The 250,129-nt window shown below is 38.0% G+C and overlaps 7 protein-coding genes across 35 annotated transcripts; 4 read left to right on the forward strand and 3 right to left on the reverse strand.

Annotated features, from left to right (window-relative positions):
* The first annotated feature begins 12,846 nt into the window (after nt 1–12,846).
* CLEC7A (C-type lectin domain containing 7A) lies at nt 12,847–28,104 on the forward strand. 8 transcript variants are annotated; one of them, XM_031650252.1, is made up of 7 exons: nt 12,847–12,865; nt 13,898–14,069; nt 16,479–16,577; nt 17,621–17,758; nt 18,887–19,038; nt 21,261–21,379; nt 25,957–27,453. In XM_031650252.1, the coding sequence occupies exons 2-7, from the start codon at nt 13,940–13,942 to the stop codon at nt 26,087–26,089; spliced, it is 771 nt and encodes a 256-aa protein (XP_031506112.1). In that variant the 5' UTR covers nt 12,847–12,865; nt 13,898–13,939; the 3' UTR covers nt 26,090–27,453. The 8 variants fall into 8 exon arrangements, with proteins under 8 accessions (XP_031506112.1, XP_003906027.2, XP_031506113.1 ...); XM_003905978.5 differs by having other exon boundaries at nt 12,852–12,870; XM_031650253.1 differs by lacking the exons at nt 12,847–12,865; nt 25,957–27,453 and adding an exon at nt 27,990–28,104 and having other exon boundaries at nt 13,785–14,069.
* A 3,566-nt stretch (nt 28,105–31,670) lies between these two features.
* CLEC1A (C-type lectin domain family 1 member A) lies at nt 31,671–76,917 on the forward strand. 9 transcript variants are annotated; one of them, XM_031650249.1, is made up of 7 exons: nt 31,671–31,763; nt 47,779–47,901; nt 57,458–57,556; nt 65,102–65,278; nt 71,195–71,346; nt 73,425–73,543; nt 75,893–76,917. In XM_031650249.1, exons 2-7 carry the CDS (start codon nt 47,787–47,789, stop codon nt 76,071–76,073), a joined length of 843 nt encoding a protein of 280 aa, XP_031506109.1. In that variant the 5' UTR covers nt 31,671–31,763; nt 47,779–47,786; the 3' UTR covers nt 76,074–76,917. The 9 variants fall into 9 exon arrangements, with proteins under 9 accessions (XP_031506109.1, XP_003906025.1, XP_031506108.1 ...); XM_003905976.5 differs by lacking the exon at nt 31,671–31,763 and adding an exon at nt 31,783–32,482; XM_031650248.1 differs by lacking the exon at nt 31,671–31,763 and having other exon boundaries at nt 46,165–47,901.
* Nucleotides 76,918–87,618: 10,701 nt separating this feature from the next.
* On the reverse strand, nt 87,619–124,167 carry CLEC9A (C-type lectin domain containing 9A). Of its 3 annotated transcripts, XM_017945649.3 has the most exons (10): nt 123,969–124,167; nt 115,655–115,731; nt 112,693–112,845; nt 102,304–102,407; nt 101,618–101,766; nt 100,036–100,116; nt 93,031–93,177; nt 90,778–90,929; nt 89,127–89,248; nt 87,928–88,167 (listed from the first exon to the last, which is right to left on the reverse strand). In XM_017945649.3, exons 5-10 carry the CDS (start codon nt 101,706–101,708, stop codon nt 88,035–88,037), a joined length of 726 nt encoding a protein of 241 aa, XP_017801138.1. In that variant the 5' UTR covers nt 101,709–101,766; nt 102,304–102,407; nt 112,693–112,845; nt 115,655–115,731; nt 123,969–124,167; the 3' UTR covers nt 87,928–88,034. The 3 variants fall into 3 exon arrangements, with proteins under 3 accessions (XP_017801137.1, XP_017801138.1, XP_003906024.1); XM_003905975.5 differs by lacking the exons at nt 112,693–112,845; nt 115,655–115,731; nt 123,969–124,167 and adding an exon at nt 106,645–106,950; XM_017945648.3 differs by lacking the exons at nt 102,304–102,407; nt 112,693–112,845; nt 115,655–115,731; nt 123,969–124,167 and having other exon boundaries at nt 87,619–88,167; nt 101,618–102,289.
* A 7,776-nt stretch (nt 124,168–131,943) lies between these two features.
* CLEC12B (C-type lectin domain family 12 member B) lies at nt 131,944–140,531 on the reverse strand. 2 transcript variants are annotated; one of them, XM_003905974.5, is made up of 6 exons: nt 140,237–140,531; nt 137,884–137,982; nt 136,049–136,267; nt 135,383–135,537; nt 135,066–135,181; nt 131,944–132,393 (listed from the first exon to the last, which is right to left on the reverse strand). In XM_003905974.5, exons 1-6 carry the CDS (start codon nt 140,325–140,327, stop codon nt 132,243–132,245), a joined length of 831 nt encoding a protein of 276 aa, XP_003906023.1. In that variant the 5' UTR covers nt 140,328–140,531; the 3' UTR covers nt 131,944–132,242. The 2 variants fall into 2 exon arrangements, with proteins under 2 accessions (XP_003906023.1, XP_017801143.1); XM_017945654.3 differs by having other exon boundaries at nt 136,049–136,259; nt 140,237–140,525.
* On the forward strand, nt 134,460–177,472 carry CLEC1B (C-type lectin domain family 1 member B). 4 transcript variants are annotated; one of them, XM_031650258.1, is made up of 9 exons: nt 143,296–143,815; nt 149,195–150,545; nt 153,739–154,002; nt 154,649–154,747; nt 155,748–155,867; nt 156,029–156,183; nt 157,782–157,888; nt 176,033–176,180; nt 177,363–177,472. In XM_031650258.1, the coding sequence occupies exons 3-8, from the start codon at nt 153,939–153,941 to the stop codon at nt 176,136–176,138; spliced, it is 651 nt and encodes a 216-aa protein (XP_031506118.1). In that variant the 5' UTR covers nt 143,296–143,815; nt 149,195–150,545; nt 153,739–153,938; the 3' UTR covers nt 176,139–176,180; nt 177,363–177,472. The 4 variants fall into 4 exon arrangements, with proteins under 4 accessions (XP_003906014.2, XP_031506118.1, XP_031506117.1 ...); XM_003905965.5 differs by lacking the exons at nt 143,296–143,815; nt 149,195–150,545; nt 176,033–176,180; nt 177,363–177,472 and adding exons at nt 134,460–135,207; nt 142,905–142,957; nt 159,752–159,978; XM_031650257.1 differs by lacking the exons at nt 176,033–176,180; nt 177,363–177,472 and adding an exon at nt 159,752–159,978 and having other exon boundaries at nt 143,300–143,815; nt 156,032–156,183.
* On the reverse strand, nt 157,885–196,492 carry CLEC12A (C-type lectin domain family 12 member A). 8 transcript variants are annotated; one of them, XM_003905968.4, is made up of 7 exons: nt 196,356–196,492; nt 185,049–185,159; nt 177,376–177,474; nt 176,926–177,114; nt 175,718–175,869; nt 174,319–174,428; nt 171,053–171,779 (listed from the first exon to the last, which is right to left on the reverse strand). In XM_003905968.4, exons 2-7 carry the CDS (start codon nt 185,137–185,139, stop codon nt 171,623–171,625), a joined length of 798 nt encoding a protein of 265 aa, XP_003906017.2. In that variant the 5' UTR covers nt 185,140–185,159; nt 196,356–196,492; the 3' UTR covers nt 171,053–171,622. The 8 variants fall into 8 exon arrangements, 7 of the variants coding, with proteins under 7 accessions (XP_031506114.1, XP_003906017.2, XP_021777720.2 ...); XM_021922028.2 differs by lacking the exon at nt 196,356–196,492 and adding an exon at nt 185,269–185,361; XM_031650254.1 differs by lacking the exons at nt 171,053–171,779; nt 196,356–196,492 and adding an exon at nt 157,885–158,010 and having other exon boundaries at nt 185,049–185,364.
* A 25,718-nt stretch (nt 196,493–222,210) lies between these two features.
* On the forward strand, nt 222,211–245,852 carry CLEC2A (C-type lectin domain family 2 member A). Its single transcript, XM_021923219.2, has 5 exons — nt 222,211–222,265; nt 228,181–228,261; nt 236,050–236,246; nt 242,202–242,305; nt 245,299–245,852. Exons 1-5 carry the CDS (start codon nt 222,211–222,213, stop codon nt 245,411–245,413), a joined length of 552 nt encoding a protein of 183 aa, XP_021778911.2. The 3' UTR covers nt 245,414–245,852.
* Nucleotides 245,853–250,129: the final 4,277 nt, after the last annotated feature.

Raw genomic sequence — 250,129 nt, forward strand, 5'->3', positions numbered from 1 at the left:
CAGCCTCCCGAGTAGCTGGGACTACAGGTGCCTGCCACCACGCCTGGCTAATTTTTTGTGTTTTTAGTAGAGTTGGGGTTTCACCGTTTTAGCCAGGATGGTCTCGATCTCCTGACCTTGTGATCTGCCCGCCTCGGCCTCCCAAAGTGCTGGGATTACAGGCGTGAGCCACTGCGCCCGGCCTCCTGAAGAATTTTTAAAATGTTTTCTGTGCTGAAAGTCTGTTTGTGATTAGTTCTGATTTAAGATGTCTGAAAACATTATTTTTTCATCTGTACTTTCAAATACTGTTTTCACTGGGTATAGAATGCTAGGCTGACAGATTTTTTTGTATACTTCAAAAATGTTGCTCCACAGTCTTCTTACTTACATTATTTTTTATGACAAATATTCTATCATTCTTTCTTTCTCTATACATAATTATCTATGCTTTAGTTAGATGTTTTATTTTCGTTTTGTCACAGAGTTTATGCATTTTTTATTATGAAGTGCCTTGGTGAAGTTTTTTTTGTTTGTTTCTTGTATTCAGAGTTCTTTAGCTTTTGGATCTATTGTTTAATATTTTTCATTAGCTTTGAAAATTTTAAGCATTACTTTTTCAAATATTTTTTCTGCTCCAACCTCTACCTGACTCCCACACGCTATTAAGGGATTTAATACACATGTATTAGGTGCTAGAAATTATCTCCCAGTAACCTAATTCTCTGCTCTGCCCTTTCCCTCTCCTCCCCTCCCCTCTCTTGCTTTCCCCTTCCCTTCCCCGAGCCGCCTTCTTTCCTTTCTGTTCTTTCTCCCACTTCTCTTTCTTTTTTTTTTTTTTTTTTTTGAGATGGAGTCTCACTCTGTCACCCAGGCTGGAGTGCAGTGCTGCGATCTTGGCTCACTGCAAGCTCCACCTCCTGGGACTACAGGTACCCGCCACAATGCCCGGCTAAATTTTTGTATTTTTTAGTAGAGATGGGTTTCACCTTGATAGCCAGGATGGTCTCGATCTCCTGACCTTATGATCTGCCCGCCTTGGCCTCCCAAAGTGCTGGGATTACAGGCGTGAGCCACCGCGCCCGGCCTCTTTTCCTTCTTTCTTGCTTGCCTTCTTCTTTTATTTTACTTTTCTTTCTTCTTCCCTTTCTTTCCTTTCCTTTTAAAATTATATTCTCTCAGGGCTTCATTTTTAATAGTGTCTCTTGTTATATCTCCAGGTTCACTAATCTTTCCTTCTGGGTGTCCAATCTGCCATCCATACTTTACAGTGTATTTTTAATTTTATCTTTTGTAATTTACATTTCTAAAAGTGCACTTTGTTTTTTTTTTTAGTCTTCTACATCTCTATGTAACTTTCAAAATACATAAATGTGTTCTGAACACATTAATTATCTTAATGTCTGCATCTTCTAATTCTAACCTCTGAGCTGGTTTTGATTATTCTTCTCCCCATTGTGGGTCATATTTTTCTAACTCTTTGCATGCCTGCTATCTTTGATTGAAAGCCAGACATTGTTCATTTTACCTTGGTCAATACTAGATAGGTTTGTGCTCCTTTGAGTTTTATTGTGAGATATGTTTAAGTTTCACAGAAACAGTGTGATGTTTCTGTTATTGCTTTTATGATGGGCAATATTAAAGAATTTCTCATTCTGGGGCTTAATTATTTCCCACTATGAAGGCAAGATTTTCTGAGTATCCTACTCAAAGCCTCACTGAACTTTTTCCAGCCTTAATGTTGGGAAAGGGCACTGTTCCTTGCTGTGTGTGTGGGAAGCACCACTGGGAAGTGCTTCCTCTAATCACTTTGGATGTTTCTTTTCTTGGACCCTCTGGTAGCTCCTCATACTTGTGCTTTGATCTGGACTCTACTGAGTCCTCAAGCAAGATCCTCTGTAGATCTCTGAGGTTCTTTCTTGATGCAGCCTACTGTTCTCTTGTGCTATCCTCTGAACTCTGTTTACCTTTTTCTTCTCTGACTTTCAACTTCACATTTCTTTAATCCATGGAATTTACCAGCCTCATCCTCAGTTCCCCTTCCATGTGTGTGGCCTGAAACATTCTAAACATGGTAAGCTGGGGCAACTATAGAGCTCACCTTGCTTGTTTTCCATCTCTTGCGAATCACTGTCCTTGATTACTTGATAGCCAGTGTTTTAAAAACTATTGCTTTATATATGTATATCCTTTTGTTTGTTTTAATTTGGAAGGTGAATTGAGTCCTTGTTACTCTGTTTGGCTATAAGAAAAAGTTCAAGATAAGTGTTTTGTAATTAGGTACCTAAGTTTCTCTTTCGGTTAGAGCTACTGATATCACTGAACAAAGATATGTTGAACTGAGAGTATCCCTGGGGAAAACATTGTAGTTCAAGACTGAAAGATGGATTCTTGACTTTGTGTCTGGTAGTTTCTATTTTAAAGTTGGTGACAGAGCTATCTTCTTTAGCCAAGCTGACAGTGCCTGTGAGTCATTGTCCATTCGCCCTTACTATTTCTGTCTTCAATCTTTATAGACACTGGTGCATCATTTTCTTAAACCTTAGATTCAGAGGCAATTGCCATGATCTGATCTATCCTGGGGATAACTCTTTCTATTAGTTCATATACTGCATTTTGATCCCAACTGTATCATTTAAATCAGGGCTAAAACTTCAGCTCTGGGCCTGAAGCCTGTTACGTGTATGCTGTGATCTAAGACTAATTTTTACATTTTAAAAGGGTTATTACAAATACATGCAGCAAAGACTGAAAGTGGACTGCAAAATCTAAAATAGTTACCCTCGCTCCCTTTTCAGAAGATACTTACTGACTCCTGATGTAAATAAACTGTTGTTCGTGCATGCATTTCTTTAATGAGAAATCAATATGATAGTTTAGCACAAGGGCTCTGAAGTTGAACTGAGTTCAAATCTCAGTTAATTACTGAACATTTCTGTTGTCTAAGGCAAGTTATGTACCCTCTTAATGCCTCAAAGTTCTCAGTTGAAAGAAGAATACCGCTAATAGCTACCTCAGAGATATTTGAGGATTTAATGGAATGATGTTTATAAAGTCCTTCGCAATGTGCCTAGAATTTGGTTAAGAGTCCAAGAAATGTTAGCTATTCATATATTTGTTTAATTTTTTTTTTATCTTGTAAAGGCCCTATATTTCTGGTTTTGATTGTCGATTCTTAAGTTCTTAGAGCATAATCTAAGAAATGATCTAAAGGACCTGTTAATTAGGTTTAATTGCACTGGTAAACATTACTTTGGATTCTTTGTTGCTGCTGTTGTTAAAATAGCATGCCGTGGAACAGATCCTGACTTGGCGCTTCTTTTACTAACCATAAAAAGTAACGTCCAGCATTTCTGCAGGGTTTTTTTTTTGTTTTTTTTGTTTGTTTGTTTGTTTTTTAATTGTGGAGATTTTGCTGAGGTTCACTGGGACTCTGAAAGAAAACTTGAGTTGGTATGGGACTAGAAGGTATATAAGTGAATATAATTTCAAATATCCAATTACCTTAGAGTATTTCATACAGTAAACTTTAGGCTATGCTGGCTTAGCAGAATGCGTAAGCTTTCCTGAATTTATTGTTTAATGTTTTTTTGTTTATTTGGATTTTTTTTTTTTTTTTGAGACAGAGTCTCACTCAGCCATCCAGGCTGGAGTGCAGTGGCATGATCTTGGCTCACTGCAACCACCATCTCCTGGGTTCAAGCAATTCTCCCATCTCAGCCTCCCAAGTAGCTGGGATTACAGGCACCCGCCATCATGCACGGCTAATTTTTGTATTTTAGTAGAGACAGGGTTTCACCATGTTGACCAGGCTGGTCTGGAACTCCTGACCTCAGGTGATCCATCCGCCTCAGCCTCCCAAAGTGCTGGGATTACAGGTGTGAGTCACTGTGCCAGGCCTGTTCAGATTTTTAAAATGTAACAAGTAAAATTAGCAAATTTAAGACATTCCATCTTTATATTAATATCTTCAAATGTACTTCCTTTGCGTCTGTGTTTATCTCCCAGATCCTCTTAATCTCCACTTTTCCATGACCCCCCTCATCCCATGATGGATAACACCTGTAAAAAGGTGCCATAAACCATAAAACTGATGGAGTACTCGTTTCCTGGTAGCAAACTAAAAATATATGGACATATTTTTCATTATTATTCTTTATATATGCATATATTTTAATTGTTATTCATATATATATATAAAAGAAGTGAGGAGTACTAAGCATTGACATAGTTGGGAAGCACAGAGTTAAGTAGGAATATCATCCATCTGACTTGTGTGTGGACCATAAGGAAATCTGAGGGCTTTCATAATTACTAAACTGACCTTCAGTGACAACACAGTTAAACTTAATGGTCCATGTTATACTCCAGCAAACAGTCACATGTCTCAGATCTTCCCTAGTTCTTTTACTCCTTTAACAGCACAGCTGGTAGATAATCTGTATCTCAACTCTCAGATAACATACAATCCAATAGTAATATTATACATAATTCAAATTCAATAAAGCATCCTATAGTACTGATAGCAGAAATCTATCTCAGTATATTCATTAAACATCAAATTGTCTGCCTTTGCTAAGCTTACACAACATTGTCTTATTTATTTACAACAAATGCCAAACCTTTTACAAATCAAAATAATTACTTATGCCTGTCTTATTATTTTGCTATATTTTGAAAATGATATAGGATATCTACTATGTAATTTTTTTTTTTTTTTTTTTTTTTTTTTTTTTTTTTTTTTTGGTGAGACAAGGTCTTGCTCTGTTGCCCAGGCTGGAATGCAGTGGCACCATCTTGGTTCACTGCAACCTCTGCCTCCTGGGTTCCAGCAATTTTTGTGCCTCAGCTTCCCGAGTAGCTGGGTCTACAGGCATGTACCACCATGCCAGCTAATTTCTGTATTTTTAGTAGAGATGGGGTTTCACCATGTTGGCCAGGCTGGTCTCGAACTCCTGACCTCAAGCAGTCAACCCATGGGCCACCCAAAGTGGTGGGATTAGAGGTGTTAGGCACTGCGCCTGGCCAACTACGTAATTTTTAAAAGGCTGAACATATACTTCAGTAAGCTAGATATAAAAATAACAATTTCAGATATTTTGATTTCCCTTTAATTTATTTTGACAAAGATATATGGATTAGAAATATTTTTTCTCATTTTTTGGTTTATTCATTAATTAATTCATTTATTTATCAGTGCTCTAGTGAATACCTTCTTTCTTTAGTGCTAATAGGGTTGACAGTAATGAATATACATAGAACCTGTTCTTGTGGTGCCTACAGTGTGGTATAGAGGAATAAAATAAACAAATTAAAAATAGCTATAGTCGGGCACAGTGGCTCATGCCTATAGTCCCAACACTTTGGGAGGCCGAGGCGGGTGGATGACGAGGTCAGGAGATCGAGACCATCCTGGCTAACGCAGTTAAACCCCGTTTCTACTAAAAATACAAAAAATTAGCTGCGTGTGATGGTGGGCGCCTGTAGTCCCAGCTACTTGGGAAGCTGAGGCAGGAGAATGTCGTGAACCCAGGAAGCGGAGCTTGCAGTGAGTCAGGATCAAGCCTCTGCACTCCAGCCTGGGCGACAGAATGAGACTCAGTCTCAAAAAAAAAAAGAAAGAAAGCTAGGTATATGATCGTATTCATTCATTTAATGTTGTTAATGCATCACTGTAGGTGCTGGGAATTGGTACTGAGCAAGAAATGTTCCCTTCTTTCTGGGAACTGATGGTGGCAGAAATTTAAAATTAAAAATAAATGTACATGGTAATTATTGAACTCTAACAGGTGATCTTAATAGAAGCTAACTCCTGATGATGATAATTCCTTAGGAATGAAGAAATGAAGAACCATAGATGCCTGTTAGCAGAATGAAAGTGCCGTTTTTATTATGAGACAGGTCTAGCCTGCAGAAAAATTTCAGTTTTACTTGCAAATGAATAAAATAGATTAACTTCCTCTAACTTACCTTGAAATTCCTAAAACAAAGCAGCAGATGGCACCATCACCTCATTCACGCCTGCGGATTTTGCTACATCATTTTGGTTAACTCATGCTGGCTTAGCTCAGCTCAAACACCACAGGGAATCTTTTTTTATCAGTTTTTCTGTACTTATCTTATTTGCCACACAAGGATCCCAACAGAGATTTAAGACCCATTATCATTTTACTGGTGAAGAAGCAAGCACAGAAAATTAAACAGTATATCTAAAGTCACACAGTCGATCAGTGACAGAGTCAGAAGCAACAATGCCACATGCAGCATTTATTGGATAGCATGTAGACTCTGAAATTCGAAGCTCTACCAGTGACTTGAAGTTTTTTCTTTCTTATGTAATTTAATTCACCTATATTGAGTTGTTTCTTTTCTTAAAAATTATTTATTTATTTATTTATTTAGCCTTAGTTAGTTTTGAGGTGAGGTCTCGCTCTGCTGCCCAGGCTGGAATACAGTGGTGCAATCTCTGCCTCCCGTGTTCAAGCAATTCTCTCACCTCAGCCTCCCGAGTAGCTGGGATTACGGGGGTGTGCTACCACGCCTGGCTAATTTTTGTATTTTCAGTAGAGATGGGGTCTCACCATGTTGGCCAGGCTGGTCTCAAACTCCTGACCTCAGGTGATCCACCCACCTAGACCTCCCAAAGTGCTCAGATTATAGGCGTGAGCCACTGCGCCCACCTGTGTTTTTTTTTTTTGTTGTTGTTGTTGTTTTAGACAGAGTCTCACTCTGGTGCCAGGCTGGAGTGCAGTGTCAGGATCTCAGCTCACTGCAACCTCCTCCACCTACTGGATTCAAAGGATTCCTGCCTCAACCTCCCGAGCAGCTGGGATTACAGGCCTGTACCACCACGCCCTTCTAATTTTTGTATTTTTAATAGAGATGGGGTTTTGCCATGTTGGCCAGGCTGGTCTCGAACTCTTGGCCTTAGGTGATCTGCCCACTGCCTCGGCCTCCCAAAGTGCTGGGATTACAGGTGTGAGCCACTGTGCCCGGCCTGTTGTCTCTCTTTTTAAAAATGAATGGAATTTGTCAGGTGAATAGCTTCCCAATATTTTCATAGCTCAATTGCTTTTTTTCTAAATGAAATTGTATATAAAATTTCCACCTATCAAAAAAGCAACATCAGAGATACTCTGGTTGAATCAATATTGGGACAGTCCAGAGACCTTCCTGTTTGGCCTGTCTTGTATCACATTCTGCCATGCTTTTCTACTAAAGATAATGCTGAGTTATAGGATACAGGAGAAAAAAAACAATAGAGTTAACATATTTCACTGAAACATGGATGGCCAATAAAGTAACAAAAGTGAATGCAATGGAACACAAAGGCGCTATGGGTAAAATAAAGAAGGGTGACCTGCAGGTAACCTAAAGCAAACAAATAAACATACACAGCTGAATTTTGCTTCCTATGCCATTTTTTTCTTGACTCCCACATTTGGAGATGGGTTTTTTTTTTTTCTTCCAAAGTTTCTCCATTTGTACCCACATAGGAACGGTCTATTTAGAGGGGAGATTTTGCCCCCATGCCATTGCTTAAGAGTCTCCTGAAACTACCTCCTGCATTCAAAATGAAAACGGTCAGTATGGGACTCAGTGTCCTTGGTCAACTGCCCTGTTCCTGCTTCTTCCAGTTTCTCTCACTTGACCCCAGGACTCCTTTTCCAGCTACTCGGGAGGCTGAGGCAGGAGAATCCCTTGAACCCGGGAGGCGGAGGTTGTGGTGAGCCGAGATGGCACCCCTGCACTCCAGCCTGGGCAGAAGAGTGAGACTCCATCCCCCTGAAAAAAAGACAATTCAAAATTCAAGTAAATGATAAGTTTAAAAGTACCCAAACTTGGTTTCAGGACTAATTCTGAAATTCATTTAATTGAATTTTTCTCTAATTGTACTCTTGAAAAAGAAGTAAGTGTAATAGCTACTATTGAAATGGTCAGAAGAAAAGGAGGGAGGAGAAGAAATAACACTTTTTAAAAAAAGAGGTGGACACAGAAAACTTACAAATAGGCTGTTTATTTATTGTATATGAAATTTACTTATAAACTTATAAATAGTCTATTTATAAGTTTTCTATGTCCACCTTTTCAAGGAAAAGGAGTCCTGGGGTTCAGTGAGATAAACGGGAAGAAGCAGGAACAAGGTAGTTGACCAAGGACATTGAGTTCCAAACTGACCATTTTTCATTTTGACTGCCCGAGACAGTTTCAGGGGACCCTTGAGCAATGGCATGGGGGCACAATCTACCCTCAAAATAGACCGTCCCTGTTATGGGTGCAAATGGGATTACAGGCACCTGCCACCACACCCAGCTAATTTTTGTGTGTGTTTTGTTTTTTGTTTTTTTTTTTTTTTGAGACGAAGTCTCGCTCTTACCTCCCAGGCTGGAGTGCAATGGCGTAATCTCGGCTCACTGCCACCTCCGCCTCCCGGTTTGATTTAGCATTCAAATTGGAAGAGAAGTTTGATTTTTTTTTTTTTAATTGGGAAGGTACTTCGAAATGTTGCTATCTTCTGAGGACTTAACATATTTTTCTGCAGTGGTTCTTAAGTTTAATGCTTAACTTGGTTTTAATTATCTTGTTTTCTTTGTTATTTTTATTATTTTTTTGAGACAGAGTCTTGCTCTGTTACCCAGGCTGGAGTGCAGTGGCACCATCTTGGCTCACTGCAACCTCTGCCTCTGGGGCTCAAAGAAATCCTCTCACCTCAGTCTCCCAAATACTTTGAACCACATGCACATATCACCATAGCTGGCTAATTTTTTGTATTTTTTTGTAGAGATGTAGTTTTGCCATGTTGCCAGACTGGTCTCGAACTCCTGGACTCAAGTCATCCACCTGCCTTGGCCTCCCAAAATGCTGAGATTACAGTCATGAGCCATCATGCCCAGCCATAATCTTTTCTGTTTAATTCATGTATCCATTTATTTCTATATATTTACATGGTTACTTATTTCTCTTCATTTATTTGTATGAGTTTTCAAGAAAGGCACATTAGACATGTACAAAATTGATATTTGTTTGAAAAGAATGCTACTTTTTGAGGTTTAATTCTGAGAATAAACACTACTACTTAATGCATACAGCAGTGAATGAGCAGACCGACTCAGCTATTCTTTTATTTTTTATTTCAATAGGTTTTGGGGAGCAGGTGGTGTTTGGTTACATGGATAAGTTTTTCAGTGGTGATTTCTTACATTTTTGTTGCACCCGTCAGCTGAGCAGTGTACACTGTACCCAATGTGTAATCTTTCATCTCTCACCTGCCTCCCGCCTTCCCTCCAAGTCCCCAAAATCCACTGTATCATTCTTATGCCTTTGTGTTTTCATAGCTTAGCTCTCACTTATAAGTGAGAACATACAATGTTTTGTTTTCCATTCCTGAGACTCAGCTATTATGAATTCGGTTCTTTCAGCTATTTTATTGATGTAATATTCAATCTACCTCTGGGTTCCATTAATTGTAATTTTAATATGTTTTTCACTTCTAGTAACTCTTCTCAGATTGCTCATTTTTCTTTTTTCTTTCCTTTTTTTTTTTTTGAGACAGTCTTACTCTGTCCCCCAGGCTGGAGTGCAGTGACGCGATCACTGCAAGCTCCGCCTCCCGGGTTCACGCCATTCTCCTGCCTCAGCCTCCGGGTAGCTGGGACTACAGGCACCCGCCACCACGCCCGGCTAGTTTTTTGTATTTTTAGTAGAGACGGGGTTTCACCGTGTTCGCCAGGATGGTCTCGATCTTCTGACTTCGTGATCCGCCCGCCTCGGCCTCCCAAAGTGCTGGGATTACAGGCGTGAGCCACCGCGCCAGGCCTCTTTCTTTCTTTCTTTTTTTTTTTTTTTTTTTACAGAGTTTTTGTTCTCGTTGCCCAGGCTGAAATGCAGTGGCATGATCTTGGCTCACTGTAACCTCTGCCTCCTGGGTTCAAGCGATTCTTCTGCCTCAGCCTCCTGAGTAGCTCGGATTACAGTCAAGCGCCTCCATTTCCGGCTGATTTTGTATTTTTAGTAGAGACCAGTTTTCTCCATGTTGCTCAGGCTGGTCTCAAACTCTCGACCTCAGGTGATCCACCCACCTCAGCCTCTCAAAGTATTAGGATTACAGGTGTGAGCCACCGCACCCAGCCGGATTGCTCTTTTTTCTTGGAAGACCCACTTGTTTTACGGATGCAAGTTTTCAACAAATCTCACTGAAAATGTAAATTAGATAATTGTTGTTTGTTGTCTTTTTTTGTTGTTGTTATTAGGTTGGTTTGTTTCCACCTGTTTCTTTCTTTTCTTTTCTTTTTTTTTTGAGACGGAGTTTCACTCTTGTTACCCAGGCTGGAGTGCAGTGTCGTGACGTCGGCTCACTGCAACCTCCACCTCCCGGGTTCAAGCAATTCTCCTGTCTCAGCGTCCTGTCTAGCTGGGATTACAGGCACCCACCACCACACCCAGCTAATTTTTTGTGTTTTTAGTAGGGATGGGGTTCCATCATGTTTGCCAGGCTGGTTTCGAACTCCTGACCTCAGGTCATCCACCCACCTCAGCCTCCCAGAGTGCAGGAATTACAGGCCTGAGTCACCATGCTCGGCCTTCCACCTGTTTCTTGCATTAACATTTAATGAGGAGTGTTTTTCTCTGAATACACAGACTATCTCTCCCACTGTCTTGACATATGAAGGGCATTGTTTTTCTAGTTTGTCAATGATTTGTGTAATTAACATTTAATTGCTTTATTTTAGACAAAGAGACAAAAAAGGAGAAAAATGAGAATTAGACTAAAGTTTATGTTTATTGAAAAATTTCTTTGACCACTTAGAGAGTTAACTGTTTTCATAGGATTGTGATTAAATACGGGGAGACAGTTAAAGTCACTACAGGGAAAGACTCCCATTGGAGGCCTGATTTGATAGTAAAGACAGCTTCTTATTACTGACTGCAAGGTACTCCCCTTGCTATTGTTCTCTATTTCTCTATTTCTGTTTAGGAGGCCGACCCTTCTTCCTGGAGCCAATTTATTCACTGTTTGAGAAATTCCATGGTGTCCCTTTGTAGAGGTGAAAGATTCCTTTTCCTCACTTATTGTTAGGTTCATGGCACCTATAATAAAACATAGATTAACAAGAGAATAGCATCCAAATTAATTTAATAGAAGTTACCTGAACAAACAGACCTTGTTACATTCTACTCAGCTTATTACCATTAGATTATACCCTTTTGTTCTCCAATCATACTTCTGCATAACTGTCCATAGAAATATTCAGTTTGCCCTGTGTCTTCATTTCAGAAGGCTCTCTTGTCATAAAACATTTATATGCTTTTGTTTTGTTCATCTGTCTTTTGTTGTAGGGGTCTCAGTCATGAACCTTGTGATGGGCAAGGAAAAGATACTACTTTTTCTCCCCTACATTGGACAAGGGGAGTGTGATCTAATGGTAATAAACTGGAGGGAACTTAGCAAGGCTAATTTGTTCAGATTCTTCTTGGCATCTCTGTGTCTTCAAAGATAAGGATGTTTCTTTCCTCTGGGAAAGGATACTTCTAGAATAAGGGTCTTATGATCTGCTTCAGGGCAGAAAGATGCAGAAAGGTGTGAGAGTGAACTTCCTGATCCTGCTGTTTTCTCAAATGCCAAGAATCCATATTTTGGGGCTGCGTGTCCTGAACCTCATACGTTGCCTTCCAAACATTGCATTATAGAACTGAAAGACTGATGAATGTTGAGATTAAGATCCACATTACCACTTTGCAACATGTCTACAAAAACTTAGTAAGACTTTTGTGGCAGCTGAAGTAAGGCGGGAAGCTCATTTATGTACTCTCCGTGAGCTCTCTTCCATTTTGATAGGTGTTAGACCGTGAGAACTGCAGAACCCTCATCGTATAACATCTCTTCCCAAATCTCTGCACTAGAGACTTGGCAAACTCTAGCATGCCTTCTAGCAGCTTACGGCGAGGTCCATACGATGACTCAGCTCTACTTAAAATGCCAGCTGAAGAAGCCCAGTGCTGCTAGGAGAATTTACTTTTTGTTCCAGTCAAAACTTGGTAACAGATAGGCTCCCGAATTCCTTTTAGAGCAGTTACTTTAGAAATCTTACAGTTAGACCAGGTGCGGTGGCTCATGCCTGTAATCCCAGCACTTTGGAAGGCCAAGGCGGGAGGATCACCTGAGGTCAGGAGTTCAAGAGTAGCCTGACCAACATGGAGAAATACCATCTTTACTAAAAATACAAAATTAGCCAGACGTGGTGGTGCATGCCTGTAATCCCAGCTACTCGGGAGGCTGAGGCAGGAGAATCGCTTGAACCCAGGAGGCGGAGGTTGCGGTGAGCCAAGATCATGCCATTTGCACACCAGTCTGGGCAACAAGAGCAAAACTTCATCTAAAAAAAAAAAAAAAGAAAAAGGAAAAGAAATCTTACCGTTAAATTCTTTCTCTGCCCTTTGAGAAGCAAATCTACCACACAGAACTGTTTCTTCAAGGACTTGGGAGCTGTTTCTTTGAAATGCAAACATTCAGGGAGATAAATCTTGCTCTTTCTTTCATATGGAGCATAAGGACTAACTTAGCTGGGTGCTTCACTTCAACTATATCACCATGTCCTTCTGTCATATAGAGAGGCGAAATTTCTCTTCCCTCTAGATAAGGGCCAATTAACAAATCCAGAGGGTCTAGTCACATTAACCTTCCTTAACACCACTCAGTATCTTTTCCTTAGCACACTCCACTTTAAAATGTCATCGGCTTTACTTTTGGGGAAGTTGAGTTCAGCTGCACTGTTTCCTGTTGCAATAGTATTACCGAATAAAACCTGTCCTCACCACATTAACTAGTATCCAGATTTGTTGATCTTTGACAACACACAGATGTCTCCTGCACTCTACGGGCTTCAAGGTCTGGTAAATGAGTTGAACACCCCTTCAGTTTCCAGCAATGTTGGGTGTTTTCTATATTTCTTTGATTTGATCATTACTATGGAAACTGGAAGAGAGGGAAAAAAATCAAACATCTGGCATAATATTTCAGTCCCAACACCTTCCATAAGCTGTTCCTTGCAGTGTAAATGTATGGAATGATGAAAGAGGCAGTGTAGTGTAACAGAAAAGACCATGAGTTTTGCAGCAAGAGTCAATTTTCATTTGATTGCTTGTTCTAAATTTTTAAAATTAGCTTCTTAAACCTGAGAAAGATATTAAATTTTCTGTCTCATTTTTTTCATTTCAAAATAGAAATAATAATGCCTACTATATAGACTTGGAAAAGTGAGATTGAACAAGAAAACATGTGCAACATGTGGTTCCTAGCTCATAGTAATTGATCAATAAATAATTGTTATTTTGTGTTATTAATATCTGATAATTCTCAAAGAGATTTGTTTTCTCTGTCTCTCTGTCTGTTGTTACAGCAGTGCACCTCCTCATGCCATCCCTCATTTACCTATCTATATATTTCCTCTATTAGGCGATGTGTTTCTTCTTAGGCATCATTTTTCCTTGTATTCTAAGCTCCCGCCAATTGAAAAGGTGGACATTCAGTACCTGTTTATGTAATTTAAAATTTACATGAATACAAACATGAACAAAGTTATGGTAAACTTAGAGCATCCAAACTGTAATAGTTTGCATAGGTTAAATTAATTAATGTCAGCTTTCGTTGTGAGAGTAATGAAGGCAGCATAAGACATTAATTTATGCATTTTTTCTTATATTTGGTCTGAAACAAAGACTTATCTGCTATGCTACCTTTTAGTTTTCCTGAGTCAGCAGTCTCAGAAACAGGATCTAAAGGTACAAATGGAAAATTACCACAGCATAGTTTCATTTCCTGCTCTTGAATATCTGGCTGAACTACTTAAGCTTAATTTGTTAAACCCCAGTAAGTACCTATCCCACATGATTTGACTCAGAGATTCTCTTTCGTCCACAGGCAGTCATCTGAGGAGCAGAAAGAAGAGAGCTCCCAAATGCTATGTCTATTCAGGGCCTCTCAAGAACAATGGAATATCATCCTGATTTAGAAAATTTGGATGAAGATGGATATACTCAATTACACTTCGACTCTCGAAGCAATACCAGGATAGCTGTTGTTTCAGAGAAAGGTATATATATATATTTTTTCTAATGTATGCCTTTAGCTCTCCCATTTGAAAAGATCCAAGGGGAGGCCGGGCACAGTGGCTCACACCTATAATCCCACCACTTTGGGAGGCCGAGGCGGGTGGATTGACTGAGGTCAGGAGTTTGAGGCCAGCTTGGCTAATGTGGTGAAACCCCGTCTCTACTGAAAACACAAAAATTACCCGGGCATGGTGGCACACACCTGCAGTCCCAGCTACTTGGGAGGTTGAGACGGGAGAATCATTTGGACTCGGGAAGTGGAGGTTGCAGTGAGCCGAGGTCACGCCACTGCACTCCAGCCTGGGTGACAGAGCAAGACTCCATCTCTGAAAAAAATAAATAAATAAAAACAAAAAAACAACAAAACAAAAAGATATAAGGGGAGAAAATTTGAGAGGCTTGTGATGTGTACATTTTTATGGATATACTTTTTTTTTTTTTTTTTGAGGCGGAGTCTTCACTCTGTCGCCCAGGCTGGAGTGCAGTGGCCGGGTCTCAGCTCACTGCAAGCTCCGCCTCCCGGGTTCGCGCCATTCTCCTGCCTCAGCCTCCCGAGTAGCTGGGACTACAGGCGCCCGCCACCGCGCCCGGCTAATTTTTTGTATTTTAGTAGAGACGGGGTTTCACCGTGTTAGCCAGGATGGTCTCGATCTCCTGACCTCGTGATCCGCCCGCCTCGGCCTCCCAAAGTGCAGGGATTACAGGCGTGAGCCACCGCGCCCAGCCCGGATATACTTTTAAAGGGCTTCAGATGTCACTGAAGATAATTTGAATGCACCCTAAACTTTTTTTCATGAAAATTATTCAGTGACCAATTATTAGTATTTAAATTAATTATGTTTGATGGTAGAAAATACAATGTCTATTTTATATAGATATAGACATTTCATCAGTGAGGAATCGGTAATAAGTGGGATAATACACAAAGATAAAGGATTTCCGTATGAGTGACTTGTTGCTTGTTTGATAGAAAGGCTAGATTATTGAATGGAGGCCAGGAAACTTAAAGAAGTATATATATGAACAACATGTTTTTTTGTGGTAAGAGATTAAATTGTTTTTAAACAAAAAACAATTATTGGTATACCAGTGAAGGAAAATATATTAATATATGGTGGATAAAAACATCCCATCGGCAGGACATGAGTCTTAAACAAAAAGTAAATGAAATGAAATAGAAAGAAGGGCTTTGGAGGATCTCTGTATTCACAGAGTGGGTGATTTCGCCTACTCTATGTGACACTTCTATGAAATGTCCTGACAGCTTAGTCTCAGTGGAAAGCAGAAATACATTCTGGTTATGGCAATGTTAATACAAAATTAGTTCCCTATTTTCTTTGAGAGAGAGATAGATCATTTGTTGGTTTTGACACCAGAGTTTGCTTTCTTCTGCTTTCTGATTCTTCACATTGTACAAATATTTTCCTCTCAGTACTGATGTAATTCTTTTCTTGGGCAACCTATTGAGGAAGGGTGGAAAAAGTGGGTGAGGCAAGAGGTAGGGAGACATGTGCATGTTTATGCATATGTATAGGCAAACGGTATCCTGTAACAACACACCTATAATGAGCTAGCAGTCTCTAAACAAGGTGCTTTTATACGTGTTAGCTCATTTAATTCCCACAATAATCCTTTGAGATATTATTACCCCAGTTTCACAAAGAGGAATAAAAAACAACAAAGGGAGTAATTTGCCCTGGGTCATGCAACAAACATATGAAAAGGGAAAATTACCCTTAGTAATCATTGCTCTCTTCCCAACATTAAGCTATTTCCTCTAAGAATCAGTGGGATTTCAGGGATCCTACTAATATCATGACCTGTAGATATCAATGTGGAGCTGAAATTAGGAGCATACAGATATCAAGGCAATGTGCTGAAATTATAATTGAAGAAGAGGTATCCTTACCAGTGGAGAAAAACACAGCAAATCCTTGATAACTAGGTAACCTAGGCAGTGATTAATAATTCACTTTAAAATTTGCCAGTATTTTTTGTTATTGTTGTTTTGTGTTTTGTTTTGTTTTTTTTTTAACAGGGTATCGCTCTGTTGCCCATGCTGCTCTGGAATTCCTGGGCTCAAGCGATCCTCCTGCCACAGCCTCCAGAGTAGTTGGGACTACAGGAGCTCACCACCATGCCCAGCTAGTTAAATTTTTTCTTTCTTTCTTTCTTTTTTTTTTTTTTGGTAGGGACAGGATCTCCTTGTGTTGCCCAGGCTGGTCTTGAGCTTCTGGCCTCAAGCAATCCTCCTACCTCTGTCTCCCTTCTGGGATTACAGGTGTGAGCCACTGTGCAAGGCCAGATTTTTGATGAACTGTAGAATTGAAGTGCCCCACCGTCTGTCATTCTCTTTCTTTATTCCATTTCTGCCCCCTCTGGCTCCTCAGGATCTTGTGTTGCATCTCCTCCTTGGCGCCTCATTGCTGTGATTTTGGGAATCCTATGCTTGGTGATACTGGTAATAGCTGTGGTCCTGGGTACCATGGGTGAGTATTTGGTGGAGAAGATCAACAACAACAATAACAACAACAGACAATTTAGTAAGCAATTATTATGTGCCAGGCACTCTTTTAAGGGCTTGACATGCATAATCTACTTTAATTTGTATGTAATCTGGTTTTGTCTGTATTGGGTTGCAGCTGTTAATGCCCATTTCACTTATAAAGGGTGTGAGAGACTGAGAGGTTATTTTACCTTTCCAGGGTTATAAACTAGTTAGTGGTGGGACCATGATTAGAAATTTAGGCGATCTGTCTAAAAAACTCATACTCTTAACTGCATTGCTCTCCTACCTCCCTTGCATAGCTGGTTTCAAAGCTGTAGAATCCAAAGGATAATAAGTTAATGGAAGGAAACACATGGAGCCGAAGAAGAAAGTACAATATAGTGCTGTCTTCCTAATGAAATAAATTCACTAAATGGACATTAAGCTGTTTTTATGAGTCACATTATTTAGGGAACTTATTTCTGATCTTTAATATAAACACCTTTGAATAGACCAGAAATTTCCTGAGGCACTTGGTCTTAAGTCGGTATTTTGTAATGGATGAATTTTTTTTTTAGATTTTATATCACATGTAATCTGTTGTTAAACACCTTCAGAGAGTCTTCATGACATTCCTTAATTAGTCAGATGCACTTAGTCAAGTGCATTCTATGTTATAGGTGCTGGGCAGTTTCTCAAGGATCTCTCATTTTTAAGTAATAGAAGAAAGGTGAAAGATGTTGCTATTTCAAATCTGCCATGGGTCCAGTTGACTCTATGACATTTGCCTCTTGCTGCCTCCCTCGTTCTATCTTCTCTACATTCTTTTTTCTTTTTAACTATACCTCCATTATGAAAGTTATTTATTTCTTTTCATCTATTCTATCAATCATCTTTACTTCTCCACAGCAATATATCATCTATTTATCATTAATCAATAATGTATTCTTTTATTCCAATAACATATGGGTTTCGGGATTTTCATTTTCAAACATAGAAGAATGACTTTTTTTCTGTCGCTATTATTGTTGTTGGTATATGAAGCTATTTGGAGACCCAATTCAGGAAGCAACTCATTGGAGAATGGCTACTTTCCATCAAGAAATAAAGAGAACCACAGTCAACCCACACAATCACCTTTAGAAGAGAGTGTGACTCCTACCAAAGCTGTCAAAACCACAGGCAAGGGCATAGTTAAAGGACGGAATCTTGATTCAAGAGGGTTAATTGTTGGTGCTGAGGCCTGGGGCAGGGGTGTAAGGAAAATATGCTTAGATTCAATGATTGTACATTTAAGGCAAGCACACATATTAGTATTAACTTAGTGTAATATATCCCTGTCATATATACAATAAGGTGAAATTATAAGTACTTTATGCACGTGGCTGAACAGTTCTAAATTGGACTTTATTAATTTTTAAAATCAGTAACCGATTTATCACTGGCTATGTGCTTAGATCTACAGGAGATCATATAATTTGATACAAATAAAAGAAAAGTGTTCTCTCCCCTTACAGAATTGATATTTTTAATGCGATACAGTTAGAATAGGAAATATGACATTAGAAAGGAAGAATGACAGGGAGAAAGGAAAGAAGGGAAAATGTTGCCAAGAATAAAGAAGCTATATTAAAAATATACAGAAGAGGTAGACCTAATACACATGTTCCTGAAAACTCATCAAATTTGTTTAATCATATAATTTCATTTACTTAATTACAATTCTATATATACTTGACCTTTACTTCTAATTGCATCATAATTGACTATGACTTAATGTTTTCACTTCAGTTTTTCATCTCTGGACCCATACCTCCTCACTATTTTTATTAAGTAGCTAATAACATATAAGAGAGATAGTGTGTAATATGAATAACTGACCTATACTTTTTTCATTTGGAAAGTCACATTCTAAAGTAGATCTTACATCATAAAATAAGTTAAGTAGCAATATGAAATTGCTGTGTACCTCAATGATTGATTGTGAGTAGAATTATTTTAAGGAGTTATTAAGGAGAAAGGTAGTTTTGAGCTAAATTAGAAGGAATAGAAGACAAATCAAGAAAAAAAGGATAGCTGGCTGCCTAAAATACTATTTATAGCTAATTCATTTTTAAATTCTAAATGAATAGGAAGATTTGAATGTATTCTCATCTGTAAAATCATATCACTGTAGTTTGAATTGAAAATGAAATATAATAATGGCAACTCATTGGTTTTTTCATAAGTGTCCTTAAGATGAATGGTGTTCATACTAAAAGAGTGAATTGGTGTGCTATGAACCTCATGGTACTAATCTTTTATTTCCAGGGGTTCTTTCCAGCCCTTGTCCTCCTAATTGGATTATATATGAGAAGAGCTGTTACCTATTCAGCCCGTCACTAAATTCCTGGGATGGAAGTAAAAGACAATGCTCGCAACTGGGCTCTAATCTCATAAAGATAGACAGCTCAAAGGAATTGGTAAGTGTAAACTTCTGTTGTAATTATCTGTGGTCTGTATCCAGAAGGAAAATAGAGGGAGATTCCAGGTAATGACAATTTTCCCTAAAATGAAGTCTTTTTTTTTTTTTTGAGGCAGAGTCTCACTCTGTTGCCCAAGCTGGAGTGCCATGAAGCCTCGACATCCCAGGCTCAAGGGATCCTCCCACCTTAGCCTCCTGAGTAGTTAGGACTAGAGGGGACACCACCATGCTCATCTAATTTTTTTTTTGTATTTTTCGTAGAGATGGAGTTTCTCCATATTGTCTAGGCTTGTGTCAAACTCCTGGGCACAAGCGGTCTGCCCATCTTGATCTCCCAAAGTGTTGGGATTACAGGTGGAGGACACCACACTCGGCCAAAAGTCATTTTTAATATCTCTATAATTATAATCATAGCATGCCTTAAGCACATAAAGTGCATAGTATATACTTTTATTTTTATTTTAACTAATTTTATTTATTTATTTATTTATTTATTTATTTATTTATTTTTTTTTTTTTTTTGAGGCTGAGTCTGGCTCTGTCGCCCAGGCTGGAGTGCAGTGGCAGGATCTCAGCTCACTGCCTCCCGGGTTCCATCTCCTGCCTCAGCCTCCCGAGTAGCTGGGACTACAGAAGCCCGCCATCTACAGCCGGCTAGTTTTTATATTTTTTAGTAGAGACGGGGTTTCACCGTGTTCGCCAGGATGGTCTTGATCTCCTGACCTCGTGATCCACCCGTCTCGGCCTCCCAAAGTGCTGGGATTACAGGCTTGAGCCACCGCGCCCGGCTATTTATTTATTTTTAACTAATTAAAAAAAAACTGTGTTTCACCTTAAAACAAATCCTTTCAAACACACTCCATGTATGCATGACTGCAATAATCAGGCCATTACCCATTTTTGTGCATTTGTATTTCAATTGTTAAATTTGGTGAAGCAGAAAATTCTCCTCCTTGTCATCATAATTATCAAGAAAATGGCAACAATGATAATATATGTTTAGAAATTATTTAGTCTTTGCAAGATACTGGGAAAGGCAAAGAGGGTTAAAAAATAACCCTGCTGGCTGGGTGCGGTGGCTCACGCCTGTAATCCCAGCACTTTGGGAGGCTGAGGCGGGCGGATCACAAGGTCAGGAGTTCAAGACCAGCCTGGCCAATATGGTGAAACCCCATCTCTACTAAAAATACAAAAATTAGCCAGGGGTGGTGGTGGATGCCTGTAGTCCCAGCTACTCAGGAGGCTGAGGCAGGAGAATCGCTTGAACCCGGGAGGCGGAGGTTGTAGTGAGCCGAGATCGGGCCACTGCACTCCAGCCTGGGAGACAGAGTGAGACTCCGTCTCAAAAAAAAAAAAATAACCCTGCTATCACAGGACACATACAATCTTTTAAGTAAAAAAAAAGCAACTCAGAAGCTATTAAAAGTTAAATATCTGGCATTGGCAATAAATGCTATAGGAGTTTAAAGAGATCCCCGTGTTCCTAAGAAGTTTTCAGAAAAAGTGGCACTTGAATGAAGGGTAGAGCTTAGATGAGGTACGAGAAGGTGTTTACAGGAAACATTCTACATTATAAATCTAAACCAGTCTATAACTTCTACATCTACTCTCACTATTCTCATTTTGTTTTTGTTTCTGTAATGCCTTACTCAGTAGTAATAATTTATATTAAAGTTAATGGAACTACATGTATGACAAAGAAAGAGTATTGGGTTACAAGTCTATCTGACTTTTAGGCCAGCCTATAATTGAAAATAAATTGTTATAGATTTGTAAACAATTCAGATATCTTCGCTGAATCTCAGATTACTTATTCATAAAATATGCAGTTGGACTAAATCATTTTTAAGTTTTTATCTAACTCTGAGAAATATTTCTTAACAAAAGTAGCATCAATTTATTTCTTCAATTGGAGAAGACAATGGCTAATCATCCATGAAAACTGCCTAGGGGGCCTGTCATCTGGGATTTTGTCAGATAGGTTGAATGGAGGCAGTACAATCTTCACATTATAAATCTATTCTTTTGGAAAATTAAATGATAATTACTTTAAATAAATAAGATAGGCCTTTTGAAACATTCAATGACAGGTTGATGTCAGGTTAGGCATGCATTCTTTACCAAAGTGATTCGATCAGCTGTCTTTTTCTCAGTGTCCATGATAATGGTCTCTCTCTCTCTCTCTCTCTCTGTTATATATTTGTATATGTTTTGTTTCAGGGATTTATAGTAAAACAAGTGTCTTCCCAACCTGATAATTCATTTTGGATAGGCCTTTCTCGGCCCCAGACTGAGGTACCATGGCTCTGGGAGGATGGATCAACATTCTCTTCTAACCTGTAAGTGTTTGGAGAGACAATGCTTCATCCTCTTTCTCAGAGAGGTTTCCACCTCATCTATGAAAACCTCTGTCAAGCAGTTAAGAACCTGATTTGCTGACCATATATGAGAAAGAGAGAGAGAAAGATATAGAAGAAGAGAAATAGTGAGCTACGACAAAAGGAGAAAGATGAGGAGAACCTTAGAGTGAAAAGGAGTGAGGCCATCTAGCAGCATCAACACAGCTGTTTTTCTAGTTTTCTTACCAGGGAGGCATCCAACATGTTTGAAGTTGTCCAGGCAAGGAGCAGTCACTGTCAGTCAGTGTAACCCCCTGGTTAAGAACATGGGCTTTGAAGCCAGACCTCAGTTTGGGTTAATGATTACCCCACTCACTGATCGTGTGACATTGGGGATAAGTCACTTTTCCTCTATGAGTTTCATTTTCCATAAACAAGAATAGAAAGTTACTCTTGGCCGGGTGTGGTGGCTCACACCTGTAATCCCAGCACTTTGGGAGGCCCAGGTGGGTGGATCACTTGAGGTCAGGAGTTTGAGACCAGCCTGACCAACATGGTGAAACCTCATCTTCACTAAAAAATGAGCCAGGTGTGGTGGCATTTGCCAGAAATCCCAGCTACTCGGGAGGCCGAGGCAGGAGAAATGCTTTGACCCGGGAGATGGAGGTTGCAGTGAGCTGAGATTGCACCATTGCACTCCAGTCTGGATGACAGAGTGAGACTCCAGTGAGACTCCAACTCCAAAAAAAAAAAAAGAAAGAAAGAGTACTTTCCTCTTAGAATTGTGAGATTGATATAAAAGTAAAATAATTTAGCACAGTGTCTTGTACATAGTTAATGAGTGATATTATTAAGTTAAAAAGCAACCACATTTTCACATTTTGCATTTTAAAAAGATATTTTAAACGTATTTCACATTCGCACGATTATACATTATTCCTTATTATGTGTTGGTCTTTGTCACTGCAGTTGTCATTCATTTGCTTTTTAATATCTGCAGAATATGAAATATGTCCCTTTTAAGTTCTTATTATTAGTGTGTGTGTGTGCACACCTGTGTGTGTTTTTTCATCTCAGTAGGAGTATGGTTTGATTTAGTTTTTCAAAGAAAATAACTTTTGACTTTGTTGACTCTGCCTCTTTTTATTATTTCTTTCATTAACTTTGATTCTAGTCTGTATTACTTCCTTCCATCTAATTTATTTTTATTTTATTTTATTTTTTTGAGACAGAGTCTTGCTCTATTGCCCAGGCTGGAGTGCAGTGGCGATCTCAGCTAACTGCCAGCTCTGCCTCCTGGATTCATGCCATTCTTCTGCCTCAGCCTCCCAAGTAGCTGGGACTACAGGCTCCCACCACCACGCCTGGCTAATTTTTTGTATTTTTAGTAGAGACGGGGTTTCACCGTGTTAGCCAGGATGGTGTCAATCTCCTGACCTAATTTATTTGTTTTAAATTTGCTATTCCATCTCAAACTTCTTGTATTGGGTGCTTGACTCATGAATTTAAGCCTTCCTTTATCTCAAGTATGTAGATTTAAAGGCTGTAATTTTAATGTGTTTTCATTGTCATTCAGTTCAAAATACTTTCTGATTTCCACTGTGAGTTGCTGTTTGACCCAGGAGTTATTTAGAAATGTATTTCTTAATTAACAAACATACGTGTTTCCAGTTATCTCTTTGTTTTAGGTTTCAGGCTTAGTTCCACTGTGATCAGAGAACATGCTCCACGTGCTTGCAGTTCTCTGATTTTTATGTGCTTCTTCCTCTTTCCATATGAAAAGAATTGTGTTGAAATCTTCCGCTGCGATTCTACTTATAGTTCTGTAAACATTTGATTCGATGTGTTGAAGCTGTGTTATCAGGCACATAAAGTTGTAGAATTGTTACTTTTTTCCCTTTCTTTCCTCCTTTTTGGACTGATTTAACACTTTTTCTTATTTTTTTTTTTCTTTTCATTTGTAATGTGCTCTTTCGTGTCTTTTACATCTCTTTTACTAATCTTTTAGCAGTTTTCCTAGGAATTACACATGTATACTTCACTCATCAAAGACTAATATTAACTGACATTTTTATGTACTTCCTGACCAATATAAAAATCATAGAGCATTTCTTTACTCTGTTGACTCCCTCCTCCATTTATATGCTATTATATTAATGTATTTATTTTTATTTATTTATTTTTATTTTATCTCCCAGGCTGGAGTGCAGTGGCGCAATCTTGGCTCTCTGCAACCTCTGCCTCCTGGGTTCAAGTAATTATCCCACCTCAGCCTCCAGAGTAGCTGGGACTACAGCTACGCCTCCAGCTAGGTGTGGTGGCCTGCGCGTGTAATCCCAGCTACTCAGAGGTTGAGGCACCAGAATTGCTTCAACCCAGGAGGTTGCAGTGAACCAAGATCGTGCCACTGCACTCCAGCCTGGGTGACTGAACCAGACTCAGTCTAAAACAAACAAAAATAGCCCTTGGGCCGGGCACAGTGATTCACGCCTGTAATCCCAGCACTCTGGGAGGCTGAGGTGGGTGGATCACTTGAGGTCAGGAGTTCGATACCAGCTTGACCAAAATGGTGAAACCGCATCTCTACAAGAAAAAAAAAACAAAACACACACACACACACAAATTAGAAATGGTGGTGCACAGCAGATTTATGCACTAGTATTCATTTCAATTTGCCCACATATTTATGATTTTATTTATTTCTTTCTTCCTTTCCAACTGCACATTTCAGGTATTTTTTCTTAAGGCTGATATTTCCAATAAGTATAGGATTAGAGGTTGGTTGTTTCTTCTCTCAGCCACTCAAATGTATTATTCCACTGTTTTCTATTTTTTATTGTTGTTTTTGAGAGGTCATCTGTTTGAAGGTAATACATGTTACTGAAAAATTCTCAACCATACTTGCTTCATATTTTGCTTTGACCCATCTTTTTTCCCTTCTCCTGGAATCTCAGTTACATTCATTACAGACCCGTTGACACCATCCTATATGTTTCTTTTGCTTTCTCCTGTGTTTTCATTCTGTTTTAGCTTTTTGCTCCAATCTATGTAATTACCTTTCACATATCTTCCAGTTCATCTATTTTTTCTCATCTGTGGCTAATCTACTGTTAAATGCCTCTATTAAGTTTTTTATTTTGTTTGGTGACATTTTCAGTTTTATAATTTTAGTTCGGTTCTTTCTCAAATCTATTATTTCAACACTTATACTTCTATTTTTTCTTCCAACATTCTTAGTATTATCTTTTAACTTTCAGAATACGCTAACCATAGTTGTTTTAGCTTGTGTCTAATAATTCCAATTTCCTATATGTATCTGTTTCTGTTTTTTTCCTATTTTTGTTTTGTGTTGATTAGTTTTCTTTTATGTCAGATTGCTTTTTATAGGGTTGTTAACATTGTATCTTAAAATCTTTGCAGAATTAATTTGAAGTGTTTTTTCATTTGCCTCTGTTCTCACCACCAGGTCTGTTCACCCAATAGTGTGAACAGTACAAACAGCTGAGTATAATCACTTAACTGTTTTACTTCTAGTAGGCTATGTACAGTGAATTTATTAACAATCAGCCAAATGTATTTTCTACTTTATAGCACTTGTTTGTCTTGAATTTTCTTTTGCTATTTTAAATGTATGGCTAGAGGACTCTTTCTGTAATCACAAGCAGGCCCAAGTTAACATTTTGATATGTTTATGTTACTAGTCTTTGATTTTCTGGGTGGCATTTATTTAATCTAGCTGTGTCTATGCCCCCAAAACACTTAGAGATCAAGGAAAATTTTTAGGAATAATGCTGGTCAGAGTTCTCCCTGAGGTCTGAATCTAAGTAGTTAATCTTAGCCTTAGTCATCTCTAAAGCAAAGTTTTCTCAATCTTCCAATCTCAGGGTCAAGAAGGAGAGATAGATACCCAGGACGAAGAGTGCCAAGTCATAGCTTTTGCACTGAGGCTCAGTGATGCCCTTTGAGCTTGACTAATTAACACTGCTGCTTCAGGAGACTGAAGACTAAATTGAACAGGACCAATCTTCTATTTACCAGTGTTGATTTCCATAACTATCAAGCATTGTATTGTAATGTAATTCTCCTTCCAGGATACATTAAAATATGCAGAGTTGTTTGCGCTGCCTTTAAATGGCCTGGGCATCTTTGATTCTTTTTCAGTTCTAGATCCCTTTCAGCATTAATGCTTCTGCTTGGTCTATTCATTAAGTATATCCAGTAATAATTTCATTAAACTGTTGTTTGATAAAGAAACATTTAAGTAATAGGCTGAAAGATATATAAAGAACTTTTTATAGAATATTAAATAATTTTCCTTCTTTGTCAGGAACTTTTTTTAAGTTTATGCAGCTAGTAGTATTTCTTGAAAAAATTAAGTTATTTTTCTGCCTTAATGATGGAGACTATTCATTTAACCACTTGAGATTCACAACAATTTAGATATAAGCTTCCTTTTCCAATAATAGAAACACTTCAAAAATCTTTTCATCGATATCCTTACTAATTTATTTGAGCATCCTGTAGACGGTATTCTTTAACATTTGTTCTAATTACCTCACTGTATTCTATTTTAACAGATTTCAGATCAGAACCACAGCTACCCAAGAAAACCCATCTCCAAATTGTGTATGGATTCATATGTCAGTCATTTATGACCAACTGTGTAGTGTGCCTTCATATAGTATTTGTGAGAAGAAGTTTTCAATGTAAGGGGAAGGGTGGAGGAGGAAAGAGAAATATGTGAGCTAGTAAGGTGGACAGAAAAAGGAACAGAGAAGAGTAACAGCTGAGGTCAAAATAAATGCAGAAAATGTTTAGTGAGCTTGGCAAACTGTAATCTTAACCAAGAAATTGAAGGGAGAGGCTGTGATTTCTGTATTTGTCGACCTACAGGTAGGCCAGTGTTATTGTTCTACGTGCTAAATCCCTAGACATGGAATCAGGACAGCTAAGCTTGAATTTTTTTTTTTTTTTTTTTTTTTTGAGATAGGGTCTCACTTTGTCACCCAGGCTGGAGTGCGGTGGCACAATCTCGGCTCACTGCAGCCATCTCTTGCCTCAGCCCCCCCAAGTAGCTGGGACTACAGGTGCATGTCACCATACCAGGCTAATTTTTGGTGTGTTTTTGTAGAGACTGGATTTTGCCATGTTGACCAAGCTGGTCTTGAACTCCTGGGCTCAAGTGATCTGCCCACCTTGGCCTTCCAAAGTGCTGGGATTACAGACGTGAGCCACCACACCTGGCACCAAGCTTGAATTTTCATTCTGCCATTGACTTGGCATTTACCTGGGGTAAACCATAAGCAAGTCTTAATTTCTGGCTCCATCAGAGTTGTTTTTGTGCTCAACAATGCCATTGACGCGCATGGTGTGTTGCCATGATTTGACCCTCAACTTCTAGCAGTATATCAGATATGAACTGAGGGTGAAATATATTTCTGAATAGCTAAATGAAGAAATGGGAAAAAATCTTCACCACAATCAGAGCAATTTTATTATTTTCATCGATCTGATCATAATTATGATTATCATCTTTAAAAAGCAGGAACTCCTACTTTTTCTTTATCAGTTAAATAACCCAGAGAGTACGTCTGCCGTATCTCTAATAGAATCTTGTATAATATGTAATTGTAGGGAAACTGCTCTCATAGGAAAGTTTTCTGCTTTTTAAATACAAAAATACATAGAAATACATAAAATCTGATGATGAATATAAAAAAGTAACCAGTCTCATTGGAACAAGTGTTAACATTTTGGAATATGAAACATGTTTTAGTAGTTTTGTGATGTACTGTTTTATAATTTTGACTTTTTTCATTAATTACTGTAAAATGGTATTATTGGAATGAAACTATATTTCCTGATGTGCTGATTTGTCTTATTTTTTTTCATACTTTCCCACTGGTGCTATTTTTATTTCCAATGGATATTTCTATATTACTGGTGAGGCATTTATAGTCCTCTAATGTTGATTAATATGTGAAAAGAAATTGTACCAATGTCACTAAATTATTCACTTTAAAATGGCTGTTTTTATGTTATGTGCATTTCATTTCAATAAAAAAAACTCTTATTAAAAAACCCCTGGCCCCTAAATTATGTGCCTGTGTGTCACAATCCCTATCACAATTTGCCCTCTCCCCAAAAATGATGATGAATTTGGTATGGGTGGAGTGGATATTTACAGTAGATATTTTGATATTAAAGCATTAATTTGAGATCTAAAAAATTTAAAACACCTAAGAGAAGGTAAAGATTTTTGTGAGGTTTACTATTGTTGTTTAATATGCAAATTTGTGTTTTCATTATTTAAAAAAATGTAGAAAGGGAAGAGATAGACAGATGCAGCAAACCACCATGGCACATGTATACCTATGTAACAAACCTGCACATTCTGCACATGTATCCCAGAACTTAAAGTATAATTAAAAATAAATACATAAATAAATAAATGATGTAATGTATAATAAACATAAAAGAAAAGGAAGAGATAGATCAGGCTGAGAACATGAGTATGGTTAACTGTTTTAAGTAGTTAAGGCTTAGGATGGAGTTTGGAAGAGATACCTAGTATTTTAATTTTGGTTTTGTTTTGATTCATTCCTCCCAGGTCCTCAGGATATAGTGAATGAGTCAAGAAATTATGGTAATCAAGGTAAATAACTGGATGCTGAAGATCCAGCTGTACTAATCTAGGACAGGCCAGGCAACTTAACCCATGACGTGAGTTATCATGAAAGTGAGGGTGTAAAGTAAGATTGCTCTAGGTTGTGCAAGACAAAGAGTACCTGACGTGTTGAGATACGTTTATATCACAGCTTATATGGAAATATATGTGAATAAACAGAAAACATACACACTTTTCCAAGAGACAGAAAAAGTGAAATAGCTGCTAGCTGAACCTCAGTTGAAAAGTTAAATTTGAGATGAGTAATGATCACACCAGGAGACATGCTGAGGGGCCACCATGTTCACATGTCTGGATTACAGCAATAATTTTTGAAGTAGTGTCTGAGCCTTCACCCTTGTCCTCTACAGTCTATTTTCAAACAAATCAGAGTGAGGCCATTACATTTAAATAAAATCATGTCGGTTCTCTACTGAAAATTCTCATCAACTTCTCATGTATCTCAGAGTAAAAACAAAACCACCCAAAAATGAAATACCTTTGTAATTACCTATAAGAAGCTACATATTCTGGTCCTCTTAACTTTGAGCTAAACTCCTACTTCCTTTATCTTTACTCATTGCACTCAGGACGCTGGCTTCTCTGTTGTTTCTCAACCATGTCAGGCATGCTTCCACCTCAAGGTACTGGTGATTCTTATCTCCTTTACCTGAATGATTCTTACCTGACAAAGCTGCAGGACCTGGTCTCTCACCTCTTTCCCATCTCTGCACAAACATGAGCTTCTTAATGATGCTTACTCAGATAACTCTAAAGTTACCAACCCTTTCTCCCTACATTCTTCATCTCCCTTACCTCTGTTTATTTACCATAGCATTTATTATAGTCTAATATACTGTACTAGTTACTTATTAGGTTGGTGCAAAATTGCGGTTTTTGCCATTGAAAGTAATGGCAAGAACCGCAATTACTTTTACACCAGACTGATACTTATTATCTTTCTTATGTATCATCTGTTTTTCCCCATAGAATATAGTCTCTAAAAGGGCTGACAGCTTTGCCATACATGGATGTATCCAAGAGTCTGAGAATAGTACTTGCCATACAGTTGATAGTCAAAAATATTCTTATTTTTGAAAAAAAAACTTTTAAGGAAAAGTAGTATAAATGTTACTATAGGTTGATTATCAAAAATTATTAGTAATATACTTGAATAACCGAAGCTTGGTAAATAGTTCTAATTGCTATTTTATGAGAATCATAATTACAGGCACCTCCTAAGTGCCTTTCTTTCTGATCCCAGCTGTTGTAATTTTTAACCCTCCATCTCTGTTTTATTCACATATGGGCTTTACATAACTTCATCTTCGCAATTTTGACTACCTTCTCTTTTATATGGCTCTCTGATATCCAACCCAATGCAAACAAACAATTTTTGATTTCCTACTTCTTACAAGGCACTGTGCAACAGGAAAGTATTTTTATTTTTATTTATGTATTATTTCAATAGCTTTTGGGGTACAAGAGGTTTTTGGTTACATGGATGAATTATATAGTTGTGAATTCTGTTTGTAATGCACCTGTCAGTCACCTGAGTAGTGTACATTGTACCCAATATGTAGTTTTTTTAATCCCTCCCCCTCCCTTTTCACCTCCTGCTTCTGAGTCATTACATCACTCTGTATGGATTTGCCTACTTATAGCTTAGCTTCCACTTGTAAGTCAGAACATACAGTTTTCGGTTTTCCACTCCTGACTTACTTAGAATAATGGCCTCCAGCTCTAACCAAGGTACTGCAAAAGACATTATTTCATTACTTTTTATGGCTGAGTGGTATTCCATGGTGTATATATACCACATTTTCTTTATCCACTCATTGGTTAATGGGCACTTAGGTTGGTCCCATATCTTTGCAATTGTGAATTCTGTTACTATAATCATACATGTGCAAGTGTCTTTTTCATATACAACAACTTATTTTGGGGTAGATACCAAATACCCAGTAGCAGGATTGCTGGATTGAATGGTGCATCTACTTTTAGTTCTTTAAGGAATCTTCGTACTGTTTTCCATGGAGGTTGTACTAATTTACATTCCCACCAGCAGTGTATAAGCATTTGCTTTTCACCATATCCATGCCAACATCTATCGGTTTTTTTTTGACTTTTTAATAACAGCCATTATTGTAGGAGTAAGATGGTATCTCACTGTAGTTTTAATTTGCACTTCCCTGATAATTAGTAATGTTGAGCATTGTTTCATGTTTGTATATCTTCTTTTGAGAAATGTCTACCTATGTCCCTTGCTCACATTTTGATGGGATTTTTTTTTTCTTTAGTAGATTCTGGATATTAGTCGTTTGTTGGATGCATAGTTTGCAAATATTTTGTCTCATTCTGTGGGTTGTCTACTCTGATTATTTATTTTGCTGTGCAGAAGCTTTTTAGTTTCATGAAGTCCCATTTATTTATTTTCATTTTTGTTGCATTTGCTTTTGGAGTATTAGTTATAAATTCTTTGCATAGGCTAATGTCCAGAAGAGTTCTTCTAATGTAATCTTCTGTGATTTTTATGGTTTCAGTTCTTAGATTTAAGTGTTTGACCCATCTAGAGTTGATTTTTGTGTAAGGCAAGAGATTGGGATCCAGTTTCATTCTTCTACATGTGGCTTGCCAGTCTTTTTCAGCATCATTTATTAAATAGGTTTATGTTTTTGCATGCTTCAACAAAGATCAGTTGGATGTTAAGTATTTGGCTTTTTTATGGCGGGGGGTTAATGTTTTATTTTAAATGCTTGGATAGCTTCAATACCCAGGTTGTGGGAAAATCAGGACACGTGTAAAATATGTTACATTAGATTCCCCAAAGGTACTAAAAAGTACAGTAAAATTAACCCTTCCATTACTGGAAGTGTATGACATAAATAATATAAAATTAAAAGGTGACACTGGTTTCCTGAGATACAATATACTCTGTACAACCAGGGCCCACAGGTCCAGGCTGCAGCATGCGGCAACAGGAAGCAAAGACTGCCATTTTGTTCTAGAGGACCTGGTACTAAAAATCAGCCAGTAATGCCCCTCCAGCCTCTCAGACACCACACGCTGCCTAAATAACTAGAGCTCTGGAAATAGTAAACAAGAGAGTGATTTCCGTGTGGGAAATTTTAAATAAGATGCACATGGGACAAGCCTAGAAAGTCTGTCAAGTTAAATTTGGTACATACTTGTGTTCACTCCATATCCAAACACAGCATGTGTGTGATTGGTTGGTCTCTCCTGCTGCTGTCTCAGTATGGCTTGCAGGTATTCTGAGGGCCACCATGTCAGTGCCTGTTGCTGTAGTTTGTACTACCCCTTCCACCGTCCACCGTCCACCGTCCACCCTCCACCGCCTTGTTACCTCAGTTGTGGTTTCCACAGCCCCGAGAACCATACCGCTGCTGCCAGTAAATTTCTTTGGGCTGGGCCACCTTGATCTTACACTTGCTTCCAGTGATAGTATGGAACTTTTTCTCCAGAACCTTCTTCACAGATTTTTTTTTTTTTTTTTTAAGGTAATAAACACAAAACCTTGTCTTTTGTTAAACTTTGGATCCAATGAATTTCAATGGCCTCAGTCTCCTCAAACTCGCCAAAGTACTCCCTGATCTTTTCCTCAGTGGCTTCAGGATTCAGACCCTCCATGAAGTCATGTTTCCGGAATTGGTGGGTTCTTGGTCTCACTGACTAAGAATGAAGCTGCAGACCCTCGTGGTGAGTGTTACAGTTCTTAAACATGGTGTGTCTGGAGTTTCTTCCTTCTGGTAGGTCCGTGGTCTTCCTCATTTCAGGAGTGAAGCTGCAGACCTTCCCGGTGAGTGTTACAGCTCTTAAAGGCGGCACGTCTGGAGTTGTTCATGCCTTCCGGAGGGTTCGTGGTCTCGCTGGCCTCAGAAGTGAAACTGCAGACCTTACCCCTGAGCGTTACAGTTCAGAAAGGTGGCGCGTCTGCAGTTGTTCATTCCTTCAGGTGTGTCTGGAGTTGTTTGTTCCCGCAGGTGGGTTCGTAGTCTCACTGGCTTCAGGAGTAAAGCTGTAGACCTTCGCGGTGAGTGTTACAGCTCATAAAGGTGGCGCGTCTGGAGTTGTTCATTCCTCCCCGTGGGATCATGGTCTCGCTGCCCTCAGAAGTGAAGCTGCAGACCTTGGCAGTGAGGACTACAATTCATAAAGGTGGCACGTCCGGAGTTGTTCGTTTCTTCGGATGTTTAAATGTTTCTGGGGTTGTTCGTTCCTGCCGGTGGGGCTCGTAGTCTCACTGGCTTCAAGAGTGAAGCTGCAGACCTTTTGCAGTGAGGGTTACAGTTCATAAAATTGGCGCGTCCGGAACTGTTTGTCCCTCCTGGTGGGTTCCGGGTCTCGCTGGCTTCAGGAGTAAAGCTGCAGACCTTCACAGAGAGTATTACAGCTCGCAAAGGCTGCTGACCCAAAAGGTGAGCAACAGCAAGATTTACTACAAAGAACAAAAAATCAAAGTCCCCACCCCTCGGAAAGGCACTCTATCGGGTTGCAACTGCTGCCACTGGTGCCCTGGTTTTATTCCCTTATCTGGCCCCACCCACATCCTGCTGATTGGTTCATTTTACAGAGAGCTGATCGGACTGTTTTACAGAGAGCTGATTGGTCTGTTTTGACAGGGTGCTGATTGGTGCGTTTACAGTCCTTTAGCTAGACCCAAAAGTTCTCTAAGTCCCCACTAGATTAGCTAGACACAAAGGGCTGATTGGTGTGTTTACAAACCTTTAGCTAGACACAGAGTGCTGATTGGTGTGTTTACAATCCTTTAGCTGGACACAAAAGTTCTCCAAGTCCCCACTTGATTACCTAGACATAGAGCACTGATTGGTGCATTTACAAACCTTTCGCTAGACAGAAAAGTTCTCCAAGTCCCCACCCTCCCAGAAGCCCAGCGGGCTTCACCTCTCACTGGCAGTCGCCATGGGACTCTGTGGCACCCTGCCAGGACACCCCTGCAGCCCAGAGGGATCTCGACCCTGATCAAGCCCAGCAGGCGCCTACCTGCCTCGCTGAATGCGGGGCCGCAGAGCCCACGCCCACCAGAGAACCCGCGCCTGCCCGCGACTGCCGCGGGCGGCCCCGGTTCCCGCTCGCGCCTCTCCCTCCACACCTCCTGGCGAGCAGAGGGACCTGGCTCCTGCCTTGGCCAGCCCCCAAGAGGGGCCCCCACAGTGCAGCGGCAGGCTGAAGGGCTCCTCAAGTGCGGCCAGAGCGGACGCCAAGGCCGAGGAGGTGCCGAGAGCGAGCGAGGGCTGCTGGCACGTTGTCACCTCTCATTCATAGCCATGGCCTTTTCAGGGTCAATGACACGGCCATCCAGCCTGTACTCCTGGTCTAGGACCTTCTGCACATTGGTTGCATCTTTGAACAGGATAAACCCAAACCCTCTTGCCCATCCAATGTTGGGATCCATTGTTTTTGTACAGTCAATGACCTCTCCAAATTTAGTAAAATGGTCTTTTAAATCTTTTTTGCTGGTATCCCAGCTCAGGCCACCAACGAGTATTTTTCCTGCATCCTCCTCGTTTTTGCTGGCGTTGATCTGTTCGTCCTCAGTGATATATTTTTTTATTTTTTATTTTTTTTTTTTTGAGACGGAGTCTCGTTCTGTCGCCCAGGCTGGAGTGCAGTGGCAAGAGCTCGGCTCACTGCAAGCTCCGCCTCCCGGGTTCCCGCCATTCTCCTGCCTCAGCCTCCCGAGTAGCTGGGACTACAGGCGCGGTCCTCGGCGAGTTTTGATTTTGATTCCCGCTCGAGGGCGCTGCGGCAGCACCGACGACTCGCCTTCGGGGAGGCCTCGGTTCTCGGTGGCTCCAGTCGTCTCTGAGGACATGATAGGCCGAGTCGTGGCGGCTACTCGCCCACTTGTCCCCACCCTCCGGGGAAAGCGCCTTGGGCTCTGCTGTGCTCCAGCTCGGACTGCTGAGGTCTGGCCTCGTCAGCTGACTGAGCCGCTTCAACTGCAACCCCTCCTTCCCAGCTGCCTCCGCAGAGAACCCACTTACCCACAAACCAGCTCCCGCCGGCGCCTTGCCGCTGCCTCTTTTTTGTTTTCTGTTTTTGTTTTTTGAGATGGGGTCTCGCTGTGTTGCCCAGGCTGGAGTGCAGTGACACGTAATCTCAGCTCACAGCTGCCTCTGCCTCCCAGGTTCAGGTGATTCTTCTGACTCAGCCTCCGGAGTAGCTAGGATTACCGGTGTTGGCCACCACATGCAGCTAATTTTTGTATTCTTAGTAGAGAAGGCGTTTCACCATCTTGGCTCTGCTGGTCTCGAACTCCTGGCTTCAAGTGGTCCGCCCGCCTGGGCCTCTCAAAGTGTTGGGATTACAAGTGTGAGGCACGTTGCCTGGACATTAGGCTTTACTTCTGAGTTCTCTTTTTTCTATTCCACTGGTTCATGTGTCTACTTTTATAGCAGTACCATGCTGTTTTGGTAACTATAGACTTAGAGTAAAATTTTAAGTCTAATTATGTGATACCTCGAGATTTGTTCTTCGTGCTTAGGATTGTGTTTTCTATCCAAGCTCTTTTTTGGTTCCATATGAATTTTAGGATTGTTTTTTCTAGTTCTGTGAAAAAATGATGATGGTATTTTGATAGAAATTGCATTGAATCTGTGGATCACTTTGGGCAGCATGGTCATTTTCACAATATTGTTTATTCCAATCCACGAGCATTGGATGTGTTTCAATTTGTTTGTGTCATCTATGATTTCTTTCAGCAGTGTTTTGTAGTTCTCCTTGTGGAGCTCTTTCACCTCCTTGGTTAAGTATATTCCTAGGTATTTATTTTTGCAGCGGTTGTAAAAGGGTTGAGTTATTGATTTGACTGTCAGCTTGGTTGTTATTAGTGTATAGCAGTGCTACTGAATTGTGTACATTGATTTTGTAATCTAAGAGTACTGAATTTGTTTATCAAGTCTAGGAGTCTTTCAGAGGGGTCTTCAGAGTTTTCTAGGTGTACAGTCATATTGGTGGCAAACAGTGATAGTTTGACGTCCTCATTATCAATTTGGAGGCCTTTTATTTCTTTCTCTAGCCTGATTGCTCTGGCTAGGACTTCTAGTACCATGTTGAATAGAAATAATGAAAGTGGGTATCCTTGTCTTGTTATAGTTCTCAAGAGGAATGCTTTCAGCTTTTCCCCTTCGGTATGATGTTGGCTGTGGCTTTGTCCTATGTGGCTTTTATTATTTTGAGGTTAAGCCTTTTCTATGCTTAGTTTGTTAAGGGTTTTTATCATAAAGGAATGCAGGATTTTATTGAATGCTTTTTCTACATCTTTTGAGATGATCGTACGGTTTTTGTTTTTAATTCTAATTATGTGATGTTTCACATTTATTGGCTTGCTTATGTTAAACCATCCCTGCATCACCGGGATGAAACACACTTGATCATGATGTATTATCTTTTTATATATTTCTTTTTTTTTTTTCTTTTTGAGACAGAGTCTCATTCTGTCACCCAGGCTGGAGTGCAGTGACATGATCTCAGCTCACCACAACCTCCACCTCCCGGGTTCAAGCGATTCTCCTGCCTCAGCCTCCGGAGTAGCTGGGATGACAGGCACGTGCCACCACACCTGGCTAATTACTGTATTTTTAGTAGAGATGGGGTTTTGCCATGTAGACTAGGCTGGTCTCCAACTCCTGACCTCAAGTGATCCGCCTGCCTCGGCCTCCCAAAGTGCTGGGATTACAGGCATGAGCTACTGCGCCCAGCATTGTACTATCTTTTTGATTGGCTGTTGGATTCAGTTAACTAGTATTTTGTTAAGGATTTTTATGTCTATATTCATCAGGGATATTGGTCTGTAGTACTGGTCTTTTAAAAATTATATTCTTTCCTGGTTTGGGTATCAGGGTGATATTGGCTTCATAGAATCATTTAGGGAGGATTCCCTGTTTTTCAGTTTTTGAATAGTTTCAGTAGGATTAGCATCAATTCTTTGAATGAGTGATAGAATTCAGCTGTAAATTCATCTGGTCCTAGGCTTTTTTTGGTTGGCTTTTTTTTTTTTTTTTTTTAAATTACAGATTCAGTTTTGCTGCTTTTTATTGGTCTGTTTAGGGTTTCTATTTCTTCTTGATTTAATCTAGGAGGGTTGTATTTTCTATGAATTTATCCATTTCCTCTAGGTTTTCTAGTTTGTGTACTTAGAGGTGTTCATAGTAGTCTCAAAAGATTTTGTGTATTTCTGTGGTATCTATTGTAATGTTTCCATTCTCATTTCTTTTTTTTCCCCGGAGGATAAACTATTTATATTTTATTTGTTACTATATAACATATTGACTGCTTCAAAAAGCAATCAAACCCAAACCAAACAAAAACCTAGAAATTCAGAATTTGACAGATACAAATGTGTGACGGTTGCCTTATAAACAGCTTGGGAAGCTATATTTCTATATCAACAATGTCAAATTTGCAAAAGACACAAAACTAGAAAAAACAGTTAACATTATTTCCATAGATCATATTATTCTCTCTTTTTTTTAATTATTATACTTTAAGTTGTAGGGTACATGTGCATAACGTGCAGGTTTGTTACATATGTATACTTGTGCCATGTTGGTGTGCTGCACCCATCAACTCGTCATTTACATCAGGTATAACTCCCAATGCAATCCCTCCCCGCTCCCCCCTCCCCATGATAGGCCCCGGTGTGTGATGTTCCCCTTCTTGAGTCCAAGTGATCTCATTGTTCAGTTCCCACCTACGAGTGAGAACATGCGGTGTTTGGTTTTCTGTCCTTATGATAGTTTGCTCAGAATGATAGTTTCCAGCTGAATCCATGTCCCTGCAAAGGACATGAACTCATCCTTTCTTATGGCTGCCTAGTATTCCATGGTGTATATGTGCCACATTTTCTTAATCCAGTTTATCATTGATGGACATTTGGAATGGTTCCAAGTCTTTGCTATTGTGAATAGTGCCGCAATAAACATACGTGTGCATGTGTCTTTATAGCAGCATGATTTATCATCCTTTGGGTATATACCTAGTAATGAAATCGCTGGGTCAAATGGTATTTCTAGCTCTAGATCCTTGAGGAATCGCCACACTGTCTTGCACAATGGCTGAACTAGTTTACATTCCCACCAACAGTGTAAAAGCGTTCCTATTTCTCCATATTCTCTCCAGCATCTGTTGTTTCCTGACTTTTTAATGATTTCCATTCTAACTGGTGTGAGATGGTATCTCATTGTGGTTTTGATTTGCATTTCTCTGATGACCAGTGATGATGAGCATTTTTTCATGTGTCTGTTGGCTGCATAAATGTCTTCTTTTAAGAAGTGTCTGTTCATATCCTTTGTCCACTATTTGATGGGGTTGTTTGTTTTTTTTTTCTTGTAAATTTAAGTTCTTTGTAGATTCTGGATATTAGCCCTTTATGAGATGGGTAGATTGTGAAAATTTTCTCCCATTCTGTAGGTTGACTTCTCACTGTGATGGTAGTTTCTTTTGCTGTGTAAAAGCTCTTTAATTATCCCATTTGTCTATTTTGGCTTTTGTTGCTATTGCTTTTGGTGTTTTAGTCATGAAGTCCTTACCCAGGCCTATGTCCTGAATGGTATTGCCTAGTTTTCTTCTATGGTTTTTATTATTTTAGGGCTAACATTTAAGTCTTTAATCCATCTTGAATTAATTTTTGTATAAGGTGTAAGGAAGGGATCCAGTTTCAGCTTTCTACGTATGACTAGCCAGTTTTCCCAACATCATTTATTAAATATGGACTCCTTTCCCCATTTCTTGTTTTTGTCAGGTTTGTCAAAGATCAAATGGTTGTAGATGTGTGGTATTATTTCTGAGGCCTCTGTCCTGTTCTGTTGGTCTATATCTCTGTTTTGGTACCAGTACCATGCTATTTTGGTTGCTGTAGCCTTGTAGTATAGTTTGAAGTCAGGTAGCATGATGCCTCCAGCTTTGTTCTTTTTGCTTAGGATTGTCTTGGCAATGCGGGCTCATTTTTGGTTCTGTATGAACTTTAAAGCAGTTTTTTCAATTCTGTGGAGAAAGTCATTGGTAGCTTAATGGGGATGGCATTGAATCTATAAATTGCCTTGGGCAGCATGGCCATTTTCATGATTTTGATTCTTCCTATCCATGGACACGGCATGTTCTTCCATTTGCTTGTGTCCTCTTTTATATCGTTGAGCAGTGGTTTGTAGTTTTCCTTGAAGAGGTCCTCACATCTCTTGCAAGTTGTATTCCTAGGTATTTTATTCTCTTTGTAGCAATTGTGAATGGGAGTTCACTCATGATTTGGTTCTCTGTTTGTCTGTTATTGGTGTATGGGAATGCTTGTGATTTTTGAACGTTAATTTTGTTTCCTGAGACTTGCTGAAGTTGCTTATCAGCTTAAGGAGATTTGGGGCCGAGACAATGGGGTTTTCTAAATATGCAATCATGTCATCTGCAAAGAGGGACAATTTGACTTCCTCTTTTCCTAATTGAATACCCTTTATTTCTTTCTCTTGCCTGATTGCCTGGCCAAAACTTGCAACACTATGTTGAATAGGAGTGGTGAGAGAAGGCATCCTTGTTATAAATAGCTCATATTATTTTGAGATACATTCCATCAATACCTAGTTTATTGACAGTTTTTAGCATGAAGGGCTGTTGAATTTTGTCAAAGGCCTTTTGTGCATCTATTGAGATCATCATGTGGTTTTGGTCGCTGGTTCTGTTTATGGGATGGATTATGTTTATTGATCTGCATGTTTTGAACCAGCCTTGCATCCCAGGGATGAAGCCCACTTGATCGTGTTGGATAAGTTTTTTGATGTGCTGCTGGATTCAGTTTGACAGTATTTTATTGAGGATTTTCGCATTGATGTTTATCAGGGATATTGTTCTAAAATTCTCTTTTTTTGTTGAGTCTCTGCCAGGCTTTGGTATCGGGATGATGCTGACCTCATAAAATGAGTTAGGGAGGATTCCCACTTTTTCTATTGATTGGTATAGTTTCAGAAGGAGTGGTACCAGCTTCTCTTTGCACCTCTGGTAGAATTTGGCTGTGAATCTGTCTGGTCCTGGACTTTTTTGGTTGGTGGGCTATTATTGCCTCAATTTCAGAGCCTGTTATTGGTCTATTCAGAGATTCAATTTATTCCTGGTTTAGTCTTTGGAGGGTGTATGTGTCCAGGAATTTATCTATTTCTTCTAGATTTTCTAGTTTATTTGCGTAGAGGTGTTTATAGTATTCTCTGATAGTAGTTTGTATTTCTGTGGGATTGATGGTGATATCCCCTTTATCATTTTTTTATTGCATCTATTTGATTCTTCTCTCTTTTCTTCTTTATTAGTCTTGCTAGCGGTCTATCAATTTTGTTAATCTTTTCAAAAACCCAGCTCCTGGATTCATTGATTTTTTGAAGGGTTTTTTGTTTTTGTTTTTGTTTTGTCTCTATCTCCTTCAGTTATGCTCTGATCTTAGTTATTTCTTGCCTTCTGCTAGCTTTTGAATTTGTTTGCTCTTGCTTCTCTAGTTCTTTTCATTGTGATCTTAGGGTGTCAATTTTAGATCTTTCCTGCTTTCCCTTGTGGGCATTTAGTGCTATAAATTTCCCTCTACACACTGCTTTAAATGTGTCCCAGACATTCTGGTACATTGTGTCTTTGCTCTCATTGGTTTCAAAGAACATCTTTATTTCTGCCTTCATTTCGTTATGTACCCAGTAGTCATTCAGGAGATGGTTGTTCAGTTTCCATGTAGTTGTGCGGTTTTGAGTGAGTTTCCTGAGTTCTGATCTAATTGCACTGCGGTCTGAGAGACAGTTTATTGTGACGTCTGTTCTTTTACATTTGCTGAGGAGTGCTTTACTTCCAACTATGTGGTCAATTTTGGAATTAGTGCGATGTGGTGCTGAGAAGAATGTATATTCTGTTGATTTGGGGTGGAGAGTTCTGTAGATGTCTATTAGGTCCACTTGGTGCAGAGCTGAGTTCAAGTACTGGATATTCTTGTTAACTTTCTGTCTCATTGATTGGTCTAATATTGACAGTGGGGTGTTAAAGTCTCCCATTATTATTGTGTGGGAATCTAAGTCTCTTTGTAAGTCTCTAAGGACTTGCTTTATGAATCTGGGTGATCCTGTATGGGGTGCATATATATTTAGGATAGTTGGCTCTTCCTGATGAATTGATCCCTTTACCATTATGTAATGGCCTTCTCTGTCTGTTTTGATCTTTGTTGGTTTAAAGTCTGTTTTATCAGAGACTAGGATTGCAACCCCTGCTTTTTTTTTTTTTTTTTTTTTTTGCTTTCCATTTGCTTGGTAGATCTTCCTCCATCCCTTTATTTTGAGGCATCTCTCTGCATGTGAGATGGGTCTCCTGAATACAGCACACTGATGGGTCTTGACTCTATCCAATTTACCAGTCTGTGTGTTTTAACTGGGGCATTTGGTCCATTTACATTGAGGGTTAATATTGTTATGTGTGAATTTGATCCTGTCATTATGATGTTAGCTTGCTCTTTTGCCTGTTAGTTAATGCAGTTTCTTCCTAGCATCGATGGTCTTATAATTTGGCATGTTTTTGCAGTGGCTGGTACTAGTTGTTCCTTTCACTTCTAATGGAACTTTCTTGAATCTTCTTTTTGTCTTGCTTAATCTAGCTAATGGTATATCTATTTTGTTTATCTTTTCAAAGGGCCAGCTTTCTATTTCATTGATGTTTTGGGTTTTTTAAAAAATTTTTTTGGTTTGTTCATCTAAATATCATTTAGATCTGCTCTCATCTTTGTCATTTTCTTTCTGCTAGCTTTGGGTTTAGTTTGTTATTATTTCTGTAGTTCCTTGAGGTGTGACATTAGGTTGTCAAGTTGTGCTGTTTCAGAAGTTTCGAGTAGATATTTAGCACTATAAACTTTTCTCTTAGCACTCCTTTTTTTTTTTGCTATATCTCATAGGTTTTGATAACTGGTGTTACTACTATCATTCATTTCAATTAATTTTTAAATTTTCATCTTGATTTCATTGTCAACCCAAATGAAAATAATGAGCAGATTATTTAATTTCCATGTATTTGTTTAGTTTTGAGGGTTTCTTTTGGTATTGATTTCTAGTTTTTTTCCACTGTGGCCTGAGAAGATACTTGTTAACTTATTGAGATTTGTTTTGTATCCCATCACATGGTTTATCTTGGAGAAGGTTTCATGTCTGATTAGAAGAATGTATGTGCTTTGGTTCTTGCAAAGAATGTTCTGTAAAGCCCATTTGTTCTAAAATTTAGTTTAAGTCCATTATTGGTTTGTTGACTTTCTGTCTCAATGAACCACTGCTACAGGTGGAATATTGAAGTCCTCCACTGTTAATTGTTTTGCTGTCTATCTCTTTCTTAGCTCTGGTAGTAATTGTTTTATGAACGTGGGAGCTCCAGGGTTAGGTAAATATAAATTTATGACTGTAATATCTTCTGTTTGGATTGATCCTTTTATCATTATATAATGACCTTCTTTGACTTCTTTTTTTTTAACTATTGTTGCTTTAAAGTCTGTTATGTCTGGTATAAGACTAGCTACTCGTGCTCACTTTTCATTTTCATTTGCATGAAATATCATTTTCTACACCTTTACCTTGAATTTATATGAGTCCTTACATGTTGGTTGAATCTCTTGAAGATAGCAGATATTTGGTTTGTAATTTTTAAAATTGATTCTGCCAATCAGTTTCTTTTAAGTGGAGCATTTAGGCCATTTATGTTCAATGTTAATATTGAGATGTGAGATACTGTTCTACTCATCATATTAATTGTTACCTACATACTTTGTGTTTTTCATTGTGTTGTTGTTTGATAGGCCTTGTGAGTTTTATGCTTTCAAAAGGTTCTATTTTGGTGCATATTGAGCTTCTGTTTCAAGATTTAGAACTCCTTTTCACATTTCTTTTCTTTTCTTATCTTTTTTTTTTTTTTTTTTTTTTTTGAGACATAGTCTCACTTTGTCACTGAGGCTGGAGTGCAGTGGTGTGATCTTGACTCACTGCAACCTCTACCTCCCAGGTTCAAGCGTTCTCCTGTCTCAGCCTCCTGAGTAGCTGGGACTACATGCACCCACCGCCAGGTCTGGCTAATTTTTGTATTTTCTTTTTTCTTTTTTTTTTTTGAGATGGAGTTTTCCCTCTTGTTGCCCAGGCTAGAGTGCAATGGCCTGGTCTTTGCTTACCACACCCTCCACCTCCTGGGTTCAAGTGATCCTTCTGACTCAGACTCCCAGCTAGCTGGGATTACAGGCACCCGCCACCACGCCCAGCTAATTTTTGTATTTTTAGTAGAGATGGGGTTTCGCCATGTTGATCAGGCTGGTCTCAAACTCTTGACCTCAGGTGATCCGCCTGCCCCGGCCTCCCAAATGCTGGGATTACAGGCATGAGGCATCAGGCCTGGCCTAATTTTTGTGTTTTTAGTAGAGATGAGGTTTCACCATATTGGCCAGGCTGGTGTCCTGACCTTGTGATCCTCCTGCCTTGGACTCCAAAAGTGCTGGGATTACAGACATCAGCCAAAACACCCGGCCCTTTTCACATTTCTTGTAGTGCTGGTTTGGTAACACTACAAATTCTCTCAGCATTTGTTTGTCTGAAAATGAGTTTATCTTTCTTTCATTTCATTATATCACTCTTTCATTTAGTTTTGCTGGATACAACATTGTTGGCTGACAGTTGTTCTGTTTAAGGCAGCTAAAGACAGGGTCCCAATTCCTTTGGGCTTATAAGGTTTCTGTTGAGAAGTCTGCTGTTAGTCTGATAGGTTTTCCTTTATATGTGACCTGATGCCTTTTGTCTCACTGCTCTTAGATTTCTTTTCTACATGTTGACTTTTATGGCCTAATGACTATGCCTTGGTGGTGATCTTTTTGCAATGAGTTTCTCAGGAGTTCTTTGAGCTTCTTGGATTTGGATATCTAAATCTCCAGCAGGGCCAGGGAAGTTTTCCTCAATTATTCCTTCAAATAAGTTTTCCAAACTTTTTTTTTCTCTTCTTCCCTCAGGAACACCAATTATTCTTAGATTTGGCTGTTTTACATACTACCGTATTTCTTGGAGACTTTGTTCATTTGATTATTTTTTCTTCATTTTTGTCTGATTGGCTTAATTTGAAAGCCTCGTCTTTGAATTCTGAAATTCTTTCTTCTACTTATTCTAGTCTTTTGTTAATACTTTCCACTGTATTTTGTAATTCCCTAAATGTTTCTTTCATTTCCAGAAGTTCCTTTTTTATGATATTTAGCTCTCTAGAAAATTTTTCTTTTGTAATCTGAATTTTTTTCTTTTAAATTTCTTTATGTTGGTTTTCACCTTTCTCTGGTATCTCCTTGAGTAGCTTTTATACAACATTCCAAAGTCTTCATTTGCTATTTCTAAAATTTTGTCTTAGTTTGGCTTCATTTCTTGAGCGCTAATGTGATCTTTTGGGAGGTGTTATAGAACCCTATTTTATCATATTAACAGAATTAGTTTTCCTCATTTGGGTAGACTGTTTCTTCTAATTATTCTTAAATTTATTTTTGATTTGACTGTGTGATTTTATTTCTTATTTTCCTTCTTAAGGGTTTGACTTTAATGTTTATTGTTTGTTATAGCCTAATTTGGTTCTTGGTGCTTTTAGGGTTGAAAAGTCTGTATGATTTCCGTGGTTATAGAGAAACTTTGTATGATGGCTTTCTCAGATGCTAGACATAGCAGTAATGTACTCAGTGTGTGAGCAAACTTACTGTCTCTGGAAGCTTATCTCATTCCAATGTGGTATGCACTTTTAAACTTTTTTACTTTTCCCCAGTATTTCATTCACTGGGTTGATGGTTCAGGCTTCAGGCCAGTAGTGGAGGTGTTCCCAGGTAGGAACCAGTTGTGGCTAAAGAAGGTGGGTAAATGCAATACCCAATGGTGGGCAGAGGTCTCAACCTTGACAAAGGGGGCTGGGGGAGTTGTCAGTGAGACACACTGAAGTCTTATCAGGGGAAGGGTGGTAGCCACCTTGGCTCCCCTGTCAGGTCAGCAGGGAAGCTATCCATCTCCCAGACACACACCTGTCCCAACATTCTGGCTATTCAGATCAGACAGGCCTCTCTTTTCATCTGTTGGAATGTTAATGTTCCAAGTAGACAATTGTGACTCTGCCTCTTATGTAAGCCTGAAACTGGAGGGTGCTTCTCCTGTGGGGATGCGGTCACCCTGAAGTGTTCGAGAAAGTCTGTCTATGGGTGCACCCATGCTGAGCTCTTGTGGGAGAAGACCCAGCTGTGTCTGCAGTGGTGGACGAGGTTGGTAAGAAGTCCCTTTCTCCAAGATCCTTGATAAGCATCAGGGCTGTCTGACTGTTGGGACAGCTGTAGACATTCCCTGCTGAACCCAGCACTTCAATTCTGCCTCTATTGAAAGAAACTTCCCACCAGTGGAACAATCTAATCCTCAAGACCTGCCATCTGGATTCTTTGGTCACACAGGGTGTTCCCTTGATGTGGCGCACTCTCCCTTTCCGTAGGAGTAGAAGTTCCTGACAGACAGACTACTATGAGTGCTGCTTCTCCTCTGGGTCTAGCCACTCAGTGGCTCCAGATTAGTGCTGGGAGATGTCTGCTAAGGATCCAGTGACATGACCTGTCCTCCAGTTTTTCAACAGCAGGTATCAGCACCAGGTCTGATGGGGGTGCCAGAGGCGTGACATAGACTCTGTGAGATTCCTTGATTATAGATAACTTTAGTGCGTTGTCTTTCTTGAATGCTGGTTCAAGTAGTAATAAACTGGTCATGTGGATAGACTCAGGACCTCCTGGTTAGATAGGGTGGTGCAGGAAGTGGTAATAGCTGAGGTCATACAGTAGTTTTGTCCTGCCTGAGTGCAGTGTTATTCCACCTACAGATGCTGTAATGGACTGTGTTGGTAGCCTTCCAGCTACTGGGTGGCATTTGCAAAAGAGTACCAGGTGTGGTAGTAGCAGTGGGATTTGTGCTTGCCTTATGTTGCCCAGGGTAGGTAGTCTGGCTTCTCAGGTGATGGATGGGGCTATAAACCTCCCCAGGGTTTCTGTCCTTTGTATTAAGCTACCACGGTGGGTGGAGGGGCAAAGCCAGATGAGGGCTGTGTTAGGTGGGTCTGCACTCTGAGTTACCATGTGCATGGCAAGCAGCGGTCCCTGTTGGAGATGTGTTTGCACAGGGAGTGGGGAGTAGCAGGCAACAGTAAGCCTAACCCAGATTTCACACAGTTGACAAGGCAGATCTGGCTCCTGCAGTACTCTGCTAGCAGCAGTGAGCTAAGTTCCAGGCAGTCTGCACTCAGAGCTCACACCAAATTGCCATGGTGATAGCAACTGCTGGCTTTCGGGCCATGCCATACTCTGTTCACCCACACAGCTGGCACCCAGATCCTGCACTCGTGGCTGCAACACATTTCCCACTCATCTTTCTGGTTCTGGCCAAGGGAGTTCATCTTCTCTTGAGGTTATATTGTGAATTTCAGTTGGGAGTTTTTACAATGTGCATCCCCTGGCTGAGCTAGTTGGCTGAGTTCCACGAGGTTGTCTGTGAGGTGTAATAAGGAATAGCTTCCCTTGGTTCATGCTGGAGACTGGGAATACACACAGGCCTCTTCCTGCTGCTGCTGTTACTTTTATGTTCCTCACTGCTCTTTGAATTGGTTCCAGTGCTGGGAAGGGTTAAGGCCTTCCCCCATGGCATGGACTTTCAGGTTCCCCAGTGGGGGTTTGTATCCTGGAGCCAGTCTCTTCACCTCTCACACCCTGGGGGCTTACAGTTTTTTACCTAACTGACGGCGTGGGATGTAACCTGCTGCTTTTTTCAAAGAGTCTATGGATTCTTTCAGTTTTCCTGTTCAGTTCCTGCATTGCTTCTTGGAAAAATGTACACAGTGAGAATTTTTATTTTTATTTTTTAGATGGAGTCTCGCTCTGTCACCCAGCCTGGAGTGCAGTGGCACGATCTTGGCTCAGTGCAACCTCTGCCTCCTGGGTTCAAGTGATTCTCCTACCTCTTGCCTCCCCAGTAGCTGGGATTATAGGCACCCGCCACCACACTTGGCTAATTTTCATATTTTTAGTAGAGACGAGGTTTTGCCATGTTGGTCAGGCTGGTCTCCATCTCCTGACCTCAGGTGATCCACCCACCTCGGCCTCCCGAAGTGCTGGGGTTAAAGGTGTGAGCCACCATGCCTGGCCCACAGTGAGAGTTTTTTACTCACTATTTTATCCTTCCAAGTGGTAGAGTCATGCTAACACTGCCTCCAATCTGTCATCTAAAAAAAAAAATCCTGTTTTTAAAAAATTTAGAATAATTTGATGAACAACACACAGCTTAAAACACATGTGAATCCACAATATGCACTTCCTCATAGATCTTTTAGATGGTCTGGCTACCCCACCTGGAGCATTCTGACACTCCTTTATATTTAGCATGTTTGATTTTGCCCATCTATCACTTAACATCTGGAAAAGTTTTGATAGAGTAATATAAGCCTATTGTACAGATTCGGGAAGAACTTTTAGACATTATCTAAAACAATCTTCTTGTCTTTCAGTTTAGGAAATGCAGACGCAAATTGTTAATTGTCCTCCCAAAGCCACAAGGTTGTTACTGATAACTATCTTACTATGGTTTGAATGTGTTTCTTGCACGATTCAGGCCTTGCCAGTGTGGTAGTATTGAGAGAGGTGGGGCCTTTAAGAGATGGTTTGGCCTTGAGGGCTTCTCTCTTGAGGATGGTATTAAGACCTTTATAAAAGAGGCTACATGTAGCATTTGGCTGGCTTGTCCTTCTGCTTTCTGCCACGTGAGAATAGCCTTCCTCCACTACAGAGAGTGCAGCTCTCTCCTGACATCCAAACCTGCCAGTGCCTTGATCTTAGATTTCCCAGCTTCTGGAATGCTGAGAAATAGATTTCTATTGCTTGTAATTTATCTGGTCTCAGGTATCCTGTTGCAGGTCAGCGCAAACAGACTAATTCTAATGTACTGATTCAGGAAGAATTTTTTTCACATTACCTAAAATATTTTCCTCTCAGTTTAGGAGATTTAGGCACAAACTAACTGGCTTCTGCAAACCACATGGTGGTTAGTAATAGTTTTAAAAGTTTTTACTTCCAGTAAAATGTATAATTCCTCATGATCATAATGTACCAAATGTGCTATAAAATGTTACATCAAGTTCAGATACTCTAAGAATGATCACTACTCTGTTCTTGGAGAAAGGAAGGGGCTAGATCCTATAATCTCTTCTCTTTTCACAAAGGCACAGAGAGGTTAAACTAAGTGACTCCCTAAAGGATGGGTAAGAAATGAGGATGCGTGTCCTTCCAAGTTATTATTATTCCGCGTGCTCTGAAGGAACCACAGGGCTACACCGTGCTATTGTAAGTTCTTGCCTTCTTTACACTGAAGTTACATGAGAAACGCAAACAGGTAAACAAAAAAGACCTGAGAAAGGCCAACTTTTTGATAACTGTTTAGACAGAGACTGCCTAAACCGAAAACACATGCTGTTTCCCCTCAGCCTGATTGATTTGGCATTCAGAGTACAAGCTCACAGCAGAGGGGCTGGGCCTGTCCAGTCAGGAACTGCAGTCAGAGACTTCCCCTGCTACTTGCTGGGAAAGAACATTAGGAATGCCTTTCAGTGCCTTGCTTCCTGAACGAGCTCACAGTAGCCAGGCGGCCCAGGGCAATCCCACCATATTTCACTCTCACCGCTGTAGGAATCCAGATGCAGCCCAAGTACAGCAGCACGAGGGACATGCTGGATGATGATGGAGACACCACCATGAGCCTGCATTCTCAAGCGTCTGCCACAGCTCGGCGTCCAGAGCCCCGGCGCACAGGTACCCTGTCTCCTGGAGTCCAGATAGACCAGAGCCCTTGTGAAATGTGTGAGATGAGCTATTCCTCCTAGAAATTTGTACATTTAACTTCTATCTTATAACTTTATTTCCATGTCCTGTGACATAGTAGTGATTTTTTTTTTCTCCCAGTTCTATTCAGTTCCATAATTCACACAGTTAGAGAAGGATTTTATTTCCTGGGCCACTCAGCCAATCTAAAGCTAAAATATGACTTCAGTTCTAGTGAAAAGGACTCACATGGTAATATACACAGGACTAGGTTCTAGGTCCTAACCCAGGTACGCCACTTTCCTTCTGCGTAACCTTGGATGAGTTATTTAAGTATCCTGGTAGCATCACATTCTTTATTTATAAAATATTAATGGCCACAAACATGTATAAAGGGCTCATTATGTGCTGGCAGTGTTTTAAATACTTTAAGTATATTAATTCATGTTAATTTGAATTAATATTAAATAGAAGTAATAAAACTTCCTTTACAAGGTGGTTGTGAGCACTGAGAATGATAAATTATGTAAAATAGTTGAATGTCTGTCTGAACTGATATAGACTGACACAAAATTGCTGAAAGGAACACTTGAGGAATTCTCAAGAAATGGAATGTTAAAAGGAATCCCACATTTTAGCATTCATTCAGTGCCTGTATTTTAATATGTCCTTTCCCTCTGATTATATCATCGTTTTCTTCACCTTTGTAAATTTGGACATACATTTTAAAAATTTTAAAAAAAGATCCTGTTCCTTATTTCTTTATCAAATAACTTTTAGTTTTCCTTCCTTTCTCCTACTAAACCCTCCATTCACTTTCTATTTATTAAATGACTCTCCACCTGAGACCTACTAATATGGCTCTTTTGTTGTTGTTGTTGTTTTTAAACTAAACTACCCAGTAAGCTGTTAAGGGACACTGGGGATTTCCAACCTCTTTGAAATGAAGCTAAGTGACAAAGTAGGGATGTCGGCTTCTGTAGCCACAGGATATGTGTAATAGGATACAAAGTGTTTTCCTCCAAAAAATCTTAGGAAGAGTCCATTTGTAGGGCTGTGGTTTTGAGTAGCTTGTATATAACTTCATTTTCCACCTTTTACTGGAGCCAGAAGTCTCTCAAGGATTAGTGATCAGCATAATCAGGAACAGCATGTACAAATAAGTTCTGCTGAGGTTGAAGGGTGGAGAGGGATGTGGAGCAAGATAAAACACTAGCTGCAACATCTGGGAGCTTCTTTGTAGGAAATGGAAGTTGAAACAGTAGGAGTAGAGATTACAAAGAATTGTAACAAAGAATTGTCTTGGAGGAAATCATCTGGAAATAGTTATCTTACGCAACATATATGAGATCTTGTTTTCATCTTTTTATGGTAATACAAACATTCAGGGGAATGCCATCGTAGAAGTATAATTATTTCTTAGATAAACATATCTGATATACCTCACTGATAAAAATAACAGCAGAAATCACTCAGAAATTTTTGGCAATGTGGAGGATTCAGATTCAACATACTGATATGACACCATTAAGAGCTGGCAACTTTTATTTTTTAGAATTAATACAAATCACACACACATTCATTTAATTTCTAGACTTTTGTCAATAACAATTGACATAACAACTATAGTGAAAATGAAAGACAACAAGCTCATATATTTTTCACAAACTTATGTTTGGGGTCATGTTATCCTAGTACTGAGGATATAATGTCCAATGTGATATGGTCCCTGTTCATAAGGAAATTGAAAGTCTAATACAATTCTCAACTGAGGAATACGTATAATAAGGTGTTATGGCAGAAGCATGTACAGTACAGCCGAGAGCTTGGTTATGTCTACCTAATTAAGTAGAGGAGCTTAGGAAAGGCTTAACAGGAGGAGCGACTGTGGAGCTGAGTTAATTTTAAGATCTTCCACATAATGTGGAATCAGGAGTGAGGATGTTTGAGAGGCTGGGGAACACTACAGACAGAGAGATATACGAAGGGAAAGTCATGAAGGTTTTCAGTAGCTTTGTATTTTTAGAGAACTATAAGCAATATGTATGGCATAGGTGTAGAGTTGGAGGAGGGAAACTTGGCAAAGGGGTAAGTCTAGCAAGTTAAGGAGGGATTTTCGGGCATGCTGATCTATTTTAATTCTATTCAATATCTAAAATGAGGTCAATGCAGGATTTAGATAGGGAGAAACAGAATTTTGCATTTGGGGAAGACCTTCCAGGCTGCAATGGAAAGGATAGGTTGAAAGTATATGAAACTGGATGTGCCGATACCAAATTTTTTCACTAGTCGGGTACAAGAGTAAAAGAACCTGAACTGAGGCAGTATCGTAAAAATGAGGAAAAAGAATCAGATATGAAAGATGTCGAGGCGATGGAGTTTAGATAATCAGTGATTGGTTACATGTGAGGAGACAAGGAAAGGGACCTCGGTGGTAGGTTGACTAGGTTCTGTCTGACGTAATGTGGATGGTACTGCTGTTTAACTGAGACAGAAACTATAGAAGGGACAGGAAAGGTGATGAACTGAGTTTGAGTTTAAGGGGTCTGTAGAAGGAGGGACATGCATTTGGAGCTGTCCAAAGACACCTGTATATGCAGGATGTGGGTTGGGCTACACATATTTGTGGGAATCACTGGCATAGTAATTAAATAAATAAATAAAGTAGATGAGGTACCTAAGTCATTAAGTAAAACAAATGGATAGTAACTAAAATGTATGGGAGTGAGTGAGATCACTGAGGGAGGGAATGTAAAATGAAAAGATGAATGAACAGAAGAATAGAGTGTCAAGGAGAAAATCTGAGGGAATATCAGCACCTAGGAGCAAGAAGAATGAAAGATTCCAAAAGGAGCTACTAGGGATGAACAGCAGAGAGTGGTAGAAGCAGGAATCTGGGAGAGAGACATCAAGGGCATCAAGAGACAATAAAGTCAAGAGTAATGGAAAATCAGAGTAATGGAAGAGACAATAAATTCAAGAGTATTGGAAAAGTCAGTGATGATGACTGTGAGTTTTAAAAACAACAAATAACAAATACTGCAGAGAGTTTAAGTAAAAGGAAGACTAAAAATGAGTAACAATTTATCAAAAAGGAAGAAAATATTTAGTTTTGATAGCAATAGTTTAAAAATGAACTGATGGTTACATAATAAAATGAACAATTACTTTGGTTAAATAATTTTAAAAAATTTAATAATAAATTCAAGTTCCTCTTTACCCTTGTTCGCATTAATTACAGTACTATTGCATTTCCCAGTGTCTTAGTTTTATTTCCTCAATTACAGCATAAATCTCTCATCACAGTCACGACATAAATCACTGTTAACTGATTCAAGAACTTTTTAAATCAAACCTACTCATGACAAGACATTATGGCATGTACTAGAGGAGCCTGTTTTTCAGGTGCTTAGAGAAGTGGAAGGAATGCTCTAAATCAATAGTTGTAGTAAATGTCATTTAGTGCTGTTAAATCAGTGTTGGAGGCCACAGAAGCAATATAGGAATGAATGAGTTACTGATTGAGTTTAGTTTTACGAGTTCCTGGAGGAAGTGACATGATCTGGACCCATGAGGCTAACGAGTATAATGGGATCCTATTAGGAGGAGCCTGATACAGCACACTAAGAAACTGACTAGAACAGAATGAGCCTTGGGAAATATTTCTTCCTATGGAAGAGAGGAAGTGTGATTAAATTTTACTTTCAAAATTCATCTTGCTGGTAGAGTGGATATTTCATAATGTAGAAGTGAAAAGTTGCAAGCTGCTGTCGTTCTATGATTCCAGATGCACTGCCATGTACAAATATTGATCTGAGATGTGTTGGGAGGATAGGAAGATGATTGAAAATGTCCAGCTCTGGAATCAGTCTGCTTGGGTAGCTCTATTACTTACTAGCTGTGCAAAGTTAGGCAACTTCAGTGACTCCTTGGTAATTGAATTTTTGCAAAGGTTGCTTCCAATGAAATAAAGTGTATCTAGAACACATTTATAGTTACTATTAGTAACTATTTCTCTCTCCCTGTTTTTCAATATTCTCCATCCAATCATTCTATATAAAGACATGGAGAAACACAATCCTGGGGAGTTACTAATAGTTCATTAGTAACTATTACTAATAGTAGCTGTGTGTTCCTGAATAAGCTGTCTAAACCCGCTAGGCCTCAGTTCCCTACCTGTAAAATGAGATAATAATATCTACCTTATAGGGGTTGTTTGTGAGGCTAGATGAGAACATTCATATAAGACATTTTTCTCTGTAACTCAAGAAATTTGAGCAATTATCATTAATGGTAATGTTGTTTTTGAATTATATTTCAGTAAATAGTGTCTGTTGATGGGGATATAAAATTGCATCACCTAAATTTTACTAAAGAGGAAAAATATAATTAAGTTTCTAAATACTGTGAATTGGAACCTCAATGATATTCTAGAAATAGCTCATATGTTCTTAGATATATACTTTTTTCAAATAATAGGAAGGATAACACACATTTTCATTTAGAGAGTATGAAAATAGCAATATTTGAAATAGATTCATAAGAGAAAAGAAACCTGCATTTACATGAACACAGAAAAGCAGACTCAACCCATGAACTCAGACCCCTATGAGGTTTCCTATGCACTACATGTGAGGATTAAGGAAACAGAGACATTTACATTTCAAAATACAAAGGGATCAAAAAGTGCTTTCTGAAATATTGTGTACATTGCCACCAGTTTTGCCCCCATGTCTCCGTGACTCCTGACTGGCTCACGGAAAAGTGTGCAAAGTATAGCGTTAAGCATAATGATTTAATCCTAGCTCTGCAACTAGTTTGTAACGTGCACATTATTTAAACTCTCGGTGTCTCCTCCAGCTTTTAAGACCTTTTGCATTCATAAGTATACTAATAGACTGTATATGGTAATGTCAGCTTAGTTTCTTGGGTGGAAAACAAAATTTTCTCTCCTGATGCCTGATGAAGGGTAACTGGTTCAGTTTGACAACTCTCCACCCACAAAGTTTCATATAATTACACAGTAATTGGTATCCCAAATTTGACCCTAGCACAAAGGCCTGTTATACTATGGTTATACTAAGAGGATACAGGAAAGGTTTTTTTTTTCTATATATATCTTATTATTCTTAGGGATGTTTATATCATTCCTTGGCCTATCCACACCCCTTTCTAAATATGCCTCAGGAGAGAGCAAAGGGGTTCTCTTCCAAAAAATAAAACCACAATAAAGCCAAGCCAAACTCAAGCGACCTCCCAGGCATCTTATTTTTGTGAAAATCTTTCTCGTGTTAGGGTGAGGGTGATCCCTGGAGAGAGACTTCAGTATGATTAGGAGCACTTGGAATAAAACTGAGAAACATTAGACTCATAGTTAGAAGAAAAACATCTAGAAGGAAAAATAGCATCAAAGAAAAAGAAAAAGTGAAACTTTCAACTTCATGGACTTTCTGTCATGGGAGCTCGGTTTCGTGGAAGATGAACTACCCAGGAATTGTGTTTATCCATGTCTTTATATAGAATGATTGGATGGAGAATATTGAAAAAGAGAGAGAGAAAGTGAGAGAGCAAGAGGGAGATGGGAAGAGAGAAGAAAAATTTCAAAATGGGAAAATTTGATCAGAGAAAGAGGATTTCTTAGAAGAGATTTTTAAAAATCTTTTAAAGCCTATTATACTTCTTTTATTTTTTCTGAGCTAGAGGCAATCTTAGGAAGGATCCTGTATTTTTTTTTTCTTTTCATGAATATAATTATCATTGAAAGATGTTCTGATTTCTAAAGTCCAGGCCATCACTTCACAGAAGGAATTTAAGTTCACTCTTTTTGGTCCTTTGGGCAGAAAAACAACACCTCCCGTGTCCTCGATATTATGCAAGGGAAAGCAGATTTATTTCATTTCATTTCATTTCATCACTACTTTTGAGAGAAGATCTTGCTCTGTCACCCAGGCTGGAGTAGAGTGGCACGATCACGACTCACTGCAGCCTTGACCTCCCGGGCTCAAGCAATCCTCCCACCTCAGCCTTCTGAGTAGCTGTGACTACAGGTGTGTGCCAACATGGCTGATGAATTTTAAAACTTTTATAGAGATGGGGATGGGGTCTCACTATGCTGCTATCTTTTGTAGAGATGGGATCTCACTATGTTGCTCAGGCTGGTCTCGAACTCCTGGCCCAAAGCAATCCTCTTGCTTCAGTTGGGAGGATTCCAAAGTGATGAGATTACAGGCCTCAGCCACCATGCCTGGCGGAAAACAGATTTATAAAGAGATAAAAGGCCGGGCGCGGTGGCTCACGCCTGTAATCCCAGCACTTTGGGAGGCCGAGGCGGGCGGATCACGAGGTCAGGAGATCGAGACCATCCTGGCTAACACGGTGAAACCCCGTCTCTACTAAAAATGCAAAAAATTAGCCGGGCGAGGCCGCGGGCGCCTGTAGTCCCAGCTACTCGGGAGGCTGAGGCAGGAGAATGGTGTGAACCCGGGAGGCGGAGCTTGCAGTGAGCCGAGATCGCGCCACTGCACTCCAGCCTGGGCGACTAAGCGAGACTCTGTCTCAAAAAAAAAAAAAAAAAAAAAAAAAGAGATAAATAAGTTGGTTGACTGTCATAGTTCTTCTTCTCCTTTACCTCTTATTTTTAATTTCGGTCAAATATTAATTATAAGAAGTAACAGGATTTTTAAAATTATTATGACTTTGAGATGTGTATTAATGTAACTATGTTTGAGTAGGGGTAGGTAGGCATATAACACAGATATTTGCATATAATGGACCTATTCATTCATTTATTTAAATTTAATTGAGCTTATTTCAACTACTGCACTAGGAACTGGGTTACAATAATGGCTAAATAGATATTTTCCAAGAAAGAGCTTAATTTTTCCTGGAGTAAGACAGATATAAGCTAAATGAAGTAACAAAGATATACAATATATTTAATGGTAATAAGAGGTATGTGGAAAAATAAAATCACCATGGTGATGAGCTCACATAAGCACTTTTAACTGTGGAATCTAGAAATATCCATATGATTAACTTTCTTGGACTGTATGGAAGTTTACAAATACAAGGTTTTGGAGAGGATGATTCACCCGAACTATATTCTGCCTCTAATCTTTTTTTTTTATGTTCTGCTGATCTGAAATACTTTTACAGTCAATACCATGAGAAAACCATCCTTTTCCAGAAAAACCAAGACTAAATCACATAGCTCAGTTAACTGAAGGAAACAGGAGGAAGCAAATCTCCCTGAGATTTGTTCATGATATAATCTCACAAAAGTCAGTGTATAGATACCACCATGGCTGGGAGATATATTTAGCTGAGTCTGTTTTCTGCTGACATAGATGTTGCTGAGAAGTCAATGGACTACAGAAAAACAAACAAACAAACAAACAAACGAAAACCCTGTAAGCTTAACTTTGGAGGACCCAACTATCTCTTTAAAACTTAGTTTAAGTCATATTAATTTTTTATAATTTCATTTTTCAATTATTTAAACTGTCAAAGATTTACTCAGCCCTTATGTCCCAGGCACTACTTTCAGTAGTGGGAATACACTGGTGGACAAGATAGACAAGATCATTGTTTTAATGGAATGTTAAATGGAGAGAAAGGAGACAGGCAAAAAGAAACAAAAGTCATGAAAATATTACCTAGTACAGGGTGAGTGATATGCTAGAGATGGACTCATGGACCTCCTCCAAGGATGTGCCATTGAAACTGAAATTAATGCAGAGGCAGAAGTGGGGCTGATACAAGGTACTTAGGGTCGAGCTTGATCAGATCAAGGATTAAACGGAAGGCCATTGTGAGTAGTACATGTGAATGAGAGGAAAATAGTTCAGAAAGGGATGAAAGAGCTAAGGAAGGTCTCAATAAGACTAATGTAGGATCTAATTTTAAGTGCAATAAAGCTTTTGAAGTTTTTAAGTAGGGAAGTAGCATAATAAAATTGCCATTTTTTTTTTTTAAAGGAGCAATCTGTGAAAAGTGATTCGGATTTTATTCCAAATGTAATGAGAGCTATTTATAAAGGAGATGATTGCTAAGAAATAAGATTCACATTTAAAAATACATCAGTATGTCTACTCTGAGACTTTAACTTATTTTCCCTACTAGATTGTAAGTTCCAGAGGATAGTAATCATATTGTCTATTTCTATATTCTTTACTAGTTAGCATTCCCCATTTGGAAATAATGTTTCATATAAATCTCTGTACGTGGTAGCTCATGCCTGTAATCCCAGCATTTTGGGAGGTGTCGTAAGAGGATCACTTGAGCTCAGGAGTTAGAGAACAGCCTGCAGCCTTGGCAACATGGTGAAACCTCATCTCCAACAAAAATATAGAAAAAAAAATTAGCCAGGCGTGGTGGCACGTGCCTGTAGTTCCAGCTACTCAGGAGCTGAGGTGGGAGGATTGCTTGAGCCTGGGAGGTGGAGGTTGCAGTGAGCCGAGATCACGCCACTGCACTCCAGCCTGGAAAATCTCTGTACCTGGGATGTTTTATGTATAGGACCTTGCTAGAAGGAAAAGAATTTTCTTTCAAAAAGCCCCTCTGAACTCTTTAATCTTTCTGTTTCAGAACGTGACTTGAATTCTCAGTGAAGTAGAACTAACGGGCTACAAAGAGATGAGAGTTTCTTTGAGGATTTCACTCTCTCTTTGTTCATTTTTATCACAATGCTAGATGCTAGCTGCACTTGAGTGAAAATCTTCCCTGTCAGATACATTAGGTCATTCAGACTCAGATAGGTGACCTCACTAGGTGAAGGGTCTACCCATGACTTACAGTAAAATCTCTGCAATTACTAGTCAAACTTACGAGAATGGAGGGCAAGGAAAGCATGTTTGCCACAGTTTTAAAAATTATTTAACTGTTGCAAAAATAGTTTAGATTCATCTTTCAGAAATTGATGATCCTGTTTCTTTATAATCTATTTTTGAAAAAATACAAATCAAATGAATGAACAAACAATATCCTTACAAAAGAGGGACTTTCAATGAAGCAATTCCACAGAAAAACAGTAAAATTATTACTTCCCATTACTAACATGCAATTTGCCCTTTAGAAAAAGCATATACGGAACTTGGGGGGAGGGGGATGTTTTTCAAAAGTAACAGCAAATTAATTTCATCTTTCCCCTGATTATGTAAAAAGTTGTCCCTTGGTAAGGTTCAGAGATTCTCAGGCTGTGTTTCAGACATTTTCATGACAGTCTTTCATAATTAGAATTTTGACAAGCAGAAGATTGTACAAACAACCACATAAAGATAATGCATAGTGTGCTTCAGTGCAAAGTAAGACTTGAGAGGTGGATACAAATGGGTGGGGCTTGTGAGAAAATCTAGCTGTGATAAGTGAGGCTTGCACTGAGCCTTATGATGATGTTTCTGAGGACAGAAATCAAGTTATCCAGCCCCCGTTACTGTTGTCCAGCATAATTTGTTCCCGTGCAGAATCAACTCCTCTCCCTTACCTGTTATTGACTTAGATGCAAGAGGAAGAAAAAGCCAAACCCTGCTTTCTCTTCTATTCCCTGCAGAGCACAGGGCTCCCTCTTCAACGTGGCGACCAGTGGCCCTGACCCTGCTGACTTTGTGCTTGGTGCTGCTGATAGGGCTGGCAGTCCTGGGGCTTTTGTGTAAGTCTGCGCTCTGACCTGGGGGAGGATCCTGGTTCCAAGGTTTGTCTAGGATGAGAAACACTTGTTATGGATTTGTTTTTTAAGCTTTAATTCTTTAGCCTTTGGAAAACTTAGTGTATCTTTTTTTAAATGCAGCTATTTAAATGGTGAATAATGGAAGAAGAATTAAAATATGACAATCAGTTGCCAACTAGAATTAAACATTCTGTTTGAGATAAGAAGGGTTTTGTCTGGTTGTTTATATGTCACTGTCTAAAAATATCATTTATTTTAAATAAATGCATGCTTCAGCCCTCTCCCGTTCCACAAAAGACTAGGGTATCAGAGGTTTTGACTCTGAGAATACAAGGTTCAGTGGGCCAGTGCAGAATATACTACCCACAGAGCCACACATACCGTCAATACAAGGAGAGTAGGTAAACTCCTTCATCATCGTATATTTTAAAGGCCAGGAAGTTATACAGTCATTTTATAAAAACTTGTGAAAATCAAATCAGAAAAATGCATATCTAAAAATATTTAAATTTCAAACTAGTAAAAACAAGTTAAAAACCTTAAAAAAGAAAGTGGATGAATTTGCCTCAGTAGGTGAAGTCCCCACAGCAGTGTTTCCTAAACAGCTGAAGAAGGTTATTCAAAGAAAAATGTTATCTAGAAGAGCAGATTTTAATGTCAAAAACTGGGTTTTATAGGAATTTTAAGACTTTTGTTTGTATCTTATATTTCAAAATTAAAAATAATTTCTTATTGCCCCCTTTGATCCCAAAAGTTTTATTTCATTGTGATATAACTATTATTTTGCAACCACCATTATTCTTGGAAATACAGAGGAACTCTCATGATTCGTGAGGAATTTCTATACTTAGATGTAGAGACCTGAATTTCAAATCTGAATGTTGAAAATTTCTAGTAAAATGACCTTAGGAATTTACTTGTTCTCAATGATCCTAATTGCAAACTATAAAATCATGGAAAAAATAATAACACTATTTCAATAACTGAATAAGTAACAATATATGGTATATTGTCAATACTCAATATAATAACCAACATATAAACAGATTGGTGGTTTTATGTTGAGTAACATTTGAGAGTATACATAAAAAGATTTATCAAGCAATAAATATAGGTTGAGAATTTATTCTTGAAGTTGGGAACTAATATTATAACTCCACATTTCTATTTATGTATTTATAAATAGATATAGATAAATTATTTAAGTTATACATTTTTTTAGGCCAGGAATGGTGGCTCATACCTGTAATTCCAGCACTTTGGGAGGCTAAGGCAGGCGAATCGCTTGAGGTCAGAGTTGGAGACCAGCCTGGCCAACATGGTGAAACCTCGTCTCTACTGAAAATATAAAAATTAACCAGGCGTGGTGGTGGGCACCTATAATCCCAACTACTCAGGAGGCCGAAGCACGAGAATCGCTTGAACCCAGGAGACGGAGATTGCAGTGAGCCAAGATCACACCACTGCACTGCACTCCAGCCTGGGTGACAGAGTGAGACTCCATCTAAAAAAAAATATATATATATATAGACTCCATCCAAAAATATATATATATTTTTTTTTAGAAAAAAAATATATATTTTTTTAGAAAAAAATATATATTTTCTAAATATATATAAATATATATTTTTTGAAAAAATATATATTAAATATTAAATATATATATTTGTATATATATAAAAATTATATATATTTTCTAAATATATAAATATATATATTTTAAAAATGTATATATTTATATATATTATATAAATATATATAAAATATATATTTTAAAATGTTATATATGTGTGTGTATATATATATATATATATAACATTGAGGTATGTCCTTTATACGCCAATTTTGCTGAATGTTTTAATCATAAAGGAATGCTGTATTTTTTCAAATGCTTTTTCTACATCTATTGAGATGATCATATGATTTTTGTTTTTAATTCTGTTTATGTAATGTGTCATATTTATTGACTTGTGTATGTTAAACCATCCCTGCATCCCTGGGATAAAACTCACTTTATCATGGGGTATTATCTTTCTGATGTGCTGTTGGAATCAGTTAGCTAGTCTTTTTTTTTTTTTGAGATGGAGTCTTACACTGTCACCCAGGCTGGAGTGCAGTGGCACAATCTCGGCTGAGTGCAACCTTTGCCTTCTGGGTTCAAGTGATTTTCCTGCCTCAGCCTCCCGAGTAGCTGGGATTACAGGCACCCACCCCCACGCCTGGCTAATTTTATGCTTTTAGTAGAGACAGGGTTTCTCCATGTTGGTTAGGCTGGTCTCAAACTCCCCACCTCAGGTGATCCACCTGCCTCGGTCTCCCAAATTCCTGGGATTACAGGCATGAGCCACCGCGCCAGGTCTCAATTAGCTAGTCTTTTGTTGACGATTTTTGCATCAATGTTCATCAGGGATATTGGTCTCTAGTTTGTTTTTTGTTCTGTGCTTTCCTGATTTTTGTATTAGTGTGATACTGGCCTCATAGAATGATTTAGGGAAGATTCTCTTTCTCTATTTTTGGGAATAGTTTCAGTAATATTTGTACCAATTCTTCTTTGAATGTCTGATGGAATCCAGCTGTGAATCCATTTGTGAATGGACTTTCATTTGTTGGCAGTGTTTTTCTTACTGTTTCAATTTCACTACTTCTTACTGTTCTGTTCATAGTGTCTATTTATTCCTGGTTTAATCTAGGAGGGTTGTATATTTCCAGGAATTTGTCTATCCCCTCTGGACCTTGTTTATAGTAACTTTGAGTGATCTTTTGTATTTGTGTGGCATCAGTTGGAATATCTCTCATTTCATTTGTAATTGAGATTATTTGGATCTTCTCTCCTTTTCTTGATTAACCTTGCTAATATTCTATGGATTTTATTTATCTTTTCAAAGAACCAGTTTTTTGTTTCATTTATCTTTTTATGTCCTTTTTTTTTTTTTTTCATTTCGATATCATTTAGTCCTGCTCTGATCTTTGATACTGCTTTTCTTCTACTGGATTTGGGTTTGGTTTGTTCGTGTTTCTCTAATTTCTTGACGTGTGACCTTAGATGGTCTATTTGGGGTTTTTCAGACATTTTGATGTAGTCATTTAATGCTATGCACTTTCCTCTTAGCACCGCTTTTGCTGTATGCTAGAGGTTTTCATAAGTTGTGTCACCAATATTATCGTTCTGTTCAAAATATTTTTTAATTTCTATCTTGATTTTGTTGTTTACCCAAAGATCATTTAAGATCAGATTATTTTATTTCCATGTATGTGTGTAGTTTTCAGGGTGCCTTGTATTGTTAATTTTCAATTTTATTTCACTATGCTTGGAGAGAATACTTGATGTAATTTCAGTTTTCTTAAATTTATGGAGACTTGTTTTGTGGCCTATCATATGGCCTTTGTTGGAGAATGTTGCATGTGCTGATGAAAAGAATGCATACTCTGCAGTTGTTGGATGGAATGTTTTGTAAATATCTGTTAAGTCAATTTGTCTTAGGGTATAGTTTAAGCCCATTGTTTCTTTCTTTGTTCTTCATTGTTGACTTTGTGTCTTCAAGACCTGTCTAGTGCTGTCAGTGGAGTATTGGAGTCCCCCACTATTATCGTGTTGCTGTCTATCTCATTTTTTAGGTCTAGTAGTAATTGTTTTATAAATTTGGGAGCTCCAATGTTAGGTGCATATATATTTAGGGTTGTGATACTTTCCTGTTGGATTATTCCTTTTATCACTATATAATGTCTATAATGTCTCTCTTTGTTTTATTTTATTTTATTTTATTTTTTCCTGTTGTTGCTTTAATGTCTGTTTTGTCTGATAAAAGAATAGTTACTCTGGCTCATTTTTGTTTTCCATTTGCATGGAATATCTTTTTCCACTTCTTTACCTTAAGTTTATGTGAGTCCTTATGTGTTAGGTGAGTCTTTTGAAGACAGCAGATACTTGATTGGTGAAATCTTATCCATTCTGTCATTCTTTATCTTTTAAGTGAAGCATTTAGGTCATTTACATTTGGTGTTAGTACTGAGATGTGCAGTACTGTTCTATTCATTATGCTAGTTCTTGCCTGAATAGCTTGTTTTATTTTGTGTGTGTGTGTGTGTGTGTTATTGTCTTATAGGTCCTGTGAGATTTATGTTTTCAGGAGATTCTATTTTGGTGTATTTTGAGGTTCTGAGGTTCTGTTTCAAGACTTAGCACTCCTTTTAGCATTTCTTGTAGTGCTGTCTTGGTAGTTACAAATTCTCACAGCATTTGTTTCTCTGAAAAAAACATTATCTCTCTTTCATTTATGAATCTTAGTTTCACTGGATACAAAATTCTTGGCTGACGATATTTTGTTTGAGGAGGGTCAAAATAGGACCCCAATCCTTTCTGCCTTTTAGGGTTTCTGATGATGTAAGCTATTAATCTGATAAGTTTTCATTATAGATTACCTGATGTTTTTGTCTTACAACTTTTAAGATTCTTTCCTTCATCTTGACTTTCGATAACACAATGAATATTTACCTAGGTGATAATCTTTTTGCAATGAATTTCCCAGGTGTTTTTTTAGCTTCTAGTATTTGAGAGATTGTTTGGAGGTTCTAGCAGAAGAGTGCAACTACTTGTATACCCTTGACCAGACTGGTCCTCCTCTATCGGGTATAGTCATCCTCTTCGACCATGTGCATTCAGGAGGGATGCACCTGGAGCAGTGAGAGAGGAAGGGGACACATGCCTAGCCAGCCAGATGAGCCAAATGAACACTGGCAATCAATGGAGTGACAGATATCGCAGCCAGAGAACCCTTACATCCTGAGCTTCTAGTGTTTGAATGTCTAGATCTCTAGGAAGACCAAGGGATTTTTCCTGGTTTATCCCCTCAAATAAGTTTTCCAAACTTCTAGATTTCTCTTCTTCCTCAGAAACAATTATTCTTAGGTTTGGCCATTTACTATGGCTCCAACTTACTTGGAGACTTTGTTCATTTTTTTTTTCTCTATTATCTTTGTCTTTGTCAGATTGGGGTAATTCAAAAGCCTTGTCTTCAAGCTCTGAAGTCCTCTCTTCTTGTTCTAGTCTATTGTTGAAACTTTCTGGTGCATTTTGTATTTCTCTAAGTGTGTCTTTCATTTCCAGAAGTTGTGATAGTCTTTTCTTTATGATATTTATTTCTCTGGATAATTTTTAAAATCCATATCCTATATTGTTTTTTAAAATTTGTTTAGGCCAGACATGGTGGCCATGCCTGTAATCTCAGCACTTTGGGAGACTGAGGAGGGCAGATCACCTGAGGTTAGGAGTCCAAGACCAGCCTGGCCAACATGGTGAAACCCCATTTCTACAAAACTATAAAAATTAGAGAGGCATGGTGGTGGGCACCTTTAATCGCAGCCACTTGAGAGGCTAAGCCGGAGAATCAAGTGAACCTGGGAGGCGGAGGTTGCAGTGAGCCAAGATCACACTACTGCATTCCAGCCTGGGCAGCAGAGTGAGATTCTGTCTCAAAAAGAAAGAAAAAAAACCATAAATAAGTTTCTTTAAGTTGGTTTTCATTTTTCTGTGGTATCTCCTTGAGTAACTTAATAATCAGCCTTCTGAATTCTTTATCTGGCAATTTGAAGATTTCTTCTTGGTTTGGATCCATTGCTGGGGAGCTAGTGTTATCTTTTGGTGGTGTTATAGAGTCCTGTTTTGTCATATTACCAGACTTACTTTTCTGTTTCCTTCTCATTTGGGTATATTGGGTATTTCAGTGAAAAGATCTGGAACACACAGGCTGCTGTTCACATTCTTTCATCCCATGGGGTGATCCCTTGATGTTGTGCTCTCCCCCTTCCCCTAGGAATAGGACTTCCCTAGAGCCAGACTGCAGTTATTGTTATTCTCTTCTGGGTCTAGCCACTGTGGGTGCTACCAGGCTCCAGGCTGGTGCTGGGGAATGTCTGCAGAGTCCTGTGATATGATCCATCTCAGGTCTCCCATCTGTGGGGCACCTGCTATGATGAAGTTGGCAAGGAAGTGAAGTAGATTCTGTGAGAGTCCTTGGTTGTAGATATGTTTAGTGTGCTGGTTGTCTTGAATGCTGGTTATGCTAGCAGTGAAGTTGTCAGATGGACACACTCAGGACCTCTGGTTAGCCAGGATGTTGCAGGCAGTGGAATTAGCTGTTGTCTTCTCGCTCCTTGGAGCAGGGTTATTCTGTCCTGAGTTACTCTAATGGTTTGAGTTGGTTGGCCTCCAGCCAGGAGGTGGTGCTTTAAAGATAGCACCAGCTGCAGTAGTAGACAGGAGATGTAAGCTTGTTCTAAGTTTGCCAGGATAAGTATTCAGGTTTCTCAGGTGATGGGCGGGGCCATACAACTCCCAAGAGTTTATGTCTTTTGTGTGTGGGTACCAGGGTGGGTAGGAAAAAACATGTCATGGGGTCAGGGTTAGGCAGGTCTGAGCTCACACTCTCCTTGGGCAGGGCTTGCCATGAATGCTGTGGTTCATGAGGGTTGCTTCTCAGGGTATTACGGCTGCCTCTGCTGTGTCATACAGGTCGCCAGGGAAGTGGGAGAAAGCTGGCAGTGATAGGCCTTACCCAGCTCCCACACAGCTGGTGAGGCAAGTCTTGTTCCTCCCATGCCCCACCAACAACACGGAGTTTATATCCTGGCAGCTCATGCCTGGGACTCTGATCTTGCCCCAGGCTACAACCCTTCCCACTGAGAAAGCAAGCAGGCTTTCAGGCCACGCCCCTCCCCACCTTCTCACACCATCTGTTACAGTTCCTGTGCTGATATCTGTAGCAGTTCCTCTTTGCCCCCTGGATCCTGCTTAAGAAAATTCGTATCCAGTTGAAATTATTACAAAATTCATTTGGAAGCTTCTTTCATCCTGTGACTCCTCTTTAATTCCACTGGCTGCCTTGTCCAAGGACCTCTGTGAGACAAAGTCAGGGATGGCTTCCCTGGGCTTGAGATGGAGAATGGGAGTGCCTACAGGACTCTTCCTTCTGCCTCTTCTACTTTTATATTTTGCATATATTTTATATTTGGCTCCCTATATCCATTTCTGTTCCAGGTAAGGTTAAATCCTTCTCATGTAACCCAGATTTTCAGGTTCCCCAGTAGGGATGTGCGTTCAGAGGCGGGTTTTCCCCCCTTCACACATTTGTGGCTGTCTTACAGAATTTTCAGTATTGAGTTGCTTCCTTCAAAGGATCTGTGAATTCTTTCAGTTTTCCTGGTATGTTCCTAAGATGGTTCCTGGAGGAAAAGTTCACAGTGTGAGTCTCCTCACGCAGTTCTGTTGTCCAAGTGGGAGCTCCACCTTAGCCCTCTTAGCTGCCATTTTCTCCCCACGACTTCACATTTTTAGGCAGACTTAAAGAAATTAATTTGCCCAAGGTGATACAACTTTTCATATATGTACTAGAGTCCAAACTTGAATATAGGCAATATGAGATCTCAGAGCCTGAGATACTAAAAAATATACTGTTTGTTTTCCCCATAGGCAGAAAATGGAAATAAAACATAGAAATAAGCTGTCCAGTCTGACTTGGTCATTTGGGTTAGTTTTTCAGTACTACCAGCTCTCCAATACTGGTCAAGGCACCATTTCTCAAATGGAAGAAAGATTAGGAAATACATCCCGAGAGTTGCAATCTCTTCAAGTCCAGAACATAAAGCTTGCAGGAAGTCTGCAGCATGTGGCTGAAAAACTCTGTCGTGAGCTCTATAACAAAGCTGGAGGTAAGTGTGTCCTGGTCACTCTGTCCCCATGTTATCTGGCAACAGAGAGATGGATTTCCCGCCGGTGAAAGTGAGAGTCAAGTATTATTTAACTAGAGGTCTGGCAAACTGAAAAAGGGTTTGGGCTTCCAGATCATGATCAGTTGTTGGGATCCTGTGATTCACATGTGTCTGTGATACCATACATCAAGGGACTCTTCAAATGCAGACATTTTAAAACAATACAAACAATTAACTATGAATAACCAAAATAAGACAACAAGTAAAGAAAATACAGGGTTATGTCTCAGTTTACCTCAGCAGATGTTCTTACAAATTCTTTCCTAGTAAGAAGTAAGCAAACTCATAACTGTAGTTCTCAAATCTTAAAAATCATATAGGGACTAGTCCAAAAATGCAGATAACCTGAATCAAACTTGTTATTTTAATTCAGGATAACTTGGCTGGGTATCAGAAATACATAGCTTATTAAGGACCACAGATGATGACAGTGCCAGTGGTAGGTGAACCACCATTGATAAATTTACTGCTGGAGAAAGCTAGGAGCATCGTTTCAGTGTGAGTGTGTGTGTATTCCTATTCTATTCTTTTCAAGTTTTGTGATAATCCACTTTATTCAAGTCAGCTCTCTCTTCTGCTTTCTTTATCATGCTTACTTAGGAAATGGCATACATGTTCAGGTTTCCACTTTTTATTTCTTTTTTAGGAACTCTGAAGGAGGGCAAAGTCTCCTCATCTATTATACACACACCACTTCCCACCTGAAACAGACATCCTGATTGCGTGGCTACCTAGGAAAAAATATTAATAGGCACAGTTTTACTTCTCTAAGTGATTCTTTTCTACATGACTAATGACCTCAATGGTCATAATGTCCTTATTTACTAATTTTTCTTTTTCTGTTTTTTTTTGGGTGGGGGGAGATGGAGTCTCACTCTGTTGCCTAGGCTGGAAAGCAGTGACACGATCTCAGCTTGCTGCAACTTCCTCCTCCCAGGTTTAAGCAATTCTCCTGCCTCAGCCTCCTAAGTAGCTGGGACTACAGGTGTGCACCACCACACCCAGCTAATTTTTTTTTTGTATTTTTAGTAGAGATGGGTTTTCACTGTGTTGGGCAGGCTAGTCTTGAACTCCCAACCTCCGGTGTTCCCCCTGCCCTGGCCTCCCAAAGTGCTGGGATTATAAGTGTGAACTACCCCACCTGGTGCTTATTTACGAATTTTCCAACAAAGCCCAGTGTGCATACTTTCCTTTGTTGTTTGCCATATCTTCAAAAAGATAATCTACTACTTGACAGGCTGAGGCTGGAAGATTGAGCTGAGGAGATCAAGACCAGCCCAGACAACATACTAAGACACTATCTCAGAAATTATTTTTATTTTTATTTACTTATTTATTATTTATTTTTAAAGTCAGAGTCTCACTCTGTCACCTAGGCTGGAGTGCAGTAGTGTGATCTCGGCTCACTGCAGCCTCCATCTCCTGGGTTCAAGCGATTCTCATATCTCCTCCTGGGCAGCTGGGATTACAGGCGTGCACCACCACATCTGGCTAATTTTTGTACTTTTTTAGTAGAGATGGGGTTTCTCCATGTTGCCCAGGCTGCTCTTGAACTCTGGCCTCAAGTGATCTGCCCACCTCAGCCTCCCAAAGTGCTGGGATTACAGGCATGAGCCACTGCACCTGGCCAAAAAAAAATTTTTTTTAAGGTAACCGAGATTTTCCTAACACAAATGGTCTTTCAAATTTTTATTTAGGTATATAAAAACAAATAAAAAGAGAAACTATGCAAATAAGTCATTTAATTTAAATATAAAATCTAAATGCAAATATATTAAAGTTTCTTCTCATATAAAATTCTTACATACTTTTGGTTAGATGTCAGTTCTCAGTTTTAATCTGCTACTTTTTATTTCTTACCCTCATCTTACCCATTATCCATCCATCCATCCACCCACTGAAGTGATATTTATCCATTTAGTTAGCACTACTACCAGTATGGTTGGAGTGTTTACTGAATGCCTACTGATGCATATCTGACAAAACACACAGGGTGTCTACTCTCATGGACCACTTACTCTAGTGGGGTGGTAGAAGTAAGTATATTGAAAAACATAAAATAAGATGGCTCATGTCTTTATCTGTTTGTGTTGCTATAAAGGAGTACCCGAGCCTGGGTAATTTATACAGAAAAGAGTTTTATTTGGTTAATGATTCTGCAGGCTGTACAAGAAGCGTGGTGCCAGCATCTGCTTCTTCTGAGAGCCTCAGGCAGCTTTCACACATGGGGGAAAGTGCAGCAGGTAACAGGACAAGAGTCCAGGAGGCAAGAGACTGGGGAGGGATGTGCCAGGCTCTTTTTAACAATCAGTTCTCCTGAGACTAATAGAGCGAGAACTCACCAAGCTGTTCATAAGGGATCTGCTCCCTTGTCCGAGACCCCTCCCATTAGGACCCACCTCCAACACTGGGGATCAAATTCCAATATGAGATTTGGAGGAGACAGATGTTCAAACTGTATCAACCAGCATTTCCAAGTTTTCCCCCAATGTTCCCTATTTTAGTACTAAAAGTCCCAGATTCTGGGAAACTCTAGGTCCCAGGTATACAATAATGATTAGCCAGCCTAAATATAATGTATGAGAGATTAATCAATCCTATGAGAAATGAAGGTAAACAAGGCAAGACGGATAAGGAATTCAAGGGTAGTCTGTTGCTACTTTAAATAGAACAGTCATAAATCCTTAATTAAGATGATTATATGGTAGCAAAGACTTGAAAAGTTGAGGAAGTTAGCCGTGTAATACAGATAAATAACAAGCTTTATAGGTAAAACAGGAAACACAAGAGCCTTAAAACATGAATGTATCTGCATATTCAAGGAATAATAAGGAGCCCACGTGGTTGGAGTGGGAGACTAACAGGAGGCTAGGTAGAGATCATAGATAGCATTAGGTGCCTTTGCGAGAGATTTGGCTGCTATTTTGAGCAGATGAGGATTAATTATGGGGTCTTGAGCAGAGGAAATACATGATCTGGCATAAGTTTTTAAAGGCTTAATCTACAATTATGTTAAAATTAGACTGGAAGAGGAAAGAATAGCAACAGAGAAATCAGATAAGAGATGGCTATTACTAAAATCCAGGAGAAATATGATGGTTCTTCTAACTAGGATATTGTTTGTGGAAATGATTTTGCATGATGGGACACAAATGGATGTGTGAGAAATGAAAGATTCAAAAACAGCTCCAGAATTTGGGGGCAAAACAGCTAGAAGCATAGGGATGTGATCGAGTGAAAGGAGGAAGAATTCTCTGGCTACAAGGGGAACATTGGAAACCAGGAATGCTGTTTGGGGAGCTAGATATATGAGGAAAAAATTCTGGGCCAGACATGTAAACAGATTTACATTCCTTTTGTCCAAAACACAGCAAAAATGAAGGGGAAATGGAGAGAGAAAGGACTGTAAGAAAAAAAAGACGATTAGCCTTTTTTTTTTTTTTTTTGATTAGCCTTTTTTTTAAGGATGACATATTTTCATGTATTTATGAAATGGAATGCCCTTCCTGGGGTTTTTGGCCTTGCTAATATGACCATTATTGTTTATTGATCCTAAATATCTGTAAACATTTGTTGCACTATATCATATACAAAAATAGTAATTTATAGGTAAAGAGAGTTCATAGAAAGTGTACGTGTTCCGTTTAGAAATTAGTTGATATTTTATTTTTCTTAGGTGTATGTGCCATGGACAAAACATTTGAGAACAGGTCATTTTCAGTCCACCCATTTTTCTGGCCAAAAATATGCATTTTCTTCTTTAAAAATATATATTTTTGAGGGGGAGCAGAGAGGTGGGGAAACAAGGTCTCACGCTGTTGTCCAGGCTGGAGTGGAGGGTGTATGTATATGTATATCTATTTATATCTAGGTCTATACCTATATCTATATGTACACATAGAGAAATGAATTTCTTCTGACCTGTATTCCATTTTCCTCCTCCAATGGTTTCAGTAATAGTATATTAAATATTTAGTTAGTTGAAGTTAAGGAGGTAAAGCGGTCTCTCTATTTCTGTCTCTTTAGTTACATTGTATCACTACCTATTTCACATAAGGCTCTCAGTCCTTTAGTCTCTCACCTTTTGATCTAATTGTCCCTTGCTTCCTCTTAAACATTCATTGAAAATTTCTCTATTAATTCCCATGCAAGTATGGGACTTGTTTTTACATAGAGCACATAGAGGGTCACTTGTATCTGAAGATCAAAGGTATTTAAGAAAACATTGTACGTGAGATGGGAATGAGGTATTAATGCACTGTACTAAAATTGCAGTTACATAGTTTTTATTTACTGAATCCAGAGCAGAATGAACCAGGATTCTCCTTGCTGAGTCCAGTTGCTGCTTCATAATCTTTTTCAGCACAGCACTCCAAGCACGTATTACCCATCTAAGTTCTCATAACACCAGGGACCACAGTTGAAACTGACCTTTATTAAATACTTCTTATGCGTAAGCGTCTGCACAAACTGGACTCTGGTTTTCACGTATTTAATCTTTACAATAATCCTTTTAGGTGAGCGTCATTCCCATTCTTGTTCTGTGTTTTAGGAAGTCTGAGGCTCCCTGCATTTTTGCTGGAGTCTCTCCAGGGTGTTACATTTCTCCTGGTAGAATTCCGAAGCAAGCAGACCTGTCCGAGAGAGTGCAAAAACTACTGACTTCCACAGCAAGTTTTTCATAACATGACAAAGATATCCTTCTAAGTTATTTATTTATTTAAATTTTGTTCTACTTCATGAAATATTTCAAATATACAAGAAGATTAAATGATAATATAATACCTACCTGTGTATTAGCTACTGAGATTTTAACATGTTAACTAGGTCGCTTTTAAAATAAAGAAATTGTTATGGCTATGACTTGAGTTCTCATCCCACTACAAACCCTCAAGAGACTGGATTAGGTTCCTAACTAAATGACCCAAGGTCATGTATCCACATAGGGTTAAAACTATAGCGCTCAGGGCTTGGATCCTATATTTGCGATCCTTACCCATACTTCTCTGGCCTGGATGCCCAATTTAATTTGTGACACATGGAGATTCTGCATTCTTTTTTTTTTTTTTTTTTTTTTTGAGACTGAGTCTGGCTCTGTCGCCCAGGCTGGAGTGCGGTGGCCGGATCTCAGCTCACTGCAAGCTCCACCTCCCGGGTTCACGCCATTCTCCTGCCTCAGCCTCCCGAGTAGCTGGGACCACAGGCGCCCGCCACCTCGCCCGGCTAATTTTTTGTATTTTATAGTAGAGACGGGGTTTCACCGTGTTAGCCAGGATGGTCTCGATCTCCTGACCTCGTGATCCGCCCATCTCGGCCTCCCAAAGTGCTGGGATTACAGGCTTGAGCCACCGCGCCCGGCCGAGATTCAGCATTCTAACTTCACGCTTGCCTCAGTATTTTTTTCCTTAAAAAGACTCCACATCATATCGGTATATACTGTCTTTTTTAAAACTTATTTTACTATTATGTAAGATAATTTTGAGAACATTATAGAAACTTTATTTCCTAAACACAATGTGTTTGGAGTTTCTGTACATTTCAACTGCTTTGTGAAATTGAATATTCTCTTCACGTGCTGAATTTCACAGGCAAGTGGCAAGAAAGTTCCAATGATTTATTACTAGATTCCACATAAGCAATTAGTGTCTGTTTTAATTTCTACAACATACTTAGGACCAGTTACAATTCCTGGCATTTAGTAGGTATCCAGTAAACATTGTAGTTATCATTGCCTGGGCAATTAATTAAATATTGAAGAGGAGTTAATTCTTTCTTAGGACATCAAATATTATGTAATTTCAAGAGAGGAGCAAGACAGACTCATACAGAAAATAATAAATTTGGCTTTTTTCCAAGCGCACAGGTGCAGCCCTTGTACTGACCAATGGAAGTGGCATGGAGACAAATGCTACCAGTTCTATAAAGACGGCAAAAGTTGGGAGGACTGTAAATATTTCTGCCTCAGTGAGAACTGTACCATGCTGAAGATAAACAAACAAGAAGATCTGGTAAGATTCTGAGGCTTTTCTCAAAAAGAGGCCTTAAAAGAGTTAAGCCAGAAGATTCTAAGGATCAAGAATATCGGTCCACAGTTTTTCACACTCGTTTCAATCAGGGCCTGAGTCTTATTCCTATTGCTTTGAATGGTCCCCTGAAGTAGCTAGAAGGAGTTGTGTTCTCCAGAAATACACACCCCTTAGAAAGATAAGCAATATCACTTTAAACTCCCCTCTCAGGGAGCAAAGGTAGAATGTCCTAACTTCTTTCCTGTTTTGGTTTGGGTAGAAAAGGAAGAATATTGATGCAATGTCAGAAACATGAAGATAGTACTGCCTGCTCTTCCATTTTAAAAGTGGCAAAGCTTTTAAGTGGAAAATATTTAACTAAATTATTACCATAACCTGCAAATATATATCTTGCTTTCCAGAAGTTTACAGTCTAGGATAGATTGGTCAAGGCAAATGTGACAATAAAATTACAAACTGACATATATTGAGTTAATACATGCAATTAAAGTACACAATTAAAATATGATTATTCCACTTTCTCTCATATTTATTATTGCCTTTGAATTGAAGTTCTTAAATAGTATGGCCATTGCTTATTTATCATTGTTTCTCTAGAATTTGGCAGAGATTTTTCTTGATAAAGAGTAGGTTATCAACAAAGGGTTGTTTAATTGAATTAAATTCTCAGCTCACTATACAAATTCTTAACATCATTCTAGTTACTTCTTAATTTCTACCTACTTCCTGAAATCTGTGATGAAAGAACCTCTGTAATTTCTCTCAGCTACTAAGACATTTTATAACCCTTTCTCGATGGCTTAATTTAGGCATCAAGCGAGGCAATTTCTTTGACTAAGACAGTGTGCCCTAGCATAAACCCTCCTAATTTTTCTTATTCTCTTTGATTCCTCTGCCTCCAGCATACACTGCAAACTCAGGTATAATATTGAACTATACTATATCAGGTGGTAGGACATTTTCTTGTTAAATCTATGTAGTTATTTTTTATATGAACTTCATATATTTGTATATATTTAAATCCTTTTCATATGATTTGCTTTCAAAACTTTTAATTTGAAGGGACCCCCCTATTTAATTAGAATAAAGATTTTCAACTACAGTTATTTTCACATGTTACTCTATGACTATTGCTTGCTAATAGCTTCATTTACATTTGTAATAATCTCTCATTAAATCGGTATATTTTATTAATTATCTGAGGGGTTATGGATGTAACAATGAAACAAAGTGTATGGCCTTGAGAAACTCATTGTATAAATGGATAATTATAATAAATATTTAGATAATGTCTATGTTAAAATATTAGGAGTACACTGAGCCTGGGAGGTTGAGGCTGCAGTGAGCCATGATCGTGCCAGTGCACTCCAGCCTGGGCGACAGAGTGAGACCCTGTCCCCACCAATTCTCCAAAAATATGTATTAGGAGTGCAGAGTGAGACTAGATAGAAGGAAGCAAATCACTTTTTAAATGTAAACATATGTTAAATATGGATATTGGGAAAAGAATTACCATGTATAGGACTATACACATGTATGCACATAAATATTTATAAATAGAAATTTAAAAATTTCTTTCTCCCCTTCCTAGTCTAAGACGTAAATCATCCTTGCAAATTTTTCTTTTAGTTTTTTTCTTCCTTTCCCAGGCATTTATAAAGGTTGCTACCTCATTCCTGCACTTTTCCCTCCATATTCTTCCCTGTCCCAGAATCATTCCACATCTCTTTATTAGTCTTTCCCTCATATTTTTATATCAACATTCATGTTTAATTCTGTGCCTTAAAAGCCATGGGTCAGGAATAAATCTGGGTTGATGTGATTTCTGCTTTCAGAATATCGATATGTGTTCCACATTTACTAAGACAAAACGAGTTATTAAACCCGGACAAATTTCAGACAGGCCTCAGCGTCGATGCTTTTTCTCTTAAGCATGTGAGCATCTGTGTGAAGCAGGACTGGTGTGTGCTTTGAGAAAAGCGTTGGCTGGCCCATGCATGTCTGTCCATGTGTGTGATCATGCCTCCAAAGCTAAAGCTTTTCTTGTGTGCTTTCTGCAGGACTTTGCCATGTTCCAGAGCCGCTCTCCGTTTTTCTACTCTTATTGGACAGGGCTTTTGCGCCCTGACAGTGGCAAGGCCTGGCTGTGGATGGATGGAACCCCTTTCGCTTCTGAACTGTAAGCCTTCAGGATATTTTATGGGAAAGGCATTTAACAAAGATATTTTGCTTGAGTGACAGAGTTCAAGAATTTGGTCCATCAAGTATTACTGAAACTTCTGCTTTGTACTGGATACTGTGTTTGCAGGAGGATGACTGAAGATATTTGAACCATAGTGCATCCTCATTTTGTTGTGTGTGTGTGTGTGTGTGTGTTTTGTTTGTTTGTTTTTTGAGATAAGGTCTTGCTCTGCTGCACGGGCTGGAGTGCAGTGGTGCAATCTCTGCTCACTGAAATCTCTGCCTCCCAGGCTGAAGCTCTCCTCTCATCTCAGCCTCCTGGGTAGCTCAGACTATGGGCGTGCACCACTACATCCAGCTAATTTTTTGTATTTTTTGGAAAGTTGGGTTTATGCTGTGTTGCCCAGTCTTGTTTAGAACTCCTGGACTCAAGCCATTTGCCCTTCTTGGCCTCCCAAAGTGCTGGGATTACAAGCATGAGCCACCGCACCCGGCCAGTGCTTGCTTTTGAACTGCTTATAAGCCAGTGAGGGAGACAGATACATAGCATTAGTGAAATATCAGGGTAGTTCTCTTGCTGCTGGCAGAAGTTTGTGTCTGGGACATACTGTGGATGAGAGAAGGGAGAGACAGAGAGAGAGATCTTTATGGGCGAATAAACTGAAGCCCAGGAGTCCAGGCTGTAATGGCAGTTGCCTAAAATCACACAACTGGTCAGTACCCAGAGATAGGATAAGATTTCTTGGCTTTCTGTGCATTAGTAAAATAGGGAACACATCTTTAAAAAATGCAGTCTCTGAGAAAAGATTTGCTGAAAATGTAAGGTGTAATATAAAACACTAGTCTCATATATGCCGTGAGCATTTAGATAGGAGTACACATGGTATCTGTGTTAGTCTATTTTTGCATCAGCATAAATGAATGCCTGAGGCTGGATAGTTTATAAAGAAAGGAGGTTTAGTTGGTTCACAATTCTGCAGGCTGTACAAGCATCTGCTTGGCTTCTGAGGAGGCTTCAGGGAGCATTACTCATGGCAGAAGGCAAAGCAAGAGCTGGCATGTCCAATGGCTAGAGAGAACACAAAAGAGAGGGGGGTGGGAGGAGGTTCCAGGCCCTTTTAAACCACCAGATCTTGCATGAACTAACTGAGTGAGAACTCACTCATCACCAAGAAGAGGGCACCAAGCCATTCATGAGGGATACACCCCGATGACCCAAGTACCTCCTGCCAGGCCCCACCTCCAACACTGGGAATGATATTTCAACTAAGATTTGGAAAGAACAAACATCCAAACCATATCAGTATCCTTTGAAACAGGAAATTGTAATTTGTCTATCAAAATATATCACATTTAAAGCCGTATTTGAACAGACATCCTTCTTCCCTATATACAATATATCATTTATTCTCCCAGGAGACAGGATATATTTGATGTAATCATTTGTATTTTACAGTTAAGTAAACTGAGTTACAGAGAAGGTAGATAACTTTTTAAGTGGCAGAGAAACTATATAAATTTGGAGGAGAACACGTAGCTGCACTTTAGTTAGAAATGATTTTTGCTGTTTTGGGTGACCTGCTGTTTCTTTTTTTTCCCCCTTTAATAATTTATTTATTTATGTATTTATTTATTTTTATTATACTTTATGTTCTAGGGTACATATGCACAACATGCAGGTTTGTTACATACATATACATGTGCCATGTTGGTGTGCTGCACCCATTGACTTGTCATTTACATTAGGTATATCTCCTAATGTTATCCCTCCCATCTCCCCCCACCCCACAACAGGCCCCAGTGTGTGATGTTCCCCTTCCTGTGTCCAAGTGATCTCATTGTTCAATTCCCACCTATGAGTGAGAACATGCGGTGTTTGGTTTTCTGTTCTTGCGATAGTTTGCTGAGAATGATGGTTTCCAGCTGCATCCATGTGCCTACAAAGGGCACGAACTCATCCTTTTTTATGGCTGTATAATATTCCATGGTGTATATGTGCCACATTTTCTTAATCCAGTCTGTCACTGATGGACACTTGGGTTGGTTCCAAGTCTTTACTATTGTGAATAGTGCCGCAATAAACATACGCGTGCATGTGTCTTTATAGCAGCATGATTTATAATCCTTTGGGTATATACCCAGTAATGGGATGGCTGGTGACCTGCTGTGTCTAAGAATGAGTGTGGAAACTTAGGGGCTGAAGAGAAAGAGGCATATGACCCCATTTTCCCAGTAAACTGATTCTGGTATCTAGACTATAATTTTATCACCCTAGGAAGAATGGGTATTTAATATTTTATTTTAGAAATAAACTGTGATTAAATTTACTTTTTCTTCATTTTTTAAGGTTCGAGATTATAATAGATGTCACCAGCCCAAGAAGCAGAGACTGTGTGGCCATCCTTAATGGGATGATCTTCTCAAAGGACTGCCAAGAATTGAAGCGGTGTATCTGTGAGAGGAGAGCGGGAATGGTGAAGACAGAGAGCCTCCATTTCCCCCCTGAAACATTAGGCGAAGGTGACTGATTCTCCCTCTGCAACTACAAATAGCAGAGTGAGCCAGGCAATGCCAATGCAAGGGCTACTTGAGACATCAGGAAATGGAACATAATCAGGAAACACTATCTCTCTGACTAGTACAAAATGGGTTCTCGTGTTTCCTGTTCAGGATCAGCAGCATTTGTGAGCTTGAGTTTATGCACATATTTAAAAGTCACAAGAAGTCTTATTTACATGCCACCAACCAACCTCAGAAACCCATAATGTCATCTACCTTCTTGGCTTTGAGATAACTTTTAGCTTTCTTTCTTCTCAATGTCTAATATCACCTCCCTGTTTCCATGTCTTCCTTACACTTGGTGGAATGAGAAACTTTTTGTAGAGGAAATACATCGAAGTAACATCCTTTTCCCTGACAGTCAAGCAGTCCATCAGAAATTAGCAGTTACTTCCCAGATTATACCACCAAATACACAAGGCATTCTTTTTGTTTGTTTCAGTTCATACTAGTCCCTTCCCAATCTATCAGTGAAGACCCCATCTGCCTTGTCTATGCCCTGTTTCCCAACAGGGATGTCTCTTGATATGAGAATCTCAATGCCTTATAAACATTCCTTCCTGTGTCCATTAAGACTCTGATCATTGTCTCCCTTCCATAGGAATTTCTCCCAGGAAAGAAATGTATCCCCATCTCAGTTTCATATCAGAACTACCGTCCCCGATATTCCCTTCAGAGAGATTAAAGACTAGAAAAAAGTCAGCCTCTTCATCTGCACCTGTAACAGTTTCAGTTCCTATTTTCTTCCATTGACCCATATTTATACCTTTCAGGTACTGAAGATTTAATAATAATAAATGTAAATACTGTGAAGTGTGTGTGATTTTACAATGGACTTGTGATTTGTGGGAAAATTCAGCATGGAAATGCTTTTCAGAATATGATGGCAATCATTATTTTCATCGTGCCTTGCTGAGAGTTTTTGGGGGATTTACAAGAGTACGGATTACACAATTATTCGGAGAAAATAAGATGTCTTTGAAATACATGTTGTCTTCAAGAGAACAGTTTTAACATTTTCCTAAAATGAAATATTTTGAGGCAAGCTTATGGCATCAACACATGGTTGATGAGGAAGCTGAGTTGCATTAGTGCACACAATTTCCAGTCAGGTAGTGGGAAATGAACAGAGACAGTGACATCTTTGTAGCTGCCCCTTTGTGAGGCACTTCTTTCTTGAGATGACTCCATGCACAAGTATAACAGGGATCGTTGGGAGTGACACCATCACAGCCACCAAGTTTATTGGTTTATTGATAGTCAATTCTGAGGGTTTAATGCTAGAAAGGATAACATTATAAATCTTTGTTTTTCAACAGTGGCAACTGAGGTGCTTCAGTTTTGTTTTTCATAAACATCTATCTCATGGTAAAATGACATAGAGTAGCAATAATATGATAGAAAGAACACACTGGTGCTCACTTTCATAAATTTCATTTTGTTAGATTGTCACTTAGCAAAGACGATTGCAGATTCTTCCTTGAGAATTTTCCTTTCAATTTTCTGTTGATTTCCTTAAAATTTTCTTCAGGGTTGAAGAAGTTCTGTTGATATATTGTGTCATGCAAAGAAAACTGTATTTGTGGTTAGAAAATGAAGATTTTAGATCTCTTTTTTTTTTAAATTTATTTATTATTATTATACTTTAAGTTGTAGGGTACATGTGCATACCGTGCAGGTTTGTTACATATGTATACTTGTGCCATGTTGGTGTGCTGCACCCATCAACTCGTCATTTACATCAGGTATAACTCCCAATGCAATCCCTCCCCCCTCCCCCCTCCCCATGATAGGCCCCGGTGTGTGATGTTCCCCTTCCCGAGTCCAAGTGATCTCATTGTTCAGTTCCCACCTATGAGTGAGAACATGCGGTGTTTGGTTTTCTGTTCTTGTGATAGTTTGCTAAGAATGATGGATTCCAGCTGCATCCATGTCCCTACAAAGGACACAAACTCATCCTTTTTTATGGCTGCATAGTATTCCATGGTGTATATGTGCCACATTTTCTTAATCCAATCTGTCACTGATGGACATTTGGGTTGATTCCAAGTCTTTGCTATTGTGAATAGTGCTGCAATAAACATACGTGTGCATGTGTCTTTATAGCAGCATGATTTATAATCCTTTGGGTATATACCCAGTAATGGGATGGCTGGGTCATATGGTACATCTAGTTCTAGATCCTTGAGGAATCGCCATACTGTTTTCCATAATGGTTGAACTAGTTTACAATCCCACCAACAGTGTAAAAGTGTTCCTATTTCTCCACATCCTCTCCAGCACCTGTTGTTTCCTGACTTTTTAATGATCGCCATTCTAACTGGTGTGAGATGGTATCTCATTGTGGTTTTGATTTGCATTTCTCTGATGGCCAGTGATGATGAGCATTTTTTCATGTGTCTGTTGGCTGTATGAATGTCTTCTTTTGAGAAATGTCTGTTCATATCCTTTGCCCACTTTTTGATGGGGTTGTTTTTTTCTTGTAAATTTGTTTGAGTTCTTTGTAGGTTCTGGATATTAGCCCTTTGTCAGATGAGTAGATTGCAAAAATTTTCTCCCATTCTGTAGGTTGCCTGTTCACTCTGATGGTAGTTTCTTTTGCTGTGCAGAAGCTCTTTAGTTTAATTAGATCCCATTTGTCAATTTTGGCTTTTGCTGCTGTTGCTTTTGGTGTTTTAGACATGAAGTCTTTGCCCATGCCTATGTCCTGAATGGTACTACCTAGGTTTTCCTCTAGGATTTTTATGGTATTAGGTCTAACATTTAAGTCTCTAATCCATCTTGAATTAATTTTCGTATAAGGAGTAAGGAAAGGATCCAGTTTCAACTTTCTACTTATGGCTAGCCAATTTTCCCAGCACCATTTATTAAATAGGGAATCCTTTCCCCATTTCTTGTTTCTCTCAGGTTTGTCAAAGATCAGATGGCTGTAGATGTGTGGTATTATTTCTGAGGACTCTGTTCTGTTCCATTGGTCTATATCTCTGTTTTGGTACCAGTACCATGCTGTTTTGGTTACTGTAGCCTTGTAGTATAGTTTGAAGTCAGGTAGCGTGATGCCTCCAGCTTTGTTCTTTTGACTTAGGATTGTCTTGGAGATGCGGGCTCTTTTTTGGTTCCATATGAACTTTAAAGCAGTTTTTTCCAATTCTGTGAAGAAACTCATTGGTAGCTTGATGGGGATGGCATTGAATCTATAAATTACCTTGGGCAGTATGGCCATTTTCACGATATTGATTCTTCCTATCCATGAGCATGGTATGTTCTTCCATTTGTTTGTGTCCTCTTTTATTTCACTGAGCAGTGGTTTGTAGTTCTCCTTGAAGAGGTCCTTTACATCCCTTGTAAGTTGGATTCCTAGGTATTTTATTCTCTTTGAAGCAATTGTGAATGGAAGTTCATTCCTGATTTGGCTCTCTGTTTGTCTGTTACTGGTGTATAAGAATGCTTGTGATTTTTTTACATTAATTTTGTATCCTGTGACTTTGCTGAAGTTGCTTATCAGCTTAAGGAGATTTTGGGCTGAGACAATGGGGTTTTCTAAATATACAATCATGTCATCTGCAAACAGGGACAATTTGACTTCTTCTTTTCCTAACTGAATACCCCTGATTTCTTTCTCTTGCCTAATTGCCCTAGCCAGAACTTCCAACACTATGTTGAATAGGAGTGGTGAGAGAGGGCATCCCTGTCTTGTGCCAGGTTTCAAAGGGAATTTTTCCAGTTTTTGCCCATTCAGTATGATATTGGCTGTGGGTTTGTCATAAATAGCTCTTATTATTTTGAGGTACGTTCCATCAATACCGAATTTATTGAGCGTTTTTAGCATGAAGGGCTGTTGAATTTTGTCAAAAGCCTTTTCTGCATCTATTGAGATAATCATGTGGTTCTTGTCTTTGGTTCTGTTTATATGCTGGATTATGTTTATTGATTTGTGAATGTTGAACCAGCCTTGCATCCCAGGGATGAAGCCCACTTGATCATGGTGGATAAGCTTTTTGATGTGTTGTTGAATCCGGTTTGCCAGTATTTTATTGAGGATTTTTGCATCGATGTTCATCAGGGATATTGGTCTAAAATTCTCTTTTTTTGTTGTGTCTCTGCCAGGCTTTGGTATCAGGATGATGTTGGCCTCATAAAATGAGTTAAGGAGGATTCCCTCTTTTTCTATTGATTGGAATAGTTTCAGAAGGAATGGTACCAACTCCTCCTTGTACCTCTGATAGAATTCAGCTGTGAATCCATCTGGTCCTGGACTTTTTTGGTTGGTAGGCTATTAATTATTGCCTCAATTTCAGAGCCTGCTATTGGTCTATTCAGGGATTCAACTTCTTCCTGATTTTGTCTTGGAAGAGTGTAAGTGTCCAGGAAATTATCCATTTCTTCTAGATTTTCCAGTTTATTTGCGTAGAGGTGTTTATAGTATTCTCTGATGGTAGTTTGTATTTCTGTGGGGTCGGTGGTGATATCCCCTTTATCATTTTTAATTGCGTCGATTTGATTCTTCTCTCTTTTCTTCTTTATTAGTCTTGCTAGTGGTCTGTCAATTTTGTTGATCTTTTCAAAAAACCAATTCCTGGATTCATTGATTTTTTGGAGGGTTTTTTGTGTCTCTATCTCCTTCAGTTCTGCTCTGATCTTAGTTATTTCTTGCCTTCTGCTAGCTTTCGAATGTGTTTGCTCTTGCTTCTCTAGTTCTTTTAATTGTGATGTTAGAGTGTCAATTTTAGATCTTTCCTGCTTTCTCTTGTGGGCATTTAGTGCTATAAATTTCCCTCTACACACTGCTTTAAATGTGTCCCAGAGATTCTGGTATGTTGTATCTTTGTTCTCATTGGTTTCAAAGAACATCTTTATTTCTGCCTTCATTTTGTTATGTACCCAGTAGTCATTCAGGAGCAGGTTGTTCAGTTTCCATGTAGTTGAGCGGTTTTGATTGAGTTTCTTAGTCCTGAGTTCTAGTTTGATTGCACTGTGGTCTGAGAGACAGTTTGTTATAATTTCTGTTCTTGTACATTTGCTGAGGAGTGCTTTACTTCCAATTATGTGGTCAATTTTGGAGTAAGTGCGATGTGGTGCTGAGAAGAATGTATATTCTGTTGATTTGGGGTGGAGAGTTCTATAGATGTCTGTTAGGTCTGCTTGCTGCAGAGATGAGTTCAATTCCTGGATATCCTTGTTAACTTTCTGTCTCGTTGATCTGTCTAATGTTGACAGTGGAGTGTTGAAGTCTCCCATTATTATTGTATGGGAGTCTAAGTCTCTTTGTAAGTCTCTAAGGACTTGCTTTATGAATCTGGGTGCTCCTGTATTGGGTGCATATATATTTAGGATAGTTAGCTCTTCCTGTTGAATTGATCCCTTTACCATTATGTAATGGCCTTCTTTGTCTCTTTTGATCTTTGATGGTTTAAAGTCTGTTTTATCAGAGACTAGTATTGCAACCCCCACTTTTTTTTATTCTCCATTTGCTTGGTAAATCTTCCTCCATCCCTTTATTTTGAGCCTATGTATGTCTCTGCGTGTGAGATGGGTCTCCTGAATACAGCAGACTGATGGGTCTTGACTCTTTATCCAGTTTGCCAGTCTGTGTCTTTTAATTGGAGCATTTAGTCCATTTACATTTAAGGTTAAGATTGTTATGTGTGAACTTGATCCTGCCATTATGATATTAACTGGTTATTTTGCTCATTAGTTGATGCAGTTTCTTCCTAGCCTCGATGGTCTTTACATTTTGGCATGTTTTTGCAATGGCTAGTACCGGTTGTTCCTTTCCATGTTTAGTGCTTCCTTCAGGGTCTCTTGTAAGGCAGGCCTAGTGGTGACAAAATCTCTAAGCATTTGCTTATCTATAAAGGATTTTATTTCTCCTTCACTTATGAAACTTAGTTTGGCTGGATATGAAATTCTGGGTTTAAAATTCTTTTCTTTAAGAATGTTGAATATTGGCCCCCACTCTCTTCTGGCTTGTAGAGTTTCTGCCGAGAGATCTGCTGTTAGTCTGATGGGCTTCCCTTTGTGGGTAACCCAACCTTTCTCTCTGGCTGCCCTTAAGATTTTTCCCTTCATTTCAACTTTGGTGAATCTGGCAATTATGTGTCTTGGAGTTGCTCTTCTCGAGGAGTATCTTTGTGGCGTTCTCTGTATTTCCTGGATTTGAATGTTGGCCTGCCCTACTAGGTTGGGGAAGTTCTCCTGGATGATATCCTTAAGAGTGTTTTCCAACGTGGTTCCATTTTCCCCCTCACTTTCAGGCACCCCAATCAGACGTAGATTTGGTCTTTTTACATAATCCCATACTTCTTGCAGGCTTTGTTCATTTCTTTTTCTTCTTTTTTCTTTTGGTTTCTCTTCTTGCTTCATTTCATTCATTTGATCCTCAATCGCTGATACTCTTTCTTCCAGTTGATCGAGTCGGTTACTGAAGCTTGTGCATTTGTCACGTATTTCTCGTGTCATGGTTTTCATCTCTTTCATTTCGTTTATGACCTTCTCTGCATTAATTACTCTAGCCATCAATTCTTCCACTTTTTTTTCAAGACTTTTAGTTTCTTTGTGCTGGGTACGTAATTCCTCCTTTAGGTCTGAGAAATTTGATGGACTGAAGCCTTCTTCTCTCATCTCGTCAAAGTCATTCTCCGTCCAGCTTTTGACTGCGTTGCGATGAGCTGCGCTCTGGGAATCTTTGACTCTTATTTTTGCCCGAATTTCAGCTTTCTGCCTGCTTCCCCCATCTTTGTGGTTTATCTGCCTCTGGTCTTTGATATTGGTGATGTACTGATGGGGTTTTGGTGTGAGTGTCCTTCCTGTTTGATAGTTTTCCTTCTAACAGTCAGGACCTCAATATGAGTCCTGTTAAAGGTGCTTGAGGTCCGCTCCAGGCTTCCTGTTTGCCTGGAGTGTCAGCAGCAGAGGCTGCAGAAGATAGAATATTTCTGAACAGCGAGTGTACCTGTCTGATTCTTGCTTTGGGAAGCTTCCTCTCAGGGGTGTACTCCACCCACCTGAGGAGTGTGGAGTGTCAGACTGCCCCTAGTGGGGATGTGTCTCCCAGTTAGGCTACTCGGGGTCAGGGACCCCACTTGAGCAGGAGTGCTCCCTTTTCAGATCTCAGCCTCCGTGTGGGAGGAATCCCACTGCTCTCTTCAAAGCTGTCAGACAGAGTTGTTTAGCGTCATACAGAAGGAGTTTCTGCTGCATTTGTTGTGCTACTGTGCCCTGTCCCCAGAGGTGGAGTCCTGAGGGGCAGGGCAGGGTTTCCTTGAGCTGCTGTGAGCTCCACCCGGTTGCGAGCTGCTTAGCTGTTTACTTAAGCCTCAGCAATGGCGAGCGCCCCTCCCTAACCTCGCTGCTGCCTTGCGGTGAATCACAGAGCTGCTGTGCTAGCAATGAGGGAGGCTCGTGGAGTGTGGGGCCTCGGCCAGGTGTGGGATATGATCTCCTGGTGTGCCTGTTTGCTTAAAGCGCCCAGTGGGGTGGGGTACCCGATTCTCAGGTGTTGTGTGTCTCAGACCCTGGCTAGGAAAGGGATTCCCTTCCCCTTGCGCTGGAGTGAGCAATGCCTTTCATCTTGCTGGGTGAGGGCTGCACTTGGCTGGCCAGCACCGATGAATCGGCACTCCCCAGTGAGATGAACCCAGTACTACCTCAGTTGAAAATAAGAATGCCAGTCTTTGTGTCCTTTCGCTGGGAGTTGGGGGCTGAACATTTCAGCCCGTATACTTGCTCAAGCCCCTCAAGATTTTAGATCTCTTATTCTGATTTACTTATTAGGCAAGTCACTTTACTTCATAAAGCCTATTTCACTGCATATGAAGTAGAAATAGTTATAATTTCCTCATAATGTTACTGTTAGCTGAAATGAAGTAAATGTGAAATCAGTTTCATAGTGTGAACTTCAATATAAAATGTAAAGGAAGTCAAGAAAATATTTTTAAAAGGATCTAGCAATTTATTTTTAAATATAGGGGGCACACACACATGCATAAGCAATGTTAAAAAGAAAAAAAAAACTTCAGCTGAATTAAATTTAAAAGAGTTTAATTGAGCAATGAAGCATTCACAAATTGGGTAGCCTCCAGAGCCAGAGTAGACTCAGAGGCTCCAGAGCAGCCATGTGGTGGAAGAAGACTTATGGACAGAGAAAGGAAAACGTCGTAAAGAAAACGGAAGTGACGTACAGAAAAAGCTGGATTGGTTACAGCTCGGAGTTTGCCTTATTTGAACACAGTTCAAACAGTTGGCTACCTTTGATTGCCCAAAACACAGTGATTGGCACAAGTGTAGGCTAGGGTCTATTTACACCTCAACTTGTTATAGTTGACATTATGTACAGAGAATCCTTTAGGCTAAACTTAAAATACGTGAGAAGGCAGTGTTAGGCTAAACTTGATTTATTAATAACAACCAACTTCTTTGGAAATTTGTGTTTATGAACAAATTGTAGAAGGGCACCTACTTTGGGGAGCTAAGGGTTTTATTACCAAATATTTTTGATGATGAGTGCAGATTTTCAATGGAAGTAGTTCATATTAATAGGTACATAACAAGAAATGAGAAGTAAGTCTGCAGTTAAGCAATTGTTATGTAAGCCTTATTGCTACAGAAGGAAAATATGACTGATAGGAGGAAGTCAAATGATTTTGTGGACTAAGTTGTAAAACAGAGACATGCACTCATTGAAGTTTTGACTCCTAGCATCCTATATAGCTGCAGTCTAGCTCAGGGATGGATGACAAGCATCTCTTTAAGTGCCATTGATGTGAAGAGTCTAGCTGCCTGCAGAGTGAGTGGTGAATGGTATGTCATTCCAAGTCTGGGACTAAGGGATAGTGTCACTTTACATTGTGAGGAGGAAAAAATAACATACATTTGACATACTTCAGCTCCTTCCCTTCGTCTTTCCCCTTAATCCCTTTGTCTTTATAGGGATTATTCTTATTCTTCTTCGTCTTTCCCCTTAATCCCTTTGTCTTTATAGCAAAACTCACAATATTGATCACAGTGTGAACAAACTTTTCAAAACAACAGAAAAAGTGTATTGCATAACATTCTCACTACACAGTGTGAACAAACTTTTCAAAACAACAGAAAAAGTGTATTGCATAACATTCTCACTACACACTTTTGAAAAATCGATATTAAGAATAGGAAATAATGATAAAGTGAATTTTAAAATCTGATTTGCTAAGAACAATATCCAGTTGAGAATCAGAGAAGGGCACTGTATGAATTGGTTTTTCTGGATGAGGAGACTTTTTTCTCTCTAGGTTCTTGTTTATGTAATTCTGAAGAAATTGCAGGAACAGTCAAACGAGGAGCCCAGCCTTTCCTGGTAGAGCTGAGATCCCCGGGTACACAATAAGCTCTTTCTTTTCCTGAGGATATTGAACCTGCTCTCAGGATTTATCAACAGGAAACAGGCCATGAGCCCTGTAACAGCAGGAAGTGTGAGAAGGATAATGGGGAGCTTTTATTTTAAGGATGCAAACACATTATGAACAAGGTAGAAAGTCTAGTAGGTTGTCTCAGGGCCAGCTTTAATATGTGGGAGTCGACTCCTCTGTAGGGAGATTCTTATAGTATTTGAAGATTACAAACAGCAGGATCCTCTGATTTAAAGTCTGCATGACTTTTGTACACACTTCATTATATGAATATATATTTAGGCTCGAATAATATCTACTATTATTCTACCAATATTATAATATATATATGTGTATATATATTATACATTTAATGTACTTTAACCAAACATGTAACAAAAGCTTTTTTACATTTGCAAGACAGTTTTATTTTTAGTTTTCTTTTAGTTTGTTTAAGGCTAACTTAGAACTCAATGAAAGAGATCTAAGATGCCCAATTCATTGTTGGTGGGACTAGGATCTAAGACTGGCATACTCAGTGTTGTGTTTGAAAAGCCTTGGTACCCTGGACCAACAACAACCTGCAGAGAAGAATCCCCCCACTACAGCATCTGTGTGGAAAGCAGCATTATTGCTGAGGAGATCTGTAGGAGCTGAAGTCAGCTGTGCTATAGATAAATTCTAATTTGAAAATACTGCATCATACAGCGGGATGACATCAGTTGAAGAATGTTTGCCTTTTGCTTTATTGTACTTTTTAAAGAATGATCATAAATGCTTCATATCCTTTCTCTAAACGTAGTTCCATGACAATGCTTTGAAGAATCTTTAAGGCAAACAATCTTTGCTAGTAAATTCCGCTATTGTTTCTCCTTTATTCCAGGTTATTACATTCAGCTGCCAGCTGTCGGCTGTAAAAATCGAACACAGGAGACAATATATGCTGTGTTTTCTCTGCTATTCTCCTTTTTCAGATTCGGCAGAAAATTAGAGAAAAATCTCTTTTACTTAAACTCCCACATTTAAACTCTAGGTCAAGGTAAATAAGCAAAAACATGCTCTTCTCATCCTTACACAACCTTACCCATTGTAAAAGGACATTTAGGTAAGAGGATATTTAGTTTCATTTAAATGATTTCCAGTGACTCAGAGAATTAGGTTTTATTTTTACTTTATATATTTACGTGATGTCTTTACGCTTAGGAAGAAAAGATGATAATCTAATGAATCTCAGCTCCTCCTTGTGAGAAATGAAGAATTAAATAAACTTATATTGAATTAAGCAAATATTTATTGAGAACCTACTAAGTGGTAAGGCATTCCTGTAGGGACGGTAAGTGGTAACAAGTAATATAATAATAATTAAGGAATCTGTTCTTTCTGTAGATCACAAGGTACTTTGCTATTAATCGTCTCTTGGGGATAAGATAGTCCATGCTTCAGGGAGCCTACAGACTTAGGACAGAGAATGTCTATGGATTTATTTGAGGAGAATCCATTAACTTTAAAGCAGATATTCTCTCCAAAGGGTTGCTGACATTTTACCCATAAACTTTAACTTCTCAATATCCCTGCAACAGGAACAAAAAAAGGGATCATTTTTGTCTGGGATGCACAAATAAAGGTTGATGTGTAGAGATGACTGGTGATATAGTCCAGAGAACAAAACCAAGCACTGATAGAGTGTTCAACTCTGTGCAAGACTATTCTCGGCACTGACATATATTTACAGTCTAATCCTCATACAATATTTTGAAGTAAGTTCTGTTGTTATTTTACAACGAGGCAATTGAGGCACTGAAAGATGTAATCGAAAGTGCTGGTGTGTTAACCCTGAGGGACCAGACCATGAGCCCTTTGATTTGTGAATGGTAGGGATGGTCATTGAGAGGAAAGAGAGAATTCACAGAATTCTCTGGAGAACATTCTGATCCTGGCATCCCAACTATTCCTTCTGCTTATGTCCAATTCTAGTAGTTCATCTTTCTAGTAGAAATCGAATCTTAAAAAGTACATTGTCTTACAGGCTGCAGATAGAAATCTGTCTTTCTTTCAGTTTGGAAATTCGTATCTCTGTTCTTCTATCCTATCAGTCTGATAACATAATGCCTGAAAGGCTAGAAAATGCGTGGAAAGATCTCACAGACGGTGAATTTAAAAGGCCAAATTTATTTATTTATTTTAAAAAATTAGTCAGCTGTAACTGCTTCACCTCCCCCAACAACATAGATCTGTACCTTGTGTGAAATTTACAGTCATTCTGGGCTTTAAACAGTAAAAATGATTTCCGTGCGTTTGTTCTTAATTCTTCGGGGTTTTGTCCTCCGTAGCTCTAAATAAGTTTTATTCTTGCAATGTGAACAATATCGAATGAAATCTGGACGGTGTGGAAGAATATTCCCAAGTGTATTATTGAGTCCCAGGTTGCTAATTTCATTGCCCACATTTTGGTTTACTGTTTTTTTTTTTTTTTTTTTTTTTTTTTTGCGGGGGTGTTGGAGGGTGGGTTTTCCAATGGCCTGTTCCAAATAGCAGTGTAATAGAACACTTTGAACACAATTTCTTTCAGACAGAGGATCTTAACGCATACTTCTCGCAGATAAAATACTTCCAAGTGCTGCAGTTAGACGAAAGAAGGGAACTGTTTTTGATGTATCCACAGACTTGGTTGGTTGACTGGGATATCTCTACTGGCAACCTGGAAAGGCAAGTCAGCATTTCTGAGGTTAGATTTGGGGGTTTCAGAGATGTTCCTGAGGGTAACTAATGAGATGTGTGTAGCTACTTGTTTTGTTTTGTATTAACATAGCACCTTCCTGTGGTGGTTTCGTCCTCCTTCTTCAGTAACTGCTTATTTCTCTCAATAAGGAATGTTAATATAATTTGAACAAAAACAGCATGTAAAGAAAACGGAAACATAGATACCCAAAGACAGTCCCTAAATTAGAATGTCTTTGCTGACTCTTAATTTTCAAAATACTAAGGCACCTGATTCTGCTTCTCCATCTCCCCACTGCCATCTGAAAAGCTTAATGTGGAAATGAATAGTTACTCTCTACATACTAAGCAATACAAAAGAAACACACTTGATAATTATATTATTCATCAGACACTCAAATTGTGAGGTGAATTTTCTATAAGATAATAGTAGCAGGGCTGGGAAGGAGAAAGACTTAGAAGGCATGAAGCTATTCTTAATTTTGTTAGCTTTAATCCCAATTAGGCCGGGCGCGGTGACTCACGCCTGTAATCCCAGCACTTTGGGAGGCCGAGGCGGGCGGATCACGAAGTCAGGAGATCCAGACCATCCTGGCTAACACGGTGAAACCCCGTCTCTACTAAAAATGCAAAAAATTAGCCGGGCGAGGCGGCGGGCGCCTGTAATCCCAGCTACTCAGGAGGCTGAGGCAGGAGAATGGCGGGAACCCGGGAGGCGGAGCTTGCAGTGAGCCGAGATCACGCCGCTGCACTCCAGCCTGGGCGACAGAGCGAGACTCTGCCTCAAAAAAAAAAAAAAAAAAAAAAATCCCAATTAGCCGCCTGTAACATTATCATGCTGCTTGTCCCTTGGAGAAAATTCATGATACAAGGTAAAACAAACTTTTGAATTCCCTCATGTTTCTAACTTTTCTTGTAGCATTTTACTCAGAGACTTACAGGCCAGGAGAAGGAGAGGAGCCATCTTGCCAAAGCCAGCGTCCGCTGTGTCCATCCTGAGACAACCCCACCCAGTAATCGTAGCTTCCTCTAATCTTCCTCAAGCTGCCAGTGATAAAATCCTATAAGAGATAAGACCTGAACTGTGAAATGAGAAAACAAACAAACAAAACTCTAGTGAAATATAAAGTGTGACATTGTGCCTAGCTAGAAATTAATGGGAACTTGAATCTGGAAAAAGAGAGAAGGGAGTATTATAAAAAAGTGCAGATACATTTTTTAGACTATTTTCTATTGCTGTGTGATCCATGTGGTGTTAAAGACTATGAAAAAAATAAACAACTGGGAAATTTCAACATATTCAGAGCCCGGCAGGTAGTATACGTCAAAAAAAAAAAAAAAGAAAGTGTTATACTGAACCTTCAATATCAAAAGTAAAAATATTCTTGACATCATAGACCACATAGAATAGTCTTTCTCAGAATACTTCGATGTGGAAAAATAGTTCATGAGATTCCAGGAGTAACTTAAGTGTGAGCACATTCGGTTAGAAGAAGCATTCTAATTTGTGTCATCAAATTTACACGTAAAATAACTTTTTGAGCACATAATTGTAATAATTTACTTCAAGTGTTCTTGATTTGTTGCATATCCTTAACAAATTATTTTCTCATGATTTTTGTTGAAATGAACTTCATCTAATTACTGAATATAGCAGGTATACATTTTTTATAGCACCTAAGTGTGCAATTTTGCATTCTATTTCACATATATTTATGGGTAGAATGAGTTCAAGGAAACATCTTATTGTTCACTTGTTTTATTTTATTATTATTATATTTTTGAGATGGAGTTTTGCTCTTGTTGCAAAAGCTGCAGTGCAATGGCACTATCTCGGCTCATTGCAAACCTCTGCCTCCTGTGTTCAAGCAATTCTCCTGCCTCAGCCTCCCACGTAGCTGAGATTACAGGCTCCTACCACCATGCCCGCCTAATTTTTGTATTTTTAGTAGAGACAGGGTTTCACCATGTTGGCCAGGCTGGCCTTGAACTCCTGAGCTCAGGTGATCCACCCACCTTGGCCTTCCAAAATGCTGGGATTACAGGTGTGAATCATCCCACCCAGCCTATTCACTTCTTAAGATGTTGGTAAACTAGATTTAATGCCAATTAAACATTTCATTTAGCAGATACTTATTTTTCAAGACCTATTTATTTCATGGCATCACTTCAGTTTTTATACTTGTTTTTTCTTGATAATTACAAGATTATTATAGGTTGTTATATTTGCCTACAGCATTGAAAATAATACATTTAAAACATATCTGCAACTATAATGTACGTACATCTTGAAGTGGATTATCATGCTATGAAATAGTATTCTCCTTATTCCCTCCTTTTTTTAATTAACCAAAGACATAGAACAAACATATTCTTCTCAATTTCAGATAACCATCCTGTTTTTATGTTTTCCCATTAAAAAGAAAATAAAACATACGGATTCTAACTTTGTCTCTTTTAAACCTTTATTTTTACAATTATACTGCTGTTATACAATATTAAGGAACTTTATCTTATGAGAATGAGGGATTTCTTTTAATAAGTAAAATGGTATTTTCAGAATAACATGAGACCACAAAACAGTGTTTACCATTTCTTCTTTGCTCTCTATTTGTAGCAGTGTGGAACCTTCCTTTAAACAATTCTCTTGACTGGTGTGCCAAATTTTCCAATGTTCAGAGACATAGTAACAGCTTTCTCTGTTCTGAATCCAATTGTTTGGACAAGGACTGCAGTTATGGGCTTTGAATATAAACATTTTACTTTAGTATCTTATTGTAAAATATTAACAACATATATCCCCCAAAAAGCCCCTTGCCTCACCCTCAGTGAGGCTGAATCCCATAATATAATGGTTCACATGATGTAGCACTTACCAATTTCAGCTTCTCTGAGGCTCAATAGAGTAAGATTCATGTAATACGTTCTACATGCAATGGGCCTTTAACTTAAATATGAAATTAATTGTGGGATATATTTAACTAATTTTTTTATCTTCTATAATAGTTAATCTGATTATTCCCGTTTTATCAGTCTTTCCTTTTTTTGAATTCACATCATTTATTGTCTTCACTTATTTGCTTATTGTTTCATGTTGGTTAATCTTACTGCCCCAATTTAGCCGGAAATGTACTGGACCATTGCATGGATTGAATCATAAGCCTTGAATTTATGTTTAAATTCTGAGAGCTAAACAAGGAAATATTTTATAGATAATGGAGAGAACAAGTAATCCACCTTAAGAAGTGATTTGAAAACATGCAGGTGAGGAAAATTGGAGAAGAACATAAGTGAACAATATGCTTAGTTTAGGACTCTGATACAACTAAGAAGTAAACCTTAATGTTTAATCAGTTTTATGGAACCTGTTTTAAGATGGAATATAGTCACAAATGAAGAATGGTCAAATATGTAAAAGGGGGACCAAAGACCGAGAATTTGACCAAGTGTTTCTGGCACAGGTTTATAGAACGGAAGACACTGAAACTTCCACAACTCTAGTTTCTAGACAGTCCCTGTATTTAGGCTAAGAAATAACTCATCAGTAGCTTCCATGGGCCAGATGTTGAGTTGTTTAAAGCTCTTCAATACCTTTTGTTTGGAATCCCTGCTAACCAATATCCTGAACATTGTTAGAGTTATAGTATAAATAATGTAGACAATGGTATTTGTGACGTTGAAGAACGTGTTGGATTTGTAGGTCTCCAAAATGGATATTGTTGTTCTATTGAAGGTTGATGGCTCAGAGGTGGGTCTCACTCGAGTTTGCAGTGGTCTGCTGCATATAGAGATATTGTTGGGCACACAGTGATCCTTCAAATACTTGATTAAATTTTAATCAGAAAGAACTATGGTTGATTTTTGACATCTCTCATTGGCAATTATGTAAATGGTATCCAGTCTAGGAAAGTTAATTCTCTAAACTATATGTACAAGCATTATGAAATGCCAATTAAGTAACCATAGAATACTTGACAAACTATATGACAGGTAGAAATAGACTGCATTAGGTTTAAAATGCTTGTAAAGCATATAAAAGATTAAACTGGGCCGGGCGCGGTGGCTCAAGCCTGTAATCCCAGCACTTTGGGAGGCCGAGATGGGCGGATCACGAGGTCAGGAGATCGAGACCATCCTGGCTAACACGGTGAAACCCCGTCTCTACTAAGAAATACAAAAAATAGCCGGGCGAGGTGGCGGGCGCCTGTAGTCCCAGCTACTCGGGAGGCTGAGGCCGGAGAATGGCGTGAACCCGGGAGGCGGAGCTTGCAGTGAGCTGAGATCCGGCCACTGCACTCCAGCCTGGGCTACAGAGCGAGACTCCGTCTCAAAAAAAAAAAAAAAAGATTAAACTGGAGTAAATTCATAGAATTTTAAAAAAGAGCTAGGTCCTGCATCGTAAAAGAATTTTGTGGTAAATACTCATTTTCAAAATGAATTTTTCTGCTCAAAGCTATCTAAACTTGAAACTAAAACAGTATCTAAATATATTGGGAAATTTGGAGCTAGAATTAAAATACTCTTACAAATTTGAATGGCTGGATAAAACAATGTCTTTTTGTGTGTGTGCATGTATTTTATTAATCCGACCTACTAATTGCACACACACCTCTTTGGCATTTGACAGTACATTTCCTTTAGTTGTATTCTTTTGGATCCCTGGTGTTTCCACATAGTATTGGATGTTATAATAAGATTGAACTAAAGAGTGATCAAAATTATGTTACTCTTATTATGAAATCCTAACAGTTTTGCAGAGAACAAAATGTGTGTTACTGTTTCTTTTGAGGTATTGGTGTATATATTTAGATGTATACAGTGGAAACTGATTTTTATCCATTACCTGAACTAAGAGAGCTTTGCATGAAGGTTTGACAAAATTTCATCTGAAGGACATGGCTTCTCTTCCATTCTGTAAAGTTTAGCAGTGCCCTCTCTTGTTGGATGAGTTTTTCTTGCTGCTGCATCGCAATGGTGGACACCTGCAACACTTCAAATGACAGCAATCATTCCTAATAAAATACTGACATTTTATAGCAAAAGAATCCTTCAACACAAACTAAAGACAACTACAAATTACTATTATTTTTGAGACTTGAATTTGTATTATTTTAGTTTTTGCTTAAAATTTACATTGTACAAGAATCAAACACTACAAAGGACGTGGAACAAAACTTCTCTTTGCACCCCTTTTTAATTCACTCGATTTTACTCCCCCCAACCAGATTTACCAATTTAATTTTTATTATTTGGGAGCTTTTGAATGTTACACATAAAGCAAAATGAAACTTCACAAATGAAAGCAAATGAATATAAAACTCGCTCTCTCCCCTTAACACAAATGGTAACAATATGTTTACATGGTTTTGCACCTTTTGTTTTATCATTAACATACATATTTGAACATAGTTCCATATCAGTACATAGACATGTAAAATTATAGTACAATGGCACAACCAGGATATTGACATTGATACAATCAAGAAACTCGGCTCCTCCATTACCATCAGGATCTGTCCTTGCCCTTTTATAAGTACACCCACTTCCCTCTTGCCTTCACCCCTTGTTTACTCCTGGCAATCACTAATTTGTGTTCCTTTTCTATCACATGAATGAAATATAAATGGCATCTTACAGTACGTAACCTTTTGCTCTTCACTTCATTCACTCAGAATAATCCTCTGGAGACTCATGCAGACTGTTGTTTAAATAAATAGCTCACCTATTTCGTATTGTTGAGTAGAATTCCATGATATGGACTACCACTACTAGTTTAACTGTTCACCCACTGAAGGACATCCGGGTAGTTTTCAGGTTTTAGTCATCACAAATAGAGCTACTATAGGCACTCATGTACAGGTTTTTGTGTGAACATAAATTTTCATTTCTATGAGGTATACGCTCAAGAGTGCAATTGCTGTGTTTTAAGGAAGTGTGAAGTTTAGATTTTTAAGAAACTGCTACACTATTTTCCACAGTGGCTACAGCATATTACATTTCCACCAGGAATGAGTGAGTGATCCGCTTTCTCTGTAGCTTGACATGCATTTGATGTTGTCACTTACTGTTATTTTAGCCATTCTGATTATGTATGTAGTAATATCTCACTGTAGTTTTAATTTGCATTTCCTTAATGGCTAATAACATTGAACATCTTTTCTTGTGCTTATTTGACATTTGTATATTCTCTCTGGTGAAATGTCTTTTCATGTCTTTTTGCCATTTTCTCATTGGATGTTCTAGTTTTTTACTGTTGAGTTTTGAGAGTTCTTTGTACATTCTAGGTTCTAGTCCTTTGTCAGATATTGATTTACAAGTATTTATTCCCAGTCTGTAACTTGTCTTTTATTTATTTACTTATTTATTTTGTAGAGATGGGGTCTTACCTTCTTGCCCAGGATGGTCTTGAACTCCTGGACTCAAGGAATCCCAAAGTGCTGGGATTACAGGCATAAGCCACCACACCTGGCCTGTAATATGTCTTTTTATCCTCTTCCTAGTGTTTTTTGCAGAGTACGTACATTTCATTTTGATGAGGTCCATCCAGCTTACCAATTTTTCCTTTCATTAATCATTTTTTGATGTAAGTCTAAGAATTATTTGTGCACCTTTAGATTCTGAAGATTTTGTCTTATATTTTTGGAAAGTTTTATAGTTTTATGCTCTACATTTAAGACTGTGATCTATTTTGAGTTAACTTTTAATTTTTGTGTAAGGTATAAGACTTAGGCTTATTTTCTTTTTCTTTTATTTTTTTTTTCCTATGGATGTCTAATTTCTCCAGCATCATTTGTTGAAAAGCTTATCCTTCTTTCAATTGATTTGCACTGCTGAAAAAAATCATTTGGGCATATTTGTATGAGTCTATTTCTGGATTCTTTATTGTATTTTATAGCTATCTTTTTGTCCACTATTAATAGAGGTTTTGGAATCAGGTAAATTGATTCTACTCAGTTATATAATTGGTTTAAAATAAGTTTATGATATGTTAATCATTATCAGATTGTGGCTATTGAATAGACATATTGTATAGAGAGAATGGCATCAAGAAAAATTAATTAGTGGATTAAGAAACAAATCAAAACACCTATGCATGTCAGCTAGACCTTTAGGATTAAAAATCCTCTCTTAAAGAGAAACAGAACAAAAGAGGAGAACAAATGGGCAAATCTCTAAAATTATGTTCATATTTTTAACCACAAAACGGAGGTAACCAAGATCACACACAAAAATCTTCTGACCAAGACAGGCTGGTCGCAGTGGCTCTTGCCTGTAATCCCAGCATTTTGGGAGGCTGAGGGGGGTGGATCACTTGAGGTCAGGAGTTCGAGACCACCATGGCCAACATGGCAGAGCCATGTACTAAGAATACAAAAATTAGCTGGGCGTGGTGATGTGCACGTGTAATCCCAGCTACTCAGGAAGCTGAGGCAGGAGAGGTACTTGAACCCAGAAGGCAGAGGTTGCAGTGAGGTGAGATCATACCCCTGCACTCTGCACTCCGGCCTGGGCAAAAGAGTAAGAAAAGAAAAGAAAAAAAACCCATTTAATTACATATCTACATATGTTTTACTTATCAACATTGCTGCTGAGAAGAAAATACCAGACATCAAAAGCCATGGACTAGACAAAGCAGATGTTTATGCCCTGTCCGTCTGTGGATAGCTAAAAAAAACTCAGGCTGTCAGCTGCTTGGAGTTTTTTCCCTCTTTTTAGCAAAATGATGGATCTAACCAGAGTCGAGTGTAGGACAATGATGCGCTAATTTTATCCTATTAATGATCTGGCATGTTTAGACATTGAAAAATAATAATTTTCCTCTTAAATTCAATATATAATTCTAAAATTTTATATTTAGATGCTTTTTTAGATTAGCCATATTATAGAAGCTGTTGTTGTTTGTTTATTACTATCTGAACAGCTTATACTATATGAAACTGTAATAAAACTGGAGAAAGAGAAATGAGACTTCTCTTCAGAGTTTCACCCTAAATGGGAAGCAAAATATAGCACCTTTATTGGGGTTGAAGTTGTAATAAATTTGCAATGAGGACTAAAGACAAAACAATATAATTACCTAGAGAAAAATAACAAAATACTTTTAACGTCCCCCAAATAAAATTATTTGTTATATGATCTTATACCTAATTATACCTAATTGATGAATCAAGAAAATGAACAGTAAAAACAAATAAAAAAGCTGATTTCTTAGAAAATATTTTGAACTATAGAGTTTTTTAAATAAAAAAATTAATGGCATAAATAATGTAGAAAAATTAGAAAATGTGAAATAGTAGGAAGACAACTGAAAATTAAGTCTACTTACTTTGAAACCTACCACTCAAATATGGCCATTAGTATTTGGTTTATATCTATTGAAACTCTTTCCTATGTACATATATAGAAAAGTATTTTATATACAACCTTTAGAAAACCATATTTTTATATAAATGTCTTTTTAGAAATCTGCTGCTTTCATGAGAAAATATTTCATAACCATATTTCCAAAACAATAACAATGGTTCTAGAAGATTTCTTTAAATAATGGCATTGTATTCTTTTATATAAATATGACTGAATTAATTTTGCCAGTCCTTCTATTGTCAGGTAGGAATGAACTGTCCTTTGGTAATATATATGAGTAATTTGTAATCAGCACTTTCATTATATTCATGTTATGATACTTTTAAATAACAGGTTATAATTTTCATTTACTACTTTTTGTCAGAACATGGTCCTATTTAAAAAATATATATATGTATATAAGTTAAATATGTTTTGACATTTGTCTTACAAGGCAAGTTTTCACAAAGAGAATTGGATGTAACATTTTAATTTAAAATGGAACATAATCAAAATGGAATATTTATTAAAAAATAAACATGACTTTTGTAACTCAAAGCCTACTGGCTATAACTTAATCTATAACCAGCTGGGACAAGTAATTAGTTATTGAACAGAATGTTTCACATGAAGAAGCTGCTTATTGCTTAACACAACAGTTTCAATATGGTAACTGGTTGTATTTTTTTAAAGCCCTAAGTGTTAAAAATGTATAAGAAGACCTAGGCAAATTATAAATTTTAAAACAACAACAATAAAAATTAATAGTCACTACACTTGAACAAAAGCTAAAGGAAAATATACTTTACATCTGTATAGTGATATTTAAGTTTTGTAAATATACATTTTTAGCTATTAAGACAAAATTTAAAAAGCAAAAACTTTTATTTGTAAGAATTTTCTAGAAATTATTGGAAGTCTTAAGCACATGGTTTTCTAGCTATGTTTCTTTTATCCTCATCAAAGTAACATTTTCTTCATATAATTTGTGTTTGGGGAGTTAACTTTTTTTAAAGATACACTACATTCATAGGATTGAAACATTAAAAAAAATCCAAAAAGTAAACATTGAAATATCTTTTTCTGCGCATCGTCACGATTTATCTCACTCCTCTTGCCCTCACTTTCAGTATTTCTTATATAACCTTCCATTGTTTGTTTAAATTCAAGAAAATGTCCATTTTTAGTCAAATTGTAACATAGCATATACATTTAAAAATAATTTCAGCTTTTATTTAGATTCAGGGGGTACATGTGCAGGTTTGTTACTCAGGTATATTGCATGATGCTGATGTTTGGGGTACAACTGATCTCATCAGCCAAATTTTAAATGCCGTTTTTTTGCACTTTACATACAGAAGTGTTTCTTCTTTCTTTTGTTGTTCTTGCTTCCAGGTATTCTGTTGTGTAGATGATGTACCCTTATTTATTAACATGGTCTCTCATCAATGTGGTGGGTATTTGAGACTTTTCCCCTATTGTTAAATTGCAGGTTTTCCATAGAAACAATTTCCAAAAGTGGTGCTGCTGGGTCACAATTAAGACAGTTTAAAATAACTCATCATCTTAGGAATATGATTTATAGGTTTCATATAAAGAGATTTCCTTTACTAGACCGAGAAGACACTTACGTATACACTGAACAGCAAATCTTTTGACAACATGGAAAATGTAGAATGTATTTTTTTTTTCTTTTTGAGACAGAATCTCGCTCTGTTGCCCAGGCTGGAGTGCAGTGCTGCAATCTTGGCTCACTGCAGCCTCCACCTCCCTGGTTTAAGCAATTCCCCTGCCTCAGCCTCCGGAGTAGCTGGGATGACAGGCGCATGCCACCACTCCTGGCTAATTTTTTTGTATTTTTAGTAGAGATGGGGTTTCACCATGTTGGCCAGACTGGTCTCGAACTCCTGACCTCAGGCAATCCGCCCACCTCGGCCTCCCAAAGTGCTGGGATTACAGGCGTGAGCCAGCACACCTGGCCTAAAGTGTACTCTTATAATCATCCTTATTATGTAATATATGATTTTTGTCTATATAGTAGAAAAAATATTTGGCAATTGGAGACTATAGATTTATGTTTATATAAAAACCAAATTATATATCCCATTCACTTGACAACACTGCTTCAAGATGTTGCATCTTCAATTAATTTTTGTTTTTAATTGGAAATGATTTTATACTTTAGGTTTCAAAATCTTCTTACCCCAAATAATTATTTGTAAAATAACATTGAAATTCATTATATAGAATTAACATTTAAACAATACTTTTAAATATTTGCAGTGCAATTTAAATATGAATTCTTATATTGTAGAGGTACAATGAAGCTTGGCAATGTGTCATTAAAAGTCCTCAATTTTTGCAGAAGTGGATTATTAGATGTTAATTGACTTAACTGGTCTTTTAGATATAAATTGTTTCTATTATGTTTGATAAACAGGTATTTAATATGTATGCTTCTTAAAAAATGAACTCACATTTGCCTAAAATATGTATTTTTTAATAAGACACAAAGAGAGTAGATAGAGAAAAAGAAAGCTGTCTTGAAGTTCTAACATTTTTGTTAAGCTGTGAAACTTTATTTGAGGAGATAGACAAAGTAACAATCACTGATTAAGCTCTTAGCAGTTCTTAAAACCTTCCTGCAAAAACCGGCAGAAAATGAAGCTCATGACATTACCTGAGCAAGATCAAACTTCCCATATTTTGTGAGTGCGAATCTGAACCTTTCCCTTCCTTATTCTCAGAGTTCATAATTCTTCCTCTCCGGCTGATGTCTTTTAGATAGAGATATGATTTGCCAAGGCATATAAGAAACAAACATCTATCCAAACAATACCCTTCACCTCTGTCTTTTAATGTACATTTTTCTTAGTACTAGCATGAGTGATGTTAGAGGTTCATAGTTCTTTTTCTGGAAACAGAAGCTCTGTAATTATTAAATTTTATAAAAATTGCACTTGTCAAACATGAAAACATTTCTTCTATTTGGACTGAAAAGCAATGTGGTTAAATGTGGCCGAACAAAGCTCTCGGTTTGCATTAAACATTTTAACTTGAAACTTGCCTAATATAAATACTCTTTAAAAGTCAAATTTAAATTAAATATGTATTAGAAACAGAAAAGCAGAATGTGAAATCTTTCAAATTGCATGCTTTAGCACGTTAGCATGACTCACAAATTGAATCAGAATATGTTATTATTTTCACTGTTTCTCCCAGAGACCTACAGCACATAATTTGAGTTAAAAAACATGCAATAGATCACTGAAAGTTATCAGTGGCATCCAAGTGCTCAGAGAGTTCTATCAAATGCTTGAAATTTGAGGCCATTATTTTACATCATTTATGTGCATTCACATATTACTTAATTGATTTTCCATTCATTTATAAATTATGAACTTCTATACATAATTATATACATATATCATTATATATAAGCTATTTATAGTGTATAATACATATATCAATATAGGTTATTTTGAAAATATATTTTTGTACTTACACTTGACGCCCAAGAAAATGGATGCTGTTAATAACCCCATGCAGAAAATACATGAAATCACCATCACAAGACACCATGCTCCTAACCATGGAATAGGAAAAATGAAACCAAGTTAGAGAAAGTAGATAAAAAAGATGGGGCAAGGATGGATTGAGATTGAGTAAAAAAAGAAATTAACATTGGCCTTTCTACTGAGAGTTGTTGGGGCCTGGAATGTGTAAAAGAAAAGGAAAAAGAGAACCTTTGCTCAAATGCATTGAAATGCAACTCATAACTTGGAATACATGTGATATGGAAATTGCCAAATTAAATAGATTTAATAGTATACTTCTGTTATCCTTATCTTTGATGTCACACCTTATCAACGAATTATATGTATTCTTTTCCAACCATCTTTTAGAGATTCCCCCAAGCCAAATGCTAGCTTTATCTTTTGAGATAAAAAATGCTGTCTCACATCTCCCCATCTCTTCAGTGTTACTTGAACATGATTAAATAAAAGAAAGATACACATTTTAAATATATACTTTTAAATATGCATTTTTGGAAGACGAACAAGTTTTCCAAGGTAATTTTACAAACCTGCAGAGAGGAAAAAAAGGATTATGTGATTTTTTTGTATTCAAACACTAATCAGAGAAAAATAGTTAAAATTTATCTTTGGATATTGTGATAGGCAGAGAAACGCCCCTGCCTCACATGCCAGTGTCATAATTACTGGAACTTGTAAGTTACCTTATGTGGAAAAGGGACTTTGAAGATGTCATTAAGTTAAGGATTTGGGATGGGAAGATTAACCTGAATTATCTGGGTCCTCTTTAAGTGAGAGGTAGGATATTGGAGGGACAGCATGGCATGATAATGGAGGCTGAGAAACATTTAAAGACATTATGTTGTTGGCTTTCAAGACAGAAGAAGAGTCCATGAGCCAAGTAAAGCAATAAATGCAGCTCTAGAAACCAGAAAAGACAAGGTATAGATGCTTCCACTAGATCCCTGCCAACACCTTGGTTTCAGCCCATTGAAATCCATTTTAACTTGTGACATTCAGAGCCCTAAGATAATAAATTTACGTTCTATTAATCCCCTAAGTCTGTGTGATTGGTTACACCAGCAGACAGGAACTAATATGGATATTAAATGATGCAGACAGAACTAATCACTGTAGCCAACAACTCTAGGCCAATGAGATCTTGCCAGTTTTTCAACCTATGTTTTCTCTTTTTATTTGTTAGTATTTATCAGATAATTTGCAGAATGTTTTAATAGGACTTCAGTTAATTAAAGTTGTATTTTTTCACAAATTTCCCAAATCGAGGTCTTCTTTTTCTTTTCCAGAGAGGCAGAGGAAAAAACAGTTCCACATATTTATCAAGTTAATTGCTCTTTTTATTTTTCACCTTTACTTACTCCTTCTCCACTTCATTAGCATTTCACGGATGTTACAGTACCCTTAACTAGACTATCTCAGATTAGAATAAGCATCTTGGCCTCATGATAGAGCAGAAAAAAACAAAACAGAACACAAAGAACAAAAAACATGAACCCTAAAGTCTCACACAAAATAGCTAGAACTGGTTACCTGAACATTTGTTGGAAGACAGACATTTCTGGTAAGTGTTTGGTGCTGGACTATCCCACTGAAGAGAGGTGTATATTTCTTCCTCATGCATGTCTGAGGTGCTTTGATAGGAAAGCAGTCCACACAGGAGGCTGGAACAAATAACTCCTCTTGTGGTTTGGAGCAGGTTGGTGAAAGAACTGAAATTGGTTACATTTTCACAGTAGTGGGAAACTATATTTGTGTTTAAGGAGTAGAATAGATGCACCTTCATTCAGAAAGTGGAAGTTTATCAAGTCTAAGCCAAAACACAACTTGGTGAAAAAGGAAATGAGAGAGAAGTGAATTCAGAATGGCCAATGATAGAACATTTTTTATATGGTTTCCAAAATGTAGCAGATGTTGAAGGTGATAGCAGTGAGTTCAGAAGAAAAAGATGTAAGTGCAAAGAACGCACTTGCATTTGGTATAGGAGATGAAGCATAGGGGGTGACCTAGATAGTAAAGATATAAAGATAACTCACATTGGGCAAACCAGGGTGTAAAGAGTGGGAGATAACTGGATAGCCTCAAACAACAAAGCTAGGAAGGGATTTCAACCTTAAGCTAAATTTACATACTGTATATTTGTTGGTGTAATGCTAGTTACTGTGATAAATAAACCTCAAAATATCAGCAACTTAACACAATAAAAGTTTATATCTTACATAATGTTTTAGCTCCAGGAATCCTAGTTAGTGATAGCATTCCTCCAAATGAGACTTGGGATTCTTTCATCTTGTGAGACATTGGAGTCCTTGACTTCCATCCACTGGGAAAGAAAAGAGAAGGTGATGAATCCACACCTGCTCTTGAAAGCCATAACCTAGAATAGCATGTCTCACATTCACATCCACCAAAGGCATGCCCACTTTTGGACACAAGGTTTGAGCTTGCAAAATGTATTTTTTGCCTGGACAGCAAACTCTTGATGACCACTTCACTCTAGAAGGAAAGCATGAACTATTTAGCTGACAAATGGCCATTTCTGCCACATCTTGTGACTATAGCATCAGAAATTTGAGACTTTTAATCATCATTCATCGTTTGACCACTTGTCTTTATGGCCAAAGGTTATGTCTAAGTAACATAGTCTACGAGTCCCAACATTATGCAAAATTACACTGTTTGCTTTTGTTTCAGTATCTCACTGGATTCATCAGTCTTTTCCCTAGCAATCAGGCCCCCAGAAAGAAACAAAGGGCATACTCAAGGGGTAATCTAAGGGCATTTAATTAAAGGACTGTATATAAAGTTTCGGGAAGTGTTAAGGGAACCAAAAAGGGGTGTGACATATGCACTGGGAAGCTGTCAGGTCACCTGAATAATTAAGTTGAAAATGTTTATTGGAACTGCATGACCTGCCTGACAAAGGCCCTGGACTAATATAGAGAACGTGTACCTTTGCCAAACCAACACATGGCAGGGAGAGAGCCCGTCAAATTAATACCCTGCCTCTGATCATCAGTGCCTTCCATTGGCTGAATTTACAATTCAGGGGCCAAGTTTATGTGCTCTGATAATGTGTTCATTTGAGCTCAGCCTCTCAAAACACAGGTTGGAAGTGAGATAATCCCCAGGGGCAATTGAAGAGAATATCCAGCCCATTCACATATATATATTTTTAGATGGAGTTTCACTCTTGTCGCCCAGGCGGGAGTGCTGTGGCCCTATCTTGGCTCACTGCAACCTCTGCCTCCTGGGTTCAAGCAATTCTCCTGCCTCAGCTTCCCAAGTAGCTAGGATTACAGGCACCTGCCACCACACCCAGCTAATTTTTGTATTTTTAGTAGAGATGGGGTTTTGCTGTGCTGGCCAGGCTGGTCTCAAACTCCTGACCTCAGATGATCCACCTGCCTCAGCCTCCCAAAGTGCTGGGATTATAAGCATGAGCCACTGTGCCTGGCCCCATTCTTCAATATTTTATGTGATGCTCACATGACCTGAGATTCATATCTGAAAATTAACATAACTTAATCCCACATAGCCTTGAAGTAGGGTCACTTCTATCTTGAGGAGAAACAGAGGAAGAAATCATAAGCATACCAAATGTACATTGAGACTAATGTTAGGAACACGGTAACAGAAGCATAAGTTGTCATTAATTTCCAATTGTTCTCAACTTTTATCAGCACTAAATATCAGGCTCAGAAAGACTCCTTTTCCCCAAATATAGAACATTCCCTGATAAATTTCATCGTATGGAGCCATTGGCTTCTCCTAGTGCAGGATTAATATGTTCCCTTTATTACTTTTGATGTTTTTAATCGTACCTTTATTTATTGTTAATTATATTCCAAGTACTATTTTCAAGAACTTATACATAAATTATTTTTATTATTACCAATGGATCAATGAAATAGGTGCTATCATTAGCATCGAGTACAGGCATATCTTGTTTTATTGAGCTTTGTATTATTGTACTTTGCAGATATTGCATTTTTTAAAAGTGAAGATTTGTGGCAACCCTCTTTCAAGCAAGTCTATCAGTGCCATTTTTTCCAACAACCTATGGTTACTTTATGCCTCTGTGTCACATATTGGTAATTCTCATACTATTTCAAAACTTTTCATTATTATTACTTGTTATGGTGATCTTTGATGTTACTGTTATAATTGTTTTGGGGACCCACCGTGAACTATACCCATATAAGCTGGTTAACTTTGTTGATAAATATCAGTAAATACTGTGTTGTTCTAACTGTTCCACCCACTGACTGTTCCGTCATCTCGGTACCTTTTCCTTGAACCTCCTTATATTCCCTGAGAACTAACAATATTAAAAACAGGTCAAGTAATAATGCTACAAAGGCCTGTAAGTGTTGAGGGGAAGAGTTGCATGTCTCTCACTTTAAATCAAAAGTTAAAAATAATTAAGTTTAGTGAGGAAGACATGTCAATAGCCAAGATAAGCCAAAGCCTAGACTTATTACATAAAACAGCTAGCCAAGTTGTGAATGTAAAGGAAACATTCTAGAAGGAAATTAAAAGTGCTGCTCCAGTGAACACACAAATAATAAGAAAGCAAGATAGCCTTATTACTAATATGGAGAAAGTTTAGAGGTCTAGATAGAAGATCAAGCCAATTACAACATTCTCTTAAGCCAAAGCCTAATTCAGAGCAAAGCCCTAACTCTTTTCAATTCTACGATGAGTGAGAGAGGTGAGGAAGTTGTAGAAGAAAAACTGGAAGCCAGCAGAGGTTGGTCCAGAGGTTTAAGGAAAGAACCCATCTCTTTAACAAAAAAACGAAAGATGAAGCAGCAAATATTGATTTAGAAACTGGAGAATGTTATCCAGAAGATAAAGCTGAGATAAGTGAAGGTTGCTACATTAAACAACAGATTTTTAGTATAGATGAAACAGCTTTGTATTGGAAAGATGACATATAGGACTTTTATAGCTAGAGAGGAAAAGTCAGTGGCTGCCTTGAAAGCTTCAAAGGACAAACTGACTCTATTGTTAGGGGCTAATGCAACTGGTGACTTTAAGTTAAAGCCAATAGTCATTTATCATTTCAAAAGCTCTAGCGACCTTAAGAATTGTCCTAAATATACCCTGCCTATTCTCTATAAATAAAGCAACAAAGTCTGGATGATAGCACACTTGTTTATAGCATTGTTTACTGAGTATTTTAAGCTCACTGTTGAGAACTACAGCTCAGAAAAAAAAGTTTGTTTTTTTTCCTCAAAATATTGCTGCTCATTGATAATGCCTCTATTCTCTCTAGAGCTCCGATGAAGATGTACCAGGATATTAATGTTTTCATTCCTGCTAACACAGCCTCCATTTCTGCAACCAATGGATCAAGGAGTAATTTTGACTTTCAAGTCTTATTCTTGAAGAAATAAATTTAATATGGCTATCACTGCCACGGATAGTGATTCTTCTGATATATCAGAGCAAAGTAAATTGAAAATCACCTGGAAAAGATTTACTATTCTAGATGTCATTGAGAAGATTTGTGATTCATGGAAGGAGTCAAAGTATCAACATTAACAGGTGCTTGGAAGAAGTTGACTCAAACCCTCATGGATAACTTTCAGGGGTTCAAGACTTCAATGGCAGAAGTAACAGCAGATGTGCTGGAAATAGCAAGAGAATTAGAACTGGAAGTGAAGCCTGAAGATGTGGCTGAATTGATGCAATCTCATGAGGAAACTTGAACAGATGAGGAGCTGCTTCTTATGAATGAGCAAATAAAATGGTTTCTTGAGACAAATCTTATTCCTGGTGAACATGCTGTGAACATTGTTTAAATAATAACAAAGGATTTCAAACACTGCATAAACTTAGTTTTTAAAGCAGTAGCTGGATTTGAGAGGATTGACTCCAATTTTGAAAGAAGTTTACTATGGGTAAAAGGCTATTTAACATGATTTCATGCTACAGATAAAAATTTCATAAAAGGAAGAATGAATTGATGCCACAAACTTCACTGTTGTCTTTTTTTTTTTTTTTTTTTTTTAATGGAATCTCACTCTGTCACCAGGCTGGAGTGCAGTGGCGCAATCTCAGCTCACTGCATCCTCTGCTTTCCAAGTAGCTGGGACTACATGTGTGCACCACCACGCCCAGCTAATTTTTGTATTTTTAGTAGAGATAGGATTTCACCATGTTGGCCAGGATGGTCTCTAACTCCTGACCTCGTGATCCGCCCACCTCAGCCTCCCAAAGTGCTGGGATTACAGGGCGTGAGCCACCGTGCCTGGCCCACTGTTGTCTTATTTTAAAAATAGCTGCATCTGCATCTACCCCATACTTCAGCAACCACCACTCTGATCAGTCAGCATCCATCAACATCGAGGCACAACCCTCTACCAGTTAAAAGGTTTCCACTCGCTAAAGACTCAGGTAATCGTTAGCATTTTTAGCAATAAAGTATTGTGTTTTTAAATTAAAGTATGTACATTTGTAGACATAGTGCTATTGCATACTCAATAGGCAACAGTTTAGGGCAAATATAACTTGTATATGCATTAGGAAACCAAGTCATTAGTGTGACTCACCTTATTGCAATGATTTCTTTGTTGTGGTGGTCTGGAACTGCGTCCACAATACTTGTGAGGTATGCTTGTAACTTAGTTGTAATTTGAAGCACAGAGGAGTCAAATTTTGCTAAGTTCACTTAGATAATAGAAGATTTAGTATTAGGAATGAAGTGTTCTGATTTGTGCTACCAACGTTTCTGTTATTTTGATTTCATGTGTAAGATGCTTTAGATACGAATACCCGGAAAAAAATATCTTTGTAGGCACAGTTTGATTGGCTTACATTTTTAAGTTGTATTGTTGCCATGCACTAAGATACTATTCTTCTAAAGTTATGTGTGCCATAGTGATGTATGAACATATGCTTTCCCATTTTGGGGAGATGAAACGAAAGCCAAAGATATGGTTAATTGTTGGATAATGTTCTGAATTATTAGTTCCTATCTGGTTTCCCTAAATAAACAATTAAAAATAAGAAAATAATAATACATTTACTCCAAATCCAAGATCTGTAGACATTTGAAATAGCAAGTAGAATTTGAGGTATTTCTGTTATTTTTCCTAAGCCTTCCAAATCTGCTTGTTTATTAATAGTCTAGAAAAAAGATAAAGATTCAAGTGTCTTTGAGTGTTAGTGTACAAAGCTTTAAGAGTAACACACATTTATTGAGGATGTATTATGTGCTTGGTATTCTGATCAATACTTTATATAATCATATCAAATGAGCTTCACAATTACCTTATGAGCAAGGTCATAATATTAAACCCATTTCATAGATGAGGAAATAGAGTTTTAAAGACACTAAATTACTTACAGAGAGAGTAAGTTCTAAAGTAGTGATATTTCTCTAACTGTATTAAAGACTACTTGTACAAGAATTATGTCATGGTGCTTGTAAAAACCCACATCTCTGTGTGTCCTCAGGCTTCCCACTGAGTAACATCAGCATTTGTGTTTGAATGTCTCAATGTTTTCACCAATATCTCAGCTGAGATGTTTGAGAATCATGTTTATAAATTGTATTCACTAAAGAAGGGAAGCTGTGGGAAAGAAATGCAGTTTTTGCCTATTATCCTGTGAAAGGGTGCCTTTCCATGTATTCTATAAATACTTGCTGAGTTATTCAGCAAGAAGCAAGCATAGAGTTGTTAGGAAAAGACCTAACTAAAGCATTTTAACTTGTCCTTCTGTGTAGTAGCCTCTGGGCCTTCTTGAGAAGCATTTATTCATTTTACAAACCCCACAAGCTTTCTTACAAACTTTCTTTTCCTTCTTTTGCACAAAATTACTGCTGTTGAGTCTAACCAGAAATGAACTTGGAATAGTAACTGTATTTCTGTAATGTCTTTCTGTTTCCTGTAAGCCAGGATCTGGGGTTGGTGCTGGTAATACAATAGTAAATGGAGAAGTCACAGTGCCTGCTTTTGTAAAGTTTCTGGTATAGTTAACACTACAAAGTTTTATTTTAAGTTGTAGAACTGTGAGGTATAAATGGAGAATGTATTATTCCTATGTTAAGTATGAGAAAATAGAAGGTAAAAAATCTATGTGACTTGTTCATTTTTGTACTTTAAGTGACATTATCTAAATTGTTCTACCGATTCCAAGTTTAGTATTCGTTTTGTTACATCACGCTATCTTTCAAACTTAGATATTCTGCATACATTTTAAGCTTCGATATTTTGCCCAACTTAATTAAGCACTAGCCTATATTGTCCTGATTTTAATTTTATGTGTGTATATATGAAGATGCAGTAAATCATATTGTATTCAGGTAATTAGAAATTAGACAAGAAGAAAGAAAATTAAGGGAAAGTAGAATAATTGGGAAACAAGTGATCAATTTACATGTTGGCTTCTGGATATTCAAAGAAGGGAGTGGGCAAGTGATTCTGGTAGTAAAGATAATATTAAAAATGACATCAAGGAGAAGAAAGGAAGAAATAAGCAATTTTTGGCTATTGATTTTTTCATTCAGAACTTTCATTGTGCAATAAAATCCTTAACTGTGATATCCGGCCCCTTTCTTTGCATTAAGGTAGCCGGTCCACCTTGGCCATGCCAGCCTTCCTCTCACACATTCAATAATGTGTGTTCTCACAGAAGGTAGGGTGCCTTTTCTGATTATGAAAAGAAGCACAATTCACATTTCCTTTTCCATCTTCAGAAAGCTCAAACCTGTGAATGGGAAAGGTAGAATAAATTCCTTCAGAGACTAAGGAAGTAATCAACAGTCAAACTCTTTGTATAGTATTTTGATGCACAAAATGGAGACTCTGGGGAAAACAGAGAAAAGAAGTTTCTCATTATTGAGTAAAAAACAGAGAAAAGAAGTTTCTCATTATTGAGTAACTCCCAACCTGCTTGGTAGTAGAAGATATGTGTATCTGAAAAGCTCAATAGCAATTTCGTGTGGCGTAAGATTAAGGAGCACGGGAACACTAGTACAACAGGAGCCCCAAAGAAGAGATTGAGATAGCTCTGAAATGATGGGAAAAGGTTTTATTTACAAGTTCAGACTTTAGTTCGGTATTGATGGAAGGGCAGGATTTAGATGAACAGACAGGAGATGGACAGGACAAATAGCTGCAATGGATGGCAATAGGTTCATGGAAAAGTGAATTGATTCAATATTTTTGAACTGAGGATTTATGTTACAGGATAGATGATCTAAGACAGCATGCTGTATTGTAATGGCTGTTATCTTTTATTCTCTTCTAGATTGTTTATCATGAGAGGACAAAGAATATGTATTTATTAGTTTATTTGGCATATATCTGCATAACTATGTGACAACATTGTTCTATGGGCTGAGGATAGACTGATAAGGAAAGGCAAGAAAGCCAAGGGCTTTCCTGTGGGGGAACTTCCATTTCAGTCAGGTGATGCCAGTAAGAAGCCCACAAATAGACAAGAAAATTTCTGACAGTGATAAAGTTACAAAGAAACAAAACAGTGGTAGACTGTGTGGATGTGGGCTGAAGGGAAGCTAATTTAGTTTGGGTAATTAGACTTAGCTTCATTGAAGAAGTGATGTTTAAATAGAGACTTGATTCACAAGAAGGAAACAGTCATGGAGTTATGGAGGCAGAGCATTCTAGGAGAAGAAAATAGCAAATGCAAAAGCCTTGAGACAAGAAAACGAGTTTGATTTGTTGGAAGAATTTTTTTAAAAACCCACTAATTTGTCTGCAATATTGTGAATGAGGCAGCAAGTAATAGGAGATAAAGCCCATAGTCTGTGAAGAGTTGTAGCTGTAGTATCCTGAGATCCCACCTGTAGTAAATACTTACTAAATATTTATTAAATAAGTTAATTAATAGTATAAGTAATGATCAGATTGTGCAAGATTTGGTTATCAGTTTAAATTTTACTTGGAGAGAGACTGTAGTTTTGATATGTAGGATGGACGAAAGATGTTGAGACTGGACATTGGAAAACCATAATAGGAAGCGGCTGAGGTTCACAAGACAGTGTTAACAGCCCATTTGCCTGCATCATGTGTAGGAGGATAGAGCTTCATTAATGGACATTGGAATTATCCTGTGAACCACAATGTATCGAATTCTTGGAGACTTGGAGGATAGAAGAGTAGGCAAAATGCCACTGAAAAGTGAAAAGACTCTCAAGTTTACAACTTTCAACTGTAAAATAATAAGGATGACATTTTGATTTAAAAATAATGTGGAGAGGGCCAGGCGCCCCGTGGGCTCACACCTGTAATCCCAGCACTTTGGGAGGCTGAGGCAGGCGGATCATGAGGCCAGGAGATGGAGACCATTCTGGCCAACATGCTGAAATCCCGTCTCTACTAAAAATACAAAAATTAGCTGGGTGTGGTGGTGCGTGCCTGTAATCCCAACTGCTCAGGAGACTGAGGCACGAGAATCACTTGAACCCAGGAGGTGGAGGTTGCAGTGAGCCAAGATTGCACCACTGCACTCCAGCCTGGTGACAGAGCGAGACTCCATCTCTCTCTCTCCATATATATATATGGAGAGAATCAGAGCAATCTAAACACACACACACACACACACACACACACACGGATGCACACACACTCTGTTCCGTGATAAAGATGAATGTAGAAATGAAAGGGAATAATATTAGGTATAAAGATCGGTTGTGGCTTAGATAAAAGAGTTTAAGAAGGGGAGAGAGGAAAGTAGAATTGTCTTATGACCAGTGCTCTCTTGTTTGAAGTAGGGGGTAAGTGACTCAGCTGCTGCTTATATAACCCATAGTAGGGTGTAGAGACACATCTCAACTATTAAGTGACTTGGACTGAGAGGAAAGGGGATCTCAAGAATAAGAGTTTCTAGTATTACTTTCTATTCTGAGTGTTGGGGACTTACATATATTTTTAGAGAACTGAGCCATCTCCCACTTCCAGACCTCATTAGTGTTATGGTGGGATAATCCGACCCAATGAATTAAACCAGTCCTGGCTTTGATGTATTCCTATTGTAAACATAAATAAACACAATGGTCAGATCCCTCCATAGCTGTTGGTAATGACATAAAGACAAAGCTTTATGATAAGACTTGGGACAAAAAAAAAAAGTTGGATTACATGTCTATATTAATATTAATGTATTTCATTTGATATTTGAATCTGTACCAATTTCACTTGTCTTAGAACTTAAAAAAGCTTGTAGGACACAAGTAAAATTGTACACAAAATAGCTGATATTCTAATCTTCCTATGTGTTTATAGCATATATTTATATCTGCAATCAATTGAAGATTATACTCCCAAATAGACTACCAAACATGATTCAAAGGAATAAATGTAAACAGTTAGAGAAAGAAAACACAAAGAAATACCTTATTGGTGAGCTTTATATTCCTTAGATTTAAAACTCTATATGGCTTGGTTTTATTGCTTAGCTTGCCTATAAAATCTTACCTACAGAAGCATTAATTTAGTTAGTTGAGTCAAGGAGTATATAATGTCTTTCTCAAAGGGATTTATTAATAACATACATCTACCTTTTCTGGTTTACTTATCTCTAGTTAGCAATAATCACTACCTACTATACTGTATACTATGTCGTTTGTTTTGTTTCTTGGCTGTTGCTTCACCTAAAATATACACTCCTTGAGCTTAAGGATTATTTTTTGTGTTTTACTAACTGCATAGGTCCAAGTCCTGGATAGTTTTAGCACATATTTGTTGAATTAATGAAGGAATAGGTAAATCAATCAGTATATGAGTAAGAAAACTAAATGGAGGACAAACGTCTACATTCTTTCACACCTCCCGGAATAACAAGTGAGAATGCATTTTTGGCAAATAGGAAGTGACTTGAGGTTCTTGACCAATATGTAAGACTCAGAATGGCATTCCACAGGAGATATTGTGTGACAGTCGCATTTGACTGCTTATTTCTAAAAGCTTAAGCCACTAGTAACCTTTCTCTAATTTCCTAATCTTTTCTTTGGAATATATCAACATTACATACTTCCCTACAGAACCTGACAGATAAATTCTACTTGAAATTCACCTATACCTTTTTTTCTTAAAAAAAATTGCATGACTACTTTTAGTTATAAATCTTTAAACTAGAACCAGCCTAGACTAATACAAATTCAGGATATACATATATGTCTTCAATTAATCGTTTTGTAACAGAGCTGAGATTTTAGGAAATTCTCTTATTTTGCTGGAGCGGAAACAAAAGCTAATTAATTTTACTGGATATCCTCTGTATGAGTTTGAGCCCACAAAAACAGTAAGTGGGCAGTGCAGCAAGTTAGAACAACACAGGACACAAATGATTGAGAACATCACTGGGCTGACTCTTTTTGTGTGACCGACTATGTACCTGAGCTGTCAGGAAGGGACAAGTCAATTTGACTGATCAACTCTAGCAATGTTGTAGAAGATTATGATTGGATTGAATATTTGGGTTCTGTAATCCTTACTAGGTTTCCATAAGGTTCTTAGATTAGTACAAACTGAAAGATGTTAAGAAAAATGTAAAAAACAAAAAAGGTCAAGTGTTACATTTGAGAGTTTTCTCCCTTGCCTCCAAAATGTTTGACATAAGAATCTTCTTACCAGAATGTTCTGGTTGTCAATCTTCAGTAGAGTAGCATTCATGTCAGTGCAGTACTGCTTACTCTCTTTCCATGTCAAGTTGTATTTGAAGAACCCATAGCGGCTATCTGCATAATATCTCGTTTGTGTCACAGGGGCTGTGTTTATGGTCGCCTGGAGAAACCAAGCACAAGAATGTTGTTGCTGTTTTTAAATTGGAATTACATTTTCCCTACATTCAATGTTTTCTGCAGATCTCAAGACTCCCTTCAGTTACCGTCAGAGAAATGCTCCAGGGATTAGAGAAATGAAGAGGTTAAAAAAACAATACTTACTAAAAGTACCCTTCTGTTGTTGTTGTTGTTGTTGTTGTTTTTGACTGAATCTCACTCTATCGCTCTGGCTGTAGTGCAGTGGCACGATCTTGGCTCACTGCAACCTCCACCTCCCAGGTTTAAGTAATTCTCCTGCTTCAACCTCCCCAGTAGCTGGAACTACAGGCACCCACCACCATGCCCAGCTAAGTTTTTTTGTATTTTAGTAGAGACAGGGTTCCACCATGTTGTCCTGGCTGGTCTCGAACTCCTGACCTCAGGGGATCCGCCCATCCCAGCATCCAAAAATGCTGGGATTACAGGCGTGAGCCACCACATCCAGCCGCCCTTTTGTTCTGATTGTTTTATTACATATTGGCAGAAGAGCTTTGCTAATTGTTGCAGAGTTCCTGAGAGATTTTCATTCTCAACTTGTAGGTAATTTTGCTGCATGACAGCTAGATGAAAAAATAAATAATAACATTTTGTAATCAGAATTATAAAAATGATGCAAAGATTTTTTATTGAATTTTCATTTCATTAAAATTGCCAATATCTGAAGAGTTTACTAGATACAGGTGATTAAATGAGTGTTGAAAAGAGTGAAGGGGCTATAAAGAACAGATTAAGAAATACACAAAACTGACACCTGAGGGTTAATAAGTGAACTGTTTGAAGGAGACAATCACAAATAAAAAAGATCCCTAGATCAATAACGTGCCCAAAGCAGTTGTTTTGACATTTTCTTGAATACAGGATTCTCAGCTGAGTTCAGAGAGGTGAATGAACTCATTTTCTGTTCCTTGCGTGATGCCAGACTATTCATTTATTTTAAAATGCATACTGATTTCTTGTTACGGTTAAAGTACTTGTGATAAGATTAGGCACGGTGGCTCATGCCTATAATCCCAGAATTTTGAGAGGCCGAGGCTGGCAGATCACTTGAGGCCAGGAGTTCGAGACCAGACTGACCAACATGGCAAAACTTTGTCTCTACTAAAAATACAAAACTTAACCGGGGGTGGTGGTGCGCACCTTACTGCCAGCTACTCGGGAGGCCGAGGCATGAGAATCTCTCAGACCTGAGAGGTAAACGTTGCAGTGAGCCAAAATAGCTCCTCTGCACTCCAACCTGGGTGAAAGAGCAGAACTTTGTTTCAAATAAATAAATAAAGTACTTGTGATAATTAGGTAAATAACAAAGACATAAAAGATGATAAATGAAAGATTCTAAAATATCTTATGAAAAATCAACAAATATGTAAACAAGCAACAGCTATGCAGACTACAGTGTGCCACTGGAGGACTGTGAGATTTACTGGAGGGAAGCAGCACAATATTTTAGTAAACAAAGTGGGATGAAGGAAATTTGAGGTAGAGAGAATAGAATGAGAAAGATTTCAGACAGGGGAACATAGGATTTACATAGGAAATTGAAAAACTCCATGGTTCTTAGGATATGCAAGATAGGAAGAGGGACAAAATAGTTTTTCAAAATAGTTTGGATCCATATTTAGGAGTTCTTAAAAGCCAGTAGTAAATTCTTAAAAATACTTTTAAGTAATAAAAACCTAGAAAGTTATTTTGATCACAAGGAAAAGGTCGGTGTTCTCCTTCATTGAGAATATCTTGGCAGCTATGTATAGGACAATTGAAGTAGTGACAGACAGACAAATAGTGACAATTGAGAAGCTTAGTAGGATATGCCATGACCCTTCAGTATTACCTTCCTCCAGTCGAATCTTTGGCAAAGAGTCAGCACTTACACCAAATCCCCAGGGCCACCAGCCCAACAACCATCCCCACGCACAGAATCAGCAGAATCGGCCATCACACGCCACCAGGAGTATGCCACTGTAGGCATAAAATAAAGATATCAAGGAGCAGGCAGTATGGCTTAGCTATGGGGAAGGCTCACCCCTGCCCCTGTCCCTGCCGTCTCAAGATTCTCCAAGTAATAGAAAGAGCTTTGCTGGCAGATCTCACCTGTGTTCTCTTGATGATCATCAACAATAGGCATGGCCCACTCCCATACCACACACCCATCCTCATCCCCAATGGACTTTACCTCTCCAAGCCAAAACATTACTCTCTGTTAAGGCCTGATGTGTTTGTATTTTTTGTTTTGTTTTGTTTTATGCCCGCCCATCCCATGAATAACTGCTTTAATAAACAGCAACTGGAGAATCACACACACATTTAACTTTATGAAATGAGCTTTTATTTTAGCTTGCATTGAAAGTAGTTATAAGAACAGTCATACAAAGCTAGATGATGTGTTTATTGTAGGAATATTGGGGAGGATTTTGTCTATTTTGCCATTAGAGTAGCTCTTACATACCTTTATGGAAGATTATTTTGTTGTTGTTGCTCACATTTAGAAAATGAAGTTTCCAAACATTATCTTCCCTTGTCCCCTAAACCTCTATGCCTTCAAACATTAAACTCTCAGAGGCTTAATGAAAAGTTCCCTGCCCTTATATTTGATATTTGTATTCTAAATAGGTCTGTATGAGCCTATGAAGGTACAGCTCAAATGCTATAGAGCACTCACGTTATTCAGGAAAAAGAAATTAAGCTATATATACTATCAATAGTAGAAAAAGAAAAAAAAGGTTGTATTCATTTTTCTAATTCATTTCCAAATTATTAGCTCTGGGCATTCTTACCTGAGGTGAGAGCTGGTTTTCAAATTTCAATATTTAAGGTGATGTATCCATCTTCAACCTTCATGGCTACCTGAAGACTGCAAGTGAGCACAGGGTTCAATGACTTTGCAAAATGTAATGTCCAACTCTTACAATTTCAGTATCTGTCAGTATATGATCTTCCTCTCTGGTAGGGTAGAACCATGTGAGATGGGACACATTTTTTTTGTTTGTTTGCTTTTTGTTTTCCAGGAAGCCCTTTAATAGGTGTTCAGAGATACGTGGACCGTGAACACAAAAACACAAAAATAATAAATAACTTGTGGTAAAGAAGTAGATAGAGCATTTGTTTCCTGTCTCCTTATCTTCAACATTAAGTAAATAGATACTCCACCATGTGTATCCTTCTGAAGAACAAAAGTTCATGATTCATCTTAGCCCTAGCATAGTCTAAATCACATTGTTCAAATGAAGTGATTTCCGATGGATAGCACACCAGCAGATATACAGTTTATCCCATTGTGAGAAGCAAGTCTAATATAATTGGATCTTACAGAGGCTAAATTTCATGGCCTTGTGTTGGAAGAAATCATTCCTGATTATGACCTAGAATTTACCCAACTTCCTGCATATTTTATACATCAATTTTTTTTATTTGAAGACTCCACGTGGGGCAGGCCTGATATTGCTTAGATTTAGATATTGAAGGAAAACTATCAAATAAAGTAAAATAATACAGTTAGTGACTTGCTGCATTATTCTTCAGTAATGTTTGCACTTTACAGTGAATTTCTTGGAAATGGAGAATTTTGATGTGATGAAATCACCTAATTTCAGGTATAGTGGTGATTAGATTAATATTTAAGGCTGAATGGTTTCCTAGTATCCTTTCATCACAATGTAATATGTATTGTATTGCATACATTTAACTTTATGAAATGAGCTTTTAAGTTATTTTAGCTTGCATTGAAAATAGTTATAAGAACAGCCATACAAAGCTAGCTGATGTGTTTATCATACGAATACTGGGGAGGATGTTGTCTATTTTGCCATTAGAGTAGCTCTTACATAGTTTTATGGAAGATTTTGTTGCTGTTGTTAAACCCCCATGATCAAAAAAGCTTCCATTTTTCCAAATAAGTGGTAGTCTTTTACTTTATAAGTGATCCGATTTCTTTTTTTTCTTCTAATTAGCAGAATGTTAGACTTCTCGATATAGTAACTATGTGAGTTGTAGTGGCAGATATTTTGTTTACTAACATGCCCTTTGACATAGCTTGTACATATTTTTTTTCTCCCTGCTATCTCCTTCTCTGTGAATTCTTTGTCAATTCACTTAAAGTGATCTTCCATTCTAAAATTTCTTTCTCTACACTCTTCAAATTATTTTGAGAATGAAGTGAAGAATAAACAACCAAAAAAATAAGACAGTACCTGATTTTGGAAACAGAAACTTAGTATGATTCAAATATTTTTACCAAAAAAACCAATTCTTAATAATAAAAAAGCTCACTTCAAATCAATGCTGAATTTCTTAAAAGTACTAAAAATTTAAAAAGTTAAAATCCCAAACCCATTTTTGTCACTGAGTTTTTAAAAATCTCAGTTAAAATATTCAGTAGTTCTCAGTTGTAAGCTGGGTAAATTCAGTCACTTACCATTCACCTACCACAGCGTGTGTCCTTGTAACTTCTGTTTTAGCCAAAAGGGACTCTTAAAATTCTTCCTTCACTCATTCTCAGGCTATGTGAACTTTCTTTTTGAACATTTAGAACATCTTCCCTACTCAACTACACACCAGCCCACGTTCTTGTCCCTCTTCCTTGCTTCACTCTTTTCCATAACGCTGATCACTACCCAACACGCATAGAGATATCTTTGGTCATAAATTTTTTGTCCTTTATTCCCAGAAGAAAATGTCCCATGGCTCTAAAATAGTGACTGACATGCAGTTAAAGCAGGTTCTTGAGTAACATCCTTCTGTGTAAGGTTGTTTTGTTATAACGATGTTGAGAAAAAAAAAAAAATTCCTTCCCAGCTGGGGCCACTGTGTGGAGCTTGCATGGTGTCCCCACGTCTGCATGGGTTTTTCCTGGGCCCTCCTGTTTCCTCCCATGTCCCAAAATGTGCACGTTAGGTGAGTGGGCGTGTCTACACGGTCCCAGTGTGAGTGAGGGTGCGTGTGTGTGAGTATGCCCTGCGATGGGATGGTGGCCCCTTCACAGTCAGTGCCCACCTTGGTCCTGAGCTGCCGGGATGGTCTCTGGCCACCTGAGACACGGAGCTGAAATAAGTATGTGGGAAAATGAATGAATGAATGAATGAATACAAATGATTGTAAAATAAGAATCTGTAAAATAGTCAATATACAAATGCAGGTAAATAAACAATGCAGTTGGAAAGGGCTCAGTGAGTCCGCCCTATTCCTGATTGTGTATTGTTGACTGCATGTTTTAGGAGGTGCTTGTGTCAATTTTTATTTTACAAACATCTATTCCTTGATTTTACCTACTACTATGACCACCAACACCCACTGATTTACTACAAATTGGGTATATAATTATCTTGTTTTCATTCATCTTTTCTGAATGTACATATTATGCATAGTTCACATTTGTTTTGATGTTTACTCTTAGAAGTGTTTTGAGTCTTTATTTACAAGGTAGGTGATGTTTTTGTGACCAGAAATATGCTGGTTAGTTTGGTTCTACCTTGTTTCTATGCAGCTTCCAAGAATCTATTGATGATGTTAAGTGAGGATTTCCTGTGTTACCCAATACATATTTGTTGAATGAATGAATGAATGCATGTATGTATGATGGGCATTATCATCCTGATTTTGAACATGGGAAGAGAAGTTTAAGAAATTTAGGGAACTTTTTAAATCATGGTATTTCTTGTAAAAAGTAGCACCTAGTAGCATCTACCCAGTGTGTAAATTCTTTCTACTACATTTTGATGTCTTTCATATACTCCATCATCTATGTTTATAGCTGAAGAATGAGTAAAAGACACTAAGATAGCAATGACAAGGAGTACATGCAGTAAGAATTGAAATTAGTGGAATGTGGAACATTGTAGATAAGACTGATTAACATACAGGGATGGCCTGTGGATGTGTAAAAGAGAAGGACCATAAGATGTTGACTACTGTGGGTGTTATGACTGCAGACAGGAAAAAAAGGAAGTATTTTGCAATTGGTGATAGCTTTTCACAGACTTCTTACCACCTTTAAGCTAAAGCCTTAGGTGCTTCTATCAGTGATATTTGGTCCTCTCTCTTCATTACAATTGTTAGTTCACCTTTGACTTACCAGGCTCTCACACAAATATTAAATTCTGTAAGATTTCCTGTCATAGAAAAGTATAATTAATATTTTCTCCTTCATTTACAGAAAGCTTAAACATGTGGATTTCAAAGTGGAATGAGCTTTATTAAAAGTTAATAAACCAAACAACTAATAACTATCAGACCAAAATTATGGCAGATCATTTGTGACAAACAGTAGTGAAAATGAAGGGAAAAATGTGTCAGACTGCAGTCATATCACAAAGTTTATCAAGCATTTGCATACAAAACATACGTAAGTGAAAAAATAAGAATGATAATCAATTGGATTAATTAAGATTTGCGTTGATATTTGAAGGAAAGGTAAATATTGCCTAAGAAGAGAAAGAAGAAGGCAATGTTTATCAGTCAGGGCAAACATCTGAATAAAAGTCTGGAAGTTTGAAAGTATACTTCTTGTAAAAAGCAGTACCAGGCACTGGGCATAGTGGCTCACTCCTGTAATCCCAAGTATTTCTGGAGGCCATGGTGGGAGGACTGCTTGAGCCTGGGAGTTTGAGGTCAGCTTGTGCAACATGGTGAAACCCATGGTTTATAAAATTAGCTGGGTGTGGTGGCGCATGCCTGTAGCTCCACTGCGTAGGAGGCTGAGGTGGGAGGATCACCTGAGCCCAAGAGGCGGAGATTACAACGAGCTGAGATCATGAATCTTGCCACTGCAGTCCAGTCTGGGTGACAGAGCCAGACCCTGTCTCAAAAACAAAACACTAACAATAAGAAAAATGTGCTATCATCTACTCTACCCAGTGTGATTATGGGAAATAGTGTGACTGATTGAAAGAAAGTGAACTGATCAAGTATATTTGAATTGAGGATTCATAGTATGTTAAGTATATCCGCCATTGCACTTTCCTTTAAAATTACTATAAAATTTCATGACAGGGGCAATTAATCATTTACCTGAATGTATGTGATATAGAAGGGGGGCAGAGAAGTGCTGGGTAGAGAAAGGTGGGTCCTTGGCGAGGGCTCCACCCCCGGGCCTTTGCTCATAGTCCTAGGTGAGGACAGGCACTCCTGCCTTCATCCCCAAAGGTTGCATTTCCCAAGACCACCCTGGCCCACATGTCCCCATCCTGTGCCTATAAAAATCCCAAGATCCTAGCAGGCAGACACACAAGTGGCTGGACATTGAGAGTAGACATCAATGGAACAAGACACAAGTGGCTGGATGTCAAGAGCACATGGGCAGGCCACCAACTGGTGAAACAAGGCAGAGTTTGGCCAGGACAATCTGGCCCGTGCCACTGAGTGGCCAGACTCCAGGGGAAAACCATCTCCCTTTTGCCTCCACTATCTGCTGAGAGCTACTTCCTCTCAATAAAACCTTGCACTCATTATCCAAGCCCACGTGTAATCTGATTCTTCTGGTACACCAAGGCAAGAAGTCTTGGATACAGAAAGCCTCTGTCCTTGCTATAAGGTAAGGGTCTAATTGAGCTGACTAACACAAGCCACCTATGGATGGGTAAACTAAAAGAACACTCTGTAACACACGCCCAGTGGGGCTTCAGATGCAAACATTCACTCCTAGACACTGCTGTGGGGCCAGAGCCCCACAGCCTGCCCTTCCCCTAGAGGTTTGAGTAGCGGTGCACTGAAGAAGCTAGCCATACCTCCACTGCACTCTCTGCAAAGGGGATAAGGGAACTTTTCCCATTTCATATGTTTATTGATCACTATTGAAGTCTCAGGCATGTTTCTATTTTCTGGGGACTAATCATTAATGAATCATACAGCAATGAGCTTATAGTAAAGAGTGGGGAGCACAGATAGTAAAGAAACTTAGAAAGCAAAGATGAAGATAATTTTATATCATGAAAAATGCTACAAATGAAGAAAAGTGATATAATCGAGTTCTTCTGGACAGGCTCAAGGCAGACTCTGGTTGTGTTCATGAGGATTGATTTGTTTAAGCTTCACTGTCAGTGCTTGGGCAATTTCCCAGGTTTCTTCCACTTTTAAGACAATCCAGAATAATCCAAACTTACTTCTACGATGACAGCTGCCATTTATTGCTCTTTCTATATGCTTTTATCAGCTATATTTGTGGTAGGCACTGAATTTATGGCAAATTTACTATTAAGAAAAATAAAGCACAGAGGTTCAGTAACTTGCCAGAAGCCACAGGACAAGTAAATGTTGATCCGTGATTTGAATGAATCAGCTTGTCTTCATAGTGCTTCATTTTAATTAAGACATTTTATTATCCAGGTCAGGTATACTCACCTAATTGGGTGACTGTATTAATACATTTCAAAATAAATTCCATCCTGTATTCATCCTCTGTCTCCTCCTTGTGACCATTTATTTTTCTTCTGCTTTTAGTTTATTTTTGTTTCCCTTATGTCTTTGATAACTACGACTTTCATCTTCATTTTTCCCTATTTCTATCATTGTAAATACTTCTGAATTAATTGTCATTCTGGCCATTCTCGGGTACTATCCAATTAGGCCCCACTTTAAAAGTGTCCTCTGAAATAGGCATGAGATGTGAGAATGGAAAGACTGTTAAAGAACAGAGGGAGAATGAATCCTCCTATCATGCTAACTCAGTATTTCTTTTAAGGTATCTCAGTCAACAATACTTCCATAATTAATAACTGTGTTTCCATATTTTCCAAGGTGAACAATATTTTCTGACAGGTTTAATTCATGTGAGAGCAGCAGGAAAAGTCAAAGGTGATTCCAAGTTTTTGGCGGAAGAACCGTAGGTATGGAATATTCATTTATCGAGATGGAGAAACTTGTTGGGAAGAGTTGCCCATTTTTTGATGTGTTAAGTTAAAAAATTCTATAGTAGATCAAAGTCAATATGCCAAGAATCCAGTCAGATATGTGATTCTGGAGATCAAGCAACGGTATGGAAATATAATTTTGGGCATTATCAATGTATGGCTGTTAAGTCATGAGGTTACAAGAAATTAACTCCCATTATGGCCATTCAATGGGTACTGTTCAATTTAGTTCATCCCAGGATGAATTAAAAAAAAGAAAAAGAGGACAAAGAACTGAATTCTGGGACACAACAACATTTTAAATTAATTTAAAGAGGAATCCAAATCTGAGGGAGGATTGGGATGTGAGTGAAGCAAAAGGAAAACGAAGAGAACGGTGTCCTAAGGAACAACATATTTTAGTGAAGAATATATGTTATGAAAAGGAAATAATCAGTTTTTTTTTTTAATGCTTATCTGGTGAGTAAGATGAATTCTGAGAACCAGCCATTAGATGTGTTCAGATGGAGGTTAATGGTGACTTTGACTGGAGTGTTTTCATAGAAATAGTGAAGGAAAAAGCCTAATTAGCATAAAAGAAAAGTAGGATGAAACAGTAAGCACAGAGAGATTTTTGAACCTTTTTGCTGTTAAGAAAATTAGAGAAATGTTAAGAAGAAATATAAGAAAATTAGAATCATGTGTATGGGGGCATGGTAAACAAAAGATGGCTTTTGCTTGTTTTTAACATAGAGATATTGCACCACACTGGGAGGTGAAGGTGAATGAACAAGTGGAGATGAAAAGAAATTGATAGTGTCCAGAGCGAACAAAAGAAAGAAAATTACAAGCTTGAAATCCCTAAGGAGGTAGGTGGATTGATTTCAATATACAGATGGAGATTGATCATAGATAATGTTACGGCATTTTTGGGGTGTTGATTTTCTGGTTGGAAACCTTTGTGGCTGCGGCGTCTTTGCCCTAGTTCTTGTCCTGCGTCTATGGTTGCTAGATTGTATGTACATATTATACTTAGCTCTGTAAGAAACTGCCACACTGCCTTCCAAAGTGGCTATGCCTTTTTACCTCTCACCAGCGGTGAATGAATGCTCCTGTTGCTCCACATCCTTGCCAGCATTGGATGTTGTGAGTATTTTGGATTTTAGTCATTCAAATAGTATGCAGTGGTCTCTCCTTATTGTTTTAATTTGCAGTTCCCTCCTAAGGCATGACATTGAGCATCTGCAACACTGAACTTCTTAGCTCTCCAAACAAGGCACAGCCTTGTCTGCATTCCTTTCGCTACCCTCACTTCCCCTTCTACTTTGAACGTTATTTGTAGCATTTATTTGTCTCCTGTAACCCTGGCAATCCTTCCCAGCCCTCAGAGCCTTCACTGACAGCATCGGGCAGCTCACTCGTTCCTGATCCCATAGTAATTTGTGCATAACTTTTCCTGAGATTTATCACATTCTGTGATATGCTGTTTCTTCTATTGACATTGGTTGCTATGCCCATTTCTCAACCTCCTGGCTTCAAGCAATCCTCCCACCTTGGCCTTCCAAAGTGCTGGGATTACAGGTGTAACTAACTGCACCTGTCCTTGCTACTCCTGTTTCTAAATAAAATTTCAATCTGAGTAAAAACTGAAGCCAATTCCTTCCCAAAACGGTGGGGGCAGGGAGGGGGGGCACTGACACAAGATCGAAGACAATCAGTAGCACCAGACAATGAGTCAGCAGAGTCAGTAAAGCCTCAGGCCATGAGTTAGAAGACACTTCACAGATTAAAAGAAATCAACAGAGGAGTAAGAAATAACCAGGGAGGGCCTCCTGGAGATTATTGTTTGACTCCCTTTCCCTCTATCTCTAAAGAGAAAGAGAAGAGGACATTTTAGACTGAGGGATCAGTAGGAGCAAGAGTAAGGAGGCTGCCTGATTTACAGAGGCTCTCTACGGCCTCCAGCATCAGGCCTTTGAAATACACTGATGTCTTTCCACCAGCAGCTCCAGCCTTCATCTCCACTAGAATCTTCCCTCACCCACCTCTGCAGATGATACATACCCCCACATATCATTCATTATTTCCTAAATATATCAGCTCACACCTTCATATTATTTTACATTTGTTCAGAATCTTTCCTAACCTGCAATGCCCTTTCCCCTTTCTCCTTTAATCACGCCTTTCTTATAAAGTAGGCTCAGATTACTTTCTCTGTCAGCATTATCTGTAATGACATACCTTCCACCCTACTGCCAGTGGTTCTTACCTCTTCTGCAGAGAGCATCATCAGTTTGAATCATTTAGATGGTGGCTAACTTGCGAATCTTTACCATTATGTGGATCAAATAGCCAGATCTTGATAAGAAAAATAAAAATGCTATTGTCACATAAATTGCTGGGTTTAATCATTTGTGGGCCCTTGAGTGTGTTTCCTTCAGGGCAAGGTAAGCCGATGTGCTTCACAGCAGCTTGCAAGTTATTTGAGAAGAATCAAAACATGTTGCCAGTCTAGCAGAAAAGCATTTCAACTTCACCACAGATTGCCACAGCCTCGGGACAAGCGGGAGTCCCGCCCCTTCCACACTGCAGGGGTGGGAGCTGCTGCCCTCCGGGGCACAGGACCACTCCATCTCTGCAGCCTGCACCTTAGGGGCTGGGGAACTTGACAGTTTCTTATAGAGCTAAGTATAGTATTAACATACAATCTAGGAACCATAGAAAGTGGAAAACATGTACACACAAAAACTGGCACACACATTTTCTTTATTCATAGTTGCCAAACATTAGAAGCAATTATAATGTCTTTCAAAAGATGAGTGGATAAACAAACTGCGGTACATTCATACAATGGAATACGGTTCGAGGATAAAATGACATGTTGTCAAGCTATGAAAAACATGGAGGAATCTTCAATGCATATTACTAAGTGAAAGAAGCCAGTAGGAAAAACTATCATATTATCCTAGCTATATGACGTTCCAGAAAAGTCAGGACAAAGAAAACAAAGAGATCAGTTGTTATCAATGATTCAGGGGAAGAGGAAGACTGATAGGAAGGAGGAAGATTGATAGGAAGGGGGAAGATTGATGAGTAGATAGAGCACAGGGGATTTTTGTCTGCAAAAATGTACACCCATGTACATAATCAGGGCTCTGAATTTCTTAAACTTTTCAAATTTTGGGGCAGGGCCTATTGAATGGGTTGGGGGAGACCTTCCTGATTGATACCTACTAATGTATATACAAATTTGAGACAGATATTTTGAGGGAGAAAGTGGAATTCAGGTACAACTTACCTAGTACCCCAGAAAGGTGTCAAGTGGAAGTAGAAAAAAAAAGAGGTGTGTGAGGTAAAAAATTAAATTCTAAATGAGAACATGGAGGTTCTTGTGGAAACTTTTTTCTTGTGTGTGTGTATATATATGTGTGTGTGTGTGTATATATACATATATATACACACACACGCACACAAACACACATATACACACACACACTATATTTTCTTTATCCACTTGTTCATCAATGAAATGAACATTTAGGTTATTTTCATATTTTGACTTTTGTGAACATGGGAGGAAATGAGATATTTTCAAAACTAACTCAAGCATTGCATTAAATGGTCCATATTTAATATAAAGAAATCAAGATAATTAATATATACCCCTGACTTTTCAGATAATGGATGTAAGTCTTATCCTGAAAGGTGGCAATGGAGCAAAAGACCAGTAATATAAAATAATTCAGGAATCCATAACATGGCAAGATAGCAAGGATACAAATTTTTAGAGGGTCTCTAAAATTTCTACCCTACTCAATATACAGAATAAGGAACTGGTAAGTATGCAGGTCTCCTGTCTTTTGTTAAAATTTACAGAGGTGAGGTGAGGAGGTGAGGATAAGTTAAAAACAATTATTGAGTACCTAATAATAAAATACTATGTTCTCAGGCGAGTCTATAAATTATCACATTTAATTCTTCCTTTGTGTGCAAACAACAGCCCTACAAGTCTGGTAATATCATTCTTAATTTTTAGATATGAAACCTAGGCTTTAGAGGATAAAAAAACTTAATTTAGATCACACAGCCTGGTTTTGCATATTGAATAGGTAACAAATAAAAAGAGACAGAGGAAATACATACTTCCTCATTTAAATACTTATTTTTGTCTTTCATCATTGAATTCCAAATCTAACATATCATTTTGGAAAAGAGATTCTAGGGAAATGATAGTATACAAGAAGAAGAAAATAAAATACAAAACAAAAAAAGAGAATAATTTTAAAAAGACATTGCATCTTGAATTTATAATTGTTCTAAGGTGGATACATTGATATTGTATAAAGTTAAGGTTTACACAACAACTCACCTGCCTTCTGACAATTCTGACAATCAAATGCAATACTTTGGAAAGTTTTAGAAGAGCACGTTTCATGAGGGAATCAAACTTTCAGTCTAGGTAAATGGAAAGTATGCTGAAAGAAGAGAATGTACAACTGATTCTGGGAAGAAGCTTTAAAAAGTAAACACTTAATGGGATTTTTATTTATATTGGATTTAATAGAGTTTGGAGGCAGAGGAAAAGGCAGGATAAGAAATCAACTGTCTAACTTGCGCGTTTTTTTCCAATGTCCATCCTCAGCACAGAAACCATGGTGGTGTCATGGAATGTTGTCCATTTCTGATACATTTCATCACGGTCAAGTCAACTCCCGGAGGCAGCATCATGGATGATTTGACTTATGTTCTGCTTTTGTCTTCTACAGAACTTTGTGTCTGACTGTTACCTCCTTCCTGGCTGGGGTTATCACATGGCACATCCAACTATGAGTGTGGAAAGATAGCATAATCCTCTGACTGTGTCAAATTCTTAGGAAAGTGCGACTCTTATAAGATGGCACAATCGCTTCCCTAATGTGTTTCAAGTTCTTAGAAAAATGTGGTGAGCTATTCCTTTTTCTTTTGGCAGGTTTTTGTCTTGGTGTTTACCAAGTGATCTGAGATAGAGAGGTGTAGGGCAGAGAAGGAGAGAGCGCAAGAGAGAGAAAGAGAGAGAAAGAGAGACACAGAGAGAGAGACAGCGAGACGGGGAAAAAGAGAAAGGGAGAGAGAGGAGAGAGGGAGAGAGGGAGAGAGGGACAGAAAGAAATGGAAAGAGGGAAGGAAGGAAGAAAAGGAAGGAAGGAAGGAAGGAAGGAAGGAAGGAAGTTTTACTGCGTGGTCTGTGCCCTTAACCACAATGATTTACCTCCATGAAATGAATTTCCTATTTAACCCTCTGATTACATAGAGGTTACCTCATACAGATAATCTATAATGAAAGTGATTGGAATACAGTAAGCTTATTTTTTGCCAGGATTATAATACCTGGTATGATACTAGTTTACATCTCTTACAAACTACCTAAGACTAAATTTGTAAGTTCTGGTCTATTATTAAGTGAGATCTATGCAATTTCAAATACTGGGAAAATGCGTGTACTGAAATATGCATTACTGGAAAATTAAAAATTACTCATTTTAAAAAATGAGTTGGAATTCCTGTTAGAATTATTATAACCAGGATGCCCTTACATGCCTTAGGAGACAGTGTTTGGTAATTTTCATTCCTTTTATGATTAAAAGTGTAGTTTTTTTGGTCTACTGTATTAGTCTGTCCTCATGCTGCTAATAAAGACATACCCGAGACTGGGTAATTTATAAAGAAAAGAGGTTTAATTGACTCACAGTTCCATATGGCTGAGGAGGCCTCACAATCATGGTGGAAGGCAAAGGAGAAGCAAAGTCATGTCTTGCATGGTGGCAGGGAAACTCCCCTTTATAAAACCATCCGATCTCATGAGACTTATTCACTATCATGAGAACAACACAGAAAAAAACTCGCGCCCATGATTCTATTACCTCTCACTGGGTCCCTCCCATGACATGTGACGATTATGGGAGCTATAATTCAAGATGAGGCACTTTTCTTGCCTTATGTATTGCTATTTCCCTCCATAGCCTCTGTTGCTGGTGTGATGTTGGCTGATTTGAAGCCACTAGGCATGCCATCCCTACTTGCTTGCCTCATTCATAAATATGTCTCCTTTAAAAACCACTTTATTGGATATAATTGACATTTAAAAGCTGTACATATGTAATATATGCAACTTAATGTTTGTAGATAAGTATACACATGTAAATAAACCATCACAACAATGTGTACCATAAACATAGGCATTATCTTGAAAAGTCCTCCCACCCTCTTTATTTATTGTTATTATTTTTGTAAGATAAAAACACAACATAAGATTTACCCTCTTAGAAAATTCTAAATGTATAATATAGTATTGTTGTCTATAGGCACTATGCTGTACAGTAGATCTCTAGGACTTATTCATCTTGTGTAACTGAACTTTCTACCCTTTGGCTAATACTTCCTCATTTCCCTCTCCTCTAATCCCTGGCAACCACCATTCTACTATCTGCTTCTATGAGTTTGGTTACTTGAAGTTCCTCATACAAATGGTATCATGTAGTATTTGTCCTTCTGTATCTGGCTTGTTTCACTTAGCATAACATCCTCCATATTTATTCATGTTGCTGCAGTGGCAGAGCTTCTTTCTTTTTAAAGGCTAAATAATATTCCATAGCATAGAGATGTGTTTTATTATATTTGTATTGTTATATACCCTGCAAAAGAGAGAGAGAAAGAAAGAGAGAGGAAGGAAGGAAGGAAGGGAGTCAGACAGACAGGTGTACAACTGTGTTCAGTAAAACTAATATACCTGTGGAATAAAAAATTACATTTGCTTGAGGACCACATTGTTAATTTTGGCCACCTGTTTATAATCTGCCTCTTGTTTTCAGTCCTCAGCTTCACAGTGGATTCTCATTCCAAAAGTGTATCATCTCCCCTTCTTGCCCAATTTGACTCCATCATACCTACCCTGAGGAAAACTAATGTGTCTAAATCCTTCTGCATGCAAGTACAAATATATACAAGTATGATTATATATGTTTGTATGCAGCCTCGAAAGTGCCATCAACACTATTGTCCCTGTCTCAACCATGTGTATTCATCACCAATGGAGCTAGTTCACTTGTTTTCTTAATATATAATGGAGGGTTGGCTATTTTACTGGAATAAGGGCCATTGGGCCTACCTCAGTACAAGGATTTTCAACCTTAGCTTCACATTGGAATCATATAGGAAACTTTAATTATTTTTAATAATCCAGCTACACTTCTCATCATTGAAATCAGCATTTTAAGAGGTAGGACAATCTTAGACATCAGTATTTCCTCAAAGTTCCCCAGTATAATTTCAGTGTGCAGCAAAATTGAAAACTATTTTCAAAGAGCTAGATAGATCAAACTCCATATCACTTGTCCATCCTGACCTTGCCAATTAGGGCTGTTGGCTAAGATTACAACAGTGAAATAGTTGAGAATTGTCACTACATCTGTCCCAATTCTGACCTGTCCTGACCTAATGTGGTCTGCACAAACCAAACTAATTTTGCTAACATTGCAGAAAGAGCCATCCAATTTGAAGATGGTTCCAGCACCTTTGTCTCTGGGCCTATTTGCTCAGGGAGTTAGTATTGATGTTATTTATCCAAACATTGCCACTCAGGCTGAGTTAATAAAACTTATAGATTCTCCATTTCTGTCTTCCAATCATTCTGATTTTATAGATCTGATGCGTGACCCAAATATCTGTGCCTTTAAGGTACTATCCGTGTAAATTTGATGTGAAGCCAGGTTTGGAACCCACATTAAATTCTCACATTGCTATAAAGAAATACTCAAGACTGGGTAATTTATAAAGAAAAAAGTTTAATTGGCCACAGTTCTTCAGGTGGTACAGGAAGCATGATGCTGGAAACTGCTGGGCTTCTAGGGAGGCCTCAGGAAACTTACAGTCATGATGGAAGATGAAGGAGGAGTGGGTACTTCACATGGCTGGAGCAGGAGCAGGAGCAGGAGAGAGGGTGTGGTGTGGGGGCTGGGGGGATGCTACACACTTTTAAACAACCAGATCTTGTGAGAACTCACTATCATGAGAACAGCACCAAGAAGATGGTGCTAAGACATTCATGAGAAATTTGCCCCCATGACCCAGTCACCTCCCACCAGGGACCACCACCAACATTGGGGATTACATCTCGACATGAGATTTGGTAAGGACACAGATCCAAACCATATCAATGGTCTTTCCCCTAAAAATATACCATTTGCACATACCTGTATATATCAATAAAATAGCTCAGGGATTTTGACTGGAGAGGGTGTTGGGGGCAGTAGGAAAGGAAGAGAGAAGAAAAAGAAAGAGATGAAAATTTCTGGAAACAAGCCCTGTCTCATAAGCTAAGTTATCAGAATCAAAGGATGAAGCATTCTGACACAAAGGGCTAATGTATCTTGAGAACTCTGGATTTGTGCATCTACTGTAGAGGCCGTCAGGGATGACACGATGATAGCACGGCAGCAAGGAGGAGGCTCTTAGTAATAAGAGCTGATCAAGATCCAGAGCACTGTGAGGTCAGAAACAGAACTTTTAGTGAGTATAAAAGAGTTTACATGAAATAAGAATTAAAATACACAATATACCAGAAAAAAACCTATAACTTCTTAATAGGAACAAAATAACCAATTAAGGTATTCTAATTGTTAAAGGTAGATCTTCTTATTAGAAATAGAGGAATGAAAGAAGTTATTTTTCTCCTGGGAATAAAATGAAACCCAAATGTGTGGGAGTCAGAGGCAGAGATTTTGAACTTTAATAAATAATTTTATCTTTGTGAGAATGCCAGGGGCAAACTGCTAAAGAGAAATGAAAGAATCAAGTGTCTTCTTTAATCCATGTGTATGTAACTTATGTTTGGATCCTGTATAAGAGCTGAGACTCTGTTTACTTGAACTATGATAATTGTCTGTATTTCAAAAGTCGTGCTTAAATATATTGTTTGTAATTCTTACTAAATTTTCACATTGACATTCTTCCTTTATTCTACAGTTTCTGTTGGTGCATATATAAAACACTGATTAGTGCATAATTTTAAATATTTAGAGAATAAGAAGCTACTAGATGGTATGTATGAAGTTGTAGTTTCAAAGGACTGTCAAAGTACTGAAATGCAGCTAACTTTGAATTTGGATTATGTCAATTTTCCAGTAAATTCTAGATTTCTGATCTAGCAAAATCAGTATCAAAGGCTAATTTCACCATTATTTTCTGCCTACATATAGCTATGGAACGATGTGAGGATAAATGGAAAACTATATCCTTTACCAGTATTCTGAAATCAGCAATTTTGTTCCAGGAAAAATCTTGACCCCTAGATTTACAATATTTAGCATCTAGTGTGCAGGAACACTGACAAACTGTGATTCAGGAAAGGCCTAAATAATTAAAGATAATGGTTTTTATATTTTGATGTCTTCAAACAGTTTATTAGGACTTTTCTGAGGGAAACAAAATATCAATTGTAAGAGAATATATTTTTATAATAACGCCCAGATTACAAAATCAGTAACATCAATATTACTAATTTAGATAAATGATAAACATATAACTATTGGCCAGGGGCAGTGACTCACACCTGTAATCCCAGCATTTTGGGAGGCTGAGGTTGGCAGATAGCTTGAGCCTAGGTGTTTGAGACCAGCCTGGGCAACATGGTGAAACCTCATCTCTACAAAAAAATACAAAAATTAGCTGAGCATGGTGTTGCATGCCTGTAATCCCAGTTATTCTGGAGGCTAAAGTGGGAGAATTGATTGAGCCCAGGAGATCAAGGCTGCAGTGAGCCAATCACATCACAATACTCCAGCCTAAGTGACAAAGTGAGACACTGTCTCAAAAAAAAAAAAAAAAAAGGAAATATTAAATGCTTATGTTTCTTCACCTAGATTACAAGTTACCTAAATTTTAAAGATTAATAAAAATACTTATTTTTGTAGGGTTGTTGGAGAAGAAAAGTTATTTTGCAAGTGCAGGGTGACACTTAGCTGGTTCACAGTGGTACAAACATTTGCTAAAATAAAATATTTCCAAATCAGTTGATATAGTGCTACAGCCCCAGCTACCAGAATCCTTAGCCGGGGATCTCCCAGACCTCCACATGATCCAGCAACTATCACGACAGGCATCTCTTGGACCTTGTTCTAGTGCTGTGGCCTGTGTTTTAAAATATTTAATTATCACCCTAGTTTTTAAATATTTAAATATCACCCTAGTGCAACGTGACAATATAATAATAACGTAAGAAAGGAGTCTTTATTTGAGAAAGCAAAGAAATTCAGTGAAATGATTCTGAGACAATCATAAAGCCATAGTATGGCTATTCCCCTTGGTCCCCAGGGATAATTGTAAGACTGAATAATAACATCAAATCAGAAGATGTCAGACAAGGAACTGGAGAATGTTTGTTAAACAAGTTCATTCGTCTGATGATGTAAATACACAGTCATTTTAAAAGCTGGTTTTGGCTCTGGTACTGTAGTTTCCTCTTTCCTCTCCAAGTCTCTTACTTCTTGGAGAATTTGGAAGAAGCATACTAATCCAAATCCTCAATCTTCACTGGGGCGGCCGTCTTCTCGCAAATCCAAAAAATTTCGGCACTACAGCGAGAAATATAAATATTTCCTTTTTGAAAATAAGCACATCCTTTGGATCCATTGATCTGGTCCAGTTCTTTAGTAGTAAATCTGAAAATTAATTTCAAATGTATTACAAATTCTATATTTGAAACATGATCACTATTTAGTGCTCTCAGTTGCTCTTACAGCCAACGTCATGTATCTGAATATTGAGAGACTTCTGCCTCCACAAACCTTCAAACTCTGAAGCTGCCTAAAACTGGCACAAAATCTGCCTAGAGCTGGCACATCTGGGTTCTTTATTTTAAGTTAATCATGATCCCAGGTAGAATTCTTTAAGAAAATACCTAAATCCTGGGCTGAGAATTTGTATGTCCTTCAGAAATATGGAATTCCATTAATGAAAGCTACTCAGTTCAGCTTACATTAGAAGTACTTGAAGTTCTTTGGGACTTTATGAAGAAAAACATAAAAATAAAATCACGTTCTGTTATAAAAAGCTATCACATTTTACTATGCACAAATATAACTTTTCACATAGTTATACATATGTGGTGGGTAAAAAGAGAACAAGACAGACGTTAAAAGAGGAAATGAATGACTATATAGATATGGTGCTGACAATGGTATTCACTTCCTCTGCTAAGAAGGTGATGTTAACCCTGAAATAATCTCTTTAGAAAATTATACTTGTCAGGTCTAAATTTTCTGTGTGCCCAACATTGTTTTCTCCTAAATGACCTGCATTACACTGCCATATTCTTTTCTTGCTTCAGGGCTAGGCTTACTAAATCTTAGCCTGGGCCTTTACTCAGTAGTCAAGGAAATGGTTCTACAATCTGGAAGCTCAGTCTCTCTAACCTGAGTTTGACATGCTGGCTTATCTGACAGCTGCATGTCTCAGGGGCCAGGGTCTGTAGGTTCCAAACCCTGCTGTGGGGGCCACCTCCCTCACACTTTGATTAAGAGTGAGTAGAGAGGCCAAGGATGATTAAAATCCCTTTGGGAGAAGGGACACATCTTAGATTCCAACATGGAATGTGTTTACATGATGTCATGGTACTACTCCTGGAAACCCTCAGTCTAGTAGCAACACCTCAGATTAATATTAATCAGTTCACATGATGGAAATTCAGTGCATCTTGAATTGGAATTAATACATGAATTTAATGAATGTTCTCAGCATAATCAATTATGCCGAGTATTGCTCTTGTCACGAAGAGTAACTGTCACTTTTTTTGTTTGTGTATTATTCTGCATGTGCTTTTTGTCATTATTATTAGTGTGAAACCAGACTAGTTGACTAGATATGATTAATAACGGTGATTAGAGAATGGGGGATTAGTGTTTGAGTAGAAGTAGCTACGATGAAACATTGGGAAATGGATGAAGATAAAGTGTATCCAGGAAGAAAGTAATAGACCTAGCATTGCTTGTGATTTAAGGAACTGCTGAGTCACAGCTGAAGCATGGCATCTTTGACAGAAGATGAGTGATTATTATTCAGTTTAAGAAAACGGACAACATGCTTTAAAGAATGAAACAGGAGGGAGGGGCGTGGATAATTATTTGTTGGGGGAAGAAGGTAGATAAAAAGCCATTATGGATACAAATATCTTGTTAGATAGAAGTAGTAAGACCTAGTGTTTGATAGATTATTAGGGTGAATACAATTAACAATAATCTACTGTACATTTCACAATAATGAGAAAATAATAATTTGAATGCTCCTAGCACAAAGAAAAGATAAATATTTAAAGTGATAGATATCCCAATTCCACTTATTTGATCTTTACACACTATCTGAGTGTATCAAATTATCTCATGTACCCCAAAACATATGCATCTCTTACGTATCAATAAAAAATTTAAAAATCCATTAAGATGCCAATGATCTTAAATTTTATCTAATATAAAAATACTATTATATTTAAAATATTAATACAGTTGTTTCATTTAAATGTACTTATGATGAGAGGTGTTCCTCAAAATTTTTTTTTTATCATCTGTGAAAGAATTTAGCAAACCTAATATCCCCTTACACATTTTTGTTGACATCTATTTTTTTCATAACTTTAAATAGTTAAAAAAATTGAAAGTTTCCAAGTGTTATATATTCTATTTGTCCTTTAAATATTCTCATCCAAACCTTGAAGTGGAAGGTTTAGTTCATTTTAATTCATAAAAGATACTTGCCATACATATGTTGTAATTTGCAAGTCCTCAACATGACACTAATTCTTGAACTAATCAGTCAATTCAGTCTTACCTTTTGTTAGAAAATGGTTGACAGTTATTTGGTATAAATAAATGTGTTGATGTGTGTTCTTATGACCAGCAGTACCCTTTTGGATTGGAGGTGATGGAGAATCACAACAGCTGAGTGACTGAGTGCATAGTCCCTAAAGTGCAGTTTATGAGCTGAGTGACCTCAGGCAAGTTACTTAATCTCTCTGTGATAATATTTCTACCTATAAAATGGGAATATAACCATGCTTTCTTCAAGGGTTAATATTTATAAAATACTTTGAATGTAGTATTAGGTGTGTGTGTGTTAAATAAACACATTTCTACCAAAAGATAAAGTTCAGTGCCTTGCCGTAAATTTGTCACAGAGATGAAATAAACTATACCTCCTTTCAATATTTGTTACTGGAGCTCTTTTCTCAGTATGTTGTACTCCTCTTTTTATGTCTGTATTTATAATTCTCACAATCATTATTAATTTTCCCAGGATTCCATGGGAAACTTGTGTTTACCCTCAATAGTTAGAGACGTACAAGGATGGAGAGGGAACAGAGCCATCTTCCCAGAACCAACTTCTGCCAGAGGAGTCCCATGATAATCCCAGCCAAAAGAATGAAAACATCAGTAATGGCTGTGACATAAGAAAATCCTGAGAAAACAGAGAAAAAGTTTTATGTGAGTGCCACATTCCAGTTTGCAGAGTTAAGATAGATGAGAACATTCATTAAATTCATGTATTAATTCTAATTCAAGATGCACTGAATTTCCATCATGTGAATCAGATATTTTATTTATTTCTCTCTCATTGTATAGATAATGTCTATAATTAGAGAAAGAGACTCAATCCTACCTTTTCTTCCAAACTGTCTATCTTCACTAGGGTGGAGTTCTTGTCTATGCAGTCCTTTCTACTGTTAGTCCAGGTTTTCTCTTCATTTGTTGTAAAATAATAGCAACTATTTTGGTACCATTGCCACATCTTAGGACATGGATTACATCTGTGGTCTGAAAAGGAAATTATACCCAATAATATAAACTGAATGACCCTGGAGTGACTGGAGAAGGCTTTGAAACAAAATCATTTAATTGAACAATAGGGTCTGAGAGCCAGCACTGTGAAACCATACTGCTTTAGAAGCCTCTGAAAATAAGGTGACCCCTGGTTATGGGTTGGGGCAATAGGGATTCTCTTTTCAGGGCTTAGTCTTCTGGCTTCAGAATTACCAGCTGTGCTTTTAAGCTTTCATAACAACAGGATCACCTAGAAGTAGTTAATGAAATGAGGGGTTGAAGTATCTGGATTGGTATCATTCCAAGATACTTCCCAAATTTGCCTGTGGCTTCAAAAATATTAAATGAATTTGTATATTTCCTTGCTGTCTGTAAATTTGGTGCAACATCATTGAGGTTCATTGGATGACATCTCTCTCTCAATACTCTGAGGTGGTGCATGTGATCAACTTAGACCAGGGCGACATATGCCATCTGACTGGTCAGCAGGTCTAAGTCTGATTACCTGAAGTATGAATGATTAGCTCTTGACACAGTTTGATGGCCATTTGTTCCTGCCTCTTCAGTAGACTGGAGATCTGTGACTTGAGAAATTCCTCCTCCATGGACAAGTTATTGGAGTTGCCCAGTTGCTGGGATAAGTTATCCTGCCGCTGGTGGATGGTTTTCTGAAGTTGACTCAATTTCTCTGAATCTGAGTTAATGTCATTAGATATCTGCAAAACTCCAAGACATGACAGGAGACAAGTTCATATGTTCTTCTATTCTCATAACTGTAGACAATTCTTGTGACAGAAACATTTCTTAATTGTTCACGATTCACTAGTAGCTCTTAGTATTTGAGGTATCATGCAAGAAACAAACCAGATGCCTTTCTATTCCAAATTATTTATAGTTCTTTTTAATTTTATTTACATTTTTATTATTACACTATATTAAAATAATGATTTAATAATTATGTATTTCTGACATCACATCTAAGGAAGGGCCAGTCATTCTGCCACTCATTTTTGTGAAATTATTTTATTTTTGTTTTATTTTATTTGGAGATAGATGATGTAATTGTTGTTTTAATGAAAACAGCATTCTTTGGGACAATGGATATCGCAAACTCTGCAGATGACCTGAGATGCTTGTTTACCAAAAGGTTAAAAAAAGCAGATCTTAATGGCACATCAGACCATTTCTGGTCATGGGTCCATGAAATACGCCCTTTTCATAAGCATTTAAGGTGCTTCATCAGCACAACAAATTTAAGAACCACTGCACCAAAAGCACTAAATTTTAGAAAAGAAATGTCACCCTTCTATATCAAACCAATGGACATATGTTATTGCATTTTCACTTAATTTTTAAATATACATTATTGTAGAAGATCAGCTGCTAATCTCATACTGATTGGCTCCAGAATATCTGTCACTGCTGCTTGAACATCATATTCCTTTTCAAAAGAGCAAGGTACATCATTAACCTCTTTTTGTGTTGACAAAGATATGTCCAAATCCGAATTATCCATTAAATCATTAAAAAGAAATGAATGTGGCAGAGGAGATGTTAGTATCATTCAGCAAATTAACTTTCTTGACTATGAGTTCCCTGTAAGTGAATACCATGCCAATTCACTACTCTGTATACCATACACTTAACAACTCTATAAAGTTTGTATTCTCAGGATGTTTTCCTCATTACTCAAGAACTCCCTACCATGTTCATCCCCAACTGCCCAAGGATGGGTCAGAATCAATAGAACGCTACTTTGTGGCCGTGGTGCTTGAGAGTGGAGCTTCCATTGTCATGTGGAGATGGTTCAACTCTCTTAGTTGGTAAAGTGTATCAAGCCATTCTTCCTCCTTGTTTATATGTCTTTCTCATTCATAGAAATCAGGCTGCTGCTGCTACTTGGAAGATTTCTCTCCACTAGAGAAGTCTCATGTAAGCAGACTGAGCCTAGTCTAGTGCTAAGTCTTCCTGGTAAATAACATAGCATGCACTTCCTTCAGTACATATTTCGTGACTTTATTTCTCAGCCTTGGAATGATAAGTGAATGTGTGTCAGGGCAGAAAAGAGGCTCTTTATTCTAATGAATAACTAGAAACAAAAAGTCTTCATTTAAGTCCAGTTTAGCTTATCAAGATAAAACAATGAATTTAGAACCACATCCTGATAATGTCTTTTGCCGGTTTATTGGGAAGATATGACGAATAGGAGATATATGAGACAGCAGAAAAGTATCAGAGGATTCAGGATGCTAGGACCCATCTGCAATCCAAGCTGATTACACATGGTTTACAAATATGTTTTCTAGTTGCTTTTGTTGGGTTCGATGCGGATATACTTACACATCATCCCCAACGTCACCAGCCCAATCAGCAACATCAGGCAAAGAGTTAGCAGACCCAGGGCAGCATGACGCCAAATGGGAGATGGAGCTGGATGCCCTGGAGAAAGCCCACAAAGCAATTAGCAAACAGAACTGCTTTGTGCTTGTTTCGCTTTGGTTTGTTTATTTCTCACGCTTAGGGAGCTTCCAGATACTAACATTTCTTTCTTGCTCCTTTGATGCCCTCATTTAGAAAATACCTAATATAGGGCCGGGCTCGGTGGCTCAAGCTTGTAATGCCAGCACTTTGGGAGGCCGAGGCGGGCGGATCACGAGGTCAGGAGATCGAGACCATCCTGGCTAACACAGTGAGACCCCGTCTCTACTAAAAAATACAAAAAAAACTAGCCGGACGAGGTGGCAGGCGCCTGTGGTCCCAGCTACTTGGGAAGCTGCGGCAGGAGAATGGCGTGAACCCAGGAGGCGGAGCTTGCAGTGAGCTGAGATCCGGCTACTGCACTCCAGCCTGGGCGACAGAGCGAGACTCCGTCTCAAAAAAAAAAAAAAAAAGAAAAAAGAAAAAAAAGAAATTACCTAATATAAAGTACAATGAGGGTGCCGTCATTGGTTCCTCTCCATTTCTCCACCGCTCTTCTTCCCTTTAAGAGGAAGCTTCTCCTAATTTCAAGGTTTTTGCTTTACACCATTACCCACTTTTCTTCCTCAAGTTTATTGAATTCATAAATGAGAGATCTATAAAGTGCTTTTCTGGATGATACTGACAGTAGGAGACACCTCAAGCTTTTGAGCTCAAAAGTCTCTATAAGGCAGATGTTCTATCTGCCTTGTAAAAGTGGATTCTACTTTTTAAAGTATCTTTTACCTGTTAACAATAACTTATCTATTATTCATGCTATTTATCACCTAATAACTAATGAATGAATACTGAATGAAAGAAAGAAAGAATGTGCAGTCTAACTTACAAACAGCAGAATAGACCAGAAAGCCAGTAGCATCCTACTCGTAGTAGTTGTTGTCTAAAATATCAATGATTGTCATATTTTCCTTAGCTTCGTGTTCCTTGATTTAGGTCCAAATAACATCTAGCCCAATATTTTAGATATAGCGTTACAGTCTCCAGGTGCACCGATATGCACCATATCCACACCTCCCTTTTTCCTCACAGATTAGAATTAGAAGTTAAAAAAAAAAAAGGCAAAAATGTGGAACCACCTTTATTTGACACATGCAAAGTCTATTCCTATCATCTTTTTGTAGATATCCTTCCCTCAAATGTCATGTACCACACAAAATGTAAAGATAAATCTAGAGGGCAGGAGAAAGAAGTTCAGATGACTGACATGATTCAGGAGAACCTGGATAGTTAACATATCTGAAAATAAGAGATGTGGTCTTATGTCCACAGAATCTGGTTTGATTCTTGAACATGGAGACTGCTATTTATTCCAATTAGGCATAAGAGAATGAGCTGAAGACCAGCACTGAGTCTGGGCTTCCCCACATAGCAGTTGTGTGAGCTTGTTAAATTATCTAATTTCTCTCAGCCTCAGTTTCTTCATCTATGTAATGGAGAAAATACTAATATTCGAATATTATCGTGAATTGTCATCACAATTATATCTGTATATAATGTACATAAAATACTACCCAGATACTATTATTACTGGTTCAACATTACAAATTATTTCTTCATCTATGTAATGGAGAAAATACTAATACTCGAATATTATCGTGAATTGTCATCACAATTATATCTGTATATAATGTCCATAAAATACTACCCAGATACTATTATTACTGGTTCAACATTACAAATTATACTTGGATTTCAACTACCCTAAAATTTGAAAAACTACTGACAAAAGAGAAACTAGCTCTGATCCATTTCTAATCCACTCACTCATCTTCCAGTTTTCTCTGAAGCAACTTACATCATCTAAAAGAAAAATGTCCTCTACCTTCTCTATTTTAGAAGCCTCCAATCTGGTTTCTGAAAGAATATCCTCCTGGCATCTCTAACAAGGTATAAATATCAAGGATTATATTCATAAAAAGAAATCTCTAATTCCCCAGGCTCAATTTCTGGCATGTCCAGTCAGAATTTTTCTCTACAACACAGAGCTTCCTGAAACATAGTGATATCACACAATTTTAAAGAGGTTCTGAAAGCCACATATTTTCGCTTCAACCTTGGGAACACTCACTCTTCTACTACATTCCACAAGATTTGTTCCCATTTTGGAGATTTCACAGCACACTGTCTTTAACACCAGCATTAAAGCCGGCACCTCAAATCATTTAACACCTGTCCACTCCCCCAATGACACAGCTGGTGTTCTCTGAACTCCTACCTTTTTTTCTTAGGTTATTTCCATGTCGGTTATTCCTTGCTCCAGCATAATCCTGAAATGCGAGTGTCGCGTAGGTCACTTCTTCAGACATTGTAGAAGAAAACCCTACTTTAAATTATCTAATTAATGTTTCAATATCTTGAGGCCTGGGAACAGGGTGTCTTTTTCAAGGCTGGGAGCTTTGATATAGACACTCAGCTGACCCAGACACACTCCACTGCCCCTCTGTAAGAGGAGAATGACAATTTGTTTCTCTGCAGAGAAAGTGAGAAAAGTCAAATATTCTGCTTAGAAATATTCTCATTAGAATGTTACAGATCTCAAACTGTCTGCTCTGTCAGCATTGTTTCTTGCTGTGCAGCTAAGAAGGGGTGCTTGGAGGCAGAACGGGAGGAATGTGGAGAACCTCCATGATCCTGGAGGTAGAGGCTGCTCTGAATGTTTCAGAAAAGAGTCAGGTTATCCTCTTTACATCTACCTAAGGCTAGCTAATCTGCCTGGAGATGCTGGTTCTAGTTTATTCTCAGCCACATCAGATATTAAGCAGAAACACACATTAAGACAGGAAGAGCTGTGTCACAGACCTGGCTGCTATTATAGGAAATTCAAACACGTGTGTGTGTGTGTGTGTGTGTGTGTGTGTGTGTGTGTGAGAGAGAGAGAGAGAGAGAGAGAGAGAGAGAGAGAGGGATGGTGTTGGTAATGGGGCATGGAGAAGAAATTGATAGCTACTTAGCTACTTAACGTGAGTATGAATGGGAGTGCCCTCTTCTGGCAAGATTGGAAAAGTTCCTAACAGAACAACCACCCTAGAATAATCCTGCAGACAGCAAGGAATACACAGGACAAAATTTTTAAAAGATTTTTAAAACCTGAAGTTTCATGAGAGTGAAAGTGAAAAAAGCAGGTCGATTCTAGAGAGAATGAGACTGGCACATGGTAAGGTGTTTTTGGTTTTATTTATTTATTTATTTATTTATTTATTTATTTATTTATTTTAGATGGAGTCTCGCTCTGTCGCCCAGGCTGGAGTGCCGTGGCGAGATCTCGGCTCACTGCTTTTAGTTCGTTTGTTTGTCTTTCAGTCATTCCTGCAGGGTAGCAGAATTCTTATAGAAAGCATGCTGTATATCCGGATTACAAAATCAGATGATGCTGTGTGGGGCAACCACAGCTACAAAGAGCGCTGAAGTAACTGAATATCCATACAACTACTGGTTAATGAGGATCTCTAGAGTGTCTTTAGGACTTGAAGCCTCTTTAAACTTCTATGTATTTAGATTTTATTTTTTTTAAACTTAATAAAATAACCAACCTCTATTTTATCTCGCTTAGGTCTAAAAATACTCTGAAAAGATGCATCCAGTACAATTGAAGTAAACTCTCTGCACTGCTTTGTGCAGTGAGTTTACTTATACTGTGATATTATAAATTTGAACAACACAACATGAGCAATAAAGAGTTGACAGTTTGTATAAACAGTGTTCTATTATCTGGAAGAACAGGAGAAAACAACATGTTGCACATGTAGTTGGTCATAGGATTTATAGCCATAGGATTTACATACACCTTAAAAAACTGAACCTACTTCTAAACCTACCATAACTTTTCATTAAATTTACTAATTTATATAACAAAGTAAATTGTTGTTAAGAATCTGCGGGAGGTGGAATAATAGCCCTGAAGGATGCCCACGTTCTAATCCTCAGAACCTCTGAATATGGCGGCTCACCTTGGCAAAAGGGACGTTTCAGATACTGTTACGGTTTTTCAATAGTGTAACTGATCAAATAAGCTACAGAGATGCTGTAAATTTTGAAGGTTACAGACCTTGAGATGAGAAAATTACCCTGGATTATCTGGGTAGATGCGATTTGATTACTTGAGTCCTTAAAAATGGAAGATATTTCTTAGATGTGGTCAGAAGGTGATGTGACCAAAACAAAGAAAAGAACGCTCAGGGACATGCAATATTGCTAGCTGAAGAGGGAGGAAGGGAGCCAGGAGCCAATGAATTTGGGCTAGATAATGGAAAAGTAATAAGGAAACTGTTTTCCACAGAGCGAGCCTTTAGAAAGGAATATATCCCTAGCGAGAGCCCTGATGTTAGCCCGGTGAGACTCATGTCACACTTTTAACCTGCACAGCCTTAAGATAATACATGTGTGGCAATTTGTTACAGCAGCAATATGTAGTCAATACAGAACCCAGGAAAATATGGGCGGGGCAGGGGGGCGCTATACATGAGTGATGAAACTAAGGAATCTCTTCTAAAACTTTCCTTTGGGGAGAGGCAGATGATTAGATAACTGTACTTAGGTGGAGGATTTGGTATGAGTTTTGTGGTTTCAGATGACTGGGGAGTGATCTAAAACTTCCAACGCTCATGTCTGTGTGGAGATTTTCTTAGTCAAAGGTGTCCATCATGAGGTACACTCACTCCACAAGTGTGAAGCAGGTACAGAAAAGCAATGTAAAAACTTTCTCTTTAGGAATATTGTGCATGATCTCTAGACACCTAAATGTACATATGCTGCTTGTTCATTGTTTTTTTCCAAATTGATGAAATACTCAAAAAAATGTTGGAGGCTCTAAGTCATATATCAACAAAACTCCACTATCAAAAATATGAAAACAAATAATAAATCTATACTTTTTACTATTCTAGGTGAATTAAGAAAAGGCAGAGACCATTGACATTAATAGGACCAGTTTAAATAGGTAATTACAAAAATAAGAAATTAAGAATGGTTTTCTATCTCTGTTCTGGTCTGTGTCGGTTCCTGCAGGTGGGTTCGTGGTCTCGCTGACCTCAAGAATATAGTCATGGACCTTCACGGTGAGTGTTACAGCTCTTTTTTTTTTTAGACGAGTGTCGCTCTGTCGCCCAGGCTAGACACTCGCAATCTCGCAATCTGGCGCAGTCTCGGCTCACTGCAAGCTCCGCCTCCTGGGTTTATGCCATTCTCCTGCCTCATTCCCCGGAGTTGCTGGGACTACAGGTGCGCCACTACCCCAGTTAATTTTTTGTATTTTTAGTAGAGACGGGGTTTCACTGTGTTAGTCAGGATGGTCTCGATCTCGTGATCCACCTGCCTCGGCCTCCCAAAGTACTGGGATTACAGTTACAGCTCTTAAAGACGGCACAGACGCAAAAACTGGGCGGTAGCAAGGTTTGTCGTGAAGAGCCAAAGCACCCAGGGCACCTGATTAGATTGCTGCTGCGGCTGGATGGGGTGCCCAGCTTTTATTTCCTATTGTCCCCGCCCATGTTCCATTTCTGTCCTATCAGAGTGCCCTTTTTACAATCCTCCCCACAATTGGCTATTTTTAGAATCTGCTGATTGGTGCATTTTACAGAGCACTGATTGGTGCATTTTACAGAGCACTGATTGGTGTGTTTTACAGTGTGCTGATTGGTGCATTTTACAGAACGCTGATTGGTGTGTCTTACAGTGTGCTGATTGGTACATTTTACAATCCTCCTGTAAGACAGGAAAGTTCCCCAACTCCCCACTCTATCCAGGAAGTCCAGCTGGCCTCACGCTCATAACTTTCACCAGATTTTGCAAAAACCGTGTTTGTATCCTCATTTCCTTAATTCTTTCACGTACCTTAAAGTTTCCTAACAAAGTATTAACCTCTCACTATCCATGAAATGATGCTTAGCTTGAACAATGATGAAGAATGTCACCTGGTTCCTAATTATTTGTAAGAGAAAGAAGATTGATAACACTTCTCACATACTTTCTATTATTATGATCCAAAAAGCTGTATCATCTATCATTATTAGTGTATGATCATATTAGTTTAGACATTTCTGTACTTTTCTCCCTTAAAAACTTACAGCATCTCTATAGCTTATTTTATCGGTTACGCTATTAAAAAACTCACTTTGTTACATTTACCAAATTCTTCTCATTTCTTTATTATTTTTTCAACTCTCTTAAATCTTATTGACCTCTACTCCTATCATGATTATCATCAGTGATTTCGAAATTCAGGTGGGTGATAATTCCAATACTCTGGGCTCTCAGTTCTTGAATTTGCCTCCAATAACCTTACCCACACTCAGAAATCAGTTGCTCGCACACAAAAATCAGTCACCCACTAGATGATCCTAGCTGAGAGCTATGCTATTCACCATAGTAATCACTAGGCATATAATGGCTATTTAAATTAATTAAAATTAAATAAAATTTAAAATGTATTTCCTAGGTCTCAGTAGTCATACTTCAGGTACTTAATAGCCACAGGTGGCATTGGCTATGCAATTGGACAGTGCAGGTAAATAATATTTCCATTATTCCCAACATTGCTATTTGAACAGCACTGTCCTAGAGTGCAGACAATTTCATTTCCAGTATGAGAAACTCCTCCATTATCTGTTTCAGATACTTCACTCTCTGACCTCCACCTCCTATCTTTCCAGCCCACTCTCTCTGGGGATTCTGCGCTCTACAGTATTTCAGTGCCCACTGAGATAGCAACCTCACTGACCATGCCACATTTTCACTGTTGTCAGTCCCTCATGTCTCACTGTCTATTCTACCTAGCATGCACCACTTACCGGGGACAATTATAAAAATCATTTTATTACACACAGCTCCAACTTCCTTGCTTACCTCTTCATTATCATAAGCATCTAGAAAATGCAGCTTGGTTAAATCCAACCCTACCTGCTCTGTGCGTACATTCAAATAGCTGAATGTGACCATATTAGCTGGTTTTATCTTACGTTTTTGAAATGTAACTTCCCAGCACTCTTACTAATCAATCTGTTCTGCAAATCTCCTAAAAGATTATTCCCCATCTCTTTTTCTTTCTCAAACTCTCAAGTTTCTTTCTGTCTTCTCTTTCTACAAACTCAGTGGTTAACCTGGCTTTTCCATTAACATTATCTTAAGCAAAAAAAATTCAGAAAGGCGTTTTCTCTGTTTCATTAATCAAATATACCAAAACATCTACATCAGTATGTAAGGTAGTATCCTTTTCAACAGTGGTTAAATTGTACTACCTCATCTAAGATTAATCTCCATCTGTATATTAAAATCCATTCACCTGTCTCTTAAAGATTTCAAGCTTGCAATTTTCCTTCTTTTCTTTCTGGCACTATCAATTTTTCCATTTTTTTCGTCTCTACTTGTTCACTTACATTGACTTCCCAAGATGATGTAATATCTCCCGTGTAAAAACAAGCAAAAGCCATCTTTTGTTTATCGTACCACCATACACATGATCACCCCATTTCTCTAATTTTCTTAACAACAAATGGCTTCAAAAATTTCTCTGTGGTCTTCTCGAACCTCTTCTAATTAGGCCTTTTTCTTCACTATTTCTATAAAAACAATCCTTCTAAAGTCACCATTACCTCAATATAAACCCATTCAATGGCTAGTTCTTAGGATTCATCTTACACATTGTATAAACAGAATTTTAAATAACTGATTATTCACTTTTTATAATAAACTTTCTTCTCCAAAATACTTTGTAACACCCTACGACATCATTCTCTTGGTTTTCCTTTTGCTACACTCACAACCCAATCCTCCTTCAGATTAACTGATTCCTCTTTAAATTAACTTAAGATGTTTTCGTGCCCTAGAGTTCAAATGTTGGTCTTATTTAAAAAAAAAAAAAAAAAAAAAAAAACTTATCCTGGATTGAACTACATTGAATAGTACCCAGAGAAAGGCAGAATAGGAATTAATTTCTTACAGATTCATGACTTGAGATAACAGCCATACATTGATAATGTCCAAAAATTGTTATTTCCATACCAGTGCTTGATCTACAGGATCACATATCTGACTGGATTCTTGGCATATTCTCTTCAATATATTATATGATTTTCTAACTTAACACATCAAAAAATGGGTACTTTTTCCCAATGTGTTTCTTCTTCTTAATAAATGTACATTCCATGTGTACAGTTTCTCGGCTAAAAACTTGGAATCACCTTTGACATTTCTTGCTGCTCTCACATGAATTAAATCTGTCAGAAAATATTGTTCACCTTGGAAAATAGGGAAACACAGTTATTAAATGTGGAAGTATTGTTGATTTAGAAGACCTTAAAAGAAATACTGAGTTAACATGACAGAAGGATTCGTTCCCACTCTGTTCTTTCTGTTCTCACATTTCATGCTTATTTCAGAGGACACTTTTAAAGTGGGGTTTAAATGGGCAAGTACCTAGAGAATAGCAAGAATGACAATTAATTCAGAATTATTTACAAAAAAGAGATAGGGAAAAGTGAAGATGAAAGCCAGAGGTATCCGAGACTTAAAGGAAATAAAAATAAACTAAAAGCAGAAGGAAAATAAATGGCCACAAGGAGGAGACAGAGGATGGATATAGGATGGAATTTATTTTGAAACTTATTAACCCTTGTATTTACCCAATCAGGTGAATATACCTGACCAGCATAATAAAATATCCCAATTAAAATGAAGCACTATGAAAACAGACGAATTGATTCAAATCCCGGAGCAACACTTACTTGCCCTGTGGCTTTCGGCAAGTTACTGAACCTCTGTGCTTTGTTTTTCTTAACAGTAAATCTGTCATAAGTTTAATTCCTGCCACAAATATAACTGATAAAAGCATATAGAAAGAGCAATAAATGGCAGCTGTCATCGTAGAAGTAAGTTTGGATTATTCTGGATTATCTTAAAAATGGATGAAACCTGGGCAATTGTCCAAGCACTGACAGTGAAGCTTAAACAAACGAATGCTCATGAACACAACCAGGGTCTGCCTCAAGCCTGTCCAGAAGAACTCGATTATATCACTTGTCTTCATTCATAACTCTTTCCATGATATACAATTATCTTGATCTTTGCTTTCTATGTTTCTTTACTATCTGTGCTGACCACCCTCTACTATAATATAAGCTAAATGCTTGTATGATTCATTAACCATTGGTCCCCAGAAAATAGAATTGTGCCTGGGACATCTGTAGTGATCAACAAACATATGTTCAAATAAATGATTAATTAATAGTCCCTGCCATGAAATTTTATAGTAATTTAATTGGAAAGTACAATAGTAGCTATACTTAATATTCTGCGAATCCTTAATTCAAATATACTAGATGATTTCACTTTCCCTTTGATACAGACAAGAGACAGGGAAATACTGGGTAGAAGAGGGTGGTTCCTACCACACACGGGGCCTGTCGTGGGGTGGGGGGAGTGGGGAGGGATAGCGTTAGGAGATATACCTAATGTAAATGACAAGTTAATGGGTGCAGCACACCAACATGGCACATTTATACATATGTAATAAACCTGCACGTTGTGCACATGTACCCTAGAACTTAAAGTATAAAGTGTATATATATACTTTATATATATGTATACTTAAAGTATATATATGTGTGTGTGTGTGTATATATATATAGAAGAGGGTGGTTCCCTGGCTTGTGCCTCACCCTCAAGCCAGGAGACTGGCAGCCTAAAATGTGTATAGACATTCCTGTTTTCATGCCCCCAAAATTTGCCTTTTGGCCTGCCATGCCCCCTATTCTGTACCCGTATAAACTCTGAACTCCAGGCTCCAGGTCAGATGAGCAGACGAGGAGATGAGAAGATAAGCAGATGAAAGGTGGAATGACATGGCAGAGAAAGAGAGAAGAGGAGGAACTTCTGAACACCAAGAGGAGTTCAGCTGGGAGTGGTCAGAGAGTAGTTTGGCTGTTGGATGGCCAAACTCTAGAGGAAGATCACCTTCCCACTTCATCCACCTTCCAACTCCCCATTCATCCCACTAGGAGCCACCTCCACAACTCAGTAAAACCCTCACATTCATCCTTTGAGTTCATGTGTGACCTGTTTCTTCTGGGATGCTGGACAAGAGCTTGGAATACAGAAAGCTGTCACACTGGCCCTCTGCCCTTGCAGAAAGGCCGAGGAGGCACTGAGCTGGTTAACACCTAAGCTGTCTGCAGATGGCAGAGCTAAAAGAGCATTGTAACACTGGTGTTCCAGGCACCCACTCCTAGACACTACAGTGGGGCCCGAGCCCAAAGGGCTCACCCCAGCCCCTGCACCTGCCTGTCCACATGCTCTCCCTCCCACAAGGGATTTGAGCTCATGGCAGTCAAACAGATAGACATGCCCCTGTCACACACCCTGCAAGGGGGGCCAGAACCCTCCCATTTCACCTTAATCACATGATTTCCCTCAATCACACTGGGTGGATTAGATGAGATTAGATGGTACTGCTTATTTTTATTTCTTTTTGAGTTGGTTCTGGCTCTGTCACCCAGGCTGAACTGCAATGGCACAATTTTGGCTCATTGCAACCTCTGCCTCCTGAGCTCGAGTGAACCTTCCACTTCAGACTCCCAACTAGCTGGAACTACAGCCACACACCACCACACACAAATAATTTTTGTTTTTGTTTTTGTTTTTTTTGGCAGAAGAAGGGTTTCAGCATGTTGCTCAGGCTGGTCTCAAACTCCTGAGCTCAAGAAATCTTCGTACCTCGGCCTCCCAGTGTGTTGGGATTACAGGAGTGAGCTAGCATGCCTGATGCCTGGTATTGCTTTTTACAAGAAGTACATGTATTCAAACTTCCTGACCTTTATTCAGATGTTTGCCCTGCCTGAAAAACATTGCTTTCTCCTTTCTCCTCTTAGTCAATATTTACCTTTTCTTCAAATATTAATGTAAATCTTAATTTAATGGATTGTTATTTATTATTTAACTTTTTACTTACATATGTTTCGTGTACATATGCCTGATCAACTCTGTGGTATGATGCTGACTGACACATTTTTTCCTTCAGCTTCCCTACTGTTTGTAACAAATGCTCTGTTGTAATTTTGGTCTGATAGTTATTAATTGATTAGTTTATTAACTTTAAAAAAAAAGCTTATTTAACTTTGAAATCCACATGTTTAAGCTTTCTGTAAATGAAGGAGAAAATATTAATTATACTTTTCTATGACAGGAAATCCTACCATTTCCAGATTAAACAGTATTTGGTATTTGTGGAAAGCCTGGTAAGTCAAAGGCGAACAGCTTTGGTGTAAAAGTGGTATACATTCAAAAGTCTGTGAATAGCTAGCATCAGTTGTGAAATACTCACTTCCTTTTGTTTCTGTCTGGAATCATTATTATAACCCCCACAGTGGTCAATATCTTGTCTTTCTCTTTTACACATCCACGGGCCATCCCTGTATATTGATCGGTCTTAGCCGTAATGTTACGTATTTCACTAATTTTCATTCTTACTGCATGTACTCCTTGTCATTGTTACCTTACTTTCTTTAACTCGTTGTTCAGCCAAAAACATAGAAAATGGAGTCTATGAAAGACATCATAATGTAGTGGAAAGAATTTAGAAACTGGGTAAATGGTACTACTTTTTACAAGAAGTGTGATGATTAACAAGTTCCTCAAATTATTTAAACTTCTCTTCCCATGTGCAAAATCAGGATTATAATGCCTGTGATACATATATGCTTCACTTATTCAACAAATATGTATCGGGTAACACAGAAAGTCATCACTTAACATCATTAATTAATAGATTCTTAGGAACTGTGACTTAGGTGAAGCAAGGTAGAACAAAGCCAATCTGATCATAGGCTAATGGATATAAACAAGAGCTAAGTACTTACAGCATATTTCTGGTCACAAAAACATTACCCAAGTTGTAAATAAAGACTCAAAACACTTCTAATAGTAACTATTAAAACAATTGTGAATTATACATAATACATACATTCAGGAAAGAGGAATAAAAACAAGTAAGGTAATTATTTACTCAACTTTTGGTCAAACAGTGGGTGTTGGTGGTCATAGCAGTAGGTTAAATCAAGGAATGGATATTTGCAAAGCAAAAATTATCAGAAGCACCTTCTAAACGAAATAGGTCAACAAGACTATTACCGGTAGAGTGGGCTCCCTGAGTGCTTTCAGACTGCATTGCTTATTGTCTAGTTTATACTGCATTTGTATAGTTATTGACTATTCTACAAATTCTTATTCTATAATAACTTGTGTTCATTCATTCATTCATTCATTCATTTTCCGATCTGCTTATTCCAGCTGTATGGTTTAGGTGGCCAGAGCACAACCCGGCAATTCAGGGACAAGGTGGGCACTGACTCTGGACAGGCCACCATCCCATCACAGGGCACACGCACACACACACCAACATTCAGTCACACTGGGAGCATGTAGACACACCAATTCACCTAACGTGCACAGTTTTGAGTTGTGGGAGAAAACTGGAGGACCTGGGGAAAACCCACGCAGACAGAGGAGACCGTGCAAACTCTACACAGTGGCCCCAGGTAGGAAGCACCTTTTTTTCCTGAAAACATTATAACAAAACAATCTTGTACAAAAGGATGTTACTCGAGAACCTGCTTTAAGTGAATGTCCATCACTATTTTAGAGCCAAGAAACATTTTCTTTTGGGGATAATGGATGAAAATTTTATTACCGAAGATAACTATGTGTGTCGGATAGTGATCAGCGTTATAGAAAAGAGTGAAGCAAGGACGAGGTTTTATTTCAAATTCAATTTTCATCAGGAAATTTGGAATAAGAATTTTTTTAGGCCAGGTGTGGTGGTTCACGCCTGTAATCCCAGCACTTTGGGAGGCCAAGGCAGGCGGATCATGAGGTCAGGAGATTGAGACCATCCTGGCTAACATGATAAACTCCGTCTCTACTAAAAATACAAAAAAGAAAAAAAAAAATTAACTGGACGTGGTGGCAGGCGCCTGTAGTCCCAGCTACTCGGAAGGCTGAGGCAGGAGAATGGTGTGAACCTGGGAGGCGGAGCTTGAAGTGAGCCAAAATTGCACCACTGCACTCCAACCTGGGCAACAGAGCAAGATTCTGTCTCAAAAAAAAAAATAAAAAAAAGAATTCTTTAGCTGTATATAGTTTCCTTAGTGAAGAAAAGGAGAAGGGAATAAGATATTCAAGCAAGTTTAAAATATTGACGCAGAAATAAAATAAGCTAATAATGGGCTTTAGAGGGTGATTGAAAGGTAACTAGCAAAGACTCTGGATTTGGGAAAAGGAAAAGAAGCATTTGTGATATCTGTCTCTCTTTCCTGCAGTTCTCTGCTTAATTTTTGCTGAGTAACTCAACTTACATTTATAGAATGTGGGGAGGGAGCAAAATTAGAATTCAGTGTTATCAAGGGCTAGTTCCTTTGGCCCTGAGAGCCTCTGTCTTCACTCAGCTTGCTTCTTACACCACAAAGTCACGTTAGGGGGATAGACAGAAAGGCAAACATGTATTTTGTGGAACACAGATAAGATATAAGACTCTCAGACTGTGGCTGGAATGATCAAAGATCCAAAAAGAAAGATTAAATTACAATGAGAAAGAGGAATGAAGCAATGGAAAGTCCAGAGTCTGAGATATAGGAAAGGAGTGTCTCCAAAGGCAGAGTGTTAAATACTTCAGGCATTAAATATACCGTTCCAAGCATTAAAGGATCAAGAACTAATCCTGGCACATTCCTGGTGGTTTACAAAAATAAATGGGATATGTTTTATAATGAAATCAGCTGCTCAAGACGTAGAGAATGTGGATACCTCAACAAAGCAATCTAATGGTTACTTTTAATACCATCTTAAAGTTTTTGTTAATAAACAAAAACTGTTTACAATAATTAAAACATCTTCTCAATGTCCTTGGATCTTACCTTTACATATCTGATTTAATGTAACGAATTAAGTTTTCATGTGTGCCTGTTTGGTACCTTAGAGAACAGAATAAAGCTTTATTGGAAAAGTGTCATTTGAACTATAACCTCCACACATTTTTTTTCTCTCTGTTACTTTGTAAAATATACAGAAACACTAAAAAATAATTGAAAAAATAATTCAATTATTTTTTAGTGTTTCTGTATATTTTAGGTAGCAAAATACTGAAGTAAGGCAGTGACAAAAAGAACCTGAAAGAGAGGGGTTACTGTGACAGAATAGCCTCAGGACTTGCTGACGAGTAGGTGTAGAAAGGAAGGAAGAGAGGGAGGATCAAACCGCATTCCAACCCCAATCTTCCAGAAAAGCCTGAGGATTAGTGATGGGAGAGCAAAGAGTCCCTTTTGGCTGAAAGAGAAGTTATGAGAACAGAAGCAGTGGTAGATGAATGGGAAGTGACTGAATTTACCCCGCTTATGATTAGGAATCCCTGAATATTTTAACTGAGATAAGAAACTCAGCAACAAAAATGGTGTTGGGATCTAATGTTTTTTTAAAATTTTTAGTCCTTTCTTAAAATTTGGCATTTGTTTCAAGTGTGATTTTTTTAAATTAAGAATTAGTTTTGGTAAAAATATTTGAATCATACTAAGTTTGGCTTTCCAAAATTAGGGAATGTCTTTTATGTGTGTTACATTTATTCTTCACCTCATTCTCAAAATAATTTGAAGAGTATAGAGAAAGAAATTTAGAATGAAAGATAATTTTAAGTGAATTGACAAGGAATTCAGAGTGAAGCACATAGCAGGGAAGAAAAAAAAATCTACAAGCTATGCCAAAGGGCAAGTTTATAAACAAAATATCTCCTACTACAGCCCACATAGTAACTATATTGAAAAGTCGAATAGTCTGCTAATTAAAGAAAAATAGAATTCAGATTATTTATAAGGTAAATGCCTACTACTTAAAGTTTTGCTAGTCATGGCGATTTAACAAAAGTAAAAATCTGCCATAAACCTATGTAAGAGCTACTCTATGGCAAAATAGACAACATCCTTCCCAATATTCCTATAATAAACGCATCAGCTAGCTTTGTATGGCTGTGCTTATAACTACTTTCAATGCAAGCTAAGATAATTTAAAAGCACATTTCATAAAGTTAAATGTGTGCAATCATATTATATTGTGATGAAAGGGTGCTAGGACTCATTCAGTCTTAAATATTCATCTAAGCAGCACTGTACTTGAAATGAAGTGATTTCACCAAATCAAAATTCTTCCATTCCAGGAAACTCACTTTAAAGCATAAACACTAGTAAAGAACAATGCAGCAAGTCACTCACTCTGTATTATTTTACTTTATTTGATAGTTTTCCTTCAATACCTAAATCTAAGCAATATCAGGCCTGCCTCATGTGGATCCTTCAAATAAAACATAAAATGTATAAAATATGCAAGAAGTTGTGTGAATTCTAGGTTATAATCAGGAATGATCTCTTCCAACACAAGACTATGAAACAGCTAATTTAGCCCCTGTCAGATCCAATTATATTAGACTTGCTTCTCACAATGGGATAAACTATATATCTGCTGGTGAACTATCCATGAATTTTCATCAGAAATCTCTCATTTCAGCAATATAATTTAGACTAAGCTAGAGCTAAGATAAAGCAGGAACCTTTGTTCTTGGAAAGGATACACATGATGGAATGCCCCTTTATTTAGTGTTGAAGATAAAAAAAAACAAAAACAGGAAGCAAATACTCTATCTACTCCTTTACCACAAGTTATTATTATTTTTGTGTGTTTGTGTTCAAGATCCATGTATCTCTGAGCAGCTATGAAAAGGCTTCCTGGAAAACAATAAGCAAAGAAAAAAAATGTGTCCCATCTCACATGGTTCTACCCTACTAGAGACAGGAAGATCATATACTGACAGATATTGAAATTGTAAGACTTGGAAACTACATTTTGCAAAGTCATTGAACTCCGAGCTCAGTTGCAGTACTCGGGAAGCCATGCAGGATGAAGATGGATACGTCATCTTAAATATTAAAACTCGAAAACCAGCTCTCATCTCCGGTAAGAATGCTCAGAGCCAATAATTTGGAAATTAATTTAAAAAATGAGTTGATTCAGTTTTTTTCTTTTTCTGCTATTGATAGTGTATATAGTTTAATTTCTTTTTCTTGAATGATGTTAATGCTCTAAAGCATTTGAGTAGTGTTTTCATAAGCTCATACAGACCTATTTAGATTACAAGCATCCAATATACATGCAGGGAAAACTGCATTAAGGTTCTGAGCGTTTAATGCTGGAGGGCACAGAAGTCAAGGGGATAAGGGAAGAGAATGTTTGGAAGTTTCATTTTCTGAATGTGAGCAAATGAGTGTGAGTCTTCATTTGCTGTTTATTAAAGCAATTATTCATGGAATGGGTGGGCATAAGACAAAACAAAACAAAAAATACAAACGCATCAGGCCTTAACAGCAAGTAATATTTTGGCTTGGAAAGGTAAAGTCCATTGGGGATGAGAATGGGTGTGTGGTATGGGAGGGGGCCATGCCTATTGTTGATGATCATCAAGAGAACACAGGTGAGATCTGCCAGCAAAGCTCTTTCTATTACTTGGAGGACCCTGAGAAGGCAGGAGCAGGGGCAGGGGTGAGCCTTCCCCATAGCTAACCCACACTGCCTGCTCCTTGATATCTTTATTATATGCCTACAGTTGATCCTGCTTCTTCCTCCTGGTGGCGTGTGATGGCTTTGATTCTGCTGATTCTGTGCGTGGGGATGGTTGTCGGGCTGGTAGCTCTGGGGATTTGGTGTAAGTATTGACTCTGCCAGAAATTTGATTGGAGGAAGGTAACACTGAAAGGGTCATGGCATATCCCATTAAGCTTCTCAATGGTCACTATTTGTCTATTTGTCACTACTCCAATTGTCCTACAGATAGTTACCAAGAGAGTCTCAATAAAGGAGAATGCTGACCATTTCCTTGAGTTTAAGATAAGGTTTTAAGATTTTAATTAATTAAAAGTTATTTTTAAAAATGTACTACCAGCCTTTAAGACCCTCCTCAGTGTGGATCCAAACTATTTTTAAAAACTTCCTTGTCCCTTTTCCTATCTTCCATATCCTAAGAACCAGCCAAACTGGAGTTTTTCAGTTTCATATATAAATTCCATGTTCCCTTGTCTGAAATTTTTCTCATTCTATTCTCTCTATCTAACATTTTCTGCTTCTCATTTTGTTTACTAAATTATTGCACATTTCTTCTTTCTGTAATTCTCACAGCCCTCCAATGGCACATTGTAGTCTGTGGAGTTGTTGCTTGTTTGTGCATTTGTTGATTTTTTAAAAGATGTTAGAATCTAACACTTATCATCCTGTATTTCTTTATTATTTACCTGAATATCACAAGTACTTTAAGCATAATGAGAAATCAGTATGCACTTTTAAATGAATGAATAGTTTGGCATCACAGAAAGTACAGAAAATAAGAGGTCACTCACCTCTACAGCTCAGTTGAGAAGCATGTATTGAAGCAGGTGAATACAGGCTCTGGGGATATTACTGATGTTGGGATTTTTTTATTTGTGATTGTCTCCTTCAAACAGTTCACTTATTAACCCTCAGGTGTCAGTTCTATTTCTTGATTTGTTCTTTATAGCCCCTTCACACTTTTCAACATTCATTTAATCATGTGTATCTAGTTAACTCCTCACATATTGGCAATGTTAATGAAATGAGAATTCAATGACAGATCTTTGCATCATTTCTATGGTTCTATTTACAAATTATTATTATTTACTTTTTGAATTTAGCTGTCATGCAGCACAATTACCTACAAGATGAGAATGAAAATCGCACAGGAACTCTGCAACAATTAGCAAAGCGTTTCTGCCAATATGTAATAAAACAATCAGAACTAAAGGGCACCTTCAGTAAGTACTGTTTTTTTAACCTCTTCATCTCTCCAACTCCTGGAGCATTTCTCTTATGGCAACTGAAGGGAATCTTGAGATATGCAGAAAACATTGAATGTGGAGAACATGTAAGCCCAATTTAGAAAAAAATACACCATTCCTGTGCTTGGTTTCTCCAGAAGGTCATAAATGCAGCCCCTGTGACACAAACTGGAGATACTATGGAGATAACTGCTATGGGTTCTTCAAGCACAACTTAACATGGAAAGAGAGTAAGCAGTACTGCACTGACTTGAATGCTACTCTACTGAAGATTGACAACCAGAACATTCTGGTAAGAAGATTCTTATGTCAAATATTTTGGAGGCAAGGGAGAGAAACCTCAAATGTAACACTTGACCTTTTTTGTTTTTTACATTTTTCTTAACACCTTTCAGTTTGTACTAATCTAAGAACCTTATGAAACCTAGTAAGAACTACAGAACCCAAATATTCAATCCAATCATAATCTTCTACAACGTTGCTAGAGTTGATCAGTCAAATTGACTTGTCCCTTCCTGACAGCTCAGGACATAGTGGGTCACACGCAAAGAGTCAGCCCAGCAATGTTCACATTTATTTGTGTCCTCTGTTGTTCTAACTTGCTGTGCTGTCCACTTACTGTTTCTGTGGACTCAGATTCATGTGGGAGATATCCAGTTAAACAAATTAGCTTTTCTTTCCACTCCAGCAAAATAAGATAGTTTTCTAAAATCTCATCTCTATTATATAGAGATTAATTCGAGACATATATGCATATCCTGAATTTGTATTAGTCTAGGCAGATGCCAGGTTGAAGATTTATAACTAAAAGTAGTCATGCAACTTTCTGAGAAAAAGAAATTGTATAGTTGGATTTCAGGTAGAATTTATCTGTCGGTTCCTATTGGGAAGTATATAATATTGATATATTTTAAAGAAAATACTAGGAAATAACAGAAAGGTTCCTGGTGGCTCAAGCTTTAAGAAATAAACAGTCACACATGACTTTCACACAATATCTCCCGTGGAATGCCATTTTGAGTCTCACATATCTGTCAAGAAGCTCAAGTCATTTTTTATTTACCAAGAATACATCATCACTTGTTATTCTGGGAGGTCTGAGAATATATAAGCATTTGGCCTTCACATAATTTTGTTACCCATAGGTTGATTGATTCACTTATTCCTTCATTAATTCAACAACTATGTGCTGAAACTATTCCAGAATTTGGACCTATGCAGTTAATAAGACAGAAAGAAAAATCCTTAACCTCAAAGAGAGTATATTCTAGTTAAAGCAACAGCCAAGAAACAGAACAAATGATATAGTACATAGTTTACTAGATAGTGATGATTGCTAATTAGAAGAAAGTAAATAGGGAAAGGTAGATGTACGTTATTTATAAATCGTTTTGAGAAAGACATCATAAATGCCTTTATACAATTAACTAAAACAAGTTAATACTTCTATATGTAAGATTTTATAGGCAAGATGAGCAATAAAACCAAAGCAGGTAGGACTTTAACTCTAATGAATATACAGCTCATCAACAATATATTTCTTTGTGTTTCCTTTCTCTGTTTACATGTATTCCTTTGAATCATGTTTGGTATTCTATTTGGGAGTATAATCCTCAATTGATTGCAGATATAAATATATGCTATAAACACATAGGAAGATTAGAATATCAGCTATTTTCTGTACAATTTTACCTGTGTCCTACAACTTTTTTTTTAAGTTCTCAGACAAGTCAAATTGGTACAATTTCAAACATCAAATGTAATTCATTAATATTAATATAGACATGTAATCCAACATTTTTTGTCCAACGTCTTATCATGAAGCTTGTCTGTCATTACCAAGAGCTGTGGAGGGATTCTGATTATTGTGTTTATTTATATTTACTATAGGAATACATCAAAGCCAGGACTGGTTTAATTCGTTGGGTCGGATTATCTCGCCAGAAGTCCAATGAGGTCTGGAAGTGGGAGGATGGCTCGGTTCTCTCAGAAAACATGTAAGTCACTGGACACTTAGAATAGGAGGCAGTACTAGAAACTCTTATTCTTGAAATTTCCTTTTCTTTCAGTCCAAGTCACTACTATGGATTGTATAAGCAGCAGCTGGTTCATTTACCTGCTAATTCAAACAAGACAGTACTGGTCATAAGACAATTCTTCTTTCCCCTCTCTGCCATTCTTTTGCTCTTTATCTAAGCCACAATCTACCTTTATCTCTGATATTATTCCCATTCATTTTTACATTCAACTTTACCATGGAACACTGTGTGCATGTATGTGTGTGTGTGTGTGTGTGCGCGCGTGCGCACGCACGAGCACGCATGCGTGCATGTGTGTGTGTTTTCGTGTTTTGCTTGCTCTGATTATCTTCATATATTTTTGAAACAAAATTTCATTATCATTATTTTACAGTTGACAGTTGTTACCTTGAGAGTCCTTTTGAATTTTCAGTGTTATTTTGCCTACTCTTCTATTCTAGGAGTCTCCAAGAATTCGATACTTTGTAGTTCACAAGATAATTCCAATGTCCATTAATGAAGCTTCATCCTTCTACAAACAATCCAGGCAAAGGGACTAATTGCATTAAGAGTTGAGTTGCTTCCTATATGGCTTTCTAATCTCTAGTCTCAACATCTTTTGTTCATCCTGTACATCAAAGCTGCAGTCTCTCTTCAATTAAAATTTAAACTGATAACCAAAACTTATATAATCTGATAATTACTCAAGTTATTAATTAAATTTTTAAACAAATATTTATTAAGTATTTGCTATAGGTAGAATCTTAGGATACTACAACTACAAGCAAGCCTCTTCACAGACCTTGGGCTTTGTCTCCTATCTCCCATTGCTTGCTGCCTCATTCAAAATACTGCAGGCAAATTAGTGTTCTTTCCATTCTTCCAACAAATCAAACTTGTTTTGTTGCCTTAAGACTTTTGTCTTGCTATTTTCTTCTGCTAGAATGCTCTGCCTCCACAACTCCATGACCATCTATCTCCTGTGACTCAAGTCTCTCTTTAAACATCACTTCTTCAATGAGGCTAACTCTACCCAAACTAAATTAGCCTCCCTTAAACCCACATCCATACAGTCTACCACTGTTTTGTTTCTTTGTAACTCTTACCATTGTCTGAATTTTTCTTGTCTATTTTTTGTGGGCTTCCTGCTGGTATCGCCCCATTGAAATGAAAGTTCCCCAACAAGAAAGACATTATCTTCCTTGTCTTTCTTTATCAGTGTGTCCTCAGCACATAGAAAATCTTTGCCACATGGTTCTGCAGATATTTTCTAAATAAACTAATAAGTATATATTCCTTGTCCTCTCATTATAAGCAGTTTAGAAAGAAATAAATATAACTTAACAGACAATTAAAATACAGCATGCTGTCTTAGATGATTTATTTTGTAACATAAGGCCTGATTTCAAAACTACTGAATCAACTCACTTTTCCATGAGTGTATTCCCATCCATTGCAGCTACATGTCCTGTAGGGCTCTATCCATCTCCTGTCAGTTCATCTAAGCCCTGACCTTCCATCAATACTGAACTAAAGTCTGATCTTGTAGATAACGCATTTTCCCATTATTTTGGAGGCATCTTCATCACTTCTTCAGGGCTTCTATAGAGTTCCCTTGCTCCCAATCTTATGCTACATGAAATTGATATTGGGCTTTTCAAATATACGTACCTTGCACTGCCAAGCAGCGTGGAAGTTTCTCAACAATGAGAATTGTTTTTTCTTTTTTTCCTATTTTCCTCAGAGTCTCTATTTGGTGCATCAAACTGCTATACACAGAGTTTGATTACTGATTGTTTGCTTAGTTTTCAAAGGAATTTATTCTAACTTTCCCATTCACAGGTTTGAGCTTTTGGAAGACGGAAAAGGAAATATGAACTGTGCTTATTTTCATAATGGGAAAATGCACCCTACCTTCTGTGAAAACAAACATTATTTAATGTGTGAGAGGAAGGCTGGCATGACCAAGGTTGACCAACTACCTTAATGCAAAGAGATGGATAGGATAACACAGATAAGGGCTTTATTGTACAATAAAAGATATGTATGAATGAATCAGTAGCTGAAAATTGCGTATTTCTCCCTTTCTTCTCTTTGGAGTTATTTTTAATATTATCTTTCCTATCAGAATTACCTAGTCTCTTCTTTGAATATACAGAAACAATAACATGAGTTTATCATTTACTTCCCAATTATTCTATTTTCCTTTAATTTTCATTCTTCTTGTCCTCCATTTCTAATTACCTGAACATAGTATGATTTACTGCATCTTCAGATATATACATATAAAATCAAAATCAGGCCAATATAGATTAGGGCTTAATTAATGTAAGTTGTGCAAAAAGTTGTTGAAATCTGTCCAAACTATCTAAGTTTGAAAGGCAGTGTAAGATAGTAAAAGGAATATTAAACTTAGAATCAGCAAAATAATTTAGGTGTCAATTATGTAAATGACAATCATGAACCAGTTTCATAGCCTTTTTAACTTCCTTTTTCTCATATTTAAAATAGAAATAATAACACCTATCTTTTATACCTCACAGTTCTACAACCTAAAATAAAACTTTAGAGTGTTAACTGTACTAGGAACTCCATGAAAGCGAAGAGTATGACTTCCCCATTCACTATTCTGTTACCAGCACCAACCCCAGACCCTGGCTCACAAAACAGAGAGATATTAGTTTCTCATTGTATAAGATAGTTCATGAGAAAAATACCTCAATCATTAAAACATTACACAAATACAATTACTATTCCAAGTCTACCTCTGGTTAGATTCAACAGTAGTAATTTTCTGTGCTAGAGAAGGAAAAGAAAGTTTGCAAGAAAACTCATGGGGTTTGTAAAATGAATAAATGCTTCTTAACAAGTTTCAGAGGCTACTAGACAGAAGGACAAGTAAAAATGCTTTATCTAGCGTTTTCCTAACAGTTCTGTGCTTTATTTTTGCTGAGTAACTGAGGAAGCATTTACAGAATATGTAGAAAGGCACCCTTTCACAGGATATAGGCAAAAGTTGCATTTCTTTCCCACAGCTTCCCTTTTTTAACTAGTGGATACAATTTATGAACATGATTCTCAAACATCTCAACGGAGGTGTTGGTCAAAACATAGAGAAACCAAATAGGAAACACAAATGCTGATGTTGCTCAGTGGGAAGACTGAGGACACACAGAGACCTGGGTTTTTACCAGCACCATGACACAATTCTTATACAAGTAGTCTTTAATACAGTTAGAGAAATATCACTACTTTAGAACTTACTCTCTATGTGGCTTTGGATAAGTAATTTGGTGTCTTTAAAACTGTATTTTCTCATCTTGAAATGGGTTTGATATTATTACCTTGCTCATAAGTTAATTGTGAAGATCATTTAATATGATTATGTAAAGTATTGATCAGAATTCCAAGCATGTAACACATCCTTAATAAATGTGTGTTACTCTTAAAGCTCTGTGCACTAACACTCAAAGACACTTGAATCTTTATCTTTTTTCTAGACTATCAATAAATAAGCAGATTTGGAGGGCTTAGGAACAATAACAGAAATACCTCAAATTTTACTTGTTACTTCAAATGTCTGGAGATCTTGGATTTGGGTAATGGTATCAGTATGTTTTTTATTTTGAATTGTCTATTTAGAGAAACTAAATAGGAACTAATAATTCAGAAAACTGTCCAAAATTAGTGTCTCTGGACTTTGTTTCATCCCCCTAAAATGGAAAAATATATGTGTATACATCACTATAGCACACATAAACTTAGAAGAATAATATCTTAGTGCATGGCAACAATACAATTAAAACTGTAAGCCAATCACTGTCATTTTTTTTCTGGTATTCCTATCTAAAGCATCTTATACATAAAATCAAAACAGCACAAATGTTAGTAGCACAGGTCAGACCACCTCATTTCAAATACTAAATCTTTTACATGTTATCTAAGTGAACTTCAGCAACATTTGACTTCTGCCTTGTTCAATTTGAAACTAACTTACAGGCATGCCTTAGAAATATTGTGGGTTCAGGCCGGGCGCGGTGGCTCAAGCCTGTAATCCCAGCACTTTGGGAGGCCGAGACGGGCGGATCACGAGGTCAGGAGATCGAGACCATCCTGGCTAACACGGTGAAACCCCGTCTCTACTAAAAAATACAAAAAACTAGCCGGGCGAGGTGGCGGGCGCCTGTAGTCCCAGCTACTCGGGAGGCTGAGGCAGGAGAATGGCGGGAACCCGGGAGGCGGAGCTTGCAGTGAGCTGAGACCCGGCCACAACACTCCAGCCTGGGCGACAGAGCAAGACTCTGTCTCAAAAAAAAAAAAAAAAAAAAAAGAAATATTTTGGGTTCAGTTCCAGACCACCACAATAAAGCAATTACTGCAATAAAGTGAATCACACTAATTATTTGTTTTCCCAATTCATATAAAAGTTACGTTTGCATTACACTGTCTTCTATTAAGTATGTAATAGCATTATGTCTAAAAAATGTACACAGTTTTGTTAAAAATACTTTATTGCTAAAAATGCTAACAATTATTTGAGTCTTTAGTGAGTGAAAATCTTTTTGTGCTGGTGGAGCCTTGATGTTGATGGCTGCTGATGGATCAGAGCAGTGGTTGCTGAAGGATGGGGTAGATGTGGCTATTTTTAAAATAAGACAACAGTGAACTTTGTGATGTCAATTTAGTCTTCCTTTTATGAAATCTGTAGCATGAGATGCTGTTAAATAGCATTTTACTCATAGTAAACTTCTTTCAAAATTGAAGTCAGTCCTCTCAAATCCTGCTACTGCTTTATCAACTAAGTTTATGCAGTATTCTGAATACTTTATTATCACTTCAACAATGTTCACAGCGTGTTCACCGGGAGTAATATTTGTCTCAAGAACCATTTTCTTTGCTCATCCATAAAAAGCAGCTCCTCATTTATTGAAGTTTCCTGATAAAATTGCATCAATTAAGCCACATCTCCAGGTTCCACTTCCAGTTCTAGTTCTCTTGCTATTTCCACCATACCTGCAGTTACTCCCACCACTGAAGTCCTGAACTCCTCAAAGTCATCCATGAGGGTTGGATTCAACTTCTTCCAAGTGTCTGTTAATGTTGATACTTTGACCTCCTTCTATGAATCACAGATCTTTTTAATGGCATCTAGAATGGTAAATCGTTTGCGGGCAGTTTTCAATTGACTTTGCTCTGATATATAAGAAGAATCACTATCTGTGGCAGTTATAGCCTTCTGATGTGTATTTCTTAAAGAATAAAACTTGAAAGTCAAAATTACTCCTTGATTCATTGGTTGCAGAAACGGATGCTGTGTTAGCAGGAATGAAAACATTAACCTCCTGGTCCATGTCTATAAGAGCTCTTGAGTGACTAGGTGCATTGTCAATGAGCTGTAATATTTTGAAAAGAAAAAAAAAGACCTTTCTTTTTCTTCTGAGCAGTGTTTCTCAACAATGGGCTTAAAATACTCAGTAAACAATGCTATAAACAAATGTGCTGTCATCCAGACATTGTTGTTTCATTTGTAGAGCATTGGCAGGTTACATTTAGCACAATTCTTAAGATCCCTAGGACTTTTGAAATGGTAAAAGACTACTGGCTTGAACTTAAAGTCACCAGCTGCATTAGGCCCTAACAAGAGAGTCAGCTTGTCCTTTGAAGATTTCAAGCCAGATGTTGACTTTTCCTCTCTAGGTATAAAAATCCTAGATGACATGTCTTTCCAATACAAAGCTGTTTCATCTATGCTAAAAATCTATTGTTCAGTGTAGACACCTTCAGTTATCTTAGCTATATCTTCTGGGTAACTTGCTGCAGTTTCTACATCAGCACTTGCTGCTTCATCTTTCGTTTTTATGTTAAGGAGACGGCTTGTTTCCTTAAACCTCATGAACCAACCTCTGCTAGCTTCTAACTTTTCTTCTGCAGCTTCTTCACCTCTCTCACTCATCATAGAATTGACAAGAGTTAGGATCTTGCTCTGGATTAGGCTTTGACTTAAGAGAATGTTGTGATTGATTTCATCTTCTATCTAGACCACTAAACTTTCTCCGTATCAGAGATAAGCCTGTCTTGTTTTCTTATTATTTGTGTGTTCTCTGGAGCAGCACTTGCGATTTCTTTCAAGAATTTTTTCTTTACATTCGCATCTTGGCTAGCTGTTTTATATAATCAGCCTAGCTTTTGGCCTATCTGGGCTTTCGACATGCCTTCCTCACTAAGTTTAATCCTTTTTAGCTTTTGATTTAAAGTGAGAGACATGCGACTCTTCCTTTACTTGAACACTTACAGGTCTTTGTAGGGCTATTATTGGCCTATGTTTAATATTGTTAGGGCTCAGTAAATATAAGGAGGCCCAAGGAAAAGTAGAGAGATGAGGGAACAATTGTTCAGTGGAACCGTCAGAACATACACAGTATTTATTGATATTTATCAATAAAGTTAACTGTCTTATATGGTTCATGGTGTTGTTAGGAATAACGCTCAAAATCCTAAGGAAATTAAACACTCAAACAAAGGATTCTTAGCAAAGCAATTTTACTTCTGCACAGAGGGGTGCCTCCTTGGCCAGTTGCCACGAGAGCACACCTGAACAGAGGGGCACGAGAGCCTTTATTCCTGATGCAAGTCCTGCCCGTGTACCTTTTCCCCATTGGCTGGGGTCAGGTCGTGCATTCTAAACTAATCCCGGTTGGCTAAACATTTGATTTTTTTTAGATAGGGCGGGCACGTAAAAGAATTGGAGAGGAAGGGGAAGGGGTGTCTGTAATGAGCTAGAAAGTTAGTCCTCCTTCCAAATAAGGAAAGGAAAGTGAGCTGGTACTGATAACGCCTGGTACTGTGGCATGCCTGGGCATCTAACAAGCCAAAAAGAAAAAAAGTTGCAAAAAGGTGGAAGGGTACTATGAATTAAAGAATAAAAGATTGATCAGATTATTTGAAGAGCAACTTCATCATATCCCGCAACTTCCCCTTTCCCTTTTGTTATAACTCTTTCTCTTCAAATCTTTCTAACGTTATTTGGCTCCATTGTTCTACCTGGTCTTCTTGAAGGAAAAGCCTATTTGAATCGGGGGTGGAGGATCCTAAGAGGTTTTAGTGAGAGCTATTTCAATAAGTCTTTAAATTAATCCTCAGGCACAGGGTATGATGCAGCATCCTACTAGAATAAGCAACCCTTTTCCAATGGCCAGAGACAGGATTGAGGACATAAGTCCCTTCCATCTACCAAACAAATTTCCTATTAAATTTGTGAAGGGATCATTTAGTTCAGAATTTTTGGCTAACTCATTTGATAGGACAGTAAGACCCTGTAATGCTTTAGTTATGGGCTGCCAGGAGCAGTGTTATTAGGGATATAAGTACAGCATTGAATCCTAATCGTGACACAAACTCCACCTTCTTTTGCTAGTATCATGTCTAATGCTATCCTATTTTCCCAGGCCATTTGACTGGCGGTCCGAAGGAATTAATAAAGATCAAAGAACAATTAACACATTGGAATATTGTCAGACATAAAATTTATAAATGAGAGGCTAATCTAAGAAAGAAAAAAACCCCAGATAAATGCTTACTGTCTAACTGGGAAAATTGTACAGATAATTTTGCTGTCTTTGAAATTATTCTGTATTCAAGGTAGCATTTTTTCCTATTCTAATACCACTTGCTAATTTTACTATAAAAATAAATATTTTCAACAACAGAAATTGCAAAATAAAAAAGCACATAAACCATATCATCTTAGAATCTCATCTTCCTCATTACATGTATAAGAAAACAGGCAAGGTGCAATGGCTTACACCTGTAATCCCAGTACTTTAGGAGGCTGAGGTGGGTGGATTATTTCAGTTCAGGAGTTTGAGACCAGCCTGGGCAACATGGCAAACACTGTCTCTCCACAAAAAAAAAAAAAAAAAAAGTCATCTGGCTGTGGTGACACATGCCTGTAGTCCCAGCTACTTGGGAGGCTGAGGTGGGAGGATTGCTTGAACCTAAGAGGTCAAGGCTGCAGTGAGATACGATCATGCCACTGCACTCTAGCCTGGGCAACAGCATGAGATCCTGTCAAAGGGAAGAAGGGAAAGAGGGAAGGAAGCAAGAAAGGAATGGAAGGGAAGGGAAGGGAAGGGAAGGAACGAAGGAAAGGGAGGGAGGGAGAGAGGAAGAAAGAAAGAAAGGAATATTTGCTTTAGTAATATTAATATTAAATATACTAGTAATAGGTGCTCTGTTTTTGGGTGCATATATATTCAGATTGTTATGGTTCCTTCATCATTATGTAATTATTTTATGTCTCTTTTTATGGTTTTTGACTTAAATTATGTTTTATCTGATATAAGTATAGCTACTCCTGCTCATTTTTGATATCCAATGTGAATTCTTATTTTCCATCCCTTTTCAGTCTGTATGTATCTTTACAGTTGAAGTCAGTTTCTTGTAGGCAGTACATAGTTGAATCATTTTTTAAAATCCATTTTGCAGTCTACATCTTTTACTTGAGAAATTTAATCTGTTTACATTTAAGGTTATTACTAATAGGTAATAAATTGTTTCTGTCATTTTGCTAATTGTTTTATGATTGTTTTATATATGCCTTTTCCTTTCTTTCTCTCTTATTATTTATCATTGTGGTTTTGTAGTTTCCTGTAGTGGTAATATTTGTCTCATTTTTCTTTCTCATTTGTGTGTCTGCTATACTAATCTGTTTCATACTTTGATATTTTTTCATTATGGTGAATATCATCCTTTTATTTCCCAATGTAGGACTCCCTTAAGCATTTCTTAAAAGGCTGGTCTAGTGATAATTAATTCTCTCAGTTTTTGCTTGTTTGGGAGATTTCATTTCTCATTTTGAAATACTGTTTTGTTGATTGTAGTATTCTTGACTGTTACTTTTTCTCTTTCGGCAGCTTGAATAGAGCATTCTATTTTCTTCTGGCCTGTAAGGTTTCTTGCAAAGCAATTCACTTAGTCTAATGGGAATTCCCCTCTATATGACTTGATACTTTGCTCTTGAGGTTTTTAGAATTTTCTCTGTCTTCTACTTTTGACCGTTTGACTACAATGTGCTTTGCGTAAGATCTTTTAAGGTTGAATTTTTTTGGAGATCTTTGAACTTCCTTATCTGAAGGTCTATATCTATTGCAAGGCTTGAGAAGCTTTCGGCTGTTATTTTGTTTAATTGGTTTTTTGTTTGTTTGTTTTTGTTTTTTAGAGATAAGGTCTCACTCTGTCTCTTGGGCTAGAGTGCAGTAGCGTGAACGTGACTCACTGCAGCCTTGAACTCCTCAGGCTGGAGTGCAGTGATGTGATCATGGCTCACTTCAGCCTCAAACTCCTGGGCTTAAGCACTCCTCCCACCTTAGCCTCACAAAGTGTTGGAATTACAGGCATGAGCCACCACGCCCAGCCTGTTAAAGGTTTTTATGTCTTTGCATTTCTTTTCTTTTTCTGGAATTTCTACATTTTGAATATTTGCTTCCTTTATGGTCTCCCCTATGTCATGTAGAATTCTTCATCCTTTTTTCTTCTTTTTGTTTTGTTTGGGTTATTTCAAAAGTCGTATCTTCAAGGTTAGAAATTCTTTATTCTACTTTATCTTGTCTATTGTTGAAGCTGTCAATTATATTATGTTATTTCATTTATTAAATTTTTCCGATCTGGGATTTTTATTTGACTTTTTATGACATTTATTGCTTTGTTGAAGTTATTATTCAGATCATGAATTATTTCTCTAATTTTTATCATCTTCTATATCTCACTGAGTTTAATACCATGATTTTTAATTATTTCATCAATTTCCTTTTTCTGAAATTTTTTTTCTAGAAAATTACCGGTTTGTTTGGAGGTGTCACGTTTCCACACTTTTTTATGTTTCTTGTGTGCTTATGTTGGTATCTGCACATCTGATGTAATGGTTGTTTCCTTTAATTTTATGCATTGGCTTTCATAGGGAAACACTTTTTTCTATAGATGTATGTATAGTATTGGTTGAGTAGGGTGCTTTGGCTTTGATTCTAGGTGAGCTCAATAGTGTAGTCTCCATATGATTTCTTCAGCTGTAATTAGCATCATTGGTGTCTGATTTCCTCAGTGGCTGAGGCTACGGTGAGACTTTGCTGGGGATGGGAATGTCAGGCAACATGTGTTGCTAGTCTCTTTGCTAAAACATAGCGAGAGTCACCTTTACTGTAGTTCCCAACAATTTCCTCATCTTCATCTGAGACCACCTCAGCTTGGATTTCACTGTCCATATGATTATCAGCATTTTGGTCAAAGCCATTCAACAAATCTCTGTGAAGTTCCAAACTGATCCACATTTTCCTGTCTTCTTTAGGGCCCTCCAAACTGTTCCAACCTCTGCCCACTACCCAGTTCCAAAGTTGGTTCCACATTTTTGGGTATCTTTACAAGCACTGCCCCACTCTACTGGTACCAATTTACTGTATTAGTTCATTTTCATGCTACTAATAAAGACATACCCAAGACTGGGTAATTTATAAAGAAAAAGAGGTTTAATGGACTCATAGTTCCATGTGGCTAGGGAGGTCTCACGTTCGTGGGGGAAGGCAAAAGGCATGTTTTACATTGCAGCAGGAAAGAGAGAGAATAAGAACCAAGTGAAAGTGGTTCCCCCTTATAAAACCATCGGATTTCATGAGACTTATTCACTAGCATGAGAACAGTATGGGGAAAACCGCTCTCCTGATTCAATTCTCTCCCACCAGGTCCCTCCCATAACACGTGGAAATTATGGGAGCTACAATCCAAAATGAGATTTGGCGGGGCACACAGGCAAACCGTATCAGCAGGAAACTGCCCAACTCTCCCTATAAAATACCAAGTTAAGCACCCCAGGTGAAGCAGTTAATATGCTTCACACGAAAACCATGTTGGGCTGGTTTTATGATAACTGGGTTATCCTCTCGGCAAATATGCCTATTACCCAGGTCAAGGTAAATTTTGGAGTTCAGGGAGCCCCTTTTGCATTGGTGCCCCTCCCACAGAATCACAGGACTGTTGAAGAAGCCTTATCAAATTTGTTGTTCCTTATAGGTCTCACAGATGCAACTCCCTGCTGGGAACCCAAACCCTTTTTCACCAGAAAAGATAAAATAGGCCCCCGGCGCGGTGGCTCATGCCTATAATCCCCGCACTTTGGGAGGCCAACACACCCGGGTGGATCACCTCAGGTCAGGAGTTCCAGACCAGCCTGGGCAACAAGGTGAAACCCCATCCCTACTAAAAGTACAAAAATTAGCCAAGTGTGATGGTGGGCACCTGTAATCCCAGCTACTTGGAAGGCTGGAGCAGGAGAATCGCTTGAACCAGGGAGGTGGAGGTTGCAGTGAGCTGAGATCATGCCACTGCACTCCAGCCTGGGTGACAAGAATGGGACTCTGTCTCAAAAAAGAAAAAAAAAAAGAAAGAAAAGGTAAAATGATCTGGGGCCAAGAACAAAACAAAACAAAACAAAAAAACAAACGAAAACATACAGGTTAATAGAATTATAAAATTTAAGACGTTTAAACAAACTTTGTAGAATGTAGTTGTAAGCCCTTTACCTAAATGTCTTGTGAAAATGGGTACTACATCTGACTGGGGGATGTTTCCCCTTTCTAGTACTACAAAGCTGAAGGCATGTAAATCTGCTCTTTGAGTAAATTTTAATTGAACACACTGAATGGGAACTAGTAAAATTGCCTGAGCCCACAAAGTATTGGGTAGAAGCTAGAGTGCTAGTCGGGACAAATCCTCCTCTTCATAGCCATTTGTGGCACATTTATTGGGGCTGATGGCAAAAAACTGTAAATACTTCCCAATGACAATATTGAACTGAGAATTTCCACCTGAGAGGCATTTACTGCCTTGCTATGGAATTTTAACTGAAGCTATCCCTATGCTAATAAAAATGATGGTGCTCAAAAGAGTTCCATAAAAAAATAAAAATGATTTACACAGAATCTTGCTACCTGGGGATATTAGGAGAAAGTACTGATAAGTAGGGAGCCTCTTTCCTAGATTCTACCATGCCTGGTAGACAGCTTTCATGAGCTGTTGGCTTGTAAATAGCATTTCCCTAATATACAAACATTGTTTGGAAGCTCCTGCTCTGGTTAAAGCAAGGTCAATAAAATCTTTTTCTTTTGAGTTATTAGAGTGAAGTATGTTTTTGTAAGCAAATTTATATTTCTCTTTGAATTCTAAAATTTGGATTGTGATTTTATGACAGTATGGTTATTTTCATAAATTCAAAAAGCATCTTTTAAAACAAAAGATTTTGAGACACTGGTTATTTTACTAAGACTTTAACTAAAATAGCATATTTTTAGGTAAAGTTTAGTCAAGGTCAACTTAAAGAAGCCTATATGGCCAATCCATTCTTGCTGCATTTTTAATTAATTAATTAATTAATTCTCTTTTGGAGATGGAGTCTTGCTCTGTCACCCAGGCTGGAGTGCAGTGGTGCGATCTCACTTCACTGGCACCTTTGCCTCTTGGGTTCAAGCAATTCTCCTGCCTCAGCCTCCCGAGTAGCCGGGACTGTAGGAGTGTGCCACCATGCCTGGCAAATTTTTGTATTTTTAATAGAAATGGTATTAAAAATACAAATGCCGTATTTTTACGTGGCTCTCCCTCATTTTGGCATCCCATTGAGCCAGGATCTGTGTTTCACTGCAAATGCTCTGCTGCAAAAACTCTACAAGCACGCTTCCCTCTAGGCCCAGTTACTGTCACAGAAGAGGAGGGGGCATAATATTGTAAAGGCTGGTTTTAAAGAACAAAATTAGGTCAAGCTCAAACCCTCCAAATCAAGGAGGGGTACAAAAATGCCTAAACAGCTGATAAAACAAGTTGAGTTGCTTTCTAAACGAGTATGTGTCACTTTTGCATCTACCCCAACCATGAAATTTTTTTTGCTTATTATAGAATTACAGGAATATATTTACTAACAGGATAAAAAATACCTTGTAACAAAGCCTCTTGGGTGTAATACTCCCAGTTAAGAGTTATGAAGATAAACATGTCTCTATATTTTTTTTGCAGAACAATGCTTATGCTTGCATAGCTGATTGCTGTATGTCTTTAACAAAAGCCAAGCTCAACACACAGAAGTTAAAAATAAGTCAGTCTCATAACTTGCCTTTTCATTTTTGTTTATTGGCTTTTACTTAAAATAATAATTTTAAGAGGTAATAAATGCATGTCCACATCCATTCTTATCTGGCCTGGAACAATCAATTGGCTAAAAGTCCTTTGACTCATAAGGCCTTCAGCTATAGGGAGTCCCACGGAGTATAGGATGGACCGGAGATGGCGAGCCATGCCACCCTGGCAATGCTATGGGACAAAATTAAAATCTGCTGGTCTTGGATGTTGCCTCTGGCAAATCTTGGCCAGAAGGGGAAGAATGTGAATGAAAAATAAAATTCGAAGGCCCCCCACAACCATCTGAATGGACTTCCTCTTCTCCAGGGTTCAGGCGATGATGGGAAGTGGGAGGAGGGGCATGCTTCATTATACCTCTCCAGCATTAACATTCACAATCTATTCTCTCTGAAGCTTGCTACCTGGATGTTTCATCTGCGTGATAAAATCCCAGGTCCTTAGACAAACTCAACCAATTGTGGTCAACCAGAAAATATTTAAATTTACCTATAGCCTGGAACCCCAACCCCCCACTCTCCTTAAATGTATTTGATTGATGACTCATGCCTCCCTAAAATGTATAAAACCAAGCTGCACTGGATTGGCCATCTTCTCACATATCATTTTTTTTCTATAAATGCAGTAATCATAATGAACATATATTCTATTTATATATCCACAAAACATGTTATTTAAGTCAGATGCGTTTCGTATAACCCTGAAAGAGAAAGTAAAGAATTACACTTGGCAAGTCAGATATTTGAAACATATTCACAGAAGAAAAAAAAATTACACTTCCAACATGATATTATTGCCCTAGACTCTGCATTGTTTAAACTAAATCTAATTAATGTTCAGAGTATCAAGAATGTCCAAGTTAATTGTTTATGTTGACACATATGCAATGTCAAATACTGCTTCATTTCTCCCTGTTTTTTCCACTTTCTAACATCTGATATTTGCTGTCCTTTGCTTACAGACTTAGCACCCCAGCCCCTTTATGTATAATATAATTTGGAATATTACCATTCCGTAAGATTCTCTAGTCTAGCTGGCCCAGTAGTAAGTCTTGGACCCTGTCTCCCTCAAGTGCTTTTTATAATCATCAAAGTCAGGAATTCACCTGAGGTATGACACCTTAAGTTCAACATCATCTCTAAGTGATATTTTCAAAAGATTTTACTCTCAAGTTCTTTTTTTTTTTTTTTTTTTGAGACAAGAGTCTTGCTGTGTTGCCCAGGCTGGAGTGCAGTGGCGAGATCTCAGCTCACTGCAAGCTCCGCCTCCTGAGTTCATGCCATTCTCCTGCCTCAGCCTCCCGAGTAGCTGGGACTACAGGCGCCTGCCACCATGCCCGGCTAATTTTTTGTATTTTTCGTGGAGATGGGGTTTCACCATGTTAGCCAGAATGTTCTCGATCTCCTGACCTCCTGATCCGCCTGCCTCGGCCTCCCAAAGTGCTGGGATTACAGGCGTGAGACACCGCGCCTGGCCTTTACTCTGAAGTTCTAATGACCAGCCCATAAATACTAGATTAGTGATCAGGGACTATGCATTAAAAACAAATTTATAAATAAAAAAAAAAATCTTTTAGAATAATTTAGCATCAATATTTGGGTAAAAAAAATGACATCAACCAGTAAATAAGTTCATCAATTAAATTTTTAAGAATGAGATTTATTTGTGGTGACATAGTACAGATGTCATTTATTATGGCCCCCTTTCAGAAACAAACCCCAAAACAACACAGAGTTAAAAATTGAAAATAAGGTATGTATACATATATATACACACACACATATATATACACACACACATATATATATCACACATACAATTATTATATACTTTTTTCAGTTTTCTTTCTGATAATTGAAAATATCTACAATGTTTTCCATTCCATTATAGATTACCATTCCATTTGCAATAATTACAAACACATACATATTCTACATTTTCAAAACAAGATTCCATCTGTACTCTCTCCTGACACAACATTACCTTTGTCTCTAGTCCTTCACTACAAATTAGGCCTTTAAAATATATATCCTTCTCCACTTCATTTGTAGATAGCTTATCTCCCATTGTATCCTATCATTGTCAACCACCAGAGGTAGGGCCAACCATCAGAATGGAAATTAGTGTAAACTCTATGGCAATTTTTCAAAGAGCTAAAAACGGAATTACCATTTGATCCAGCAATTCCACTATTGGGTATCTAACCAAAGGAAAAGGAATTATTGTATTTAAAAAAGACACCTACACTCAAATGTTTGTGGTAGAACTATTTACAATAGCAAAGCCATGGAATTGACCTAAGTGTCCATCAACGGATTATTGGATAAGAAAACGTGAAACCGTGTTTTCTTTTAGAGCATATACACCATGAAATACTACTCAAGTATAAAAAAGAAGGAAATCATGACTTTGCAGCAAAATGTATAGAGCTGGAGATCATTCTCTAAAGTGAAATAACTCAGGAACATAAACTTAAATATTGCATGTTCTTACTTAAGTGGGAGCTACATAATATGTACACATACACATAAAAAGTGGAATAATAGACATTGGAGACTCCAAAAAGTAGGATTGTGTCACAAAAATAAAGAATGAGAAATTATCTATTGGGTACAGTGTACACTATCCAGGTAATGGTTACACTGAAAACATGACTTCATCATTACACAATATATTTATATAACAAAACTGCAACTGTACCCCCAAATCCATAAACTTTTTTAAATGCCCATTTCAAGTGTCATTTATAACAAAAGTATCATTGCTAAAATTTATATTTTGTTAGTCTGTGTATTCTTACTGAAGCATTTATCACACTATATTCTCTTTATCTCTAGCATCATTCAATCAGTCTGCACATACAATTGATGGTTAAGTAACTTTAGTGATGAATCAATATTTCATTCATCTTTGAACCCTAAAACTTAGCACAATATTAAGTATTTGTTAGTCCAGTGACTTTTCTGGGCTTCCATAATTTTTCTTAGATAAAATTATTTACAGAGGTCTCCATAATTTGACTGCTGTAATTTTGTTAGTTACCTGTCAAAATTATAGAAGACATTTATGGTAACTTTCTGTATTAGAAAATACATCAAAGAAGCATGATAGAAAAGGGTGCTTTTAGGATGCAATTTCATTTCAATTGAAGCTGGTTTTAATTTGAATCTACAGTTCTCCTAAGGAAAATACCTCTACTCAAACCAAACTATAAAATTTTAACAAGAATAGACACTTACCAGGCAGAGGAGTTGATTATATCATCCACACTCATACCGTAACTGTAATCTTTTTCAGGAGATAATCCCAGCCAATAGGGATATGACGTACTCTGGGATTTTATAAATTCCTACAGGAAATACAGATGGTCTGTTTAAGAAACAGTCTCCTACTTTTGTATTTTACATTAGAATGTAATTTCTTACAAATTGCTGCTTTAAGGTAACATACTTGACATTGCACTACTACTATTAAATGTCATTATAAGAAATTGAAAGAAAGTACTCCTTATTACAAAATTTCAACATTTTTAACAATATCACAGCTGGTCTCATAAGAAGAGAGGCCCTACTAATCCATGTATAACCTTAATTTACAGTCAATGAAAAGTCCACAATGACAAGTTCAGAGTTCAAACTTTTGAGCAGTAAATATTGTGTCCAGGGCCAAAGGAAGTGGGCAATGGCTATAAACAAGAGTTAACAGAAACAGAAGGAGTAGGAAGAAAATGCCACAGACTCAGATGTGAGTGGTTACAGAACAGAATTCAGAACCAGTCCAGAATTTTGTAGCCAAATAACAGGTTTTTTTCTTATTCCAGCCTTTAGAAAATTTGTCTAGAGTAAGTAACTGTGAATGGGTCCTTGAGAATGATCTGATGAGGAAGAGATTATGGGTTGATTTCTCTCTCTTCTAGAAAGGATGATGAAAGTTTCTTATTGTGGGGAAGCAGAGACTTTTAGAAAATGTAATTTTGCTTAAAAATATATGATTACTATTTGAGAGACCAAAAATGCTATGTAGTAAGTATAACATGGAAACATTATTTAGACATGGAAAACTAAGAAAATGAAAAAATCAATACAGCTGCTAGAAAATACATTTTTCCTGGGATTCAAGGACTCGGGGCAATATATCTGTTTGACACTTGCCTGTGCCATCTTACTTCAGTTCTTCCTGTTTGTACATATTTTATGCTAACCTACTATAACTTGCCTATTTCTCTTAGTGAATTAAAAATTACAAAATGGTAGAAACAAAACATATGCTCCTATGTAGTTCTTACGGAATTACTAACCCTGAGGAATAATCTCCATATCCTCTGTTTTTAGATAAATGTTTATAAATTATGTTCTGAGATTTGATTTTAGATTCTAATTTGGAAATGCTTACAGACTTTTAGATTCTGGGTGCCCTGTAATACTCATCTACCTGTCGTCTAGTAATCCTCTTATGCTAAGGTCCTAACCTTGTATATGTTTTACCTTGCCTATGATAATCTTGAGATAAGTGTACAAAGTTTCAGTCACTTCACACCCCAACTAAAATAAACCAGAATCATGAGTGGGTTGATTGAAGTCTTCTCCAACATGCCACATCCCTTTCTATCCCATGATGGCAGAAACACCTGGGCTTTACCAAAGCATTTTTATTGTTTATCTTCAACAGGCTGGCATTCTGAGCAGCACAGGCCATTCTACTCTCCTGCCATGTTCGGACATCATCACTTAGGAAATAACAGCTGTCCTTATGCCAAATCCATCTCCTTGGACAAGGCTTACATTTGTGCTCTGGAAGAAGAACATAGTTTTATTTAGGTTTTGTTGATAGTCATAATAATTCTTATTATTTCCTTTCTTCTCTGTGTGACATTGACCACATTTGCTGTTTATTCTTCTTTCTTTTTCTTTCTCTCTTTCTTTTTATTTATTTATTTATTTATTTTTTTGACAGAGTCTTGCTCTGTTGCCCAAGATGGAGTGTAGTGGCGCGATCTCAGCTCACAGCAGCCTCCACCTCCTGGATTCAAGCAACTCTCCTGCCTCAGCCACCCAAGTAGCTGGGATTACATGCTGTGTCTTCTTTTTACATCAAAAGGGAAGTAAGTGAATCCTGTATTCTAGTTCCTTATATACTACCATAATGTGTCAGACCCATAACTTGAACAAAAAAATTTCAAATTAAGCACTTGGATTCAAGTGTATCTTCCTGTAACAATTCCTTTTTGCTATTTTTTATATTCTTTAATGACAATAAAAACTAGTTACAGGAAACATTCTGCATAGTAAGAATTAACCCCACCTATCTATACAAATCTTACCTTCTTTAATTTTTGTTCTCTGAACTGTTGAAATTTTGAGGTTTCTTGGGAGCAAAAGGAATATGTTTTAACAATCATGACTATAGAAACTTATGGAGACACTAGAAGACCAACTCCCCCTGATCCCAAAGGTGAAGTCTCTATTTATTTTTTCCTATGGAATTTGTTATCAATCACTGACTGAAATTTAAGAATGAAGTCACCTGTAAAGAGCTGTCACTTCCTCCCTATCTTCTATTAACCTCAGTGCCCAGAATAATTATAGTAACTGACAGATTAGAGAAACTGTCCTGTCTAACATTTTATTATGGAACCATTATCTCCTGATAATTTGGGGGCCTATTGCTATTATGACTTTTTCTGTTTTTCTTCTAACTGTGTGGAAATAATGAATTCTCCATCAACCACACGTAATTCTTTCCCCCAAATTATGACTCCCTAGGGAAAGGCTGCTAGCTAATTATAAAATGATTCTTAAGAGACTCAGTGGTTTAGTTGATTGTCCAATAAATAACTCCAAGATTACCTTGTTCTTTGCTATATAGCTCACGACATAATCTGGTGGCTATTGTTTGCAGTGTGGTGGAGAGGTTCCTGATCTTGTTGGAGCTGTTCATGTTACTCATCAGTTGTAGAGACACATTTCTTTGAAGCTCTTCATTGATATTTTGTAGTTTGTTCATTTTTTTCATTGCTGTCTTCAAAGTAATGTGAACTCCACATTAAAAAAAATGAATTCTCAATAGAACCATCATCCTTTATCATTTGCGGAAGTAGTATAAAGATCAAAGGGGTAGGGAAAGCAATTACTCTACAGGAGTGAGGGAAAGAGACCGAGTTCCACATTGTAAGTCCCCCTTGTGGGCCTATCACCTATCATTATTATAAATCTTCCACTTAAGGAATAAACTTTAGTTGTTAAATATTTGAAATTCTAGATACTTTCTCTTTTGACCAAAACAGGGGCAGTACATACACATGCTTCCCAAGACTCCCAATCCAATGAGCATCAGAAGGCACAGAACAGTCAGAAACAACGCTGCTGGACGCCATACACGAGAGGGAGCTGGAGGTGCTGTGGAAAGCAAAATTAACAGAGAGGCCTAAAAATGGTATACACTTTCATTTGAATTATTTGCTCATTCATTCATTCATTCATTCATTCGTTTTATCTTTATTTCCTAATATGCCTATTGGAAAGAAATGGATTTACTAGCCATTCAAGAATATTCAAAAAATATTTTTGAAGAATATGTCAAGAATAAATCAAAATCACTTCATTGTTTTGTATGTAAATTGATTCTAGCAGGAGAAGCTGTTAACTGGTAGACTGATTTAAAAAAATCAGATAAGCAAAAACAGAATTTATAATAGAGAATGGAGAAAACCAGTCAACCTAGATATGGTGTATTTTGTTTATACAAATTTGGGAAAAGTCAGTAGCTGGAAATTAACAGAGAAGCCAACAGGAGTAGTCTTTGCTTGAGTAGACAATTGTGGCATGTCAAGAAAAACACTTTCAGCTGTTTATGTATCCCCCCTCGCCAGGTAATTATGAGAATTTAGCCGCAGAACAAACAAAATAGGCTGTCTCTTTGTAATGTCTTTGGGTATCCTCCCATTAACTTTTGATCTTAGTCAGTCCAGATCTACACCATTTTTATTGTAATTTTTCTTTTTTTTTTTTTTTGAGACGGAGTCTCGTGCTCTGTCGCCCAGGCTGGAGTGCAGTGGCGCGATCTCGACTCACTGCAAGCTCCGCCTCCCAGGTTCACGCCATTCTCCTGCCTCAGCCTCCGAGTAGCTGGGACTACAGGCGCCCGCCACCACGCCCGGCTAGTTTTTTGTATTTTTAGTAGAGACGGGGTTTCACCATGTTAGCCAGGATGGTCTCGATCTCCTGACCTCGTGATCCACCTGCCTCGGCCTCCCAAAGTGCTGGGATTACAGGCTTGAGCCACCGCGCCCGGCCTATTGTAATTTTTCAAAAATTTTTTCATACTTTTTTGCAAGAAATTTTTATTGAATACTTCCTTTTTAGGGAATAGTGAATCCCAGAATAGATCATTTCTCTATTTTAAAAAACAGAAATTAGAAACTTTATAATATGAGTGAATTATTATTGTGACTATGTTATTTAAATAATCATTATGTATAAAGGTATTACACATTAGGTAAAGACTAGCCAGGTATTTCAAGAAAATACAATTCTGAGATACTATAATATTCTTACTATACTTCTGAGCTATGTCTTACATCTCACAGTTGATGGTGCAATAATATTGTGAAATTCAGAGATAATCACTAATAAAAAGTAAAACTTAACTTCTATAGACTTTAGAAAATAGTTACTACTGAAAGGACTACATGTTCAAGATTTTTATCTAAGATTAGAATTATAAATTCAAGCACTCTTTCTTAAAATTATTTTCTTATTTATATATGTATTCAATTATTCAAAAGTTTATTTATTCAATGAATGTATTTGATTATTAAAAAGTTTAATTATTCAAAGTTATCTTTTGAGTGCCTTGTATTTATTAGGCATTATCCTGGGTGCTAACAATATCGAAGTGAGCAAGATGTACACGTTCCTGTTTTCATAGAAATAAATTTTAATTGTAGGAGGAAATAGATAAATAGATATATAAGTGAGACAGGAAGAAAGGGAAAGAAAGGGAGAAAAGATCTCAAATTTGGCTATGTCGTGCAGAGATTTGAAGTTAAGCTGTTATAAAGAGCAGGCAGTTCAAATCTTTTGAACATGAGGAACCAGCATGCAAAATCAGTAGGAAGAACATTACAGGTAGCGATTACATGAAGTTCAAAGACAACAATTTAAGGAAAAGATTTCTATTTGAAAAACAGAATATATTCAGAGGGGCAGAAAAAGGGTGGCCAATGTGAAAAATTACATTAAAGAAGGTTTTATTTGTTTTCTTTTGTTTTGTTTTTAAAATAACAAGGAGGAAACATTATTTACAGCCTTTTCTAGCCAGAGTAAGTTAGATTTTTGGGGAAACCACTGGAAGAATTTAATCTAGGATGGCAAAATAAAGGAGTTGTTTTATCAGTAAGAAATCTGTTACAATATGACATGGAAAGAGAACAGTAGTTTGATTAGCTAGCACTAGGGAATTTGATGACCCATGGATAAATTAAGTATACATTTTTAAGCTAAAATATATGGCACAAATTTATGAAATTTTTCTTTAGAGAAAGTTGGTAGATATGCACATTTGTAGGCAGTATCTCATAGTGATAAAAAGCAAAATGCCATCTTTAGGGTTAACATGTGTATTAGTCCATTTTCACATTGCTAATAAGACATACCCAAGACTGGGCAATTTATAAGGAAAAAGAGGTTTAATGAACCCATGGCTGGTGGGGGCTCACAATCATGGTGGAAAGTGAAAGGCACGTCTCACATGGTGGCCGACAAGAGAAGAGAGAACTTGTGCAGGGAAACACCGCTTTATAAAACCATCAGATCTCATGACACTTATTCACTATTACAAGAACAGCCTGGGAAAGACCCCCACCACATGATTCAATTACCTCCCACCAGGTCCCTCTAACAACACATGGAAATTGTGGGAGCTATAATTCAAGATGAGATTTGGGGGGAGACATAGCCAAACCACATCATTGCACCCCTGACCTCTCCCAAATCTCATGTCCTCACATTTCGAAACCAGTCATGCCTTCCCAACAGTCCCCAAAAGTCTTAACTCATTTCAGCATTAACTCAAAAATCCACAGTCTATCTTAAAAAAGGCAAGTCCCTTCCACCTATGAGCCAGTAAATTCAAAAGGAAGTTAGTTACTTCCTATATACAATGAGGGTACAGGCATTGGATAAATACAGTCATTCCAAATGGGAGAAATTAGCTGAAACAAAGGGGCTATAAGCCCCATGCAAGTCCAAAATCCAGCAGGGGCATCAAATCTTGAAACTCCAAAATCATCTCCTTTGGATCCATGTCTCACATCCAGGTCATGCTGATGCAAGAGATAGGCTTCCATGTCTTTGGGCAGCTCTGCTCCTATGGCTTTACAGTCTGCCCCCTGGCTGCTTTCATGGGCTGATATTGAGTGTCTGCAGCTTTTCCAGGTGGACAGTGCATGCTGTCAGTGGATCTACCATTCTGAGGGCTGAAGGATGGTGTTTGACTTCTCACTGCTCCACTGGACAGTACCCCACTGGGGACTCTGTGTGGGGCTTCTGACCTCACATTTCCCTTCTGCACTGTCCTAGCAGAGGTTATCCATGAGCACCCCATGCCTGTTGCAAACTTCTGCCTGGACATCCAAGTGTTTCCATACATCCTCGGAAAACTAGACGGAGGTTGCCAAAACCCAATTCTTGACTTCTGTGCACCTCAAAGGTTCAACACCCCATGGAAGCTACCAAGGTTTGGGGCTTGCACCCTCTGAAGCCATGGCCTGAGCTGTACCTTAGCCTCTTTTAGTCATGGCTGGAGCAGCTGGGATGCAGGGCACCAAGTTCCTAGACTGCACACAGCAGAGGGACCCTGGGCTCAGTCCATAAAACCATTTATTCCTCCTAGGCCTCTGGGCATGTGATGGGAGAGGCTGCTGTGAAGACCTCTGATATGCCCTGGAGTCATTTTCCCCATTGCCTTGGCGATTATCATTTGGCTCCTCATTACTTTAGCAATTTCTTCAGCTGGTTTGAATTTCTCCTCAAAAAAATGGGATTTTCTTTTCTTTATCATTGTCAAGCCACAAATTTTCTGAACTTTTATGCTCTGCTTCCCTTATAAAAGTGAATGCTTTTAACAGCACCCAAATCAAATCTTTAGTGCTTCACTGCTTAGAAATTTCTTCTGCCAGATATGCTAAATCATCTCTCTCAAGTTCGAAGTTCCACAAATTTCTAGGGCAGGAGCAAACTGCTACCAGTCACTTTGCTAAAACATAACAAGAGTCACCTTTGCTCCAGTTCCCAACAAATTCCTCATCTCCATCTGAGACCACCTCAGCCTTATCGCCATTTTTGTCAAAGCCATTCAAGAAGTCTCTAGGAAGTGCCAAACTGTCCCACATTTTTCTGTCTTCTTCTGAACCCTCCAAAGTATTCCAACCTCTGCTAGTTACCCAGTCCCAAAGTCTCTTTTACATGTTTGGGTATCTTTATAGCAGTGCCCTACTCTACTGGTAACAATTTACTGCATTAGTTCATTTTCACACCGCTGATAAAGACATACCCACAACTGGGTAATTTATAAGTAAAAAGAGGTTTAATGGACTCATGGTTCCATGTGGCTGGAGAGGCCTCAAACTCATGGTGGAAGGTGAAAAGCACATCTCACATGGCAGCAGACAAGAGAAGAGAGAACTTGTGCAGGGAAACTCCTCTTTATAAAACCATCAGATCTCATGAGACTTATTCACTATCACAAGAACCTCATGGGAAAGACCCTCCCCCGTGATTCAATTACCTCCCACCATGTCCCTCCTACAACATGTGGGACTTATGGGAGCTGCAATTCAAGATGAGATTTGGGTGGGGACACAGTCAAACCATATCAGCATGTTTTGGTTTGAATTCTGGTTCTGCTGCTTATTGCTTGTGAAACCATGAGAAAGTTATTTAACATCTTTTAACATTTATGTGTCTAAGCTTCAGTATTGTTAAAGAAAGGGAGAGAGAAAGACTGCAAAATATCAGACACTAAATGGCTTAATATTTGTAATGCAATTAGAACAGAACTGGCACAGAGGTGAGGCTGTCTGGAGAGAGAGACCATTTTAGAAGAAAAATAAGTATTACTATTTTTGACATTTTAAGTTTAAAATGAGATTAGAACCCCTTATGGAAATGTGAAAGAGGCACTTGTATTTTCTAGTCTTGAGATCCAGGGAAAGGTCCTGCAGAGATATCTGGGAGTCCCTCTATTTAAAGTCAAACAACTGAACAAGGTAGATTAGATGAGTGTATTGAGTGATGCAATAAAAGGGGACACAGGACACGGCTCCAGAGTATTCCATCTTGTAGAGTTTCATCTAGAAGAAAGAGTCAACAAAGACTGAGGAGAGGCAGGCATGGTGACAGGAGAAGCCATAAGGATGTGTCAGGAAGGATGTGCAAAGAAAGCCTTTAGAGGACTGTTCAACTTTTTGAATGCTGCAGGGAAGTGAAGTAATGGAAGAGACATGTGATTACTGGGATGAAACAGGCAAGACATCAGTGACCTAAAGCTCAGTCTCCAGGACACCATGGGGGCAGAAGCCTAATAGAGTTGGTTGAGAACAGAATGAGAGGTGAAGAACTGAGACTCAGTGGCCAAAGAAAATGCTTTCAAAAGTTGAGCTGTGAAAGGAAACAAATAAGTTACATAATAATGGAAAGGCTTAAGTGGTCAAGCAAGGATTGTGTTTTGTTATGATATGAATATGTTGGTGAGTAGTAGAGTATGTTAGTGCACTAAAAAGGAAAAGCAGAGAAGGAAGAGAGAATAATGACACAGGAGAGAAAGGAAAAAAATTACAGAAGTCTGTCTTTGAAAAGGACACATGGACTGAAATTCAGAGCAAAATGGGGAGCTGTCCTTTCATAAATACATACCTATCATAAATACTGTCTGGAAGGAAGGCAGACTATCAGTAAAGACATTGTAGGATAGAAATTTAAATAACAAAAATAAAAAGTGTAGGTTGATGCTTTTTTCTCACCAGAGGAAAGGTAAGAGTAACTGGAGTTGAAAATTTGTGCATTTTTCACCAGCAATATTCAACTCTGGGGCAGACTGGGTAGATATTTGGGTTTAACCAGAACTGGAGTTGTTTTTATTTGTTGGTTTTTTGGTTTTTCGTTTTGTTTTGTTTTGATTTGTCTGAGGCAGGATCTTGCTGTGTCACCTAGACTGAAGTACAGTCACCTGATCATAGCTTACTCTGCACAGCCTCCAGTTCCTGAGCTCAAGTAATCCTCTTTCCTCAGCCTTCCAAGCAGCTGAGACAATGGGTGCCCAGTTAATTAAAAAAAAAAATTTTTTTTTATAGACATGGCATCTCTCTACTTTCCCTAGGCTGGTCTCAAACTCCTGGTCTCAAATAATCCTCCCATCTTGGCCTCTCACAGTGCTAGGACTATGGGTATAAGTCACTGCCCCTAACCAGAATTGAAGTTTTTAAGGAAAAATTAACATACATTGAAAAGGAGAAATGTAAGAGACTAAGAGTAGACATTACATAATACAATGTTGTATTACACAATGTGGATTCTAAGCTGGATAATGAGAAAATTAGATGAGATTAAGAACATGAAGAAGACATGGATTCAATATTTGCATGAATTCAAAGAATTCTTGTGGTGGGAACTTAAGGTGGATTCGCAGGAAAAGAGGTGGGAAAGGGCATGAGGGGACAAGTAAAGGGCAATTGTTGGTAATATTAAGCTCATGATATGCCCATTCTCTTTCGGCATATAGAAGAAGAAATACAAACAGGGAAATAAAGACAGAAAACGTTATAAAATTCGTAGACCCTTCTTCTTTCTAAGAAAATTTCAGTATTAAAAAAGAAGCCCACAGAATTAATCTGCTGTCCTTTCTCAAGATTTACAATGCTCATGATAAATAGATTCAAGATGTAACAGTGAAATTTCTGTTTATAGCAATGCTAGAATATTAAAGATGTTATATTCTGTGTGGGGATAGGGGAGGGGACAAAAAGTTAAATAATATATGAGAATTTTGGCACTCTTCTCTCCTTATTTCTCTGTTTCTATCACCCTTCTTTGTGTTCTCCATTATCACTGTTTAAGTTACTTTTAACTCAAATACACTGGTTTAAACTATGGATTCACTAGGGCAGATTTCACTCCAAAAGGCTGGGAGCCAGAAGGTAAGAACCATACATAATAGGAAAACTATAGGATTCTGAGTAAGATGAAGAGTAGTTTTGTTTAAGTGAAAGTCAACACAGATGGTCCACTTATTTCATGATTTTAATTTGAATTGAAAAATACAAAGCTTCCTGATATTATGTGGTTTTGAATATTATGAATACGTTATGTCTTCTGATATTTCTTTACTTCCTTTATTCCTTAATTATTCATTTCATTTAACTTAACATATTTTATTTTTTAGTAAGTTATTAAAAAATCTCCAAAAGAAGTAGGAGAAATTTTAGGGTGATATATGCCTAGTTTGGCAGATAGTCAAATGAAATCCTTTAAAGATCTCTCTGACTCTTTGTCTGTCTCTCCTTCTTTTCTGCATGCATACCCAAAGCATTTTCTTATTAAAAAAACACACATACACAGATGTGAAATCATGACTTTCCTGAACATGTTCCTTTTTCCATGGCTTCATCTCATAAAGAAATAAAATCTTTACACAACCCAATCATTTGAAAAATTCTGTCCCAATTATATTGAGTGTGATAATAAAAAATTTCAAAAATGTAAAGGATTGAGTCTTCAATGCACAGATAAGTGTTTTTACAGAACCTTTTTTCCTAATCATTTTGTTTATATACTTTTGGTTCCTTTGCTTAAACATAAGAGGCTTAATTGAAAATTTAAGTTGAATAATAACTATATTACTAATACTGAAGATGCAAGGCTGTAACCACTTCTATTACACAAACTTACGACACATCCATAACTCAAAATCTTACCTTTTTCCCCAAATTTGCCAATTTCTTGGATTTTTTCTGTCTCACTGGAGTTCTGGAATTTAAGATCTGCATAAGTAACTTCTTCAGACATTGATGAATATGTAAAGAAATCTTGACAAAATGTAAAAACACAAAAAGGTGAGAGTGAGTTAACAGAGCTGAATATTAAACAGGACCTATAATTTTAAACTTCTGTTTATAAACAGAAGCTTAAGCTTACAAGTTTAAACTTCTGTTCATAAACTGACTGTACCAATCACCCATATGTCTGCAAATGAGCGATGTCTCATCTGTGGCTTCAGTTAAGAACACTGAACTGTTGCCAACAGGCAATATCTTTCTTCCTCATATTTCTTCCTTTTTCTCAATTTCTGTATATTTACCAACTACAGAAAGTAGTTTTTGAAATTGTGTTTGGATAATATTACTAGTGTCATGCAAGAGAACACAAATAACTAGCACCATATGGTGCAGACATAGTGCAGGATTTATTGGTGAAAAACTTTCAAACAGAAAAATAACAGAAAAGATACAGTTCTCAGACACTCACTGATCTGCAGCTGTGGCCTGGCATAGATATTCCTTTTGAATCATGATGAAGGTCCTGATAGAAGGGTTCTCTTCACTGGGAGACTGAACATGCAGAGAGCACTCCCAGGGAGAATGAGGCAGTTAGTGTCATTCCATTGCCATGTTACATAGCTATAGGTTTGCCCAAGAGAGGTAGGGAACGCCTAGTTTCTCTAAATAACAAGATATAGGTTGGTGCAAAAGTAATTGTGGTTTTTGCCATTAAAAGCAAAAGTAATTGTGGTTTTTGCCTTTAAATGTTTACAAAATTACTTTAGCGCCAACCTACATATTAAGGGATCTGAGGCCCAGAAACCACACCAGGGAGTATGTATACTGATGACCAAGGTCTGTATACTGAGGACACTGGGAACAGCTTTGCAGGCCAGGAAAACTATAATCAGCCTTGCTCTCTCTCTACAGACTGACTCAATCCATTTGATCGCCTCCTCAGCTAAGCTACCAAAAGTGGGAAGGAAATGAGTCTCCAAAGTCCACATTTGTGTCTTATTAGTTAGACTCAATAGTCTTAGTATTTTTGATCTCATGTCTTGATCAAGTATGCAAGTGGAAGTGAGGGGTGGAGAGGACTGTTTTTGAGTATGTTTTCTAATATTCGTTAGTAAATCTTACTGTAAAATTCTTCTTGACATTGCCACATGTAAATCACAAAATGGTTAGGCATGATTATTATACATATAAAAGAGAATGCACAAAGATTTTAAAAAATCAATTAGAAACTAATTGCTTTATTATGTCAGGATAGACAGGAAAAATAAAAGGCTCCCTTTATAAGAGCTACTAAAAATACACAGAAAAATGTTACAGATAGAAATTAACTAGATATTTGCACAACCAATATGAACAAAACAGTTTTAAAGCTATTGAAGAAAAGAAAAAAAATAGAAAAACATGCTGTGGGATTAGAAGCATCAATACTGTATAAAAAGAAACTAAATTCTCCCAAATGTATCAAAAAATTCAATGTCGATTTAATTAAAACAATAGTAGATTTTTCTCCTGATGCTTAAAGAAAAAGCTATTGAAATACAGTTGAAAATATTACCATGAAAATATTGGCAGCCAAATTTAAAGGAAAATATATTCAAAACATGATTACTTCATCCTAAGTACTTTATTAATGTTGATTTTATCTTTACAACTCTCTAAACCAGGTATTATTATCACCCTTATTTTACAGATGGGGAAGTGAGTTGTGAAGTGGTTAAGTTTGTATCCAACATCACACAATTGGTGAGTGGTAGAGTTCAGACTGGACCAAAGTCTCCGGTTACCTTGTTCAAATACGTGCACAGGCTCTAATGCCTCCCCTGGTGGGAAAGACTAGCCCTCTGCTTTTCCTAGGTGGATCAAATATTTGTATATAAATATTTGTTTATAAATATCTCTTTGTTTGTGAAAGGATGGAAACCGGCCACCACACAGGCAGAGTCTCGTTCTGTGTTATATTGCTCTGTTGTTTTATGTGGAAGATGGTTTCATCAATCAACACTAGAAGATGAAGAGTATGTGATGAATTGTAAGAGGAAACAAATGAAAAATCTCAAAGTCCTGTTTGCAAGCTACTCTATTTTGTTGAAAATATTTGAATAACTATTACTTCATACAAAATCCTTGGTTTAGAGCCAGCTAAAACATTTATATGCACATGAATAAGCTGAGATCTGAGATGATTTAATGGTTTGCCCTTCACAGCCTATATCAGTTTTTTTTTTAAATTTTGTTATTGATATACAATAGTTGTACATATTTTAGAGGTACATGTGATATTTTGAAACCTGTATACAATGTGTGATGACCAAATCAGGGTAATAAAAATATTCATTCCCTCAAACACTTACCTTTTCCTTCTGTTGGGAATACTACAATTCTTCTCTTTTAGCTATTTTGAAATATACAATAAATTATTGTTAACTATAGTTTTCCCACTGTACTATCAAATACTAGAATTTGTTCCTTCTGTCTAATTTTATTTTTGTACCCAACCAACTTATCTTTATCCCCCACCACCCCTTTCCAAGCATCTGGTAACCACAGTTCTACTCTCTGTCTCCATGAGATTCATTCTTTTAGCTCTCACATATGAGTGGGAACATGTGATATTTGTCTTTCTGTGCATGGCTTATTTCAGTTAACATAACGACCTTCAGTTCCACTCATGTTTCTGCAAATGACAGGAATTTATTTCTTTTTTATGGTTGAATAATATTCCATTATGCATATATACTACAGATACCTGCACTCCCACGTTTATTGCAGCATTATTTGCAATAGACAAGATATGAAATCAACCTATATCAATTTTCATTCTAGTTGAATACTCAGAGACAATCTGCAAATATAATTACAAATGTCTTCCAATATTAAACATAAGTGATACATTATCCATTACCTAAATTATATATTTTTTGTGGGTTGTTATAATGGAAAAAAGAGAAAGAAATGAAGATAGGTGAAGAAAAGTGCACAGGGATAAAAAGTTGGAGACACACACCTTCAGAGTCACATCATTTAAAAGGTGAGAGATCATAGTGACAGTGATATACTCAGGTACAAAAAGGAAACACACACTTGAGATCCAAAAACCAAAAAACAGGTTATACATTAAAAGGAAAATTTAAGAAGATAAAATAACAAGACAACTTACAAGATGTAGCTAAGACCAAAGGAAACCAATGAGGGACAGTGAAATACCCCAGGGCTAGCTACTGCGAGAAGCCATTACTACATTAGGCCTGAGAGAACAATGCTGGTAGCAATTAACTGAAGCAGCAGAAAGTACAGCTGATGAAGGCTGCCTCCCCGGAGGTACACTCAGTGAGAACAACTCCATATCCATTTCCTAGTGCTGTAGGGAAGGAATCTCCCACCTTTAAATCTTTGCCTATTCTTCCTATTGGTACCAACATATCTAGAGCTTCAGGACAATAGTGTCCAGGGATATTATACGTTAAGAGTCAGCATCCTAGGGCACTGCAAAGGGATTAGAATGGTGAATAGTAGATCTACTGATATCATTATCTGAACCGTATGTAGGTCGGTTTTTATCATTTGATTTGTCAACTGGTGTTTTGATACTTAGTTCTTTTTCTTTTTAGGTTGTTTCATAATTTTTAATTAAATGACAGGCTTTATGTATTAAAAACAGAGATTTTAAATGATCTTCCTACCAAAAAGTTTTGTTTCTTTTTTTCTGGCAGTCACATAGAATATAAGCAGTAAACCTTGATTAATTGGAGCCCCTCAAATTTTGCCTTCTCCGTTGTTTTATATGTTTTATCCACATTTTATAATTATCTTTTTGTAGGTTTCTTTCATCTGATACAAGCTGCAGTGCTATGACTAGAATTGGCTTTATTCTAGGTTTGTTCTCCAACAAACTAAAATTGGGAGGTTATTCAGTGAAGAAGGAATGTAGCTACATGCAGGCAGAAATGTACCTGTGTTGGGGAGGTAAACCAAAAATGAAATTCTAAGGCCTCCCAGCCATCTGAATGGACTTCCTCTTCAACTAGGGCTCTTTGAAAATTTAACCTGAGAGACGGGTTCAGGCCATGACAGGAAGTGGGTGTCGAACATGCTTCATTATAGCTCTCAGGTATCAATACTTACAGTCTATTCTCTCTCAAGTCTGCTATCTGGAGACTTCGTTTGCATGATAAAACCTTGACTTCTACAAGCTCTTATCACAACCCAGACATTGCCTTTCTATTGATTCCAGGTCTTTAGATAAACTCAACCAATTGCCAATCAGTAAATGTTTATAGTTGATTGAAGTCTCATGTCTCCCTCAAATGTTCGAAACCAGTGTGTACCTGAACCACCTTGGGCGCATGTGCACAAGGCCTCCTGAGGGCTGTGTCACGGGCATAGTCTCTCATATTTGGCTCATAATAAATCTCTAAATATTTTACAAAGTTTGACACTACGTGGACGGGGAAAATCGAAATCAGGCAGAGGTAAGGATAAAATCATGTAGGGACATGGATGCAGCTGGAAACCATCATTCTTAGCAAACTGTCACAAGAACAGAAAACCAAACACCGCATGTTCTCACTCATAGGTGGGAACTGAACAATGAGATCACTTGGACTCGGGAAGGGGGACATCACACACCGGGGCCTTTTATGGGGAGGGGGGAGGGGGGAGGGATTGCATTGGGAGTTATACCTGATGTAAATGACGAGTAGTTGGGTGCTGATGAGTTGATGGGTGCAGCACAGCAACATGGCACAAGTATACATATGTAACAAACCTGCACTTTATGCACATGTACCCTAGAACTTAAAGTATAATAAAAAAAAAAAAAAATCATGCTGACTGAAGGATCTATAGTCTCATTTTCTGGGTATGGTGCTCTGATGAGTTTCAGTTCCTTGCCTGAAAGTCGATTTCCTGAGCAAGAAACTCAGGAAAGCAAATAAGTTTTGTTTGTTTTTGTTTTTTGTTTTTGTTTTTTGTTTTTTTGTTTTTTTGTTTTTGAGACAGAGTCTCGCTCTCTCGGCCAGGCTGGAGTGCACTGACATGATCTCGGCTCACTGCAAGCTCCGCCTTCCGGGTTCACGCCATTCTCCTGCCTCTGCCTCAGGAGTAGCTGGGACTACCAGACAGGATACATTTCTGTTACCAAAAAAAAAAAAAAAACAAACCCCACCTGTAAATATTAGCTCTAGGAGTTCTATGAGTTCTATGAGACAACAGGGCCGGTTTCAGTCTCTCTTTTCTATTTATCACTTCCTCAATCACGGAGAATCTGGTCGCTGATCCTTCTGGCTGCTTCATGCTGAGGAGGGGTGAGGTGCAATAATGATAAGGAATGGAAATGTGGCACTATAATCAGAAGTACTCATGAGTACCGGGTCAGCATCTGGCTTGTTGGAGCACTATGATCGGGGTACTTTTATTTTAGTTTTAGAACCACATTTGAGGCCACATTGAACTAGGATGATAAATAATATAGATAAACCAATTTTAAAATACCAGAGAATTTGGAGTGGATCCCATGGGGAATCCAAGAGAACAATCCTAAGTCTACCAAAAAGTATTCCTGATTCATTATATCTTATATGTGAAAAGCTGTGGTTTTAAAGAGAATAATAACAACCTGAAAAGTGCCTGTTCCTTTTACAGTTTCTTATCTAGGATCTTTGGTTGGGCTTTGAATTATTAACTTAAAGCCATGTGTAGGTTCACAAGAGCATGACTGTTTCCCCTAGAGAGATCCCAGAGTGACTGGTTTTCTGAGTATGTTGAATTCATGGTTTAACACTGGCTAACTTGGTAGACAAGTGGGTGGTCAGCAGCACCTCAAAAAGACCGACCTATTGTGGTTGCAGCTAGTCTTCAGTCTGGTGTGATTTCCAGGTCTTCGGTGTGATTTGATTCCCTGGTTTCAAACAGAGAAGAGGCACGTTCATACAGATATGAAGCCTGTTGGAGAGACTAGTTAATATATTCCCTAATTGTTTCATGTATGACCTAGCTTCTGTTTCAGGGGAGGAAAAAATCCTCAAGCCTCAGAGAGTCCAGGAAAATGGTCTCCAAGTCAACATTTTGAAAGGGGCTAAGAGCTAAGCCATTTCTGGGAGCTGCCAGCACCCTCAGCAGGGCAAAGGGCAAGACCTTTTCCCAGGTAAGATTTATCTCTTGGAAACTGAGGTTCCCTTGGAATATGCCAGAGGGAGCATTGATTGCCAAACTTTATTTTGTTCCATATCATTTCCAGGATGGTGTGACTACCTGTCCCAAGTCCATCCTGTTCCTCAGTGGAACCCCTGTAGCCGAGGGACTTAGAGTTAAAAAAGACTTATAGTCAATTAAACATTCTAAGCCAGATAAGAATGGAGGTGCCAGGGACTCATTAACCATTAAAACTCTAAGCAATGAAAGAGCCAAAAACCAAAAAGTAAGATTAATATTTCTTTCTTCTTCTTTTTTTTTTTTTTTTTTTTGAGACAGAGTTTCACTCTTCTCGCCCAGGCTGGAGTTCTGTGGCACAATCTCTGTTCACTGCAGCTTCTGCCTCCCTGGTTCGAGAGATTCTCCTGCCTCAGCCTCCAGAGTAGCTGGGGTTACAGGCACCCACCACCACGCCCGGCTAATTTTTTGTATTTTTGGTAGAGATGGGGTTTCATCACGTTGGCCAGGCTGGTCTCAAACTCCTGACCTCAGATGATCCACCTGCCTAAATTATATGTCTAAATTATAAATTATATGTCTGTGTGTACATGCATTCATCTAAAAACATGAGTGTTTAGCTTATTTTAATCTATAACTGAGATCTGAGTTCTGAAGACCTTCCTCTGGAGGCTCAGTAAATTTACTTAATCTAAATGGGTCCAGGTGCTGGGGTGATTACCCTATCTTGTCTCCTGCTAGATCATGGAGGTTTGGGAAGTTCCTTGAGACCTCCAATAAACTTGTTTGTGGAGGCCTGGGATGTTTCTTCAGACCCCTAGTAAAACTTGTTTAATCCTAAACTGGTCCTGTTAAGAATCCCTTCATTATCTTGTCATGGTCCCGGGAAAGTCCTAGGCAAAACTCTTGGTGGGCTTTTGTTACAATCCACCCTTTGGATGAGGGCACGGGCTCTTTTAGCTTTTAACATCTAACTTAACTACTCAGTCAGTCCTGAAACAGTTGTTATGGAGGCCCGCATGAGTGAGACCCGGCCTGCCACATCATTATAAAGCCAGTCCCCCATGGCTTATATTTGAAGCTTATCTGTTGCTTCATCTGGAGTGCTCCACTTGGCATTTATAGGTGGAGTGGGACAATTCTTCTGAGTAAATAGGTCTCACAGTGTTTTATCCAGTCCATAAAGTAGGCTGTTTTTTGTGGGGAATAGCCTCCTATGTGTCTGTATTACATATACCCATCTGCAATTCTTCAGTTGTGAGCTGTGGGTTCTATGTCAACTGGCTCTTCCACTCTGCAGCATTTAAAACCAAAGACGTTGCGCCTATATTAATTACTCTCACAATTTATTTTAGTAAAGATTCCTCAGGAAGCTAATGATACTGATTTACAAAATGGAACAATTCCTTCACATTATACCCTCTAGTTTCAGAAGTGACTTAAATTTCACTCCTTCCCCACGCTGACTACCTTTCAGGAAACTACAGGTCTCAGAGGTACTTTCTGGTTTCCTGGCCTGATTTTCTCCTTAGTGAGCAGCCTTGAGGCTAGTGGTCTGAGTTCAGACAGACCCACATCTAGGCTTGGTTTAGCCTCAAGGCCTGACACAATATTCTCCTACTTTAATTTTATCTGTTATAGATGTGAAAGGAAAATAAATCTTGGGACCCCCAAATCACTAAGCCTAAGAGAGAAGTCAAGCTCGAAACTGTGTCAGGCACACCTGACTCCCATTTTATTCCATTGAATTTCACCCTGGCAATGTAAATTGATAGCTTGTCTTCACAGGCATGGGACAAAGGACAGAACTTGAAGTCATTCCTCTGCTCATCTGAAACAAATGCATGCCTGATTGCTTCCTCTGCCCGTTCGTTTGTATAAAAATGCAGATTCACTGAACTAGACTGAGGCATAAGTGACTATTTCTTTACCCCACTCTTTTTTTTTTTTTTTTTTTTGAGACAAAGTCTCACTCTGTCACCTGGGCTGGAGTGCAGTGGGATCTCAGCTCACTGCAACCTCTGTCTCCCCAGTTCAAGTGATTCTCCTGCCTCAGCCTCCTGAGTATCTGGGATTACAGGCATGCACCACCACACCCAGCTAATTTTTGTATTTTTAGTAGAGATGGGGTTTGTCCATGTTGGTCAGGATGGTCTCAAACTCCTAATCTCAGGTGATCCACCCACCTTGGCCTCCAAAAGTGCTGGGATTACAGGCAGGAGCCACCGAGCCCGGCCCTACCCACACCTTTGTAAAATTTCTTCCTCTTTCCTCAATATCTTCCCTTTCCCCTTTAAATATTGAAGCCCTCAAAATAATCTTTGGAGAAAGGGACAGACCTGTGTTCCAGGCACATATCCTTACCCTTGGCAAAATAAACTTTGAAATTGAGACCTGCCTTAGATACATTTTGGTTTACATTGATAACAAAAACCAAGGGATTGAAAATTTTGCTTTTTTAAAAAATTAGTTTTTATTTCCTTATGCATCCAGTGAACCAACTTCTTAGGTGTTGAATCCATATCTAAATTCCACTGGTAACTTATACTTTTAATAACTGAATGCAGCACAGCACAGATGTATCTCCATACCATGGGTGACCAGGTTGCCACAGGCCAAAGATTAATTTAATAACAGGTATACTACAGTTTTCTTCCAAAACATAATGTTTCTTTCTCCACTTCCCCATTTCCATAAAAGGCAAATCATAGTAGGACCAATTTATTTACAAAATCAGTTTAAATCTTATTATAGTTTGCCTCATTATTTGCATAAACTGCAGCAAGAACTATTGTTCATATAGGCTCCTTTTAATTGGCTTTGCTAGAACTTTTCATAAGGAATCTCAGATTTGATTTTTAAAAACCTCTTGAGCACAACCAAGAATTTATCTGTGCTTGCAGATACGTGTATGAATTGGGTGAATTCCTCTTTTCTTGAGGTCCCAAAATAACTTGAGATTTCTGGGCCTGAGAACATTCATGTTCCTCATCTATAAAATGTTAATATCTGATAGACAGCTCAGAATTTCTTGCTTCCTAGGTTTCCATTAAAATTTAAGATTACTAAGAATAAGAATTTTAGCAAATTGTATGATTCCACGTACATAATGTGCCAAAGAAGACATGTTCTTATTGATTAAAGAAATAATTTTGTTTAACTCAGAAGTTATCTAAAGGTTAATTCAAATTATGGACTTAGGTTGTTTATGAAACAAGATAGAAAGGAACCAGTAACTAGGGTAGAGAGATATAGATTAGTCCCCTGTGTTAGAACAAGATTTTCTTAAAATATTGATTGGACAAGAGGTTTCGATTTTGATTCTATAATCTGTTACTTATTGAATACTTCTCAGATCTATATCTCCAAAGTGCAACTTTGTTGTGTTTTGTTGCTTTCAGCTTGTCTCCCCATGAAGGAGCCTGAAATGAACCTATCTCCATCAATTTTGTTAGTTCCTGTATTTTATTTTATTTTTTCCCTCTTGCCTTAACTGCTGTCACGGTCAAATAAAATAAGAAAAAAACAAAACAAAACAAAAAAAACCCATAAACTTAAATACATGGATACTTGCACTCATAATGCAAAAGTTTCAGCTATTTTTATTAAATCAACAATGTTAAATTAGTCTTATTTATCAAAAAATCACACAAAGATAATCTTGTTCTTGACTGGGTTTATAGTCTTATAACCTTTTTGCCAAACCCTGACACCTTTAAATATCTAGCAGAGACAAATGTAAAACCCAAACAAAAAGGTATGCTGACAATTCCAAAGACATTTCTAGTTTTATTTTACAAATGATCTAAAAGCTATCTTGTTCATTAAAGATTTACTTAAGTCATGTAAACTTGAAAAATGCTTAGACTCATTTACTTAACTTCTGAACACTTTTTAATTTATAAGCCAATTTGATACCCTCTGAAAACAACACATAACATCTAGACACATATACCTACATATATACAAAGATCCAATAGCTTTACCTTTAAATTCCAGCGGTGAGATAGCAATATTAACTCACTGGTTTATGAACATGTTCACATGGTTAAACTTTATTTGTTCTGATAGGTAATCCAATAAAGGTCGTGAAACAAAATTTTGAGTAAAGCAGTTTCCATGATAGTTTGATTATTATTATTTTTTGAGACAGGGTCTCTATCACCCAGGCTAGAAGTACAGTGGTGTGATCAAGGCTCGCTGCAGCCTCAACCTCCCAGGCTCAGTTAATCCTCCAACCTCAGCCTCCTGAGTAGCTGGGACTACAGGTATGCACCATTACACCCAACTAATCTTTGTATTTTTTGGTAGAGACAGAATTTCACCATGTTGCCCAGGCTGGTCTAGAACTCCTGGGTTCAAGTATCTGCCCACCTCAGTTTCCTATGCCCAGCTGACAGTTTGATTTTTACAGGTCAGACCTCTCCAGACTCCAAAGAACTCTGTAGCCAACCAGCACTACATACTAATCAGACCTGCCTCTCCTTAGAGCAGCAGCATGGAAGCCTGGAGACGTGGACTTCCATCCCATATTTGCATTCAACAGCAAAATAAATCCAAATATAAGGCAGCGCTACAATTCAAAGACTGTCTGAGGTCAGATGAGATTGGGCATGTTCAGTGTGATATGGGTATAATATTCCCTCGCTCCACTGGCCCACAGCCATATGCAGACCAACCCTGAAGAATACACCCAAGTGGTCTGCACTCAGACCAAACCCTCATCTCCCACAGCTACATCAACACACAAACAATAAGCAAGTCCCAAGAGAGTCCAAACTGAAACAGTTGAGTTGCTTTCTCCCTGTTTGCTGGGCTTGTTCAATCTGCAAATGGAGATGCCTTCAGAATTTCTCAAATTGAGAAGAGCACATCCTGCTGTCTGGACCCACAAATGACACTCCCTTATCCAGACACATGCAGAATTCCTAACAAGCCCCAAGAGTGTCTGAACTGGAACAGTCAGGGTGTTCCCTCTCTCCGTCAGTTGGGCTTGTTTAATTGCCAATGGAAATTCCTTCAGAATTTCTCAAATTGAGAGGAGCCATTCCCACTGTTGGTACCCACAAAGACACTCACCTATCCACACGCAGATGTCAAATTTCAGAGGCTGTTCTTCCTAGACAATCAGAAATGTGGTTGGGACTGGGAGCAGTAATGCTAAATAGAGACTAAACCCACATTCTGCCTAGAACAGTTGGGCTGCTGCTTAGGGTTGCAGAAATTCTCCCAGCTGGTGATAGCCAAGCCGAGAGCAATGTCTTCCTGATGAGGGAAACAAAATCTGTTACTGAAATGCCAGAGGTTCAGTCTAGGTCCCATTACTCATTGCACAGAATGCCCATCACTGAGGCAAGTATTTCCAGGGCAGATGACTTTATTCAGGTGCTGCAGCTGAGAAGAACTGCAGATCAGTCTCAGATTCATCTCCCCAAATGACTGAAATTGGGGTTTTACCTAGCAGAGCAGGAATGTACCTACTTACATGCAGTAAATAATGTAGCTATGTGTGGGAAAACAGAATTTGAATTTCAGATAAAAATGACTTATTTTTAGGCCGGGTGCAGTGCCTCACACCTGTAATCCCAGCACTTTGGGAGGCCGAGACGGGCAGATCACGAGGTCAGGAGATCGAGACCATCCTGGCTAACACGGTGAAACCCCGTCTCTACTAAAAATACAAAAAAATTAGCCGGGCGTGGGGGCGGACACCTATAGTCCCAGCTACTCGGAGGCTGAGGCAGGAGAATGGCATGAATCCGGGAGGCGGAGCTTGCAGTGAGCCAAGATCGCGCCACTGCACTCCAGCCTGGGCAACAGAGCCAGATTCCGTCTCAAAAAAAAAAAAAAAAAAAAAAAAAAAAAGACTGATTTTTAAAGTATTGCTCATCAATGTTTATATTTGTTGTCTCTGCAATTATTTGTGGTCGATTCAAATTCAAATTTAACTGGAAATCTTGAGTCTTAATTTGCTAAATGTGGCCACCATATCTATAAGCCCATTGGAGTGGACTGGCTAAAAAAATGAAGACAAATTTGTATAGGCAGCATACATTCTTTTAATGAGAAGAGTGGTTTAGTCTCACCACCCACCCTAAAGTACACTCTCCCCACTCTTCTACATACGTTGTCAGTCAACCTATTCACCACCCAATCCCATGTTTTTCACAGCATTTATCAAGAATTTAGGTGCCCAGGTAATATTTTCCAGATGATCGAGAGGCATCAGGACATTCATTATGTTTCTTTTATGGACTAACTGCCTGCTAGTCTAGGTCAAGTCACAGAAAGCTTATGGACTGAAGCAAGAGCCCAGCTACTAAGGTTAATGGAAAGTAACTTTGCTGGTAAAAGAAGCTTCATAATGCCTTCAATGGTTATTTATGTTGTAGCTTGTGTCAGAATGTCCTTCCTTGTTAAGGCTGAATAATATTCCATTGTATGTATATACGACACTTTTTTAGTCCACCCATTGATGGACACTAGGGTTGCTGTAACCTGTTGCTAGCACAAAGTCCTAAATTCAGGCTGCCACAACAATAGCAAAAAACCTGAAATATATGCACTTACACACCAAAATGCTAGGTCTAGTTGTCACCATCTCTGCCTTTTTAAATTTTTCAGGGCAACGGGAGATTTGGTGGGGAATGAGCACCACGCAGCTCTATGCAGGAGTGCCTGGAAGTGAGGCCCGTCAAGGGACCGCTGCCAGACAGCTTCAGTCCATCTTCAGATCGTTACCCAGCAGGGGCCATGGGCTTTGCCAGACCACATTTTTGGTTACTGCAACTCAAGTTGGCTTCTAAACCTCAAAACCTGTGACAATGATACAGAGTTTTTAATCTACTTTTGTCTAAAACATTTAAATACTCTTTCTGAAGTAACTCATCTCAAAATCCAATGCTAGAAAAATGGAAATAATTACAGGCCGATGCAATGATATAAAGGTTTTAAAGAAGCTGTCCATTCTAAGGAGTCAGAGGAAACCTTTCCTTATGAAATGGTTAATGAAATAAATAGGAAACAAAACTCCAACACGATCATAAGGTTCCAGAAAATATTGTATATTTATGAAAAAGGTAATTTTGTATGAATGAAATATTTCTTAAGGTTCTGCCCTTCTTTCCTTCTACTCAACGGGAAATGAAATTACTGGATTTATGGTCAAGGAAAAACCACTAACCCATAGCCCTCAGACACACTCATGAAAATGGGAAGAATGCATACACAGGGATCAGAGAACAGAGAAACATGTGAATCTTGTGGTTGGAAAGAAACGCACTTTGGTATGTACACACAGAATTAACTTTACTTTTCCACTAAAGTTCACTCTGAGACTTAGAAATCCCTACATCTGGTTAGGCTGGAGTCAACCCCAAGGCTTTTATGGTTCCTTGAAGTAACAAGAGCAGTCTCACGTCAGAAATAAATAGATCCAGTCTAGCACAATATTGAAACTCCAAACTTCAATTTAAACTCTGCTTGGAAGCCTGAAGAAGAGGAGGCAAGCCGTTTTGCTGCCTGGTTTTTTTCCCCTAGCATCATCAAATCCTCTATTCATTGGCTGCTGTTTCTTAAACATTTCATGGGAAAGAGAAACAGAAGCACAGAGATCTGCTGTTAATGGCTCTTTCTCTTACAAAGTGCTGTTGGGGTTTTTTCAGAAGTCATACCGTGTGACTGAAACTTACCTCCTGTCTGATTTCTTCTCAACTTTTGGGAATCTACAGATTCTCACCATTAGGATTTCAGTGTCTGGCAGTCCTCTGGGAAACTACTTTTTAAAAATTGTGCTAAAGTACACATAATAAGATTTTTCATCTTAACCATGTTTAAGTGTAAAGTTCAGTAGTGTTAACTGCATTGCATTGTTTTGCAATCAATCTCCAGAATTATTTTCATCTTGCAAAGCTAAAACTCTGTATCTGCGAAACAATGACTCCCCATTTCCTCTTTCCCCAATCCCTTAGCAACCACCATTCTACTTTCTATCAGCTGAACTCCTCTAGGTAACTCATATAAGTGAAATCATCCAGTACTTGTCCTTTTGTGACTGGCTTATTCCACATAGCATAATGCCTTCAATGTTTATTTATGGTGTAGCTTGTGTCAGAATGTCCTTTCTTTTTAAAGCTGAATAATATGCCATTGTATGTATACACCACTTTTTTTTAATCCACCCATCCATGGACACTAGGGTTGCTTTAACCTGTTGACTTGTGAATAATGCTGCTGTGAATATGGCTGTACAAATCTCTTGGAGATAACCTGCTTTAATTATTTTGGCTATGTATCCAGAAGCAAAAGTGCTGGATTTTAATTTAATGTTTAATTTTGGGGGAATCACCATATTGTTTTCTGTAGTGGTTGCATTACTTTACATTGCCATGAAAATTTCACTAGGGTTGCAATTTATCCATATCCCCGTAGTATTTGTTATTTTCTGTTTCTTTTTTTTTTTTCCCCACAGGAGCCATCTTAATGGATGGGAGGTGGTCTCTTAATATGGTTTTGATTTGAATTTCCCAAATTGTTAATGATATTGAATGTTTTTTCATATGTTTGCTGGATATTTGTTTATGTTTTACAAAGAAGTATCTATTCAAATCCTTTGCCCAGTTTTAAATCAAGTTATTTGTTCTTTCATTTGTTTGTTTTCTGCTGCCTTACAGGAATTTGTGATATATTCTGGATTTTAATTCCTTATGAGATATGTGATTTCCAAACATTTTCTCCCACTTTGTAGGTTTTCATTTCACTCTGTGGATTACGCTGTTCGATGCACAGAAGTTTTAAATTTTAATGTAGTCCAATTTGCCTGTATGAGTGGTATTGGCACCACTTCCTTTTTTTATGTCTCATAATGAGTAAACCTACACACACACACACACACACACACAAATATTTTGGTGGCCAGGCGTAGTGGCTCATGCCTGTAATCCCATGTAATCGCAGCACTTTGGGAGGCCGAGGCGGGTGGATCATGAGATCAGGAGTTCGAGACCAGCCTGTCCAACATGGTGAAACCCATCTCTACTAAAAATACAAGAAATTAGCTGGGCATAGTGGTGACTAACTGTTATCCCAGTCACTCAGGAGGCTGAGGCAGGAGAATCGTTTGAACCCGTGAGACCGAGGTTGCAGTGAGCTGAGATCATGTCACTGTACTCCAGCCCAGGCAGCAGAGTAAGAATCCGTCTCAAAAAATATATATATTTTGGCAATAAGACTGTTTTTGGTTACATATCCAAATCCATTCTCTTCTTCTATATTTCAGGTAGAGTCCCAGTTTTATCAGTGGAGAGTGAGTGCATATGAAATTGTCTATGGCTATATAATCCATATCTATATGTCTGTACCTAGTTCCGGTGCGGAGCTTCTAAAAATGTAATTTCCTGAGCAGTAGGGGTGCTAGGGACATCTTGTATTATTTGGTTGTTAACACTGGTTTCTGACACAGAGTGGAGTGCCTAACACCTTTGTAGCTGCCTGAGTGACAGGAACACCTGACACAGAGCGCCTAAATTCCTCGGGATGTTCTGGGCAATACGAATACCTCTGGTTCTAATGAGGAGACTCTTGGTAGGCTCTTAAATGAAGGCTGGTTGCCAGAAAGATCAAGACATGGTTAGAGGCTTAGAAATTTCAGTCCCACCCCACATTTGCCATAGATGGGCAGGGGGCTGGAAAAAGAGTGAGTAATCAATCATGCCTACATGATGAAACCTCCATAAAAATCCCAAAAATACAGTGTTACAAGAACTCCCAGGTGGACAAACACACTTATGTGCCATGAGGGTGAGGCACCCCAACTTTATAGGGACAGAAGCTCCTGCACTCTGGACCCTTTCAGACCTCCCCCAGCTATCTTTTTATCTGGATGTTCATGTGTGCCCTTTATTAATATAATAAACTGGTAAACATTGACTGTTTCTGCAAATTCTCTGAGCCCCTGTATCAAATTAATCAAATGTGATGGGGGGTCGAGGGAACCCTCAATCTGTAGCTGGTTGGTCAGCAGTTCCAGAGGCCCAGACTTGACACTGGCATCTGAAGTGGAGGGCAGCCTTGATGGACTGAGCCCTCAATCCCGGAATTTGATGCTAACTCCAGGTGGATACTGTCAGAATTGAATTGAATTGAATTACAGGACATACCGTTGGTGTCCCCTAGAGCAGCAGTCCCCAACCTTTTTGGCACCAGGGACTGATTTCAGAGAAGACAATTTTTCCACAGAGCCTGGGGTGGGGGAAGATGGTTTCAAGATGATTCAAGTGCATTACATTTATTGTGCACTTTATTTCTAGTATTATTACATTGTAATATGTAATAAAATACTTATGCAACTCACCATAATGTAGAATCAGTGGGAACCCTGAGCTTATTATCCAGCAACTTGATGGTCTTATCTGGGGGTGAGGAGAGACAGTGACAGATCATCAGGGATTAGATTCTTCTAAGGAGCACACAACCTAGATCCCTTGCATTCACAGTTCACAGTAGAGTTTGCACTCCTATGAGAATCTAATGCAGCGGCTGATCTGACGGGATGTGGAGCTCAGGCAGTAATTCAAGTGATGGGAAGCAGCTGTAAATACAGATGAAGCTGTTCTCTCTTGCCTGCCACTCACCTCCTGCTACGCAACCCCATTCCTAACAGGCCATGGACCATTCCTAAAAGGCCATGGACCGGTACTGACCCATGGCCCGGGGGTTGGGGCCCCCTGCCCTGGATAATGTATTGATTCAAGGAGATACCCCCTCCCCACACATCTGGTGTAGGAGGTGAAATACTAAGAGTGTTGTGAGAAGAAAACAATACCCCCACCACCATATATATACTTGCTTCTATGAGGGAGAGGTTGATCTTATCTCTAATGACTTGGTTAAATTTAGTCTAAGCCAATCATACTGTTTCTATTCCTCTTGAAAGTTATCATCTTAAGAAGGAACATATGGTCTGTCGAGGTAAATGAAAACTGAGAGAAATCTTCTGGTTGAATTCTAGGAACTATTTTCCACTCATTAAGAAGATAGAAGCAGAGACTGGCATGGTGCAACTTCATGGTAAGAATCACTAGGGACTGCCAGCAGCCCCCAGAAGCTGGAAGAGAGGTGTGAAGCAGGTTCTTCCTCAGAGCCTCTTCATTCCAGACCTCTGGCCTCCAGAACTGCAAGAGACCGCATTTCTACCATTTATAGCTTTGAAATCTGTGCTAATTAATTACTGAAGTCACAAGAATACATTACATAAATAAGTATGAAAAATTCTTATGTATAGAATAAGGTCTATACACATGCAATATACGCTTATACATGCATATGTGTTTGCTTGTATATGTATTTGTGTGTGTGTGTATATCTATATCTCCAGGCTGGAGTGCAATGGCACCATCTCAGCTCACTACAACCTCCGCCTCCCGGGTTCAAGCGATTCCCCTGCCTCAGTCTCCTGAGTAGCTGGGATTAAAGGCAACTGCCATCATGCCCGGTTAATTTTTATATTTTTAGTAGAGACGGATTTTGCTGTGTTGGCCAAACTGCTTTCAAACTCCTTGACCTTAGGTGATCCACCTGCCTCAGCCTCCCAATGTGCTGGGATTACAGGCGTGAGCCACTGTGCCCGGCCGTATATGTATATTTTAAAGAGAATGTCCGTGGGGAGTAGGGTGTGTGTATACACTTTACTTTGCATGGTTCTAATACGCATAAACTTCACTTTCCACAGTTTAATTAAATAACCCTTCGACAGCACAGTTTAATTCTTTAAGCATACTTATCTACATTTGTATTATATTTACTGTAAGTAATGGTATAAAGTAGAAACTTCCATGCTAGTTTTTCAGCTCACGAATCACTATATACGTAAGAGGTTTGTATTGTGATTAACGACCAATCATGTCACTTTTTTCCAAGTCTGTCAATGATTGATTGGTCACCTTGCATCTTTTATCAGTTAATACAGAATAACACGGAGAGTTATTCTGTATTATTTTGTAAATGTCACACGGATTTGTCACTGTATGACAAATTTCAGAGGAAATTTGACACAGGAAGACAAGAAGAGTCATAAATTGACACAGGAAGTCACAAATTTGACACAGGAAGACAAGAAGATAATCGAAACAGGAAATTGCTTAGTGACACAAAGTACAGCAAAAAAAATAATGATGCTGGAAGGGAAAAGCAAATAGAGGAGAAATGAAGTTAGAGAAGCAATAGCTGTTGATAGGGTTATTAATACTTCACCTTTTGAAAAGTCTCTAGATAATGCAACCAGAGGAATTTAGTGAAGGCACACTCATTGACAAAACTAAGGTAAGTGGTTGTGAGGAAAAGAATTAAGAGGTCCCAGAGGAAGCTATACGAGCTAGAGTGTTCACATCAAATGAACTCTCAGAATGTTTCCTAACATTTCAAGTGCAAAGAATAGTATATTGGAAGTCTATCCAAATTTAGGAATGGAAAAGCTTGAGAAGGCGTCGAAAAGAGGCTGGCTCCATATTGTAAGCGATACAACAAGAGCACGTGCTCAATTCACACTACTCGTTCTTTTTTTTTTTTAAAGCAAAACACTTGAAACTCAATGTTTTTAATGTTTTAATTACTACATACTTTAAAAATATTAATTTTATTATTGCTCACATTTCCCTATACGTTTATGAGTAAGAGATAATTTTCAATCAGGAAGAGAAGATACAGGAAAAATCATAATTTTCCCTATTAATTATGAAAATAGCTTGGTGTGATTTCAGCTTGTGCAGTAGTTTTTATTATCATACACTACAGTGCAAAATGAAAACTGTCTGTATAGGAAACAAGCTTTCATTAGTTCCTATGAAAACATGTAAAAACAATGGCTTTGTTTTCCCACATTTTACTAAACACTCCACAGATACACTTAGAACACAGTGGTTAAAAATATAGAACAGAAAAAAATTATTAAAAACAAGAAAATGGGGGCAGATCCACCTCGTGGCGTGAAAGAATGTGTGCACTTTCCAGTGCAGGCAATTTATGTTATATACCTGTGTCCGATCGGAGATTTGTAGGGAGACAATATAAAGAAGCCCGAATGGGAGGGTGTAGGACTCCCCATTCTCTGCTCTGCGTAGCAAGCAGGTGGGAGGTGAGGTGCCTATTAGGTTGGATTCTCAGATATCGCTGCGCCCCGGCCAATCGTGGGCTGCGGAAATCAGGGGCTGTGGAGTCATCGCTGCCGGGGCAGAGGCACCGCTGGTGCATACCCGGCTGCTGTTACTGCCCCTGCCTCATACAAAGGTCAGAGAAGGCACATGACACACCCCTGGGGGCCATCTGGCCAAAGTCCAGTCTGTGGGGTTGAGTGGAGGCGGCCAGGTTGCTGCGCTGTTTCTCCTACAGTCTTGCTGCTACACCACCCCTCAGAAAAACCGAGTCCTCAGTTTCCTGCGGTTTGCACTCACCAAATATAATTAGCAATTTGCAATTCTCCCGCAGGATTATTCCAGCCTCTGTGATCACACACGGAAGGAAGAGCCTTCTTCCTGAGGGTTGGAGATGGAGGGAGAAGGGATCGAGAAAAAGGATGGGAGGGAAGTTGTGGAGCAGAAAACCAACACGCCAGGTGGATGAGGTTGTGTGATTATTCTAGCATCTTTTCTTGATCCCAGCTTGCACCCTTTTAGCATTGGGAGGGAAGGGCAGGGTGGGGGATGGCGACCATAATATAGATCTTAAATAAAAGCAGTTTTCATTAATAAAACAAAGACTTCAATAATAACAACAACAACAACAACAATAATAATAATAATAATAATAATAATTGGCGATTCCAGCCTTCTCCATCATATTGGAAAAGACAATAGTTCATTAAAAATACTTGGAATTTTCCCTTAGAAAAGGCAGTATTTCATTAAAAGACCCTACGAGGAAACCGTTGGTTTTCTGTTCTGGAAGGAGGGCGGAAGAATTAGTAACACAGTTCTCCCAAATAGCACAGGAAAGTGGAGCCAAAGCACCTTCGAGGCCCCTGATGTTCAACTGCTAGGTCTTAGTTTCCTTTCTTATTTTTCTGATATATTAATTGCTGAATTGTGAACAGTAGAACACACAGAAGATAGAGAAAAGAGTAAACATGATGGGTTTTTTGTTGCTTTGCTTGTTTTTTTTTTCTCTTTGTAACATAATGACATCTGTTTCTCTTTGGAAGATAATGAATGTGTTTCTCTTTGGGATAATAGAAAGGAAAATAATGATCATCTGAATTTTTATATGTGGAGGCATTGCTTTTCTTCTTTGGGGAATTTTAGAATTTCCCAGAAAATGTAAGTGAACAATTTCTGCTAAAATTATTAACTTAATGATTAACATTATTGTATTATTGATTCAGCTGGACACCAATAACTAGCCTTTCCTTCCTTAATACAGAAGGATTTAGAGGTAAAAGCAGTTTCCAAGACAGTGCATCTAATTGCTCTTCAAACTTAGTCACCTGCTTCACCTTCTAGAATAATCAGTCTTTTAGTAAATATGTATCAAGCTTCAGGCACAGTGCTACGTGCGGATGATACAATGAAAACAATGGTATTTCTTGCCTGAAAGTAATTTACCTTTAACTGAATAAAGAAGCATGTAAGCAAACAACTGTAACACAAAAGAAATAATTACTAAATAGAACTATGTTCAATTAGAAGCAGGAGAGGAGGTTATAAGTTAGCTGCTTGTAGTCAAGGCTTTAATGAAGGGAGAAATATTTGTGCCAAATCTTAAAGTCAAGTAGGCATTTATCAAGGGTCATCTTAGAAAGAACATACATGTCAGCGAATCACACCAGGTGTAATTATGATGGAATTACAAAGAAGTAGGGTGAGGAACTGGCAATTGTATTACATTTCCCTAGTGCATTAACTCTTTCACTGCCATTCATTAGTAATTTATACCTTCTCCTTCATCTTCATTCTCCTCATCTTCATTCTCATGTTTATACCCTTGCTTCCAACTTGTTCTAATTTTAACAATTTGTAGGAAACTTCCAAATTCTCCCATCACCACACCTTCTTACTTACTCCATCTCTGCCCCTATACTCTGCCTAGACTCCTGGCACTGTAGATGCAGTATTCATGTTCTACAATAGATGCTATATTCTTTCACTGGATCAGTAATATCACCCTAGTAATTCTCCACTCTCCCACATCATCCTTTTTTCATCCTCATCTGAAACATCTCCATCAGCAAATATGACATACTGGTATCTATACCAATCTTGAAGAAATAAACAACAAAAACAACAAACTTTATTAGACCCCACTTATCCTTTAGCAACCAATTTATTGTTTTTCTCCTTGGTACAGCAACCTCCTTAAAAACTTCCTTTGATGGCGTTTTAAAATAGTTTTTATCTTTCCATTTTCTGTTAAATCCACTTGGATCAAGCTTCCACTCTGCTTTTTCCACCAAACTTGTCTTTCAAGTTCATCAATAACTTCCATATTGCTAAATCCACTGGTCCATTCTCCCTCCTCACTTTACCATATAACCTGTCTGCAGCCTTTGGCACCCCCTTTTTCTAAAAAAAAAAAAAATTCATTTGACTTACATGATGCCATATTCTTGTGGTTTGCTTCCTAACCTTTTTACCAACAACCCTGATTCCCTGATTCCCCTTCACTCCAATCTATTTTACGACAAACTGTATAATTTCAGATGCGTAAGTCCCATAAGAGTAGGTATTTCTGTATGTTATGTACACTATTCATAGAGCTACAAAAATGTCTGGCATGTAGTAGGTACTCAGCCGGTAGTTGTTGACTGCATAGATGAAAGAATGGATTAATTAGTAAATGAATGAGAAAACTGGCTTTCCAGTGACCCAAGTTTTGAATTAAGTACTTGGGTTTTATATTGGTTATTGATTTGAGTTTGACATTTTAAAATAATTTTGAACATGACACTTTCAGATAACTTTGATAACTTGATTTTTTCACCTCAGTCTTACACCAGGTCTCAACTACATAGAATCATATTTTGCTAGTTGATAATTCCCGTTAGGGATCTTCCCACTCACAGGTTTGAAGATGAACCAGTTATTTATTTCAGCTGTGGGTAGGAGGTGCTCTCAGAGCTTCTTTCAGGATTATACCTTAACAAGTAACTTCCTTTATCTAGTGCAGTGACTCAAGGAGTAAAATGTGGAGAGTTAGAAGGGAAATTTTAGCATTCTTTTCTCTCGTTGTTTCTTGTTTCATAAAGGACAGGGAAACAGCGCCACCTTCTGGAGAAATGCTGTCTTTGAAAGACAATATAGTCTCAGTGAAGTCGATGCTATTAGGAACCAACTCACTGAAGTTACGAATATAGAAAAATTTGTTTATTGACACTGCAACTTGTTCTAGACAGCATAGTAAATTTTAGGAAAGGAATGGATGAATAAAGAAAATTCATGTAGTCTAAAAAAGAAGAAGGGAAAATGACTGGAAGATACTGAATTTCTGGAAGTTCGTTTTAAAATTTTTCATAGATCTCGTTCTCCAGTTCTTCATGTTCTGTTCTCGATATTCAATATTTTTGAGTTGATGTTTAAAGTTAAGTCATTCAAATTGAATATGTAAGTAAAACACATTTTATTAGTCTGAGCTATATAATAATATTTTACTCTGAAGCTCACTCTTTCTTTCTCTGATACGTTCTTTATTCTTTTTCTCTATTATCTGGTAATTTCAGTTGGAATTCCAAGGCACCTTGGAAATAAGACATGCCTAGAAAATTCAACCATAAGTCCACAAGGCTGGAACTGAATCAATAATAATTGCTTCTTTCAATCTGAACAGCAAACAACTTGGATCAATGGCTGAGAAAACTGCAAAAGTTATTATGGATCTGTGGCCAGGCTCAACTCTCAGAAGGAAATGGTTAGATTTCTCCTTTGCAATGTTAATCTCATTTAATAGCTACTAAAAGACAGGCACTCTTCTAGGGTGTGATACATTAGCAAACCAAAGAGTCAAAGATCTTTGCCCTTGTGGAGTTTACATCCCAGGGGAAGAGATAAGCAATGAAAAATTATCTTATGAAATATGTAAGTTATATATTGTGTTAGAAGCTGGAAAGTTTTATGCAAAAAAATACAAATTAAGGGATATAATGAGTTCTCCAAGTGGGTTTACTGCAGGTAAGCTTATATCCCAATAAGATGGTGACATCTTCACAAGGATGTGAAGCTGGTAAGGGACTATCTGGAAGTAATCTTTCCAGGAAAGGAAAATGGCTGGCGCATGTGTCTTAAGGCCAGTGAATGTCTGGAATATTCAAGGAACAGAAAAGAAGCAGCCAGTCAATGTATCTCAAATGAGGGAACGAGTGAAGAATGTGGATCATTAGGGTCTTGCAGGCTAAATGTAAAGAGTTTAGTTTCTGCTCCAGGCAAAATAGGGAGATACTGCCAAATTATGGGGGAAAATGTAATAGGATCTGACTTAAGTTTTGAAAGAATCATAATCTTTGCTGTGATGAGATTGGCTACTGAGTGGCAAATATAAAAGGAAGGAATCATGTTATAAGGCCTTTGCGGTAACCATGAAAGATAATAATGGACTTAAACAGGGACAACGGCACTGGAGGGGAGTGAGAATGAGAAAACTAGGAGAGATCTATGATAGCACTCTGTATTTTGTAAAAGGAATCTTTGATGCATTATCGGGGCCCTCTTTATATTGGTTTGAACTGAGCAAGCACGATGCAAACAAAACGTGGATGTGGGCAGATGGAGCTACATCCAGCAATTGGTAAGCCTTACTAACATGTATTTGCTCTTAAATGTGTAAAGTGTGGTAAAGATTCTGAGTCTATAATTGGCTTCCTCCATAGAGTCCTCCACATCATCCCACCAAAAGGTCCTCAAAAAATAGATGCCGAAGAGAATATTTAGACAAAGTTATGATTTTTCGTGAGGGTTTGGCATCACATACCAATATTTATGTATATATGTTGAATTGGTATATACCACATGTGAGTCACAAGAGTTCCCTTTATCCTAAACCGGATACAAGTCTAAGCAGTTTGATCCTTTCCTCTTTCGACGTGGGACCTTGCCTTTTTCTTTTTCTTTTTCTTTTTTTTTGTTGTTCCTTTGGCCTTTCATTGATGGGAGAGCATTAGAGAGTGTACTGAAGCCTACACTTTCCACACCCACCAGTGGCCTGACATGGAAGAGATTAAGTTAAGAAGAGAACATGTTTGCCTCAGTTTACCTTTGTGTTCAAGAACTTCTTTATATTCCATAGCTTGAAAGACTCATCATACACTTAGAATCTGTTTTGTTCTTAAAACACTTAAAAATGTCTTCAGTGTCAGGGTGGAGAAAGTCATATAAAGGATATGGAGTTCTCAATATTCTTTGATGAACTTAAGGTGACCACTAGCTACCATTTATTGACTGCCCACTTTGTAATAGATACTGATTCTGTAGCACTCCATGCCAGACATTACATGTTGTATATAATAAAATGAGTAGCAGAAGTTTCTAAATTTGAGAAAATTCTCTTATGATTATTGTATTCACATTCAATTTGGGGTGAAAATGCACAATGATTTGAGAGTGATAATATACCCAATATTATATTTTTATCTTTGAGAAATGTAAAAAAAAAAATGACACAGATTAAACTTTCTGACTATAAAATGTAATATGATATTTTCTTGAAAGAAAATATTCACAGCTTAATGTGGCATTACATATTATAAATAGGCCTATCAAAAAATGAGACAGGAGTTAACATTGGTGTATTAATTTGCTAGGACTGCTGTAATAAATGCCACTGAATGGGTGGCTTAAAGACAGCTCTGGAGGCCATTAAGCCCAGGATAAAGGTGTTGGAAGGGTTGGTTTCTTTTGAGGCCTTTCTTCTTGGCTTGCAGATGGCTGTCTTCCACTCTGTCTCCATGTGGCCTTCCTTCTGTACACACTCAAGTCTGTGTCTGACTTATTTCCTCTTATAGGGACATCAGTCATATTTGCTCAGGGTGTACCCTAAAGACCTTTTCTTACCTCAATCACGTCTTTTAAAAAAAACAAATACCTTATCTCCAAATCTGTTACATTCTCAGGTACTGGGACTTAGGTATTAATGTATGAAATTTGGAGGCCGATAATTCAGCCCATAACAGTTGTTTAGTTGGCACTGTGGATTGGATAACCATAAAAATACACATATATTTTGGGAATGGGCAGGATAAAAATTTGAAGTTACCCTAGAAGTTAAGAAAGTGTACACCAGCACTGTGAAGTTCTCCCCAATGATTACAGTATAATTATGTATCATAGAAATGTTCCTAGAAATGTATCCAGAAATGTATGATGATTTGCCGTTCTATTTTCCCCCATTTTGAATTTCATGTTTATATGTATGGCATAAAATATGAATTGAGGAAATCTTTTCTATAGATTTTGTTTACGTTTACTTCTGTGTATCGCAATCTACTGAGTAAAGAATACCTGTTTCACTACAGTGATGGTGGTAAAGAGTGGCCAAATGAACATTTATTTCAGCATTAATAGACCAATTTTGTAATATATGAAAGGTATGTTCAATGAAATGTCAGTTACACTCCCTCTCTTTGTAATTTCTAAATGGCTAAATATATTGATACATCAATGTTTATTCTACAGTATAAAGGGAAGAATCCAATCCCTCACAAAATGATTTACAATGTTTGCTATAGTATCAACAGCGTAAATTTCCAGGACTGTGTTGTTAGGCACTGAAGTCACATGGTGTCCTTTTCTTCCTACCATCAGGGTCCTGAGGTAAAGTTTGGAGAAAGATATGAGGAGAGCAACAGCTTGTTTCACTTCCTCTACTCCTTCCACACTGCACATGTTTTAGAAACAGGGCTATGGAAGGCCGAGGCGGGTGGATCACGAGGTCAAGAGATCGAGACCATCCTGGCTAACACGGTGAAACCCCGTCTCTACTAAAAAATACAAAAAAAAAAAAAAAAAAAAATACTAGCCGGGCGAGGTGGCGGGCACCTGTAGTCCCAGCTACTCGGGAGGCTGCGGCAGGAGAATGGCGTAAACCCGGGAGGCGGAGCTTGCAGTGAGCCGAGATCGCACCACTGCACTCCAGCCTGGGGGACAGAGCAAGACTCCGTCTCAAAAAAAAAAAGAAACAGGGCTAATGAAATCTATTTTCGAGGCTGTGCTCAGTTATTTCTCAGGAGGTCCAGTAAACAAATAATTAATCTCTTTGTTTTGTTCCAGGTTCAGTACTGAAGAAAATGGTGATTGTGCCTTCATACGTAAGACAGGCATAAGTAGTGCCAATTGTAATAATATAAAAAAAATATGTTTGCAGCAGAAAAAGCTGCTGTTCTTAGATAAGAGTTCTCCCATACAGGAAATAAAATAATTAACAAAAACCCATCCTTTTTATGTATTATAAATGAATATAGATGCATTTCTCTTCTTGTGAAACACATTTTAAGTTGATTGATGAGAATTTAAATAATATTCATCTTCATTTAAATGATTATCACAAAACCTGGAAATTAAAATGAGTTTTTACATGGTGCTGCTAGACTACATAAATTGTTGCATCTAAACCCATGGGCATAATGGTCATCTCAGTCAGAACTGATGTATCAGCACTTCCTCGGTGGAACAAATTGAAAGGTAAAGGGAAGGGAGTGAAAGATACCTCCACTTGAACAAAATTCTATTAAATCTGACTAAAAGAGATAAAAAGATACATAAAATTTAGTGAGGATCCAGTGCTTCACTCATCTTAGAGGTATGTCACTCATTTAAACAGAACTACCATTCAACCCAGCAATCCCATTACTGGGCTTATACCCAAAGGGATATAAGTCACTCTACCATAAAAGCATATGCGTGAGTATGTGCATTGCAGCACTATTCAAAATAGCAAAGACATAGAATCAACTTAGATGCCCATCAACAGTAGACTGGATAAAGAAAATATGGTACATCTACACCATGAAATACTACCCAGCTCTAAAAAAGAATGAGATCATGTGCTTTGCAGCAACATGGATGGCACTGGAGGTCGTTCTACGAAATGAACTAATGCAGGAACAGAAAACTAAATACCACGTATTCTCATGTATAAGTGGGAGCTAAATATTGAGTACACATGGACACAAGGGAACAAAAGGCATCAGGGCCTACTTGAGGGTAGAGCGTGGGAAGAAGGTGAGGAATGAAAATCTATCTATCAGGTACCATGCTTAGCACCCAAGTGATGAAATAATTTGTACTCCAAACCTCCACGACCTATATAACATGACCATTTACCTATATAACAAACCTGTACATATACTCCTGAAACTAAAATAAAAGTTAAAAGATAAAATTTGGAAAGAAGGTCCATGGGAGAAATATTCAGATGTTGGTTAGGGTCTCTGACCTTGCATCACCATCAGAGACCAAATTCCCTGGAAATACTGAGCCATGTACAACTTCCCATGATTCCCTAGGTCTTTAGTCAAGTTATGAAACTAGCGAATGATTTACATTAAGTGGATTTGTTGTTCCTGTTGTTGCTGAAAGTAGTGAAAGAGTCGAGTTTTGTGCCATGAGTCATGGGAGCAAAACGTGAGTATTTAGAGATGGAGAGGACCACGAAGAAGGAAGCCCTGGTGACTTGAAGAAATCATGGAGAGTTCTCTGGATTCCCACAAAGCTATGGGGTTTAGATTCCAGGTAATACTTACACAGGTCTCGGAGGGACAGAGGTCAAGGGTTAACATCTGACTGTCATTAAAAGTCTCTGCACCTCTTAATATTCTACTTTGGCCTAGTTTTCTTTTCTTCACTTTTACATTTCCTAATGAGTAATTCTCTTTTGAGTATTAACTTGTACCATGAACTATGCTAAATACTTTTACCCCTCAATGATGAATAATTTTTATCATTTTTTGCTTAAATAAGTGAGCAAATGAAAGATTTTTACCTGGGATTATAGTAAATGTGGAACCACATTTTAAATTCAGTTGGGTCTCACACACATCACAGACATTCAAACAATATGGAAAATAATATTGAAAAAATAGATGGTATGTTTAGCATCATCAGAAGCAAATTTTGTCAGCATCTTCTCATTCTCTGGGGATGGGATTTAATAGTGTGTAAATTGTGTTAGCAGGTTAAATGCAGGCGTTGTTAAATTATAATTTGCACGCTGTACAAGAACAAAAATAATTTTAAAATTTTCAGATTATTATGCTACAAAAAATGACCATCGTCAGCAAAAGGTGGATGTGGAATGACACTTACGCATTTTTAAGGTCATTAAACATCTCCATCAGCCATCTCTGGAGTGGCGACGATCACATTAGAAGGGGACCGCTTTGCATCTCCTAATGATGACATTTCTATCAAGCTGTACTGAAACAGAAATAATGCTAAAAAGAGTCAGAGCGCCCAGTGGTGAAAATTTGACAGGTAAAGAAGAAAAGAGAAAGGAACGAATAATGGGCTACGGGTTGAATTTTATGAACATGAGGAACAGAAGTTTGAACATTTTTAAGCATACTTATTCAGGCTAGGTGAATGGATTTCATCCCCTTCCAACTTATTCTGAGGACAGTATCCAGAGTGAACATATTAAATGTAGGTCAGATCACACTACTATTCTGCTCAAAATAATTTTCCATCTTCCCATTTCACTTAGAATATTAGCCACAGGCCTCAGAATGGCAAAAACAGAATTACCCTGTTGGTACTTAGCTGAACTCTTCTCTCACTGTTCTTCTCCTCCAGACACAGCTGGCTTCCTCACTCTGTCTGGAATATGCCAAGCACACACCTGCCCTAGGATCTTCACACAATTCCACCAGGATGATGGTATCCACATGGCACTTTCCCTCCTCAAAATTCATTTACATTTCACCTTGTCAGTGATGCTTACCCTGACTACCCTGTTAAAATTGCAGCTAACACTCCTCGACCTTGACATTACTAATCAATTTTAACCTGGCCTATCTTTTGCTTTTAGTGGAACTTATTACATATTGAAATACCATACCATTTGTTTACTATCTTTAGTCTTTATGTTTAAACTTCCTGGAATGGAAACTCCATGAGTAAAAGAAACTCTGTCTATTTTGTTCATAGATGTATCTCAAGCACCCAGAAAAATGCAAAGTACAAATGAAACATTCTGTAAATGTTGAATAAGACAATGAAGAGGCAAATGTATACATATATGTAATTCTAACAGGAAGCAAGTGATGTGTGTGTAGATTTATGTCTCTAAATGTATTAATGTATTAATATTTTTTTAAATGTATTTTTGTTTGTTTTTGAGACGGACTCTTGCTCTGTCGCCTAGGCTGGAGTTCAATGGCATGATCTCAGCTCACTACAACCTCTGCCTCCTGGGTTCAAGCAATTCTTCTGCCTCAGCCTCCCAAGTATCTGGGATTACAGGTGCCCACCACCATGCCCAGCTAACTTTTGTATTTTTAGTAGAGACGGGGTCTCACCATGTCGGCCAGACTGGTCTTGAACTCCTAACCTCAAGCAATCCACCCGCCACCACCTCCCAAAGTGCTGGAATTACAGGTGTGGGACACCACGCCTGGCTGACATCTCTTGCAGAATGAGAAGTACTAGATTTTTGTTTGATTTTTATGAAAATAGTTTTCCATAAAAGACTGCTAGCAGAAAAAATGACTTATCTGAATAGTGGGTTTAAGTGAGGAATTGGGCCTGGTTCAGCCCCTGGCTCCATCCTACTCTGGATCCACTGTCTGAGTGGAGCACATTCTACTCTTCATGAGTGCTAAGCACATCCTATTTCGCTACCCAACGCCTTCCTTCAGGAGTGATCCTGATTCCTGGGTAGGTAATCTGTCTCATTGTGAGAAGCACAGTTGGAAAGCCCATTGTTCTGTGCACCTGGGCCGTATTCTCACAACATCAACTTTTTCTGGGCGGGGGGGTGGGGATGGAGTCTCGCTCCGTCACCCAGGCTGGAGTGCCAGTGGCACGATCTCAGTTCACTGCAATCTCTGCCTCCCGGGTTCAAGCAATTCTCCTGCCTCAGCCTCCCAAGAAGCTGGGACTACAGTCGCCTGCCACCACACCTGGCTAATTTTTGTATTTTTAGTAGAGATGGAGTTTCACCATGTTGGCCAGGTTGGCTAATATCAACTTTATCAATCATAAAGCTGATATTTCCTTGCTTTGTGTATTTTTTCTTGGTTTGAAAACCCGGCAGGAAAGAGAAGAATATACTTTGTTGGACCTGTAAAATCTCAACAAGAGATTTTTCCAGAGAAATCTCATCACCAATTCTGCCAACTCTCTTAACACTTTTGTGTTTCAAAAGTTCCTGGAGTCATGGAACAGATTCTAATCTTACTCATTTTTTTTTTTTTTTTAACAGAAAAGCACTTTATTTCTATCAAATTGAAAAGTATGAAACTTCAAGCAAGATAATCAAAATACATACAATTAACAGGATAGCATATACAGATCAGACTGGAGTTTTAGATACTTTGAAGCACATACACCAAAATTAAGATGGCCAACAACTGTACTGCTGAGGAAAATCTGATTTTCTCATCATAAACACACGACTGTTTCATCATAAACACACGACTTCCGGGAAACTTGAGCTGACATTTCACAGGACAGTAAACCAAAGAGACAGGTTGTCATTGGGTTACAGAACTGATCTAAGCTTGAGAGAGATCACAGTGAAATGCCATTGTAACCCAACAATTTCCCCAGAGATCCGTTCATCTCAAACACAAGAATATATGAAAATCAGTAGTACAAATTCTCATAAAACTAGAAAAGTCCTCTAAGCCCTAATATCCTTGGATCTTACAAAAAGACTGAGTTTTCATTCTTCTTCCCTTTATTCTTCTCTAAATTAAATACAAAATAGTTTGTTATTCAGTACTTTTCTGACTGTATAGCCAAAGCTTTAAAATGAAGATAAGAATAATTTAATAAAATGAATTAGATACATATCAACCCTAGGGGGAATCTTCAAGGTGGTCTGCTCCTTTGAAAATCTTTAGGCCGGGCGCGGTGGCTCAAGCCTGTAATCCTAGCACTTTGGGAGGCCGAGACGGGCGGATCACGAGGTCAGGAGATCGAGACCATCCTGGCCTGACACGGTGAAACCCCGTCTCTACTGAAAAATACAAAACCTGGCCGGGCGAGATGGCGGGCGCCTGTAGTCCCAGCTACTCGGGAGGCTGAGGCAGGAGAATAGCGAGAACCCGGGAGGCGGAGCTTGCAGTGAGCTGAGATCCGGCCACTGCACTCCAGCCTGGGCAACAGAGCGACACTCCGTCTCAAAAAAAAAAAAAAAAAAAAAATTAAAAAAAAAAAAAGAAAATCTTTATACAGGAAAGCTTTTATTTAAAGAATGGGCTGGGCATGGTGGCTCACACCTGTAATCCCAGCACTTTGGGAGGCCGTGGTGGGCAGATCACCTGAGGTCGGGAGTTCGAGACCAGCTGGACCAACATGGAGAAACCCTGTCTCTACCAAAAATACAAAATTACTCTGGTGTGGTGGCGCATGCCTGTAATCCCAGCTACTTAGGCAGCTGAGGCAGGAGAATCGTTTGAACCCAGGAGGTGGAGGTTGTGGTGAGCCGAGATTGCACCATTGCATTCCAACCTGGGTAACAAGAGCAAAAAACTCCATCCCAAAAAGAAAGAAAGAAAGAAAGAAACTGTGCTTCCTGGAATAACCTAATTATTACCAGAGGAAGGAATTCATATCTATGCCATACAAGAGTTTTCACCTTTTAGAAATGTTTTATTGAAGGACACACACACACACACACACACAGACACTGATCAAGTTGGGGAATTCCCTGAAGCATACAGGTAATGGCATTTATTCTGGCAAGAACTGTGCAAATTGTTACGAGAAAGTTAAGGGATGGCAAATATGAACAATTGTATTTCAACAGATGCAGGAAGCAGTTGAAATATGGCTTCACAACATCTGGGGATTGCACACTTGGTCATCTAGAAACCAGATTGGATCAGTTACACATGGAAAGGAATAACTTATTGCCAGACCACATTTCTATATTTAAAAAAGTCTCCATTACTAGGTTCTTTTTTAAAAGACACCAAATAGACCAGGGAGTTACTAAAAAATGCAAGGGAGTTGTGAGAAAGCAAGTCATACTATGAATAGGACCTTACCTTATGAGTTGCCTCTCTAGTAAAATCAACTGCAGAAAGGAAAGACACTATCTGTTAAAAGAAAGGTAATAAATGGAATTCTCGGGAGGACACAAATACCTCCTGAAATCCTGTAACTCAGCAGGGTACAGATGAGACATGCCCTCTGTAGATACAGTGTGCAACTACCAGTGTAACTCTGAGTGTCCGTTTCCTGTCTCTGCACTGAAGCACCAAAAGCAAAGACTGATTCCAGGCTGAAGCAAATAGGTTGTTTTATCTGTTAATGAAAACAGGGAGCTCAAACTAGGGAAAGGTATAAAAAAGGCCCTTGGAATTTCCTGAGTAATCCCGCAGGTACATGAAAACATGTTTAAATAAACAGGATTATTTCCATATATAATACGAGGAGGCCAGTTGGTTGAGAGTATTACATAGGCAATTGACGAGGATTTGGTTAGCCAATGGATGTAATGTGCCTAACATGGAGTAAACAGACAGTACCCAGTGCCTATACCTGAACACATTGGGAAACGTGCGGTATTTATTATTTGAGCAAAGACCTCCAGCAGGCTTAAACTCTTTGGACAAAAAGCTAATGTCAAATACTGAACAAAGGTGGCTCACGCCTGTAATCCCAGCACTTTGGGAGGCCGAGGCGGGCGGATCACGAGGTCAGGAGATCGAGACCATCCTGGCTAACACGGTGAAACCCCGTCTCTACTAAAAATACAAAAAAATTAGCCGGGCGAGGTGGCGGGCGCCTGTAGTCCCAGCTACTCGGGAGGCTGAGGCAGGAGAATGGCGTGAACCTGGGAGGCGGAGCTTGCAGTGAGCTGAGATCCGGCCACTGCACTCCAGCCTGGGCAACAGAGCGAGACTCCGTATCAAAAAAACAAAAAACAAAAAAACAAACAAACAAAAAACCAAATATTGAACAAAGGAAGTTGCTAGAGGAGTGTCTTACTGATTTATTCTGAAAATCCTTGTAGGATTTTTGGGATCTCACTTTAGTACTTCCTATCTTTAATTTGGTGTGAAAACTTCAATTGTCACATCTACACATATAAGCACTCACACAGACACATTTACTGAAATATAGACGCCTGTATTCATATATTCTGGAACACACAAATACCTGCCTATTTATAGACTCTAAATACACATATACACATATATGCATATGCCACATATTTAGACATATATAAACATACATTAATATATTTACATGTATATGCACAAACATACATGTGCATATAAAATACATATATAGTGTCTTTACATAGTAAATATATAGTATATTTATATAGTAAATATATACAGTATATTTACTATATAAAATAGATGTAGTAAAAAACTGGAGTGGCTATATCTACTAGAAGATAAAGTAGACTTCCATAGAAGGCACATTACTACGGATAAAGAAGCACATTTCATAATGATAAATAGGTCAATTCATCAAGAGAACATAATCATAATTGTGTGTGCATCTAGTAAGAGAGATTTAAAATACAAGAAACAAAACCTGAATTGAAAGGAGAGGTAGACAAACACAATTATAATTGGGAATTTCAACCACCTTCTGCCAGTTATTGATAGAATAATTAGAGAGTAAGTTATAGAAGAAGGCTGAACAACACTACTAACCAAACTTTCATTAATACTTATGAAATAGCCATCCAACAATAGCAGAGTTTACTTCTTTTATCAAGTTCATGCAAAAAATTCAAGACAGACCATACCTGGGTCACAAAAAAGATTAAATAAATGTCGAAGAATTTAAAAAATGAAAGTATTCCTTTAATCACAACAGAATCAAACTAGGAACTGGTAACCCACATTGTATCTGGAAAATCCCCACATATTTAGAATGTAAAAACAGACCCCAAATTAATGCATAGGAAAAAGAAGAAATTACAAGGAAATTTATGAAATATTTTGAACTGAATGTAAATGTGAACACAACCTTGTTTTGTGGGATGAAGCTAAAAGAGCGCATAGGAGGAAATGGAGAGCAATGCAATGCTAATATTAGAAATGAAGAAAAGCCTTAAGTTAATCTAGGCCTCTATATTTAAAAAGAAAAACAAGAGAGAACTAAACCTAATGTAAAAAAGAGTGAAGTGAAAACAATGAAATAAAAATGAGAAAACTGAAAGAGAAAATTAATGGAAACAATACCTGGTGTTTTGGAAAGATCAACTTTTATCCAGTTCAAAGCTGGATAAACATCTAGCCAGATCAGTAAACTAAGAATAGAAGGAAACTTTCTTAAGCCGATAAACAGCGTCTTCAAAACCCTACAGCTAGCATACCTTACAGAGAAGATAATGGTTTTCTCGAACTAAGACTGGAGACCTTGCGGGAATAGGAAATCTCCCCCTTTTATTCGACATTTATGCTGGTGCTAGCAGTAAAATAAGGCAGGAAAAAGAAAGAAAAGAAATGCTTATTAGAAAAGAGTAAAATGGCCTTTATTCACCGTGGCGTAAACACCTCTGCAGGAAATCCTAAGGAATCTAAAAAACAGATAATAGAACAAATAAGTGAATAGTTCAGCAAAGTCTGAAGATGCAAAGTCAATAAACAAAAATACCTTCCTACATCCTAACAACAGACAATTGGATTTTTTTTTTTTTTTTTGGTTGAGATGGAGTCTCGCTCTGTTACCCAGGCTGGAGTGGCACGATCTCGGCTCACTGCAAGCTCCTCCTCCCGGATTCACACCATTCTCCTGCCTCAGCCTCCCGAGTAGCTGGGACTACAGGTGCCCACCACCACACCAGGCTAATTTTTTTTTTTTTTTTTTTTTTTAGTAGAGACGGGGTTTCGCCATGTTAGCCAGGATGGTCTTGATCTCCTGACTTCGTGAACCGCCCGCTTTGGCCTCTGAAAGTGCTGGGATTACAGGCATGAGTCAGTGTGTCCAGCCAGACAATTGAAAATTTAAGTTCATTCTGTAATACCATTTGCACTGATATCAAAAATATAAAATACATGGGGATAAAATTGATGATGTACGTGCAAAAGTTGTACACTAAAAACTCTAAAACATTGCTGAGTACTAATTAAAGGAGACTGAATTTTCAGGTAAGTGACAAAGTAATTTAAAAAAGAAAGGTAATCTTTTCAGCAAATAGTCCTGGAACATTGGGATATTCATATTTTGAAAATTTTACATTGATTTTTATGCGAAGTATCCCATATGCAAAGTTTTTATCAAAATGAACCAAAAACTTAAATATGAGAGCTGAAAGTTTAAAAAGGCCAGGAAAAAATGGGGTGATCTTTGTGACCTTGAGATAGGCAAAGGTTTCACAGTGAAGACACAAAACTTAAACACCATGGAAAAAAATGATACGTTTGACTTTATTTAAAATACTTTTGACATTTCAAAAAAAGTGTGAAGAAGTAAATAATAACGTCATATACTGGGAAAGAACATTTGCAAAACATATATACAATGAGTGACTCATATCCAATATTCAAAAAGAACTCATAACTTAATAATAGGCAACCCAATAAAAAACTGGCAAAGTATTGCACAAACATGTCACCAAGGAAGACATATGATCAATGTGAGGAAGATGCTCAACATGATTAGTCGCTAGAAGAATGTAAACTGAAACCCTAAAACCATATGAAAGATCAATACATATGTATTAGAAGAGCTAAAATTAAAAGAGATAGACAATAACACGTGGTGTTGAAGATGTGAAGTAACTGGAACTCTCTCATATACTGTTGAAGGAAACTGAATCTCATACACTTACTTTGGAAAAACAGTTTGACAGCTTTTTATAAAGATAGACATATTTATATGATACAGCAATTCAACTTCTGGGAATTTATCCAAGAGAAAACATGCCCACACAAAAGTGCTTGTTTACAGCAGTTTCATACATAATAGTCACACCCTAGAAACAAAAGTCCATCAACTGGTGATCGAACAGATAATTTCTGTTATAACGTACAATAGGAATACTACTAGGAAATAAAAGGGAATGAACTATTTACATGCCCAACAACTTGAGTGAATCTCGAAAGCATTATAAATGAAATAAGCCAGACAAGACACCACATATTATATAATATAGTGTAAATTTCTTAAAATTCTGTGAAAGGTGGCTCACACCCGTAATCCCAGGACTTTGGGTGACGGAAGCCGGAGGATCATTTAAGCCCAGGAGTTCGAGACAAGTCTGGACAATATAATGAGACCTAGTGTCTACAAAAAATAAAATTAGCAGGGTATGATGGCGCCCGACTGTAGTCCCAGCTACTTGGGTGGCTAGGGCAGGAGGATTGCTTGAGCCAAGGAGGTCAAGGTTGCAGTGGGCCAAGTTTTCCCCACTGTACTCCAGCCTGGGCAACACAGTGAGACCGTGTCTCAAAAAAAAAATTGTCATGAAAGGAAAAACTATGTTGATAGAAAGCAAATTAATGCTTGCCAGGATCCAAGGTCAGGAAAGATAGTGATTACAAAAGGAAAAACAAGAAAGATGATGGAAACTTTCCATAGCATGGTTATTGCGGTGTTTACGTGATTGACTTCATGATCCTTTTGTTATGGATGAGTTAATTTTTAAATTCCTTCCCTAAACTAACAAGTCTGCCTACTTTTATCGTTGATCTAGAATCAGTACTAATTTTTTTCATTTGGATTGGGTAAGAGCCTCTTTTGACTGAAGCTTGCTCAGCGCCTAAGTAAGTGATGTACATAAAAGACCTTGTAGTGCTCTCCTGCTGATCTCCATCAGTTAGCACCTCTCCATGATTAATCCAGAGCTGCGGGATGGCAGACCTGATGGCTTCAAACGTCGGACAAGTAAGTTTTACAGAGTGAATGAGAAGGAAGTAAAGGAAAGATAAAATACAGGACAGCTTAAAAATGTGGACTCTTTACTTACGCTGAAAGTCTACTAAAGTGAGGCATGGGGAAGCACTTTTGGAGGATTGTGGAAGCCTCCTAGAGCATGTAGAGTTTTACGTCTGCAAGAGAGGGTATAAGCTTGTGTGTAGGAAGGTTTGGGGGAGAATTTTATGGTACGTGTATTATATCTCAATAAGGATGTTTTTAAAATGTACTTTCACAGGAAAAAAATTGCTTCACACTTTTATACAGAATAAAAAGCAAATGCTTCACTCTGGAAGGAGGCTTGACGATTGTGACTTAATGAGACTGAAAAGAACTTTTCAAAAAGTGTAAGATTCAGCTAAGGCTAACAATGGAGTTGGTTTTCAGTGGATTGAAACATAAACAAACCAACAAATAAAAACAAGGTACACATACAAACGCCCTCCATTCACAATAGTTCAGAGGGTTTATGTTAAAGAAAACAAATGAATTGTATGCCAAATGACTGGAATAGGAAGCCTGCCAAAACTTTAAGATAAAGACAGTGAAGAGATAAAAAGTAAAATCTTGAAATCAGTTACGGACTCCAGCTGAAACCTCTGTTAAAGTTTACTGGTATGAATTCCCAGGACAACTGGGATAATTCTCTTAATAAGAAGTAAGCCTGATACTCTTAAAGTTTGAAGAGACCTCAGTAGCTACCTAATAAAATTTTTCATCTACCGTGCCATTTCTAGCTATAGCACTTCTAGCAGCCTAGACTAGAATGTTTTCAGTGATAACATCTCTCAGTCTTAAAAGACTTTCCATTTTAATTTAGGGACGTTCTAGTTAGAAGTTTCTTTAGGGTAAGGTTAAATTTACCTCCTTGTGTATTCTAACTATCGGTCATAGTTACGAACTCTTGATCTATGAAAACTTTATGAGAAATTTTTTTTAAGTTATTCTAAATTTTAAACAACTGGACATTAGTATTACAAAAATAAATAAGATTCCATTCCTTTATCCAAATAAATTAGTCAGGCTTGTCTGGGTAACAGATTTAAGAGTTTAGAGAGTATAAAGTGGAAGAAAATTTGTCTCATTGCATAATGAAAAGAGGCAAAATATGAAGTACTGTGAAGGATTTACTGGAAGATTATGAGAAAACCGGGCTGCAGGAATCATTAGAACATCTATTTTGAGAATTTAATTAAAGCATAATAAAAATGTTCCAAAAGAAAAGAAATAAAATGAAGAAGAGCCAAGAACGCAATAAAAACCAAGTGAAAATAATAGTTATAGAAATATAATCTTTGAAATAAAGAATATTTTGAGGAGTTAATTAGTAGAATGGATGCTGATTAAGAATGAATAAGACCTAGGAGACCTATTATAAACATGACAGAAAAGAAAACAGTTAGAAAATATAAAATAAAAGCTGAGAGATATGAAAAATAGAAGTAGAAATGCTACCTTCTAGATAACAAGAATCTGAAACGGAGCGAGAGAGAAAAAGAATAGTGGGTAGGAAATATTTGAAGAAATAATATTCCAACTTCTAAAATTAATAAAAACCAAACACCTCAGATTGAAACTTCAAAAGTGTGCAAACAAAATAGATAAGAAAAAACATGTATCTTGGCACAATGGAGTGAAATAAAAATATACAAAATAAAAAATAGAGGTAACAGGAGATGTTAATGAAAAAGAGAAGAAATGAGAAGGATAACAAATCAAATGGTGGCTATTAGAAAAGACTAAAGAACAAGATGTCTGAAAGTTTGCAGAAGAAGATACATTAAACAAAACGTCAAAAAAGTACAAATAATCACAAAAACCACAAATACGAAAATTTAATAAAACATTATGGAAATAATTCATCAATCATTATGGGGCAAACTCTGTTCTCTTAAAAATTTATATATTGAAGCTCTAACCCCCTCTACCTCAGAATGTGACCTGGTTTGGTGATAGTGTCTCCACCACGTTAAAATTAGGTCGATAGGGTGGGCCCTAATTTAATATTACTGGTGTTCGCATAAAAAAGGAAAATTTAGAGACAGACCCATTTACAGGGAGAATGCCATCTTCAAGCCGAGGAGAATAGCCTGGAACAGATTCTTTCCTTACAGGACTCATAAGGAACCCATCCTACCAGCATCTTAATTTCAGACTTCTTGTCTCCAGAACTGTATGACAATGCATTCCTGTTAATTTTAGCCGCCCAGTTTGTGACAACGTATTAGGGCAGACCTAGCAAACTAAAACATTAATGCATTTGTAAATATAAGAAAAAGAACAGGGAGGTCTAAAAAATATAAAATACCAAAATACAATGAGAATAAACAAATAATTGTAGAACTATAGAAATTAAAAATAAATAAATTGAAAAGGCAACTAAAATAGAGTGATCTACTGATCTTTCAAGAAATAGCTAATTTTTGTATTGGACATCTTGCTTCAAAAAATAGCAAAATGAGAAATTTACCCCAATTTAATAGAATTTTTGATTTCCAAACAAGGTTAGAACAAGACAATAAGAAACAGACTCATCTTCTTATGAAATTAGAAATAGAAATCCCAAGAAAATATTTTTTTACTATATACAACAAAGCAGTTAAAAATTCATATTTAAGTGGATTTACCTTAGGAGTGCTTTGATATCAGAACAGCAGTGCAAGCTACCCCATTAAACATTTTTGAAAGTCCACATGATTATTCAGTAAGTGTATTTGATAACAACAAGAAAACATTTGACAACATTCAATGTCTGAGATAAGTTCCTTTTAATAAACCAGGAATAGAAAAATTCTTTTTTAAATTGCTAATGTTGTATGTTAAATTCATACAGCATTTTTACAGTGCTTAATAATGAAAATTTAAACATTCCGTTTAAGATTAAAAACAAGAAAAAATGTTCACTGTAACTACTACTGTTTAGCAGTAGTGTAGTACAATGCTAAAGGTAGCCAGTGATATAAGAAAACAAAAGGAATTATAAAGGAAAAGGATTGCAATGGAAGAGTTGTATCTGCAATATTTTCAGATAATTTGATTATATAAAAATAAATACCAACAGAATCAACTAGAAAACTATTAGAAATAATACCAGAGTTCAACAAGGTTACTTAAAAGTGCACATTTAACAAATCAATACTATTTCGGTATACTAGAAGTGTTGTTTTTATTTAGTTTTTTTCAGCTTTTTTTGTTGTCACCGTGAGAACGGTAGGGATGACTTCCAATCTATTGTAAATATCGCATGCCAAAGCAGGAATGAAGGACATGTATTTTAATTAAAAATAAAAACTGCTAAAGAGTTTTCCAAAACACTTATACATTTTTGAACTTCAACCAGTGGTGTATGTGTTTTGGGTAGTCTATATCCTGCTAACACTTGATACTGTCAGTCTTTTTCATTTTAACAGTACAAGTGACAGGTAGTCATATTCCATTGTGGTTTTATTTTGCATTTTGCTTGTGACTAATAATATGGAACATCTTTTATGTCCTTATTGGTCACTTGCGTGTATTCTTTTGTAAGTATTTGTTCAGTACTTTGGTTCATTTTTTTGATCAAGTTGTTTGTACTATATCTCTAAATTACAGACCTTTTAATATTTTCGATACTAGTCTTTCTAGTTGCATACATGTGTTGCAACTATTTTCTCTCAGTCCGTAACTTGCATATTTATATTCACAACAGTGTCTTGTATTTTAAAATGGGCAGTTTTAAGTTTCTTTCTTTCTTTCTTTTTTTTTTTTTTTTTTTTTTTTAAGACAGAGCCTCACTCTGTTGCCCAGGCTGGAGTGCAGTAGCACAATTCTGATCACTGCAGCCTCCGCCTCCTGGGTTCAAGTATTCTCTTGCCTCAACCTCCCGAGTAGCTGGGATTACAGGTGCCCGCCTCCATGCCTGGCTAATTTTTTGTATTCTTAGTAGAGAAGGGGTCTCACCATGTTGGCCAGGCTGGTCTCAAATTCTTGACCTCAGGTGATCCACCCGCCTTGGCCTCCCAAAGTGCTGGGATTACAGGCATGAGCCACCATGCCCTGCACTTAAATTTCAATTACATTCAATTTATTATTTTCTTTTAATTTTACACTGTACTTTCTCTTCTCTCTCTAAGACATCTTTACTAATTCTCATGGTCACAAACAATTTATTTTATGTGTTTTAGAAATTTTATGGTTTCAAGTTTTATGTTCAGGTCAATGAAATGTCTTAAATACATTTTGTAAAATGATGTTGTAGTACGGTAAAGTCTTTTTTTCTCAGTTGTTTCAATACCACTTGTGTAAGACGTGGCTTTGCCCATAAATTACCCTTTCGAGTGTCTGAAATTTATGAAGTGGTTTTTGTCTTTTCCTCTTCCTTGTTCTTCATTTCTCCCTAATCTTGAAAAAAAAAAAAAAAAACCACATTTTGTATTTTCTATCTTTAGCTATTGTTTCTCTTGATGGAAGATAAATTACCAAACTCTTCTTCTTATCAAACATTCTCTTTGTAAACATCTTAGAATCTGGCTTCTCTCAATCTCTTCTTGAAATTACTTTGTTGCACATTATCTGTTGTCGGGTGATCATGAAAACTAATAACTTTTAGTTTTCATTCACTAAGGCTGCTTTAAGCTCTGAAGAAAGAGAGAAAGCCTATGACTTCTTTTTAAATTTTTCTTTCTTCGAGTCCTGTTTTCTAATACTTAAACATATGTTTGTATATGTACATGTATATTTACATACATATAAAGCATATATATGCATATAGGCATGCATACATATATATATATAATCTGTGTTTATGCACATATGTGCTATATGCACATATAGTCATGCACCGCAGAACAATGTTTTGGTCAATGACAGATTGCATAATGACAATCGTCCCATGAGATTACAGTGAAGCTGCCCTGTAAAGATGTACCATTTTTGATCTTTTATATGGTATTTTCACTGTACCTTTTCTATGTTCAGATGCAAGTATTTAGCATTGTGTTGTAATTGTCTGCAGTAATTAGTACAATAACATGCTATCCAGGTTTGTAGTCTAGGAGCAACAGTCTGTCATATATAGCCTAGGTGTTAGTAGGCTGTACCATCTAAGTTTGTGTAAGTACATTCTATGATGTTCCCACAATGACACAATCACCTACAGGCACATTTCTCAAAATATCTCTTCATTGTTAAGCTATGCATGACTGTACACACACACACACACACACACACACACACACATTCTTCCTAGATTGTTTCTACATCTACTAATGATATATCAGCTACAATTACTTTATCATTAATAGAATTATTATTTGTTCTTAACCTCACAGCATTTCCATGAGTGTCAAATCCTGAGTCCTCTCTAATTTTTTTTGCTTACCACAAATAAATAAATTACTGCTTTTATCTTGAATATTCTCTTGCTGAAACACATTGTTTCTTTCCTCCATGGCTTAAAGAATAAAGAAAAAATATATCTCTCATTTAAGGTCTTCTGTCATGACCTTATGACTCCTTTCTTTCCTGTCTCCAATTCTACTGCCTTATATATCTGTTATAAACATTTGTTCTAATCATGGACCTTTTGATGATCTTTGTGCTTTTTTGCTTACAATCCCCCATTCAAACTATTTCTACCTTTTGAGTAACCTTTCCTTTCTTTCCTCATTCCCCCAAGACTAAGTGATTTCTCCACTCACCACTCTTTCCAGCTGAACAGCTATAGCAATCATTTTTTGGTACTTACCTTCCTTGTACTTTGTGATGGTTTGCTATCCTTTGTTATTTTGAGATGTATATACTTGATTGAGGGTTTCCTGATTAACAATTATAGGAGAGGAATACACCAGTAATAATATCCAGTGCTTATTCAGAAATTTTATAATATGTGTTGATTTAATTTGCAGTTTGCAACTTTAAACCAAACTGGAAGATTTGCCTTTGTGTGTGCTTCGTGATTATTTTTGCAGCTTGCATTATTATGATAGGTGAGTGGTTTAATTCATACACTTTCTATGGTTCTTCACACCTGATGGGTCTATGTATATCTCACATTTAACTCCAAATCTCCCAGATCTAGAGTGATTAAGGGTTTTGTAGACACTTGTACTCAAGTTTTTACCAGTTCAACATTTTTTACCATAATCCTTGCCTCTCCTCAAAACACTCTCAGTTTTACAGTAGAATTATGTTCTTGACTTTATAGTCCTTGACGCTTAAGAAAAATAATCTTAAATTCTTAGATGACCACCAGATGGCAACAGCAATAGCTATGTTACTGAAATGCCAGGGGTTCAGTCTAGGTCCCATTGCCCACGGCACAGAAAGCCAATCCCGGAGACAATGACTACTGCCAGGGAAATAGGATTTTTATTTGGGTGGTGTCAACAGGGAGAATGGGAGATCAGTCTCAAATTCGCCTACCCAACTGACTAAAATTAGGGGTTCATATAGCAGGAAAGAAAGGTAACTATTTGTGAGAAAACAAGAATTAGGGAAAGATAACGAGAATGTTAGGCCTGGTCAACAGGAATTAGGGAGGGATAGGGAAGAAGAGTCGGTCAACAGGGAACAGGTGGTCGGTGAGGCAATCATGATGGTGAGGAGTCCGTGGTCTGGAAGTGGTGATCTGGTGACTTTCAGTTTCCTGTTACTATCTGCGAGGCCTAAAGATCAGATGCCTAAAGAAGGAACTCAAATAAGACAAATTTAAGTTTCAAGTTTTAAAACTAGGAGGGTCAATGTCTATATTTATATTTTAAAAAAAAACACATAAACATCAGTTCTATGGGCTTATTACAGATAATTTTCTTTTTAAGAGTTTGTGAATTAGTGAGCTAATGTTAAATATACTATACTCTGTTTTTTGTATTTAATCCTCATTAGGCTAGGATACAGGTACAAGAAAATCCATTTACAGACAAAAAATATACAGGATACAATAAGTAAGTTGCTTCTCACAAATAATACATTCCAGACCTAGGATCAAAAACCTTGGCTGTATAACTCTAATGCTTGATAAATTTTAAAAATCATGCAGCTCGACCTTCATAATTGTAGCATTCCTTTAATTTCTTTTTAGTCAAGAGTAAGTTATGTCACTAATTGTTTGTTCTATAAAACATTTATTTATTTCTATTAGCTGGGAGGCAAAATTTTACCTCTACCCTCTCAGGGTTTTTCTGCTGGGCCTGAGAATGAAATTGGCGCAAAACACATCAACTTGAGCAAAGCACATGTGTTTAGTTAATACAAGTTTGATGTGACATGCATGTCTTCCTTATGAAAGCCTAAGATGCAGGTAGAGTTGAACACTTATATATTGAATTCAACAAATGGTAATAAATTATTAAAATGTGGCAACATAAAGGGGCTTGATCTAGGGTAATTACTTGGGTGGAAAAGTGACCAGAAAGACAAATGTTAAATTAACAAATGTTGTTTGTACATATTGCCTTTGGCCTCAACTACCTATCCTTGATTATAAGAATGTTACTTTGCCTCTGGTATAGAGAGGACATCTTCCACGTAGGTATTTTATCTGCTGCTTATAAGAAAAAGAAGGAAGCTTGGAGTGTTTTGTCTTGCATCTGCTGTTTTAAAAGTGCCTTTAACTCAAAAGAGTCTATATGCCAGACTGACGTATTTCGGGGCATCATGTTCTGAACTCCTTCACTATCGTATTAAGTTAAATGAAAAAAAATAAAGAGATAATGGCATATGTGACCTGTTGGCAAGACTGTCTCATTGGAGTTGCAATATTTGTAAAAATGAAGTTAAATTTCCTTGGTTCTGTGGGTTTATTTGGTGAAAAGGGTCCAAAGGGAGAATTTAATTCGTGAGCCATGGCCAAATAGTCCCCAGCACTTGATTTTTCATATGCATCGTTTGCTTAATTTAACACTTAAATTTTGCTAAGTAGCACTGCTGTTTGTTTTGCTTTGTTTGCTTTGTTTTGTTTTCCTTTGGTTTGGTTTGATGTGGATGGGTTTGGCTTTGGTCATTCTCAAAAATGCTGATTGTCTTCTTGTTTGTAGTCTCTTCTGTCAGTGTAGTCTGAGAGCTTAATGTTATTGCTGTTTAAACATCTGGAAGTTAAATGTAGACAAAAGTTTCTACAAGGAGTTTTTGTATTCATTTATTCATTGATTAAAAAGAGCAGAAAGACAAAAGAAGACATTTATGTGGCCAGTAAACATATGAAAAAAAGCTTATCATCACTGGTCAGTAGAGAAATGCAAATCAAAACCACATGAGATACCATCTCAGGCCAGTTAGAATGGCGATCATTAAAAAGTCAGGAAACAACAGATGCTGGCGAGGCTGTGGAGAAACAGGAACACGTTTACACTGTTGGTGGGAGTGTAAATTAGTTCAACCATCGTGGAAGACTGTGTGGCAATTCCTCAAGGATCTAGAGCCAGAAACACAATTGATCCACCAATCCCATTACTGGGTATATACCCAAAGGTTTATAAATCATTCTACTACAAAGACACATGCACACATATGTCTACTGCAGCACAATGTACAATGGCAAAGACTTGGAACCAAGTCAAATGCGCATCAATGATAGACTGAATAAAGAAAATGTGGCAAATAAACACCATGGAACACTTTGCAGCCATTAAAAAGAATGAGTTCATGTCCTATGCAGGGACGTGGATGAAACCAGAAGCCATCATCTTCAGCAAACTAACACAGGAACAGAAAACCAAAAACCGCATGTTCTCACTCATAAGTGGGAGTTGAACAATAAGAATCCATAGACACAGGGATGCAAGCATCACACACTGGGACCCGTCAGGGCCTGACAGAATGAGTAAGTTGTCTCTGACAAATGCTGCATTCCAGACCTAGGATCAAAAAACTTGTCTGTATAATTCTAATGCTTGATAAATTTTAAAAACCGTGCAGCTCGACCTCCATAATTGTAGCATTCCTTTAATTTCTTTTTAATCAAGAGTAAAGTTATGTCACTAATAGTTGTTCTATAACATTTATTTATTTATTAGTATTGGGAGGCAAAATTTTACCTGTACCCTCTCAGGGTTTTCTTTTTTTTTTTCTTCTTTTTGTTTTTGCTGGGCCTGAGAATGAAACTGGCACAAGACACATCAACTTGAGCAAAGCACATGCATTTATTTAATATAAGTTTGACGTGACATGTATGTCTTCCTTATGAAAGCCGAAAGATGCAGTAAGAGTTGAACACTTATCTACTGATTTAAACAAAGGGTAATGAATTGTGAAAACGTGGCAAGTCAAAGGGGCTGGATCTAGGGTAGTTAATTAGGTGGAAAAGTGACCAGAAGGATAAATGTTAAATTAACAGATGCTGTTTGTACGCATTTTCTTTGGCCTCAACTACCAATCCTTCATTATAAGAATGTTCCTTTCCTTCTGGTATAAAGAGGATATTTTCATGTAGGTCGTATTTTATGTCCTGCTTATAAGAAAGAGAAGGAAGTCTAGAGTGTTTTGTCTTGCATCTGCTGTTTTAAAAGTGCCTTTAACTCCAAAGATTCTGTATGCCAGAGTGACATATTTCAGTTCTGAAATCCTTTACTATCATATTGTTTCGTGAAAAAAACAACGAAATAATGGCATATGTGACCTGTTGCCAGACTGTCTCATGAAAGTTGCAATATGTGTAAAAATGAAGTTGTTACATTTCCTCTGGCTACAATGGGTTTATTTTGTGAAAAGCATCCAAAGGTAGAATTTAATTCCCGAGCCATGTCCAAATAGTCCCCAGCACTTGATTTTCCATATGCATGCTATACTTAATTTAGCACTTACATTTGGCTAAGTAGCACTGCTGTTTGTTTTGTTTTCGTTTGGTTTGATTTGGTTTGGTTTGGTTTGATGTGGATGAGTTTGGTTTTGGTCATTCTCAACAATACTGATTGTCTTCTTGTTTACGGTCTCTTCTGTCAGTAGTCTTAGAGCTTAATGTTATTGCTGTCTAAACATCTGGAAGTTAAATACAGACAAGAGTATCTACAAGAAGTTTTTATATTCATTTATTCATTGATTAAAAAGAGCAAACAGACAAAAGAAGGTATTTATGTGCCCAGTAAACATATGAAAAAAGCTCATCATCACTGGTCAGTAGAAAAGAGCAATTCAAAACCACATAGATACCATCTCAGGCCAGTCAGAATGGTGATTATTTACAAGTCAGGAAACAAGAGATGCTGGCAAGGCAGTGGAGAAACAGGAACACTTTTACACTGCTGGTGGGACTGTAAAGTAGTTCAAACATCGTGGAAGACGGTGTGGCGATTCCTAAAGGATTGAGGACCAGAAACACCATTTGACCCAGCAATCCCATTACTAGGTATATACCCAAAGGTTTATAAATCATTCTACTATATAGACACACACACACATATGTTTACTGTAGCAGTATTTACAATAGCAAAGTCTTGGAACCAAGTCAAATGCACATCAATGATAGACTGGATAAAGAAAATGTGGCACATACACAACATGGAACACTATGCAGCCATAAAAGAGAATGAGTTCATGTCCTTTGCAGGGACATGGATGAAGCTGGAAGCCATCATCTTCAGCAAACTAACACAGGAACAGAAAACCAAACACCACATGTTCTCACTCATAAATTGGAATTGAGCAGTGAGAATACGTGGACATAGGGAGGGGAACATCCACACCAGGGCCTTTCGGAGCCTGACAGAATGATTCAGTTGCCTCTCACAAATAATTCATTCCAGACCTGGGATAGAAAAGCTTGTCTGTGTAACTTTAATGCTTGAAAAATGTTAAAAACCATGTAGCTCTACCTCCATAATTGTAGCATTCCTTTAATTTCTTTTTAATCAAGAGTAAGTTATATCACTTAGAGTTATTCTATAAAACATTTATTTATTTCTATTACTTGGGAGGCAGAATTTTACCTCTACCCTCTGAGGGTTTTTCTACTGGGCCTGAGAATGAAATTGGCACAAGACACATCAACTAGAGCAAAGCACATGTGTTTACTAAATATAAGTTTGATGAGACATGTGTATCTTCCTTATAAAAGCCTAAAGATGCAGTTAGAGTTGAACACTTATATACTGAATTAAACAAAGGGTAATAAATTATGAAAATGTGGCAAGGTAAAGGGACTTGATCTAGGGTAAATAATTGGGTGGAAAAGTGACCAGGAAGATAAATGCTAAACTAACAAATGTTATCTGTACACATTTCCTTTGACCTCAATTACCTATCCTTGATTATAAGAATGTTACTTTCCCTCTGGTATAGAGAGGACATCTTCCACGTAGGTATCTTATCTCCTGCTTACAAGAAAAAGAAGGGGCCGGGCGCGGTGGCTCAAGCCTGTAATCCCAGCACTTTGGGAGGCCAAGACGGGCGGATCACGAGGTCAGGAGATCGAGACCACCCTGGCTAACACAGTGAAACCCCGTCTCTACTAAAAAATACAAAAAACTAGCCGGGCGAGGTGGCGGGCGCCTGTAGTAGTCCCAGCTACTCGGGAGGCTGAGGCAGGAGAATGGCGTGAACCCGGGAGGCGGAGCTTGCAGTGAGCTGAGATCCGGCCACTGCACTCCAGCCTGGGCCACAGAGCGGGACTCCGTCTCAAAAAAAAAAAAAAAGAAGGAAGCTTAGAGTGTTTTGTCTTGCATCTGCTGTTTTAAAAGCGCCTTTAACTCCAAAGAGTTTGTATGCCAGACTGACATATTTCAGTTCTGAAATCCTTTACTGTCATATTGTTTCATGAAAAACAATGAAATAATGTCCTATGTGCTCTGTTGCCAGACTGTCTCATTAAAGTTGCAATATGTGTAAAAATGAAGTTGTTACAATTCCTCTAGCTACTATGGATTTATTTTGTAAAAAGGATCCAAAGGTAGAATTTAATTCCTGAGCCATGGCCAAATAGTCTCCAGCACTTAATTTTCCATGTGCATGCTATGCTTAATTTAGCACTTAAATTTGGCTAGGTAGCACTGTTTGTTTTGTTTTGGTTTGGTTTGGTGTGGTTGGTTTTGTTTGATGTGGATGGGTCTGGTTTTGGTCATTCTCAAGAATATTTATAGTTTTATTGTTTATAGTCTTTTCTGTCAGTGTATTCTTAAAGGTTAATGTTATTGCTGCCTAAACATGTGGAAGTTAAATATAGACAAGAGTTTCTGTAAGAAGTTTTTATATCATTTATTCCCTGATTAAAAAGAGCAGAAAGACAAAATAAGACATTTATGTGTCCAGTAAACATATGAAAAAAAGCTCATCAGCACTGGTCAGTAGAGAAGTGCAAATCAAAACCACATGAGATACCATCTCAGACCAGTCAGAATGGTGATTATTAACAAGTCAGGAAACAACAGATGCTGGCAAGACAGTGGAGAAATAAGAACACTTTTACACTGTTGGTGAGACTGTAAATTAGTTCAACCATCGTGGAAGACAGTGTGGTGATTCCTCAAGGTTATAGAACAAGAAATACCATTTGACCCAGCAATCCCATTACTGGGTATATATCCAAAGGATTATAAATCATTCTGCTACAAAGACACACATACACATGTTTACTTCAGCAGTATTTACAATAGCAAAGACATGGAACCAAGTCAAATGCGCATCAATGATAGACTGGATAAAGAAAATGTGGCACATATACACCATGGAACACTATGCAGCCATAAAAGAGAATGAGTTCATGTCCTTTGCAGGGACATGGATGAAGCTGGAAGCCATCATCTTCAGCAAACTAACACCGGAACAGAAAACCAAACACCGCATGTTCTCACTCATAAGTGGGAGTTGAACAATGAGAATTCATGGACACAGGGAGGTAAGCATCACACACCGGGGCCTGTCAGGGGGTAGGGGGCAAGGGGAGCTAGATCATTAGGACAAATATCTAATGCATGTGGGGCTTAAAACCTAGATGACGGGTTGATAGGTGCAGCAAACCACCATGGCACATGTATACCTTTGTAACAAACCTGCACATTATTCATATTTATCCCAGAACTTAAAGTTTAAATTTAAAAAAAGAGCAGAGAGAGAGAGAGTTGAAACACGTTATATTGTATATGCTGTGTAATAGCGTGTATCCACTTCTGAGCACTACAATAAGCAATAATAAAAACTCATGATGAAGTAGGGAGTGCAGCCTTTGGAGTCTGCCCTACATTTGAGCATTTACTTGACTCTTTACTACTTACATTAATTTATTCAAACATGTGGAATGCATGGACTTGTCTTATTCTAAATACTTAGCACCTAAATAAAACCATGAGACAGTAAATCTCCAAACAATGTGCTTTTCATTATTATTCCATATTCTTCAGCACTGGATGTTAATGAAATGAAACAAATGTTTCACTAATTCTTATGTTTCACTTATGTGCTGTCCTTTATGGCAAATTTCACTTTCCTAGCTTGGGTATTTTCATAGGTAAAGGAAAGCCTCCATTTCTTATCCTAACCTTTGAAGCATAAATTACATGCAGATCTCCAATCTACCTTGATTGCATAACTTATAGCTAAATTGTGTGCATTGTTTTTGCCAGGATGTCAGTACAGATTATGAGAAGCTAGTGGTTCCATTTCTCAAAATAGAAACCAGGAAAATAGATAAAATATGTATTGCTTGATCACTAAATGATCTTGCTTACAGACAGGGGAAATTAATTCATCCTCATTCTAGGGGTGAAGCTAACTTACAGGCCTCAAACCACGGGAGCAAAAAGTAAAATTAATACACAGAATGAGTAGAAACACTTTTTAACTTGTGCTTTATCTGATCATTTCTTTCTTTTTTTCAGTCAAATGGCCAACATGTGATAAACGTGTGGCATGTTCAGGGGACTGGCTTGCAGTGAGAGACAAGTGTTTCTATTTTTCTGATGATACCAGAAATTGGACAGCCAGTAAAATATTTTGCAGTTTGCAGAAATCAGAACTTTCTCAGATTGATACACAAAAAGATATGGTAAGAAAAGAGAAAAGTCTTCAGTAATTTCAGAGATTGTTTGTATAAAAACATAATAAAAACAATAATAGCTAATACTATAATACTATTGATCCCTGAACAACATAGGTTTGAACAGTGTGGGTTCACTTATGCACGGATTTTCTTCCCTCTGCCACCCTTGAGAGGACAGCAAGAGCAACCACTCCTCTTCCTCCCCCTCCTCAGCCTACTCAATATGAAAACGAGGATGAAGATGTTTATGATGCCTCACCTTCACTTAATGAATAGTAAATATATTTTCTCTTTCTTACGAATTTCTTTTCTTTTTTTTTTTTTTGAGATGGGATCTTGCTCTGTTGCCCAGGCTGGAGTACAGTGGCACGATCTCGGCTCACTGCAAGCTCCGCCTCCCGGGTTCATGCCATTCTCCTGCCTCAGCCTCCCGAAAGTAGCTGGGATCTCTACAGGCTCTCGCCACCACGCTAATTTTTGTATTTTTAGTAGAGACAGGGTTTCACCATGTTAGCCAGAATGGTCTCATCTCCTGACCTTTGCATCTGCCTCTGCCTCTCGCCTCCTCCCAAAGTGCTGGGATTACAGGCGTGAGCCACTGTGCCTGGCCTGATTTTCTTAATAACACCTTCTTTTCTCTAGATTCCTTTATGGCAAGAATACAGCATATAATTCAAATAACATAAAAATATGTGTTAATTTACTTTTATGTTATCAGTAACACTTCCAGTCAACAGCAGGCTACTAGTGGCTAAGTTTTCTGTTTTTGTTTTTTGTTTTTTGTTTGTTTGTTTCTAAGACAGGGTTCTCATTCTGTCGTCTAGGCTGGAGTGCAGTGGTGCAATCTCAGCTCACTGCAGTCTTGAACTCCTCAGCTCAAGCAATCCTCCCACCTCAGCCTCCTGAGTAGCTAGGACTACAGGTGCACACCACCTTGCCTGGCTAATTTTGTTTATTTTTTGTAGAGATGAGGTCTCACTATGTTGCCCAGGCTGGTCTCAAACTGGGATCAAGCAATCCTACTGCCTCAGCTTCCCAAAGTGCTAGAATTAGCATGAGCTACTGTTGCCCAGCATGGTTAACTTTTTGAGGAGTCAAAAGTTATATACAGTCTTTTGATGGTACAGGGAGTCAGTGCCCCTAACTGCCACATTGAGTCAACTGTATATGACAATATGTGCTAAACAGTGTTCTAAGCACTGAAACTATAAAAACTCATGTAATCTACCAACACCCATGAAGGAGTTATATAACTCTTCCTGCTTTAAAGATGAGGAAAGTCAGTCACAGAAATGTTATATAACCCAGTCAACGATACAGCCATAAATTTTTGAACTGGGATTTGGACCCAGGCAAGATGACTAGTAATGCCATGTCCTTTACCACAATGCATACTGTTTATGTATCTAAATGTCTTCATTAAATGTTCTTAGATTATTAAGTCAATTATTTTTTAACCCTTTTCAATTTGCATTCTACCAAGCATAGACAGAAAAAATTAAAATAAAAAACTACAGCTCTTGGAATTTAGAGATAAAGATATGAAGGAAATATGCCCTTTGAAGAAGCAAGTGAATTAATGGAAGTAAAGAGGGCAAAGAAGGAGACATGTGGACTCTTGGGACACAAAGTAAGAAAATAGATTAGTTTTTAAAGAATAGCTGGGGATTGGGGAGTGGCCAAGATGACCGACTAGAAGTAGCTGGTGTGCAAGGCTCTCACAGAGAGGAACTGAAGGTGTGAGTAAATACAGCACTTTGAACTGAAACATCCAGGGTACACGCAATGGAACTAATCAAGGAAACAACTCAATCCATGGACAGTGGAGAAAAGCAAGGCAGGTCGATGGCCAACCTGGGAGTGACATGGAGCCAGGGGAACCCCCCCTTGCCCAGGGAAGTTGTGAGTGAATGTGCAACCCCTGGAACCCATGCTGCTCCCATGGATCTTTGCAACCCTCAGGTCAAGAGATCCCCTCGTGAACCAGCTCCACCAGGGCCTTCAGTCTGACCACACAGAGCTAAGCGGAGCCTCAGGAGAGCAGCTGCTCAGGCACATGCAGAGACCCGGGAGCCTTAGATAGCCAGGCTTTCCAGGCTTCCCAGCAAAAGTAGTTGCAACTCCAGCCAAGAGGGAGGTCAGACCCCCTGACACATCCCTAGTAAAGGAGCTGAATCCAGGGGGCTCAGCAGTGACATTCTGTAGGACCCTCTTCCATGGCAACTCACAGGATAGGACCCGCTAGCTTGGAGTTCTAGCCAGCCATCAATAACAGCATTGCACCTCCCTGAAACAGCTCCTAGAGGGAGATGGAGGCCACTATCTTTGCTGTTTAGGTGACTTAGCCATCCAGCCTTCAGGGTTTGGAGAATCCACGTTGACCAGGGGTGGAAGTGGCACCCCAACACAGCACAGCTGCTCTACAAAAAAAGTGGCCAGACTGCTCTTGTAAGTGGGTAACAAATCCCATTCCTCCTCACTTTACAGGATCTCCAACCAGGGTCTTTAGCCGCCTCCTACAAGTGTGTTTGGGCCAGTAATAGGTGTGTGCCTCCCTGACACAGAGCTCACAGAGGGAGGGGCAGGCCACCTTCTTTGCTGTTTTGCAGGCTTCACTGTTGGTACCTACAGGGATCAGAAAATCTGAGGTGAATAGGGACTGCAGATGGCCACCAGCATACCACGGCAGGCCTGTGATAAAGTGGCCAGACCGTTACATGGGTGCCCATCTCCTTGTCTCCTCACCAGGAGGGTCCTCCAGGCCTGGGCCTCCAGCCCCCCCTCGCAAGAGCTACTGAGCCAGTAGCAGGTCTGGAATGTCCTAGACAGAGCCTCCAGAGGCAACTGAAAACCTCTCTGCCACTGCCTCTGCACTGGAACTGCCCTTGCTGCCCTCAGACTAATGAAGGAGCCAAGACCCTAAGTCTCTCATCCACCTCTCCAACAAGTTGCAGGAGAGGAGGCCAGTCCATCTCCACAGGCTCTGCCCACCCACCTTGCTCATCACCAGACATGGAACCCCCAGCTTGGGCCCACAGCACAGACCCTCCATCCTGGGCTGATTGCACTGAATGATTGATTACTTGCATCTCTCTGGAGTAAAGCTCCCAGGAGAAAAGCAAAAGACCATTGGCCTTAACCACTACTAAGGTCTCTTCCATTGCTGCCTCCAAGTTGGAGAAGAAACAAACACTTTGATAACCCAAGAGCTGCAGTCAGCAGACTAAGAGTGCCACGCTGCAATCTACAGCCAGCACTCAAGAGGGAGAGAAATCCACATTTTCAGGACATTGAGAGAGAACAGAGCTGCAACTATCAGGAAACATAAGGGAGCCACACAATCCAACAAGAGTCTCCCAACTGACAAATATGTTCAAGCGCCACCTCCTGGATCACACCTCAAAGCTTCAACACCAAAAATGTCTCACTAACATAACCCCCTCTAAAACCAAAGACAAGAAGTCACCTTCAAATAAAGACCCTGCCCAAAGTTTCAGCCATATGAAAACATACAGAAAAGAGGTCTATTGACTGTACTAAATATACACTGCAGGTAAAGTAACACCCATATGCAGTGATGAGAGAGAATTAATGCAAGAACTCCAGTAAATGAAATAGTCAGAGTGTCATATGTTCTCCAAACAACTGCACCAGTTCTCCAACAAGAGTTCTTAACCAGGGTGAACTGGCTGGAATGACAGAAATCCAATGCTATTCCTATCAAACTACCAATGACATTCTTCATATAACTAGAAAGAAAAAATTATTTAAAAATTCATATGGAATCATTAAAGAGCCCAAATAGCCAAGGCTAAGCAAAAAGAATAAAGCTAGAAGCATCATGTTACCTGACTGCAAACTACATTGCAGGGCTACAGTAACCAAAACAGCATGGTACAGGTACAAAAACAGGCACATAGACCAATGGAACAGAATAGAGAGCCCAGAAATAAGGCCACACACCTATGACCATCTGATCTTTGACAAAGCTGACAAAAAGAAGCAATAGAAAAAGAACTCCGTATTTAATCAATTGTGCTGGAATAACTGGCTAGCTATATACAAAAGATTGAAGCAAGACTCCTTCCTTATACCATACACAAAAATCAACTCAGGATGGATAAAAGACCTAAATGCAAAACCCCAAACTATAAAAAGTTTAGAAGAAAACCTAGGCCATACCATCCTGGACATTGAAACAGGCAAATTTCATGATAAAGACAACAAAAGCAATGATTAAAAAACAATGTAAAAATTGACAAATGGTATCTAATTAAACTTAAGAGTTTCTGCACAGCAAAAGAAACTATTAGCACAGTAAGCACCCAAACTACAGAATGGGAGAAAACTTTTGCAAGCTCGGCATCTGCTGAAAGTCTAATATCAACATCTATAAGGAACTTCAATTTACAAGAGGAAAACAACCCTATTAAAAGTGGTCAAATGACATAAACAGACACTTTTTAAAAGAAGACATACATGCCACCAACAAACATATGAAAAAAGCTCAACATCACTGATGGTTAGAGAAATGCAAATCAAAACCACAACGAGATATCATCTCACACCGGTCAGAATGGATATTATTAAACAGTCCCAAACTATAGATGCTGGCGAGGTTACAGAGAAAGAACACTTATACACTGTTGGTGTGAGTGAAAATAAGTTCCACTATTGTGGAAAGCAGTGTGGCAATTCCTCAAAGAACTAAAAGCAGAACTACAGTGGTTGCAGTGGTGTTTACATGATTGATTTATGATTCTTTTGTTATGGATGAGTTAATTTTTAAATATCTTTTCTAAACTAATCAGTCTGTCTACTTTTATTTTTGATCTAAAGTTAGTACTGACAGTTTCTATTTGGATTGGGTAAGACTCGCTTTTAATTAGTTATTTGTTCATTTAAGACAGAAGTTTGTTCAGTGCCTATGTAAATGATGTACATAAAAAACTTTCCAGTTCTCTCCTATTGATCTCAATTAGCACACTGCCATAAATAACCCAGAACTATGTGATGGCAGATATGACAGATATAACTATTGGTTAATGGGCTTAATACTTGAGTGATGAAATAATCTGTAAAACAAACCTTAGTGACACAAGTCCACCTATGTAACAAACCTTCACATATACCCCAGAACTTAAAATAAAAGTTAAAAGAACAAAAAGCTAATGAAAAGGTTTGTCACTTAATAGCAAAAATCCAACAGAGGAGTGACTAAACCCATCACTTAATAGGTTTCATTGCAGTAAATTATATTCATATAGAAGTTAGTTTTATCTCTGATTATATGAAAAAACATTACAATATCAGTGGCATTCATACTGTAGTATCTAATCAAAGTACTTTATCACTGGATTTTCCTATTCTCATAGTATTTATACTTTCCATTAAACTACTCCCCCTGCCATCCCTCTTTTATGATTTTAGGAAAAGTGCCTGTGCACACAAAAAATATATGTAAGCATTAGTTTTCTATCATCCTTGAAGAACATGCTGTATCAGATCTCATAGAACCTGCTTAGGTCCTATATTGTCATCTAGGCAAATTTAACATCTAATTAATTTATAGCCTATGTCATTCACTCTGTGACTAGAACATATGAATGGTTTAGGAATTTGAACTTGAAGGAAATAAAGTTAAATATGATTTTTTCATTAATTTCTCACTTGAGACATGGAAGTTACCTTTAAAGATAATGAGAGTGTAGCTCGGAGTGTCAATGACTTGATTGTAGCCCAACTATTTGGAGATACTTAAGATGCAAAAAAGCAAAATGAAAATCATTCTGATAAAACTAACCCAAATATCAACATCTGTGCCGTTTGTTGTTATAGAAGCATCAGGGAAGACAAATTAGAATGTGAATCCTAAAAGATAGAATAATTGGGGTGGGAAGCATGTTCAGCAATGTGCTGTAACATATTAAGTAATCGCTGATTCCCTTTGCTTTGTGAAAGGAATTTTTGAAGAGGTATGCAGGAACTGATATGCACTGGATTGGACTAAGCAGGAAACAAGGAGATTCTTGGAAATGGACAAATGGCACCACATTCAATGATTGGTGAGTTTCCAATGTATTAGGAATGTTCTTATTCTGGTGTGTCTTATGAAAAATTTTAAAGCATTTTGAGTTGTATTATTTAAACAAATCTTTCTATTTTTCATGTGTAATTAACTTTTCAGTCTCCAATCTATGACATAGGCCCGTTCACATTGAAGCACACCCTAGAGCAACCCATTTTCTTCTCACCTTGTTAAATAACACACAGTGAAATTTTCCATTTTTATTTTTATTTGTTATTTTATCTTTATTGTCAAGCAAGAGCTTGACAATTAGTGCTCTTTTGCTAATTCAAATTTAATCATTCTGCAAATTTTAAGTCAAAACTCATGTATTACTTGTACTTCTTTCCAAGTAAAGTTTCTATAAGATTTCTTTGTCTTTAAAGGGTTAAAGACTTTGTAGTTGTCTTTAACATTTCAAATGCCCACCACAATGAATACTATTTATTTTTATTTATTTGTTGCTTATTTTATTTATTTTTATTTCTGTTAGCATTTCCTGGGTGGGTTAAAATTGTTAAAAGTATCTCTTAGATTAAAACAGTTGAGGATTGTATAGTTGTCTTTAGCTTTCCAAATGTTCATCATAAGCAATATTATATTTATTTTTAAAATTTTTATTTTTTATTTAGTTAAAATTTTTATTTATATAACTGTTTCTTGGATACTTATCTATCTCTGCCTTATTATTTTACTAAAGTGCTAGATTAAAAAAAAGCAACCAATAAAACAAATATTGAAATAGGCAAGACAGGACAAATTATACTTATAAATAAGAAAAGATTTGGTTATCGACAAAGAAAATTAATAAAAAATATGTATATTTTTTATTTTGCTGTAAGTTCCGGAATACAAGTGCAGAATGTGTAGGTTTGTTACATAGGTATGTGCGTGCCATGGTGGATTGTTGCACCTATCAATCCATCACCTAGGTTTGAAGCCCCACATGCATTAGCTATTTGTCCTAATGCTCTTCCTCCCCTTTCCCCCACCCTCTTCTGCCCTCAGTGTGTGTTGTTCCCCTTTCTGTGTCCATGTGTTCTCACTGTTCAACTGTTTATATTCAGTGTTTGCTTTCCTGTTCCTGTGTTAGTTTGCTGAGGATAATGGTTTCCAGATTCATCCATGTCCCTGCAAAGGACATGAACTCATTCTTTTTTTATGGCTGAATAGTATTCCATGGTGTATATGTACCACATTTTTTTTTAACCAGTCTATCTTTGATTTCCATTTGGGTTGATTCCATGTTTTTGCTATTGTAAATAGTGCTGCAATAAACATGTGTGTGCATATGTGTTTATAATAGAATGACTTATATTCCTTTGGGTATATATCCAATAATGGGATTGCTGGGTTAAATGGCATTTCTGGTTCTAGATCCTTAAGGAATCACCACACTGTCTTCTACAATGGTTGAACTAATTTACATTTCCACCAGCAGTGTGTAAGCATTCCTATCTCTCCACAGCCTCACCAGCATCTATAGTTTTTTGAGTTTGTAATAACTGCCATTCTGACTGGCATGAGATGGTATCTCATTATGGTTTTGATTTACATTTCTCTAATGGTCAGTGATGTTGAGCTTTTTATTTCATATGTTTGTTGGCTGCATAAATGTCTTATTTTGGGAACTGTCTGTTCATATCCTTTGCCTACTTTTTGATGTTTATTTTTTCTTATAAATTTATTTAAGTTCCATGTAGATTCTGGATATTAGACTTTTGTCAGATGGGTAGATTGCAAAAATTTTATCCCATTCTGTTAGTTGCTTGTTTACTCTGAGGATAGTTTCTTTTGCTGTGCAGAAGAAGCTCTTTAGTTTAATTAGATCCCGTTTGTCAATTTTGGCTTTTGTTGCTTTTGACATTTTCATCATGAAGTCTTTGCCCATGCATATGTCCTGAATAATATTGCCTAGGTTTTTTTCTAGGGGTTTTATGGTTTTGGGTTTTACATTTAAGTCTTTAATCCATCTTGAGTTAATTTTTGTATAAGGTGTAAGGAAGGGGTCCAGTTTTAGTGTTCTGTGTATGGATAGCCAGTTTTCCCAGCACCCTTTATTAAATAGGGAATCCTTTCCCCATTGCTTGTTTTTGTCAGGTTTGTCAAAGTACAGATGGCTGTAGATGTGTGGCATTATTTCTGAGGTCTCTGTTCTGTTCCATTGGTCTATATGTCTGTTTTGGTATCAGTACCATGTTGTTTTGGTTACTGTAGCCTTGCAGCATGGTTTGAAGTCAGGTAGCATGATGCCTCCAGCTTTGTTCTTTTTGTTGAGGATTGTCTTGGCTGTACAGGCTCTTTTTTGGTTTCGTATGAAAGTTAAAGTAGTTTTTTTTCTAATTCTGTGGCGAATGTCAAAGGTAGTTTGATGGGAATTGCATTGAATCTATAAATTACTTTGGGCAGTATGGCCATTTTCACAATATTGATTCTTTCTATCCACGAGGATGAAATGTAAAAAACAATATTGTCAGCAGTCTCTTAGGTTTCTATTGCAGTATGTTTCAAAAGTACCAAGCAAATATAAATCTTATTTTTACTCTTTGAAAAAGTACATTTACTAAAATTATGCCAGAAAACTGATATCTTAAATTTCAGGAATCTTTGAATTTGGCAACTCTCTCTTTCTTTGCATATAGATAGAAAGAAGAAAGGAAGAAAGGAAGGAAGAACAGAAGCAAGCAAGGAAGGAAGAATAGAAGGAAAGAAGGGTCTTACCCCTGTCTTTGTGTATCTATATGTGTCTATCTACCTATCTACAAGTTGTTCTAAGTAGGGTTACAGATTTTAACTCCAACAAACACTTATGTCCAGTCTTATTTCCCTTAATATGCCAGATATTTTAATGTAGCATATGGTGATGGGTGGGTATATTTTCTGGGAGCTCAGTATTTGGTATAATATATTTAAAATCACTCTATTCTTAATTGTATTTTTGATTACAACTGTAAAGTGGTTCCCAGACTGATTTAGAGTGTTCTTTTTCAGGTTTGAAATTATAGGGAACGGATCCTTTGCTTTCTTGAGTGCTGATGGAGTCCATAGTTCCAGAGGATTTATTGATATCAAGTGGATTTGCAGCAAACCTCAATATTCTTTATAGAGCAGAAAAAACTTGAAAATGACTATCACACTTCAAGATTGAAAGAAGAGCTAACTATGCAAAAGTGGTTTTCTCACTCACTCTATTATAGAATATGTCCGGAGTGGCCCGGCCATAGCGATTATAACTGACAACTGACGCCTGAGCTCTATACGCTTCCACTCTATACCTCCTCCCTAGATTTACCTTCTTCCCTGTACTGATATCTCATACGCCAGTACAAAATGGTGCTCTTCCGGGTTCTTCATCACCCATTTTCCCGCGCCCGGGAAAATGATCAACTTACAGCGCAGGTGCAACATGACGTCCGACCAAAGAAACCAAAACGTACCTGGCCACGCCCACCGCAGGGCCACCATCATCGCCCTGGCCCAACCTCCGCCCCTGCTGGTCTATATAAGGCATTACACTGCCACCAATAAACGAGACTTGATCAGGATATTGTCTTGTCTCCATTTCTCGTGTCTCTTGTCCCCCCGAGTTCCCACTCCCTCTTCTAGGGCCTACGTTGACGATCCCGTGGGACGGGACAAGAATACAGAACCTTGTGAGTAATAAACAAAAGAACCAAACGTGACTGAATACATGAAGGATTATAGACAGAACTTTATAAATTCAAAATACATATCTGCTCCAATATGTGCAAAAATCAGAAAAATCCTGATTCTACTAAGAATTCAGAGCAAATAACAAGAAACAATTAGGTGACCTGTGGCTACAATGATGGTTTTAATAAGTCAAATTAAAGGGATCTATATTGATAGGCCAGCCAAGAAGTACAGCTTAGGAACACTTTTACACTGTTGGTGGGACTGTAAACCAGTTCAACCATTGTGGAAAACAGTGTGGCGATTCCTCAAGGATCTAGAACTAGAAATACCATTTGACCCAGCCATCCCATTAGTGGGGATATACCCAAAGGATTATAAATCATGCTGCTATAAAGACACATGCACATGTATGTTTATTGCGGCACTATTCACAACAGCAAAGACTTGGAATCAACCCAAATGTCCATCAGTGACAGACTGGATTAAAAAAATGTGGCACATATACACCATGGAATACTATGCAGCCATAAAAAAGGATGAGTTCATGTCCTTTGTAGGGAATGGATGCAGCTAGAAACCATCATTCTCAGCAAACTATCGCAAGAACAGAAAACCAAATACCGCATGTTCTCACTCATAGGCGGGAATTGAACAATGAGATCACTTGGACACAGGAAGGAGAGCATCACACACTGGGTCCTATTGTGGGGAGGGGGTAGTAGGGAGGGATAGCATTAGGAGATATACCTAATGTAAATGATGAGTTAATGGGTACAGCACACCAACATGGCACATGTATATATATGTAGCAAACCTGCACGTTGTGCACGTGTACCCTAGAACTTAAAGTATAATAAAAAAAAAGAAGTTAAAAGAACTATGTGTTCTATACATGTAAATATTAAAAAATACTAACTACCGTGACTTTGACGTAAAGAAATGTTGCAAGAGAATCGCATACAAATGAACATTTACTTCAACAATGTCTTTAGGACAAGGAAATACCCGCCTTAAAAAGAACACTGATTTTATTGTCCTAGACCATTTAGCCTGCTATAACAAAATGCCTTAGACTGGGTGACTTATAAACAAGAGAAATTTATTTCTTACAGTGTTACCAAAATGACAGAGGTCTGTTCTAGGTCCCAGAGCTTGCTACACAGAAAGCCAATCACTTTGGCTTCTGTGAGACAAGTATTGGCAGGGAAGAAAGCTTAATTAGGGTTCTCCAGCTGAGGAGAACAGATCAGTCTCAAATCCAGATTCCCAGATGACTAAAATTGGGGGTTTATATACTGGGGAAAGAATAACTACATGCAGGAAAACAGGAATTAGGGAGGAGTAAAGAAGAGGAATTGGCCATAGGAAGTAAGAGGTTGGTTAGGAAAACAGGAATTAAGAAGAGGTAAGGAAGAGAAGTTTCAATTCCTTGATACTATATGGTAAGCCTGAGGGTCAATTTCCTGAGGAAGGAACTCAACCTTCAAGATAAGATAAATATAGTTTCAACCTTTAAGACTGGGAGGGTCAATTTCTATATTTATCAAAAACATCTTACATGGGGCAATTAAGCCAGTTTCAACAGTTCTGGAGGCTGGAAGTTCAGGCATCAATGGATTTAGTGTCTGGTGAGGGCCCATTTTCCAGTTTATAGATGGAAGCTTCTTGCTGTGCGCTCCCATGGTTGAAGAGACAAGGCAGTTCTCTGGAGCCTTTTGTAAGGGCACAATCCCATTCACTATGGCTCCATCCTCATGAACTAATCACCTCCTGATGAATGGCTCCATCCCATAATACCTTCACATTGGTGATTAGCTTTCAACTTATGAGTTTTAGGAGGACCCAAATACTCAGAACATAGCATCTACAAATAATACACACTGATAAATTATAAGAGTTATACATAAAAATTATAACATACTATATAGACTAGGGTAATAAATATCAAAGTGAACAGGGAATAGGTTAGTGAAAAAAAATGCAATCTCCCAAGTAAGAAAAAGGAAAGAAAATGAATTTGGGGCACATCGTTGGATGCTTCATAAAATTGAAATTCTGTAGGGCATTCAAAAGGTTGTATCAAAGCTGCCTTGTTGCATTAGTGCAGATTTAATTACCTGCCTGGGTAACTGTGATCTTTCAGAACAAGTACAAATGTGAGTATAGATGAATAGATAGTAAGAAAAGCTAGACAAAAAAAAAAGTATCTTGATTACAGTGTGAAAATGAGACAGGCAGGTGGGAAGTAGTTCCCTGGAGAAACTCCCACCAGTCTGCCCACTGAGGTGGAGCCTTGGGAAGTTCACAACTTTTGCATCAAAGAGGAGCCTGGACCTTCCTCTTCCTGTGTGGAACCTGAGATTCCAATGGTCGGCGGGAAGTGCTCTAGCAGAGGACTCTGACTTTGTGGAGGATCTTGTTTTCCTTTTTTTTTTTTTGCTTTTCACCCAATAAAACCCTGATTTCACCCAATAAAACTCATCCTCTAAACCATCTGTGAGCCTAAATTTTTATGGACATGGGTGGGATAAGAACACGGTCTTTAGCTGAACTAACGAAGAGTCCTGCAACAATTTTGGCACACAACATGGGGGCTCAAGAAGAGGTGAATAAAATGGGAACTCAAAACCTCTCACTGTTGCTCCTAAGTATTTTCATCCTCCAACTTCTAAGGGTGGGGAAAACATGCCTCCAAACCCTGTCACTCTAAGGGTCAGGGGAAAGGGCCTTTTCTTTCTATTTTAAGAGGGACAGGCAAGTGGGGTCTCCTCACTCTGCCTCCCCTCCATGCAGGGGTGGGATTCATGGCCTAAGGGTCCCGCACAGCCAGCTGGCTGGCTCCTAGCCACAAGCCACCGCGGCCTTCCCCTTTCCCACCCAAGGGCTTCAGCTTTATTGGATGAAAATTAAGCTTTTCACCTAGTGAAACACCCACTTTCATAAGAATAAGAGGTTTTTCTCCTGGCATTTTAAACCGATTTTGTTTTATCCCCTTCTCTACCCCATCAGCAGTTAACCTTTAAATTTTTTTTTTTTTCCTTTTAGAGGACACTTTTACAAGGTCAGGCCCCCCAACTATAACTGTACTCTCTAAAGTTTTTGTTGTGAAAAAGGATTTGTGGGGCTAGTCTTGGACTATAGCCAATCTGGTGAGCTTTGCATGTCTGTGGTTTGTGCTGCAGGCCTCCTTCTTGCTTTACATACTGGGGGCATGGCCAGTAATTGCATGACAAGGCTGTTAGGCAGGAATCTAGACCCAACAGGGCGGTATCGCCGGGCATGGCAGGCCCTTTGTTAGGACTTCCCACCCCTCACTTCCTGCTAAGACTCTCAGCGAGTGAAAAAAGCCCACGCCCCCCAAACACCCCCCGCTCTGCGCAAACTCCTGGACACGTCATTCCTCAGAAATCCAAACCTAACCGAGGAAAACGGAAACCTACAAACCCCGCCTACCTCGCCCTATAAAAGGCCCCCATACCCGCCCCCAGCGTAACTTCCCCGGCCCTCCTCCTAGGGGACCGGTGAACCTCTGCCGTGAGTTCAATAAAGGCTACCCCTGTTCTCATCTGCCTCGTGTCTTCTTGCTCCGCTCCCCATTGCATTACAAAGGCTTTATTTAGAAGCCCTGCCTTAGGTGATGAGCCCTATCAGGTTAGATATCTACATGCTCTCCTAGCCCTGTCTCTTAAAAGAACTCACCCAGGGACTGGGTTTCCTTCTGCCTATCTGTGTGTATACTGTGTGTGATGTCTGTAAAAAGAGCTTTAATTAATTTGTCCTAAAGATAAGTGCTTGGATCAAGTAATTTTTAAAGGGGAAGATAAAAGCTGTGGTACTTTCAGTTCACATGACTTTAAACTTTGTGAAATAAAAACAGCCTTAAAAATTACCAGTAAAATGCACGTATCACTAAGAAGTAAATAGGTGAGCTAAATTATGCAGGTTGGAGTTAAGATTTGCTAAAAGTTTTAAGGTTATAAACTACTTTTGGGGTTTTGAGAATTCTTGGACTTGCTGGCTTCACAATTGGTAAGGTCTGGCAATATATGGAACTAACCACACCATTAATTAATGCCAGAGATTATAAATTCCTCTTCAAAAGGTTTAATTGTGTAATGCCCTTGTTCTTTGTTCAGAGGCCCAACCTTCTTGTACTTCCTTGTTT

This window comes from Papio anubis, chromosome 9 (assembly GCF_008728515.1).
Source record: "Papio anubis isolate 15944 chromosome 9, Panubis1.0, whole genome shotgun sequence".
In the NCBI taxonomy this organism is placed as follows: Eukaryota; Metazoa; Chordata; class Mammalia; order Primates; family Cercopithecidae; genus Papio; species Papio anubis.

What these genes read in the sequence shown, in the direction of transcription:
- CLEC9A (XM_017945648.3), bottom strand. Translation starts at nt 101,870, where the DNA reads ATGAAGGTGCATCTATTCTACTCCTTAAACACAAATATAGTTTCCCAC. An exon ending in GTCTTCCAACAAATGTTCAG is followed by an intron (nt 100,117 to 101,617) that starts GTAACCAGTTCT and finishes TTCCATGGTTAG; the next exon opens with GAGCATGGTGTCTTGTGATG. An exon ending in TAGAGAGCAAAGAAGAAATG is followed by an intron (nt 89,249 to 90,777) that starts GTAAACACTGTT and finishes TATCTCTTATAG; the next exon opens with GATTTTATCACTGGCAGCTT.
- CLEC12A (XM_003905968.4), bottom strand. Translation starts at nt 185,139, where the DNA reads ATGTCTGAAGAAGTTACTTATGCAGATCTTAAATTCCAGAACTCCAGT. An exon ending in GCTATATAGCAAAGAACAAG is followed by an intron (nt 175,870 to 176,925) that starts GTAATCTTGGAG and finishes TTCTTCTTCCAG; the next exon opens with AGCACAAATGTAAGCCTTGT. An exon ending in TAAACAATAAAAATGCTTTG is followed by an intron (nt 174,429 to 175,717) that starts GTAAAGCCCAGG and finishes TATTTCCTGTAG; the next exon opens with GAATTTATAAAATCCCAGAG.
- CLEC1B (XM_003905965.5), top strand. Translation starts at nt 153,939, where the DNA reads ATGCAGGATGAAGATGGATACGTCATCTTAAATATTAAAACTCGAAAA. An exon ending in AGAACTAAAGGGCACCTTCA is followed by an intron (nt 155,868 to 156,028) that starts GTAAGTACTGTT and finishes TGGTTTCTCCAG; the next exon opens with AAGGTCATAAATGCAGCCCC. An exon ending in TTGACAACCAGAACATTCTG is followed by an intron (nt 156,184 to 157,781) that starts GTAAGAAGATTC and finishes TATTTACTATAG; the next exon opens with GAATACATCAAAGCCAGGAC.
- CLEC2A (XM_021923219.2), top strand. Translation starts at nt 222,211, where the DNA reads ATGATTAATCCAGAGCTGCGGGATGGCAGACCTGATGGCTTCAAACGT. An exon ending in TGGCTTCAAACGTCGGACAA is followed by an intron (nt 222,266 to 228,180) that starts GTAAGTTTTACA and finishes TTTAATTTGCAG; the next exon opens with TTTGCAACTTTAAACCAAAC. An exon ending in TTGATACACAAAAAGATATG is followed by an intron (nt 236,247 to 242,201) that starts GTAAGAAAAGAG and finishes GCTTTGTGAAAG; the next exon opens with GAATTTTTGAAGAGGTATGC.
- CLEC12B (XM_003905974.5), bottom strand. Translation starts at nt 140,327, where the DNA reads ATGTCTGAAGAAGTGACCTACGCGACACTCGCATTTCAGGATTATGCT. An exon ending in GCTAATCATTCATACTTCAG is followed by an intron (nt 135,538 to 136,048) that starts GTAATCAGACTT and finishes TTTCCTTTTCAG; the next exon opens with ACCACAGATGTAATCCATGT. An exon ending in TCTGTTCCCTCTCCATCCTT is followed by an intron (nt 132,394 to 135,065) that starts GTACGTCTCTAA and finishes ATTAATTTTCAG; the next exon opens with ATTTACTACTAAAGAACTGG.
- CLEC1A (XM_031650249.1), top strand. Translation starts at nt 47,787, where the DNA reads ATGCAGCCCAAGTACAGCAGCACGAGGGACATGCTGGATGATGATGGA. An exon ending in TAAACAAACAAGAAGATCTG is followed by an intron (nt 71,347 to 73,424) that starts GTAAGATTCTGA and finishes TGCTTTCTGCAG; the next exon opens with GACTTTGCCATGTTCCAGAG. An exon ending in ACCCCTTTCGCTTCTGAACT is followed by an intron (nt 73,544 to 75,892) that starts GTAAGCCTTCAG and finishes TCATTTTTTAAG; the next exon opens with GTTCGAGATTATAATAGATG.
- CLEC7A (XM_031650252.1), top strand. Translation starts at nt 13,940, where the DNA reads ATGTCTATTCAGGGCCTCTCAAGAACAATGGAATATCATCCTGATTTA. An exon ending in AGCTGTTGTTTCAGAGAAAG is followed by an intron (nt 14,070 to 16,478) that starts GTATATATATAT and finishes CTGGCTCCTCAG; the next exon opens with GATCTTGTGTTGCATCTCCT. An exon ending in TGTGGTCCTGGGTACCATGG is followed by an intron (nt 16,578 to 17,620) that starts GTGAGTATTTGG and finishes TGGTATATGAAG; the next exon opens with CTATTTGGAGACCCAATTCA.